Below are 288358 nucleotides of genomic sequence, written 5' to 3'. Positions count from 1 at the left end.
TCACTATGCTGTACAGCAGAAATTGGTACAATGCTGTAAATCAACTATACTTTAATAAGAAAAGGAAGAAAATTTGAACTGTCAAGGTTATAAGCTATAGAAAATAACCAATTATAGAAATTAAAGATCAAAAATATTCAGTCTAAGACAATTTCATCAATAAACATATATGCATATAATTAAGTAGAATCTATATATATATACTGTAACTGTAGATAGCACAAGACTTCCTCATTGTCCAATCAGAATACATCACCTCAGTCTCACAGTACTGAGATTTCAAAGGGAAGCAGCAGCCTTTACAACAGTAACCATCAGTTATAAAATTAGTCACTGAACGTCTTTTGAGGCTTAAGTAGGCTTAACATAATATCTATCCTTTCTCATGGCTTCAATACTTAATCAGTCTTCCACCATTTTTAAGTATTTATTGGAAACTGCCAGTCCTACCATCCAAACCAATTACAAAGTGGGATTAAACATTTTGTAAAAGATGTAAAACTTCATGAAGCTTGTGTAAGTAATACTGGCTATTGCTTGGATCATATGTAAAGCTGTTTACAAATCACTAACTGACAGAGATCGTCCAGGTGAAATTTAGAAGGGAAATGAGAAAAGGTTAATGATAGCGTAGGTGTTCGAAGGAGATTGACTTAAACATCGGAGACCCTTGGAGGAATTAGCAAAGTCCTTGACTTTTAAAATCTTTTACTGAAATTGCATCAACTTTATCATTATGCAGTGAAATCCAAATGGGAATTGAAAAGTGTTAACAGTCAACTATGATACAGTTTTTGCCTAGAAAAAACAATACCCCCTCAAATTCTAAGATTTATCTCATTTTGGAACTGTAAGATTTGTTAAGCATAAGATTAAAACCTTACTCTAATTTTTTCATTTTAATACAGTTTACAACCAACACTTACTTTGCCCTAATATACACAGATATGCATGTGCTTGTTAAGTACTGAATATTTTATCAAACCTTGGAATGAGGCTGGACATTCTAGGCCTTTATTTTCTGTTCCACATTTGTTTTTTGCGGGGTACCTGCTTTTTATTATAGCAACCAGTGAAAACGCAACTTTGCAAATATCATGTCATTGATAGGAACGCAGGGTGATCTAATGTTGAAATTGAGAACTGCCTCCAGCTGCTAGTTCATGGGATGTCTAACAGATGTTACCGGGTTCCCCTTCAAAATTTTAAGTCACCCATGGTGGCTTTGTGAATTTGTGGCAGTGTCCTAAGTGGACTGCTGGAAACTGCATGTCTTAGTTATTTGGGGACATTTTTCTGAACATAAGAATTTTTCAGGTTTCACAAAAACACCTGATAAAATTTTGATTGGAATTATATTAAATTCATAGAGTAAAGCAGAGATAATTGTTATTTTTGTGGTATTATATCTTTCCATACATACAAAGATGCATTTTCACTGTGGTCTTTCCCCGTCATAGTCTTGCATCTATTTTTTTTGGTCTTTATTCCTTATACTTTTTATGCTATTAAAGACAGGATATATTTTTCCTATATAAATTTCCAAGTGATGATGCTATTTTTATGCTAATTTTGCATTGAACTTTATTGGGAAACTCCTTTGTTTTATTACTGTGTAGATTTTTTTTTATGTTGTCTGTGTCGACTGTTAATTGTCCAAAAATAAAGGATATTTGGGTCTCCTTTTTCCGCTGTGTGCCTTTTCTTTCTTCTTCCCTTCCTCCCTTCTTTCTCCTTTTTCTCCATTAGCTTCCAATATAGTAAGGAATAGTGGATAATAGAGAATAATAACCAACATCCTTGTTTTGCTCCTGATTTTATTGGAAACATCACCAAAGTTTTGTCATTCAATATGATGCTGCTCTAATTTTTCAAAAGACTCAGTATAAAGAAGTTTATTTATTTATTTTTTAAAATTTTATTAGAGTTAATTTACAGTGTTCTGTCAATTTCTACTGTACAGCAAAATGACCCAGTTATACATAGATACATTATTTTTCTTTTTTTGTAGCATTTTTAAAATTACTCCATTACATTTATAGTTGTATAATGATAATCACAACCAAAATTTATAGCATTTCCATCCCAAACCCCAGTGCATCCCCCACCCCCCAACCTGTCTCATTTGGAAACCGTAAGTTTTTCAAAGTCTGAGAGTCAGTATCTGTTCTGCAAAGAAGTTCATTGTAACCTTTTTAAAGAAGTTTATTTTGTGTAGAGATATTTTTGTTTGATCAGGCATTAATAATTATGGAATTTTGTCAAAAATTTACTTCCTATCAGTGTTAAGAAGGTTATATACGTTTTAATCCATTCTGAATTTAATTAATAGACTTTATGACATTAAACAATCTTTGTATTCCCAAGGTAACCTGATTTAATCCCATGTCTTGTTTCTTTTTTTTTTTTTTAATTTTTTTATGGCTGCACCCGTGGCCTATGGAAGTCCCCAGGCTAGGGGTAGAATTGGAGCTATAGCTGCCAGCCTACACTACAGCCACAGCAACTCCGGATCTAAGCCGCGTCCATGAACTACACCACAGCTCACTGCAACGCCAGATCCCAGACCCACTTAGCAAAGCCAGGGATTAAACCTGCATCCTCGTGGATACTAGTCAGATTTGTTTTTGCTGAGCCACTATGGGAACTCCTGCTGTTATTATTTTTTAAATATTTGGTAAAATTCACCGGTGAAGCCATATGGGCATGAAGTTATCTTTGTGGAAAGTTTTAAACTACGAAATCAGTTTCTTTAGTAGGTACATGTTTATTCAAATTATACATTTCTTGAGTGAATTTTGGTAAGTTTGTGTCTTTCAAAAACTTTCCATTCCATTCAAGTTGTCAGTTTTTTTTTTTTTGAAGTAAATTTCCTCATAGTAATTCCTTACTATTTCCTTTGTAAATGTAGAATCTGCAGTGATGTCACCTTTCTCCTCTCTGATAGTATTGATAATTTATGTTTTCTCTTTTTTTCTATGATCAATCTGGCTGAATTTTTATCAGTTTTATTGACCTTCTTAAGAACTAGCTTTTGGGTGTTCTCTTGTGGTACACAGGGCTAAGGTTCTGACATTGTCACTATGGTGGCTTGGGTTGCTGCTGTGGCGTGTGTTCAGTCCCTGGCCCGGAACGTCTCTTCTACATACCATGGGCACAGCTGAAAAAAAAAAGAAAAAAGAACTAGCTTTTATTTAGTTCACCAAGTTTCTCTAGTTTCTCTGATTTTGCATATCTTATTGCTCTAGCACTAAAAGAGATAAAATATGTGTAAAACCCAACAGTCTCTGGCACAATGGGAGCCATTCAGTGAATGATAGTTACTGATGTTTTTCCTTTGTAATTGTTGTCATCTTTTGTGATATTAATTTTCTTCATTGCATATTCATCTTGTGTGTGAATTTCATTTCTTCTTTTCTCTATGGAGTCATGCAGTTTTATAGTGCCCTGTCCCTGGTGCACTAGTGTTCCTTGTTTAGAACTAGGGAATATATTAATGATTTGGACTTCCACCCCACAAAGATACTGTAAATCACTTTTCAGAAGCAATGGGCAGCTACGTCAATGGTAGGAGGCAACTTGGCCAGGAGGCCATGTAGATATCTCTGTTCCCTCTCAATCCCTTGAGAATAGTTCATTGTTAGATGAGGTTTGGGGTGGGTTTTGTATCTTTTTGCACTCCCACTTCCCAGGCAGTGGGTGCCATCTCTGCTTTTTTCACATAAGGGAGCTTCCTTAGAACAACTTCTTGAGTCAGGTAGTGGAGATGGGAATCATTTGTTTATACTATGCTGTGAATGGCATCTCAAGGAGTTGGTTAGTGCACTGTTTATACAACCATACATAGTAGTCATGCTTGTTCTGGACTTCAACCTTTACCCTGAAAGTGAATAGTTCTTAGCTGCTTCTGCACTGTTTCTGGTTCTGGAGCTCAATAAGATTACCTTTCAGCTCTCTGGTGATATTTTTCCACCATTTATGACTCATGGGGCTAATAGTATTGCCTTTAAGCCTTTGATATATTTAAATTCATTAATCTACTATGTTATGTGTCTGGAGATCAAGAGTGGGATGAGGTGGTTTATGTGGGAACTCAAAGCCCCACCTTGACTGGAAGCCAGCATTGATTTTCACAGCAAAATTTTTGATACAACCTAAATACCCAAAAGGTTAACTTGATTAACTAAATTATATTTCTTTCATAGTATAGATTTTATGCAGCCTTTCAAAGTTGGTTTTGAAATAATTTTAATGACATTTGAAAATTCTAATGTTATAATATTAACTGGAAAAATTAGATTGTTAGCCCACATATGTACTTTAATATCAACCAGGTAAATATAGGCTTATAAAAAGAAGGAAGGAACTAAGGTAAAACAGTAACTACTATTCTCTGGATGGTGTTGCTATGGGTAGTTAAATTGCTGAATAAATACTTTTATAAACTTTAAGGTTTTAAAATAATGGATATGCATGACATTGATTAGGAGAAACACGTGACTGGTATAATAAAAGCAAAAGTCTACTCATTGTGTTGGCTTAGCTTGAGACAGCTTTAGAACACACTTCTGTGTGCCTCTCCTTTCTGTATCCAAATCTAGGGACTCTCAGACTCAAATGATGCTGCCAGTTGGATGGGATGGCACTCAGCATCCTATCATGGTGACAGCCCGCACTGGTCTGCTCCTTTAACTGTCTTTGGGCGTCTACATGCTGCATGATGAGCAGGTCAGTTCTGCCTTGTTAAGGAACCCCATTGGCTACTTATGTCGTCTCAACCACTACATGACAGAATACATGTGGTCTACCACTGTCCTAGTCTATATGGATCTAGGAGCTACTGCATTCAGTAGGTGTTTCATCCTCACTGAAATCCTCCCCTGGACAACTACAGTTCTGCTTCTGCCCAGGATGAAGGGAGCAAATAAAAGTAAAAAGAAACAGTCTCATAAAGGGGTAGAGCTCTGTGTAGTTCCATTTTTTCATTTACAACTCCTTTTTTTTTTTTTTTTTAACTTTTCTAGGGCTGCACTCGCAGCATATGGAAGTTCCCAGCCCAGGGGTCAAATCAGAGCTACAGCTGCCGGCCTATGCCACAGCCACAGCAACTGGGACCTGAGCTGTATCTGCAACCTACACCACAGCTCACAGCAACACCAGATCCCCGATCCACTGAGCAAGGCCAGGGAGTGAACCTGCATCTTCATGGACACTAGTCGGAATGGTTTCTGCTGTGCCACAATGGGAACTCCTCATTTAAAACTTCTATTTTTGCTATTTAAATGTTTGGGGCAGTAAAATAAGATTTAGCTTGAGTTCTTTGATTCTTTGGATTCCTCTATAGCTGGGTCCGTGGTCAAGAGTCCTAGAGACTTAGATTCAAATACTGGCCCCTTTAGCCCAGTGTGTACTTAGCAAGCTGTTTTTCGTCTCCAAGTCTCACATGCTTAGCTGCAAAATAGCAATAACCCTCCTGGTTTTGAAGGGTCACTGAGGTTTGGTCGTGGTCATCTGTGTATATGTCTACACACATACATATACATGTATACATAGACACCTATAGACGTTTACATATACATGCATATGTCTATAGCAGTTAATTGATGAGAAAGCTCTTGCCATCCAGCCCCTAACACAAATGCAGGTGGGTTTATGGAGTAAGTCCTCATTGAGTTCCCTCAGTGGAGTCTTTGCTACTGTTGAAAGGCTTCCAGCCAGAATCCAGAGTGGCTTTATCCAGATGAGCAGACACTCCTTTTGTTCATGTTGCCTCCTCTGAAGGATGCACACCTCAAAGAACTCAGGAGCTTGGCCTACGTGTTGCCTTGTTCCTCTGGACTTTCCTCAGGAGCAGGCAGGGCATCTTTTTTATTTCTCAGACACCTCAGACACTGCCTTTCATCTCAGGGCCCAGTAGAAGAGAATTTGATTGGACCTGTCAGCATCTCTAAGGGGACCACTTGAAAGTCATTTGAAGAATTCCCACACCCAAGAGCATCTCAGAACAGCTGGGAAGATCCAGGCAGCCTTGAACCTCAAAGCCAGGTCTTGCCCAACATTGCTGGCTTTTTCATGAAAAAGGGCCTTGTTAGAGTGGAATTGTCAAAGGGGTTTTCCTTGTATGAATGTGTGGTTTTGCACCTCATCACAGTAGTAGAAAATTCCACATGGACTAATCAGACAAGAGGTTATTTTTCTGCATAAAACATTATCATCCTTAGTAGAAATATTTATAAAGATACAATCTGTAGAAAATAATATCAAGTATTGAATTTCTAATATGTTCTAGGGACTCTGGCAGCTGCATTACCTACCTTACATCAGACCTTCTACAAGATAAAGACCACTGCTCTGCAAGGTAAGAATTACAGTTTCCATTTATAAATGGGGAAACTGAGGTCCACGAAAGTTAAATGACTTTCCAAAGGTCAACTTGACAGAGGAACCTGAATTAATGTTTGTCTGTTTCATTTCAAATTCCTTGCTCCTGAAAAATGAATCTAACTGCCTCTCAATTAACATAAAGATAGTTTGAAGGGGAGAAATACAGGCAGTCGCTAATATTAAGAGCCAAGATATGGGCAAAAAAAGCCAATTTCCCTAGGCTGATGTTTGAGTTAAAAAGGTTCTTGCTGGCATGAGCCATAGTTAAACCGGTACCAATTAGAGTCAAGTGTAATGAAAAATAAATACAGCTGAGCTGTGAGACTGGCTGCTATGGTCCAGCGTCTGTCAGCACTTCTATTATACATTGAGTTTTTCAAGGAATTATAAGGGCTGTAAAAATGTGTGCGATGGTGAAACTTGGCAGAAAAAAAAAGTTTCCATTTAAAGAGCTTTTCAAATACATTTTCTAAAGTTTTAAAAAATTAGGTTTGACACTTTAGTCATGAAGTTAGCAACCATTTAAATAGCCCAACACATTTTAAGCAACTTCTGGCATGAAAAAGTACTCAGCACCAGGACCCAGGCCTCCATGGGGGTTCCCTCGGCTTCCATCAGGGGCTTCTGCCTCAGGGCTTTCACCCTGACAGTGTTCTTGGTGGCCTCTGCCGTGCCCTGGAGTACCAGCACCAGCCACCATGTTCCAGGAAATGGAAAAGGAGGCTGTGAGGGCCCAGCAAAGATGCTGGTTGCTGATGCTGAGGGGATGCTGTAACCCACACACTGAGATGTTCATCAGAAACTCAGCCTAGACAAGAACTCAGCTTCTTTGGAATGATCCCAGGCTGGAGGCTGATAGCCATCTCAGTGAGGATATGGCCAAGAGGCTGGAGTTGAGGGAGTGACTAGGCACTAGATAGTCTAGTTGCAGAAAAAGATGAGTCAGAAGGTCTGATTTTAATCAATAAGAAGCACTCTAGACTTGGAGACAGAAAATCATGGTGCTTTGGTCTGAACACTTGTGTTCCCTGGAATCATCATGTTGAAATCCTGACCCTGAAGAAAGGTGGTATTAGTTGGAAAGTGATTAGGTCGTGAATGTAGAGCCCTTATGAATGGGATTACTGCCTTATAAGGGACCCCACAAAGCTCCCCAGCCCCTTCCACTCTGTGAGGATGTGACCAGAAGTCTGTGACCCAGAAGAGGGCCCTCAGCAGACTGGAATGGCACCCTGATCTCAGATTTGTGGCCTCCAGGCTGTGAAAATAAAATTTCAGTTGTTCGTAAGCCACCCAGCCTGTGGTTTTGGTTGTAACAACCCAAGTAGACTAAGACACATAGTGGGGCCTCTAGATCTGCCACCATCCTATCTTTTGATGATGTGCCTGCCTCCTAATCACTTTGAGTCTTAGTTAATATAATTCTGAGTGGAAGTTATAATCTTTTTTACAAATCACAAATTTGTAGGATAAAGAGATAATGTGTATAGAGTTACTCTGTAAACTTTAAAGAGCTATGCAGATGTAATGAATGATAATCATCGTGCAGCATTTGTTATTTTTTCCTAAGGATATTTTCCTAATAGCCAGACACTGTGAAGAGGAGAAACATGGGCAAGACATGTTGCCTGCACACAAAATCCTAAGTAGCAGTTGGATCAAAGGAAATACTGAAAGATGCCCTCCATGAAGGCAGAGGGGTGAAAGCCAGGACTCAGTGGGCTTAAAACAAGCAGCCTGCCCCTAAATTTCATCAGGAAAGTTCTGGGAAAAGAGCTTATGTTAAATCCCACTCAGGAGTTTCACTTCCTCACAATTCAACTGTTTGCCAACATGATGGCCACACATGGTCTCGGTGTTTCTTGCCATAAATTCACAACTAATGCCATAGCCAGGACTTAGATAATGCTTCTACATAAACCATACTGGGACAGACCCATGGAAGCCATGTCCTCAAACTTGACTCAGATGCAGAGTTTCTCTTTGTAGTTTATCAAAACACAGAGACTCTGGCCCTCCCACTCCTTAGGCAACAGACCTGGAATCTAACTTTCTAAGAAACTCTCCAGAATGTTCTGTTACAAGTGAGCCACGTGGTCACACTTTGTGAATCACTGAGTTAGAGTTCTCTGAAATGGCCCCATGACCCGAAATATCAGAGCTAGAGTAACATAACTTCCTCAATTTACTGCTGAGAAAAATCTGTAAAGGGGAGCAGTGTGTTCACTGGGCATACAGCCTGGGTCAGTGCTGTGCAGGGATTCCACCTAGGCATCACATTTAGTCTTCACAGTGTGTCTGAGCCCTTCCATTGAAGGCCTTTTGTCATATTCCAACTTGGGGTCAGTGCATTAATATGCCTCCCTGCTCTAACGCCTTCTAGCCAGTCACAAAAAGTAACAACAAGGAGCCTGCAGCCCCTGCATGTTCTTGTGTCCCATTATGGTGGGGCCGTAAGAGCCATCTGCCAATCATTTAACTTTGGGGGTGGCTTCCTCTCCTACCCCTCAGCCTTTGACTTGTGTTTTACCACCATATTTCCTTGTTAATTTCATACCACCCCCCCCACCTGTGCATTCCATCATTTTTCTACCTCTCTCTTTTCAGATTCTGTATTGTGTTCAAGCCTCTTCTGTACTCAAATATAACCTCTCTTGATAGAATATCTCCTAGTCACTGTGAAATCTTGCTTCTTTCCCTCTCATCCAAACTTCTCAAAAGAACATTCTGCTTTCTCTACATTCCTGCCCCCCCTTAAATACTCAACCCATTTCAATCAAGTTTCTGGTTACTTTCCTTTAAAAACTTCATTTTTCTAAGTTTACCAGTGATACAGTTTTGGCCAAATCCAATGGACATTTTCTAGTCCTCTTTCACTTGTAAAATAGATAAATTAATATATATTGCACAAAGCCGCTTTGAGAATTAGTGTAATAAGTGCATAGGAACTGCTTGACACAGGGCCTGGCACAGAATAAACACTTAATAAATGGTTCCATTTCCCTTTCTCCTCCCCTTTCTTCTCTTCCTCCTCTTAATATTATTATTGTTGTTGTTATTTCAGGGTTTTCCAATTGTATTTGACAACATCAAGCATTCTTGTCTTTTGGGAAACTCTTGAATATCATGGCACCCCATTGTCTTAGTGCCCCCCATCCTCTGACTGTTCTTCCCCCTTCAACACCCGCAGGCGAGAGGCTTCTTCCTTCCCCAAAGATTGATGTTCCCAGGAGTCTATCTTTGGCTCCTTTCTTATCTTACTCTTCATGCTCCCCCTGCCCCCGGTGACCTCGTACATTCTTATCCTTTCACTTACCATCTACAGGCCAACAAATCCCATATTGTCCCTCCAACTCAGACCTGCCCGAGCCAGATATCCAGTCTTCCTATGCTGTGAACCAGACATATCACAGATGCTCATGACCTGGCTGGCCTCACCAAAGACTCAGCCCGCCGCTCACTCTGTAGTAAAGCCTGGGGCACAGAAGCCTTGAGTCCAACAGGGCAGTGTGTGTGTGTGTGTGTGTGTGTGTGTGTGTGTGTGTGTGTGTGTAAGGGGAAGCTCTAGGCTCTGCTGCCTTCTGTTGGGATGGAGCACGTTTGGCAAAGTGGGACCTTGGGCACAACTGCCAGATGGCAAATGGCCACCTGGAGAGATGGGGAAGAATGGAGGAGAGGGAGCTGACTAGGTGTCTGAGCCAACATCAGACAGAGGTGATTAAGAGAACTTTCCCAATGATATGGAGGCCTTGGAACCTCTCTGTCAGAAATCATCACAGAGACCAAATGGCATTTAAAAGCCTAAGAGACCACATGAAAGTTGGTTTCCAAGTTCGACTCACAATGCAAATCTTCTAGGCCTTGCTTCCAACTTCCCATAAGCAAGAGCAGAATATTGGCATAGGAAAATGCCATGTCATCAAATCTGACAAAGGACAAACATGTAAGGGCTTGGATTCTGGGTTTAGACAGATCGAGGTTCAAATTTTGGCTCTCCTTGCTCACAGGATGGCTTTGGTCAAATTCTTTGACTTTTCTGAGCCTCTATCATCTGTAACACGATGACAACACTTGCCTCAGAGAATTTACCAGTCATGAACTCCACATGTATTGAGAGCCTAGGAAGGGCCCAGATGGCTCAGACATGTCCTTGCTCTCATGGTCTTCAGAGGACAGAAGAGGACACTGGAACAGTCAAGAGGGAGGGGCCTGGTCAGCTCTGATGCACACAGGAGAGGAAGAGATCAAGGATCATGCCCAGGATACTGGCTTGGGAAACCAGGAAGATCATGGGGTCATTCAAGGAGAGAAGCAGGCATAGGGTGGGCACCATGTAAGCTCAGTTCTGGCCATAGGATGCGAAGTGCCTGTGGGGTATCCACGTAGAGATGTTGGGTAGGAAAGCAGGACAAGGGTCCCACACTCCAGGAGAAACTCTGTAGTTAGAAACAAATATTTGTCATCTTCAGCGCAAAGATGATCAGGAATGCCCCAGAATGGATGCAAATGCTCAGAAAGAGCATATTCAAAAGAGTAACATGAATCCCCCCAAACACAGCCATCAGAACAAGGGCAAGGAAAGGAGGAGTCAGGAGAAGGATCATCACACAGGTTGGGGACAAGGAACTGGAAAGCATGGGAAAATAGGAAGAGAAGTGAGAGAGGGTCAGGTGTTTTGAACACTTGCAGGGAAGAGAAGATAAGGAGGCACATCCAATGTCTCCATAGTGAAAGCAGTTTCCAGTGACTCTGGCAGGAGCTGATTCAAAGAGGTAATAAGGCTTAGACAAGAAAGCTCAGCATCTTCTAATGGGACCTGAGGGAGACTGAATAGGCTAGAGGTGTGGGTAAGTTGGTAAGTTATTTGGCAAGACTTTGTAGGACTTTCCTTTTGGTGGTTTCTAATGTGTGTGTGTGACAGCTGGCTATTTTCAGAGTCGCTTGCCGTGACTAATCCATGAGTGACTCTGCAAAGTTTGTGAGGCAAGCTTGTGAGGTGGTGGGTATGAGAGAATGAGGGGCTTTTAACATGGCCTCTGAAGATGGGCATTAGCTGGGTGCTGGAGGTATGTCAGGATTTCAGGTAGCATCGCAGACCTGGATGGGAAGAGACTACAGTTTGCAGCAAGGACCACCTGCATCCTTGGCTCTCAGGCAATGCATCCTGGGTGTGGATGCAGAGACCATGGCTGATAGGCTGGATCCAGGGATTTGTTGTCTCTGGATCAGTCTGGAGAAAGAACAGCTGAAGAGAGGACAGGCTGATGGGTAGAGGGAAGATAAGGGCTCTAAGAAGTAAGAAGTCTCAATGAAGTCACATATGTGGACTGATGAATAGGGGGAAGAACTGAGAAAAAGCTGGAAGGATGTAGGAGATAGTGGTCAGAGACAAACCATCTGCATTCATGGTTTGAGAGCTGGCACAGTGCCAGGTAATGGTGAGTTTCTAGATGACTTCATGAGAGTGGAAGGCTGAGTTGGGGAAGAAGGAACGGTGGCAGGTACTGAGCTGATTGAGGAACTGGAAGGTCAGCCAGCAGCTCAGCCAGCAGCTCACTCTATAGTAAAGCCTGGGGCACAGAAGCCTTGAGGACAGTGTGTGTGCGTGTGTGTGTGTATGTGTGTGTGTGTAAGGGGAAGCTCTAGGCTCTGCTGCCTTCTGTTGGGATGGAGCACATTTGGCAATGTGGGAAATGAGTAGCTGCGGTCATTCAGGATGGGACAGTGTTTAGGGTGCAGGGACACCCCAAGATTCAGGAGTTAAGATCTGTGGGGGGGAGGAGATTGTTTAGGAATCTGAACAGCTGATTTGAAAGATATTTATCACCCAAGTATGGGACGAAGGGGACCGTGAGCCTCGTGTATTAGATGGGAACTCTGCTCAGCCCTGAGCTGTGTGCCACTCCTCGCATTTCTTGTGACCAGACCTCTTCCAGAGCCCCTGGGTGCTGGGCTGATTGCATCCCTTGCTGTCAAGGACAGCCCATGAAGGCTGGAATCCTTTCACCAACAGAGACTTCAGCACCGTCCTAAGGACCACTGGGACAGAACAGGCAAGCGCTTGCTGAGGGCTACTCTCTTGGCCTTCAAGGGAGGTTTTGTTTAGACCTAGAGTGAGCCTGGCCATTGAAAACGTCCAGAATTTGTTCTTGGTGACCCTGGGGTAGAAGAAAATGAGATGGAGAATTTTAAGTCCTTCAAAAGGAGTTGCCATGCCTGGCCCCACCCTAAATGTCACCCCCAGGTATGGCATTCCCTTGTGCAGGCCCAGGGTCTCAGCTGAAATAGTGGGTGAATGGTGACAGTGGCCTCAGTCGCTTGCAGATGGGGCTTGGTTTAAAGTTCAAGTGATAACTGATGGTGACTATTTGTCTCTGACCAATACTCGGCGTTAAAAAAAAGGTGGCACATTTTTTCTAAAAGGCAGCAAATGTGGACAAATATTAGCTTTTGGAAATAAAGGGGGAAGTTATTCATTCACTCAGCAGCATTTTCCAAGCCATCAATCTTCCGGGGACTTCTATTGCTTTAATCATCAAGGTTGTTTATTTGGAGCAATTTCTGAGAGAATAAAAGTACCTTTGGCCTTTATCTGCTGTCATCAAAGCATCCATTAGGGGGCCACAGCCCTGTGGGAAGGCTCAAGGGATTATTCAGAGAGGTTTTCTGAAACGCACAGGAATTCTGCTTTTTCTCCTTCACGGTGTGGCAGTCGAGTTTAAACTGTAATCTAAAAGGTTGGGTTTATCGTCAGGTTTAGACCATTTGAACAGGATTTTGTTCAAGGCAAACCTACAGATAAAAGCATTTTAAGTGGCCTGAACAGAGGCCCGTCTGCCTGGAGAGTCTGTGTGGTTTCTGACAGTCCCTGGGCCTTGGTGTTCTAACCAATACCCTGCAGAGGTGACCCAGCAGCCTGTGAAATCGCGGGGGTCACCTTCTGGGTGGAGGGAGGGACCCTGGGGAGAAGCAGGTAAGGGGCTGACCACGCCTCACCTTGCCAGAGGGTGACGGCTCTGCTGGGGAAGTCATAAGTGGGTGGGAAAGAGTTGAAAGTGTGTGGACCTGTAAATGTGTGTGCATGTGCATACACACACACACACACACACCACCATCCATGCACACATATACACACCCCTCACAACTTTGTGCCCTGACTTCAGAGTCCTCAGCCTTGGCCTCCGGATCTTCCTGCACCAGCTCTGCCAGGAGCACCCCCCCCCCCCTTCCCCGCTTCTGCTCTTCTGTTCATCTTCCAGTGCAAACCTCATTATTCACACCTCTTCACCCAGCCCTCCCCAACCCCACCCCTGGCAGATAACCCCCCACCAGAATGGCATTAAGACCCCCTTTCTGGGAATGTTTTTGGCTCTCCCTGGCCCTGCCCCGCCCTCCCCACCTCCAGGCAGCTTTCTTGGTCTTTTGTGGAGCGAGGGCTGGGAAACCTCTGCTGCCTGGACAAGGCCTGGGCAGCTGCCCGGTTCTCATCCTGGAGGGTGAGGAAGGCCCACCCTAACTTCCCCCGAGTTGCTCCCTCAGCATTTTGCTGTGCCAGCTGCAGCTCGTGGAAAAGCCTGGTCAGCGGTAATCTGCACAGGAGCACATCTCACACCCACACCACAGAGATATACACACACCTGCACATCAGATACACACACAACATAGAGGTAAACACACAGCATAGAGGTACACACAATTTACACACATGCACCACGGAAACATCTATATGAACATATATCAGAGATATCCATCTATCCATCCATCCATCACTCCCCATCCATCCATCTAGCCATCCATCCATCCATCCATCACTCCCCATCCATCCATCTAGCCATCCATCCATCCATCCATTTATCCATCCATCACTCCCCATCCATCCATCTATCCATTTACCCATCCATCCATCCATCCATCACTCCCCATCCATCCATCTATCCATTTACCCATCCATCCATCCATCACTCCCCATCCATCCGTCTAGCCATCCATCCATTCATCCACCCCCATCCATTCATCTATCCCCCTGTAACACACACCCAGAGACATTTACACACATGTACACACATGACACAAGGACATGACACACTCATATACTATAGAGAACAACATACATTCACACCGTAGGGAGAGCTACATGTATACACACCACCAGTGCACAATGAAGATACCTGCACACGTATCTCAGAGACATCTACACACACCAAAAATCGTACAGGGATGTACACACACACACACACATGCACTGTTTGTTACAAAGAGTAAACACCCCAGCACCTGACTGCACATTAACATGGACACTCAGACACAAACAAGCATTTGCACACTCTGCCCATGCATAGTACCACTAGCACGTACTTGGGCACACCCAGATATGTAAACTCTTATGGAGCCAGCTTGTGTCAGAAGTATTTCTGGAATGGCCCAGGCCTGGAAGAGAGAAGGGTGGGTCTGTCCCGCTGGCTCAGCAGGAGAGGCAGACAGTGTCAGTGTAGGACCTCTCCAGACCCTGGAGTCACAGCAGGGCAGCAGCTCCAGATCAGAAAGCAAAGTCCCCTCCTAGGATGGGCGAGGATGCTGAGGCTGGCGAGGGAGGAGGGCATGTGCCCTGCAGGGAGGCTACCTTTCTCTGTGGCTTTGAGCGAGAATCTTGCTATTGGGAACCTCAAACTTCCCATGTGTAAAATGGAGCTAATGTGAAAAGTCAGCAAAGAACAGAGAGGTGGAGATGCTTGAGAAGATCAAAGCTGCGAGATTACTGTTATCTTTGTTATTTACGTGGATGCTTCTCAGCTGAGCTGGGCTGAGCAGGGTCCAGCACTCTGGTCATCTCTTTTTTTCTCCTCACAGGGCCATTCATGACTTTTCTCAACAGTCTTTTCAGGATAATCTATTTTCATTTTCCTGATCCATTGGGGTCCCTGAGTCAGAGGTTGAGATGAAGGAGGAGGAAGCAGGGAGATGAGGCAGGGTGAGAGGCTTGGGGGGCCAGGCTCTGAGTGCATTGGGGCTGCTGGTGGGGGCTGGTGGCTACTGAGGTGCCTGCCCCATCATGGAATCAACTCTTCACACAGCACCTGCTCAGTGTGGGTGTGTGGAAAATGTTCACTGAGGAGTTCCTATCATGGCTCAGCAGTAACGATCCCGGCTAGTATCCATGAGGATGCAGGTTCGATCCCTGGCCTCGCTCAGTGGGTTAACAATCTCACGGTGTTGCCGTGAGCTGTGGTGTAGGTCACAGACTTTGCTTGGATCTGGCATTGCTGCGGCTGTGGTGTAGGCTATAACTCTGATTAGACCCCTAGCTTGAGAACTTCCAAATGCTGCAGGTTCTGCCCTAAAAAAACCAAAAAACCAAAAAAACAAAACAAAACAAAACAAAATTTGGGGGGGGTGTTGAATCGGTAAACCAAATTGTATTCTCTGCTTCAGTCCCTGGGTGGAAATTCTGTGGGCAAAGCAAGAGTCACAAGAAAGAGTTCATGCCTCATGTCACGGAAGAGACATGCCATGAGACAGTTCCAAGGTTGGGAATTCGCATCTGTACGTGTCTTCTGTAAGAAGTTGCACTTGGGATGGGGAGTGCAGGATGAATGGGATATCTTGCTTGCTATCTTCCACCCTGTGAAGTTGTGGCTACTCTGCCTGGGGACCTTCAGAGCTCATAACTGGCTGGGTGTGGCATCTCGGAGGGCAAGCTCATGGATTTGCACGGACACCCTTCCCTTTCCCTCAGCAAGTAGGAGGGCTGGATGCTTCTTCCTGGGGCCATTTTATCCCTAAGTAGAATGTACAGCCGCTCTTGGAAGCCCACACGCTACCCAGGCCACAGCACCATGATGGCCCTCATGCCGCTGCAATGGTGCCCGCTCACTCACTGTGTGTCTCCTTTCCTTTCCAAGACTGTGAGCTCCTGGGGCCAGCCATCGTTATCTTCATTTCTGTCCTGCCTGATCCCAGAAGACAGTAGGTCCTCAACGAGCACTTGCTAAGGACTGAAGGAAGGAAAGAGGAGTGAGGGGCTGTCCAGAGGCTGGTAGCTCAGAGCCCCCTACATGGGGAGCGACAGTATTCAGACCCCCTGTTCCCGCCCTCAGCCGTTTCTGTGGTGGGGGCTGTGGCCTCCGAGTGGAAATTGGTTGAGGAAGTTGAGTTTTGGAAGGCAGCTTTCTTACCCGGATATGCACCGTTAGCAACAAAGTTTGCTTTCCTCATTTCACTGAGAGTTGAAAGCAGATGTGTAAAGTAGAGCTCTGTCTTCCAGCAAAAATGTGACCCCTTGGAAAATGTGTTCTAATGGATTTTCTGTTGTTCTTTAAAGATTTTCCTAAACAAAGGGTATTATGATGATCAGAAGATTTAATCTTTACTTTCTTCTCATTTCATCCTCATGCCTTCCTGGATACTGGGGAGGTTCCTCCCCAAATGACTGAAGTCAGCAGTTTCTCAAGCCCAGGGGTTGGTTCACCTTGTGTTTCTAACACATCCAGTCTGCAGCAGCCGCTGAAAGTATGGGAGCCTCTGCTCCAATCATCTCTGTCCTCTTGTGGGTGGACAGGACCTTGGGGACACAGACCAGGCAGTGATGGACAACAGGGGAACAACGGAGCTGTGGCTGGTATTTTGCCTTCAGGTCGTGACTGGGAGGTGGTGGGTGGTTTGGTGGAAGATGGGGCGCAAGTCTCTGGCTTTAGATAAATCTCAGCTCAAATCCTGACTGCATGGTCAACCAGCTACATTCTTCCTTGGACCTATTTTGTAAAATGGGAAAGCTAAGTAGGTAAATGGGCAAGGTTGTGGTGAGGTTTAAGACATAATGGAGCTCCCACAGTGGCTCAGTAATGAACCCAGCTAGTATCCATGAGGAGGCGGGTTTGATCCCTGGCCTCGCTCAGTGGGTTAAGGATCTTGCGTTGCTACAAACCGTGGTGCAGAATCCTGCATTGCTGTGGCTGTGGTGTAGGCCAGTAGCTACAGCTCCAGTTCGACCCCTAGCCAGGGAACGTTCATATGCCACAGGTGCAGCCCCCAAAAGATAAATAAATAAATAAATACAAAAATGAAAACGACATATAACATTGCACTTCATATATCAGATGTTGAACAGTAGCCATTATTATTATTATTATTTTGTTTGGGTAGAGAGTAAGTCTTAGAAGGTCACATGACATTTGGTTTCCAGGACTGACTTGCAAAAAAATGCAAATATCATTTTAAGAAGGAAATAGTTATTTTATCTCCATTAAAGTCACCACAGAGTTTTATTGTTTCTTAAAAGGATTACATTCATGGTATAATGGTCTTGTTATATAATTTTAAAAAATAAATATGCTGATTAGATCAATTTTAAAATTTAAACCAGATGTAACTTTTCAGATTCGAATTAGACATGAGGTTATTCTGTGTTTATGCACAGAAGTGTGGGTATTTATACGTAACAGGATATCATATATATGTATCTATAAATATGTATAGCACAGCTATTTATGATCTGATAATCATACCGGCAAATATAGATACTGGACTAGACTTAGCTAATGGTTTTACCCATTTGCTTTATATGCCAACTTACTGTCTGATGCCAATTGGATTTAATATAATATAAAACCTTATATAGAGATGTTAATAAATAATTCACATAATATACAGGTATATGTAGTTATAAAATATTATTATTCCAGGTGTCAAATTATTTTCAGGTGCCTTGTCTTCTGAGAGGCCACTGTGGGAAACACAAACTAAAATACTTGCTCTGTTCCCAGTTGCTGGAGGCCGAGCGCACCTGAACCACATGCAGGGGCAGTGGCCTCGGGTCCTGGAGAGAACCCTGAAGATTCTAGAGGGCCAGAGACCTAAATTGTATCACAGACATTTAACCAAAGCAGGGCTGCAGTTTGTCAGAGCAGAATTAAGTCCTGTTATCCTGAGAGTGAGAATCACTTGACGCCCGCCAGGACAACTGGGTATAAGCCACTGGCTGTCCCTTCCGCATGGCTGGGAGGTGGCTTCGTTTATCGATTTAAAATCTCTCTTTCTGTAATTTCTGGCCATTTCCTTTTCTTCTCTCCTCCAGGAGGCTGGAAGAGCAGGTCACGACCTTTCTTAGACTTAGGCTCAGCCCAGCAGAAGCCATAAAGATAACCACCAGCTCTTCAAAGCTGGCCCGACCCCTGATAATTCTGCAGAGGATTTTCCCAGCACTTTAGGGAAGAGGGGTCGGGGGAGCTGGGGGCCACGGCAAGGACTGGATGTGGGTGAGACCATGGCTCTGGGGGATGAAAAGGCACTTCTGAGTGCCCGCTCTGCTGGGGGCCCTCAGGGAGCGGAGGGGTGGGGGTTGGGCGGCACAGCCTAGGCTGAGATTGCCAGGGCGTGAGTCCACAGAACTGCTTTCTGGAAAGCAGCTCGCACTGAAGAAGGTCTGTTTCAGGCAGCTTGAGGAAGTTCTCCGAAGCTCACTTTGGGTTTGGAATGATGGGGTTGCTGGGGATGCAGAATCTACTACATACTTGAGAACTCACTTGAAAGACATTTCAGCCCACTGGCATTTAAGATGATACACTACACATTATTTGAGCATATATGTGTATGTCTACATGTCTAACACATATAAGAAAAATAACAGTTTATATCTTGAGCACCTCCTATGTGCCGGTTCCTTTAATATTTGTTATCTAATAGAATCCTCCCCAAAATCATGATATAAATATCAAACCCATGTTACAGATGTGGGACCTGAGGATGTGAGAGTTTAACTTGCCAAATTCAAAGCTGGGGTTTAGTCCGACCCAAAACCTCACTGTTTCTAGCATTATAGTCTATAAACCTAGAACTTCAGGAATGAACAGTGTGAGTTTAAAATTACAGACCACTGCCATGTCCCTACTAATGTTGTTCTGAATTATTTGTGTTCAAGTGACACTATACCAAAATATGAAAATATATGTGCTTTATGTGGGAAAAGGAAGATTCTGAGAAGGACAGTACTGTCCTCTAAAAGCTCCCGAATTTTGCCTAATAATTAGAGCTTATATACACCAGTGCTTATTATAATCATTATAATATAATGGCGTATTCACCTTGTGGGTATTGTGTGCCTGTTATGGGCTGCCACAGGGAACACAGCAGTGAGGAAACTTACAAACATCCCCGTCTTCCGGAAGCTTACGATGAAGGGGCGAGTGATGAATTATCAATGACCCTCTTTCCCTGAGGATGTCGTGTTTGTGAGTGGAAAGAACTCAGCTTGACTTCACCTGGGCGGGGACTTACGTTGCCTCACTGACTTAGGCGAAGAGAAGCAGCGTGGCCGGTCCTCAGGGACCTCTGGAGCAGGGACTCGGGCACTGCCAAGCCAGACTGCACGTTCTGCCCCTGTCATCTTGGCCTCTCTGGACAAACGGGCTCCATCTGCTTGGGCTGGCCTTCTTCATTTTGCCAACATCATGCCTACGGGTCCTCTTAGGCCTCACATTGCTCGTTGTCCTGTCAGAAAGGGGATGTGTCTATCGGTCTGTTTTCTCTCATCTCAGTTTGAAAATCCTGGAGAAAGGCACTGATGGGTCCAGTTTGGGTCATGTGTCCACCCCTGTCTCAGCCAAAGGTGGAGTGTGAGGCTGAATCTGTAAGAAGGTGTTCTCCTGGACCACTCAGGGTGGGAGAGCAGCATTTCCCAGGAGGGGGACCATGATGGGCAAACAATACCTGTGCACCACAATGGCTATTCCTTTAATAGTCTGTCGCACACAGTGGGCTTTTATGGATGTTATCCTACTCAAATGAACCCCATCCACTTTGCAGGACAGAAATGATTATCCTCACTTGACAGATGAGGAAACTGATGTCCAAGAGGTAAAGCTAGGCCAGAGGTCACACAACTAAGTAGCTGGGTCAGAATTCAAATGCTGATCTTCTGGGTTCAAATTTCAAATCACGAAAGAAATGGAAAAGCTTTCTGAATTTCTGGAGACAGATTCAGTTTTGTTTTGTTTAATTTTAGGGCTACATGTTTTCTTGTGCGTGGATGCCTCCAACCCTGGTAATTCCAGTATAGCTTTATCGCAATTCTCAAGTAACAAGTTTATTGGTTCAGTAAGAGACCCTGTTCCCCATCCAAATTAGAGAGCTGGTATTGTGTAATTGCTTGGAAATTTTAGGTGGTACGTGGCAAAGAGCATTAACTGGATTTTTCTAAACCGTCCACTATCACTGTGGGAAATCCTCCAACATCCATCATGGCTGTACGTCAAAGCTTTTTGTTTGTTTGTTTTCTTACTGAATCTCCTTCCAAAGCAAGGATAGAATCAGGATTCCAGTACCGTTTATTTCCTCGTCCATCTATTCATCCATCGACTCATCCATCCAAACATCCATGGACATGTCCATCCCTTATGACATCTATTCATTCAAAAGTTTACTTATCACATGTTTTATGCCAGCCAGTGAGCTAACTGATGAATGGAGGAGAGATAATAGAACACAAACCCTTTCTTCACTGTGCTCTCAGACAAGGTTGGACAACGTCATCTATTAACCAATAATGGAGGTTGCTCCACCGAGACCACCTAGAATTCTGAGAGCGAGTAAATCAATGGATGGAAAGTAGCAGAATATTTCCAGGCCAGCAACACTGTCCCTTGACTGTGATTTCATATGACATTAATAGATTAAAGAAAAAAAGAGCAGTAGAAGGACCACGGTCATAGAAAAGAAAGATTAGGAGACATAAACAGTAAAATCCATCCAACACTGATATGCATCTGGGCCCGCAATCATTGATTGCCTATGGAGGCTACCTTCTCAGGAGTAGCACGTCTTACCTTCTCAAGTTCAGGTGCCATATCCTCAAGTTATTCTGCTTCTCAGTCTAGGCTAACCTGACACCATGTGTGGAAATAATTTCAATTGTAAGGTACCAGAATTTCAGGATGAGGCAGAGGGTGAGTTATTGCAAATAAGCGTTTTCAGGTACTTTAGCATCTGCACCTGTATATTCTCAATTATCAATGAATAGGTTAACATTCTCATATATTTATCAGTCTTTTTTGTATTTAGAGTTAATTCGATGTTGTCCCTGTGTTTCCAGATTCAAGATTAAGGATCAGGACCAAAACTCTGGGATGAAAACATTCAATTGAGGTGCTGTCCTTAAAGAGTCCTGCCAGAAATCAGGTAGCCCCTCTAGAAAGTAATTCAATTTGCTTTACAAGCTCGTCTTAATTTCTTTCCCCTCATCCCTTCTTCCCCAACTCCATCAAATCATGGCTGATGCCAGGGTGAATGAAATAATTCAGACATGTGGAGAAGGAGGCACAAACTCTCGACAAGATATAAAGAGCTTGTAGATCGGAAGTGGCATTTGAGCTGAGTCTTGAACTTGAGTACGATTTTGACAGGCAGGGAATGTAGGCTACTGCACTCCAGGCTGGGGGAAGCACATGAACCACTGTGTGGAGGTCAAGGGCAAGGCATGTTCAGAGAAATGTGCAGGGGGGTGGGGGGCAGTAGACGCTTGGAGAGTTAGCAGATGAACATGTGGAATGTTGATGCACAGGGAGGCAGTAAAAGCTTAGAGAGTTGAAAGATGAAGGTGGGAGAGTTCCCAGATGAAGATGGGACTGTTGACTGGCTCGCTATGGTGGAAATCTGCAATGCCTCTTTAAGGAATTCGACTTTTCTCCTGGGGAAGAAGAGGTATTAAGCAGAGCAAATGATGCAATCGGATGGATGTTTTTGCATTATCTCCCCAGAAGCAGTCAGAAAAATGGACCAGAGCCTGGAGGCAGGGACTACAGGACTGTTCCATTGGTCCAGGATAATCCATTTCTAACCTTTGAGGCAGCATTAAAATTTCCAGAGATGCTGTGATGCTTTTTCTGTATGAGGTCAGGCTTGCTTCTGAATCATTATGAATATGTCCACACGCATAAACTATTCTGCGTATTTTGATTTATTTAACCAGTTCTGCCAATCAAAGTGAAAATGCCAGGAAGCTGTTTCACATGTGTATGCAAACTTATGAGAAATTAAACTCTGCTCACAAATATTTACTGAGAGCAGATTTCCCACACAGCATCCTGCCAGACTCTTGTGGATGATAAAGAAAAAGCACCAGCTATGGGTTTGTTCCTCCTTTAGATTACATCTCATTTTATGGATGGGAAAAAGCCTGGGCAGATCCGAATCACAGGGCACTTGCCTCCCTACTGGTCTCTGGACTGATTGACAGAGTCCTTGGCCTGCAAAGAACTGGGCACCCTGCAGTGGGGTCTGAGATGGAGAAAGATGGGGAAAAGGGGCTTCTGAGAGCAGGAAGCTTGGGGATGAGATCCTTTGGTAGATGTATGATTCACTCCTGAGACCGACCTTTTGTGGAACCAGCATCTAGGTTCTGATCGTCTGCTGGAAGCCGTATCTCAGTGGAAATTTCCAGAATCTTTGGGGCGCAGACACATACCTATTTATGACTGATTGGATCACAGCCACACAGAGATGATGCTGTCACCGTCAGATGCCAGATGGTATTCCTCTCCTGGAGGTAGAAGGGGTCACGCGTGGGGCAGAGTGGGCTGTCCAGGCTCAGGTAGAGTGAGTCACTGACTTGTCCAGGAGCAGAAATTGATGACCAGGGACCCGTGGTCCTCATAATCCTCCCAGGCCTCTTCTCTTTCCCCAAAGCTGAACAGACCGGAGTTCTAGGTGGCTTCCTTGGGGCCTTACTTGAAGCTGTTCTCAGGCAGTGACACGCTTTGCCTACGAGGTGTGTTGAGAAGAGAAGCCACGGGTTTGGAGGTGGGAGATCTGGGTGAACAGTGGGCCCCACCCCTGTCTCACCTGGAGAAATCCTGGGACCATGACAAATATCTGTACAGCATTTTTCTGTTTTAAGGAGCCTCACATTCTTCTAGAGAAAGGAACTGAGACTTGAGAAGACACTGCTCCAGCTCCAATGACTGCTAAATGGTAGCAGAGCTGGGGCCACACCCATGCCTTCTCTCTGTAGTTCTCATGTCCTTCCTGCCAAAATAGAAAAGTCCCTTAAGCCTGGAATAGACCTCAGTTAGGATTTGTAAGCTAAAGATGATACCAACTGAAGGCTTCTGTGAGTGTTAGGGCTGACACAGCAAAGCCTCACAGACCGAGTGGCTTAAAGAATAGGATTGTAGGAGTTCCCATTGGGGCTCAGTGGGTTAAGGACCCAACATAGTGTCCATGAGGATGCAAGTTCAATCTCTGGCCTTGCTTCCTGGGTTAAGGATCGGGTATTGCTACAAGTTACAGAGTAGGTTACAGATGCGGCTTGGATCTGGTATTGCCCTGGCTGTGGCATAGGCCTCAGCTGCAGCTTCAGTTCGACCCCTAGCCGGGAACTTTCATATGCCCCAGGTGCGGCCATAAGAAGAAAAAATATAGAATTTTATGTTTCCGCAGGAAGTGTAAGATCAAGGTGTCGGCAGAATTGGTTGCTTCGGAGGCTGCTCTCTTGGGCTCGCAGATGGTCCTCTTTTTCCTGCATCTTCACACGGTCTTGCCGCCGGGTGTGTCTGCATCCTCATCACCCTTTCTTATAAGGCCACTGGCCCTCTTGGATTAGGGTCCTACTTCATGCCTTCGTTTTCCCTTAATTACATTTTTAGAGACCCGATGGCCAAATATAGGCACTTTTGAGGTACTAGGCATTAGGGTTTGAATGTGTGAACTGGGGAGAGACTCTATTCAGCCTGTAACAATGCTTAGCAAGTATTTATGATATGAAAAATCTCTACCCAACAAGGTTAAGGGAGTTTTGTGGGGCTCAGTGGAGACAATCCGTTTATTTAATGCCACCACAGGATGCTTGCCGAGTCCCTCTGCTTTAGATATTTAGATACAGTACAGGATTAGGCATCATTAGCAACGTGACTGGGCAGTTATTATTATTTCCATCTCACAGAAGAGGAAAAAGAGGCTCAGGAAAGGGCAGGAAGCTCTTCCCAAAGAGGCACACATAGAGAGGGGTGGGGTAGGGATTCGAACTTGTGTCTTTGCTCATGCTCAGGAAAAAAAAAAAATAAAAAGCAAGTGCAAGTAGTTCAGATTTAATAGCAAGCGTATTCTGTTTCTTTCCCACTCCCCCCAGCTTTCACTTGCACTGAAATTATTAAACTGACAAGGGGAGGGGGTGGGTGGAATGCAGATACTCTTGCTTTCAGAAAATGAGGCTCCATTGGGCGACCCTTTCTTACCGTCTCAGCCGGGGAAGGAGCCCCTATAGCCAGAGGGAATCAAATACTTTTCAAATGTCTCATTAAAATAAAAAGGTGATTCTTGCATTGGTAGCCTGATAAAGACTACAAAGCAGCAACATGAAAACTCCCTGGTTTACCCTTCTGAATAGGCCTCAGCTCCAGCCGCAGAATGAATTAGCAGCCACCCCATTATCTGTAAGCCTCAGAGAGTGCAACCCAGGCTTTGATCTGCCAGTGTCAAGGAAACTGATAAAAACTCGTTCTGTTTCTAAGCTTTCCAGGCCTGAAATTCTCTTTTCCCTTCAGCACGCTATAAATGCCCCTCTGAAGTGGCTGGGCATTCTTTCACAGCCTTGTGTCCAATCTATTCATAACCACGGTTATCAATTATTATACCAGCTGGAATTTCTGAGGGCCAGGAGGCTGTCAGGAGCTCTAATTGTGGTTCAGGGATAAAAGCAAAAACACACAAATTTTAACCAATCATAATTAACTTATTCTCCAAGTGCAAGGGAAAAAAACGAAACCCTCCAAAACAAAACAACACAAAACCAAGGCTTATGAATCCCTCTCAGTAATCACTCTTGAAAGCCACCATGGAGGGGGAAGGGGTGCTTTTATTGCCATGGTCGCTCCTGATTGGTCAGCGGCGCCAGGTTCCCCAGGAAGGAGCGAGGCCAACTGGCAACGGGAGAGGTTCTCAAATCATTGGGCCTTTTTTCCCTTAATCTTAAAAAAAAAAAAAAAAAACAACCTCATTTTTCAAAGTAGTGCGATGTTTTCCAAGCTTCTGACAGAGCCTTGAATAAAGAGGCATCAATTTCTCATTGAACCCAAACAACTGATGGAGTGGTCCAAAATATCTCCTTAAAAAGTTCAGTGGCACCTAGCACATTAATAAAGGAGGCACGTGTGACCTGGAAGGGGGCCTGAGGGATCTGATCCCCAGGCACAAGGTCAGGCAGCAGGATGAGCTGAAGCCTTAGCACAGGGCCTGGCACATAGTAGGTGCTCAAGAGGTTAGCTTCTGTCCCTGCCCTGCTCTCTTCTTAGACTGGCCATTAGCCAAATGTCTTGAAGGCATCTGGCTAGTGGCACAGGCATCTGAATGGAGGGCCCATGATGTCATGGAAAAAGCATGGCTTTGGAGTGTGACAGGTCTCAGTTTTTAAGCCTCTCGGGGACTCAAAATCCTTTCTTTTACAATGGCTGTAGCTTGCCCAATTGGTAGAGTTGCTGTGGGGGGTTAAGAAAAAAACCTCCTTAGGGAGCTGCCTGGCACAGGCTAGGTGCTAAATAAATATCTTCCGTGGCTCCTGAGGATGCTTTTAGGATGTGGTCTCAGTAAATGTCATTTCTGGCCAGGGGCGGCAAAGATCACCTCCTCCCTCCATCTTGGTCCTTAGCATTTGCTCAGAATCCTTTAAATGATCCTTGTTAGGCCAGCAGATCTGAGGAAGGGTTAGCGCCTTTCTGCGGCAGAGATGCTGGGGACGAATATCAAAAGAAGCGACACCATGGGATGCTTTCCAGGACAAAGGAAACAAGGCATTGATGAAACGATTCAACAAGGTCTTTATTTCTGCCTGGCATTTCTGACTACAGCATGTGACATTTGTACTTTGGTCATTGGTGTTTAGCCTTGCAAAAACAACTTAGCATGTTCTCAGCAGTATGGGCTGTGTTATGCTGGGACAATTCAAGAATCCAGCTTTATTTGTGACATTCGTGGATATAGCTGCTGTCCAGGCGTTTGAAACTTGGATTTATAAAAGATGTGAAAGTATTCTCTTGGTTGTTCATACTCACAGAAGCAGACTAGCCATGTCCTAAAATTTTTCACAAATGGGCATTTCATTGAAGTATTTACATATGTGAGGAGACAGTGTTCGGAGACACGATCCTCACTAGTCTAAGGAGGAGAATGAATCAGTTGGGATCATTATCATTAGTCATCCCAAGAATGGGACTCTGAAGTTGGCTTAACGTCATTGGGGTTATTTCTCACTCAGGGGATATCAGATGAAGATGAGCATCTGGCTTGCATCTTGTGATCATGTTGTGGAGGCCGTTACATCCAAAGGTTTTATAACCTGGGAAGAGATGGACAGAGAGGCAAGTGATTCAAAGCAGCTTCATCCCAGAAAGGATATAAATGACAATTTCTACTCATTCTGACCCGAGCAGCTACTATGGCCGCACTCTACTTGCAAGGGAACCTTGGAAATGTAGGGAAGCACATGAAATATTTGCTGAGTAGAAATCGTCTCTGCTGTAGGGGATATTAGCGATGCTACTTTGGCTTTGTACTGTGACATAGTGCGGGTTCCCAGGAAGGAAGGGAAATGAGTTGAAGCTGTTGGGAGGTAGCTTCCTGGATAGAGTAGCCCAGGGCATGAGGTTGGCCCCTTTGGAAAGAGTGTCTTGTCTCCAAAGAGCACAGGAACCTTAACCTGGGGCAGTACCAATGGGCTGGTATTTGGGGCTGGGAGATGCATGGGGTTATCAGCATCAGGTGAGGATTTCTGTATTAAACATAGATCAGGAAGGACCATCAGTGCTCCTGAAAGGGACTCTGGAGAGGGGCTGTCAAGACTTTGATTAGGGATGAGGTCGCCTGCTGACTAGCCTGGGGCTCAGAGCTGGGATTCAGCTGCAGGTGGAAACTGGTGAGAAGAAACCACCACCTGATGGAAGGCTGGGCAAATAGGTGGGTTAGCGATGTACCATGAGGGTGAGGTAGGGAGGCTGTGGCCTTGGGCCAAAGCAGGTGCGTTGGTGATAAACTTCACCCCAGGAGACACCAGCTAGAGATGCAGCAGAATATTTCCAGACCCTGCTTGAGAGTGGCGAGGGTGGGGAAATACCGAAAGCCCATCAAAGTCAGGATGGGCTGAGCCTTCAGGAGGTAGATATTTATGCTAATAGTTAAAAGAGCCCAGGGCAGCCTGGGACTGATAAGATATATAATGATACATAATTTGCTCCTGTACAGTGATATCCGAACTGAAAATAATTCCTACCACTTTATTTCAATATAGGTTTTTATTGTTGTTCAGCTTCTCTTTTTCAAATATAAAAATCTAGAGGAAGAACAAGGTTCTACAAAGGACACGATAAAAGTCTGGTAGAGAAGACACTAACAACAATGGCGATTCTGGCACATACAGTGTTTTTCATTTTCACCGATGGGTTAATTTATTCCTCACCAAGAGTCTGTTAGGTATGCAAGGGTTATGTTTTTTCCTCCGGTTGTATTCATGAGGAAGCTGGGATCTTTCAGGAGAGCCTAAGTTAGTAGTTCATGGAGAAGCAGCTAATATGCAGCAGGGCTGGAATTCAAATCCAAACCTTCTGTTTCTTGTTCTCTTTACCAACATGCCTCTTGGCAGGAAGGAGGCAATGCCTGGGAGGGCTGCTGAGGCAGCGGTGGCCTCTCCTCTGCCTCCACCTCCTCCATCACCCTTATCCCCACCTCCACCTCTATCCCCATTGCCACCACCATCTTCTTCATCCTAAGAATGATCCCACTGCCCAGACAGAAGCGACATCTCTCCTCTCAGTTTTACCTCCCATGGTAGTGAGTTTGTACAAAACTCCTGCACCAACTCTCACCCAGTTTCTAACCAATACAACAACAAGGGGTAATTATGTAGTATTGGAAAGGATCCGTACTACTTCATTTTGTTTAGATCTCCTCTTTGGGCTCTCTCAAGAGGTAGCAGAAAGACTCAATTTTAGTTGAGAAATGGGGTGGGGGGAAGTGCCTTTGGAAAGATGAGAATTGGCCATTTGCTGTATCAGCGAGGAGTCATTGAGCAGCATGTGCTGGTCGGAGAGGGGTGAATCCGTTTCATTCTCCACTGTCAAGGTCTACAGTCTAGTTAATGCTGCACTTCGATGAATCTCTGTAGAAGTGAATTCTTGGTTTTGACCTCAACTCCAAGATTTATGAGGCCTGCTATTTCTTTTTGTCTTTTTGCCTTTTCTAGGGCCACTCCCATGGCATATGGAGATTCCCAGGCTAGGGGTCAAATTGGAGCTGTAGCCACTGGCCTACTCCAGAGCCACAGCAACTTGGGATCCGAGCCACGTCTGTGACCGACACCACAGCTCATGGCAACGCCAGATCCTTAATCCACTGAGCAAGGCCAGGGATCGAACCTGCGACCTCATGGTTCCTAGTCAGATTCGTTAACCACTGTGCCACGACAGGAACTCCAAATGGTTTTCATGGTTTTTTTTGTTTTGTTTTGTTTTTTCTTATTCTAGGGCTGCTCGCGTGGCATACGGAGGTTCCCAGGCTAGGGGTCTAATTGGAGCTGTGGCCGCCAGCCTACGCCATAGCCACAGCAGCGGGGGATCCGAGCTGCCTCTGCGACCTATACCACAGCTCACAGCAACGCTGGATCCTTAACCCACTGAGCAAAGCCAGGGATCAAACTCCCAACCTCACGGTTCCTAGTCGGATTCATTAACCACTGCGCCATGACGGGAACTCCCGAGGCCTGCTATTTCACTGTGAACTCCATCTTCTAACTCATCACCAGTCTGAACTTAGATGGAGAGCTCCAGCAGATATGACTATACTGTCCCATGATTATAGCCTAGACCAGGGGTCAGCTAAGATGGCCCATACTGGACCACCTGTGTTCAGAAATAAAGTGGTGTTGGAACATAGCTACACCCACTCATTTACATATAGCCCCAGGCCACTTTAGTACTGTATCTACAGTTGAGCAGTTGTAACAGAAAACATACGGCTTGCAAAGCCTGAACTAGTTATTCTCTGGCCCAGTGGAGAAAAAAACGTCTTTACATTTACTTTACATAGGCTCTCTTTTATGATGTTTTCTTATCGATGACTTTTGTGTCCCTGTCTAAAGCCATGCCTCCCCTAGGCACTAGATCCCATCCATTCTTGCCTATTCAAGGACATCTATAATGTTCCCTTCATCGGTATTGCACCGCTACTGAAATCAATTTTATTTCAATTAAAAAAAATCAGAAGTTCAGGTACATGAGTCATTTATATTTGCACTTATATCTTCATTCTGTAGTAATAATTATTTCAAATCACTCTGCATGTAAAAATAGCAGTGACCAAAACCTATTGCCTCTCTACTGGATCGTTCCGTCAGGATACAAACATGCTGTTGTTCCCCCCATCTTGGAAAACAAAACCCAACCAAGCCTTCTCCTGAGTCCCAGTTACTGCCCATTGCTCAGTACTTCTTTGCAGGGCAACTTTCCAAAAGTGTTGCCAACTCTAATTCACCTTCTGCCATTCTTCCTTAAACTTATTCTAACACCCAAACTGCTCTTGTTCAGATTCCCAGTGATCTCCAGTTTGCCAGCAATGGTTGGTTCTTGGTCTTCATCTTACTTGACCTCCCAGAAGCAGTTGACACCTTCAGTCACCTCCTCCTCTTTACTCATTTTCTTCACTTGACTTCTGGAATGTGGCACTTCCATATCTCACCTCCAACTTCTCCTGCTGCTACTTGTCAGACTCTTCTGCCAATTCCTTTGCTTCTCTCACAGTCTGAACTGTTGCGAGTTCAGAGTTCAGTCCTTGATCATCTTCTGCTCTCTTTTCACTCACTCTTTGATACTTAGTCAATCTCGTGGCTCGAAATGCAATCTCCACGCCAAAGACTCCAAGAATTGTATCTTCACCCCAAATTTTCTCTTGTCTTCTAGACTTGTACCTTCCTATCTACTCCACAGATGGGCATGGTTCAGATAAGCATCTCAAAACTAACACAAGCAAAATGGAAGTCCTAATAACACCTCCTCTCACTCCCACAGGAGCCGAGAGATTACCATCCTCCCAGACTTAAGAGCCTCAGACCTGAGTCCTCTGTGACCCTTCTTTCATAGTTTCTATCCAGCCCACAGGGAGCGCAAGTGCGGTCTACCGTCTGACCCCCTTCTCTGTTCACAGCTGGACTCCAGGCATTGTATCTCATCTGATTACCATCACAGTTTCCTAACCTGTCTCTCTGCCTTTATTTTTGCTCCCCCACCATGTCTTCATTCTATTCCTGAAAGAGTAGTCAGTTATTCCTTTTAAAATAAATCAGAGTATATTCTTCCTTTCCTTAGTCCTCCCAATGGCTTCCCTTTTCACTCAGAGTAAAAAAAAAAAAAATCCTTAACAAGTTCTGTAGGACACTGTGTGAACTGTTCCTACACAGCTTAGCCCTACCTCTCTGACCCCATCTCTGATTCCTCTGTGCCCTTCTGATTCTGTTCCAGCCACACCAGCTTTCCTTAATGCCTTGAATGTGCCAGGCATCCTAATACAATAGGACCCTTGCACTGGCTATCTCCTCTGCCTGGAACTCTCTTCCTGTAGACATGAATCTTTGCTCATATATCTCCTGCTCCATGAGGTCTACTCCAACTAAAATTGTTTAAAATTGATCTCTTCTCTTCCTATATGGATGCCTTTTATTTCTTTTGTTTGTCTAATTGCTGTGGCTAGGACTTCCAAAACTATGTTGAAGAGCAGTGGTGAGAGTGGGCATCCCTGTCTTGTTCCAGATTTGAGTGAGAAGGCTTTCAGTTTTTCCCCATTGAGTATTATATTTGCTGTGGGTTTCTCATAAATGGCTTTGATTATGTTCAGGAATGTTCCCTCTATACCCACTTTGGCGAGGGTCTTGATGTATATATGTAAGGATAACCTGACCCCCTTGCTGTACAGTGGGAAAAAAATAATAATAAATAATTAAAAAAAAAAATAAAATTGCAGCATTCTTTCTCCTCTGCTTTTTTTCATAGCCCATGTCTCCCTTTCTAATATACTATATTCCGCACTGACTTGTTATGTCTGTTGTTGATGGTCCTTCTTCCTCTACTAGAACGGAAGCTCTACTAGGATGGGGATTATTGTCTCTTCCTCTCACCAATTCATCCCATGTGCTATGAACACAGCCTAGCTCAGTGCAGGCACTCAACCAATGTTTGTCCAAGTGATGAATCATTAACTACAAGGTAGCAATCGATTCAGATCTCAACTCTTAAAAAGAAAACACTGGCAGCCAGAGATAGACTTGGGAAATTGTCAGGAAGAGGCAGCCTTAGGACAACCCAGGATGTTTTGGCTTCCGTGCCGCTGATCAGCGGTCAGAGGTTCATGGGGCATGCATGTGGCTGAGTGGGGCTCCCTGCATGAAAGGCCTGCATGTCCCAGATAAGGGGGTATCATGTGTGGTGGTACTGGCTCTAATGGGGGCGAGGACTATTTTTACATAACAGAGGGGAAGATAATCCTACAGACATGATGTAAAGGCCTGAAACATGTACCATCTCAGGGAAGCTGGCAAGTTACACTGTTTATCCCAGAGACACCTCATTCCCTGACAATGTTTGAAAACCTGAGGAGGGAATGTATAGGTTGTTCCTGGCCAGAAAAGATTTCCTTGCACTCTCATGGCGTTCCATGACCTTCAAGTAGATTCAAAAGCTCTCCCACAGTGGAAAAAAATACAATTTTGGAGTCAGAGAAAGAGTTTTGAATTACATCTTTATTACTTGTCAAAACTTCCATTTTGGGCAAATTCTTTAACCTCTCAGGACCTTGATTTACTTTTCTGTGCAGTGGGGATAAACTTGCCCACTCTTTCAAGATTGGGCTTAGGAGCAAATGGAAGCACACACATGCATGCTTTTGTCACTTTAAGACCAATTGAGTAGTTCTTCAGATTGTGCACAAAAACAGAATGAGTGAACCACTCCTGCAAATTTGTGAAATACTTAATCAGTAAACTACAAAACAACTAAAAAATATTTACCGGCCACTTCTATGATTAACCTAACATGTGTTCAGCATTGTGAGAATTAGAAGGTCTGGAGCAAAGTCATTACCCTTGAGGAGTGACTGACCTTGTTGTGCATATGTGAAGCAAGGCCAGACAGTGGTGCTGAGGCTCCCAAGTGCCTCTGCGTTGTCTTCTGATCTTATTCAGATCAACTGGTATGTACTGATTCATTCTTATGTTCTAGTCTTCTTGAATCAACTACTTCATGAGCTTCAAAAACTGAGGAAATATTTAAAGATCTAGTTTGCAGATTTGGAACTGTGTCTCTGACAGGTAAAGTCATTTTTCCAACATTCTATTCTTGGCAAGTGGCAGAAGCAAGCTTTGAATTTTTCTGATTTCAAGTCTTATGATTCTTTCATAATCCATTGACGCCACATACAACATCCATCCTTCTTCACTTGCAGGAATGTGGTATTTTGTAGGACTGTGAAACCCCACTGAGACACACACCTATTTCTGTGAAGATAATGTCTGCTGTAATGAGCTGAATGCCTGTGTTCCTCAAAAATTCATGTGCTGAAATCCCAATCCCCAAGGTGATGGTAGTAGGTGGTGGGGCTTTGGGGAGTCACGAAGGTGGAGCTGTCATGAATGGGATTCATGCCCTTATGAAAAGGACCCCAGAGGACTCTCTGCTCTCTATCATAAGAGCACCCAATAAGAAAATAGCCATTTGGGACTTTCTGTTGTGGCTCAGCAGTAATGCACCCGACTAGTATCCATAAATTCTCGCTCAGTGGGTTAAGGATCTGGTGTTGCTGTGAGCTGTGGTGTAGGTCACAGATGGGGCTTGGATCTGGTGTTGCTGTGGCTGTGGTGTAGGCTGGCAGCCACAGCTCTGATTCGACCCCTAGCCTGGGAACTTCCATATGCTGCATGTGTAGCCCTAAAAAGAAAAAAATAGGGAAGAAAATGGCCATTTGCAACCCAGAGGAGGGTCCTCGATAGAACTACACCTGCTGACACCTTGATCTCTGACTTCTGGCCCCCAGAACTGTGAGAAATACATGTCTGTAGTTTGCAAGCCACCCAGTCTCTGGTACTTTGCTGCTGTGGCCACGAGGAAGAAGCAATAGGGAAGTCTCTCAGTGTCATCTGGGACCATTTCAGGTCTTCCCCTCACTCATTTCCTAAAGAACAGCAACTTTTGTTCAGAAGTCAAGTAAGAGTATTTGGCTGGAAAAATGCTCCCTCATGTGTGACTATCCACATACATTCACAGCTACATGCATGCACGTGTGTGGGATGGCTCGTGTCTCCTGTCACCTTGTGAAGTAGGAACACATTTGAGCAGAAGATGAGGGTCTGCCACGAAGAAGCTGTGATGCTCACTCAGGTCACTCTTCTCACTTGGACATTGAGACGATGAGTTGTGGACTTCCTGAGAGAAGGGCTGCATCTCCCTCCCGCTCCCCTTCCCTCTCTCCTTCTTCACTGCTCCCTACCTGCCCTCCTTCTTTCTGTCATCTTTCCACAAGGCAAGATTGCACACCTACAAGGTGCAAGCACAGTGTTAAAGCACAATTAACATTTTTAAAAAAAAATCGTATTGGAGTATAGTTGACTTACAAAGTTGTGTTAATTTCAGGCATAAGCCAAGTAAATCAGCTAGACAGATATGTATATCCACTCTTTTAGATTCTTTTGTCGTATAAGCTACCACATGTATTGAGTAAATTTCTCATGCTGTACACCTGAAATTAATATGATGTTGCAAGTCAGCTATATTTCAATAAAAAAGACATTATTATTGCTTGTAACATGGCCACAGCTTAGTAAATGGTGTTTGGAACATTACAAGAAAGAAAAGAATGAAAGAATGAGGCTGTTGAATTCAAAGAATCCTGTGTTCTGCTAGATTTTTGATCTTAAATTTATGTGAAGACGATTTGCACGTTAGTATGTTTTATCGTCTTTAAATTTCTTTTATCGTCCTTGGTTTTATACATCCAACAAACATTTGCAAATATTTGTGCCCAGGCACTATCCTAGGAATTGGTAAATAGCATAACAGCAGAATCAAAGTCCCTGCCTTCAAGGCGTTTACATTCCAGAATCAAAATGAGAAATAGACCATAAAGAAGCACGCATAACTCGCGAACTTCACAAGTTCAAGTAAGATGTCAGAAGGCAATAGAGATTTTTTTTTTTTCAGGAAGGTTTATAGAGCAAGCCTATATGGGAAGGGAACATTTGAATGGTGGTATAAATGAAGCAGTATTTCATAAAAAATAATTTCTTTGGGAGTTCCCTTGTGGCCTAGTGGTTAAGGATTTAGCACTCTCACTGCTGTGGCTTAGGTTGCTGCTGTGGCTTGGGCTGGGCCTCTGGCTCAGGAACTTCTTCATGCCATGAGTGTGGCAAAAAAAAAAGAGAAGCTCTTTATACTACGAATAGTTGTGAGCCTAATGCTAGTCCTTCCGTTCTGTGAATACAGTCTGTACTCAGGGTTGAAATGATCTTTGCAGTAGCTCTGCCGTGTGGACATCTTGTCCTGGCTGGAAACTTCCCACAGTATTGCAAATTGTGACAGGGTCAGACATTTAAGTGGGTTTTGGAGTTCTTGTGTGGCTTGGTGAATTGATACCAGTGAATCTACTTCCCATAAACTAGCAGACCCTAGAATGGAAAAATATATCTCCCAGGCATGACCCTGGCTTTCAACACCTCTATACCATACTGCATAGATTGTATTGGCAAACCTTTCCTAATATCTATGATTGATTCATTTTAAACCCATAAGTTCTCAAAAGACAAATTGAGGGGAAATACAAGCACATGTACCATCTTTTCTAACTCTTTGTTTACAATGTAGGGTGCACGGGCTGGCACACAGGGGGTTCAGTTGTAGGTGGTCAACAAATGTTGGTTTGATGAATGAACAACTGTACTTGGGTAGGCGTTATCCACTGAGTAGGTAGAGGGATGTTCTTTGGCAGGTTTCTTGCTTCTCAGCACTTATGAGTCAATGTCTGTGAATGGCTGCACACTCCGCAGAGAGGAAACCTTGAACATGACCTAAGGGCAAAGGAACACACCGTCTTACTTCTGGCTAAACGAAGGCAGGGAAGTAGTAGCTAAAGATGGCTTTCCCCACCTGTTTTATTTTCATGGAGACTTGCATTATAAAATTTGAATTATGTATCCCTTAAAAAGGGATTTTGTAGCGAGAACTGCCAAATCTCTACTGGACATAGAGTCCTAGCACAGTCCATCTGTTCAGCCTGGAAAGCTGGGTGTTGCTTTTCTTCTGAAGGGGCTGGTGGTGTAGATCTGATGTGAAGAGCATGCTTTTGTTTGCAGAAATAAGAACACGGGAAACTTTACTATTAACGTCAGACACAGGGCTATACTCTCTACATACTCATTAAACAAACTGCAGTCTTCAGTCTCTGGGCTGGGCTTCGGGGAAGCAACAGACATCATGCCCCCCGGGGGGATTTAGGCAAAGCTGGGCAGACATGATCTTGTGTGCTTTCAGTTGTTCTCTCTTTTTTGTAAGTTATGTCTGGGCATTGACTGAGTTCCAGTTGTAGTTGAGGCTCTACTATGGAATTCTACATATGTGATCATGGTCAACTTACTGATAACTTGTATCCGAAAGATCTGCCGAACAAATATGCAAAAAAATAAAAATAAAATAGAACAAGATAAAAATGAAAGACCATTAGAGGCACATGTTTAGTAACACAATAAACCTTGAAAAATTAGAAGGGAAGTGCTAATATCCAGGTGCCTACTCTAAAGTCCTGCATTTATGTTGAGCTGCAGTTTAGACTGAATTGCCTAGTAGCCAGCAGAGAGGAAATGTATGATCAGCTACACAGTTCAATCGCATGTGGTCAAAGTACATCAGGGGCTCAGGAAAAGCACTAGAAATAAGAAAACGGGAAACTTCTCCTGGGTGACTCCGTAAAGACAATTAATTATGTTGTTCAGAACCAAATCCACCATCAGATTTTTACCATAATTATAATAGAAAGAGTGTAAAATCGCTCGGTGTTGGCCACGGTTATAATGTCAAAGCTCTCTGCACAGGATTGGCCACAGGATGAGGGTCAATGTGATGTTGTCTATGGACACAGCTTTTGAATGGTCAGATGTAGCAAGAGTTTTAATGGAATAGACATTCTATTTCACAGCCAAAAAGTCTGTATTCTTATTTTCCGTAAGTGAGATACACTGATAAATCCTGGAGAACAGAGAGTTTGAGGTTATACTCTGCTGCCTGATTTGAAGACTCTCAGAGTTTAATAGTTGTTTATGATGCCATTCTCCTATTTTTCACCCCTTTTCAGGCTCCAGTCCCAGGTTTCTAGAGATTTTAGTCCTTCTCATTTTTCCCCATCAATGCCTACTCTTTGGAGAGCATCTATGGTTATTGAGGGCTAATCTCTGTGTCCCACTCCTGATCCCCACCTAATGGGGACAGTTATAATTCTAGAAATCATTTTAAAACTTCTACTTCAAAGTGCCATCTAATAGCACTTTACAGAGGTTCCTAAAATCTCACATTAAAAAGAGAATGGTCATGCAGTTCCCCAGTGGATCAGTGAGTTAAAGATCCCACGTTATCGCTGCTGTGGCTCCAGTTATTGCTGTGGTGCAGGTTCAATCCTTGTCTGCATGCTGCAGCTGTGGCCAAAAACAAACAAAACAAAACAAAACAAAACAAAACAAAGAACAGCGATCACAGCAGCACTATTTATAGCAGCCAAGACATGGAAGCAACCTAACTGTCCATCAACAAATGAATGGATAAAGATGTGGTATATATGCACAATGGAATATTACTCAGCCATAAAAATGAAATAATATCATTTACACCACATGGATGGACCTAGAGGTTATCATATTAAGCGAAATAAGTCATACAGAGAAAAACAAATATATGACATCGCTTATATGTGGAATCTAAAAAATATGATCTAGATGAACTTATTTAACAAAACAGAAATAGGTTGACAGACATAGAAAACAAACTTATGGCTACCGGAGTGAATTACTGGAGTGTGTGGGGGATAAATTAGTGCACACTATTATGTATAAAATAGAAAAACAACAAGGACCTACTGTATAGCACAGGGAACTATATTCAATGTCCTGTAATAAGCTAAATGGAAAGGAATCTGAAAAAGAACACACACACGCACATATATATAATGGAATCATTTTGCTATATACCTGAAGCTAACACAACATTGTGAATTAACTACATTCAAAGTTTTTAAAATGGTTTTAAAAAAAGACAGTGGAACTCTAATGAAACTCTGGGAGAAAATTCCATCAACGACTACACTTGGCAGATACGTCAAAAATCATGATTTGTAACTAGCAGATGTTGCCCCTGCTAGAGATCAATGTAGTTATCCTGGGAGAAGATGGGGAACTGCAGTACCCCTTCCCACGGGCTGTACTATGAGCATCTGAACCTTCCAACCACTGCACTTTTACACAGCCGGTCTTCTGATGCTCATTTTTGAGGTAACTCATTTCCAAAAAAGATAACCTTTTTCTGCAGCATGACTGCTCTCTACTGTCCTCATCCGAGGCTTCCATTTAGGATCAGTGAGCGGTAATGATCGTCAGAAAATGAAAGACAAGTGGCAAGAGGGGATTGGCAACAAATTGCCCCGTGGGAGGTACAAGAACTTGAGGTAAAGCATCATAAATGGGGACAGAAAGTAGACCTGGGAGCAGCAACCTGAGAAGGCGCTTCGATCTGTGCCCATGAGGAGGAACAATGATTTAGGAGCTAAGGACCCTCTCCTTAACATGGAAAGTAATATGTTAACATCAGCAGCAGACTGCAGACATAGTAAACAATGAAATGTTATGGATGTTCTTTCTCTTTTTCTTTCCCTCCTCTTCTCCCTCCTTCCTTCCTTCCCTTTTTTCTTCGTACAGCCGTACTCACAACACATGGAAGTTCCCAGTCTAGAGGCTGAGTCAGAGCAGTAGCCTCGCATCTGCAACCTGCACCACAGCATGTGGCAATGCCAGATCCTTGACCCACTGAGCAAGGCCAGGGATCAAACCCTCATCCTAATGGAGACTACTCGAGTTCTTAACCTGAACCATAGTGGAAACTCCCGGGACATTCTTTCTAAAAACAGAAATAGAATAAAAATATCCTCTACCACAATTAATACAGTTTTTTTTTAATTTTTAAATTTTTAATTTTTTTGTAGATGTTGTACATTATCTGCCTTTTGTTGTGCCAGGTGTTGTTCTAAGCACTGGGGACCAAATAGTGTGCAAAAATAGACATGGTGCTTGGCCTCATGGAGTGTGCAGTCTATAAAGGGGATGGTTATTAGGTAGATAGATTATTAATTAAATGATCACATGCAGTATGTAAACTTGCATTGGGTAAATGCCACAAAGACACTTTGAGTGTATGTCATTTGAACACTGGCCCAGAGAAAAGACTTCCCAGAGAAAGTGAGCACAGACCACAGGTGGAAAGATTTAGACCCAAATCAAGACGGGTCCATGGAAGAGTGAGTGAAATTGAAATATTATAGGAGGGGGCCAAAGGCCAGTGGAGCTGGATTTTGGACAGTTGAGGGATAGTGTGAACTGGGGCCAGTCACCATGGCTTTTAGGCCGAATGTAGTAGGGAGTTGTATCTTTATCATGAGAGAAACAGAAAGATGCTGACTATCCTCACGGATTGAGGTGGTATGGTCATTTCATGCCGCATAGGTGGTCCATGTTGTAGTACTGTAATGAGGCTACCAAGGGGAAGGTGGGTAGATACCTTAGGGAGCTATGATCTCCAGGAGGATAGGATGTGATGTGTGCTTGGACAAGAGTGGTGGTGGTGATGGAGGGGAGGGAAGTAGACAGGTTCAACTAGCATGAGAGCATGTGAAGCAGAATGAAGGGGAAGAGTACTGTGGGGAAGGGGCACAGTGCTCTCATCTGCTGGTTATACAACTGCTTACCTAGAAACCCAAAGATAACCAATGCAAATTCTTTTAAATTATTGAGTTCAATAAAAGGCAAACTATATAATATTGTATGAAAACCCTATGTTACAGCAGTAAACAGAAGCTATAGTTAGAGATTAGTGTATGCATAAACAAAATAATATAAAATACCCCGTAGTGACCTAAACAAGAAATGGGTTAGAACCAAAAAAATAATGAAACTGAAAATGTTACTGACTGATATAAAAGAAGAGACGAATGTAAAAAAAGTATAGTAAACTTTAACTGGATGTGTACCTATGGTAAAGATACCAATTCTTTGAAAACTGATTTACAGATTGAATACCATACCAATGCCAAACATTCCATAAAGATTTCGGAAATTTTGTTAAAATAATTTGGGAACTCATCTGGAAAATAAACAGATAAATAATTGGCATTGTTGTTGTTTCTTTTAAATTGTTGTTGTTTTTAAGTAAAAGAATTCGGAAGGATTTCCCTTCCAGACAGTAAACCTCTGAAGCTACAATCATTAAAAAAAATTAAATACGTAAAGCCGATGCAAGACTCAACTAAGATTTTAACAGAAAGGAGGAGCTATCGCCTTCAAACAGTTGGCAGAATACAATAAAAGTATTGTCACAACCCCAGGGGGAAGGAGTGGTATATGTAACAAATGGGGCTGGTTTTAACGTTATGGTTTTAGGAAAGAGTCCCATAGGAGTCTTGTTTTGAGCCATGATGGTTGATAAAAATTATCACGGTAAGAAAAAAATATTTGTGAATTTTATAAGTTTGGAATTTTGCCCTAGAGACTCAAACTCATGGAACTCTTTCATGAACTGTTATCAATAATAAACTTTAAGTCTTACTCCAACACTTTTCTTTGCAAATAAGAAGGGAAGAAACACCATAATGCACAGCTTTTGCAATATTCCTTCTCAGCTGTAGGTATTACCCAATTTGGCTATAAAGCATGATGAATCTATAAATTAAACACATACTTTATCTCCACAGGGTCCCCCAATATTTTTGTCCAGTATGTTCTTAATAGTGTTTGATCCTGTAGGTTTTTCTTTAAGTGGTCCCTCGAACAACTGGTTCAGAAGTATGCTGACACACACACATATTGGGGGATCTTCAGTGTATTTAAATGTTACTCAATGGGAAGAAAACACTAACACATTTTCTCTTTCCTCCCTCAGCCTTCAGTGACTAATTCACTTCTGTAAAACATTCAGAGTAATATACCTAAAGAGAAACATCTAAAGTTTATGCCTGTTTCAGAACCTTTCTCATTTTGTTTCATTTTCTTATGAGACCTACCACGTCTAAATACATTAAACCAAATGATTAAACATGATACGTCACATTGGTGTTGTAAAGGGGAAATGCAGATCAGAGCAACAACCGTTGAATTCAGGAGGTCTTTCTGAGGATGTGTGGTCAGGCCCTCTGAGGCATGTGGTATAGAATCATACATGACAGGGCCTTGTATCTTGTTCCTAGGACCTCACAGTCTGTGAAGAACCACAGTCAAGGCCTATGGGAGCCACCACACTCTGGCCCAAGTCCCCTTGACCAATGAGACCCATGAGTCTCTTTGCCCATGGGACTGCTTGTTCAATCAGAAGCTAGAACATTTGTTCTGTGCAAAATGACAAGATATGTGGACATCAAACCCAAACTCCAGGCTTGGTCTTTGGCAAGCTCTTCTCAACCATAATCCAAAGAAATGATTCTTTTTAGCTTTATATTAGATAATCAGAATCTTGCTTTTGGTGGGGGACAGGAAAGAGGTTGAGAACATTGGTCACAAAACTGGTTCCAGTGGTAACAATAAGTTCTAGTATCAGTTAAAGAATAAGGGAACTTTCCAAGAGTTTCCACTCCTTGGATACCTTAAAGATGGGCAAAAGTACACCACTTCTGTTAACAGGGACTAGTTTTATCCATCTGAACCCATTCTTTCCACCTTCCCTGCTCAAAGAACTGTCTATTAGGAAGAATGAAGAGTTCAGACCAGCATTCCACCCTGGGAAAAAAATGATGTATTTCCATTCTGGTCCGATATGGAAGAGAAAATGGGATTTCCAAGTTATAGACATTTTCTTGCCTTCCTTGATCATAGCAGGTTAAAAACTTCCACTTGGAGCCATAAAGAATAAGGACAGTGATACATGTCAGCTTCATCTGTTGTCTATTAAATATTCAGTCACTCTCCATCTCTTTTCTTACCTTAGCAAAGGCCTGGATAGTTCGTTGCTTAGTATGAATTCCTTAGAACAGGTTCTCCCTTTCAATTGATTTGGTTAGACTGGCCTTGTGGGTACTATCCATGGGTCATATATCCCATAAACCCCCTGCTAGTCATTAATCTCTCACTATACGCCATGCACTCTGTTAGGGTTTTGCATGCATTATTTTGTTCACTTCTCACCATGCTTGAGGTAGGTTTCATAATTTCCAGTTCACATTTTTAAGAAAAATAAATTAACAGTGGCTTTATCTACCATATTCACCCATTTATAATGAGGTCAGTGATGCTAGCTGCTTCTGTAATAGAGTTGGCAATATTGTAGAACAAATGCTACATACTATGTGAAGAGTCACTAGCGTGCCTTCCCAAGTGATAGAACTGTAAGGGTTCTGTTGGCTTAGGGGACGATTCAAGAAGTTCTGGGCTTGATTAAACCTATTCACTTGCAGAATGGGTGCTGCAGTGCGGAATACAGATGTTGGTAACCTGCATACTCCCCTTAAGGCTCTCAGAGTGGTGGATGGAGGTGGTGAGTAGAGGTGTAATGCACGAAGAGTTGGATGATGGTACAGAGGTATGTGAGTTCAGTGGCAACTAATGGAGCTGCCAGCCTGGGCAGTGGCACTGGAACTCCAAGGTGAAAAGAGCCTTGAAGAGTGAATGCGTCTACAAAAGCATCTTTGAGGAAGTGGAATTTGCCTTGGCCCTAAAGCCTGCTTTATCTGGAGCAGGACATCTCAATTCAATTAGTTTTATCAGCAAACAGTTGTCACATATGATAAAGATGCATCAGAAGACCAGGCTCATGGCACCTTGGTGTCCAGACTCCATCTCTGCTTCCCTGTGGTTACTCTCAAATTTGTTCTCTTCCGAACTTGGATAGTAGCATATGACACAACAGTTCCGGGATCCAAATCCAGGTGGGACAGAACACCCAGAGGAAGAATGGGACCTTCTCTTTCTCTGCTTCCTTCTCAGGAGCAAGGAAAACATTCCCAGAATTCCTCCACAGCTGATTGTCCCTGATTGACCAGAATTGCCTAACATGTCCAGTACTAAACCAATCACTGGCAAAAGGAAGGCAATTACTCTGACTGGCTTGTTTCAATTAGGATTTATTCTTGGAGATGGGGATGGGATGGGTTTGGGAAGGTGTGGCTTTCTGAAAATAATTTGGGTTCCCTTAGAAAGCAGAAGGACCAGAATGACATTGTGCTGTAGGCCACTGAGCATGTTATGCACATAGATTTACTTTGCATAATTAAAATGGGGAGAGGACCCACTAAACAGGGGCAAAGTGAGGATGCCTCATTTGAGGAGAAAAGATTAATTTGGCTGAAGCTTGAAGGTAGGAGGAGGTGCTACACCCAGAAGAGGATCATACCTGGGCTGTTGGTATCCTCTGCCTGAAGCATCCCTCAGAACTTTGGCTTGAATGCCCCCCTGTGCCCACTGAGTGCACGTATTGGGTGCTGATGTGTTTCTGGTGAGCTGATATTCTGGCTAAAGGTGGGATGGATGTTCTGAATGATGGTGAGGTAACAAAATGGAAACAGGTCATATAGAATAGGCTAAAGAGATCATCAGGGCGAAGAGACCAGGCAGCTTTTGCCTTCATTCTGATGAGCACTGCCAACTGGCCCATAGCCAAGTTGGCATTTCTGCACCTTGTCTCTTCAAAGGAACCGTGTGACCATCTCCTTCTCCAAGAGTCTGGTTACCATAATCTTTCCAGTTGAGGCCAATGGGGTCAATCTTTGCTATGAACATGTCCCTACTTTTGTCCTCCCAGGCATGAACCAGACAAGGCATCCAGTGGAGGAAAGGGGACACTGCCACTGCCCTGTATGTGTGGTTTGTGGTTTGGGGTTGTGACATGGAGAAGGCATGGGGTGGACAGCTTTGAGATGCTGAAATTCTGCATAGTAGAAGGACAATTATGATATCAGAGAACTTTTGATTTCTCAAAATATTTTATCTGGCTCTCATACCAAGCATAAGAGGAAAGAAGGGCAAGTTTCCCCAGAGGTGTGGGAAGTCCAGAGCAGGCAGGTAGATTTTCAAAGGCCACACAGCCTATAAATGATAAAGCTGACAGCAGAATTCAAGATCTTTAATTCTTTACCCTGGGACCTTTTAGCAATTTCTCGGCAACAAGTTGAGACAGATGAGTTATTTATATATTGCTGTATAGTTAATTATCCCTCCCCCAAACAATGACTTAAACAATGCATATTTTCTCAACATTTCTGTAGGTCGGAAATTTGGGAGTAGATCAGCTGAGGTTATTGTCAAGTTGTTGGCTGAGGCAAGGAAAGCCAAAGCTTGACTGGGGATGCAGGATCTATGCCTAAGCTCAGGCACATGGCTTTTGGTAGAAGCCTCTGTTCTGGCCATTAAGGGGAGGCCTTGGTTTCTCACCATGTGGACCTCTCGGTAGGGCTTCTTGGGTCGCCTCATGCCACGGCAGCCAGCTCCCCCCTAAGCATGTGATAGGAGAGAAAGAGCAAGGTGGCAGCTGCAATGTCTTTTATGACCCATACTCAGAAGTCACACTCCATCATTTCCACCACATTCTGTTCCTTCGAAGTCAGTCAGTTAGCCCCGCCCACTCTCCAGGGGAGGGGAGTTAATCTCCACCTCTTGAAGGGAGGGGTATCAAAGAATTTGTGGGCATACTTTAAAACTACCACAGTAGCCAAGTGCAGTCTGTATCCTGGCATCTGAGATGAGTTCACTGTAGGGAAATCACTAAATCTGAATGCTTTAAAACTCAGAAATGCAGTTCACAGTAATGATAGACTCAGATGACCCAGTAGCAAATATTGGGCAGGTTGGGGGGTGGGATGGTTGGGACTTGATGAAGGCCATCAGTAAAATCTCTCTCTCTTTTTTTTTTTTTTTGTCTTTTTGCCATTTCTTGGGCTGCCCCCACAGCATATGGAGGTTCCCAGGCTAGGGGTCGAATTGGAGCTATAGCTGCCAGCCTACGCCACAGCCACAGCAATGCCAGATCTGAGCCACATCTGTGACCTACACCACAGCTCACGGCAACGCCGGATCCTTAACCCACTGAGCAAGGCCAGGGATCCGACTAGGAACCCACAACCTCATGGTTCCTAGTCGGATTCGTTAACCACTGAGCCATGACGGGAACTCCTAAAAATCTCAGTTATATTGGTTTCCAAAGCTATGCATAAGTGAGGCAAGAGAGCACCTCTTAGTGGCGATGGGGAGTGGGTGAAATTTCCTTCTCAAAACTCAACCCTGGGAACATGCAATCCATACTCACCATTATTGAAATGACACTTCATCCCTATTTCTGCAGGCTGTGTGGCCACGGAGCACGTAAAGTCTCTGTCTCAGGGAGTGATAGTGTCCCCATGACAAGAAAATATAAGGTCCTTTACTCGAGTTCTCTGAGTTCCTTCCAAAGGTCTGGAGAAAGCCCGACATCCCGGGACCAGAAAGGCAAGCACAGAGTGGTACCTCACCTCCCCCTACCCCCCGCACCCAGCCCCAGCCAGGGCTTTCAGTTCAATGCCTTCATCCGGGGAACCTTGAGAGAGCTGGCAAATACTCTACAAAGATAAAAGATAATTGAACAAGGAGCGAGTAGTAAACGGTGACAAAGTGCTATTTCCATAATAAGCTTATCTGAGTAAACTTTCTCAGAGCAGGGTGTGGATTTGGCAATAGTAAAGAAACAGGCCACGCCAGGAATGTCTGGGGAGCTAATGAATGCCCCTGAAGTGGTTGACGTTCCTATCTCTGCTTTGGATCCCTGCCACCTTGACGCTAATGTCAGCCGGTGTTTAATTGGCAAACAGGGTTTCAAAGGCTTGCTGGGCCCTGCTCCCAGGGCCCTGGGGCCTGTTAATGTTTAATTGTCATGTGCAAGGGCCCACTAGCTCTTGGTAGATTTGGGTGTTTTATTGCACTTTGAAAAGGCAGTATTATGAGTCTCCTTCTTGCTCCATGGGCATTTTTTTACAGACATGCTTTGGAGTCACGTGTTGCTTAACCCCAACAACAGCAGCAAAGCCATCAAGTTAGGCAGCAGGGGGAGAGCGAGTCACCTTCAAGCTGGAAATGTTCCAGATGTACTGCATTTGCCTTAAAATCAAGAAGCATCCAGGGAGGAGTTTTCTCCTGGGGCAGCAGGTTAAGGATCCAGTGTGCTCACTGCTGTGCCACGGGTTTGATCCTTGGCCCAGGAACTTCCTCATGCCATGATCTTGGCAAAAAATAAAAAATAAATAAATAAAAAATAAAACTTCTGTGAATTTTGGGAGGTTCATTCCTATTTCTCTCTTAAAAAGAGTCTATCTGCTTTATATTGTTCATGTAATTTGAAAAGACGGTAGTAACAAGACCATATAGCCTTCACCTAATTACACAAGGTAGAAGAAGAAATAACAGAAGATGAATATTCTTTTTCCCCTTCAACTACATGGAAATCGTGAATCAAAGAGAAGCTTCCAACTCCCTGACGTTTGAAAAGCACTACTCTGAATTGAATATGAACGATTTATTTGAATTCTCAACGCAGTTCAATTGAATTGAACACATCTTCACCGGCTGATTACTAAGTGTTCGAATCAAAGCATTTCTTTAGTTTCGAATTAGTGGCTTTCATAGAAATTGCCTTTTTTGTTGTATTCTGGAAATGTATCAGATTGTTGTTTTAATTATCCTTTTGCTGATTGTGAGTATCTCCCCAAGGAAGGAATGTAAAGAAAAATATTTAATTATACCACTTGTATCAGAATGGCAAAATGTATATTTATCTTGTTTGTTAATTACATATGTCACAGCTAAAGACCAAACATCAGTTAATGTTGACATTAGCCAGAAGGGTCTGGGAAACATCAAGAACTAGGTGAATAATAAATTAAAAAAAAAAAAAACAACCAGGAAATGGAAACCATGTATATCTTCTATAAATTTAGAGGAAATCAGATTTTCATATCAAGGATCTCTGAGAAGTCCCTTTCACAGCAGATTCAGTGATTTGAGCAACTTTTAGGTGGCCCAGCATGTGGTCAGGTTTTTAAGGCAATGTGGCAAACAAGAGTCTGTCAAAGGATTTAATCTCTTCTCTAGTTCTCTTGTTTGATTTAGTCCTCAGTTCTTCCCTCTCTAGCGCTGGTTTAACAATTCTTCTCCTTTGCCGAGAGGTAAGCAGACAAACCCTTCCCACCAGAGCCAGCACCCTAAAGCTCAGTCACATCCAGGGTTCCCAGTCCCAGAGCTCCAGCCTCCTATGAGTGTAGATCCAGGAATGACCTATTATGCACAGAGCATCAGCCCTCAAAATCCATACGCACAGTTAATTAGGTTAGAGCCCTAAAATGTTATGTGATTTCTTTCCTAATGGAAATGAGAAGTGGTAAAAATGAGAGGCCTTTATTCGCCCTTTATCAGCTCTTTTAAATGAAGGGCTATATTACCCTCTGGATAGATTTACTGGGACACCCGTTATGCACCTCGCTCCTATTATCAGTAATGGTGGTGGATGCAGGCAGGCATGGGCACAGGGCTCTGGGCTCTACACCAGAGGCCACTCTCAGCCTTCTGTTATTAATGATTCCTGTCTTAAATATCTGCAAAATGAACCTAAACGTTGTTCGGGATTTAAAGACTATCTGGGTATATGTTTGCAGAGGAAACTGGATTGGTACAGTACAAAGGTTTGCACATTTACTTTATGATCACAAATGATTACGACCCTTGCTCACCCTTTAGGAATCGTGCTAGAGCAAAAGCACGGGGCTAGGGATGGGGGAGCCCTGCCAGGTTTTCTGTGTCAGCACAGTACAAGACTCTGCTGGCAGGGAATTAGGATCTCGAGTCTGTTGACTGTTTTCTTTCAGTGTTGGCAAAGCCAGAGTCTATGGGTGGAAGAGAGAAAAGTGTGAAGAAGGAACACTTTTCCCATTACGGGGAAGAGCCTGTTATATATGGAACAAGCCATTCATCCACTTGTTTATCTACTCATTCCTTTGCTCTATATACGTATTAAACACCCACTGTGTGCCAAGCAGGGCTAGGCTATGAGGACACAATTGTGAAGAAGATAGATTAGGTTTTTGTTCCCGGGAAGCTCACACTTTTTGGAAAAATAGACATTAACCAATTGATTGCACAGTTAGTGCTATTACTATTGCCGTGTAGGAGAAGCCCAGGTGGCAATGAACTTGAGGGAGCAGAAGGGAGAAGGAGGAGAGGCACCTGGAGGAAGAAATGCACGAGCTTCCCTCTGGAGGAAGCATGAGGGTCATCGTGGTGATGGGACAAGGTTGAGGAAGTACTTTCCAGGGGGAAGGGAGAAGAGGAAACATGTGCAAAGGCCCTGAGGAAGCCAGCTTTCAAATGCTGGCCCTGCCGCTCTGTAAATAGTAGGATCAATGATTGGTCCTTCCTTCTGAAATACTCTGCAAGAGGGGGTGGTTTCTCATAATGTGGGTTACTGTATGCAATGGGTCCATTTGTCATGAAACTGAATCTGGACTCCAGCCAAAGAAATAGGGTTTAGATGGTAAAATTAGCAGGATCCCTGCTAATTCCTCCTACCCACCCCCATACCCAGACAGGACAAATCAAGTTTGTGTTCCTTCCACACAAGGGTCAACTTCCGATGAATGGGTCTTGGAAGCCCTCCATCCTGAGTTTCTCAAATTATCTGTGATGAAGGACCAGATTTTTAAAAATTCTGTTGTGAACTGATGTTTTATAAAATATAATAAAAATGAATTATGAGGAAAATGCCCATACACTTTGAGATCACAACTGCATCAATTGCTATACAGTCTTCTAGATGCTTAATCTCAGTTTCTGAGCTCATCTCCTTGCAGATCCGTAACAGTTTGCAGACCACGCCTTCCCTTAAAGATCAGGACTATTCCTAATCTTCAGATTTTGTTTCATTGACCCTAGCCAGCCTATCATCCTGGAATATATCTACAACTCTTAAAATTATTGACATTTCCTGACTGGCCCATTTTTGGGCAAGAGGTTTTCCTGCACTCCTCCCCCACAGCAAGCAGGATTTCCTTTGATAAACTTGCATCTCTAAAACCCCCAAGGGGGTGCTTATCTTAAGTCCTGGTATTTCCAGGGCTGGCAGGGTAGTCCTAGGTGTCCCCTGGACCAGGATTCTAAAAACCAGCAGATACAGCAGGCTGAGAAATCTGGGCTGGGGAGTCTCAGCATTTGCTTAGGTGCTGAAGGACCTGAAGAGCCAGCACTGGAGGCATATTTAGGCTTGTTATTCTCTGGGTGAGCTGGGAGTCTAGACAGGGGTCTCATGTGCCCTGCTGGAGGATGGAGAAAGACAAGCCAAGGCAAGAGACTGGCTGTAAGGCAGAAATGAAGTGGGGTCCCTGGGGGAATTCTCTTTAGGTGGGCAGGATACAGGCTTCTGCAGCACAGGCAGACAGGAACCCAATCACTGGGGGAAGCCAGGACAGGGTCAGAAAGCAGACCCAGACAGCAATCAGAGGAAGGAACCACAGTCAGAAAGCAGACCCAGACAGCAATCAGAGAAAGAAACCCAAGAGGTGTCAACTTACTCCCATGATGCTCTTGCTTGCTCTTATCCCTCTATGAGTCTTTATGGATTTGTAACACCTTAGGGCTCAGTTGTCAGCTCTTTTGTTTCTTCCTCTATACTCTTCCCCTGGATACTCTTGCCTACCCACACAGCTTCAATTATTTCATCAAAACCCATAACTCCCAAACTATATTACCAACACATATTCTCTTTAGAGCTCCAGGTTATATGTGAAAATTACCCCAACCCCTTATGGTGGGTTGAATAATGCTTCCCCAAAGATGTCCACATTTTAATCCCCCAAACCCATGACTGTGTTATCTTTACATGGCAGAAGAAATGTAGCAGAAGGAATACAACACCTTGATTTTAGCCTATAAGACTCATTTCATACTTCTGGTCTCCAGAACTCTGGGATAAATCACTCATAGTGTATTCTGCTCAGTGTGGCAAAAATGAGGGTATAGGATGGCAGTGGGGTGATAAAGTTGCTGGGACCAGACTATGAAGTCAGGGAACACCATGCTAAGGACCCCAGTTGGGCCACATCCTTCCCACTGGCCTAGGAAGACAGGGCCCTACCTCCTCCTGGCTGGGTCACCTTTTGCTTTCTCAGCCCAAAGGGATGCACACAGTTTGTTTAGCAGTGAGCATAAAAGGGAGTGAGTACTGACCAGACAGGTCAAAGCTGGCCAGAAACAGCTGGCATATCCTGGGTGCAGGTTAGCTCAGCTTCTAGCTGAGCACATGATGAGCCATGGTTGCCCACGAAGCAACCAGCAGCAGGAACAGAACTAAAATGACTAGTTTAAGGATAGCTTTTGATTGAACTGTTGTTATTTCAGTGCTTCTGATTCTAAACTGTCTCCATCAAGAAAGAAAGTTTAGAGACTGGAAAAAGGACAGATGACTCTCTTATTCACTTGGGGCTTCTTAGCCTGTGTTATAGGGCAAAGTGTACTTGGAGGCTGAAAGAGGGAGGTCAAGTGTTCAGCCTGAATTGGATGGGGTCTGGAGCTAGAAAAAGCTGAGAAGAGAGTCCACCTGTGGGTGTGTCCTATGCTGGGGGCTGGGGAGCCATGGGGTAGTGATCTGTTTTACATTTGTATCTTTTTTTTCCTTCTGAATTATTGTTACTATTTGTCCATTTTGCTCCTGTAGTTCAAAACAATCACAGAAGGAGTTCCTGCTGTGGTGCAGCAGGTTAAAGATCGGGTGTTGTCTCTGCGGCAGCTTGGGTCAGTGTGAGGCTTGGGTTCGATCCCCAGTCTGGTCCAGTGGACTAAGGATCCACCATTGCCATAGCTGTGGTGCAGATCACCGCTGCAACGGAAACTTCCATATGGCGAGGGGGCAGCTGAAAAAAAAAAAATCACAGAAGAGCAGTGCTAAGCACTGTGAATGCAGAGACCAATTTGAGATTTTAGGATCTTGAAATTTGGAAGAGCACATGGGACATCTGGGTGGGTACCAAGTTTTTTTCAGCTGTTTAACTATATCACCAAGGACCAGATTTCCTGCATTCTACCAACCATCCTCAGTTACAACTTGAAACCCGTGTTAGGTTAAAATGATTGCCAGGAATAAAGGTGACTCTTCACTCTCTTGTCCACACCTCTGAGAAAGAGAACCAGCCTCCCCTCAAACTGTAAAACCTCTCTGGGGCCAACTCAGATGCACAACACTGGCCCTGTATTATCAGTGAAATGCCATCCTGTGATGGATATAAGGCTGGGGTCTTGATCTGAACTCTCTCTCTCTCTCTCTCTTTTTTTTTTTTTTTTAGGGCCACGCCTGTGGCATATGGAAGTTCCCAGGCTAGGGGTTGAATCGGAGCTGTAGCTGCCAGTCTAAGCCACAGCCACAGCAACGCCAGATCTGAGCCTCCTCTTCGAACTACATCACAGTTCATAGCAATGCTGGATCCTTAACCCACTGAGTGAGGCCAGGGATCACACTCCCATCCTCAAGGATACTAGCCAGGTTCATTTCAGCTGAAGCACAATGGGAACGCCCTGATTCGAACTCTTGAAGGGGTCGGAGGTCCTAGGATTGGTTTAGACCAACCAGAATTCTCAGAGGAACATGAAACCACACTGCTGGTCTAAGGTGGGAAAATGGAATGAAATCACACTACTGGTCTAAGGTGGTCTAAGGTGGTCTAAGGTGGTCTAAGGTGGAAGGTTGCTTTGGAGGCAATCACAGACCAGACCAGACTAGAATGGAGTCACCCTGTTCTTGAATGAATTGTACTTGAAACTGGCATGCTCACAGTTTAACAAAAATCAAATAGGGCTAATATAGTTATGGTGGCAAAACAAATAGCCATCCATCCTCCCCTCACCCTGACTTTGAACCTCACAGGCAATCACTACAAGTCTTTTAGTTGCTTCTCTCTGGGCATAGTGTCTTGTTTTGTATTCAATAAGACATTTACACCAATTTTTTCCCAATCAACATATTGAACATTATCTATTAAATTTCTATACAAGCAGCCCCCCTACCCACACATATCTTTCTATTCCAAGGATCAGGTGTCTGCATAATAATAGGCCAAATCCAGCCAATAGCTTGTTTTTCCATGGTCTTTGACATAAGAATGGCTTTTATGTTTTAAAAGATTTATAAACATAAATATGCTAAGAGATTGTATGTGGCCCACAAAACTCAAAATATGTACTATCTTGTCCTTAGTAGAAAAAAATTGCTAAACCCTACTCTACCCTTCCCATAGAGTAGCATTAAAATTTTAGCAAAATAAGCAATAATTTTTTACATTGTTATGATTAAGTAACTCCTGCTTATTACAGGCTCAAATAATGCACTAAGATAATATTTCCTTACTTGTACATTTTTCAAATCTGGTGTTACTAATTGCAGTTTTCTCACTTGTCAGTTTTTCGCCTTAATTTTTGCCAGGCTCTATACAATGTATCCACTGTCTATTATCACTACTTCTAAAAGCCCAAGCATATCATATGTCATGAGTTGGATGTCTGTACCCGCCCCCCCCCCCACTGAATCCATATGTTGAAGCCCTAATCCCTAATATGATCATATTTAGCTGTGGGGTTTGGGGAGGCAACTAGATGATGAGGGTAGAGCCTTTATGAATGGGACCTGTGCTCTGAAAAGGACACAGAGAAATAAACTTCCATCTCTGGGCACCTCTTGGTTTCAATTTTTAGGTTGATTTAAATATATTATTTGCCTAATATTTCTTCTCCTCTTCTCTTGTCATTGTGGATTTACACTTGTTTTTACCTTAATTACCATTTTAGTTGGAGAGAAAATCAAAATGCACGGTCATCTACCATACTTAACTGCAGGTCCAGATAAGTCTTGGAATGTTAGTAGATGAAAACTATTGCATTTGGAGTAGATAAGCATTGAGATCTTGCTGTACGGCACAGGGAACTATATCCAGTCACTCGTGATGGAACATGATGGAAAATAATATGAGAAAAAGAATATGTGTATATATATATATGTATACACACATACACACATATGTATAACTGGGTCACTTTGCTGCACAACAGAAATTGACAGGACGTTATAAATCAACTATAACGAAAATTTTAAAATTTTTTAAAAAAGAAAAGAAAAATGATAGGGATTTTATGCTGTGAAAGATCCAAGGATTTTCCTTTGGTGACAATCAGGGAAGATTTCATGGGAACAGAGATACTTGAGCTCAACTTGAAGGGTTGATATTAATTGGACAGGTGGATGTATGGGACATGGGACAGCAGTTCAGGCAGTGGAAAGATCAGGATCAGAGGCCCATCAGGTGGGAAAGCATGGGGCACTCAGAATAGCCTTCCCGAACCATCATCTGATTTATCTGGAGCCTCCACCTTAGTTGATCATTCCAGGAAGAGGCAGGGCAGAAATGAAAGATGGGACTGAAAAAAAGCTCTTTGATTGTCAAGAAGGAAAAGAAGTGGCTCGTGTTTCAAGGAAGATTAATCTATAGGTCTGAGGAGTGAGTTAGTAAGGGATAGTTCATAGCAGAGATGTTCAGAAATGAAAGTGTCTGAAATATGGTGATTTATAAGAAATATGTGTATTTGGTCACTCAGATGGTCAAAATGTGTTTCTCATATATATTGGTTCCTCATCCGTGGTGCCTGGTTCACAGCTCCCAAGACCCTTGAAATTTTCTGAGTGATAAGAGCCTCTTTTGGTATAATATTTGTTCTATTGTCCTCAGTTCCTGAAATTGCTTCAGAGTCTTAAGGGTGAAATGGGGGAGTTCTCTTGTGGCACAGTGGGTTAAGGAGCTGGCGTTGTCAGTGTTGCAGCATGGGTTTGATCCCTGGCCCAGGAACATCTATGTACTGTGGGCACAGACCAGAAAGAAAGAAAGAAAGGTAGGAAGGAAGGAAGAGAAACTATCAATTAAACTAATTTTAAGAAAAAGAAAAATGGGAGTGTGGTTATTCATAACAAGCCCTTTTCCAACACAAGAGGGTTTACGTTAATGACCTACCTTATAGAAAACACCTAGGGTGGGAAACTGGTTGCCTGGGGAACTAACTTTAAATGGAAGGTTGGCATTTTCAGCCTCACCTTCAGACCTCTGGGAGAGGGGAGGAGCTGGAGCTTGGACTCAATGGCCAATGGCCAATGATTTAATCAATCTTATCTATGTAGTGAAGCCTCCAGAAACCCTCAAAAAGACAGGGTCCAGAGATCTTCTGGGTTGATGAACAAATGGAGCTTTGGAGAAAGTGAAAGGTGTGGACAGGGCGTGGAAGCTCTGTGCCCTTTTCCCACACTGTGACCTACGCATCTCTTCCCAAGTTATACTCAATAAATCACTAAGTTAGTAAGTAAAATGTTTCTCTGACTTCTGTGGCAAATTAATGAATCCCAAGGAGGAGGTCCTGGGAACGGCCCATCTATAGCTGGTAGGTCAGAACCACAGTTGATAATCTGAGCTGGGGACTTATATCTGAGGTTGGGAAGGGGGAATCTAGCAGGACCGAGCCCTTAACTTGTAGGGTCTGATGCTCTCTCTAGGCGGATAGAGTCAGAACTGAGTTGAGTAGTAGGACACCCAGTTGCTGTCCTAAATAAGCACTGTGGTGGTATGTGTGGGAAAAACATAACTTCGTCCATTACTGTAACTGGTGATCATAACTTTCAGTGTCTCAACATTTGCTCCAACAATTGAGTTGTTATTTTATTCTGGTTCTGTGATAGAGGATACATAGGTGTAAGATTTTGTTCCTGTACTCATGGATCTCAGAGTCTGGGAAAGGTGGGTTGATGGATGGTCAAGCAAACACTACAAATATGAAGATGGTTGTGACACAGAAAGTCCTCTAAAGGAGAGAAGTTCATGGGCTATGAATCCCAGATGAGAGCCACTAGGATCAGGAAGCTGAAGAATACTTCTTGATGAAAGAGTGGGGATATTTGAGTGGATATACTTAGTTGATGAAATGGTTTCCCTTGGTTTTCCTGGAGTCTTACATAGGCTGGACAAGCCCATTTTTTTGTCATGAAGGGACTGGCTTGGGGCAACCTTCAAGTTTCGACTCTGCCCTATGGACACTGTTCAGTCTATCTGTACATGTAAGACTGAACTTTATTCCCCAGGTATGGGGCTCAAGGTTTACGTACAAACCAGCACTCCCCAAGTCTTATTATGTGCCAAAAATCAGGCTGTTTCTCAAGTATTTATTTCACGAAATGCTTGTTTTAATTTCAGGAGCTAGCTAGATCTTAATATTGTTTCTACTTTATAAATGAAGCAACGTGGAGTTAGAGTAAAGAAGTGTCTTGTCAAAATACCTGCTGTGAGTGATGTGGTCAGAAATTGAACCAGGGTCTGTTTGACTCATAAGACTACACTCTCAACCACTAAGAGATATTATGTCCCATTTTCAGGGCACCAGTGGTGTTCTGGGTGCCTTGAACACACACTTCCATTCAGAGTGTAAAACCAGCTCAGTCGCTGCCCTGGGTCAACCCTGTAAGGTAGGAGTTGTCTGGGTTCATCCAGGGCAATCTCTCATCCTGAGGCTTCAGGCAAATGTCACCAAAATGAACACGGATTACACTCTAACCCTTTTCTCAGAGCACAGATCATGAAAGGGCAATAGAGAATTGAGTTTCTCCCTCCTGCCCAAAGCGCTGAGTTGGTTAATGAAATTGATAGACAGGAGGGGCCACTGCCCCCTTGGGTTTATTAGGCCATCTTTGAGCTGATCCAAACTGTAGGCATTCCAGACAGAGGCCACAAACCACAGGACTGAGGCCCCACTGATCTCCCCGCTTCTGAGGGGCCCCACAAGTCAGGCAGACCCTGTGGCCTCAGGAAGAGTTATGAGCCGTGGCATCCTGTAGCACAAGGAACAGGCATCTTCCCTCAGTCAACTGCCCTCGAACTTGCTGAAAACATGATTCATGATTCCTGAGAACTATTTCTTTCTTCAGAGAGACCCTTTGGCTTTGCCATGGGGCCAGGAATAAACTGGCCACAATCAGCTCCCCTGAAGACGTGGTTTCCCCACCACATAACTCTTCCTTCTGGGGACAATGGCTTTTTTCAGTGTGGTAAAGGGGAAGTTTAACCAAAGGAAAAACTGAGCCCACACTGATAAAACAGCAAGGTTATCAAGGGGCTGCCAGGCCTGGGAGCTGCAGCCCCCTAGCTTTGCGGTAACTTTTATAAGCTTCCCATCTGCCCCTCGGGGTGGAAATGTTCCCCCAAACGGCTCTGCAACTTTTGTCCCTGCCCTGTATAGTTATGTTTACTAACTATAAATGTGTAAGCTCACGATTACACATTTACCTAAGGATGGGACAGTCACCTTTCTGGGGGCCACCTTATGTGGCATGGCAGAAGACTCTGTGACTTGGAGTAGCTACTGGCATTGATTATTGAATGCCTACTTTGTGCCAACAAACAGTCTTAGATGCATAGGTTTGTTCTTTTTAATTCCCACTAAACTCCCCCAGAAGAGTAATATTTATCTATTTTTAGAAGTGGGTTGGAAGACTTAAGCAAATGTCTTAAGGTAACATAGTTACAGAACGGGATTTAAACTAGGACTGTTAGATTGAAAGGAATGTACTTAAGTGTCTCTCAAATGTCTCCATTTTAAAATACGTGAACCAGATCTCAGAGAGAAGAAATGGAACCCACACATGCTTTTGTATGGAATTCAGACAAATTTGCAGTTGTCTCTTAATCAGAAGCACAAAGATTTCCCTTTTTCCTTTTCTTTTTTCTTTTTTTCTTCTTATGGCTGCACCCATGGCATATGGAAGTTCCTGGACCAGGGACTGAATCCAAGTCGTAGCGGTGGCCATGCTGGCATTTTTAGCCCACGTGCAGGGTACCAGATCTGCACCACTGCAGCAACCCGAGCCACTGCAATCAGATTCTTAACCTACTATGCCACTGCAGGAACTCCATATAGCTTTTCTAATTAAGAAACAGGGATGCCTCTGTTTCTGGTCTCCAAGTGGGGAGCGTTGCTCAACTAGCTTCCCCTTCACTTGCAGGGTGTGGAGATGGAATAATGTAGAATTCTAACTAAGGGGAAAAGCGATGTGAAGGTTGGCCCCCTCTTCCTTCCTAACCAATCAAGGGTGGGGGTGTCTCAGGGAAGTTCCCCCAGCCAGGATGCCATGCCCCCTCACAGGCCAGGGTTTTCCTGGTGATTCTGGAGTAAAGCAGACACTCACTCTGGGAGCCGCAGGACCAAGGGGTCCCAGAGGCCACCTGCTCACCTTCTTATTATCGCCTAAGCTTCCTCCTTTCTTAACCACTTCGCAATAGAAAAGAATACTTACCCCCTACAAGCACGTTATTTTGGTATGAATTTTATCAGACAGATTTACTACACAAATATTTATTTGGGGTCTTATGCAGTAGGCACACACACAGATTGCACAAAATGGTCTTTAAGAATATGGGAAGTTATTAGAATCGCTGTATTTCCCCCTCTTTAAGGTTTTATTTGGGAGTTCAAGTTTTTTTAAAATTTATATTCATTTTATTCTCTTTTTTTTAATTACTCAAATGAATTTATCACATCTGTAGTTGTATAATGATCATAACAATCTGATTTCACAGGATTTCCATCCCACAGCCCAGGCACATCCCCCCACCCCCCAAACTGTCTCCTCAGGAGACCATAAGCTTTTCAATGTCTGTGAGTCAGCATCTGTTCTGCAAAGAGTTCAGTCTGTCCTTTTTTCAGATTCCACATGTCAGTGAAAGCATTTGATGTTCGTGTCTCATTGTGTGGCTGACTTCACTTAGCATAATAGTTTCTAGGTCCATCCATGTTGCAAAAAATGCTGGTATTTCGTTCTTTTTAATGGCTGAGTAATATTCCATTGTGTATATGTACCACATCTTCTGGATCCACTCCTCTGTTGATGGACATTTAGGTTGTTTCAATGTCTTGGCTATTGTAAATAGCGCTGCAATGAACATTGGAGTACATGTGTCTTTGCGAGTCGTGGTTTTCTCTGGATAGATGCCTAGGAGTGGGATTGCTGGATCAAATGGTAGTTCTATGTTTAGTTTTCTGAAGAATCTCCATACTGCTTTCCAAAGTGGTTGCACCAATTTACAACCCCACCAACAGTATACTAGGGTTCCTTTTTCTCCACACCCTCTCCAGCACTTATTGTTTGTAGACTTTTGGATGGTGGCCATTCTGGCTGGTGTAAGGTGGTACCTCATGGTGGTTTTGATTTGCATCTCTCTAATAATGAGTGACTTTGAACATCTTTTCATGTGTTTCTCGGCCATCTGTATGTCTTCTTTGGAGAATTGTCTGTTTAGATCTTCTGCCCATTTTTTGATAGGCTTGTTTGTTTTTTCAGTATGGAGCTGCAGAAGTTGTTTATAAATTTTGGAGATTAATCCCTTGTCTGTCGATTCACTTGCAAAGATTTTCTCCCATTCTGTGGGTTGTCTTTTTGTGTTGTTTAGGGTTTCCTTTGCTGTGCAGAAACTTTGAAGTTTGATTAGATCCCATTTGTTTATTTTTCTTTTTATTGTCAATACTCTGATGGGTGGATCTGAGAAGATGTTGCTGTGGTTTATGTCAGAGAGTGTTTGGCCTATATTTTCCTCTAGGAGTTTGATAGTGTCTGGTCTTATATCTAGGTCTTTAATCCATTTGGAGTTTATTTTTGTGTATGGTGTTCTAATTTCATTCTTTTCCATGTGGCTGTCCAGTTTTCCCAGCACCACTTATTGAACAAGCTGTCCTTTCTCCATTGTATATTCTTGCCTCCTTTGTCGTAGAGTAGTTGGCTGTAGGTGCGTGGGTTTAATTCTGGGCTTTCTATCCTGTTCCACTGATCTATATGTCTGTCTGTGTGCCACTACCATGCAGTTTTGATGACTGTTGCTTTGTAGTATAGTCTGAAGTCCAGGAGCCTGATTCCTCCAGCTCCATTTTTCTTTTTCAGGATGTCTTTGGCTATTCTGGGTCTTTTGTGCTTCCAAACAAACTTTAAAATATTTTGTTCAAGTTCTGTGAAAAATGACCTTGGTAATTTGATAGGGATTGCATTGAATCTGTAGATTGCCTTAGGTAGTATAGTAATTTTGATAATATTAACTCTTCCAATCCACGAGCATGGTATACCTTTCCATCTATTTGTGTCATCTTTGATTTCTTTCATCAGTGGCTTGTAGTTTTCAGAGTATAGGTCTTTTGTTTCTTTAGCTAGGTTTACTCCTAGGTATTTTATTCTTTTGGATGTGATGGTAAATGGGATTGCTTCCCTAATTTCCTTTTCTGCCTTTTCATTGTTAGTATATAGAAACGCAGTTGATTTCTGTGTATTAATTTTGTATCCTGTGACTTTGCCAAATTCGTGGATGAGCTCTAACAGTTTTTTGGTAGAGTCTTTAGGATTCTCTAGGTGTAGTATCATGTCATCTGCAAATAGGGATAGTTTTACTTCTTCCTTTCCAATTTGGGTTCCTTTTATTTCTTTTACTTCTCTGATTGCTGTGGCTAGGACTTCCAGAACTATGTTGAAGAGTAGTGGCGAGAGCAGACATCCTTGTCTTGTTCCTGATCTCAGGGGGAATTCTTTCAGCTTTTCACCATTGAGAATGATGTTTACTGTGGGTTTGTCATATATGGCCTTTATCATGTTGAGGTAGGTTCCCATTATGCCCACTTTCTGAAGGGTTTTTATCAGAAATGGGTGTTGGATTTTGTCAAAGGCTTTTTCCGTGTCTATTGAGAGGATCATATGGTTTTTATTCTTCAGTTTGTTAATGTGGTGTATCACACTGATGGATTTGCAGATATTGAAGAACCCTTGCATCCCTGGGATAAATCCCACTTGATCATGATGTATAATCCTTTTAATGCATTGTTGGATGAGGTTTGCTAGTGTTTTGTTGAGGATTTTTGCATCGATGTTCATCAGTGAAATTGGTCTATAGGGGAGTTCAAGTTTTTTGAGCATGAACTGCCTGTTTTCCTTCCTTGGTGTCCTGCCACAAAAGCTGTGCTTTCCTTTACCACACAGACCAAATTTTTAAAAAATTTGATATGTGGTTTATATACATATGACAAATTAACAAGATAGATACATGTTAATTTAAAAATAATATACTTACACACACACATATATATACATGAGGGCATATGTGAATATACAAATTAATGTATTGGTGCCTAATCAAACAGTCTTTAAACTGATAAAAGTATATTATCATAAAAGCTTCGAGACAACTATAGTCTAATGGGGGATTCAGATGTGACCAGAAAGCAGAGCAAAGTACCACTGTGGTGATGAAAACACTCTATTTATGCCTGGCCCTGGGGATAGGGCAGAAAGCGTGCAGAAGGAAAGGATATTATTATAGTAGCAGTGATAGTAGTAGCATTAGATAAACAAATCAATTATGCATACATTTAAATCATCATTAGCTATTGTTAATTATTTAGCTGTTGTTAATAGTAACACCATTTAGATAAATTTATTTGGGTTTTCAGAGTTCTATCCTCCCTTCGTTTTTATAGGATGCTGAAACATCTTAGAAGTTGCACCCAGAACACAATTTCTTTCTTTTTTTTTTTTTTTGTCTTTTTAGGGCCTCACCTGCACACATGGAGGTTCCTAGTCTACGGGTCAAATCAGAGCTGGAGCCACCAGCCTACACCACAGCCATAGCAACGTCAGATCCGAGGCGCATCTACAAACCACACCATGGCTCATGGCAATGCTGGGTCCTTAACCCACTGGACAAGGGCAGGGATTGAACCTGCATCCTCATGGATGCTAGTCAGATTCATTCCCTCTGAACCACGATGGGAATGCCACGAACACTATTCCTAAGGATAGAATGATCCTGTACAGTGATGGCCTGACGATGCTGGAATGTGTCCCACACTCCCCCAACGACATCCTCTACACTGCCAGTTTAGGAATCATCCATCCTCTTCCTGGAATCACTCTAGGATTCTCTTGCTCTTGTCATAAATCTCCACACATCGGCAGATCATCAAAATGTGCTCTGGCATCTACCTCCTAAATATTCTGTCTGTTGCCTCCTCTGACTCTGGTATGATATCTCTTCAGGCCACTATCATTTATTGCCGGGAGTACCATGGCAGCTTCCTAATCTTTCTCTCTGCTTCCAGACTCACCTCTTCTGCTCAATTTCCAGTCTACAGAGTAAACTTGCTAAAGCACAGCTGTGATCCCATCACTCCTCTCACTGAAACATCCTTCATCAGTTCCTCACTCCCCAACTTGGTAAGCCATGTGTTCCACACTCTGGCCCCAAGCCTGAGTTCCCACTGCTCTCAGCCATGTGGCCAACATTCCAGCTATGCATTCAGGCCATTGACTTGTTTCTAGACCTTTCTTCAAAATGCCCCATGCACTCTTCCTTTTCCTTCTCTAATGTTTAATCCTTTCTGTCCTATGAAGCCTTATGCCATGATATCTTTATAACAGGAAAAACAACTGAACACATATTTTTCTGTGTGCATAATGTACCAGAGCTGTTATCTTGCTGTTGCTATATTTACATATATATCTCCCCTATTGGACTAAGGGCTCCTTGAGGATCAGGGACCACGTCATATCACATTTTCTACCCTAAGAGATCCAGACAGTTCTGTCTACCCCAATAGCTCAGTCAAATTCCTTCCTCCACTGCAGGTCATGACCCATGAGCCATGGCATTCCCCTCACTGGGAAGTCCAAGGGCCCTCAGACTGGTAATAGCTATTATTGGATCCACACATGACTCTTACCACTGACACAATTCTACAGATGTGTATGGGAATTGCAAGCACTGTTGGAATCAACTCATACCTATGAGGAAGGGAAATGGAACCTGGCGATCCTAAGATGCAATGCAGAGCTTCACACACTCTAAGGATGCAGAGCAAAGCTATTTGGAGTGAAACCCAAAAGGTATTAGGGTGGAGGCAGTTAGAGAGGAGCTGTCTGTGATTTGGGTACATCCTTTGGTCTTCACCAGGATAAGATGGTTAAGATTGTTTTCTCACCCCACCCCAGTTTTCCCACTTCACTTTCTCTTTAGATTCTCTTGCGTGTTCTTTTTTTTTTTGCTTTTTTTTTTTTTTAGTTACTGATCTTGCCCCTTTGTCTAGGAAAACCCTTTAGCATGTTGGGCAGGAGAAGGATGTTTGCTTTTGACTAGCGTCTCCCAGCCCAAATATGTCCATATCAGAGCATGTTCTTTTGGGGTGGTAGAGACTCAGGCCTCTGCCTAGGTCCTTCTGCTCTGCCATCTGAATCTCTGCCTTTTCTTTTCTCAGTCTGAGCAACCTCTCTGTGAGTTCATCTTTTTTCATGGTTTCAGTTACAAGACATAAACTAATGATGTCCACAGCTGGTCTTATCTCTAGTCACGGTTTCTCCTCGGAGCGCCACACTTCTAATCATCCAGTAGACATTCTAACTGAATGTGCCGTACTCAAGCCTCATTCCCCAAATCCACCTTATTAAGAGAAATTGGTGTCTTGTTCTCTGCCTATCTGTGAACAATTGCTTCTCAACTAGGAGGTGGACTGGAGAAAGAGACATGATTCTTACTGACCCTAAAAATCCCCAATACTTTCCATTTTATAGATGGGGAAAAAATGAGACCTGAGGTTGACTGAGTCCAGAAGGTAAACGTCTCATATAAAACCATTCATATTAAATAACATACGTTTTGTTTGTTTGGTTGGTTGGTTGGTTGGTTTTTTGTTGGTTTGTTGGTTGGTTTTTTGTTGATTTGTTTGTTGGTTGGTTTTTTGTTGATTTGTTTGTTTTTGTCTTTTTAGGGCCTTACCCTCTGCATATAGAGGTTCTCAGGCTAGGGGTTGAAGCGGAGCTGTAGCTGCCAGCCTATGCCACAGGTGCAGCAACACAGCATCCCAGCTGCGTCTATGACCTACACCACAGCTCACACAATGCCGGATCCTTAACCCCCTGAGTGAGGCCAGGGATCGAACCCACATCTTCATGGATACTAATCGGGTTTGTTAACCATTGAGCCACAGTGGGAACTGCTAAGTAACATAGCTGTGACCTAAACCTACATTCTTAGGAAGTCCTAATCTATGATATTTTTAGCAGAAGATTCTTAGAGAAGGTAGACTTAAGTTAGACTAATTCTTAACCGTAATGGCATTAAACATAAGGACATGTGTTAGGAGCTTTGGAATTGTGAGGGAGGAAAGACAGTTTAAGGGTCAGTTGAAATCATTACTGCGGCCCTCTGAGTTATGGATACCAGCTACTTCCTCCAACCATCAACTCTTCGCCAAACAATTTCCAGAATTTTGTGTTTCAGTTGTGTAAAAATAGGCCTCCACAACAAAAACAATAACAGTTTTTCTCCCACCAAGACTTAAAATTTATGGCCAATAGAACTGTCCAAAAAAATGTGTTGCCTTAGGTAAATTGCATTTGTTTACCCTAAACCCGAAGTTTGTGGGAGGATATTTTTTAAAAGACTCAAGATATATCTGTTTTGTACTTCAAAAGCCATTTGGTCCTGGGTCCAGCAGGCAAAGTGATGATATGGTCCCATGTGGGAGACAGCGGGTGAGGCTAGAACACGCCCAGTAAACATGAAACACCATCCACAGAGCTCCGCGCGCTCCTGCTGCTCTGGTGAGCCTAATTGGAGGAGAGCAACCTTTTTGAGAAAGGAAAGAAATTTCTGGATTTGAAGCAGATGTCGGGACCTTGCTGCATCTACAATGCAGGCTTTTAAAGGAAATATTGCAATAATTAGGAGTCCGGTTTGAAGTCAATGTGTTGCTGTAAAAATTAAGGATGTTTATAACTGTGGGAAGGTTCTCTTTAAAAACCCAATTCTGATTCTAATTTGCTAGCAGATTGCATCCTGGCCCCATGGAAAGAGTGATCAGGGGACCTGTGTAATAGATCGGGATCCTCAGCGTCCGATGAAGCGGGAGGATATTCACTTATGAGATGTAAATAAAAATGCTCATGCATCATCCAGAATTCATTTGTGGAGTATTTGGGTTTTTCTTTTTTTAATAACTCAGAAAGATAGTTTGAGATTTAGAACCAAACAGAATGTTTTCTCAGTTGATTTAAAAAAAAAAAAACCAAAAAAAAAAAAACCAAACAGAAAAGAAGACTTGGCTTTCCTTGTGTGGTCCCTGGAATGGGAAATCTAGTATTTGCTAAAATTACCACAGCTTCTTAGATATTGGTTAGTCATAAAACATCATATTATACTCAGTTTCAGGTCATTCAAGGAAATTAGACAATGTACAGATTGAGTTTCCCTACGGTCATGGATAATTATTAAATATCAGGAAAAAACAGTTTACTTGCATATGCCAACAAGGAAAAAAAAGCGACTTAAATTTATCAGTCAGTCCAGAATAAGATCTTTAGGAAATGCAGTAGTGAGGGGGAACAGGGGATAGTATACCTGAGTGCAAATTCATTTTCTATTACTTAATAATTGCGTGACAACGTATTTTTCGAACCTTGATTCCTCAACTACATTAGTGATAATATCTTTCTTGAGAGTTCCCATTGTGGCGCAGTGGAAAAGAATCCAACTAGGATCCATGAGCATGCGGGTTCAGTTGCTGGCCTTGCTCAGTGGGTTGGGGATCTGGCATTGCCCTGCTGAACTGTGGTGTAGGTCACAGATGTGGCTTGGATCCTGTGTGCTGTGGCTGTGGAGTAGGCTGCCAGCTGCAGCTCCAATTCGACCCCTAGCCAGGGAACTTCCATAGGCCTCTGATGCAGCCCTAAAAAGCAAAAAACCCAAACCAAAACAAAAACACTTTTGTTGTTATTTTGAGAATTGATTTTAATATCATATGTAAAGCACATATCATGGCCTGGGCACACTACGAGTACATAAGAAATTGTGGTCCCACACACACAGTGCCAACACACGTTGCTCTACCTGCAGGCTCTGATCTTGTGTTCACATATCAGTAGGTCAATGTCATTGTCAGAACAATATAGTTTCTAGCGACTCAGAGGGGAAAGAGAGAAAACTTAGACATAGCTAAATGTTCCCCAACATCCCTTCTTTTAGAAACAGAACCCCAAGTTCTAGTTGGTCAGAGGATGGTTCAGCTGGAGACTACCCTCCCCCACTTCTATTTGGTGTGCCAAACAACTGGACTCGGTCTCAAAAGATGTGAGTGGAAAAGGTGTGTGTAGTTTCCACATCATGCCACTCGCCCTCCACCTCTGCTTCTCGTCTCCTGTGGCTCAGAGCCTTCCGCAAGGGCAGTGAGTAGATTTTATTCCACGGATGAAGACAACACTTCGGTTCATGGAGGAAGGACACCAGAATGGAAGGAGCCTAGATCCCTGGATGACTCTGGGTTTCCCGTTCTGGGGCCATCTACCACTTCAGGCTTTTACGTGCAAGCAAAGTAAAACGCTGTCACATGTCCGTCATTTTTATTTTGCTTACTGGTAAAGCACTTCAATATACATCCTAACTACTACAGGATGTATAGTTATCAGCCCCCTGATCCAGAAACTTCTGCATTGTACATCATTGAATTATGTCTAGGGCATCATACATGTGACTGGTGGCAGGCAGAATTAAGAATGGTCAGCTCTGAGGCAGAGAAGAGACCAGCCTAGCTGCTGTGGTGGGTGAAGGCTGCAGAGCAAAGGGAGATTGAGACCAACAATGAGGGGCTTTATTTGATTATAAAGCATCTTCAGATCATTAGGCTTAGGAAGTAATTCTCAGGTTTTTCATTTAGCCTGGCGGAATATTAAATGCTTCTGTTGAATTTATCTATATAGGCCTTGATTTTTAGATGTCCCTTTTGAGTATGCAAACAAACATTGACTGGGCACTGGGGATGTTTAAATCCTGCCTCAATGATGCCCCCACTGGATTATTTTTTTCTTCCAGTTTTTTTTTTTTCATTGAAGTATAGTTGTTTTACAGTGGCGTGTTAGTTTCAGGTGTATGTCAAAGTGATTCAGTTTTATACATATATTTTTTCAGATTAGTTTCTTTTATAAATTACTATAAAATATTGAGTATAGTTTCCTGTTCTATGCAATATGCCTTTGTTGGTTATTTATTTTACACATAGTAGTATAGATATAACTCCAAACTCCTAATTTATCCCTCGCCCCCACTTCCTCTTTAGCAACCGTAAGTTTGTTTTCTGTGTCTGTGGGTTTATTTCTGTTTTGTATGTAAGTCCATTTGTAACATGTTTTTAAGATTCCACATACAAAAGATATCATATGATATTTGTCTTCCTCTGGTTTACTTCACTTAGTATCTTCTTCCAGTTTAACTGACATACAGCATTTTATAAATGTAAGATGTACAGCATAGTGATTTTACATATATATCATGAAATGATCATCACCATAAGTCTGGTGAACCTTCATCATCTCACATAGATAGAAAATTGAAGAAAGAAAAAACATTTTTTTTCCCCGTAGATGAGAACTCTTAAGATTTACTCTCTGAGGAGTTCCCGTCATGGCTCAGTCGAAACTAATCTGACCAGTATCCTTGATGATGAAGGTTCAATCCCTGGCCTCCCTCAATGGGTTAAGGATCTGGCATTGCTGTGAGCTGTGGTGTAGGTCACAGACATGGCTCAGATCCTGTGCTGCTGTGGCTGTGGTGTAGGCCAGGGGCTATAGCTCTGATTCGACCCCTAGCCTGTGAACTTCCATATGTCATGGGTGCGGCCCTAAAAAAAAAGACAAAAAAATTAAAAAAATATATTTACTCTCTGAACAACCTTCACATATAACACACAGCAAGGTCAACTGTATTTAGCATGTTGTACATTACATCTCTAGTATTTATATTATAACTGGAACGTATAACTGGAAATCGAGCACCTTCATATTCTCTCTCTCCTCTACCTCCCATCTATGGCCACTTGATTTTAAAGACTCCTCTCATTGCCCTGAATTATCTCAATCAGGTTGAATTATGAGTTCCCCAATGCTCCACAACCTTTGTAATTACTCATTCACTAACTCAGAGTTCATTAATTTAACAGTGTCTTATTGAGCACTTACTAGGTGCCTGGTCTGTGCTACATACTGAGAATAAAGATAAGAATAAAAATTGACCCTTATTGTCATGGAGTCTGCAGTCTAGAATCTTTATTTATTTATTTTTTTTGATGGAATATATATATATATATTTTAAATTATTTATTATTATTTTTTTCCCACTGTACAGCAAGGGGGTCAGGTTATCCTTACATGTATACATTACAATTACATTTTTCCCCCAGCCTTTCTTCTGTTGCAACATGAGTATCTAGTCTAGAATCTTTAATACCCATTGGTAATGGCAATGCCTGGGCTTCCCCTCTGCGAGGTCTTTTGGAAGTGCTATAAATGAGACAGGCTTTGTCTCCCAGAAGCTCATGATCCACACTTAATATTAAACAGGATCCTCATTTAGTTCTGCCTTTTAATTACAGGTAGTTGTGTTGTACACTTCGCCCTATCACCAGACAGTGAGTTCTTTGCTGGTAGAAACTGTGTTGAATTTATCTCTAGTTCTTTCCCTCTTCATAGCAAATATTTCTTGCCTAGTGCTTAATTAATACTCTACAAATGTTTGTTGAAATTAAATACAGTCAATGAAAGATATCCCTTCAAAATTAGGCATCTCCATTCTATACAGGAAAGTTCATTAGCAGCCATTTTTAATTTCTTAATCATTGAGCCCCATCAAACTAATTATTGCCGAGGGAATAATTTTAAGACAGAAAACAATCATATCTACTTCAATGCTTTTCCTCACTTTTCCTTTGCTAATGGTAAGAGGAGGTGATAATTCACTCTTCTCATTGTTTTCCAGAAACACTTTGTTTTGTAACTGGTAAAAAAAAAAAAAAACTCAGGTTGTTTTTATGCTTCATTTATGAGGCCATAACTATGTAAGTAGTTTCACACTTCATATATATAAGTAGCAACAGAGGTACATGTGTAAAAGTTATTTGGAGCTAATTTTTCAGGACAATTTCAATTTTCAGTACCAAAATCCTCATTCACTTAAAAAAAGAAAAAAATTCATGTCTAAAGACACTGCTTTAAAAGTAATTCACTTCATGTAGAGGATAAAAAATATTCAGAAAACCCGTCCTTAAAATACATTCCCGCATCCTAACAAAATACCAGCTATAATATTATATTCCTTTTTTTGACAATCTCAATCAAGTCTAATACATAGTGACATATACAGGCCAGAGCAACACTGCCTTTAGGATATACGAATTTGTCTAAACGCCCAACCAATAAGAGAAGATTTAAGAACTAATCTCAAAGAATGAGTGCAAGGAAACCCTTAAAATATCCTATACGGGCCCAAAGACATGTCCTGAAGAAAGCATCAAATAGAAATACTTGCCTAATACTAGCCTTGGTTAAGCATGGCCTCTTCAGCAATTAGACCAAGTATGGAAACCAAGGAACTAAAATAGGTTTTTATTGGTGATTTAAAGAGAAAATGCAAGATTTATTTCACTTGGAAGGGAGAAAAAAGCCAAGATAACTGTCTCATTAGGGAAACACTCAATGGCCTTCTTTAACTCAAGATGTTCTTTATGGTTTACTGCTTAGACAGTGAAAAGAACCTCTGAACTGGCCTCCCTGCCTCCAGATTCCCTACTCACCATCCCTTCTGAATACTGAGGCCAGAATGAGTAGTCTACATTGCAAATTTGACCCTGTCACTCCTCTGCTTAACATCTTTTAAAACTCTCTATCACTTTTCAGGTTTCACATGATGGTGTAAAAAGTGGTTTCCAAGCTTGGGCCCAGTGGTTTCCAAGCTGGTTCACATTGTGATGTTTTTACTGGTCCATGGATAAAGGAGGCAAAAAAAGTGCAACATGGCAAACAAAGCTAAATTCATGGAAACTTCTTCAACTTATTAAACACTCTGTTCTTTATTCTAAGGTAATAATTATCTGACTTTTTAGAAATCCTTATTACATGAGAGAATGCTTATTGGTAGTCTTTTCTTTTTTTTTTTTTCCAAATGCTGTTATTTGGTAAATTTAAAGTTTGGCTTGCCCAGGGCTCTGTTACCCTTCTTGCTGCCTCCAGTGCCCTGTCATTGACCATGAAGACCTTTCTGAGTCTCTGCTGTGTCCTCCTTCGGATCCATGGTCCCCCGTGTCCATCACTAGCCTCTACTCCAAAGTCACTCATACTGGCTCTCATCTCACTTTCCATGTTGCATAAGAACTAAGGCAACCTCGAAAAAACAAGGACACTAATCTTCCTAACTATGCCCACTTGTACTTGGAACTGGGCTGGAGTCACTCTCTCTTCACAGAGGCAAAAGAGAGAGGGAGGCAGCAGAAAAAAAAGAGAGTTCCTTTGCCCATTATTTCACTTAATTACCCTACTAATTGCTTTAGATATATACTTTTATTATACTCACTTTTACAGATGAGAAAATGAGGATGTATAACAGTCAACTCTATACTCACAGTGCAACAGTGAGAAAATAGAAGAGATGAGATTTGGACTTAAATAATCAAACTCCTAATCATTCATATCTTTCTCCCCAGCACTTGGCAAAGTTCTGGCATGTAGGGGTCAATGGATAAATGTCTTGAGTAAATGAGTGGATGATTTTTCATTTTTATCATTTAAGATTGTTTATTATTTTTTCTGATAATAAATACACTTGCATGTCATATGAAATTTTCACATGCTAAAAAGTAAAGAAGAAAGAAAAGTTATTGGATGTCCTTCTGCTAAGAAGTAAACTTGTTAACATTTAGATGAGCATCATTTCACACATTTATGGTAAATATACACTCGCCCTATAAAAATGTCACGTAAGTGGAATATTAAACATGTTTCCCATAACCTACTTTTTTACTCAACAATGTTTCATGGACAATTTTTCCAACCAAAAATATAGATTTTGAATATTGTAATATTAAAAAAAATTCAGGAGTTCCCATTGTTGCTCAGTGGTAGCAAACCTGACTAATGTCCATGAAGACACGGGTTCAACCCCTGGTTCTGCTCAGTGGGTTAAGGATCCAGTACAGCCATGAGCTTTGTTGTAAGTAACTCCCTTCAGTTGTTCTTTGGAAAGTTTTTTTTTTTTTTTGGTCTTTTTAGAGACACAGCCACGGCATATGGAAATTCCCAGGCTAGGGTTCCCAGGTGTGGGGCCTATGTCACAGCCACAGCAGAACCAAGCCACATCTGCGACCTACACCACAGCCCACTGAGTGAGGCCAGGGATCAAACCCACAACCTCATGGATACAAGTTGGGATCTTAACCGTCTGAGCCACAACAGGGACTCCTGGAAAGTCTTTATCCCATCTTTATTTTCTTAATTCACTTGATAATAAATTCTAGATTTACAATTCTTTCTTCCACTACTTTAAAAATATTGCTCATTGTATTCTGTTTGGCATAGCTTCTGTGATAAGTAAGTCTGATGTGTTTTGTTTGTTCCTCTATCTACTGCAGATTTTTCTTTTTTCCTGTTTGCGTCAAAAAGTTTACTTTACCACTGGTTTTCCGAAATTTCATTATGGCGTGCTTTGGGGTAGTTTTCTTTGTTTCTTCTGTTTAGATTCATTGCACTTTTTGGATCTGTGTGTTTATTGTTTACATCAGGTTTGGAAAAATTTCCAGCCATCATTTCCCTCCTCCAGCCCTCACAAGACCCCTCCTCTGCCCCTGTCTACAATATCTATCTCATCTTCCCTGGAGCTCAATATTATTTCATAGGCACCGATGCTGTATGTATGTATGTACCTAATTGATTTGTTTTCTTTCTGGGTTTCATTTTGGTTCACGAAACCATACTGCTATGTTTTCATATTCATTGATAATTTCTTTGGCATGTCTAATATGCTGCTGATTCCTTTTGGTGTATTTTTCTTGTTGAATGATGTATTTTTCATCCCTTTAATTTCCATTTGGGTCTTTTGTACCTTCCATTTAGCTTCTCACCATGTTCACGTTTTCCTTTACATTATTGAGTTACCAGAGTCTATTTATAATACCTGTTTTAATGTGCTGTCCAGTGATATTATCATATCTGTCATTTTAGTGTCTGTTTCTATTGATTGATATTTCTGCTGGTTGTGGATTCTATTTTTCTGCTCCTTTGTGTGCCTGTTGATTTTTATCTGATGCTCTACATTGTGCCTTGTACGCTTTTGAGTTTGGGATTTTTTGTAATCCTTTAATTAGCATGGAACTTTTTTTTTTCCTGGCATGCAGTTAAATTACTTAGCACCAGTCTGAGCTTTGGCAGGGAAAACCTACAGCAACTTTTAGTGAAGGGCTAATTTAGTCCCATTACTAAGTCAATACCTTATGGATGACTATACCCACTGTTAAGTCCCAGGAGCTCCCAGAATTGTTCAGCCTATTGCTTTGTGCTATTCCTCACTCTCCCCCCCTGCTCATCTCAGGAAATTTTCCTCATGCATGTAGACCTCACCAGTCAGTCAAAAGATTTGAGGGGACCTCTCTGCAGATCTCTAGAGCTCTCTTGGAAGCTTCCTTCTCTTCAGCATTCTGCCCTGCAAATTCTAGTCCTTCAAACTTGCTTCCTGGAACTCTGATGTCTGCCTTCAACTCAGTGAGACTGTTGGGTTTGGTTTGGGTTTTCTATTATGCACTGTGTCCTGGAAACTACCTCCAAACAGCAAACAGGACAATTGTGGGGCTCATCTCCTTTGTTTCTCTCCCCTCAGGGATAACAGCATTGCTCTTCTTGTGGCCCAGTATCTGAAAACAGTTTTCATGTATTTGTCTGGTTTTCTTTCTGTTTATGGTAGACGCACAATTCCCATAGCAGTTAATCCTCTATGGTCAAAAGCAGATGTTGGCATCAATATTTTATAAAGTTCTCTGGGTTATTCCACTGTGTAGCCAGAGTTGAGAACAGTGCTTTAGACATTCATCAATATCAGTTTTCTTTATCTTTTAAATCCCATTGATTCTTCAGAAGAAATTTCTTTAGAAGAATTCTTTGCAGTTCAAGTATCTGTGGTGTTGAATGGATTCCTATTTATTGTCCATGTGTTGTTTTTTTATAGACTAGTTTGTCTCTAATTTTTAACCTATTTTGTTACTGTTGTTATTATCGAGAGATTTGCCCTTTTCTTATAGGTTTGCATTTATACCGCTTGCCATTTTTATAGTGCAAATGTTTTTCCAGTTGTTTATGAATGTTTTCACTTTGTTTTTGGTGGTTGTGATGTGGAGAAAGGTGAGAGGAAGGTCATACATGTGCCATGAAGACGTTTCTGATTTTATGTGCAACCCAGCATACCAATTGTTCCATTATGGTTTCTGACTTTCATCCTACCTTGTGAGAGATACTGTTCTCTGGCTTACTAGATGGATGTATTTCATTTTCAACCTCTTTCTTTAGGAACATCCCTCTCAGGGCACATTCACAGAAAGAGGCTTATGTTGAGTGGTACTTTCCTTTTTGGTTAAACTCTCAGGAATCTGGTAGAATATAATGGCTCTTAGGACTTCAGAAAACTGCACGTGCACACATATCCTCCTAGTTTGTATATAATTCCAGATCTAGGACCCCGGTTAGTGACTCAGCCACAGACTGACTGTGAGAGAAGAATCCTTCAGTGATGTCTTTGTGTGTGGGAGCCAAGAAGGCCATAGCAGACTTCCTGGTGGTTACTTGGGAAGTGGCATTGTTGTGAAAGGCATTATTGCCAGGGCACTTCTTTTCATTGGATTCCCTCCCACTCTCAGATCCTGCTACTTCTTCCGTGCAGTGCACAGTGGACAAAGGTTTAATTTAAAAATTAACAAAGGACTGAGGTCACCTGGCGGGGGTCAGTGGGATTCTGACCCCTACAGGTCAGCCTAAGTTTGGGTCCACAAACAAGTTCAGTCCTCTACTGGGTCCTCTTCTGAAGCCTTCAGATTCCCAGGCCTCTTGGAAGTCACATGCGTTTCCCAGATGACTTTATTTTCTTACCTTGCTTCCTTCCTTCAGGTGACACAGGAAAGCCAGAAGGCATAGAGCGGGAGAACTAGCCTTCCCCCAGGTGGGGTAAGACTTGCTACTGTAGTAATCAGATTGCAATGCATAAAGTTATCAGACCAACCTGTCGCACATCAAACTTTCACAGTGTTTTATATCAGTTATATCTCAATTCAAAAAAGAAGTCTTTTCCCTAGAGAGAAAGCCTCTGGGCTATTTTTAAATGGTCACTTTCCCCCTCCCTCTGCCAGAGCCAGAGGGGATCTTTCTTGGCTTCTCCCCATAAGAACTTGGGGGGGGTTCCCAGAGGTAAACACCATAGACGTCCAACAATGCAACACTTCCTGACAGTTCCCTGAACACCATCAGCCAACAGAAAGGTCTTCTTGCTGAAGAGGTTGATCTTTACGGTTCTTTGACCCCCAAGAGGGATCAGTCTTTTTTGGAGTTTAAGGGGAGAGGTGGCAGTGGAGAGAAATGAGATTTGACAAGCAGATGGGACCCAGGTCAGGAAAAGGACTTTGAACTTTCTTCAAGGCCCAGTCTGTGGGCAGTGAGGAACCCCCTAAGAAAAAGTTGAAAAAACAAATGGAGATTTTTCCAATTTGCATTTCCAAAAGATCATGCCACGTAGGTGTGCTTGAGAGGAATGAGTTAAAGTCTCTTGCAGTCACTGAGGCCAGAGACAGAGACGGAGTGAACTAGAGAGGAGACCCTGGAGATGGGGGTGGGGAAGGGCTTGAGGACCCCAGGGAGGTGAAGGAGCAGCAGTATTTGGTGAAATGGTGGCGGCAGAAGAAGGCACAGAGTCAGGGCAGGCCCGTCATGTCGCAGCTCCAGAGCCCCCAAACATCTTCCCAGAAATGCTCCTTGGGGCCTCCACCTAGCACAGCTGGCCGTCCTCCTCCTCCAAGGAGGTGATGAAGGATGGCATGGAGATGGCTTCAGAACTCCCTTGATCCACCATCAGGCACAAGCATCAACATGTCCATGGGTAATTGCTGAGCACAGTCTAGTCAGATGCTAATCACTCCAGAAAACACTTACTTGAAATTCTTAACATGGGAACAGTCCTGTTACACTACGAAAGATTGGCAAAATATAAAAAGAATCTGGTTTATATGACTAACTCGAATGTGCCAATTAAGCTAACTAGCAGTAGCTTATGCAATTGTTTTTGCATCTTGGGAGTCTCCACACAGAAATGGATGCAGAGGAGTAAGAGTTTATACAGCACAGGCTGGGGTAACATTAAGCTAGCTGGGCACCCAAGCCAGATGTCCTAGCATCACAGTCCCCAGAACAGCAAGAACCTGCCAACCATGGTCTGGACCAGCTCCCGGCCTTCAGGAAGGAGCCAGGGCCATTTAACAAATGGAGTCATTGCACGCTGAGACATCAAGCAAACAGACCCAGGTCCTCTAGAACCAAACATTTCCATTATTGCACAGACTCGAAGACACTCTCCTTTTAAAGATAAGTATGAAAATATCAACCTCACTTTAAAGTAAAGCTTTATTCAAATTCCTTTGACTTCCCTAATTGATATAAAAAGGAATGGCTAAAATATCTGCAGCAATCGGATAAAGATTTACAAAGCTGCGAGCTGGAAGAGAAGGTAAAGAGGCTAAGGAGCTCTTTTCTGCTGGGGCTCCTCTCACCAAGCCCAGTGCCTAAAATACAGTGTCATCAGATAAGGATTATTTTTAAAGTTTTATTGAAGTATAGTTGATTTACAATGTTGTGATAATTCCTGCTGTACAATAAAGTGATTCAGTTATACATATACCCATCATTTTTCAGATTCTTTTCCCATATAGATTTTTACAGAATATTTGGTAGCATTCTTTGTGCTATACAGCTGGTCCCTGTTGGCCTGTTGGCCAGTCATTCCATATACCAGAGTGTGCATATGCCTATCCCAAACCCCCAGTCCATCCTCCCCACTCCCCATACCTGTCCCCTTTCGTAACTATAACTATAAGTTTATTTTCAAAGTCTATGAGTCTGTTTCTGTTGCTCAAATAAGTTCATTTGTATCCTTTTTTAAGATTCCACACATAAGTGATATTATATGATGTTTGTCTTTCACCAGATAAAGGGTTTTAAAAATTAATTCATATTTGTTCCATAAGATCTGTATAGCAGTCCTTATTATCCATGGGGGACTGATTCCAGGAAAAACACCCCTCCTGCCAACAGATACCAAAGTCTGCAGATGCTCAAATCCCTTACATAAAAAGGCATAGTATTTGCCCATAACCTACACATCCTATCATGTATTTTGAATCATCTCTAGATTACTTATAATACCTAACATCATGTAAATGTTATATAAATAGTTGCTCTGTGAAAAATTCACTTTTTGCTTTTTGGAACTTTCTGGATTTTTTTTCCGGGATATTCTTTTGATCCGTGGTGGATTGAATCCATGAATGCAGAACTCATGGATATGGAGGGCACACATAGGCTTTGACCATCATTTATCATGGTCTCATAATCAGCAATCTATGAAAATATATCCATATTAATAGTCAAAGACCACTTTTTTCTCCCAAACATTCAAGTCCAAAGTCAGCTCAGCATGCTATGCTCCTTGGTTCAAGCAGCACAGACTGAAACGCTTTCCTTTCTTCATGGACCAGAATATGCATGTTTTCCTGACTTCAGTGGGTTTAAAAGATGATGAGGGTCCTTTGCAATATCATTCACAAATATCCACATGCCAACCATTCTGAGAACAGCTTTGGGATTTGGAACTTGCATGAGACACTGTGTTGGTTTTCTCAAAAGTTCTTGTCATTTGTTAGGTGGGCACTTTCACCTTCCTAGCCTTTCCCATCCTGCAAAGGACCTTCCTTTTCATCCATAAATTCTTAGTTTAGGACATTCTAACATCCAGTCACATGGGAATCCAGTTCAGACTTTCAGTCAAAGAGACCTGAGTAGGAGTCCAAGCTCTACTGGCCACTTAATTGCAGGTATACAAGCAAATCACTTCCCTCTGTATTGCCATTTTATTTGTCAGATGGAGGTGCAGTCAGGGGTCACTGCGAGAATTAAATGAAGAAACAAAAATAGTGAAATCCTTTTATAAATCTTAAAACAATATATAAATGTAAAAGATCACTTTATTTCTACATGATGTAGAGAATTTTATCTAACGCCAATCTGTCCCTGATTCTACCACATTATTGCAGAGCAGGGAAAAAAATGCCTGAAGAAAGATAAAGAAGGATAGACAGCACTCAAGGCTGACAGCATGTTAAATGGAATACTCATGCCGTACCATGAGTACGCATTTATTTCTTAAAGCATCCTTATTGGTGAAATGTTGCTGAGCCTAAAGTATTTATATAGCCTCAAATCCTTAAATGGCAGAGTTCTGATGTCACATGGTAAAGGGGAGGGAGCTAGAACCCAGGCCAGTGGTCCCCAGTCTCTGTTCCCATATCTCTATATCTGTCCAAGTACATCCTTTAGAATCTGTAACAGGATAACGTACCACTTCTGAAGGTAACGGATTCCCCATATTCAGAGGTTTCAACAACCATCATTGAGTGATGCATTTAAATGTTATCAATCTCATATTTGGGAGTTGATAGGGAATGGCAGTGGAATCAGTGACCTTTAAGAATCTGCTGACTTTGAAATTGTGGCCAATTCTGAGCTTATAGGTACCTTTCTCCCTCCCAGTGATCACAGTGGCAAGAAGCTGGAGGAGGGACTGGATGGTTATGGACAGTTTCTGAGCTGGTCTCACCTTTGTTGCATCAGATTCTACACAATATATTTTAGAAAATCCCCAGGCTCTGAACATCTTTCACAGCTGTGCACAGGGAATTCAGACAGAACACAAGTAGCCAAAGTCACTCTCATGAACAAATGCACCTTGAGTTCTTTCCCAGGTGAACTTAAGTCAAGGAACAACCAAACCAATGTTCTGAGCAGGGTTTACACACTTTCCTCTTGCTCAGAAATAGACAGCTCTTACTTCCAGAGATGAAACGCTTCCACGTAGAAGTAGTTCCAACTATGAAAAGTACTAACTCAACTCAGCACCAGTATCTTGCTGGTAAATGCTAAGAGTGAATTAAGCAGCTCTGCTTCCAAGTGCAATGTTAGTGGCTGGAGCAGATACCCAGAAAGCCCACGTCTTCCATGGACAGAGCTGAAAGCTCTGCTTTGGGACTGTTTCTGGCAATTCTGTCTCAGTGCCTGGGCACAAAAAAGCAATGAAGGATATACAATTTTAGTCCAGAAGCTTCTTTCTCTGATTCTGTCTCCTTCTACCCTACTCTTCCTCTGTTGCCTGAAGTCTCACCATGGCCCAATCACTGTGCTAGCTGTGAAATGGATGACAAATGAGACGTGATGTCTCCCCTTGAGAAGGTCACTCTGTGGTAGGAAGCAGATCCAAGAAAGAGTCTTGATGCCCTGTGGTTGATGCTATGCTCTGAGTACACATCCAGCGCATCGCTTCTGGTTGGGATTGTTGAGGAACGTTTCAAAGGTAAAAGGGCATTTGGGCTGGGCTTTGGAAATAATGCAGGACCCTAGGAGCTGATCCATAGACAGAAGGGAATTATGTGCTCAGGCTCAGAAGAGGGCGACCTGGTCCAAGCCCTCGATTGATGGATCGGCTACCCCACTGCAATATGACTTTGAGATAAGACATTTCTCCTTCCTGGACCTCAGTTTCTCCATTCATCAGGGAAAAGGGTGTCTGAGTCATATTTAAAGACACTTTCTATGCTGATAGTCTAGAACTTGATAATTCCAAGCAAAAGCAAAGAAAATTAACGTGAAAGAACACAAAAATATACTAATCCAGGGCTTCCTGGCTTTCTAGACCTTGATGACTATAAGCAAAGGAAAGAAGAAAAAAATTAAAACAGTTAAAAGAAAACTACTGCAAGGTATGTTACTGTATAGGGCAAAGAACCATAGCAGGTGCTGTGTCCCTACCATTTTACCCAGCAGTTACAATGGCCCTTGAGTCAATTGAAGTTCAAAGCCATAGAAGGACAGGGGTATTCTCATGGATACTAATTGGGTACATTATTGCTGAGCCACAACAGAAACTCCAGAAGCTAGGAGACAGGGAGTTCCTGTTGTGGCTCAGTGGAAACGAATCATGAGAATGCAAATTCAATCCTTGGCCTCGCTCAGTGGGTTAAGGATCCAGTGCTGCCATGAGCTGTGGTGTATGTCACAGACACGGCTTGGATCTGGCGATGCCTGTGGCCTAGGTGGATAGATCAGCAGCTGCAGCTCTGATTCTTTCCCTAACCTAGAAACCTCCATATGCCTTGGGTGCACCCTAAAAGGACAAAAAAATAAAAAATTAAACAGAAAGAAAGAAAAAGAAACTAGGAGCCATGGAAAAAACTCTAGAGGAGAATCAACTTGCCCCACTCAGAGTTCCAGCCTCATTTCTTCTCTAAAGGCTCCTTTCCCAGACCCTTCAATTTCTAGAACAAGCCTCTATTAGGCTGAAATACTGGGGCCTTACAGGGAGTTTCATGGGATGTATTCTAGCAGGAAGATTTTATTTGCATGTAGAAGAGCCCAAGAAAAGACTCAGAATCAGGACCGGAGGTCAGTCAACACAGAGACAAGATGACTCAAGGGAACGTGTCACTGCCTATAAACCTCCACAGAAGGAGGAGGTTTGTGCTGTGTGCCTCTGCAGGCCAGAGCCGGGGCCGACGAGATGGAAGTGACATCACGACAGATTTAGATCCAATGCGAGGAAGATATTTCTGATGGCAAAAGCCGCTCAACTGTCAGCGGGCTACCTAATGAGAAAGAGTGCTCCCAGCCACCAAGGGTGCCAGAGGCTGGGCTGGCCGACCCCCTTATGCATTTATTCATAACAGCGCATGTTCAAGTGAGGTCTGTTCTTGATAACACTGAGTGTAACGTCTTCTCTTTTCTCTCATGCCAGCAAACTGAAACCGCTTACACGGCAGCCAGGCTGTCACAGCCAATCAACGTAAAGCAAAGAATTAAGAAATTCAGTAGAAAGGGGACCCCCTAATCTAGGTGAGCAAATCCCTGGAGGAATTTCTCTAAAACACATGCTTCCAAGGTATTTTTTCCCCCCATCAACTGTGTCACACTGATTTTGTGAAGAAGAGAAGAAAACCACCTCTTAACGCTGTATCCCCCTCTACGTGAAACCGTTTCTGGTTCTCTTCACGCAAGAAACTTATAACAGTTTGAGATGTAAGCAGGCCGAGGGAAATGAACCCATTTCACAGATGAGGAAGCTGAGCCTCAGAAGGCTGAGCTGCCTTGGACAGTGTCACAGAGCCAGAGGCCAAAGCCCACCTGTCTCGCGCTCTGCCCGGTAGGGCTTTCCTTTTTCTCTGAGGCCTGGGTCATCACAGACCTGGAAACACACTGGCCCAGAAGGCAGAAGACTGAATCTGCCACTCCGCTCTGTCACAGACCCACTGTGTGACCTCAGGGTAGCTGTGTCTCCTTCTTGGTCTCTGCACTCAGGTGATGGCTCACTTCTTCCCCATGGGTTACCAAGTGGATTCCTCACTAGTGTCTCTGCTTCCAAGCCTCCCTCAGAGCTCCTGTGAGGGCATAGCTGCTGGAGCGGCCTTTCCGCAGCACACCTCTCTGCACCTGCATGCCCAGCACACGTCATTAGCTTCCCGTGCCCCAGATAAAAGCACAGGCTACAATTGTGAGTCTGGCTTATGAGGTCTATCTATGATGAAGACTTGCCTATCTCTCCAGCCCATTTCTTTTTTTTTTTTTTTAATTATTTATTATTATTTTTTTCCCACTGTACAGCAAGGGGGTCAGGTTAGCCTTACATGTATACATTACAATTACATTTTTCCCTCAGCCTTTCTTCTGTTGCAACATGAGTATCTAGACAAAGTTCTCAATACTATTCAGCAGGATCTCCTTGTAAATCTATTCTAAGTTGTGTCTGATAAGCCCAAGCTCCTGATCCCTCCCACTCCCTCCCCCTCCCATCAGGCAGCCACAAGTCTTTTTTCCAAGTCCATGATTTTCTTTTCTAAGGAGATGTTCATTTGTGCTGGATATTAGATTCCAGTTATAAGTGATATCATATGGTATTTGTCTTTGTCTTTCTGACTCATTTCACTCAGTATGAGGTTCTCTAGCTCCATCCATGTTGCTGCAAATGGCATTATGTCATTCTTTTTTATGGCTGAGTAGTATTCCATTGTGTATATATACCACATCTTTCGAATCCAATCATCTGTCGATGGACATTTGGGTTGTTTCCATGTCTTGGCTATTGTGCTGCAATGAACAAGTGCTGCAATGAACAAGCGGGTGCACGTGTCTCTTTTAAGGAGAGTTTTGTCCGGATAGATGCCCAAGAGTGGGATTGTGGGGTCATATGGAAGGTCTATGTATAGATTTCTAAGGTATCTCCAAACTGTTCTCCATAGTGGCTGTACCAGTTTCCATTCCCACCAACAGTGTAGGAGGGTTCCCTTTTCTCCACAGCCCCTCCAGCACTTGTTATTTGTGGATTTATTAATGATGGCCCTTTTGACTGGTGTGAGGTGATATCTCATGGTAGTTTTGATTTGCATTTCTCTTATAATCAGCGATGTTGAGCATTTTTTCATGCGTTTGTTGGCCATCTGTATATCTTCTTTGGAGAAATGTTTATTCAGGTCTTTTGCCCATTTTTCCATTGATTGATTGGCTTTTTTGCTGCTGGGTTGTATAAGTTGTTTATACATTCTAGAGATTAAGCCCTTGTCGGTTGCATCATTTGAAACTATTTTCTCCCATTCTGTAAGTTGTCTTTTTGTTTTCTTTTGGGTTTCCTTTGCTGTGCAAAAGCTTTTCAGTTTGATGAGGTCCCATGGGTTTATTTTTGCTCTAATTTCGATTGCTTTGGGAGCCATTTCTTTTTTATTGCTTTTGTTTTAGGGCTATACCTGCGGCATATGGAGGTTGCCAGGCTAGGGGCAGAATCAGAGCTGCAGCTGCCAGCTTACGCCACAGCCATAGCAACGCCAGATCTAAGCCGTGGCTGTGACCTTTACCACAGCTCACGACAACGAGGGAGCCTAACCCACTGATCGAGGCCAGGGATCGAGCCCTCAAGCCCTCATCCTCATGGATACCAGCCAGGTTCTCAACCTGCTGGGCCACAACAGGAACTCCTCTAGCCCCCTTTGTTTTTCTCCTTCCTCTACGCTCTATGTACAGACCTGTCAACATGGATGGTGCCCTGATGCTTCTCTTCTCTGCCTGTATTATCTTTCCTCACCCCCTTTCACATCTGACTTCTACTCCAAGACTTACATCCTGAAGATCCTTCCCTAAAAATCAGTCTATGACCCCTGCATGTCCATTGTCCTAAGTAAATAGAGGCTTTGATCATTGTTCCCTTCTGGGAAAACAATCTGCTTCTTCTTAATTTTAAGGAAATACCTTCTTGGTTGCTCCTTCATTTGCTGCAAAGTTTTATTTTCTTCTGATTTTAAGATTAAGAGTATGAAGTTCTTGTTGAGGCTCAGCAGGTTAAGGACCCAATATTGTCTCTGTGAGGATGCAGGTTTGATCCCTGTCTCCACTCAGGCTCTTGGGGATCCAGCGTCGCCACAAGCTGCATCATAGGTCGCAGATGCGGCTTGGATCCTGCGTTGCTGTGGCTGTGGTGTAGACCTGCAGCTGAAGCTCTGACTCGACACCCCCACCCCCCACCCAGGGAACTTCTATATGCCTCAGGTGCAGCCACAGACACAAAAAAATAAGATTAAGATTATGTCTGAATCATCTTTTTAATCCCTAACATCTAGTATTGTATCTGGCAATAGATGTTAAAGAAGTGTTTGTTTGCTAAGTGTATGAGTGAATGGGTGAATGAATGAATGAAAATGGATCAGGGTAGCACTCTGGGATTTTCTATTAGGATATTTCAGACGTCTGATCCACGCAAATGCATGGAACACTTTGTCAGAACAAATTTTTTTCCCGCTTACGGAGACTCTATTGCTTTTCACAGTGAGCTCCATTCTAATATCTGCTGGAAGAATTGAGAGATAAACGCCTTGCACTAGAGCCCACAGGAATAAGGAGCTGGGCAAGAGACACTGCGGCTGGTCCAGCTAATCCTGGTGGACAGCTCTGCCTACAGTGACAACGAGGCCACCCAAGCTGCTGTATGATGTGGCCAGGACTGGCCCGAGCATGGGTGGTCAGTCTCTCTGGCTGGCCGAGGCGTGGGTGTGTGGGAATCCGCTCCTCGCCCACATAGCCCAGGATGCTCGGTCTCGCCTGGGGACAGTCTAGGGAGAAGGTGCCCACTCCTCCTGGGAGATGGGGCAGTTCAGGACCTTTCTACGTTTTCCAGGACCTCAGAGGCACTGCTAGAAGTTGACTGGAGAGAGAAAGAGAAAGGGGGGAGATCTTCGTCTCAGAGAACAGAGAGGCACCAGAGGCATCCTTTCCTCCAACATCCTTACTTACAGGTGGGGAGACTGGTCAGGAGACCCTTTATGATCACTCAGAAAAAGGGGTTCCAGACATTTAACCTTGCATCGAAAGGGAACGGGGGCAGTGTGCCAAGTCCACCAGCCAGATCCTGGGGAGGTCACACCGTCACATGATCACACGCTCCCAGCCTTCCCTCCTTCACTCCACCTCCTCACCTCCCCGAACTACTACCCATCGCATTAGCTCATTGACTGAGCACCTAACTTATATATAGATAGATTCACATAACACAGGTCACATCCACTGAGAGGTGAGCTGGTGTCACCGTTAGGGACACAGGTAACATGAATCTAGACTGCTGAGGGTAGGGGTGCTTCTTGGCTCTACCCTTAGGGACTTATTTAGCCTTAATTCCCCAAACGTTATTGAGCAATAATAATAGCCATCTCATAGGGTTGCTATGTTAGCTATGGCTACCTTGAAAGTTCACCTTGTGCTGGGGCTTTTACATGCAAGCCCACCAATCCCAGCCACATGCTGCAAAGCATGCTGTATGAGAGGACACCTATTCTACCCAAAGAGATAACTCAGTCTATGAGGGGTGGAACACAGACCCCATCTCAGGTAGATCTGAAGCTCTTTCCCTTTGCCTAATGTGATGACATATCCCAGTTTCCCTAGAAAGTTCTTTGTAAAATTTATTTTATGTTTACTAGAGCATAGTTCATTTACAATGTTGTGCCAATTTCTGCTGTACAGCAAAGTGACCCATTCTCATATATATATATATATATATATATATATATATATATATACACACACACACATACATACATACACATTCTTTTTCTTATATTAACTTCCATCATGTTCTACCCCAAGAGATTGGATATAACATCCTGTGCTATACAGTAGGACCTCACTGCTTAGTCATTCCAAATGTAATAGTTTGCTAATTAATATCTAGTGTCCAGAAGTAATTACTAATAGTGCCTCTTTCACTTTCAAAAGCATCCTATTTGAACAATAAATTATATTGTCCTACTTGCTCCATATTTCCCCTTCTTTCTATAAAAGACATATGTACCTTGAAAGCTGTCTGGAGACCACAGGTGGCCAGGCAAATTGCCTGAGTTTGGTAAATAGATTGGGTATCTTGGTTTACTAAAAGAATCGAGGGCCAGTTGGAAGAAAACACAAGAGATAGTCTCCCTTTTTGGCAAATTTTTCTTTTCTTTTTTGCAAATTTTACCAAAATACATCTGTAATCCCCTGGCTTTGTCACAGACTTTTGTGGACTGTGAAGACGTGTTCTGTGGCAGCCACTGGGTTATCTACCCTTAACGGGGATGTTCCGTCTACACAGGGTTTCAGAGGTCAGGCCACAGAGCCTGGGCAGAAATTCAGACTGGTGAGTCCAAATATGTTTCTATAGACCTTTACTTATTTTTAGTTCTGAGTTCAGAGTCCTGATCCCTTAATAATATTTCTGTTTCCTTATAGAAAATATTGGTATGGAATAGAGAAACAAACAGCAATGATAACAAAAGAAGGTCACCATAAAGACTGGAAAAGAAAACCCAAAGGCAACAAAAACAACAGGTGAAAACAAAGCCTGCCCTGTTTGGAAGTCAACAATGGAAAATCTCTCTTGGAAGAGAAAGCACATCTGTTCAGAAAAGACTCAAGGGAAAACAGCTGGGGTCACATTGATGAGGAGGATTTTGACATCACTCATTATTTCACCTAGATCTGCTCTTGTTTAGAACCTAAGGAAAGGAGAGTCTTACTCATTCTTTCTCCACCGTCAAACAGAGCAGATTGCCAACACTCTCCAGACCTTGGACAAACCTGCCTCAGTAGCTACTCTGTAAATGGTTTCGTCAGAGATGGTTTCCCAGGGCCCTTCATGTTCTAAATCACTGTGATTCTAATCCTTCCTGCCTCTTATTTGGCCAAGTCACCCTTCAGGGCAATAGCCATGGGCATCTATCAAGATAAACAGGAGGTGGGAGTTCCCGTCGTGGCGCAGTGGTTAACGAATCCAACTAAGAACCATGAGGTTGCAGGTTCGGTCCCTGCCCTCGCTCAGTGGGTTAACGATCCGGCGTTGCTGTGAGCTGTGGTGTAGGTCGCAGACGTGGCTCGGATCCCGCGTTGCTGTGGCTCTGGCGTAGGCTGGCGGCTACAGCTCCGATTAGACCCCTAGCCTGGGAACCTCCATATGCCGTGGGAGCGGCCCAAGAAATGGCAAAAAGTCCAAAAAAAAAAAAAGATAAACAGGAGGATAACTAGGTTTTTGTGCTTCTTGCAGCCAGCCTCGAGCCCCTTCATTCCTGGGTTCTTTGAGCTCTTTGAGGAACTGTATGATTTTCATCATAGTATCTCCAATGTCTGGCAAAGAAGAGATTCCAATAATATGATTTGTTGACCAAGTCCATGGATGAATACATTTTTGTCATACATGGGAATCTGAAATCTTGCTCTAAATTATAACGTCTCTTAATGATGCATGTGAAATGATTGTGGTCATCACAAATCCCTTTGTAGAATTCAGTGGGAAAAAATAAGAGAAATATTAGGGAGTTCTCTAATGGCCTAAAATGTTAAGGTTCCTGAGCTTTCACCTCTGGGGCTCTGGTCACTGCTATGTGATGCAAGTTTGACTCCTGGCCCAGGAACTTCCACATGCTGCAGGTGTGTCAAAAGAGAAAGAAAAAAAGAGAGAGAGAGAACCTGAAACAAACGTTGCAATGCTCATTTAAAAAAAAAAAAAAAGAACTATTAACATATCTGTATTAGGGACTGTGCTTTATTTTTAATAAGTGGTAACAAAAATCTGACTTGTTTAGGCACTATCAACTCTATGGTTCAGGTAGGAAACATAATCAGTCAGCTCATTTAGCCTAATCAGGGCTTAGCCTGGTGCAAACGAGGAAATACACATAAAAATCCTCATCTTTCACCAATGTTGGGAACAGTTGTCTGAAAAACTCCTTAGCTGGCAAGAAGAATAAAGGTCTTACTGAAAATAAGACGTGGGGAAAAATAGGTGACATGGTGCTAAAAGTAGATGTTAACACAGTAAATAAAACTTCTAGGAAAAAAATCTCCACTTTCAAGATATTCTGTTGAAGCTGAAAACGTAACCTCCAGAGCAGCCTTTCTCCTGTTGCTCAGGAAGAGTTGCTACATCTTCATGATCTGCTGTGATGGATTTTTAGTTTTATGACAGAAGACTCTACCTCATTGTAAGTGGTTTGTATCTATCATTACCAATGGCACTTTTAGCCCCCCTTTAAAAATTTGTGCGTGTCTGGGGTAAAATGCATTGGTAATCATCTGGCTTTTTCAAATATTACTGTGGAATTTACAAACTTGTGTTCTGGTGGTCTCTGTCCATCTGCCCTTACAAGAGGATGTTCTTTCTGTATATTTCATAGGTCAGGCTACATGACATGAACAAAGAGTGAGAATGTAGGAAGTAATCTCTATCGTCTTCTCTTGCCTAATTTTATTTAAAATCTCAAGGGTCCAAAAAAAAGGCAGTCATGAGCTTGAACATTTTGATATACAGTTATAAGCCAGTATCAATGCTAATCCTTAAATTGGCAAGAGACTGTAAGAGCTTCTAACTGCAGGTGACACCTGACACCTGAATGAAGTAGGCTGCCCCACCTCGCATCTCTTTTTCTCCACCTTCCCCCACCCCCAACCCCTAACAACTACTTAATGTTGTCAGGAGGGCTGAGCAAACTTCACGGTCCTAGGGGTGAGAGAAGTAGCATAGGCACCCCTACCACATTTGCAGAAGGGAGGTGTTTGTGGATGTGCAAGTTGAGATCTGTGGATAATTAAACGGGAGAAAAGGTCCAAGTGAGCTGTCAAAACAAGGAGGGCCCGAGGCTTGTGGGAGGAATCAGATAACAGAGTCAAGGTGTGGGAGAGACAGTGAGGCTGGGCAAAAACCACAGGAGGGAACAGATGGAGGAGGTTCTCTGAGTGACTGTCAAAGACAAGGCACAGTGGAGCAGGACTGGGTTCCTCCATGTCCCCTGTGATGGTCTCTATGGGGGGCTGGGGCCATTTGAAGGGCTTAGGATGAAGCCAGTCCATGATTTTCTTCCCTCTGATCCTCTTGGCTTCTTATCTCCTTACTTCTCCTGAACCTTCCCTTCCCATACTGTATCCTCTGCTGGCTAGAATTTCTGATCTAATTTATTTAAGATTTTCTAGTATGACGTATCTGACTGACTTCCTGTGCAAGGGCTCAGAATCAGGGCATTGTGTGCATGAGGGATGTGGGTGGGTGTGGGATGGGGAAAGTCTTCCCTGGCTAGAGCTTGTTTCCAAAGGACCTCTTCTTCCTGGATCCCCAAGGCCTATGTTTAACACCCTTAAGTCCCTGAGATTTCCAAACATCCCTGCTGGTGATGTTCTTCCAGAGATGTAGCATGATGTGGAACAAAGAGTATCAGACTTTAAACCCAGATCTCTGGCTACAAGTCCAAAGCTCTGGCCACAATACTGTCCTTGAGGTCTTGACTAGCCACATGTGCTGACACTCCCAGGCAGTCTAGAAGACATGGAAGATGGAGAGTCCCATTCTTTCATTCTTTAGGTAGAATACAGTATAATAAAGGAGATGGCACTAACAACCAGCCATGAAAAACAATGAAAAACAACACAAAAATGACACAAAACTCACAAGGTTACTTGAGTGTGATCTTGCCTGAAAATGCTGGGGAAACCCAGAAGGTTGAGGCAGAGAGATGGCTAGAGAAGCTCATCTTTGGAGCCAGGACTTAGGCCTCAGGAGAAAGGTCCACATGCAAATGATGATGATAACAATACAGTGACGATTATAGCTATTATTTTGAGTACCTACTGTATGTCAGGGTATTCTACTAGGCGTTTTATTTTGGATTATTTTCTATTAATTCTCTCTCTCACAAATACACAAGGTAGAGGTTGTTAGCTATATTTTATAGATGAGGACACTGAAGCTCAGGTTAAGATTCTGACCAAGGTCACGTAGAACTGGATGGAGCAGGGGTTATATTATGTCTTAAATCTGCCTGTTGAGCCTGCTGATGCTTTTCCTTTGTTCTGCAGTGTCTCCAATCAGCAATGCAATCTTAGTCCACACTCTTTCATTGAATAAATTAAAAGCAAGCAGTCCTCCAATGGGACCAGCCCTCCCCTTGAGTTTCAAGTTATTTGCTTTGCTTCCTCAGTGCATTTATAAAAACATGGCCACAAAGCATCCCACAAATAGGATTCCTAACCAGAAAGTAAACTGGAGACAGGAGACTGGAATTTCTTTGTGTGTCTTATTTCCAACTCTTCACCAGCCTCAAAATATCCCATTAGACTATGTGGTCAAAATAAATTTACAGAAATATTTATTATTTTAATTTCCATTCTACATCTTTCATCATTCTTATTGACTTGTTTATTTAAGAATCTAATTTTAATTATGAAGCAGCACACTCTATTAATCCCATTTGTTTCCATAAAAGAAAGCACTTCTTCTACTGGAACATAAACCTCATGCACTCAGTGGTTAGTTGTCTTCATTTCAACTGTTTGGGACTGATCTTTTCCAGAAAGAACATCTTCACCTGGTGGCAGGGACACTTCTGCTCTGAGCCAGGCTCGGGGGACTGCCACTTCCGACCTCAATCAGTTGGCTTGGACAAAAGCAGGCTTTGGGAAGACTGCTTGTGAAGACAGCATCATCAAAACATTGGAGTTGCCATTGTGGCTCAGTGAGTTATGAACCCAGCTAGTATCTATGAGGATGCATGTTCAATTCCTGGCCTCGTTCAGTGGGTTAAGGATCTGGCATTGCTGCAAGCTGCAGAGTAGGTCGCAGATGCAGCTCAGATCCCATGTTGCTTCGGCTCAGATTCCATGTTTCTGTGGCTCAGATCTCATGTTGCCGGGGGTGGGGCATAGTTTGGAAGCTTTAGCTTGGATATGACCTAGCCTGGGAAATTCCATATGCAGCAGGTGTGGCCGTAAAAAGAAAAAAAATGAATTAAAAAAATATGAAAGCCTGGAGACAGTGTGCATGTGTGTGCATCCAGAGAAAGAGAACAAATGGTGTGTGAGATGAGTGTGTGTGTGTGTGTGTGTGTGTGTGTGTGTTTGAGAGAAAGAGAGAGAGAGGGAGGGAGGGAGAGAATGAAAACCACTATTACTGAGTCCCGACTCTGCCAGGCACAGAGCTAGTTGCTTTACCCATATCACACATCATCCCACAATGTTGAAAGCTGTGTAATAGTATCACCATTTAAGAGAAAGGAAATCTGAAATTGAAAGCAAAGTTAGAGACTTGCCCAAGGCAGAAGAGAAGTTCAGCTGACTCCCAAGTTTGTTTGTATTCCTCTACGGCTGGCTCTGGTACCATCTGAAAGCCTAACCCTGGGTTAGTTGTCAGGAGAGGACTATGTCTAGAAAGTAGGGAGATGAAAGAGCATGGATGGGTTTGCCTTAATGAAACTTGTGGACTAAGAAAAAGGGCCCAAATGCCCTGTAACAGTCAGGAGTGAAAGCCAAAATCTTAACTGAAGTGTTTCTGCTTCAAGAACATGTCTTTTAGACTCCAAAGGTCAAAGGCTGAATCCACGAAATGTGCTAATAATTTTATTCAGGTTTTAATTCTAAGAAACAACCAGTTAGAAGTCCTTCTCTCAGCAATATAGACTGAAGGTGAGGAAGAGACACCATTACTATTGGAGAAGAGATGGTCTGACTTTGAAGACAAAAGCAAACGAAAGTATAAAGTAAATAACTAGCATGGCTAACTATATTCAAATGGTAAGCACGAGGCCTCAAGAAAAGATTAGTTTATGTTAAGAAACATGTCTTGAAGAAGAGGAATTGTTAATATACGGTGAAAAATATTTTCATTCCAAATGGGAATATATGGTTACCTAGAGAGTTATCTAAGTGGATATCATATGGCTGAGGTTCTAAGCTTCAGTCAGAGGCCATGGGTTCAGTGGAAACACCTATCCTCTGGAATTCAGGAAAAAAAAATGGGTTGGAGTCCCGGCTTTTCCACTTGCTAGCCATAAATTCTTGGATCTTACCTATTTGTGCCATAAAATGGGAAAAACTGCTCCAACCCACCTTCTCTACAAGGACTGTAGTGAGGCTCAAGTGAGAGACTGGCCACCGAGGTTTCATAAATTCTAAGAATCACGGCCATGGTCACCATCAGGAAAAATCTCCTTTTTTCTTGGCAATGCAGGCTCTATTTGCACTTGGAATAGCTGCATGAAGTGACAGATAATCCCCCTATAGATTTTTTTTCTTTTTTTTCTTCCATCTTTTTAGGGTCACACCTGCAACATATGGAGGTTCCAGGCTAGGGGTCAGATTGGAGCTGTAGCTGCTGGCCTACACCAGAGCCACAGCAATGCCAGATCCGAGCCATGCCTGTGGCCTACGCTACAGCTCATGGCAATGCCAGATCCTTAACCCACTGAGCAAGGTCAAGGATCAAACCCTCATCCTCACGGATACTAGTCGGGTTCATTACCACTAAGCCACAATGGGAACTCCTAGATTTCTTTCTCTCCCTGTTTCCAGAATACTCTCAATCCCAGGCAAAGAGAACTTTGCATGTTGGCTCTTACAAGCAATGTGGGTATGAACGTTTGCACCTATGTTCTGGTGCACAAGTGTTTGCATTTCTTTGTCTATGCCTAGCAATGAAGTTGCTGATAGATTGAGTTTGTACACCTTTGGCCCTGATAAAGTGAATCAACTATTCTACTAGGGATGTGGGTTCTTTCTTTTGGCTAGTGGGGTTACTACCATAATGTAATGAGGCTGCCCTAGTGTGTCTATGGGTAAATCCACAAGTCTGTAAGTGTTCCTCGGAGGAGGTTAACATTCCCAGGATGAGAGTTCTTAAAACAGGAAAACGGACCAGGTAGAAAGGCATTAGACAGAAGAACAACACCTGCCTTTTTCCATTCCTCCTTCTCTTGGATCTGGACTCCTCAGGTCATAGCACCAGGACAATCTGAGATGATAGCTGCCTATCACGGGTGAGAAGGTCCTGATCCTGGCTGTCACTAGCTTGCATCCAGGTGCCTCTTTGCCATGACCAGGGCTGTTTCTCTAAGCTGGACTGAGACTGTCCAATGAGCTAGTTTTGGACCCAGATTTTTATCTTCATATAAGTTACTGACTTGTCTGCTTCTTTATCCACAAACTTTAGCTTGAGATAATATTTGGTTCTTCCAACTCTGCATACTCCGTATTACCAGACATACAATCCACAATGGGAGAAGGCCTCCCTCCCAGTAAAGATAGATATCCTTCTAGCTTGGCTCCTTTGAAGACTTTTATATTTCCTCAAATATCAAACAGAAGGTCACAGGACATAGTCAATACTTCTCTGAATTTTTATATTACTTCCCATAAAGCTGTAGGGTACACAAAGTTTTTACCAAAGTTAGTTGGTTTCAAATGCAAAATCAGAGATCTCTGACTTCCCAGCCTGACCTAGTAGGGTCTTATCATTATTTTTTATCCACTCAAACTGTTGAGCCAACTCCCTACTTAGGGGTCTGTTATTTGAAGAACTCCCACGTCTTGCTGCCTAATTCTATATTGGTTAGAAATTTTTAGGAGAATAACTCTCCTTCCTTCCTCCCCCAGAAAACATAACACCTTCTTTTTATTTTAAATCATTTGCAATATTCTCCCTATTATTTTGTGGTTGAAATCATAAATAGTTTAACTCATCTATAATTAAGAAAATCTATCATGCCCTTATGCCAGTATAGTGGAGAAATAAAACAAAAGTAATTTATAATTTAAATATGTGTATGTTTTAATATGTAAATGCTATTAATGTAAATTATATGAGTACCTATGAAGAAGTTGTCAGAAGCTTAGCCCATGAGATAGAATTACTACGTATGTGACAAATATAAATGCAGGCTAATAAAATAGTAGTGTGTTGACAACCCAAGCCCCATAATTGCTGCCATTACTATTGATGACAGAATTTTCTGAAAAGGTGAACAAATCTTGGAAGAGTTTCAAACAAAAGTACAATCTTCCCTTGAATTAAACAATAAAAATTTGGTGTGTATTAAAACTACACACAAAATAAAACTACTTTGTGTATGTATAAAATGGTTTGAGGCTCTAGGCTCAGATAATAACAAATAGGTTTGTCACCTATCCAGAAGCCCAACAGGTTGTTTAAAAATTTTGCAGGATGAGAGGAGATTCATTGTCACACAACCTTTCTCGCAAATTCTATCCAGCTTCCTTGGTCTCCATACATTAAATGACAGTCTCACCTCCCAATTACTGTGGCAAGAAAAACATCCTTAACAAGTTTCCAAAACAGCACCCATTGAGAAACAGCCATAGGTCAACTCAAACTGACTTACATTTGAAGGGAGCGCTTATGATTTTCTTTGGGGTCTTCTCTCTACAATAATTTCAACCTGAACTTAGCAGCAAGATGGCTCTCTCACTGGTACAAAACCTCATCCAGAGAAAGAGAAACATCAGTGTTCTGGTCATGCTCTATAGTGAAGAAGCATCAGGAACTATCCTTTAGGTCTCAGAGAACCACGTTGTAGTCTTTTGATTCTTCAACCAATCAGGAGAATTAATTTAACAAATGAAACCCATTCCCGAATTGGGAATGTAGTCAGCTTTCTTTGAAGCACAGAAGTGGGTGGAGAATGTGTGAATATCTGAATAAAAGTCAGGGGGAAGAGAGAAATGGATTCTGGGTAGGCAACTAAAAATGTCCCCTATAGATTTGTAAGATTGGGTGTTACTTTTTATTCAGGGCGATTTCAAGTTTGTTTGTGCCTTGAAAGCCCACCTGGGCCAGAGGTTACATATATGTGGCATGTGACAAGTTCCAAAGGCAGAATCAGAGCAGCTGTGAACAAGGAAAGGTGGGAGTCCCGGAAAGGAGGAGGCGGGCACCGCGAGTCTGGACGAGCTGCCTCGTAAAAGGATCAAAGCTCCGTGAGATCCTTCTGCCAAGGCTCTTGCAGTGTATGACAGGAACCAGGTGAAAGATAGGTGTGAGTGGAAACTGAAAGAGACCCCTTGATGATTTCCTGAGGAAACTCACCTGTTTGGCAACGACTTGGCCCTGCAAGTTTTCCTCCTGCATCCACATGTCCTCATCAGCTCCCAACTCACAGGAAAGCATGACGGTTGTGAAATTTGGGGCATGTATGCAGGTAACTCAAGTTCGACTTGAGAGGTTATGCAGTTCTGTTTGGCACCCAGATCACCATTTTGGACTCCTTCTTCGCCTTTTCCCTGCTCCCAGGCACACTTCTAGTCCTGCCATTATATATGGTCTCACAACCCACCCAGTAATCATTTCTGCTACTGCCATAGCCCCCCCCCCAACTCCCACGACATCTGCCTTCAGTCTTTCCCTCCAGTTTCTCCTGCTTGTTACAACCAGCTAGAGTCTCTTCAAACAAAGCACTTACCTTTTATCCCCTCTATTTCAGCTTTCAGTGGGTGGCCATTGCTGACAGAATTAATTACCAATTCTCCTCCTGGGTGTCCACAGTCTGGCCAAACCCAAAAGAGCTCTAAGTACTGGTCAGCAGTTTGGCTCTGCACCAGGCACTGGGCAGGGCATAAGAACTACTGAGAATGATTTTTCATCATTTGCCTTATATTATTATATTCTTCTGTATTATCTGTATTGTCTTATCTGTATTTCAAACCAAATATTTTCCATCCATCAGAACTTGTGGATGATGGACTCTTCTTGAAGCACTTGGGTTGCAGTTCTCTCAGAGTATCTGCTTCCTGGTCATCTGCATGCCTGACTGAGAGTCCAATACTCTAGACTATGAGCTGGTCATGGCCCAATTCCCTCATCTCCCTCTGAAAATCCTGATACCTAGTTCAGCTTGGGGTAAAAGGCACACATTCGCTAAGTATCACCTGCAGTTCTAGGTCTATTACAAAGTGTCCTATCCCTCTGGTCTTCACTCCACTGAAAGCAGAAGAAACTGACAATCCCTACAATATATACATTTTGTTTTTATTATTTTACTTTATTATTATTTTTTAAAAGTTTTATGACTGCACATGCAGCATATGGAAATTCCTCACCAGGGATTGAATCTGTGCTGCAGCTGTGACTCAAACTGAAGCTGCGACAAGGCTGGATCCTTTTAACACATTGCACCAGTCTGGAGACCAAACCCACACCTCTGCAGCAACCCAAGCTGCTACAGTTGGATTCTTAGCCCACTGTGCTACTGTAGGAACTCCTTAATTTTATTTTTAATGAATTGCTTTTCAACCCTGATGCTGATCCTCCAATAGTCAACATATTTTAGAAAAAAAAAAAACTCTCATAGTATTTTTCTTCTTCTTTTTTATTCTTTTCTTTTCTTTCTTTCTCCCCCCCCATTGTAGATTTAGAATTATAATACCATCAGCCTGAAACAGCAGCTGTCCATATTTTGGTCTATATCCTTTAAGTCTTTAGGCCTAACTAGTATCAAGAGCTCAGAAATTGCATACAAAATAAATATTTTTTGTCTTGATTTTCTTGCTTGGTATTATACCATGATTTTCCTGCTGGCAATATTTGCCAGGAATATTTTACTCATTGTCCTTTCGGCTATTGTAAATAACAGTGTAATGAACATCTTTGTGTACAAAGCCTTTCTTACATCTGTGATTGTTTCCTAAAGACATAATTTCAGAATTGCAATTGATAGGGCAAAATGGTATAAGCACTTTATGATCCTAAATTCCTGCCTCAGCTTAGCTTTTAAATATATATTTAAAGGGAAGGCCATGAGCAAAGGTGACTGCTTAACAGAGATCTGAAGGGGGCGTGTGTCTCCAAATTCCACCATCCCAACCTAATTTATTTCGTGACTATGTTAATGTTTGCCTTTGCCTTCTTCTCAATTTCAAGAAAAAACACAAAACACTGAAATTGGATTCAGAGCCAGCCTCTCCCTCTCACTTATAAAGTATGCTTTCTTGATGGGAGAGGGTGAGAACTTTAAATCTCTCTCTGGAAAAACAAGCAATGAAATTGGAGATGGTGGGACCCCAGACCCAGAGTCATCTTTGAATGGATGTGTTTTTCCAGAGCTTTGGGAGGACTGAAAACTCTAACAAAATAAAATCAAGACCAATCCCACATAGTTTGGTTTCTTAGCAAAGAGAACCTTATTTCTCTATTACTGAGGCAGCTATGTGCAGATGCAAAACACAGACAGACTGTCCTTGCCCTGAGTTATAAAATAGTGATTTCTGTTGAAGGTCATTTTACCTAGGAAGGAAAAAAAAAAAAAAGACTAGTACTTGGCAGGGAGGCTGCAGAGACCAGTGCTTTGCTGCCAAGGACTTTCAATATGGGCATCCCAGGAGATCTTCCTTCTCACCCCAGAGCAGGTCATGGCCCAGGTTTCTGAGGGAGGAAGAAGGAGGAAGATAAGAGTTGGAATAAAATGAAAGAGAGAAGGTTGTTCTCCAAATGCTCTGAATTCTTAAGTTAGCACCCTCCTAAACAAATTTTTAACAATTAAGAACAAGTAACTAGACCCTTGCGGGAGCTATCTTTATTTACCTACATGATCCTCCTTGCCCAAGTCTCTTTATTCTCAAAGTGGGCAGTTTGAAGGGGAGCGTTAGCTCCACCTTGGATTTGTGGAAGGAGCTGGGGAGATTGGTAACCTCCCTCAGGCCTGGCATCATCAAGCTCATTAAGGAGGAGGTCAAGGAGGTGAGCATCCTCACCCCTCTTCCTCCACTCACCATTGAGCAGGGGATTTCATCAAAAGTGAGGCTCTGGAGACAGTGATCATCCTTTTATCCTCCCAGGAGGCTCAAGGAAAGCCATACAGTAGTCTCCTTATTCTGGTCCAGTGTCTGACTCCGATATGCCTTTATCCACCACACCTCTCACCCATGGTCCCACAGACATGGCATATTCAATGTGTCCAAAGCTGAACTTTTCCCCCGAGGATGGTTTCTCCTCTTGTTCTATATCGCAATTAATGGCTTTATGAAGTGTCTCTTTACGTGACCCAGAAAGCTGGGTGCCTGCCTCCTCCTTATGCCATGCGACTTGTCAGTTCTCTCTTCTCAACATCGATGTCTTCTCCCCTACTTCCAGTCACCCAGCTCTGGTCTGAGTGCTTCCTTATTTATACCTTTGCGAATGTTCCCCAGTTGGTTTCCCATCTCTGGTCTCTCTCCCACCTCCCCTGCCCATTCTCTGTCCTGCCCTCACTCCCTCTTCCATTACCCACAGGAGTACCAGAATGATCTCCTCAAAACAATTTCGTCAGGTCCATCAGGTTACCGCTCTGCTTAAAATATTTCAGATTCTTCCCAGTGTTTTCAGAAGGAAGATCAAGCCTCTTAGCACAGCAAGGAAAGCCCTTCCTTGGTTTCTCAAGTCTTCCCCAATCCACTTCAAATTCTATACTTTGCACAGGACATACTCTCTAAATATGCCTGGCTCTTTCAACACTCCATGCTTTGAAAGAGATGTTCCTTCTGACTGGAATGCCCTTCTTCCAGACTTTTTGACTTAACCAAGTTCACCGCCAGACTCATCTCAAATGTCAGTAAAGTGCCCTCTCTGGTCCCAAGACAGCCTAGGCCCACCCTATCATAGCATTTGTCAATATGCATTGTTGTTTCCCAGCCTTTCTTTCTCCCTAAAGTGTGACCTCCTTGAGGACAGGATCTGTCTCTTCCGTATCTACATCTCCTAAGAGAATTAAATGGTCCTAGGCATGCAATACATCTTTAGTAAACTGAATACCAGAATGAATAAGATAAACACTGGAAAAGAATTCTGTGCTCTGGGCTGGCTCTTTGGCTAGACCATTCTACATGTGCCTCAAATTCTCTGTAAGAGAACAGAATTTCCCCCTTTTAGATATTCAAAAGCTGAGAAAAGTACGTGGAGATATGTGTGCGAGTGTGTGTGTGTGTGCAAATGTGTGTACGAGCGTGTGCGTGTGTGTTGCACAAATGCATCTGTGTAACTGGATATCCTAGTCTGGGCTGATTATCGGCATCATCTTTGGGGAGATAGTCCTATAGTCGGGTGGTTAGGAAATAGAAATGAATATTCCATAACAAGTGTGATTGAAACTTCAAATTCAAATATAGTAGATTCAGAATGAATATTTTTGGTTTGTTACTTGAGTCCATTACTGAACGTGATCCTGAGGTACAAAATAGTATGAATTTTCTAGAGAACAGGTCTTGTCTCTTATGCATATTAATATTTAGGCTCACGGGATGACTTTCCCAATACTGTATATTTTTAACAATTCAATTAGTCATTCCCAAGTGAAGCATTCTAATTGATTATTTTCCAGTCTCTGTTGGTGATAAAGATAACGGATGTTTTTGTGGAGTAAATTGGCTTCCTTGCTTAATATCTGTTTCTTGATGTCATTGCCCAGCAAATAAATGGTGAAGTATATTGCTATAAATAGCAGGATGGCTGGCAGAGGAAAAAAAAATAGCTGTGTTTCCTGACAGTGCAAATTTCACACTGTTTTAATTACCACAAACGTTCACTCCTATCTCAGAGAGCTGGGCAGGAAACTGGGAATAACTGAACATTTGTAGATGCGGTTGAAATGACAAGCCTGGGATGAGACTCAAATGGCCCCAGGGTGGCCAGGGTCCCTGTGACATCCTCTGGGAACTCGAAGCCTAGGAGGTGAATGTGGACACTTTGGGAATCAAACACAGAAAACCAGGAAATATGTCCTGATATTTGTGCCGTTGCTGCTTCACAGAAAAAGAGAGACACCTGTCTCACTAAAATAAACAGTTTGAATTTAAAAAAAAAAAGAGAGAGACAGAATAAAAGAGAGAGTGTTGGAATTTTTCTATTCAGGCAAACACCTGCACACATTCACTGTTTACAGGTTAGCCAGTGTTAGAGAAATAACAGGGATGAGGTTATCCCAAAACATTCTCTAAATCCCAGACTTTTTGAGTTCCCATTGTGGCTCAGCAGAAACAAATCTGATTAGTATCCATGAGGTTCGATCCCTGGCCCTGCTCAGTGGGTTAAGGATCCAGCGTTGTTGTGAGTTGTGGTGTAGGTCACAGAAGAAGCTCAGATCCCACGTTGCTGTGGCTGTGGCATGAGCCTGCAGCTGCAGCTCCAATTCGACCCTTAGCCTGGGAACTTCCATATGCCATGGATGTGGCCCTAAAAAGACAAAATAATAATAATAACAATAATAATAGTAATAAATGCCAGATCTTTCTGTCTGCCTCTGTTAAGACCTCTTCTCCCACGTGGCCTGCATCTCTTTCTATTTCCATTTCCTCAATGATCAGATGTCTTTCCTCTGAACTTTCCCCCTCTGTTCCATTACCTGGAGCCGGGTCTCTTCTCCCCTGAACTCTCGACTGCTCCTGGCTTTCCTGAAATTCCACCTAAACAAGAGAATGGTGTACAACTGCATTTGTCCCAGTGCTAGAGATCCTATTCTTGGAACTTTTTTCTCAACCTTGAACTTGGGGTGAGAAATCTCTGGCTCAGGACCAGAAACCTCTACAATACCTTGTAGTAATGGCAAAAGCATGCACTGGCACAGGCATTTATAATGTATGCCAACCTCTCTTATGCTTTTTCCCATGCGAAGGTAAATCTCATTGGATTTGAAATTGGAAACAACAGTATCTTATAATTACTCAAGGGAGTTTCAAGGCTTAAGTAGGTGGTTGAAAAGGAAAATTTTTCACTTCCCATAGTGATAAAGATATAATTTCTTACGAAGGATAGGAGGTAGGTTTGCATGGCTTAGAAAAGACCTGAGAGGGGTTGGCAAAGACCCAAGGACCCAGCCAGTGCTAAAGCTCTATGGAGTAAGAGGCAGTGGCCCTTATCGCCTACTAGAGGGTAAGCATTCAATGAATATTAATTGATTGAAGAGATGAACATACAAACTAAGTAAATTACGCAAAGGGGTTCAGCCTGAATTATAAAACACCAATACTCAGGGTTGAAGTGAGTTTAATAAAAGCCACTAATGTGGTCTGGCAACCAAAGTCCGTACCACGACATCATGTTTCAGTACCAGAGACATATCCTTGCTGAGGAAAGTGCTGGATGGTCCTATTCGGTTCGTCTTGTGCTCAACAAGAAGATTTTGTATCATGGTCAGCATGTTCTAAAAGACGTGTTCTGAGGGGTCCAAGAGGTAAACCCTAAAACCACATTGGTGGAAATACAGTCAAATAGCCATCAGCTTGATATGAAGAATTGCATATGGAAACTCAATGGTCAAAGGGGTGGACTGGGCTAGTTATCAAATTGCTTCTTGGTTCCAACTTCCTTCCTCGCCCCCTCCCCATTCCCTCTTTTTGTTTTTATCTTTGAAAGTGTAGCTGAGTTCTTTAAACATGTTTCTTTTGCTAACTGATGAAGGAAGTGGATGTGAAGCTTTGTCATTAGAGGACTGAAGAGACATGACAGGTGGGAAGTCTTGCTTCTGGGTTCCTACCAGCTTGTTCAGCAGGTCCTGCAGAGTATGTGACCAGGCTCCCGTTCAGCTTCTCCAGCACTGAACTCCTGAAGCATCCTAGCTTCCACAGCATCACGCTAAGGCTTTTGCAACGTGCACAGATTCTGTGGTGTATGGAGGCCAGCAGCATCTGGTGGTTGGCGTCCCATGGCACTCTCAGTCTTGGGTGCTTTTATAGTAAATTGTCTCTAGTGAGGCATCTACCCAAAACAGCTTTCCCTGGTGTGCTAGTGGGCAGAAGTCCAGCAAGAGTCACTAGGATGGCATTGCAGCAACTTTTCTTCCATCCCACGAGCCCTGGGAACCTTGGCCCTGAGGAACCTCTTCCTCAGCAGTGCCGTCTCGGGTCTAGGCAGAGTGGCTACTTCCTACATTTGCAATGCCTATATTCCTGCGTGTGCTGTTTACTTTTTACTAGACAACCTCTCACTACCACAGTCTGCTGCTATGGTTAATAATTGCTTATATTATATTTTTCCCTGTTCAAGTTACTGAATGGTTTTGCTTTATTTTTGAGTCCTGATACACTAGCAACTGTGTAGAGTCCTGAGCAATGGGTAGAATTTAGTTAGGCCTAAGGGAGGAGAATAAATACTCCAGGAAGAATGAAGGCATGAAGGTCCGTATTTTCCATGTTTATGTTTCTTTAAAAGAATGAAAAAAAATTGTAATAACTACATTTAATCTAATTATAAACTCCTTGAGGCAAAGACAATGTCTTATTCTTCCTTGAGGCCTGGAATATAACAGAAAGAATAAAATCTTATGGACACTGCTCAATCCATTTAAGAAAACCTGAGACCTGGGAAGAAAGACCAGTGCTTCACACACACACACACACACGCACATATACACACACGAAACCCAGTAATATTAATAATAAAAAATAATGATGTCAGAAAAAATATTATGTAATACTATGTATCAGGCTTTGTATGAATGAGCTCATGAGTAAAGACCCGCAAAGTCTTTATGAGAGAAATATTATTATTATTACATCAGAAACATAGAGAGGTTATGTAGCTTGTTTAAATTCACCTAACCAATAAGTGGCCAGGTCAGCATTTAAACCAAAGCATCCTGGCTCCAGAGGCTCTGCCCTTAATCAACGCACGCTACCACTTCCCAGCATACATGGAGTTGTTGATTATACACTACAATGATAAAGATTTTTCCCTTCAATATTCCAGGGGAACAAAAGATAGGGGTCTATTCGTTTTCACTGAAGTATAGTTGATTTACAATGTTGTCTTAGTCTCCGGTGTGCAGTAAAAGGATTCAGTTTTACATATACATATATGTATATGTATATCTCCTTTTTCATATTCTTTTCCATTATAGTTTATTACAGGCTATATTCAATATATATTCAATACTCTGTAATAAACTGTGATGAAAAAGAATGTGTGCTATGCAGTAGGACTTTGTTGTTTATCTATTTTATATACAGTAGTTTGTATCTGCTAATCTCAAACTTCTAATTTATCCCTCCCCTGCCCCCTTTCCCCTTCAGTAACCATAAGTTTGTTTTCTATGTATGTGAGTCTGTTTCTGTTTGTAAATAAGTTCATTTGTATCATATTTTATTTTTTTATTTTTTATTTTTTATTTTTTTGTCTTTTTAGGGCCTCACCTTTGGCATATGGAGGTTCCCAGGCTAGGGGTCAAATGGGAGCTGTAGCCGCCGGCCTATGCCAGAGCCACAGCAACGCCAGATCCAAGCTGCGTCTGTGACCTACACTACAGATCAAAACAACGCCAGATCCTTAACCCACTGAGCGAGGCCAGGGTTCAAACACACAACCTTATGGTTCCTAGTCAGATTTGTTTCTGCTGCACCACTACAGGAACTCCTGTATCATATTTTAGATTCTACATATAAGTGGTATCATATGGTATTTGTCTTTCTCTTTCTGGTTTACTTGGCTTAGTTTGCTAATCTCTAGATCCACCCATGTTGCTTCAAGTGGTATTATTTCATTCTTTTTAATGGCTTTGTAATATTCCATTGTAGTTTATAACCACATCTTTATCCATTGCACTGTCAATGGACATTTAGGTTGCTTCCATGTCTTGGCTATTGTAAATTGTGCTGCTATGAACATAAGAGTGCATGTATCTTTTCAGATTATAGTTTTTTTTTTTTCTGAATATATGCCAAGGAGTGGAATTGCCAGATCAGATACTAAATCTAGTATTCTGGGGAACCTCCATACTATTTTCCATAGTGGTTGCACCAACTTACATTCCCCCCAACAGTGTAGAAGGGATCAGATGAAGATGGTTTTTTTGTTTGTTTTGTTTTCTTTTGTTTTTGTTTTGTTTTTGGCCATGCCCATAGCATGTGGAAGTTCCCTGGGCCAGGGATCAAACCTGCACCACAGCTGTGACCTGAGCCGCTGCAGTGACACCACCAGATCCTTAACTTATTTGCACCAAAAAGGAACTCCTTTTCTATACATTGAAGAAGGAAACTTTTTCTTTGTAAATCAAGATGCCCTCAATTCCACTGAGGGTAAGGAAAAGGAAAGATTTCAAAACTCTAGTGCTTGAAATATTGAATATTAAAATGTTCCAGATATTAATTGGTGCACTTTCTTATGAGGAGCTGTGTGTCCTGGGCTTTTTCCTTGTAGGACATTTACTTTTTTAGCCTTACCTTTAAGGAGTTGTGGTTTTGAAAGCTTGGGTCCCATGACAGATTTCCAGAGAACAGCAGACATACCTCTTCTTGAACCTGGATCCCTGAAATGGCCTCTTCTCACATTCAAGACCTCCCTCTGATCTCCTTGCCATGTGATGGAGTAGTTGGAAACCATGCTGGCCCACATCTAAGTTTTCCATTTCTACGAGATGTGCTTTTATTCTGGAAAATATGGAGTCTAGGACCCCTATTTCCCTATAGGTATATTAATGCTCCATAGGATGTTATTTTGCCTAATGATGCTTGTGAATTGCTTTGATCTGTAAAATCCTGCACTTTTTGTTCCCTCCACCTGGAATGTTCCTTTCCCTCTATCTCTCATCCTGCAAAACCCTGTCAACAAGATGCCCTTTGTGATGTCTTTCCCAGCCCCTCAGAAAAATCAGAGTTCTGTGCTGTGCTCCCCAAACACCAGGTTACCACCTCTCTGTTAGGTCTTGTTATGTTACCCTGGGACTGACACATGTCTGCCTACCCTTCAGACTGGAAGCTCGTAGAAGACAGAAGGCTTTTACATATCCATCTCTGTTTTCCCACAGCCTAATGAAATCACTTAGTAGGTGTTCAATAAATATTTGTTGCTTAAATAAATACATGGATAAGTAAATGGATTGGGGCCTTTCCCAATCCATCCAGGATTTATGGACTTGAGCAAATCATGTCACCTCCTTTAAATGATTAGATGATGCCAAAGGGCCCTTCAAATTCTGGCATCTTATGGGTATGAGACTCAGTAACCATTTTTATATTTTGCCCTGAAGTTGACTAAGAAACTTTTACAAATCCAACACTTTTTTAAAAAAAATATTATTCCAAACAACCACAACTCCAAAGATCTTGGGTAGAAGAACTTGTTCATCTCCACTTCAGAAGACCCATGGACCCAAATGTTAATACAACCCCTCTTCCTAGAGGCAGAAGAGCCCACGTGACAATGTAAGAGGCAAGTCACATTAACTATTTAAGCATCTTTTGGAGTATCAACCTCATCAAGCACAAATCTGGAAGTTCTGATACCCATCTGTCAATCTGAGGGCAAGGATGAAATCGGGACCACAGGCAGAGTCGGAATAACATCTCTGAAGATTTTCTATCTATGAAGGAAGATCACCATTTTGGTTCCTTCCTCAATCTGAGACCCGTCTCACTTTATTTTCCTTTTAACCTTATCGAACTATGAAATCATCCATTTCTGGGAAGCACAATCTTTCTGAACTTGATCAAGATGTTAAATGCACAGTTCACATTACAATCCCATTATCCAGGAGGGGATTCTGAATTAGAGCCTGTGGTAACAGTCTCTCCTCTCCCTTCCAGATGCCAGGCATTGCACGACTTCCAATTACTAGATGACCAATGCCAAGGGAGGCAACGCCCCCATCTGGTCAGACAGAAGAAGCAGGATGAAATTAATGATAAAGAAATCTGTGCGTTTATTGACTTCCCTTTAGAGATGAAGACAGAGGCTCAGAGAGGTTAGGTAGCTGGTTCAAAGTTATAAAGTTAATATGTCTAATTCTAAAGCCTGTATTTTTCTGGGGCGGGGAGGGGTCCGGGGATAGGAGAAACACAGAGTACATGTAAAAATACAAAACCCTAGATATTTTTCTGTTCAAGTTCATTCATTTGAAAGAAGAATATAGAGGTGAAACATGAGGAGCTCAGAGTCATAAACCAAGCTAAAGATAGAGGTAGGGTTAGAATCTAAGCCTCTTTAGTCTCAGCACATTGGTCTGTGTAGACTACCCCTCTGCAGGAGCCTGGTAAAGCTGGGGAAAGTGTACTTGGCAAAGCTGCAGTCACATTTATCAACTGTTTGACTAACTTATCATCAACAATTTATCAGTAAGAAAAATCAGGCTCAGAGAAGATAATGACCACGTTGCAGTCATTCTGTGAAGAGGAAGCTGAGATGATGTGTGTTATGCCTGGGAATCAGGGGCTCAATAAATGTTATGTGTCCTGGAATTGGGCCATTTAATTTTTTAAATCTTGTTAGCATTACAAAATTAATTTATGCACATGGTAGACATTTTTTAAAGGTGCAGAAATTTTACTGAGGAAAAAGGTAAATTCTCTTCCCAAATCCATTCCCCAGTGGTGATCATTGTTAACCTTTTCTGATTTCTGTCATTCTTGTAGTGCCATAATTCTAAATATTATGGTTATAGTTGTATTAGTTTATTTATCCATCTGGCTATTTTAAATAACGAACTTCTATTTCTTAATCCACCAAATGTTGGCGGTCTTTTCTCTCATATGATGCGATGAGAAAAATGTTACTCTCTGTCCCTCATTCGTTTAATGCCTTCCAAGGTCCAATATGGCAACTCTTTGGCGACTTTGACAATGTCAAAGTTTACAAAATAGTTACATTCTATCCATACCATGCTTAAGTTTTTTGCTGTTTATCTATATGTTGATTCCATACATGGAAATTAAAAAATCCCCAGAATTTTAAATATTTGATCATGTATTTATTACTCACTGTCAAACCAACTAGTGTGTCTGGATCGATAAAATAAGAAAACAATTCTTTGTCACTATACTGAATGACTAAGAGATCCAAGCAATATATTTAGAGTGATTCCTTTTTCTTTTGCTTCATTAAATTCTCCAAGCCATCCCATATTTTAGTTTGCTTTATGTTTGACTCTTAAATTTGTAGTACAGTTTTGTATTTCTGTTGTACTCCCAATTGCTTCTTTCTCAATTATCTAAGAAATAGATACTTTACAATATCTGTAACAACATCCACATTTTTAATCAATCATATTAATTGGCTGATAATCTCATTTGGACACTTTGTTTTCCCAACCTGTTGCTTTTCAGTCTGACTAGGATTATTTTTCTCATTTACTCTTGGATACCTATCACTGTTTCTTAAATATCATGTATCCCTTTTCAGTGTCTATGTGTTTATTATTTTGCTGCAATATATCCTCAAGTACTTTACCTTCAAGAATAGTGGATGAAAAGTACCTTTCTGAGCTCTTGTATAAGTGAAAAAGCCTTTATTCCATAATGTTTAAGGACGTCAGTTGCTGACGTCTGCTGTTGCTGATGACAAGTCTGTTGATAATGTGATAGTCTTTTCTTTGGTTTAAACTTTTCTTTTCTTTTTTTTTTTTTTGGTTGTTTTCCTTCTTTCTCAAAGCACCAAAGCTTGTCTTCTTACTCTCAACAAACTGAACTTTTGCAAGGATATATGCATCAGAATGTGAATTGTGTTATATTCATTCTGTTTCTTGACTTTAAGTGAGCCTTGCAATTTAAGGATTGGTGGTCTTCAGCTCTGGAAATTTTTACTCTATTATTTAGTTGATAATTTGATTTTCTCTATTATTTTCTGGAATGTCTATTGGCTGGATTATTAATAACTTGAATTGATCTTATCTCTGAATTTTTCTATTTCATTTGCCTTAAATTTTTTTTCTTCTTTCTGAGAGATATACCTGATTTTATGCTTTTATTGACTTTTTTGGGGTGAACTATGATTTTTCAATAGATTTCCAATGATTTTATCTTATTTTCTAAGTGTTCTTTTAGTGATTCCATTTCAAAAATACTTTTAATGTACCTAAACTCCCTCTAACAATCATTAAACTTTTACATTATCTTTTGTTTCCTGGATTAACTCTTATTTCTCCTCCTTCTCCTCCTTCTGTTTTTTGGCCACCCCGTGGCATACAGAGTTCCTGGGCCAAGGATCAGGTCTGAGCTGCAGTCTCAACCTATTCTGCAGCTGTGGCAATGACTGATCCTTTAACCCACTGTGCTGGGCTGGGTATGGAAACTGCATCCCGGCACTGCAGAAGACACCCCCAATCCTATTGTGCCACAGTGGGAAATCCAATTCTATTTCTTCTTTGGGAGATGAGTTATTCTCATTTATCTTGCTTTCTCTCCCCCTTCAAATGTAGGGCAAAAAAATATATATATATTTTTTTGTTTGTTTGTTTGATTTGGTTTGGTTTTTTGTTTTTTTAGGGCCACCTCTGGGGCATATGGAAGTTTCCAGGCTAGGGGTCAAATCAGAGCTGCAGCTGCCAGCCTACACCACAGACACAGCAATGTAGGATCTGAGTCTTGTCTGCAACCTACAGCACAGCTCACAGCAACACTGGATCCTTAATCCACTGAGCGATGCCAGGGATCAAACCTGGGTCCGCATGGATACTAGTTGGGTTCGTTACCAGTGAGCCATGATGGGAACTCCTGTAGGGCAAATCTTAGGTGCCCATTCATATTTATGAATGAAGAATCACGTGACTGTATGAAGAGTTGTCATGAGTTTCTTCCATTACTGTGTTGGCTTGTTTGCCCACAAGACTTTCTCCTGAGTGTGGGGACTGATGGTGATCTGTGTGTACACGTCTGCGTTGACTGACCGAATTTAGATTGAATTTGGTGAGCAGACTGCTTTGCTTGTACCCACCACCAGCCTGTCAGAAAGAAGGATTTCACTCTGAAGCCAGCTCTAACACTAGCACCTAAAACTTTCCCCCGAGTAGGAGTTCAATTTCTCTAGAATGCAGTGTCCTCTACCTAAAGCCACATAGGTTCCTCTGTTTAGAGAGATAAGATTGAGTAATTTGATATTTCATGAACAGTTTTTTTTTAATAAATAAATAGCATAGATACTACTTAATTCTTGGCTTTCTATAGACACAGACTTCAAATTTGGAACATGTCTAGGATTTTGTTAATTGAAACAATTCCCTTCTCCTCTTCTGTCCTGGCCATCTGCTTTCTCTACTTTGGGTGAGCCATTCATTTGATTTAATCTACTTGTCATCTCTCAGAAATTGGTTAAATTTCCTGGTACACTGGTGCCACTTATCTCGATTCTTTACATGTCTATGGTTTTATTCTCTGCTGTTTATTTGTCTGTTCTTTCAGGGAGATTGGGAAGGAAGAGGAGGTAAGTATCTCTGCTCAGATTTTTATCATGAACCAGAAAACGCCAACCATTGAAAAAAAAATCCTGTAAGCTTTTGAAAGAAATATAGACAGTTTTTGGCATTTTCTCAGAGGTCTCTAATTAGTGTATCATGAGAAAAGAAAATTTTAAATATGGCTTATGGTATTTAACCCCAAAGTCAAACTATATTTAGATAAGACCTAAAATGTGTTATTCAAACCCATTTCTTAGTATGAATTGCTGAGACCAATTAAGATCTGGGGTTTTGAAAAATAGGATATAAGACCTAGAAGACAAAGAACCCAACAGAGGTAAGTACAGATGGTGAAATTTACACACACACACACATACACACCTCTCTACCCATGGGTGATGGGTCGGACCCTCTAAGCCACTGCAGATAACTTCAAACCCATTCGTTTGGCTGTACAAATTTGTCATCAGAGCCTGCTGGCCCTATTTTATTGGCAAAACCACATGATGATTAAAATGGCATTGACAATCTTCTGATCTGCCCTCGTATAATAGAAAATTCAGATTAAGGAACAATTATGCTAATGGAGGAGAAGATCTCAGAGTAGGAAGGGCTTTTTGAAGCTGGCTTGTTCAGCTCTCCTACTGACACATACGTTCTGTCTGTAGTATCCTGCCTAATGGTCTTTTCTTGATCGTCTCCAGTAATGAGAAACTTGTAACCTCCAGAGGCAGCATTTTTATCTTTAGACAGTGCTGTTAAAAGGCCTTTAAATGTAACCCCGATCTGGTTCTATGTACCTCCCAGTGTGTCCCCCAGCTGTGCTCTCCACGGCATATAGCACAAATCTAAACCACTGTCATACAGAAGAGGAGTTTGATATTTTGTATGTTAACAGGGCAGGTAAGAAAGAGATCCATTTAGTGTCAGAGACAGTTGTCACTTCCCTATCTGAAGATGCTTGCATTCCTCAAGTGGGTCTTTACAAAGAGCAAGCCTGTTAAATGAAAGCTTTAAAAATAATTCCATTACCCACTTTACAAAGACAGAGTGACAGCCAATCATTAGAAGAAGAAAGTCTTCACGGAGGATGCACAATTTGCAAAAGATGTGATTTCATCCATCATAAAAGGGGAAGTACAATAACTTCCCACCAAGATGAGTTGTGTTTGCTTGTGTTTCATATCATTGCTATAGCTTCAGCTTATAGATTAGATTCATTGCAAGTCTCGCTTGAATTGTTACAAGTCTGTGGACACAAAGAATTTGGCGGTCCAAAAATGCCTGAAACTTCAGCCACCTCTGACTGCTTGTAAAGAGACAACTGGAAAGGTCAGAATCTGGTACAAATGCACTGAAGGCTCTGTGTCTATCCGAGTAGTCCACTCTTGGCCCCTCGCATAATTCTGAACCACATAAGCAAGGTCCACAGACCCCAGAGGTCCTTGTTCATCACTTCCAATTCCCCCATCATATAAATAAGGCCGATTGAAACCGGCAGTAGAAATTAGAAGCCCAGAGTCATTCAGAAAGACGAGGGAGCAGAGGAAATACTAGAATCAGAGGCTTTGGTTCTCTGCTCCAGACTTTTTTTTCCTTCTCTACTCCTTACTTTTCTGTTATGGGCTGTAGTTCGTGACCCCCTCCCCCATCTGACATTGCCTTCTGGAACTCTCAGTCCCGTACGCAGGCAGCTGACTATTCTTGAACCACACCCAGTTGGCCCCCTTCTCAGGGTCTCCACACTACCCATTGGTCCTCCAGGCATGCTCATCTCCCTCATAGCTGCCCCAACCACTCCCTCGCTTCCCTTAGGGGTCTTTTCACGTGTCACCTCCTCAGGCGGGGTGCCCCTGATCATTTCATCTAATTTAAGACTTCCTGTAGCTCTCTTTTCTCTTATCTGATTTATTTTTCTTCACAGCATTTACCAATATCCACATATTAGATATCAAAATATGCGTTTTACATGTATGTAGGTATTTCCCCCCAATGAATATAAATTCCAGGAAAGCAAGGATTTTGTCTACTTCGCTCCCCCCAGCATCTAATGGGCGCAAGAAATATTCCTGAAGGCCTAATTAAATAACAGCTTTGACCTGTTTGACGCTATTTAAGAGGGGAATCAATTGAGGGTTCAGATAGCACAACTCACCCCCCAACCACTGGGGACTCAGTTCAGAACCTCATCCTGCACAAGACACCATGGCCTCTTTGCTTCTGGTCTCCATTTCCAATACCTGGTTCAACTCAAATATTCACTGAGCACCGTAAATACAACAAATGTCTGTTAAATTAAAGAATGCATACAATAGCTGATTTAAAAGGCACGTTTTTGTAGTAGGAGGAGCACAGGGTACCAGGCCTCAGAAGACCTAGAAAGCTCATCCATCCTGTACCAGCAGCTGTATCAGGTTAGGCAAGTCTCTTATGCAATCTCCATCTTCAATTGATCACCAAATAATCAATAAAGAGGGTAAAACAGATTCATTCTAAGAGACTTTCCAACTCTGACATCCTAGAGTATCATAAAATATTCTCTTAGGTTATTTTCTTCTTGAACTGGCTAGTGTTAATTGATTTTAGAAGGACCATTGCATTTGCAAGCCTTTAGGAAATTTGTTCTTTACCACAGCGATGGCCAAGGTCCTTTCAAAGAGCCAACATGCCAGCCACAATTAGGCCCCATTTATCCACAGGTCCGTTTCCCAGCAATCTGACTCATCCTGGACCTTTTTGATCCTGAGTCATCCAAAGAGTCCCCTGTGGACCCACAGGAGCTGTCAGAAAGCCCCCAACATTAAAGATGATGAGCGTTGCTTCTTATGTCCTCTTTCAAAGCCTTACAGAGTCTAGATTCTTTTTTTCCCACCAGCGACTCAAGGGTTCTGTGTCCTCTGCTGGAAATTGTCTTCACTGTCCATTTTTGCTGATGAACTCCTATGGGTTTTTAAGGTCTGTTCAAATTTTCACTCCTCTAAGAAGCTGTTGCAGCCTTCTGCTGTCCATAGAGCTTAATGTTCTACCTCCTATGTGGTCACTCTGGCATGTGTATACCTTCATAAGAACTTTTGCCATTCTGTTTTTGTTATGCTTGCTGAGGTCAGTGACATGCTTTATTTACCCTGTTCCCTGGGATGGAGTCTGGTGCTGAGTAGGTACACCAGGGGTATTTTCTGAAGACTTCTAGAAACCTCGTTTCCTGGACCTTAGCAAAGGAAACTCAGTAACTCAGAAAGGAAGCGTTGGCGAAAGCATTCAGAAGAGACAGATACATAATCCCTAAGCAGAATTACAAGTGACATTGCATGACACTGAGGGAAGAGACAGAAAGGTCTAAAATCAGATACAGAACTGCAACGCTGCCTCAGATACTAATGTGTCTTTAGAAAGACATCTCTGAGTGATTATGAAATTACATAGTTCCATATGGCAGATGGGAATTCAGAATTTCTAGAAACATCAAATACATTTCAAAAAGATGCCTTTTAACCAGAACTTTCTGTAGTTTTGTGGTGTCTTATAGGCTCAGCTTTAGTTATCTGTAAAATGCCAAGATGCCAGAGGAATGGGACTTATCAGCACAATTTGATTAAACAGTGTTCTTTGCCCAGTATCACACATGTGTACAATGAAGATCCAGAGACTGGACCCTCAAGGAAGCAAAGAGACAAAGCTGACACAGCTGAAATGGTCAGCATGCAAACTAACACACAACTGACTGCCCCAGATAGTGAGGGTTATAGGTACTTAGCAGAGGGAGAGGAGATCAGGAGTCATGCTAACCTGGAAGCCACTGGGAAGAGAAGTGAGATTTGAGCCAACCTGTAGACTGGGAGGACGGCTATTAGGAAAGAGGAAGAAAAGGTTCTCTAGCTGATGGAGACCCCTCCAAAGGGACTGGGGTGGGACTGGTGAGAAGAAATGAACTTGGGAGCTTTAGTAGAGTAAAATTTGGGATAATATATTGCATGGTATGTCAGATATGGGGACTGTTGACAGTTGGCCAGAAGTACTTGGATATAGAAACAAAGCATGAGTAACGAAATTATCTAGCCTAGCTGCTACTACATAGTCAAGTCATAAATAGCTTGGTGACATTGGTATGGGTGAAGGCCCCCAATGTCTGGAATTTATTCAGTGCCCTTTTATGTTACTCAGAGTAAAATACACTGCCTCCATAAAAACCTTCAAGGCCCTGCATGATCTGAACCCTGGATCCTATCACACTCCCCTCTGCTTAGACCCTGGCTGCACTGGCCTCCACAGAATCAAATACTCTGCCACCTCAGGGCCTTTGCACATGCATTTTTTTCTACCTGAGCTCTTTTCTCCACAAAATTGGTTTCCTTTCTTCTTTCTAATTTTGCTCAAATATTACTTCATCAGAGACCACTTTCCTGTAAAATAGAACCTTTGTGGAACTTTCTGTCTCTCTTTTTTAATGCTGATTCATTTGTCTTCTTGGTGCGTATCATCAGCTAATACTTTGCATATTTATTTGTTTATCTGTCTACTGTCTTTATCCTACAGCTTCCAAGATGTTTAAGTGCCAAAATTCTGCTCTTTACCATCCCATTCCCAATGCTTAGAACAGTGCCTAGCACACAAAAGCACTCAATAAATGTTTGCTGAATGAATGAATTGTGAAGCTTTAGGAAACTTCAGGAATCATATCCAGAGTTTTGTCATGTTTTTCCAAATGATTTCCAAAACTATCAGCAGACTCTGCAGAAAACCCATGGCCAATAATTTTAAAGAACTTGGGTTTATACAAAAAGTGGACATCAGGAGACTGATCTCACCCTAGCTGAGGGGTTTCACCTACTTGAGTCTCAATTTCTTCATCTATAAAATGGACATAATAACACCTGTTTCAGTTCTGTTACATTTACAAAAGCTAATGTTGTTGAGGCCCCCCAAAGGCATATTGCTGTGGTCCCATAATGTCCAAGACATCCATCCCTCCATTCAGTGAAACAAGGAATGAGGGAGTGGTGTTAAGTTCATCTGTTCCGAGTTGCTAATGAGATCCAATGTGAACATTCTTGCTTAAGGCCACCCAGCTACAAAGAGGGTCTCCATAAAAAGATGTCTGTTTCCTTCTCTGCCCCACCCCTTCTATAATCTAATGGATGTTTTCAGAGCCTCAAGTAAGACTAAGCATGCATTTGCCACTATTGCCTAGCATTGAGCTGAACTTTTGCAAAGAGTATTTACATGCCTAGAAAACACACATGGCAGCTTATCCACCTATCCTACCTTGTAGGGGTGCTCTAAAAATCAAGCGAGAGAATGCCTATACAGGACTTAGCACAGTACTGGAAATACAATTAGTATTGTTAGCGCAAACCTACTAAACTTTTACTAATGCAGAAGGTGATGTACAAGTGGAAATAGACATAGAAGGAAAAGGAGAGAAAGAATTTAAAAAGCCCATTTATTTCACCTATAAACTTATATGTGTTTTGCATATTTAACTGATCAGATGTTTACTGGAAATCATTGAGATGGTGTTTGAGACACAGATCCCGAACTTAAGCTGGGCAGGAGGGAGACTAACTCACGTAAGAGAGATGAGATCAGAGCTTGCTGAAGGCAGGGGCATTAAGCAGGCGCTGTCTGTAGTAGTTCAGGTGAGAAATTGTATGGAACTAAACATAAAGGATGGTCACAGTAGGGACGGCAGAGAAGGAGAAAACATAAAGGACATTGGGAAGGAAAATATGGTAGGAGGTCGGTGGCATGTTTTCATTACTTAATCATTTCATTCGTTCAGTTCCTTCTGCTGAGCTCAGCTGCCAGGCTCTGCAGCACTCACTGGAAATACAAGGGTACTATGGGCATCGTGATAAACTGTATTTGTTTTGTCCTTCCCTTCCAAGAGCCAGACATGGTATTAAGAAGTCTACATACATCATGGCATTTGATGTTCAGAAGGCCCCTGTAAATAGGTATTGTCATGCCCCCTCTATAGTTAGAGAAATCAGAGCTCAGAGATGGAGGGTAAACAACTTGATCAAGCCGCACAGCTAGGCTGAGCTGGGATTAAAACACTGGCGTGTGGAGTCTAAGCTTGGCTCTTTCGTCTCTGCTGCAGGGATGACTAGGGTGTGGGTGGTGTCACAGCAGAGGTCAGAGTCTAGTGAGTGGAGAGTAGAGGACAGATATGATGGAAGGTTGTAACAGGAGCACAGCTGGAGCCTCTAGAAATAGAGTTGAAGGAGAAGGAAATCCCAAGATGTTTAAGCTGTTGACTCTTAAAGAAGTTTGCTTGCTACCAACTGTGAGAAGACTCGGAAGCCATTTAGGAAGTGCTCTGGGCTGTGCCTCTAAAGTTTGGGGAAGGGGCATCCTGGTTCAACCATGACCTTGAGCAACTGACTTTCTCTCTATCTATGGGTCTGGGTTTTCTCATTGGCTGGGAGTTTGGGACTAAGTGGTCTCCAGAGCACCTTCCATCTCAATGCTGCTGGTGGAGAAACTGAATTCCAGTGGGCTGTTTAAAAATAAAAAGTCAATAGACAAAATCTCACTTGGACTTTTTTTGGTCTTTTTTCTTTACCCCACGAAGTGTGTCTTCCATTTTCCCCTTCATCCCTAAAATGTGAGACAGAATCAGAAAGTTAGCGTCCTGAATGTCTATGAGGAATCTCAGGGGGAAACCAGGAGGGAACCCTAGATCAGGCCCCTTTCTCTGGGGCCTGTGACCTCACTCCCATTTTCCTAGAGTTTGGGGAAAAGAATGACCCATTGACTTTATCTGAGACACAGTCATAGAAGACAGAACACCCACAGCCTGGTCCCCTGCTCTCAGCACTGCGTTGGGGAATGGATGAGGCGGGAGGTGGAGATGGAGTGGAAATGGATGGAGAGGAAGCACACGCTTCTCCCAGCTGACACTGTGTCTTTCAAGTCACTCCGTGTGGGTGAACGGGAAAGCCGAGTACCCTGCCATAGCCAGAGGCTGAGCTATTATACACGTCTGGGCAAAAGCAAAATTGGGGCAGAGAATGGACTTCTGTTCAGGCAGGACTTTCAAAGGGTTTGGTGCCCACACTGATAGTTTCTGTTGGCACAAGAGATGCCTGTTCCGTTGAAACTGAACCGCTCCATAAACTCTGCTTCCTCCTGCCCACTTTTCCTGTCTCTCTCCCCTTGGACTTTACAAAACAATACCAAAAAAATAGTACGACTTTTTTTTTTTTTTACTCAATTTCTCCTGAGAATACATTAGATTTTTGACAGGGGCATGCTCAAGTCAGCTCATGAGCTGATTTTTCGATTTTTAAAAACTTTGTGAGCTGGTTGTTAAACATAGCCGGTATTAAAAATTAACTTAGAGAACTTACAATTAAATCAATGGTAGTGAAAACAACAGTAATAAATAATCAAAAGCATCTCTTCCTAATCATTGTCTTATCATTGTCTATGCTCTTGAGCTTACTTACATCCCATCACATCTGTGTGGTGAAAATACTAGACAATAGGATGCACATATTTTTGTAATACCGCATTCAATGAGTTTATCATGGTAGCCAGAAAGTGGTCCTGGCGGATGTATTTACACCAGGGAACTCTGCCAACATCACAAATCAAGGCTTGATTTATTGATTGGTTGATTGCTTTGACAGAAGAGAGTGATAGCTAAAATGTTAATGATGTAACTTAACCTAAAATGTGCCCTGTCTATAGCCATTACATAGTGAACACCACACACATGCTGAAGAATATTATTTTGGTTTTCAAAAACAATACTCTGCATCGGTAGAGAAGCTGTTTGTCTCGTGGACAAACACATGAGAGATTCCAACACACACCTTCTTTATTTCACTCTCATCTTGCTTGTTAACGACAATGAAAATATCAGCTAACCTCAGTGTCTAAACCACATGCATTGTTCACCAGTGGCATCATAGGTGGGCCACAGATGCAAGTGTTTGGCAAAAATTAGTAAAGTGTTCTGTGAGAATCAATTGGTTCTACGGAATTTACAATAAAAGATGTATTTATATTTTATTATAATTTGTAAATTGTGTACTACACACGTTACAGTAATAAAATTTATAATCAACTTATATACAAATACACATGCAACATATTTTATATATAATTTTTCTCGCAAAGAGCTGGTTGGTAAATACTTATAAGCACACTACTGGCTCTTGGGGTCATCGTTTGATTGGCTGATTGACAGGAAAGTGGAAATTTACATGGACTGTCACTGTTTGTGACACTGGGTTCAGACAGCATTAAGCCCAGAGTCAATACTCTGGTTAAGTGCCTTGGAGACTCTATGAAGATTCCATAACATTATTAGATCATATTAAAGTACTCCATTGTTTTATTTTTATTTTTATTTGGAAGTTCCCAGGCTAGGGGTCGAAACGGAGTTGCAGCTGCCGGCCTGTGCCACGGACATAGGATCTGAGCCACATCTGCGAACTACACCACAGTTCATGGCAACACCGGATCCTTAACCCACTGAGTGAGGCCAGGGATCGAACCCGCATCCTCATGGATATTAGTTGGGATTGTTACTGCTGAGCCACAAGAGGAACTCCGAGTACTCTTATCATTTTTATCTCCAATGCTTCCTATTGACTTTCTAACGTAGTTGTTCACCCTTTATCTCAAATAAAAAATTTCTGACCGTAGTTTTTGCCTCAGGACTCCCAGTGGGACAGAAACATGACTTGCAGTTGGAGCCAAGAATGGAGCTCAGAAAGCAGAGAGCAGGCTGGGTACTTTCTCCCTTGAAAATCTGGTTGTCCTGGGAGTGAGATTCCATGCCAGATCAAGTGGTGGACATTTTAAAAAGTCTAGCCTCTTGAAGACCCACTTGCACAAACCTATTTTACCTTTACCTGAGTACACACTAAGCACTCTATAAATGCAGAGTCCACAATGAACCCACACTAGACATATCCATCAAAAGCAGCTTTTATTTATTAAGAGCATGCTCTATGCCTTACTCTGTGCTTGGTGCTTTATAGCCATTAACTTTCACCCTTAAATAGCTCTCCGCAGCTATTATTATTAGCTGACTCCATTTTGCAGATAAGTAAACTGAGGGGCAAGGATGTTAAATAAGTTTTAACTAACATGTGGCAGATCTATTTAGTAGCTGGTCTTTATTTACGGCCCCTCCGGTTCTTCTCTGTCTTCTTGCCCCACATCATCCTGACAATGGTAGGGAGGTGAGAGCCGGTACCTGGAGAGGAAAGGATGTATCTGGGTTTCTGCATATGAGAGTGATGAGTGGAGTTGGCACTGCTACAGGCTCTTCTGGAAGCATCAGAATGACTTCGAGAAACTCTGGGAGGAATCGTTTGCCAAGAAGCTTCTCTGTCTGTACAGAAACAAAAGCTCTCAGAGAAGCTCAGGTGACTATGAGGCACCTGAATTTGCTGGGTTCTGACAGGAGAAAGTGTCCAGAGGCCTCCTAAACAACGCACTGCAGTGCTGGCAGATCCATTCTCTCCTTCCCCCTGGGCAACAGCAAAAACAGTAGTCCCAGCCTCTGCTGGGTCAGGTGTGTCACACCCCTCAGTGGTGGCCAAAGGAGGGTGAGTGGAAGGGGCAAAGGCCTCTTCTAGACCAGGCCATGAATCTCCCATAGTGCTCCCCCGACCCCCTGCCATGTGTCTCCCCCTCAAAGGGTCTTTGGAAACTAAATGCTACGGATGGTAAAATGACCGTCAGCCTAAGTCCTCTGAAATACTGGTACAGAATTCCCTGCTCATCTGACTCCTCTGAAATATTTTTGCGAGTGAGAAATAAACTCCTTTTATGCGGAGCTACTGCATATATGGGTATATTTGTTATTGCTGCCTAGTCTACTCCAATAAAAGGTTTTACTATTATCCTCATCATCTCCGTTTTACAGAAGCACAGGTCCCTTGCCCAAGGTCAAACATCTAGACTGTGGTACAGCTGGAATTTAAACCTAGGCAATCTGATTCCAGAGGAAATGCTGTTGATTATCACTATATAGCCCCTTGTGGAGTAGAAGAAAGTAGTGGCAAGAAACAGACTATGGGGGTGGGGTGGAGGGGACACCAGCCACCAAGTGGCTCCAGGCCCTTTCTGTCCAGCTTGCACGGATGGGTTAACTGGATTGGTGGCATAAGGGGCTTCCCCAAGTTCCCTCAGCAAGATTAAGATTCATGTTTCCTGACTCCTCAGTCTCTCTGCTACACCATTCAGCTTGCCTACCAAACAGAGTGTAACCACAGGTATACTACAACACTGCAAAGCTGCAGGTACCCCAGCAACATAGCTTTTGCCAACCTCCATTTTCACAGCAAAGGAAGATGGGGGACTAGAGCTGTAGGAATTGAAGTAACCTGCTCAAGCTCACCCAGTCAGAGAGAAGAGTAGACCTGGGGTTCAAATCCAGGTTGACTCAGGTTAAAACACAGCCCCCACTTAGATTTGCCTGGGATAAATGGTATGGAATGAAGCACGGAGACACCAACCCTATAAACTCCAAGCAAAATAATGTGTCATGGAAGGGGCTTTAAATCCAAGCTCAAGGTCTCTCATTTAGAGATAATACCAATATTCAGAGCTGCCTTACAGTTTCCAGGCAATCCCGCCAGCTTTATCCTCCCCCGGGGTCCCTTCTCTCTGTGGGCACATGCCTTCTGTCCCTGTTTGCCCCATCTGTGGGCCTCCCCAGGGCAGGGCTGCCTCGTTCATCAGGGGCGTCCCCGCAGTCAGGCTGTCCGTGGGTGTGAGCAGGAGAGCGGGTAATGTTTGCGGAATGTAGAAGCGCCCAAGCAAAGAAGGGGAGGGCAGACACCTGTACCCCCATTTTGCAGATGCGGAGACTGAAGTTCATGACTCTGAAGGGATGTACCCAGACCCCATGGCTGTCAAGTCCTTTGCAGGCCAGAATCTGCGGATCCACAGTCCTAAAGGGGCCGGGGTTGGCAAGTGGCACGAAGGGGCTTGCCAAAACACAGCCACCGCCAGAGCCCTGCGGAAAGGAACGGCTCACAACCCACTGCGACCTCAGCCCACCTGCTTCCCTGCAGCGGTGGAGGGTGTTTGCGTGCAAGTAGCGGCCCCGACTCCCCAACCACAGGCCCGCTGCTCACTCCTGCTTCTTGAGGGAAGCCGGAGCTCCGCATTGCAGGGGTCCCTGTGGTCTTCGGGTCGCCGCGCCCCTCCAGTCCTTCCTTTGTCCCGCGCCTTTGCCGCAGCAGCTGAGCCCAGCGCTGCCCAGTGCACTAGCACCATCTAGGGGCGATCCGGATCGCAGGGGTGGCGAAGCAATGGCGCAAAGGAAGTGACTGCTCCTTGGGCAGGCAGGGCTGCGGGAGAGACTGGGGAACACATCAGAGTCCCAGCTTCGGAGTTCCCATGATAGCTCAGTGGAAACGAACCTGATTAGTATCCGTGAGGATGGGGGTTCCATCCTGACCTGGCTTAGTGGGTTAAGGACGGTGCTCCAGCAAAGATGGACCACCTCACTGGCCTTGGGCCAAGGCACTGGCCTGGGGCAAGTCGCTGTTCCAGTGCTGGCCTCAGTTTCCTGAATTCAAGTCGAGGTGATAATCAGGCCTGCCCCTGTGGGCGCTCCTAAGTGTACCATGCCACCATTTCACTCCCCTGGTCACGTTTGATTATCCTAACAGCCATTGTCAGGCAAGGAGGGAGGCTGAGGCTCAGAGAGGTTAGAGAACCCCAGAGGGCACCGCAGGTCTCGGCAGAACCAAGAATCAAAGCCAGGTTCATGTGAGCCCTGAAGGGCAGTGAGCTCCTTTGCCTCCCTGCCTGGCGGAGGGCGGTCTCCCCGGATGCCTAGGGCTGTGGGAAAATTTCTCTTGTCCTTGGCTGTCTTCTGCCGGCTACCTCCTGTGTGATCTTGGCTAAGCTATGTGACCTCTCTGAGATTCAGCTGTGTTGCTCAGCCTTCAAGATGATCCCAAGACCTTCCTTTGGCAGGGATGTGTGTGTGTGTCAACCATGGGAAGGTTTCTAAGTCAAAATTCACTCCAAGCAGGGAAGTCAGATGCTGTGAGTCATGGTGAGGATCGGGAGGAAAAGGGCCTCCGAAGAATGAGCTGCCTCCATAAATCTGTCAAATTACCAGTCCCACCAACGCAGAGCTCCAGAACCCTCCGCCGGAGGCAAAAGCTCGGCTGGACCTGTGTCATTATCTCCATTTTACAGCTGAGAAAATCAAGGCACAAAGAGCCATAGATGTTTTCTCAGTGTTGCAGAGAGACTCAGGAGAGCCAAGACTGAGGTCATTGCCCGCCGCTCCCCAGGGTCTCTCTCTCCCAGGCTGGGGCCCCTTTGGGGTCTCGGGGGAGATCTGGAAGCACAGCAGAGCCCCCACTGGAGGGCGACATCCTAAGAGTACTGGGAATGAGACACATGGAAGGGTTTGCTCTGGAAAAGAAATCCAGGGGAACAGCAAGATGAAGGCTGTCTCTAAAGAGCAGAAGGGCTGACACAGGGGTGCGTGCGCAGAGGAATGAGGCAGACAAGGTATATACAGGAGGAGCAGAAGCGGAGACAGAGGAGCCCTGCTCTGTGGCCTGTGTGGTAACCTTTCCGCCAAAGCTTCCTGGAATCCTTCCTGTCTTCCGGAGACCACAGCCCAATATTCCTGGCTCCTCTGTCATCCTTGTTTACCTTCTTCTCAAAGGTATCCTGATTCTAGCCTGTGACTGCCAAGAGCAGGTGCATGACTTATGCAAAGGATTTTGCCCCTTGTCCTGTGAGGGCAGCTTGGTTCTGACGTGCGGTGTAGCCCAGGCCTGTCATTTGAACAGGTTTCCTAATGCCCATTGGCTCTGAATAATCCCCATCACGTCAAGGGACCAGAGAGTTTATCTCTTATGACTCAAACGTCCAGCAGTTACAGCTCACAGTTCTCCGTCCTTCCCAGAGCCATGGCCTGGGTGCGAGGCTTGTTCCCCGGGTCCTGAGACTGCTGGAGGTCCTGGGCTTTTCATTTTCTGCCCTGCACTCCCCACTCTTACCCCAGCATGATGCTGACAACAGGAGAGAGCTTCCTCTATTTATCGCTGTTGAAGTGATGGTTCTTTACTTCTTCCTGCTCCCCAGAGTCACCCCGGGGCTTCCTACCACAGATGTTGCCTGAGAATCTGCTCTGTGCCAGGCACTCTGCCAGACCCAACTGACACACTGGGAAGACTCCCCCAACACACCTGTACAGGGCAGATTCATTAACCCTGTTACCCATGGGACTGGTAGGGACTATTTCACCAGCTCAGGATTGGATACAGTCAAATATTTCTCATCTTTCCAGTTAACCTCCCGAGTCCCATTTGCCCAATTTCGTGGGAAGGTCTTTATCTCCCTCTAAAGGTCAATGCCTACCCCATCTCCAGTTGTCCAAGGACCTTTAGGTCTTAGACTGAGGGGGAGGGGATAATTCCTGCTTCCCAATGCCAGATAAGTGGGAGTTGGCATCAAGTCCGTACCATAATGGACCTCAGCAGAAAACTGGTCTTAGACGCACTGATGAGTCTCTGTCCACTGTCTCTATGGTGCGTTTACTGGCTGCATCCTGTCCTGGCCCAGTGCTCCCAAGGTCACAGTGTTTACATTTCGTACTCATATTTGCAGTCATTATGATGAAATGCCATCTTTCTAGCCACCCTAGACTGGGTCTGAAGAAGCTTCCACCATCCACAGCTTGCAGGGCAAGGTCCCGCCTTTTGCTCATGAGGCATGCGGCTCAAGTCTGGCCCACCTAGACCCCTTTACACTCTTGGCAGCGGACTGTGGTAGACACACTCTCATTCTTCCAGAGACAACCCAATAATAGAAAATCTCCAAACAAGAGTTAAGAGCTCAGACTTTTTCTTTCTAGAAAGTGCCTTGGTCCTTGTGCGAATCTGCCCACCACATTCCCATTCATCAGTTTCACTAACCAAAGGTATTTGGAGGCACCAGTTTTGCTTAAAAAAAAAAAAAAAAAAAGTCCCGTAACTTCCTTTTCCACGCAGAGAGGTAGATGACAACTTACTTAATTTTTACCTAACCAAAGGCAGCTATTTACCTGACTCAGCAGAGATCTGCTGGATCATCTAAATAGAGATGACCTGCCATTCCTCTCAAGAACCTAAACAAATATACAAATAATGAGCTCTGCTTCCCCAGACACCTTGCCACATCAGACGAGGAAGCTGCCAGGCAGCCAGGCTGAGCATTTTGTACAAGGTCACAGAGCTAACGTGTAGGGGAGCTGGAATTCAAATCCACATCTACCAGTCCCTAAAACCTGTGTTTTTCCCCTATCATTATCCTTTCTGGAGAGGATGTTTAGCCTTCTCAAGGGTGACTCACACTTGCAGCCTATTGGATATCTGATTTTTATTGCTAATACTATTTAAAGGACAGATCCCTGGCCCAGTCCATTCCTCCCAAATTCTAGTAAAAGTACATTGGAACCATTTTGCCTTCTTTTTCACTCTCTGATCCACAAGCAAAACCTGTGGGCTCTGGTCGGCATTATGTCACACTTGCTCATCAGATAGACCAAAATGGTGCCTTGGGTCAGACTTGAGCCAGCACAATGGGGCATCCCAGTGAACCTGGCATGACCCTGGACTTTCTGTCTCTGGGCACTGACAGGTCCAATGGGGAAACGTGTCCATCTCTTCTTTGGAGGGTGCCTCATCTTGATGGGATGAATGGGCAAAGTATGCTGGGTCTTGCCAAGACCTAACAGAGACCAAGGGTCCTAAACTATCAGAGTACCAACAAGGCACTTGGATCACTCAACCTATTATGCAGTCTAAAGGAGGGGGGCACCAGGAGGGGACATGATTTCCTGTGGCCACATAGATATGTTGATGGGAGTTCTCGTGGCTCAGCAGGTTGAGAACCCCTCATAGTGTCCATGAGGATGCAAGTTCCATCCCTGGCCTCACTCAGTGGGTGAAGTATCTGACATTGCTACAAGATGCGGCATAGGTTACAGATGTGGCTTGGATACAGTGTTACCTTGGCTGTGGAGTAGGCATGCATGCAGCTGTACCTCTGATTTGACTCCTTGCTTTGGAACTTCCATATGCTGTAGGTGCGGCCTTAAAAAGAAAAATAAATAATTAAATATTTTAAAATTTTTTAAATATTTAAAAAAAATAGGTTAATGGAGATTAGGAGCTAGGATTGGAACAAAGAGATTACCTGTACCACAGAGCCTCTTTGATTCAGCATCAACCTCTCCAGACACTGTCTTTTAAATATATTATCACTGAAAAGTTTATAGGGTACAAATCAATTCCACTAATTTATTTTTCAGGGCCGCACCAGCAGCATATGGAAGTTCCCAGGCTAGAGGTCAAATCAGAGCTGCAGCTGCTAACCTTCACCACAGCCACAGCATCTCAGGATCTGAGCCGCATCTGCAACCTACACCACAGCTCACGACAATGCTTAACCCACTGAGTGAGGCCAGGGATTCAACCAACCAGCATCCTCATGGATACCAGTTGGGTTTGTTTCCACAGAGCCACAGTGGGAACTCCCCATTCCACTAATTTGTAAATAAGATGCTGGGGCCTGGGTTGCTTTCTCAGGGTTGCTTTTTTGGAAGTGGAGCCAGAACTAGGATTCAGATCTTGCAAAGGGAAGTGCTCGTTTCTGTCGCTTCTCCTGGCCTGGAATGAAGCGCTAAGAAGTTTGTCAACCTTCCAAGTGAGTCTACTTTCTGACTCTTTGTGGGGAGAAAAGAAAGACATTTTGGTATCACTTTAAAGGAGATAGGATCTCTGGGCACTGGCTCACCAAGAACCCAGATTGCCCGCCACCCACACCCACTTGCCTTTGACTGTAGAGGTTAAGGACTCAGGGTTGATGTCATAAAGACTGAAATGAAAATCCTGACTCTGTTTTTTTACCACTTCCATGATCTTAGACACAATTGTTCAAACCAGAGTGTCATTTCCAGGTTCCAAAGGCTAATAAACAACTTTGTTTCTTGACATTTGCTATTTTATGTTAGTTGCATTGTCCATGTCTGGGTGATGAAATTTCAGTATCTGTTTCTAAGCCTGGGATTTGATACAGACCTCCAAGTTGCCTCTCTTTGGGAGCTTTGGTGTGAAGCTTTGGGACCAGTAGGCGCAGAACTCAGATTGGCATTGTTCTGAGTTTCCCTGAGCAAAGGGGTCTCTTAGTCCTGGGTGCCAGTGAGTGGACCAGGCCTTTGTTAATTTCCAGATCTAAGGTGGCATATTAGTCATTCCTTGTAGGATAACATAACACTTAAGGTGGTTGCTCAGCAATAAAGGCTACCACCTTGCCCAGGGCTGCAGTAGCCTTTGACCTTGGGGCCTTCCAGTCTGTGAGCTACCTGGAGACTACACACAGGTGGGTTTGAGGGCAGTCATAGGTCATTCACTTAGTGCTAAGTCATCAATCACTCATGTACACCTTTTCTTTTTTTTTTTCCCCGCTTTTTAGGGCTGTGCCTGTGGCATATGGAAGTTCCTAGGCTAAGGGTCAAATTGGAGCTACAGCTGCCGGCCTATGCCACAGCCATAGCAGTGTGGGATCTGAGCCACATCTGCAACCTACACCACAGCTCACAGCAACACCTGATCCTTAACCCACTGAGTGAGGCCAGGGATTGAACCCACATCCTCATGGATACTAGTTGGATTCATTTCCACTGCGCCACAAAGGGAACTCCATAAATATCTTTTTTAACGTTATTTTGCAGACCTTCATGAGTACAAGGATTGGGCCTGTACATTAACCAGACAATAAAGAGATTTAAGGTAAATTAGAAGGAAGAATTGGAGTTCCCACTGTAGCACAGTGGGTTAAGAATCCAACTGCAGTGGCTCAGGTTGCTGAGGAGGTGTGGGTTCAATCCCCACCCAGCAGAGTCGGTTAAAGGATATGGCACTGTCACAACCTGGTAACTTCCATGTGGCCATGAAAAAAAAAAGGAAATTTTAAAGTTAGAAAAAATCCAAAAAAGAAGGAAGAACTATATTTTATCTTGCAGAAAGAAAGTAGACAGAAGCAAAGAAGTATATAAAAACTAGTGATTCATAATGAACTATATTGTACATAATTTTTTAAAACCTTGCACTGTAAAAGATCTCCAAGAATAATAGGCTTTCAAAATGTTATATTTAGCTAATTTAAAATATTCCACTTTTCTGGGAGGAAAGACAAGTGTAAATTCTTTTGTTCTGCTCTAAATCTCAAATTAAAGCATGAGCCTTGTAGTTTATAAGGCATATCAGGCAATTAAGGTTCGTGGATGCTTCTTTTATATTGAGCTTGCAAAGATAAGTGCCTGAGTTAATTACAGAAATGTCACTAGATTGTTTATTAAACATCTTCAAATATGATTTTTTAATGGGGATGAAAGGCATTTAACTGTATATGAAATACATGAGGCAGAGCCTATCTCGGGCTGGGGTATCAGAAATCAGAGAAGAATAATTGACCGAGTCATCCATTTATGTTCATGTTCCTTTGGGGAGGGGTCAGCCTTCCTTAGTTCAGATAGAAGGTCCGATGTCTCGGTTCCAGGTTGTCAGTCCAAGAAAGTCTTGGCTGAGCCAAGGTCCCTCTGGAGCAAGGCAGGATGTGTGAACCGCAGATGGGCATGTCATCTTAGTCTCTCTATTGATTGTCCAGAAGCAAGTTTAATGAAGACAGAATGTCTCCTGTAAACACATCATTATCCCTGATCAAGGAAGTGTAAACAGAACCTGGCCTGGGAAGCAGGCCCTGAGTTTCTCCCTACCACAGACATGGAAAATGCCCGGTCTCCGGGGATTTGCCTATGTCTGGAGTCAATAAGGAAACTTCCTGGAGCCTAGGGGGGAAAGACTCAGAAACCAGACACGTGAGAGCTCCGACAGTGTCTTCAACATCAGATCCTATTCTAAACACTGGAAAGAAGGACTTAAAGCAGGACTAGGGGAGCCTCATTTAAAAAATCCAAATGGTCTTAAATGCTTAAAATGCTGATAGAGAAGGGATGACAATATATCAGAAAAACATTTGTTGTAAGAATACTTTGAACCATAGGAACTAGAGGGGGATTCAATTTGCTTAATCTTACTAAAATATTTCTCAATATCCTTAGAAAATAATTAAAACTTCTTGATTCTTTGTTTATAATAATTATTTATTTTGCATTTATAATAACATATACTCTAGAAATTATGTTCAAAAGTATATATTATATGGCTTTGTTTTAAGGGAAGGTGAAGCTGCTTAGACAAGTCTAAAATGCCAGGTAAATATAAGGGGTTATATTAACACAGTGTCTAGCACATCAGTCTTTAATAGGTGGTTGCTCTTATAATTATTATTATAATTATCATGATCTCCATCATGCGCATCATTTAATTACCTCGGTGTAAAGTGAAGAGTATAAGTATGTTTTAATTAACAACGTAATAATGGATACCTCTCATTGATCATAAACTATGTGCCAAATCCTGTACTAGCTGCTTCACATACAAATTAACATTTTCGTTATCCCAGGGACTCGGAGACAAGACACTATGATCATCATTTTACTGATGCTCAGAGAAGTCAGGGACTTGTAGACAGTCCACGGGATCTGTTTGGAGGAGTTTGGGTTCCAAGCCAGGTCCGCCTGACTTCATACACTTTGCTCTTTCTACAGTCTCACGCCTCCTGTCTTGAAGCGATGGACAACACATTTCAGAATTATCTCAGGTTGGATTTTTGCCTTTTTCTTTCCCCCCTCTAAATGTATGTCATTCTGATCAAATGTAAATATTCACCTGAAATAAATATGGGATGCGCCTTCTTTCTGAATGACAATGCCAGCTTAGCAAAATCCCTTGGGAAGCCCAAGATTTGCAACCACCGCCCCCCCTCCCATTTCTTCACCCTGATTGTGGCCCCTTCTCACATGCACTGCTGAAGCTTTTTTCCCGGGGCATTTTCTGCATATTCTTCTTGCACAGCTGTTTGTGAGCATTTTACATTGTAAGTCTCCCTTCCCAGCCTAGATCTGCCCACTGATTCCTGGAAAGGATCCTGCAGCTCTGGGATCTCCCTGCAGTCATAATTAGCCAGGACCACGGGCAGGCTAGAGCAGAGATGCTTTCTGTATCCTGCACTTTCCCTGCAAACCCAGTAGTGTCTGCATATCAGTTCACGCTCAGGAAAATGCTCTTTAAATACATTTGAACACCTCCAGTAACAAGAAGCTCGCTACCTCCCAAGGAAGCCCATTTCATGACTGAAAATCTCTGGTGACTTGGAGGTTGGGTATAAGTATTTCTTTTTTAATTGAGATATAATTGGCATATAACATTGTATTAGTTTTATGGGCACAACATAATGATTTGCTGCAGGACATAGGCATGCCTATAAAAAAAATGAAGGCACACAAATTGGTACATGCTTTATAGACTCAAGCTATCAATAGTTATCAAGAGCTTTAAAATCACTTTCTTGTTAATCAGCTGATCCTAATTCAATCAGCTAATTCTGTTCCTGGAAATTCTTACTACCAAAAGAATCCAAGATAGTGGAAAAACTGTTATATTTTTAGATGTCAACATGATGTTATTTATAACAGCTTGATGAATACATGCATAAGTAAGGATTTCAGTTACCTTAACTCTTATTCAGACATCATGGTACGTAGATCCTAAAAGATGACTTTTAAGAGTAAGGTTTCTTCACCCTAAATCCACACTGAAGTGCCTCAGACCGATTAAATGAAAACACAGGGATAAATCCAGACATTGGTTGTTTTTTTTTGTTTTGTTTTGTTTTCCAACTTGTCCTGGTGATTCTCATTGTGTTGCCAAGGTTAAGAGCCATTCTTCTAGAAGAAGTTTTACAGTCATCAAAATGGCTTGTTAAAATTACTCTAGCTCATATTCTTCAGAAAGGGAGGCAGGTGAAAAAGCAGGCCAGTTACTTTCTGCAGGGCTGTTGTGGCAAGCCATCACTCTTTGGCCCTTGTACCCTAGGGGCTAAGGGGGGAGTTTCAGCACTTGGATCTTCCCATTGTGTTGTACTTACATCTAGCCATCTCAGTGCCTTCATCAGCCCCTCATCCAGGGATTCTGCCCACCCTTCTGGGGAAGTCCAAGAATTTTGCAGAGAGAAGGCTCAGGTGTGATGGGTAGTCTAGGTTTTGCTGTACAATCATGCGAATTTCACTTCCAAACTCTGGGTGTCCATTTCTTTAGTAAAATGAAGGTAGGAGTTTCTGTTGTGGTGCAGTGGAAATGAATCTGAGTGGTATCCATGAGAACGCAGGTTTGATCCCTGACCTCCCTTAGAAGGTTAAAGGATCTAGCATTGTCATGAGCTGTAGCAGAGGTTGCAGATGCAGCGTGGATGCTGCATTGCTGTGGCTGCGGTGTGGGCTGATGGCTACAGCTCCAATTTGACCCCTAGCCTGGGAACCTCCATGTGCCACAGGTGTGGCCTTAAAAAACAATAAAATGAAATGAAATGAAATAAAATAAAATAATAAAATAAAAAACTCCTGTCTTACCTGGGAGTTTCGAGGTTTGAGGCAGAGAGTGGGGATGAAGCCTCCCTATGCTCTGGACCAGATGAAGTACCCACACCTGAAAGTCAGCTGTGTTGAGGAGGGGGGACTCCCTGAACCAGAGTATGGGAAGTGGACAGGGCAAACAGAGTTCATGGTGTGTAGCAGGGGGGTGCGGGGTTTACTGAGTCAGCCCCTAATCCCCCCTAGCCATGAGAACTCTGTGCCTGCCCACTTCCTCCAGGTGGAACCTGACCAAGTCAGAGCATCCCTCTGGGAGTTTCTTTGCTAGGGAGCCAGGCCTCCTGGTCCCTCACTGCCACCTGCATTCCTTATAGGCATTGAGCTTTCTCTTAAATGCCATTCAGGGCATCAACACGGCTACTTTTATACCCTTCAGTGATGTCTTTTGCACAAACTGGAAAAATCACAACCTCCAAAGAAAGACAAACCAATCAATAAACCAGCTCTTTCTTTCTCTTCAAAAATAGCCCTTCTTGTCCATAACACAGGCAGGGCTGTAATTCCCATCTTCTGTCTTTTAGCTTCTATGTCCCTCAAGGTGGCAGGGTAGGACTGGCATGAGCTCTCTGGGGGGATTCCTCTGGGGGCCAGTATCTATAGATCCTCCAGATCTGGTTTAGTTCATCGTTGCCTGTTCAGTCATTCATTCATTTATTGAGAATAAATCTGTTGTTACCCTACTGGGCATAGGGTGTCATTCTTGGACATGCTCCTGAGTCAGAGGCAAGGCAGTTGGAAAATAGATGGCAAAATTCATCCAGAATTGGACCACCATTTCTCGGTGGTACCAACGTGCTACCCCTCCCCACACCCCCCACTCCTGCCCCATCTAAGCCTCTTCTCTGAATAACTGGGTAGTCTCCTAACCTCTTTTGTTTCTTTTCTCTCACCCACCTCACAGGTGAGTCTCAACAAAGAAGTCAGAGTGCTCTTTTTATGATACAATTTACAGTATGTCACTCCTCTGCTCAAAATTCTACAGCAACTCACCATTTCTCTCAGAGTGGAAGCCCAGATCCTTACAGTGACTGGATCTTGCTCTGTGCTGGGCTGGATCACAGCTCTCTGGCCACCATGCTCCTGCTCACACACTCCAGTCACGTGGCTCCTCACTCACTCTCCATCACAGGGGACATACGTCTGGGGGTGCTGTGTGCTGCCTCCCCTTCAGTCTTTTCTTGCCATTCCAATCCAGGGCTTTCTATGCACAGTCCACTTCAGAAGGTTGAATCCCCTGCTGCCTCAGCACAGGAGACAGCAGGGCGGTCTGGAGGTTGGACATGTTGAGAAACACTAGTCTGTTCATTAAGGATTTCCTCGTCTGCTTCTACCTGGAGCCAAACATCTGGATGGAATATGCAAAAGCCAGACCACAGATTTGGGTGTTCTTCACGTGTGAGTGTTTGCCAACAGAACACAGACCCTCTGCAGACTGATGCAGTTTCACTCTTTATCCTTGGGCTAAGGTTCACTAAGTTTAAATTCAACAAACATTTGTTGACACCAACTCTTTCCTAGAAACTGTGCTAGGCGACAGAAGATAAAGAGATGAACAATTCCCTACCCCCGCCACCCTCCCCCCATTGAAGGCACTGGCAGGCTAGAGGAAAGGGTAACAAGGTCACAGATAGTTCTACCCAAGGCTAAAAGTGCCACATGAAGATCCCAGATCTGGGAACAGGGGCAGGTTCATGGAGGGGCTCCCAACAGCCAAATCAGAGGCCATCGAATCAATGAACTGGAACTTCAGAAGTTGTGGTCTGTCAAGGCAATGAAACTGAGTCCAAAGCTCAGTTATTTACTCTGTAGAATGGGGGGACCACCCCTGGGTTGTCCAAGGCTGGAGTGGACAATAGGGAAAAGAATTTGAGGTCATGGTATAGGGAAACCGGTGTCCTTCTCAGCAGATGGGCTGTGTTCAAGTCATTTAAAACATCTCCCAGGGAGATCCTGTTGTGGCTCAGTGGGTTACGGACCCAACTTGTATCCATGAGGATGCAGGTTTGATCACTGGCCTCGCTCAGTGGGCTAAGGATCTGGTGTAGCCGCGATCTGTGGTGTAGGTCACAGACATGGCTCAGATCCTATGTTGCTATGGCTGTGGCATAGGCTGGCAGCTGAAGCTCTGATTCAGCCTCTAGCCTGGGAACTTCCACATGCTGCAGGTGCGGTCCTAAAAAACACACAAAAAAATCTCCAAGTTTATTTTATTATTATTATTTTCTTTTTATGGCAGCACCTGCAGCACATGGAAATTCCCAGGCTAGGTGTTAAATCAGAGCTGCAGTTGCGGGCCTACACCACAGCCACAGCTACACGGGATCTGAGCCAAGTTCAGCATCCTCATGGACACTGTAAGGTTCTTAATCTAATGAGCCACAATGGGAACTCCAAAAAATCTCTGAGTTTAAAAGTACAGTTTAACTCATGTCCTAATCACATCTAAGGACTTTACCACTATTGAAAATAGATCCTTCCCTGCTCTTTTTACTGGGTGAACATTTTCTCACCGCTGCTGATGCAGCGTTACTGCCTGATCCTCATGGAGAAGTCTTCTCTGGCTGTGAGTACACTGGCCACTTCTGTGTGTCTGCAGCCACCTCTCACCAGGCTAAGCTCTGCTATCCCTTCTACCGCACCATGTTCTTATTGTGTATGTCCAGGGCCTGACACTGAGCAGGTGCAAGGCAATGCATGTCCCCTCCATGGACACCTCAAGGCTCAGCGTCTGTCATACTCCTGTGACTCTCCAGAGAGTAAGTCTTGAAGGAAGGTTGCAGAAGGGACAGAGGGCCCTGAATGGCTGGGAGGAGGGTGCAGGAGGCCAGGGACACTGTGTGGAGGCACACGGCGCTAAGCCCTTGGGCCTCTCTCTCAGCAGGTGCCATGGGGCACAGAAGACATTTTTGGACATGCATTCCTCTGCCATGAGTACACACGGGACATCTTGGGTACACCTTCCTTTGTTTTCCAAATAGTCCATGACACATGCACTATGTATGATGATTGTTTTAAAAGGCACTAGGAAAAATAAATGATTAGCCCTCCTTCCCTGATCCATAGGATCCATAGACTACATTGTTCTTTGAACTTGCAGAAAACTATTCTCCCTTGTATCAGAGTCTTTATTTCTGAGAAGGCAATAGAATAATCAGTTTCCTACCAGGTTGTTTTGCACAGGAAAATGAACTTGATTGAAAACCAAAGCAGATGATTCGACTTCCCGTCTACTCTGAGCAGACTTTTCTTTCCTATCCTTTGTAATCTTTGGCCGCGATGGCTTCTTGGCAGCCAGGGTCCATCTTTCTGATGGGAATGGTGAAAGGTGGGTTCCTATGATGATGCCAGATCTTATCCTACCCAAAAAGCTGCCATGTTACATCTCAGAAAGCAGATCCTCTGCTTCTGTCTAGATTTAGAGACTGGTTTAAGCTGCTGATGTGGTGCTTCTACTGCCTGTACAATCTGGATGTTGAGTGTGGCCAAACCCAACTCTGTTGATCGGTCACATCTGTTCAGCCCCAGGGGAGGGGGTGATTGGACCAATCTGTCTCTTAGCGCTTTCCCCTGAGCACATCGCATCCACTGGGGCTTGTGCTAGGAGCCTAGGAGAAACAGAGAGGGGTTACTGAGTCCCTCCACATGGGAGTTGGGGCAACAGAAATAACAACTCAGGCTGAACACATTCAAAAGCAGGATTCTCTGATTCGACCCACAAACTCACTCCTATTTCGTGAACGATCCTGCCCCCAACCCCGTCACTCACACCGGAGACCCAGGGCTCATTCTGGATTGTTCCCCCCATAAAATGATCCTAAAACCTCCGGATCTCTAGATTCTCCCTCTGTTCCTCTTTTCCTGCCTCATGAGCTGCGCCTCCATCTGGCTGGCTCTTGTAATCCCCTCCCTGAATTTCCCATGCCACACCTTCGCAACGACAGCTCATGACACTTTATTTTTAAGGACTTGTCAGTGACTTTCTCTCTCTCTGGGTCAACCAGGTGATCACAGTGCAGCCTCCTGAGACATCCCCATCTCATATCTCCCTCTTCTTTGAGAGTCAAAGCAGGTTCTCCACTCCTTCCAGGATTCAGATCATGTCTCCCAATGCCTCCCCCTTTCTCCCTGACTTTCATTCCGTCTGGAACCTACCTCCCTTTGTCCATATGCTACCTGTCCTCTACACCTAGCTCAAATGCCGCTTCCTACAGGAAGCCTTCCTTGATCTTCCAATCTGAGGGCACCTTTCTTTCCTCCATATCTAGTGAAGACTTCTGTTGGCAGAAGCATGGTGACTAGAGCAAGCTTGAGATAAAACAAGCTTGGGTTGGAAATTTGATTAAGCCAGTAAATAACTGGGTGCTCTTAGGCAGTTAACCTTTCTAAGCCTCATTTTTATTAATCCATGAAATGGGGAAGCATCAGCATTGGCTGTGGGTAAGAGATGATATATGCAAAGAACTTAGCACAATTCCTGGCATAGGTGTTTGAAAAAGGGTAGGTATTATTCTTATTTTTGGCCATTATTACGCATTCACTATCTTTAATGTATATAAGTATTGGCCAAGGCTCCTGCCTGAGACCTGAGTCTTTCTCACAGGGTGGCTGCCCCAGGGCCCACCTGGTGGGCGATGGGTGATGGCTGGATTTACTACAAGGGGCATGGGGGGTTGGTCTGCTCTGGGGCTGTTGAGGGCACAGAGCGGTCACAGAGCAGCCGGCCCAGGGCCCACACTATCAAAGGCCCAAGGCCCCACAAGGACCAGCTTGTTTCATTAAAACAAAGGGAAGGGTTTCCTTGAAAATCCCACTTTTTCCCAGATTTCCCTCTCGACTGCTTCTGTGGTCACATATGTTTCCGATGAACCCACATTCAAATGAATTTCGGCCGACAAATAACTCGATACAGCTCTTTGGTGGGAGAGAATTCCTTCAGGATGAGGTCATGATTTGGCTACAGTAAAATTAAAAATAACCCAGAACCCCCCACTGCCCAGCCTGGCATCAACCCAGGACAGTGCATTTGGGAACCATTATCGGGTTTATCGGGGTAACGTATCGCAGAAAACCTGCTTCTGTTTATAGACCATTTTATTATTCCATTTTGACATTTCCCTTTTTTCTTCAACCTTATTCCCCCTTAAGCAAATATCTATTAGACTGAGTTGAAATGTGAGCCAACCAAATATACTCTTTTTCAACTTCAGGCGAAAGCAGGTCTGACTAGAAGCAGAAACGCTTAAGTGAAAAGTTATGATTTACTTTCTTTCTAAAGGGAAACAGTGTCAGAAGGAGAATTTTATGTGACAAGGGAACGTTTGGAGCACAGAGCAGGGGCTGGCAGCTGACACAAGCCTTGCCTGGGAAAGCACTGGCACTTAGAAGGCGAGGGGCATGTAACCCCACCGGGGCCCCCACCCCCACAGGCGAGTTACCACCAAATCCGCCAAGTCCCCAGATTGGATGGTAGGCATAGCGTTGGTCAGATCAGGAAGAGAACTTGGAGATAATGCAGTCCTCTTTACCTCATTATCTTACTAGTGGGTAAACTGAGGCCCACGGTGGGGGAGGCTGGGTAGTGACCGTGTCCAAGCTAATTATGCTGGGATACAGTGATAGGGGGTTGGGTCTTAGACCCAAGCTCAGGTGGCATGAGTTTGAGGATGTCTTGTGCCTCGTGATCATAGGCTAGAGACTTGACTTTATTGGGTTCCCCCGCCATCATCTATAAAATAGGATAATAATTTCTTTGTCTGTATCATACAGCTATGGCCAGGTCCTGTGAAGACACAGCTAGTACAGCAAACATTTACTGAGTGCTTTCTATATATTCTGCATTGGTCTAAGCCATTCCCCAACCCACTCACCAATCAGAGCAATCCCACCAGTGAGATACCAGAATGATGCCTAGCCTGAGCAGAAGGAAGCTGAGGGAGACTCAGAGAAGCCCAGTTACATGACCCAGGTTATGCCATTGGAGGATGGGAAAGGCTTGATTTGAACCTAGGCTGTCCCACACCTGTGCTCTTGACTATGACATGATCGGGTCCCTGTGACCAATTAACTCAGAAGCTGGATGTGAAGGTGAAAGGTGAGATCCGGGCTGAGTCAGAACGGAGACCAGGGCTCCGCCTGTCCTTTTCCAAGACCCTGACCTGCCCCAGCTTCTGGCAGGGGAGACGGTCAGGCTGCTTTCCTGCCCTCTCTGTCAGGCCTGGAGCAACAGATTAAATGATTGAAATGCAAAGATGGTTCGAATTCTCTTTGAATGCATCAAAGTACAGACCTGAAAGGAATGCGCGCTGGTGAGGGTTGGGGGGTCGAGGGGCGGGCCATTCCTGAAGGTTGACACGCATAACAGCATTTCACGGGAGTGGCTGGGGGGCCGGAGCGCTCCTGCGGTTGCGAATTGGGCTCTGCCCTTTGCCTTCGCTCCCCTCCCCTCTTCCTCCTTCCTGTGACTTCTGATTGCTCCCAGGCCTGCCTGCCTGCTGGCTTGCCTCTTCACAGGCCCCTGGACGGTCAGACGACCTGAAGATCTGGCTCCAAATTCCTCTTCAGTCTGCAAGTTCTGCTCCCTTTCTCCCTCTGTGCTCCAGCTCCACTGCTGTGCACGTGTGCGTGTCTGCATGTGTGCATACATGTGTGTGTGTGTTTGACCACATAAATGCATCACGTGCTCACCTCCTTATGGGTTGTTGTCTCTGCCCAGAATGTTCCATGCTCCATTCTTCGCCCAGCTGACAACTCACTCTTTCAATGCTGGTCCAAATGTCCTTCCTCAGACCCAACCTCCTTGATCATCAGTCTTGATTAATCCCCCCTGACCTTCCTGCTCTCATAGCACCATTTCTTTTCCTTTGTGCCCCTCTTACACTTTGCACGTACACATGTATTTTTTTTTAAGTCTATGTCTTTATCTAGACCAGGGATCTACAAACTATCTATTACTGTAATAAACTTTTTATTAATACCCACATGGTCTATGAGTTAAAAATGATTCTTACATTGTCAATGGTTGTGTAAGTACCTGCATAGCATCTTTGATTTTGCTTCTTCACCCTGAAAAACCTGAAATACTCTTATTTGTATTTTGAGATGAAGTTTGCCAAGCCTGTTCTGGAGAGTGCCCTCCATTAGAGCAGAGACCATGTCTCTTTTATCTACTTTGCATATCCAATAGTTGATTCAGTGCCTGGCATGTAGTGGGTGTTCAATAAATATTTGTCTGCTACAATCATCAATGGATTCTTCCTTCCTTCTCTCCCCTCTCCCCCAAAGGCAGTAAGTTCAGAAGGAAGAATTCATGCTGCATCCAAAAATCTCATGTGAACTCCAACTCTGCTATTTACTAGCTGTGGGACTCTGGATAAGTCAGTGTCTTTGAACCTTAAATTTCTTATCCTTTAAGTGAAGTTAATAATTACAGTTGTGCAATAAGGTAATAAATATAAAGGTAATTTAACAAAATGCAAAGACTACATAAAACATTAATCATTGTCATTATAATTGATGCTATTGTGCCAAATATCAATTTATTGCCTCTGAGCTCCCAACCACCTTTCATTGCTTGCTATGTGATAAAGGAGGACCGTGTAAATATTTCCTCTTTGCCAGTTCACACAATGTTTAGCTCTTCCAGTAGAGGGCGCTGAAAAGACACACCAGGAAGAAGGGGGTTCTCCATTCTGGTATGCTGCTTCTTGCTCCGATCATTCTGCTGCCAGCCTCAGTTTTGGGGACATTCACTGGTGCTTACTCTCAACTAGTGTTGGTGGCACCTCTGTGGACAATTTCCCTTTGATTTTCAGTGGTACCTCTGTGGTCAGACTCCTAGTGAGTCCCATGGGTGTTCCAGGAACCAACTTGCCAGCCTGGTAGGCACATGGTAGGTTTCCATCTTGCCATCATGGCTATAGGTCCCTACCCATCTATCTCAGCCTACCTGTACCTAGAAGGGGTCTTTCTTGTTGGTCGCTTCTATCTGCGTTCCCTGCCCACCAGTTTCAGCCTGGTGTCTGTGGACCAGCTCTGGGCAACCCAGTGAACTTCCCTGCCATCTAGCGGAGAATAAACAGCACCTTCTCCAATGGAGTAAGTCCTAGCCTTGGAGGGGGTGCCTGCCTTCCAAGTTTACTTCTTCCTTAGATGATCTCCATTAACTTTAGGGAGTTCTTTAGAGGTATTCTTTACTGTTTTATAGATTAACTATTACGGTTACACTTAATATTGTATTAAATTTTCTCTGCAAATCCTCTCTGTCTTCTGATCCACCCCTGACTGAGACAGAATTGTTGTCAGGAATGGTCTCAGGAGATAGACACACAAAGTTGGGATTTAGGAATTGGGTTGGTTGTGTTCTTAAACTTGACTGCTGATTTTGCCAACAGGAAATGAGGTGCTAGCAATCCATGGCATGCAGTGGCATCACCGTTTGTCCAGCTGTCACCTGTGGTTGAATGTGATAAAGTGCCAACTGAAGACATGTCGTGGAAGCCCCTGGCCTTTGTGGTAGTTGTGACGATGATAGGAACTGTGTTGCGGGGGGATTCTTCTGAGTGCACTAGAGCAGTTGCAGAAAGAAAACGACAAACTCTGGTCCTTTAACGACCAGCTCCACTCACAGATGGAGGAGCAGGAAACTTCCAAGATGATCCTAAAATGTGTTCTTATTTCTTAGAGCTGCAGGGCTGACATTGCAAAAAGTCAATAAAAACTTTACTATGCAAGTTGCTGAATTACAATAACAGCTGAATTCAGAGTCTTGCCAAGTTTCTCAGGGGAAAGTTAGGACATTTATTGGGAACGATTAGGATACTAAAACTTGGAATGAGAACATCTGGTGGCCCCAGACGAAACAGACAGTCCTGAGCCTCTAAATCACTCTGGATTTTTCTTGCCTCTGAAATTAGCTTGTTCTTCCTACACACTGAAGTTAAACTCGCCTTCTTGTACCCGAAAACCTTATTATAATCTTACCTGGGATTGATGCCTCACTACTAGATAATCAGTCTCTTTAAAATCCACCACAACACCCCCTTTTTGCGAACAGACCCATAATTAGAGTCACATCTATTCATGCTCCAGGGATAAGTACATATTAAGGCTCAGGTGGGAACAGCCTACATCAAGAAGAATGGAAAGTGTGCTCATATATTGGCAGAAACCTAGGGAACATAAGTAGGAATGGATTTTATGGATATTCAACCAAAGAGGGTAGGCTATAAAACAGACGGGGCCAAATCCATCGATATCACTATATGTTTCAGATGACATGCCCATGCACCCCGAGGTGGGTCTAATAGCTTACTTGGGAACTGTGAGCTGGCAAGAGAGGTAGAGTTGAAACAGTGAAGAGATACCTAGAACTTCTGATCTCATCTCCACCCTCCAAAAGACTGTAACTCTGCTGGGGAGAAAACCACACAGATCCATGTGCAAGTGAGTGAATCAAAAAGCAATCTCTCAGGAAGGCAGCCCCCTTGGAACAGTAGGAAAATAAGCAGCATAAACAGAATTGTGTTGGTCAGAGGAGAGAAAATTTTATGGGCTGGAACGGTTGTAAAATGTTCCTTGGAAGGAAAGCACTTTCATGAGAATTGGAGGGATGCCTCAGTTTGAGGAAGCCAAGATAATAGCAGTGAGAGGGAGAGGCAGGCTTTTAGACCAAGACTGAAATAGTGGCCACAGATCAGGGGTCATGAGCTCTGTAGAGCTTGACAAATGTCCCACAGATGCTTAGGGCAACTCAGTGTCCCAACAGCCCACTGACTCCCAAGGTGTAAAGTACACCCTATGGCCTCAGTATCTTCAGCCTGTGCTTGGGCTGCAATACCTCCTTTCCAGATCCTAACATGTGGTAGGTATGACCTTGGCACTTTATTCCCAGGAGCCCACACATCTGGACATTGACTATCACCAGTATTTAGATCCAAGGGTATTTGGGAATCAAGAGATCCAAAGAGTAAGAATCACCACACCTGCAAGTTAACCTCTTCCTTGATCCTATTCTCTCTTTCCTGAGGTGAATGGATGGGAGCAGTTGGCCCTTTTCAGGAGAGATGCTCCTACCCTAGAAATTGGCCAACACTCATACCAATGACAATCACAGTCATAGTATTTTGATGAGACACAGTATTTCAAGCAGAAGAGGCTACCCAAGTATAATCAACCCAGAAAAAAAAAAAATCAGTGGACTTTCTTCATTCTGCTTTTTGGACACTGACATTCATAGCATTGCCTTGCTTTAACCTTCTGAGCATTTGTTGTGGTTAGTTAGCCAAAAATGCCAGTAAAGGAACCGAAACCCTCCCAGGGCAGTGCTCATGGCAAAGAGAATGATGCATGTTTGTATTTGGCTCTGGATCAGGGTGCATTAAAAGCTGTTGCAGGGAGTTCCCGTTGTGGCACAGTGGAAACAAATCCAATTAGTATCCATGAGGATGCAGGTTCAATCCCTGTCCTTGCTCAGTGGGTTGGGGACCAGGCATTGTCATAAGCTGTGGTATAGTTCTCAGACGTGGCTCATATCCTGGGCTGCTGTGGCTGTGGCGTAGGCCAGCTGCTGCAGCTAGTATTCGACCTCTAGCCTGGGAACTTCCATGTGCTGTGGGTGCGGCCCTAAAAAAGCTGGAGAGCTGGCTCCAAAAAGCACTGTTGGAGAGCAACTCAGTGGGAGAGTCAGGGCTGGAAAGCCTGGCTGACCCTTCCCCACAAGGAGAATCTCCTTCCATTCTTGCCTTGGATGATCTGATTTATATCTTTGGTAATAAAGAGGGAGCTCCTGATAAAGGCATGTTGTGTTGGAGACGGCAGGAAACAGGCAGGGATCTAGCCTTCAGCATGGGCGGTCACCATCACAAGTTGAAGGAAAAAGACCAGGAGGTGAGGGAGCTGGACAACAGGCCACACGAAGGAGAGCTGAAGAAATGGGGGAAGTAGAGAAATGCAGAAAGGGCTCGGTCAATGTCCTTGAACCTCTGGGAACTGGGGGTAAATTCCCTTTGTTTGGCTCCAATTTATATCCATCCCGTTCCTTCCAGGGGAAGAGGATGGAGAGTAAATCAATGTTTGAGTAAATGAAGGAAGATCCAAATAGTAGATCTAGAAGAACGTAAGATGAAAACAAGGTATATTTTAGTTGAATATAAAGAATACATGACAAATCAATGTCAAATAATTAATTGAGCATCGTTTCCTGGAAGACATCAGCTCCTCAGCCCTGCGGTGTCTGGACACCAGCAGGATGACCCTCTCCTAGGAACAATGTCAAAGGGCATGGAACCCAGGGGCACCGGCCAAGCTGTCGCCCTCTGGATTTATGCTGATTAAGCTGTGAGATACGTATGTGGGGTGGTCCCTTGGGGTGGCCTCACTCCACATCCCACAGCATGGAAGAGAGGCCTTCCTGTGCTCGTGGGTTGATCTCTAAATTTCGTGGATACTACAACTTTGATCTGTCAGTACCTCAAGCTTATTTCCCACGTAAAGCACAGACTTGTGAAAAGAAATAAGGGAAGACACAGAAATCTGGGCGACTGCCTTCAAGGCTAAATTGGATCTGCCATGAATAATAAAATAAAGATGAAATATGCCTTATTATTTGCAAATTTTAACTAAATCTATTAGAAATATTTAATTATGGCTATAAAAGCTGTCATCAAAACGGCCTACCCTAATAGGAACATAAAAGGAGTAGACAATGAACTCTTCATTAGTTAATGAAAATTTCTGAATTTAATGAAGTGTCATCTTAATAAAGTTAAATAAATATGGTATGCTCTATAATTTACAAATGAAAGCCTGAAAATAAAAATGGTTCCAAAAAAAAAAAAATAACATTTTGTCCGTGTTTTGTTCATTCATTCATCGATGCCTTCACTGTAGTGACCATAACACACGTGCTATCAGATGTCGGAGCGGGAGGACCCAAGGCAAGGAGTAAGATGCAGTAAACACTTCAGTATGCACCAAGGATCACTGACATCAGAGCTCAACCATGGCACATCCAGAGGAAGAAATACTCGGGCCAAAAGCACTTACATTTTATTACGGATTAAAAGACGTCACCTTCAGGGATGTTGCTTTAATGGCAGCATTAGAGACATTAGCTGACAACCTGTGGGTAAGTTGCTCAGTGTTGTAGATGACAATGGCTGTGTTCGGTTGAACATGGGATGAAAGACAGAGGACAGCTGGATGTCTGCCTCTCCTACAGCTGCTTGGCACTCATCCTTCACGGATTGAGAAGTGAGCTTAGCAACTTCATTAACTGATAAACGTCCCAGCACAGGGCTCACTGCAGGTGATTGCAGTAATATTGGCTTTTGTGAAAAAGTGAGCCAACCTCAGGAACCCAGCAGGAGGTAGTATTCTGACCTTGGGACGCGGGCTGTGTTAACCAGCCATTGTGTCGGGATCCACTTAGTAAAGGACTCCCTTTCCCTTTCCCTGGGCACCTGTACTTTGATTGCGTGATGGTCATGCACACGGCCCGAGCTGAAATCTCTCCTGGATCTAGGTCCAGTCTTCAGAGACTGACGGATGTCACCATTTTCCCAGAGCTCCTTTCAGGTTCCCTGGCCCTCTCATAAAGCGATGCCTTCCCTAGCTTTGCAAAATATCAGTCTCTGGGTTGTGAGGTCCCTAAGTCCTCAGATCCAACTTGAGTTTACTTAGGGCCACAGCAGTTGCCAAAAGCTGGCATGTAGAAAAGAACCCCACAAGGTATGGGAAGGGAGCCATGAAGGCTGACGGAGCAGCAGCATGGCTGCATCTCTGATTCTCATAGAGACCACGGCGACGGGTCACTGAGCCTGGTTGCTGTGAGACACTGCGACCTTTAAACCTTATATACATACTAGATATGCAGACGCCCATGTTCAAAATATTGTCCACATTTCCAGGGCCAGTTTATGGATCCTGGGTCCTAGAGAGATGGCCCTGATAAAGCCATCGTCACATCGTTTCTATTTCCATTCTCTAGGGAGTCGGAATCCTAGAGCCCCTGGGCAGCGCCCGTGACCAGTCATTTTCAAAATGTGAAGTTCAATGCCTTTGTTCTTTAGAGGTCCACGGGGATCAGGCAGTGGGCAGGCAGGTATCCAGGCCCACCATCCCTACCACGTCAACCAGCTCCACTGGTGCTTGTTTCACCTTCTGGGACTCTAGATAAGACTTTATTTGAACAAAAGGGATTTTAGGCAAAAGTATTGAAATCCAAAGATCTAAACCAGTATTTCTTGAAACAAATCCTGAAGTCCCCACTATGGTACAACAGGATCAGAGGCATCTCTGGAGCTCTTGGCACAGGTTTGATCCCCAGCCCAGCACAGTGGGTTAAGGATCCAGGGGCATAGGTCACAATTGCAGCTCGGATCTGATCTCTGGCCTGGGAACTCCATATGCCATGGGGTGGCCAAAAAAGAAAAAAAAAAAGTGCTACAGATACGTATGACAAATGAAGTTTCCTCGGATCTTTGCAAAGAAATTCTGATTCAGTAGGTCTGATATAAGACCCAGAAAATTCCTTTGTAGAAAGCTGTCCAGGGGTTTTGACACGGACATTTCAAGGCCCGGGAAATATGCAAGCCCTCTTATAGAGAACTTTCTGCCATGATGGAAATGCTGCTTTTCTGTGTCACTGGAGGAGTCATTATATGTGACTATTGAGCATTTGCAATGTGGCTAGAAGGACTGAAGAAGTAAATTTTATTTAATTTTACCTAATTTAAACTTAAATGGTACATGTGGTTAGTGGCTACCCCCGTTGGTATCAATGTTTTCCCTGTGAAAGAGTCTGCCCTGTAGCATTAATAGCCAGATACACTTTTTTTTTTTTTAAATTCAAAGAACTCTTTGCCTATGCAGGAAGACCTGGGGGTTAGGTTGCTTTAATTAACTTGCTTATCTCATATTTAATATGTATCTGGAATATATGGTTAAACAGCTCAGGGTCGCTTTCTTCAAATCTCAGAACCTAGGGAGGAAGATTCTAGTCAGGGAAATCAGCAAGTCCCTGTCACACCAAAAGGAGTAAAGAGATTTTCATCTTGACGGATTGTTTTTTTTTTTTTTTTTTCAGGCTGCATGTATAGCATATGGAAGTCCCAGGCTAGGGGTCGAATCGGAGCCAGAGCCACAGCCACAGCAACACCAGATCCAAGCCATGTCTGCCACTTACACCATAGCTTACAGCAATGTCAGATCCTTAACCCACTGGATGAGGCCAGGGATCGAACCTGCATCCTCATGGATATTTGTCAGATTCTTAACCCGCTGACCCACAACAGGATCTCCCTTGGTGGACTGATTTTAATTCATTCTGAGTCCTTCAGTTTCTAACATCCATGACGGCTTCATATGAGGTAAGTTTGCTTCCATACTTAGAGCCACAATGGAATTCCAGGAAATCACTTCCGGATGTGAAGGACCACAGCGGTTGAAAGTACAGGCTCTGGAATGAGACGGCATGAGTCCTCATCCAAGGTCTGACCTGTATTAGCTATGTGGCTATGTGCCCCTAGGAAACTTACCCAACCTCTCTGTACCTCAGTTTACAAATGAAGATAGTACTATCACCTACCCACAGCCATTGCTGTGGAGAGTAGTGGGACCAAGTATGCTAAGTGCTTAATCCCTGCCTGCATCCAGTGAGAGCCCAGAAGCCTGCAGGTTCCCATAGCACAGTGATTGAGAGCATGACCTCTGGAAGGAGGCTGCCTGCTTTAGAATGCCAGACCTGCCCTTACTGCTCTAAGAACCTGGAGATTTACTCTACATATTTGTGGCTTAATTTTCTCCCCTGTAAAAATGGGATTTATTAAATAGTAAGGATCATATAGAGAGGTTAATAGGCATAATTCACATACTGGGTCTAGCTCATGCTATATAAGCACTTATACTTATTTATACCCCTGCTACTAATTGTTGGTTTCTGCTCTTCAGTCCGTATTTTTCAAGTCATCCTCCCACACAGCAGTCAGAATAATCTAGAAGGTGTACATCTGACCATGTCAGTTCCCAGTTTATCTTCCTATCATCCTCATAGCCTTTGACTTTCTTATCTGCCTTATTTCTCACTGGGTTCCCATCTTTTATCTCCCACCTCCAGGAAAAACAAACTAACTAACACATGCTCCATCCATATAAAGCCCCTGACTGTGTCATACCCTCTGACCTTTGCACATGATGCCACTTCTTTAGGAAACAGTCACCACCACCCCCAGCCTTGCCCCTCTGGATGCCTCTCTCTAGTCTTCAAAACTCAGCTGCCTTTCCCAGGATGACCTCCTTGACTCCCCCAACCCAACCAGGCTGGGTTAGGATTCCTATCACATGACTTTGTGTTTACCTCTATCATAATAATTATCCAATTGAATCATATGTATTTCCCCCCACTAGAATGTGAATTCTCTTTCATAACCCTATCCTTGGCAATTAGCACATGGGTCTTATACTCAGTGTATGTTACTCTGTAACTAAGAAATGAAAAAAAAAAAAAAGTGACTGAGTTCCAGGCAAGAAATGAAGGACGTTTTCACTGAGAACTTCCTCCCTTTTAGCCCTGGGGCAATGATCTTTACTTCTCACCACAAGAATTCAGAGATGCCAATTTGACAACCCTTTGAAAAAAATGGTACATGGGAAACTATAATTCCACAGGTACAGTCTAGCTGTCTTGAGGTTACAAAGTGAGTTAATAACAGGTAGTTTAGGTCGACATGCCATGTGTGGCAAATTCTCAGGCAACCCAACTTTGTCTCAGGCAAGAAGGGGACATTTATTAAAAACACTGGCAAAGTCTGTCAGAGTGAGACCTTTCATATCCATAATTCCTACCATCTGTAACTTCTTATGTTACGTAAGATCCCCAATTACCAGTAGCGATGTTAATCCATCATCTGTCCTAAATATTTTTAGATGTTCTTTATATATTCTACTTAGTTCCCCTTTCTATTTTTGTAAATGTGTGTTCCTTACTTGCCGTGGTTCATTTATGCTGACATTCTCATATCATGGGACAATCCAAAATCCTTTGTGGATGGTTTTTCAGAAGTAGTATAAGGTATAATAACAAGTTGTGCTGAAACCAAAGAAAAAGCAAGTCTCTTAATTAAGGAGAGGCATTCAAGTTTTCTCCTCCTCTCATATAATATTACAAATATAATTTCTCACGGGGTTATTATTTCTACCTGAAGAAGAAGTTACTCTATAAAAGTTGGGCTATTATTTGTAATAATAGGCAAAAGTACATTTCCGGTAAATTATTCATGCTAATGATTTCAGATTGCATCTATTCTATCTGCTGCTAATCAGGATGAGAGGGTTATTTACTCTTCAAGTTACAGTTTGACATAAAGAAACTCTTCATCAAATAAATACAAGGAATTATTTACCATTTGATAAATAAAAAGGTTCTTTACCTCTGCACCTATACAGCTTTTGAAATGGCAAATGCTATCACGTCGCCTTGAATGGAATTGTCTGCCTTGTGACGTACCGAGTTATTACTTGATACAAATTTAGATGCAAAAATGGGAAATTCTACCCCAAAGAATCTTAAAAAAATAAAGCCCTGTCATTAGCACATGTTCCGAGTGGAGATGATTTTATGCGTAACATACAAGACGGGCTGTCACACCAGACCCCCCCGAGACCTATTCACGATGTCAGAGGCAGCTGTGGTAGGTAGTTCCCAGATGTGCTGTCAGTGTCCTGCCAACAGGGGAACTGAAAGGGTTGAACTACGTCTCTCCACGCCTCTGTTTCCTGGCTTTCTCTGAAGCCAAGGAAGCGCTCTCAGCCCATGCATGAGTGTGGCCCAGGGGGCCTGGCAAACGGTGGATATCTTCTAGGAGATGATATTTCAGAGTTTCTGCACAGTTACTTAGAGAGTTTCCGGAAGGACTGGGCCCTACCTGCCTACAGAAGTAACTTGCTCAACAATGTAGCTGTTATCAGATCCTCCTCCTGCCTGTCCCTTCCTCTCTGTTCACCTGCTCCTTCCTGCTCCCTGGGTTTGTTACCTAAATAAACTGTCTGTGCCTAAGTCCTCATATGAGGCTCCGCTTTTGGGGGAAATTCAAACTAAGATATTAGGCAACAAAGAAAACCCTGATGAGTTCCAACATGGTAGGAATAGTATAGATGGCACATTCTTTTTTTGTAAACATTCATTGTTTTATTTTATTTATTATTATTATTATTATTTTGCTTTTTAGGGACATACCTGCAGCATATTCCCAGGCTAGGGGTAAATTGGAGCTGCAGCTGCAGGTCACAGCCACAGAGAAGCCAGATCTAAGCTATGTCTGCAAACTATACCACAGCTCACAGCGAAGCTGGATCCTTAACGCACTGAGCGAGGCCAGGGATTGAACCTGCACCCTCATGGACACTAGGCGGGTTTGTAACCCACTGAGCCACAAACAGGAACTCCCACACTTTTTTGTTTGTTTGTTTGTTTGTTTTTAGGGCTGCACCTGTGACATATGGTAGTTCCCTGTCTAGAGGTCAAATCAGAGCTGCAGCGGCTGGCCTACACCACAGCCACAGCAACACAGGATCCAAACCACGTCTGCAACCTATACCACAGCTCACGGCAACGCCAAAGCCTTAACCAGCTGAGTGAGGCCGGGGATCAAACATGCGTCTTCATGGATACTGGTCAGTTATTTGCTACTGCTGAGCCGCCATGGGAACACCCAGACCACACACTCTGATCCTGATCCTCTAACACTAGCATTAGTGACAAAAATTAGAGTACAAAACTCAACAAAATCCTCAACTCTTTAGATAGCTAAAACCACTCCTAACTTACGCATAAATGGGTAAAAATTACCCTCAAATTATAAACTAACCTAGTAAAAATCATAAGGATCCTAGCTAAAAATATTATCATAGAAAATGCGTTTTCTGAAAGAGTATTTTCATGAACACAGAACTATTCCACAAGAGACATTGTAAAAATAAGAAATAAGAAAGGTAAGAAATAAAATAAGAAACTTTAATGAACAAAGTTGGAAATAATGAAGATAAAAGTCACAGCAACAGACAATAAATATAACTGACAATTATTGATTGGTTGCTATGTGCAGGGCCCTTTGTCATGTTTTTATAACTAACATAATTTTACAGATGATAAAATTGAGTGCTAGTAAATTTTCAAGATTACACATTTAGTAACCAAGTGACCTGAATGAAAAATCTAGGCTGCTCTTTAGATTTCAAGTGCCCCTCCATGAATTGCTATTCAATAGCTACTTCTTACAACACACACACACACACACACACACACACACACACACACACACACACACACACGTGCATACATGTATACACACACCTGAACAGATAAACAATCAAGGTAAAAAAATAAGAAAGACAAATTTTAAAGTGTTAATTCTATGAACATAGATATAACCACAGGTAAAGAGAAAATAATGAAGTAAGAGAAGAATTAATAAAAGGTTTTTGCTACTTTTTGTTTTTTTGGCTGCATCCATACCACATGGAAGTTCCCAGGCCCTGGATCAAGCCCCCGGCCACAGCAGTGACTCAAGCTGCTGCAGTGACAATGCTGGATCCTAAATCACTGCACCATTAGAGAACTCTGCTAAATATTTTAAAATGTGGATAAAATGTACCACTTTCCAATAAAAAGCAAATTACTAAAAAGTCAAAAGAAATGTACAGGCTACATAGATAAGCCTTATAAATATGGGGAAAAAAATTGAGAATATTGGCCTAAAAAATGTCAGTTGAAATAATTTCTTAAGGGACTCATTTCAGATCTTAAAACAATACATAATTCTTTTTTTTTTTAAGTTACAGAGTTGATTGAAAAAAAAAATCTGATTCTTTTAAAGAAATATCAGATATGGGTTATTATTTCAAAGACCTGTTTGGACAAGACAGAAAAATGAGACCTAAGCACAGCATTTCACTATTAATCTCTTTGGTACAACCTAGATCTGAGAATGGGGTCATGGAGATGGGGCCATGCAGGGAAGATTGGCTAACTTTGCTTGAGAAAAGCATGGGGAGAGTCAAAGGGCCATTTGAGTAATGTCTTAGAGGATGAATAGGATTTCACAAGACAAATTAGGAGAAGTAGAATTTCAGGCAGAAGGAACAATGTTATTAGCAAGGTTATAAATATGAAAAATTGGATGTTATGCCAGAAAACTGTGAATGCTTTTTATAGCATGGGAAAATGGGATGCTCGTTTGATAGAAGGTGAGTGAGATGGGAAATTAAGCTACTGGGTTGGTTTAAGCAATGTTTCTGTAAATTGCTAATATCCATGAGAAAGAATTTATGTTCTGTGAAATATGAGTTCTGTAAACAAATATACTTGAGAATTCTTACATATTGTATGCTCTATCTTCCTATGGAGATTTATGATGATTAAAAATTCTTGGAGTTCCTATCGTGGCTCAGTGATAATGAGACTGACCAGTATCCACGAGGACTCAGGTTCGATCCCTGGCCTTGCTCAGTAGGTTAAGGATCTGGCGTTGCCATGAGCTGTGGTGTAGGCTGGCAGCTGCAGCTCTCGACACCTGGCCTGGGAACTTCCATATGCTGCACCTCTGGCCAAAAAAAAAAAAAAAAAAAAAAAAAAAAGAAAAAAAGAAAAAGAAAAAAGAAAAGAAAAGAAAGGAAGAAAATTCTAGAAGTAGAAATTCCCACTGTAGTGCAGTGGATTAAAGTCTGGCCTTGCTGCAGCTTGGTGTAGGTCACAGCTGTGGCTCAGATTCAGTCCCTGCCCTGAGAACTTTCATATGCTGAAGGTATGGCCAAAAAAAATTTAAAAAAATTATAGAAGTAAAATGAATAAGTAAATGCAATAATTTGTTTAACATTGTTTCACAAGTACTTGAAAATTAATTTTTTCCCCCATGGAACACCAGTTAACATTTCTGAGAATACATCTCCTGGAACTTGCTAAAGGCAATAGTATGGCATAGACATTATCAAACATACGTCACAGAAAGATGAGTGTTGGATGTATGGAGAATGGATTAGAAGAGGGAGAAATTAAAGGCCGAGTCATCTTCTAAGGAAGAGATGATAAAGCTTGGAGTAGATAAGGCAAAATGAACTGAGGAGAATTTGATAGATTTTGAAAGCTCTTTAGAAAGGATATTTGTTAGGTCTTATTTATTAGCTGAAGAAGTAGTGGTAAAGAAGAAGGAAAACTTATTCCTTATGAGTTTGGTTTGAATCTAAAAATATTGAGACTATGAAAATGCAAGATGATATACAGGCCTTTCTAAAACTACTTTCTGCACAACTTAGGTGATATTCAGAAGTCCTAATATGAAGAAAAATAATTTTCCAGGTACCTAGAAACTTTAATTTTATGAGGAACATATTATATTTGATAACCAGAGTTCTAGAGACAAAGTTGAACCAAGTAATAGCGCTTATGTATTTCAGGATTGATACATACTTGGCCGTGGACAATCAGGGCAACACTCCTGAACTGCTATCCAAGGTGCTGAATTGATTGGTCTAGTTACTGAAAACTGTTTCTCTTGCCTTTCTGCCTCTACCTCAAGTTTGGCTTTCTGATGGAGTAGCAGCCTAGTACCAGACCAAGCAAGATTCCATCCAACATAGCTTGCCCTTGCTATGACTAGCTAACTCTGACTTTTGATCAAGATAAAAGCCTGATGTCTCAGTTGGACTCCTGGCAGACTGGCTGCAAGCTACAAGCTTTCTGTGTCCACAGAGGTTAAAAATATTTCAACAGGTAGGTAAACATTTCCTCCAGGAATAAAGCTGACCCGTCAGAGGAACAGATAATTTGTGGCTGTGAGCTGTAGAAATTAATTCTCAGGGTCTTATTTCATCACACTCTGATTTCAGGACCCTGAGGTTTTTCCCTTTTATTGGCTGCTGGAGATGTTGAGCTCAACTCTTTGAAGGACATATTTTCTGCTCACGGGAAATTAAACATCTAATAGACAAAACAAACACATAATTTAAAGTACTGTGAAGTGGCCATTAATTAGCAACAAATAAATTAATGCATAAGGGGACCCCCAAAGAAAGGCTTATCATGGACTGGGCTAGTTAGGTTAAGCTTCATGGAGGAGTATGACCTGGTCCTTGATGCCCAGGTAAACTTTAGATAGATAACAAGGAAGAGAGAGTGCATTAAAGGTAGCATCATGGGATGGAGAGGGCATATTTTGGGAGATAGCAAATGCTCACGTGGTTCAGCCTAGAGCTCCGTCTTTTCATCCTTTCCACCCACATTTGCATGTAACACCACAACCTTTCTAACCTCTCCCCAGAGTGATGGCACTATTTCTATAATGCAAAAAGGATTTTAAAAATCCTTTCAAGTCTATTGAAATTTGGAAGGAAATACTTTCATAGCCTCCTCCAAGTACTTTTGATATTTTCTAGAGACGAGTTTCTCCAGGGTATAGGACATCATTGAGAACAACTGCTCCTCAAGCCACAACACTGAAGACTTTAGCTCTCGGGTGGCTTAGGACTGTTAATAAAATATAGCTCCTGACTTGAGAAAAGGACTGCTATGGGGCAAACCGGGACAACTTAAAATGGACAGAAAGTATAGGCGGAGAAAGAGGAATATTGAAATGTGCAATTTGATAGAGACAACTGGAAGATTTCATAGAGAAATGGCTATCTTGAATGTATAAGAACTTTCAGCTTAAAATGCACTTTCTAAACTAAATTCTGGGAGAAGTCTGGGACATCCAAAAGAAGAGCTAGAATAGTTAAAATACCCTCCCAGGAACTTGATGTGACCAGGGCAGAAAAGCTCCCTTCTTTGGAATTTAACTTTTGAGCTGGAGCAGACAAAATGGCCAAGAGCTCCTTATTTACTGGCATGAGAGGTACCCATAGGTTGATCAGTGTGGGTGGAGGTTGCTAGTAGTGACCAGGATTTGGGCATTGGATAGATTAATGTCCTTGATGAATATGAAGATTTTAAATAAATATTATATTATTTAATTGGTCAGTTACAACATGATGACTAATTATCCCATAAACCTTTAGGACAGCAAACACCTAGAAATCCTGACTACTTACTGACAAATCAAAGCATGAAATCAGGTGTGACAACAGATTGCAAATATTCTCTCAGATTCACGAATGTGCCAGCTGAGTTCTTCTTTACCATCCTTCCAAGAGAACTCTGATTAGGAACAAAATTTCTTGTTTGTGTGAAGGGTATTCATTTCCATTCTAGCTGTGTTCCTCTTAGCAATCACATGTATGCTTACTTCTTTTTTTTCAAGTCTTTTGACTCAATGCATTTGCTTATGGTCTCTCTTTTTCTTCTCTAAGACACCTTTCTCTTTTTCTTCTTCCAGTTTCTGTCTACTTATAATTTACCTGTTTACAGAAAATTTACCATTCCTATTAATTTCCCTTTGTCTTTTATACATAGCATCATGGAAGGTCTCTTCTGGGGACTCTAACTCGCTGAGAGCACACAGAATTAAGTCTTAGGTGATCAGCTTAAAAGGTTCAGGCATTAAAAGTAATGCTCTAGAATAATTTCAATGTTTATCAGTTAAGAGGATTGCTTTAGAGTTTAAGTTGCCTGAAAAATTCCTTTTATGGAATAGGTTATTTTCTAATTTTAGCAAATCCGTAGAATGCTGTTGCACTCAAAAGAAAAAAAAATGAAAGAGCACATATTAGGGTTTCTTGGCATCCTTGACAAGTAGATCACCTGCATCTCTAGATATCAGTCATGTATCTGTATATTTTAATGTCTTTTAAAAAACAATGGTGGTCCTTGTTGAAATGAAGAAGATGCAGATGGTACCAAGTACTCGTAGTTTATTTTGGGTATTTCATGCTGTATATGAGGCTTAGAGAAGGACAGTTGGTGTGATTTCCTGGTTCCAGATCAGGTGTTTGGCAAATATCTATGTTTAGCAAGGATCTGTGCTCATGTGCTTATTGCTCACTCAAACTTGAATATCATATAAAAGAGGTGTATGTTTAAATATATGTACCAAACTTTAATTTTCATTTCACACTCAAAACTTCTGTACAAAAGAGGCAAAGCAGGCAAAAAAATTACAATGACTTCAGCAAACAACATGTGACATCTTTTAAACAGCTTTGTCTATGCAACAGCCTTTACAGATGGAGCGGGGAAATTGGGTTCCAAAGATTTCGTTTCTTTAAGGTAAAATTCCAATCTTTAATGTTAACATCTAGAAAAATTTGTAGCTGTCTAGGACACATGATTGAATGAGAAGTCTCTGATATCTACTGCACAATTAGATCCCAAGATGGAGTAGGCTTCACTTTCCTTTTGAGGAGGCATGAAATCACTGTTACTTCAATGCGATGATGTATTAAAAACCCCAGTTTACCATTAATATCCCAATGGTGATGACTAGGAGAAAACACTGATGAATCATGATAGTAATTAATAGTTAAAGGATGGTATCCAAGACTTAATTTCTGGTTGTTAATACTCCACCCCAATGGGTCACCACAATTCAAACATTCCTATTGCCACTTCCCTTTTTTTTTTTTTTTTAATAATTCCTAGCGGCACATAAAAGTTTCTGAGAACAATGTTTTAATGCCAAAGGCGCAGTGTATCTGAGGATTTTAATTTTCACCTTGTCGCCCAAAAATAAATATCTGAGTAATGGAAAACACTTTTATTTGAAAAGCATGAGACATCAGATATGAAATATACTTAACATTGACATGGATACTGTTGCTAGCACTTTTCCCTAAACCACCCACGGGTCTTGGACACGTGTGCACGTGGCACAAAAAAAAAATATATATATATATATATATATATATATATATATGACTGTTCAAGGACTCCTGATGCCTAGAGGACAATCTGTTAAGAGAATTTGTCTCCCACAGTAGCTCTGGAGTGGACCCACGGCCCATCACCTGTGAGTGATCACAGACATTCAGTTAACCTGTCCTCCTGATAATCAGAGGCAACAGTCCCGGCCCTGGGCTTTTGAGAAGCCAGGTACTGGTGAATCTCAGCTTTGAAACAAGGTGGCCTGGCTGAATTGGGGCAGGTCAGCAGCCCCTCCAATATGTTTGGTCCCATTTGATAGAAAGTCTAATTAAAAATTACATATGTGCTCAACCGCTTTATCTGCAAGTCCTTTCCTCTCTCTAAGACATACTCTCCTCCCCTGATGTGGGAAAAAAGTAGACAGGAATGACAAACAGTGAGTGCCTCTATTTCTAGTCTTGACAGTTGTTCCCCAAAGGTAACATGTGGCCTCCCAGGAGAAGAACATTTCTTTAAGCTGAATATTTAATGAATTGGTTCACCCAGTGTCTGCCCAATTTCTGGCTTCCTCTAGGGTTTTAGAATCCCCAGGTCTGAAAAGGTCCTGAAAGCCACCGTCGTGCACATTTCTCCTCTAATAAGAGAACCCCCATCAGAGCAGCTGCGCTCGTTCAACTTGAAAAGCTCCAAAGAAAAGGGCCTTTCCTCTCTTGGTTGACTGACATTTAGATACAGACCAGGGGATCTGTTCTGCTGCTTGACTGGATTTCTCGGTTAAAAGTCAATAAAACCAAAGTCCTTCTCCCCTTTTCTTGGAGGACTCCAGAGAATGCCAGCTGGCCACTGAAATCTGGGAAAGGAATGATGCAACAGCTCATTCCTTGGGACACTACGAATGACACCAAACCCTGATGCACCCAGACCCAACTCCCAGAGATGGCATTCCCTGGGCAACTCTTCTTCCATCAGGAAGGGGCAAGCAATTACATGGGCCAGGCTGAGGGTTTCTTTCAAAGTGTCTAGCATCATCCCATCGTATGTACCATAGGCCACGTGGTGAGAGGAAAAGGTCACGGAGTCAGGAAGGGGCTCCCTGGGCTCTAGTCCCACGTGGGGGGTGATCCTGTTTGACTTCATCCTCTATCTCATTTCTCCACTGGAGATCAAGAGAGAAGATCTCCAAGATTCCAGGCTAAGCTGTGATCTACAGACAGGATGACCCTCACTGGATGGCTAATCAAGGCAAGTGGGGTGGTGTTTCCTGGACTCTACTTACTAAGGAAGGATAGGATGGTCAGTCTTTTTATTGGCTCACTGTCTTGTAGGATTATTGGAGAGTATCTGTTTTGTTTGCCCATTTTTTTTTCTTTTTATGGCCACACCGATGGCATATGGAAGTTCCCAGGCTAGGGGATGAATTGGATCTGCAGCAGCCAGCCTACACCACAGCCACAGCAATGCCAGATCTGAGCTGCATCTGCAACCTACACCAGAGCTCACAGCAACACCGGATCTTCAACCCACTGAGCGAGGCCAGGGATCGAACTTGCATCCTCATGGATACTAGTTGGCTTCTTAACCCACTGAGCTACAATGGGAACTAGTGTTTGCTCATGTTACTGATGAGGAAATTGAGACCCAGAGCTTAAGTGAATCTCCCAAAATCACTCTGTGAATCAACAGGACATAATCCAGGTCCTCAAATCAGAGGTTATACATTGGAACGAGCTGGCAGTTGAGGGGTGGAGGAGTTGCCTTTTAAATATCAGGTAACTAGAAAACAAAATTTACCCTCCAAACTCCCCCAGGTTTCTGGTACCTGATTAAATGCCTAGATCTCTGCTGCCACATGAACGGTCCACAGAGCACAGGGCTCCTATTAGAAGGGGCTGTGCACCCAGCACTCAAAGATAAACTGGCATGTCAGCCACCTTTCCCACAGTTTCAAAGCCAGAGCTCCATATCCCTGTCCCTGTGGTCAGAGGGTGGAAGCAGAAATATGACTGTCCTGGTGCCTGGGCGCCTTTCCTCCCCACCTGCTCCCCCCACCAAGAAAAGCACTGTCACCAGCCTAGCCACAAAGTACATCTATTTTCGCCTCCTCCCATGAAACGATGCAAACCCAGGTGACTTTCTTCTTGCGAAATGGAAAGAGAAGGTTAGCGAGTGCAAATCAAATGAGAAAGAGAATGTGCTGGTAAATAAACTCCGTGCAAACAGACAAGTTGCACGCATGGTGCGCCGTCTGGGGAAAGAGAGGGGGCCTGCTGCATTCCAAACACTTGGGTCCGTGTCTCCACATGCATTTTTCTTTTCTTGAATCCCTCTCTCCCTCTGTCAGGATAATCGTTGTGTTTCTTGTAGCTGAACTGACACAGGAAATCAAACAGCTTGTGTTTCTATAACTATACTTCCCAGAGAGGTTACACATCTAGAATTAAAACATGGCCACACGCCATTAGGCATTTCTGATGGTTATAGGTGCAAAGATAAAGTCTCTGAATTTTGCCTTTGGAGAAGGATTGTTTTTTGTTTGTTTGTTTTAGACATCATAGGTAAGGCTCTCCAGTCAATTTATGCTCTGCTGGGTTGAGTCAGTCAGGATACAAATCAAGGTCCATATATTTCAGTGACAAGGAGGTTATGTAAATACACGAGTATTAACATCAATCTGTATTAAATTATGTAAACATATACATCTTCTGAGGTCAGTACAAAGATCCTCTTCTCTGAGCAAAGCTTTACTGAAGCATTGCTCGAATCTGTTTGGAAGTCGACTCATCATTCAAGTGTTTTGTAGTGAACCTGGATGGAGAGAAAATGATGGCAGTTAGTGCGGAAAGAGCGCTCAGAGAAAGCCTCGGTCATGACGCACCAACTCATCTTTCCCTCGGGGGACACAACTGATATTTAGAGATCAGACTTGGCATTGGTCCTTTATTTTATTTTTTTTATTTTTATTTTTTTGGTCTTTTTGCTATTTCTTGGGCCGCTCCTGCGGCATATGGAGATTCCCAGGCTAGGGGTCGAATCGGAGCTGTAGCCGCCGGCCTACACCAGAGCCACAGCAACTCGGGATCCGAGCCACGTCTGCAACCTACACCACAGCTCACGGCAACGCCGGATCGTTAACCCACTGAGCAAGGGCAGGGATCGAACCCGCAACCTCATGGTTCCTAGTCGGATTTGTTAACCACTGTGCCACGATGGGAACTCCAGGCATTGGTCCTTTAGACAAAGGGCCATGCTTCAACGCTCAGAGTAGTCTCGGATTCAATCTTGAATCCTTCCTTTCAAAGGAATTTTATATTATGGTCATTAAGCAAGTAGATCTTCTACCTAATCAAATACTGACATGGAGGAGATATAAGCAATCCTATTTTCCCAGGAGGCAGGCCTCCCATGTGTGAGTGCAGAATCTTGGCCATCCAGGCACCCGTGTTGAGTCACAAATTTTAAAATATAGGTTTGCATCCAACATTACCCAACACTTAAACCCTTATGGTCTCAAAGCTGTGTGGGTATGCTTATCTGCATTGCCACCACAAGGGGGCGCAAAGGCAGTTCAGATACTTTGAAAAAAGTGGCGTAATTTGTATCCTCACATTAACTGCTGTGCAAATAATTTGTGAAAAGGAAAGAAAGAAGGATTCATGCGTAAAAAAATCTTGACTGTTTCCTTGGCGCTCCATGGAAGTTTTCACTTCACTCACACTAACTCTTTCTAGGACAGGTTATTGCCTCCATTTTGCAGATAAGAAAACTGAGATTTGGTAACTATAAACTGTTAAATGAACCCTTCCAGATGACAAATATGACAAGGCATGATTTGTAAACAGTTAGTGACTTCTGATTTGGCTCCAGGTCTGACTGCTTCCGAAGTCTGTGCTCTTTGACTTCATCACAGTGTTGGAGTAGACACAAAATGCCAAGACTCGGATGGGACTCAGAGCCTACAACAGTGCCCTGCTCTCAAAGCCTTGCTTGACTGCCTGAAGCTGGACAGGTGAAAAATCAGAAACTAAAGTCTGAGTGTGGAAAGCCAGCTTTCCGTGAAATGGGCAACGACGGAGCACACCTTGGTTCACCTACAGAATCTGGAAGGTTCTTAGATTAATGCTGCATCTGTTCTGAAGAAAGATGATTCAGCAGCTCCACAAAACAGGATCAAAATCAGGGCCTGGTGTATTCATCTCACATGCATCTCAGTTCCTCATTTATCAAATGGGGAAAATAGCTCTTAACCCTCTGACTTGCAATGATTACATGAAACTGTGTGAAGGCGAGCGGAGCATGAAACACATGTGTTATACATATGTAGAAGAGTATTGCTCTATTCCGCTTGTATTTTTTGAACCTTTACTACATGCATGATGTTGACAGGAACAGAGAGCAGTCAAAGATGAGTAAGACAGCTGGGGCCATAAACTTTCCAGACTGCAATCCAGACTGGCATGATTCAATCAACTCCTGTAGACATGCCACTGCTAAAAAAACAATCCTTTCCCTGGAGTGGGTTAAGGGCATGTGTCCTTGGGAAGACAGCCCGTGCTTGAGCAGGACTCGTTAGGAGTAAGGAGTTGTCAGGAGTCCTGGCCAAATACAAGGGCCCCAAGATAGTGTAGGGCAGAGCTCTTGGCTTTGGCCACTCTGCATATGAATCACCCAGGGGCCTTCAGAACAAAACCACAGACAGAATGGATGCCTGAGCCCCTACCCTGATGATATGAATTCTTTAGAACGGGGCTGGACCCTGAGCGACTGTGTTTTTGAAAGCTCCCCACATAAGTCTTTGCAGCCAGGTTGGGGAACCAAGAGTTCAGGGAGAAGTGACACGCAGGAAGCTGTTTCTTGTGCCAAGTCCTTGCCAACCACAAAGCCATGCGGCCTTGGACCTGCGGGGTCACCCAGACCTGGGTCTAGGTCCTGCTCAGCCATCTGCTTTTGTCAAGTTAGATTTCAGTTTCTTCCACCTGTAAAAAGGGGATGATAAAAAAATGGGGCTGACCTCAACAGGCTGTTGGGAAGATGAAATGTGTGAACACAGGCAGGGTGTTAAGCCTGATGCTGCAGCCCTCTGGCATCTATATTTGCAATGGAACTGAAGGGCTGGCTGCCCCATGGGGCTGAGGCTCACCTGAGGGCATTCAGCAGCCCCTCCACACTGTCCGGGGCCTGCTCCTTCAAAACTTTTATGCAGCCTTTCATCTGGAGGAGAAAGCACAAGATTTTGTTAATATTCTGGTAATTCTGCTCGTCATCAAATCTGTCCATCATAACATCTGTCCATAATAAAATCACAGTATTTCTGCCCATAGAAATCAAACACAGAAATGACCAACAGACTTTCCTACGCCCCTTGGGCCAGGGAATTGCTTCTCTGGGCTTCTAGAAAGGTCTGTATCAGTTTTCATCTTATACTACGATTGAATATTTTATGTGTCTGGCCTTTGGGGACAAAGGCTCGAGATTTTGATTTGCTTGTTTTGGACTCCAGAGCCAAGGACAGAGCTTCTCCTCGGGGCTGTGCTCCGTTGAGACGGACTGACTGGATTGCAAACCTGATCGTTTTATGTAATCTCTCTGCCTAGAAGGTTTTTCCTCCTTCAGCATTTTGACCGGCAAACTCTAATGATTTTTTTTCAGGACTCAGCTGAAGACGACAACACCAGAAAGCCCCTTCTGACCTCATTACCTCCAGCAGGTGGAAGTAACCACCACCTCTTTGTATTCCCAAGAGTATGCTGGCACTTCTCAGAGAACCTGGAGGTGTTAGTGCCCAGATTAACTGGTCTCCCTCACTAGACCAGGAAAGAGCCGGAAAGGACAGGATGGTGTTAGAAAGGTGGCCCACAAGGCAGGATGCCCGGCTTTCATCCATCCTTCCTTATATTTAGCATCTTTGTGAACCTCGGCAAGTTTCTTAGCTTTTTGCGCCCTTGTGATATAATTTATTCATACTTTGGGAAATGCAAGAAAACGGAATTTATGTAGATCGCATTATATAATACATATAATCCCAGGTGTTTGGCTTCAAGACTGAGTTGGAGGAAAGTGAACTACCTAAGACAGGAACCCAGGAGGAAGAGCAGATCTGTGGGGAATGGATGACCTTTGACCTGAAGCCGGCCATGCCTCAGGAGTCCAGAGGAGGCGGGGTCTGGAATTCTGGGTGCCATCTGGGCTGGGGACTGAGGTGAAGGCGTGACTCTGGATGCGGTCACTCCATTCCCCTTTCAGGAACTCAGCTCCAAATGCCGCCTCCCTCCAGCCTGTGTTCTTGGCCCCCGTGAGCAGCGCCTGTGCTCTACACACCGCACTTCCCTCTGGACCACAACAGCTTCGCTCTGATGAGTTCCCTGCCTGGAGTTCTCTTCCTTTTCTCTGTTTGGTAAACTCCTCCAGGTCCACTTCCAACATCGCCCTCTGTCTCTGTCTCTACCCAGTGAGTGTCTCCCTTGGCCGGGTTTCTAGAGCTCAGCACTGCCATTCTGCATTCCCGAACTTGCTCTTTGGAAGTGCAGATAACGGCATCTATTTCAATATTAGTTTCTTCACGGTCAATGCGGATACCCCTAAGGATTCATAAGCCCAGCGCATGGAACTGCTGGTTTAGAAGCAGGCTGGCCTCTGGAAGAAGTTCCTTCATGTCTTCCAAGAAAAATGGCCCCTCACAGACATGTGCTCAGTAACTACGAAACTTTCTTAGAGACACATGCAAATATCAGTATGAACAAACCTTTCTTAGCGAGGCGGATACCCCTAAGGATTCATAAGCCCAGCGCATGGAACTGCTGGTTTAGAAGCAGGCTGGCCTCTGGAAGAAGTTCCTTCATGTCTTCCAAGAAAAATGGCCCCTCACAGACATGTGCTCAGTAACTACGAAACTTTCTTAGAGACACATGCAAATATCAGTATGAACAAACCTTTCTTAGCGAGGCCTACATGAACAAACAGACTTCATCAAGACTGGGTGTGGTTAGATCTAACATTATATAAGGTTTACAGCCTCCGCGGGAAAGACTCAGTAGATGACAAGCAAGGGCGAGTTTTTTAAAGGTTAGCGCTATAAGACGTAATTGTACCCAGTATATTTTTAATTATTGAGTCTGTGACAGGTTAACAAATGGCTGTGGTAAGTGAGAATGTCTTACAAGTACCAGGTAATAAATTCAATCCATATTCGCATGATATCCATGGGTTATGAATAGAGCTATTTCTACTCAATCTATGGTATAAAAAATATTAAAGCCTAACAAAAAATACACTATGTATATTTATTGGTATGGAAAAAACCTTCCATAATCTACTGTTATGCAAATGAAATGCAATTTAAAGTAGCAATTATAGCAGGGTGCTATAGTTGTTAAGTATACACACACACACACACACACCCCATCTGTATAAAATGAGGGGACATATTTATGCTGACATCCTGATGGTGATCATCTGTCCACGGTGAGGTGGCCAAAGATATATTTAATTTTACAGATGTTGACTTCCTGTATTTCCCCCAAATTTTATAGTAATACTCATTTTCTTGGTAAATAGAAATAATGACATTAAAAATAATGAAAACTCTATGAAGAACCACGACTAGCTATGAGAGGGAGCTAGCACCTCCACATGTGTAATTCAAGTTGCATTATTAATTGATTAATTTTTCTTGATATCCATCAGACTCATAGTCCTTCTGGGCATGCGGACCTTCTGTCTGCAAAGAACTAAAGCACCAGAGATGCTGTTCTGTACAGACGAATGAGAGGGGGGTGCCTGCCCTCACGTGGCTGTGTCAGAATTAGAACCGAGGTCCTAACCTGCACTTAAGAGGCTTTAAATTATACCCGAGATACACTACTAGGTGCTGTAGCTGGGCTGAGAGGAGGTGTGCTTTATCCTACAGTCAACAGGAAAACGCCTGCACACCAAAATCATTTGTTTGCCAATCACAGTCATTCATTCAGCAAGAGCTCTAAGGAGCATCTATTGAGTTCCATGCTCTATGTGCCAAAGACACCGCCAGGCGGATGTGAGGTGTATAGATCCGGGTCTCTGTCCTGGTCAACAAACTCCGAGTGTGTGAAGGAGCCGGAAAATCCAACGTGGTAAGCACTCTGGGGTCAGAGCCGAAGCAAGGCTCTGATCCACACAGGGCGCAGCAGATGGGCGGTGACATCGGAGGAATGTCTTAAAGGAACCCACCCATCCGAGAAGGGGGAGGGCACTCTGGGCAGAGGAAAGGGCTCGGGCACATTACAAGGACAAGCAAAGGCATGGGACTCAGGCGGCGCAACCTGTAAGGGTGATGGCAGAGGAGCGTTGTTTGGGATTTGCCCCTGGGATCTTACAATCCAGTATCTCCCAATGCCTTTCGCATTGAGCCACATGAAACACCTAAGGATGTATGTACGTTCATGCTGGGGAAGCCGAAGGGGAGGCTTGTAGCCCAGGGACCGTTCCCCTCTCAGCCCCTCTACAGGCTTCCTGCTCTGCGTTTGAGGTCGGATGCTTCGTTGGAGGCACACAGACAGGACTGGACATCCGTCTGCGGGGAGAGCTCCGCCCTCGGTGGGGGACGACGGAAGGGAGGGAGGGAGAGCAGCAAGGTCGCCCGCTCGGATGGGGAGCGCCCGTTTCCCGAGGGTGCTTACGTCGATCTTGGACGTCTTGCAGAAAGCCCCCACGGGGTGCACGTGGTCGTAGAGGATGATGACGCCCACCATCACCCTCATGCAGAACATCAGCGTCTCTTCGCTCGTAAACCTACTCCGGTACTCCCTGGAGGAGAGGAAGAACGGCAGCAGCGTGAGCCCCGGGAGCCGAGCGCGGGCGATTCTGGCTCCACGACGGGCTACCTCAGCCTCCTCCAGGCCTCTCTTGAGAAGCATCGTCCACCCTCAACAACCAGGTTAAGATGCTCTTAAAGAAACCCAGCGATGGTAATTCCCCTGGAACCCGCCCCGCCAGTGCGAAAACGAGGTAAATTGCAAGCAGACAGTTCTCTTCTCTCTGCCCTTCAGAGGGCCAGCTCATCCCGTAGGGAACTCCCCCACCCATTAATCTCCAATAGTTTATAGCAGGTCTCTCTGGCTGTCCTAGATTATAGAGAATAATGGCTTCATTATGGAGAAAAAGAATCAAGCGCATTTCGACAGAGCGGCTATCGGGTCTCGAGTCAGGGGAACTTGCTTTGTTAAGATACAGGCTGCAGGCTGGATTGGATTGGCAAAGATGCCTAAAAGAAATTACAGATCATTCATTGGGCTGAGCGTATCTGTGGAGTCTGAGTTTTGGTCATTTACCTTGACAGGGTCACTGATGATTCTAGAGGCTTTCTTAATATCGACTTCATGAGGAACCGGCCCCACAACAAGGGTGGTGACTCTTTCTATCGGTAATAAATCTCAACTTTGATCTAAGTGAAATCTCTGAAGTTAAGGCCAATTTGATGAGGTGCGCTTGATGCCATCAGTTCTGCCCAACACTCTGCACCACCCAGGGCACTGCGGGAACCTCATCGGATGAGGAAACCGGCCCAGGCAGGTCAGACCACTTGTCTATGGGCACAGAAGGGCAGCAGACATAAGAAGAGGAAGTGGGACACTGGCTTTGGAGAGTAGATGCCCTCATCACCACACTGCCTCGTCCTCAACAACCTCTACCGTTTTTGAAATCCAGTAACTAATTTAAGCATGAAGAAACCACTGTGTGTGCAGATGTGTGTGCAGGTGTGTGTGTGTGCACGTGTGAGAGAGAGAGGAACGGGGGGAGGGGGGAAGAGAGAGAGAGAGGGAGAGAGACAGAGAGAAGGGGGCAAGAAAGAGAGAGAGGGTGTGAGAGATGGGGAGAGAGATGGGGAGAAGGAGAGAGAGGGAGTGAGAGAGAGAGATGGGGGGAAGAGAGAGGGAGAGAAAGGCAGAAAGCGAGGGGGGAGAATGAGAGAAGGGGGGAGAGGGAGAGAGATGGAGAGAGACAGAGATTTTCATTATCACTCTTGCAATAGTCTTACCATTTCTATTCTTGGTACTCGAATTTTTCTTTTTCTTTTTTTAGGGCTGCACCCATGGCATATGGAAGTTCCCAGGCCAGGTGTTGAATCGGAGCTGTAGCCGCCAGCCTATACCACAGCCACAGCAACATGGGATCTGAGCCTCATCTGCAACCTATACCACAGCTATAACAACGCAGGATCCTTAACCCACTGAACGAGCCCCGGGATCGAACCCGCATCTTCATGGATACTAGTTGGGTTTGTTACCGCCGAGCCACAATGGGAACTTCTCAAATCTTTTCTCCAATGTATTTAGAACCATAGCCAGTTATTTAACCCAATCCTCCATTTGATCCTTATACAGCTGCTCCTGCCTCTTTGAGTTGAATTTCGATTCTGCAGTCTAACAAGCTAGGCCATCTTTGGGAAGAGATCAGTTAACCGATTTAGGCCTCGACTTCTCTGGCTCTAAAATGGGCCTAACTACCCCCTCACCCAGAGTTCCTTATACAATTCATTCCGTTAGTACATAAGTCAGTGTTCAGGTGCTGAGCCAAACGTCAGACATCACCGTCACCATCACAGAGACAGGTGAACTCTGACCGGGAATCCACCCCCGATTTAACTTACGGAGTTTCCAGCATGACTTTACAAACGCTTGTCATCGTACTGAGGCAGTCTGTGGTGTTCTCTATTGGCAGGGTTTTGTTCTAGATGGGAGACACAAATGGGCATTAGCTCGGACGGCAGCTCTTACGGGCCACGGGGCGAAAGGTGCCTCGCCGTCCGACGTCACTTACTTCGGAGACAAAGTGCATGGTGGCGTTGCTGAGGGTTTTCAGCATTGGCGTGGCTTCCGCGTAGAAGAGGGACATTCGATTGGCCATCTCATTGTTGACTTCATTCTCAATGTCTAGCTGATGAAAAGAAAACGACAAGATGCGATTGATAAAGAGATGTCAACATCTCAAAACAGTGTCCCCTGGAAAGTGAATTACAAAGACCGCATCGTCTCCCCTCCCGAGGCAGGAATCAGAAGAGACGTGGTGCCCAGGCGGGTAGGCCCGGAGATCCGGGAACTCACATGCATGTTGTTGATGCGATTGCGACTGATGGTCCTTCTGTAGTAGCTGAAATCATTCTGAATGGCCGGGTTCCTCATCTGCAGTTCAGAAGCGGGGCAAGAGGTCCCTTCTCAGCATGTGATGGGCAACACACACCGGGAGCCCAGAAACTACATTCTGCCCTCACACCAGGACTTCCCTCTGTTACCCAGAGTCACAGCGACGTCCAGTTAAAAACAAACACTCAGAGCATCATTATTTAAAACTATGCCCTGTTTTCACCCTAAGCTAGATTTCAGGGCAGTCACCCTAGGCTGTTCCCAAAGAGGAACAGACACTTGAAATGTTTTCCTGGCTGCACGGGGCTGATTTTAAACTTCCATGTACAGACCACCGTCTCGAATCACTTTGACCACAAGGAGTGAGAGCCTCACCACACCCCGTGTCTCTCTAGGGAAGAAGCCACAGTTCCCTCATCTCTCTGCCCCGGATCTCACAGCCGCTCGGAGCACCTGTATACACCGGGACTCCGTGCAAATCCGCTCAGCGGCCCAAGCCCACACGGCCTCACCTTCAGCTCATCGAATCGTAGGGTGAAATGCAGAATTTCCGCAAACTCCTTGGCGAGGGCCTGCTCCCGCTCCAGGTGCTGGGTTGGCGTGTAGGGTGGACAGGTCAGCGATTCCAATAAACTCTGAAGAGCTTTTTCTGAAAGTCGAAGGGATACAGACATAGTTGAGGTGGCCCACAGAGACCCCCTTCCCCCCAAAAGCACAATTTGCAGCCCCAGGGGACATTCTCAGAGACAACTTGCTTGAGTCCTTCCTCTCCAGGTTTTTGCCCAGAACTATGCGAACTGAGATGTGTGTGGATGCGGAAAAGAAGCACTGCCCGCCGTCCCCCATGCCTGGGCAGGCTGCCTCCACTGCAGAAGAGCGCCCCCACCCGGGGCCACACAGTTTTGTAAACTGTCTTCCAAAGCCCAGCTGGCCCTTTGGGTGTTCTGTAGTCCCGAACTCTAGCACTGTTAGAAACCACAAGTAGGTGCTTCTGGATCATGTGCATGAGACAGCCACTCAAGATCCAGGTGGAGAAGTTCCTGCTGTGGTTCAGCGGGTTATGAACCGGATTAGTATCCATGAAGATGCAGGTTGAACCCCCGGGCTCACTCAGTGGGTTAAGGATTCGCTGTTGCCACAAACTGTGGTGTAGGTTGCAGATGCAGCTCAGATCTGGTGTTGCCGAGGCTGTGGTGTAGGCCAGCAGTGCAGCTCTGATTCGACCCCTAGCCTGGGAACTTCCATATGCTGAAATTGTGGCTCTAAAAAAAAAAAAAGAAAGAAAAAAAGAAGAAAAAAAAGATCCAGTGGAGATGAGGTGGCTCTAAACACATCAGTTAAAAACCATGCTTTGCAGAGAGAGAAACTTCCAGTCCATTCCAGCTCTTCTCTGCATCTGTACTCTCACCAAACCTCAGCAGTATTTTGACACACATCCTCTGCCATATCCACCTCCATTGCTGCCCTGGAAACCTGTGGGTTCCCAAAGCTTCCTTCCAGTTTTTTCTTCAATATACTTCTCAGGGCACCGAGTCATTTAACCAGTCCTGCAGAGCAGGGGTAGGCAAATGATGGCCTACGGCCCAAATCTGGCCTACAGTCAACTTTCGTAAATAAAGGTTTATTAAAAACATAGCCATGCTTTATTTTCACTGCTTTAGGTCTCGACTGTGGCTACTTGTGTGCTACAATGGCAGAGTAAAGAAAGCGGATGCAACAAAGACGGGATGGCCCACATGCCTGAAATAGCTTATCTGGCTCCTTCCAGAAGAGTGTGCCACACCTACTCTATCTCCTGAGAGGTCTCTTCCAGTTTCTTAATGAGGGATCACTAGCCTTTTCTGTCTACAGGAACACATTGTCGTCTGAGGCAGCTCGTCTGACCTTGACCTGCTCTGACAGGTGGCATTTTTTTGTGTCTGCTGAGCTGAAGCTCCGCTCCTTCGGATTTCAGTTCGGGGTGTCCTGACTCACACTTTGAGGAAACATAGAAGTCGCTCCCGCTTCCACGTAAGAGTCTTCAGAATCTCTCCCTTCTAGTGCAGTTCATTGAACTCTTCCCTCGAGTCTTAGCTTCAAGTTCTCTCGACGTCATGGCTATTATTCCACCAGGGCATCCGCATTTCTCTGTCTAACTCTTAGAATGAGGCATTCCCTTCTGACAAAAGTCGAGTAAAACGTACCTACCCCCTCCTCGTTCTAGATCTATTATATGAACTAGTGAAACCTCAGAGAGCTTTACTGTTGGGGGAGAGGTTATATCATCTTGATGGCCACATGGAGCCTGTCGTCAGCCAGCCTTGATCTTATTCCAGTTTCTGCAAAGCCATCCTGTACCTGCACCAATTTTTTTTTTCCTTTTTGGCCACACCCATAGCATGTGGAAGTTCCTGGGCCAGGGATCGAACCTGTTCCACAGCAGCGACTAGAGCCGCTGTCGTAACAACACTGGATCCTTAACCTGCTGCGCCAAGACAGAACTCTCCTGTACAGACTTTCTAAAGCTTACAGACAGAACTTCATATTTGTTTTTCTTATAGTTTACCACACTAAATGTAAGCCATGATTCCAGCCAACCAAGTTCTTTTGGGATTAGCAGGTAACCCGTAATTTTCCAGCTTTTCTATCCTTCCATGTGTGATCAGACACACAATAAAATTGTTGAGTCAGACTTAGCTGAAAACAAAACCACAGGGACACCTATTAGTAGAGACACTTAATATGCCAATAAACAGAGGGGGAGACGCCCTGAGGTGGACTGACAGAGGTGGACATAGCAGGTGTTTTTATACATGAGTGGCCTCTGATCACACACAGCGATGGATTGGGACAGCTTCCAACACACTGAGATGAGCCTGTTACTTTCTCAAATACCACAACGAATCTTATGGGACAGGAAAACCATAAACGCACACTCACCTAGCCTTATGGAAAACTCATAAAATCTCTTTAGCCTCACGACCAAAGGACACACTGCATTCCAAGCTTTTTCTTGAAGTTGAATATCGTTGGGATTTTGAATGGCCTGCAGAAACATGAGAACAGTCTGTTTAAAAAAAGCAGTAAGCTCCACATCCTCACAGCTTAAGACTGAGAAAGAATTTTAGTTAAAAAAAAAAAAAAATACAGTTCCTGATGTACTTTGCTAATGGGTGCTTCCTCAGTGGATGTCAGTTCATGCGCATGTCCGCCAAGATGCTCCATTAGAACAGCGATTTTGCACTTGAATGTAACGCAAATGGCTCTACAATTAGATACCATGTCATTTTACTTGTTTCTCTTATCTTCAGTGCAAAAAAAAAAAAAAAAAATGCATGTCTAATTGGAAGCAATTCAGCCCTCCTCCATCACCATTAGATTCTTCTAAAGTTGACCGAGTGCTCATTATGAAGGAAAGATTCTGTAGATATTTCCCTTTCTCTCTAATATGTATTACATTCTGCCAGTGTGTGATAGTGCCTAAATTACCTAAATTAAATGGTGACCCCTAAAGGAGAAAAACGACCTCTTAATAGGCTGCTACTTTCTTCGAAATGCTATTTTGTCTGAGTTTTAGCAGCTTGAGGATTAGGGTGCTGGAAGTATTTTTTTTTTTTTTCCAGATAATGGTGGTGACAGCAGTTAAGACTGTGTGTGTGGGGGCGTGTGCGTGTGTGCACTGATAGTACGACCAAACTCATTCTCTCAAACAAAAGGAGGGTGGAGCTTCTTGTCTTGAAGGTATCATGACATCTCATAAGCCACACTGACAATTTTCTTTTTTTTCTTTTGGTTGGTGTTCTGTTTTTCCTGCATTTATTTTTTTTATGTCCCATGTCATTTCAAGATGACAGACCTGCAGGCTACTTACAGGGACGTTGTTTATGGCTCTTATTCATGATACTGCTAGCACCGGCCAAAATTATTACAAAATGTTGGAAAGTTTATGTAAACCCAGACCTCATGGCTCATATTTCAAGTGCTCCTGGATTTTACATGTATATTTCCCTTATATGAAGTATCACACTGACACATTCTTGTTTAAATGCGAGTTCTGCAATGTCAAATCTATGTCAGAGAAGAGAATGGCTTGTACTTTATGTGGTTCAGGGCACCATGTGCTCAGATTAATGTACTAGAATAAAAGGGACCATTCATACATTATTTAAGGACACATCACCCTCCTTGTGCTTCCTAGCGTGCTAGGAAACACTAGAGCTATTACTTAATCTTGCTGTGTGTGTGCATGTGTGTGGGCTTCCTCCTCCACCAAGGGTGCTGTCAGCGAGGTGTTATTATTGGCATACATCTCGGATCTCTGGCCCCGCGCCCTTGTAAGCCTGCAGGTCAGCAAGGATGCTCTCGGAATCCTGGAGGACGGCGCTGATCTGGTTCCATATCTCCCTCTCTCCTTCGGTGGGCTGGGCATCTAGGCAGATGGGAAAGCAAAAGACACAGAGGGCTTGTGTTTATAAACAACCCGGGCAGAGGCCTGGCATTCACTTCTACCTGCCAGACAATTCTGCTCCACTCCTGCAGGTTTGGTGTTTACTCTTTAACATAATAGGTGCTAAGGAAGGAGGATGAAAACAACTTCTGCCCATCACGCAGCTCAAAAGAGTCGTCAATATTTCACGCACAGTAAACAAAGCAAGCATAAGTCGTATGCACTTATTTATTTATTTATTTTGCCTTTTTAGGGCCACACCCTTGGCATATGGACGTTCCCAGACTAGGGGTTGAATCAGAGCTGTAGCAGCCGGCCTACACCACAGCCATAGCAGCACGGGATTCGAGGCATGTCTGTGACCTACACCACAGCTCACAGCAATGCCAGATCCCCGACCCACAAGCGAGGTCAGGGATGGACCCCGCATCCTCATGAAAACTAGTCGGACTCGTTTCTGCTGTGCCACAACGGGAACGCCCACTGATTTATTTGTAGAGAACCCTTTTTTTACACAGCTACTAGGGGCCAAGTGGTACAGTGGGTGATAGGAAGAATAAGCAGTCTCTTTTAGGGGTCCACTTTTAATAGAAGCTATTGAATACTTATAGAAAAATCTGTGACTCTGAGGGTAGAGATGGGAAGAGAGTTTCCCTTATATTTCCATATTACAAAAGCTTAAAATATTAGATAATCCTTGCAGGACAGAGAGGTACTTTCCCGACATGATGATATGTAGAAAGCATTGAGATTTCTCTTCGAAACATGAACTCAAGCAGTGCAAGGAGTTCGTTTCAAAGATGCCTGGACTGCTGATCTTTGGTGTATACCAGGAACAGTATCCACAAAAATGAATAGCACATTCAAGCTTCAAGGCGAAGAAATATTCTAACAGCTACAGAAACATCCCCTTAGCTCCTCGGTGAATTCCTACTTGATTACATTCCTGGAGCCGATGTCATGTTTTTGTCTGTAGGAGGATTTGGTGGGGGCTGGTGGGTGGAAGCTGAATGGCCGTAAAGATTGGATTTTATTTACCTCACCATACCTATAAAATGGGTTTCTTGCCTGGCCTAGTTAGGAATTCATCTCCATCTAAAACAAAGGCATTGCTAGAGTTCCCGTCGTGGCGGAGTGGAACTGAATCTGCCTGGGAACCACGAGGTTGCAGGTTCCGATCCCTCACCTTGCTCAGTGGGTTAAGGATCTGGCACTGCCATGAGCTATGGTGTAGATCACAGACGTGGCTCAGATCCCTTGTTGCTGTGGCTGTGGTGTAGGCCGGCAGCTGTAGCTCTGATTAAACCTCTAGCCTGGGAGCCTCCATATGCCGCAAGTGCGGCCCCAAAAAGCAAAAAAAAAAAAAAAAAAAGGCATTGCTAATAGAAAAAGAGGTTAGATGTCATCTCCTAAAGATCTCTTTTCAAAAATCCAAGTCTCAGAGTTTCCTGGTGGTTTAGGGGTTTAAGGATCTGGCATTGTCATTGCTGTGGCTCTGATTACTGCTGTGGCATGGGTTTGACCTCTGGCCTGGGAACTTCCACAAGTTGTGAGTGCAAGCCAAAAAAAAAGAAAAAAAAAAGAAAAAAAAAAAGTCCAAGTCCTAAGGCACTCAATTTTCCCAACAGACTTCAAATCCCAGTTTTGACTAATCTTGATGGGGACTAGAAAAGAAAATTCACAAAACAGGTGATATCGAAGCGAGGCACTGACCATGCCTGGTGCGTCTTCAGAAAGGCTGAATATCAGAGGAGCTGGGCCAGGTGGGGCTGCTCCCACTCAGTCACCATCTGCTGGATTTATACTAATCCAAGGCCAGACCCTGGAGAAGGGATGCCCATGGAGATATTTTAGACTATTTTACTTCCCAGGTCCTGCTGAGACCTAAGACATTGGTGAGTCCCCAATGTGAAGGGTGAGATGGATCAGCGTGCAGAAGAAAAGAAAGCATAGGCTCTCAGAGAGTATCCAGAAACTTGGCAAATGGTTCCTTCTAGGAATGAGATGGAGTTCAACCAGCAGGTGAGGAGGGACTCATGTTGACCAGGGTGCAGAGAAGGGTGAGGTGGGTGTCATCTGGGAGGGCAGAGACTGTTCCACATAAGGGGCTGGGACTGAGCCGACTGGCTTCAAGGCCAGGGAAGGCACCCATGCCGAGCAGGAGGAGGGCTTGGCAGCAGGAGAAAGCTCAGCTGGGCCTGGAAGAGGAAAGACCCACCAGGTCAGGGTAGAGAACCTAGCTTGGGAGGCAGAAGGACAGAAAGAAAGGTGTTCATCCTTTACCCTTGGCTACCCTTCCCCTCTTACACTGTATATTTCATCCTTTGCTGCTTCCCACACTCTTCTCAAAGCAATATGGTGGTGGATACAGAAACCTGAAACCCGCAAGCCAGGAAGCACTGCAATGGGACAGAATTCCAGGGTAATGCTGGCAATTTCCAAGTAAGAAAGAGAGTCAGGGGAGAAAAAATATAACAAAATGCAAAGATCCTAGCAAATATATTAAAAAATCAAATATTCTTCACTCAACTCCTTTCCCTTTTGGATGAATGTGTCAAAAATTCACAAGCTAAACACAAAGACAATTTCATATACATATACATATACATATACATATAAATTCACATTCATATATTTGAGGAAAAGGAAAAGAAAAATAGTCTGTGACCAGGATTTTGAGAGGTAAGTCTACTTGAATATAAATGCAAAGTAGTATGGAAAAAGGGACTTGGAGGCCATAAAAGGAAGCCTTCTAATCTCGGCTGCTGTCACGTGGCTCCACCTTAGCAAGTCACCACTTGCTAAGTTTTAAACAAAACAGAATTTAAAAAAAGAAAAAATGTATATATATGTATACCTGGGTCACTTTGCTGTATAGCAGAAATTGTAGTTGGACATTGTAAATCAACTACAATGAAAAAATTAAAAAAAACCCAAACAAACAGAATTACAGCTAAGAAGTCTAGAGAGTTCCCATTGTGACTCAGTGGTAACAAACCCAACCAGTATCCATGAGGATGTGGGTTCAATACCTGGCCTCGCTCGGTGCGTTAAGGATTTGGCATTGCTGTGAGCTGTAGTGTAGGTCACAGAAGCAGCTTGGATCTGGCTTTGCGGTGGCTGTGGCTGTGGCCGGCAGCTGTAGCTCCAATTCAGTCTCTAGCTTGGGAACTACCATATGCCACAGGTACAGCCCTAAAGAGCAAAAAAAAAAAAAAAAAAAAAAAGCTAAGAGGTCTAGAAGAGGAGCACTAGGGAAGCAAAGACAAAACATCCATTCTTTTGGTGAGCACTGGAACACAGAAGGAGAAAGATTTCAAACTTACTTTTTAATAACAGAGGTCTTTTCTTAAGTGCTTCAAAAATAAGAGGGTTTCTGGTGGCCTGACCTAAAAGCGCTGCTGGCCACAGAGAGGCAAGCTCCTCTCTCTGTCCCAGGCGAGGCCACACTTCCAAAAGCAAATCCACACTGACATTTATGTGAAGGCAAAGAGCTGGATGAGTAACATGGAGGGAGTAATCCCTTCTGCTGGCAGTAACTTTCTCCTGTGAGACAGGATCCCCCGGCCCCAGCCTCCCTCTCTGGGAAAAGGTTTCTTCGGGCAGATATCCTAGTGTCCTATTAGTAATGTTTCCCCTGTGTCCCTGTTTGGCAGGGGCAGGGTGGGGAGGATGGGAGAAATCCAAGCCATCAATCCTTCGCCAGGAACGATCCTGACTTAGAAATGCCTTGGCTCCTTCTCTTCCATAATTTGTTAGGCTTATTGCAGGCCTTCGTTTCTTTCCTCCTTCCTCTGTCTTTCCTTCCAGCTAATAACGAAGCCCTTGGTGCCAGCAGCACATCCCTGCCTTCTGGGCCAGGCAGCTGTAAAATTCTCAGGAGAGATTCAAATCACAAGCGGCATCCACGCCTAAGGTGGAGACCGACTGGGAGAAGTCCTAATCTGTTTCCTTTTCCAAATGGAAAAAGGACTGTGTAACCCTAAGTGACATCTGCTATTGGCCCATATCCCTAAGTTCATGATTCATCCCACTTTGATCCCCCAGCTAAGTGACCGGACAGTCAGGGCTAATTCGTGAGACTCTGATCCATCAGCCTGTGAGCCTCGGGCCCTGTTTGTTTCATTTGACACTATTGCTCCAGGACTGAGCACCATGCCCAGCACACAGCAGATACTGGTAGAAAAATGTGCTGAAGAGTTGAAACAAATGATTTAAATACACTTCTCACAGTGTTTGGTGATGGTGTTTCTGCTTGGCTTTGAATTCTGAGATCTCTGGAGACAGGGTCTGTATTCTTGGTCTCAGTGCCCCCCCTGTGGTCTCCCCACTGGGGACGCCTATGAACCATGTCATTCCTCAGTGAATCAATGAGGAAACTGACCAGGTGGCGGAGACTATGGGTGTTGGGAAGCAGCGAAAGAAATGAAGGTCTCCTGGTAGTTGCCTGTGTGGTTAACGACCTGACCTCGTCTCTGTGAGGATGCAGGTTCCATCGCTGGCCTTGCTCAGTGGGTTACGGATCTGATGTTGCCACAGATCTGGTGTTGCTGCAGCTGAGGCATAGGCCTCGGTGCAGCTCTGATTTGACCCCTAGCCCGGGAACATTCATAGATCACAGGGGTGGCTGTAAAAAGGGAAAAAAAGAAAAGAAATGAAGATCCTCCTACTTCTAGATCTTTTCCTTTATCTCTTCTCCCGAAATAACTTTTATACTGTTACGTCTCACTATTACCATGGAGACAACATGCATTTACCTATAATCAGATGGCTATTCGCACTTTCATTAACACTTGTGTTTTTAAATAGCTCACTGTTCATCTATAGCCTCAGATGTCTCCTCGGTGCAGCTAAAACACTAATAGAATAATTGATGAGTGAAAAATTGCATTTAATGTTTACTCTTCCAATTCTAAGGCTGTTACCATTTTGCTGTCTGGAGCAGTCCTTTGAGAGGCTGGGGGTCTATACTTCTGGCATTCTCCAAATTCAGTGGGCCACCGTGTTTTTAAAATGTGTACTGCTTTCAGATGTCAGAGACATCTTGAAAAAGACCTTCAAGAATTAGTGACTGAAGAGGTTACTCTATTTAACCCAGCAGCAACCTCCTAAAGTATTTGCTGGGTGAACAGGAACTCTGAATTAGAGGTTTTGTTTTTCTATTTTTAACACAAAGATTGACCTTTGGTCAAAGGAACCCACAGGCACACACCCACACAAGTGCACACCTATAATATTACTGATGGACATGGGTCTTTAATTTCCAGTGGCAGCTAGCAAAATCTCCCAGGATGTTTCTTCTCAAGAATCACATTCGAAATTTCTCGTCATCACCAGTTATTCCATCCAAGTTGAGAACGGTTATAGAGAGCTGGACTGCTCCCATCTAACAATGAAGCTGTGAAGAAGCCCTGTGATTTACACAGGCAATTTCAGAAACCAACACATCTAGGAGCCCCGGAACAAGCCTATCCTGACCTTTCCCCAGGCAGTGATTGAAACCCCTATTCTGAACTTGCTATTGAGGAAAGTAGGAAAATGTGTCATGTGCACTGTGACCTTGGATGCATATATTGATTGTCCAGAACTTGCTGAATTCCAAGTGCCTAGAATCTTTAATGGAAAAATACCACCTTATCAATTAAGAAAGTCAAAACAGTATTCATTCTGTTTACACATCTATTTATCCTCCTTCAGCTCACTCTGCTGGTGATGGTGGATACTAACTGTCAATGTTTTGGAGCCACAGGGGTCAGGTGGAGGTTTCATGGGGGTGGGTGGTGCTATTTACTGAAAGCAGAAGGCTTGGCATTCCACTGGGCGGCTGGCGAGGAAGGTGGCCAGGGGCTTTGTTTGTCGGGAACAAGCATCTTTGGTGAACAGACCCCAGGGCACAGCAGCTAGGGCTCAACCCAGAACAGGGCTGTCAAATCGAAGTGTTCTTATCTCTGCACATCAGCCAAGGATGCACTCTGTCTCACAAGCACCAGGAACACACATACCTTCTCCTAACAACCTGTTCGGGACCTCATGGCAAAGCTGACAGAGAATCAAACAAATGAACCGAAGATAATGGGAGCAGAAGATACAATTTATTTGGAAATGTCTTTGGCGTTGAAGGAAGCCCTGGCATCTCGTCAACAGGATACATCCCTATCTTTGCAGCCCACCAGCTGTTGTATAAACAGTGAAGAGAGGTACAGCAAAAAGGACGTGCCAAAGCCAGACATTGAATCTATGGCTCTTCATTCCCACCCACTCCCTCACTTCCCCACCCCTCTCCCCTCCAGGATGAACTAAGAAACATAAATATCTAATATTAACATTAGGGGAACACAGAATGGAAATGATTTATAGTAGAATACTAACTACAAAGGCCCATTGGAAAATGTTAAGTGTGACTGGGCTGACCTATTTGTACAGGAATATTCGTCATCCTATGTCAAGGCCCCTTCCCGTGGAGCAATCCGATGGGGGGCGGCAAAGAGCCGGGAAGGTTAAGATCCGTGAAGGCTTGTTTATTTCACTCCCGGGCAGTGGGATCCCTGTGATGTCATGGGGAGCAGCGGGGGGCGGGGGGGGGGGGGCTCCAAGGATGGAGTTTGGGAGATCCAGATCTTAACTTGTTTACCACTCGCTGAGACCTCAGGGCAAACCAATTCACCCCCTGGGTAGCATATTAATTCTCGGGAAAAAAAGCCAAGTTGGCAAGCGCCCCGGCTCCTCCCTGCACCGTCCTGGGGTCCACAACCTATAGGATCATAATGAGGACACTGACAGATGAAAGGCACTTCAAAAGCAAAAGTGCTAGAAAGGAAAGAATCTTTGTGAATGAACCCCATGCTGGCATAAACCAAATTGCTTCCCAGGTCTGTTCTGTTGCTTTGCTTTTTGTTTGTTTTTGCTTCATTTGTAAAATGACCCCAAACATCCCTGATTTTCCTCCTGTCCTCTCCCAAGATTATCTGGCCTCCTCTGAACAACCTTAGCAGAGGGGAGGGTACCAGAGAGGGAGATATGACAGAAAGGAGCAGTAGCAAAAAGCAGCCTCTGTCAACAAAGAAAAAAGCCCAGATGGTCACCTCATCTGACACCCCCACCTGTTTTAAGGCGTAGGACCCAGTAGTCCTAATGGGTCAAAATATTCAAAACCTTTCTGAGAGGACAACGGTTTGGAAGCTTGAGATTTTCTCTCTTAACTCTGCCTCCTTCCCCATCAAGCACCATTATTGTTTCTGGTATTCTTATTATGCCCATAAAGGTGGGATTTTTCTTATAAAGAAAATCATTTTTCCGTTACCATGTGCTTAGAAACCCATTCTCAGCCCAGTCTAGAGCCTGTACTTCTTTTGGCCAGCCCATCCCTCGCTCTCGGTTCTAACTATTACAGACTTCTCCTCTGCTACCTGTACTATTAGCTCTTCAATGTACTTGCATCTGATCTCCCAATAAAGTTACATACTCTTTGAAACAGAGGGCATGTTCTTCCAATGTTCTTACATTTTCGTGCCTTATGTCAGCCCTCCATGCGTCCCTGCGCCACTAAGACCCCATCCTCACCTCTGCTATTCCTTCCTGATGCAGGAGACATTCTGCAGATTGTTACCGCATTAGCATCAATGAGGAAATCAAAGCTCCTAAACGAGTACTTCACGCCTAGGTCTATGCTAGATACTGAACAAGTCACGTGTGATATAAGCATAAGATGCCATCCAAATCCTTTCCCCAGGGAAGGTCCTTAGACTGAAGTGAAATAATACCAAAGAGACCGAGCTGTGTTAGAAGGAATGGAGAACGCTGGAAGAAGAAAATATGTCTAAATATTAACAATCTATGGAGATGACAAATACAAACACATTTCAAAGGCTATTGAGGAGTTCCTAATGAGGCTCAGCAGTAGTGAACCCCGCTAGTATCCATGAGGATGCAGGTTTGATCCCTGGCCCCACTCGGTGGGTTAAGGATCCAGCATTGCCATGAGCTGTAGTGTAAGTCACAGATGCGGTTCAGATCTGCTGTGGCTGTGGTGTAGGCTGGCAGCTGTAGCTCCAATTCAACACCTAGCCTGGGAACTTCTACATGCCATATGTGCAGCCCTAAAAAGAAAAAAGAAGGAAAGAAGGAAGGAAGGAAAGAGAGAGAGAGAGAGAGAGGGAGGGAGGGAGGGAGGGAGGAAGGAAGAAAGAAAGAAATGTTTATCACAATCTCTGAAGTAAGCATCAGGGGGCATAAGTAAAAAGTTAACAGAGAAGACAAAAGAGAATACTAAAAATTGATCTACTCAAAAGGCAGGATGACATTAAGAGAGAAACAAAGAGCACACATAACAAATGGAAATCGATACGAAGATTCACTCAGATACAAACATTAACGAAATGTACGTACAATAATTAAATGTAAGTGGACTAAACGTGCCAATTATGAAGTAGGTATTATCAGTCTGATTGAAAAGCTTGGGCCAACTCTGTGTTGTTTACAAGAAACACACGATACAGATAAAGGCAGACAGGATGCGGGAGTACATAGCACTGAAAACACTGACCACAAGAAAGATGTTTATGGTCAAGAATATGACATCTTTAAAGGTATATTTAATAAAAGACATGAGGGACATCTAAGCACTTTTGTCAGTAAAACTAAAGAATATATAAACAAGTGGAAAGGCAGACCATATCCACAGGTGGGAAGATACTGCCCAGATGCCAATTCTCTCCAAATTGATCTACAGATTTTGTGTAATTATAATCAATATCCCAGAAAGATTTTTTTTTGTCGACATCTCAGAAGTGATAATCAAAGATAAATCAAATTATTTGAAAAGCAAAGGAGCTAGACTCTTCCAAACATCTTGAGAAAGAACAAAGTTGAAGGTCTGACTCTTCCTGACTTTAAGGCTGCACGGTTGTTAAGTTTTGGTATTAATTGGTGAAAAGGATCAAAAGCAATGAGGAGAAGAACAGGTCTAGGAGTAGCCCCACATATATCTTAGTTCATGATGTACGGTAAGGATATTAAAGTAATCCACTTGTGCTGGAACAGTTTTATACCACGTGAAAAAGGAAGTAAACCCAATACCTCTTTCACAACATATACAAAAATTAGTTCAGGATTGATCATTGTCCTAAATGTAAACCTTAAAATTCTAAAGCTTTCAAAAGGAAATGTAATAGAGTATTTTGATGACCATGGAATAGGCCATGATTTCTTAAAGAAGATATATAGCATGCATTTAATAAAAAAGAAAAACAGGAGTTCCCATTGTGGCTCGGCAGTTAACGAATCCGACTAGGAACCATGAGGTTGCGGGTTCGATCCCTGCCCTTGCTCAGTGGGTTAAGGATCCGGTGTTGGCGTGAGCCGTGGTGTAGGTTGCAGACATGGCTCAGATCCTGAGTTGCTGTGGCTCTGGCGTAGGCCGGTGGCTACAGCTCCAATTAGACCCCTAGCCTGGGAACCTCCATATGCCGCATGTGCGGCCCCTAGAAAAAGACAAAATAAAAAACAGAAACAATGACAAATCACTCTTCATCAACATTTAAAATTTCTATTCATGGAAAGAAATAAGTAGTGGGAGGAAAAAATACAATAAAAAAGATGATGTATAGAAATGTGAGCATAAACTGTAGAGCCTACCACAAAGGTCAAACAAATTTAAATCAGATTTACAAAACTGGAAAACCTAAGGACAGACGTGTCTAATTTTATATTATATTTTGACCCAGCTTAATTAAATCTACTTGACCCAGTTCAATTATACTCCATTACTGACTTCAAAAAGAATATTTGAGACTCAAAGCAGAGATGCCAAACACATTTAAGCTGTTGCTGCATGCTGTTCAGCCTTCTTCTCTCTCTCCACTCCTTACTCCCTAACTCTCTGCAATCCAGACTCTGTACTCAAAGCAATGCATCCTGAGCCTGCTGGGCAGCTAACTGTCCAACACGTCATCCCCCTTTCAAGCCTTTTCCTTCTTGTCCACTCTGCAGCATTGGAATCCATTTACACTCCCTCCTTTTTGAACATCTCTGCCATCCTGGCTGCCTGATCTCGCCATTCTATCCCGTTTCTTCACATGGCCAGCATCTGTTACTCAGGTTCATTCAGTGGCCAGTGCTCCAAGCTCAGCTGAGCACTGGGGCACCAACCAGGTGGGACCCAGGCCCTGCCAACAGGAATCTCAATTTACTAAGATGTCCTGCTTCCTCTTCAATGTAGCCTCTCTCCCAGAGCTTCTAACACCTCAACCTCTCTCTTAGCATAAACAAGTCTGAGGTTCCCATCCACTCAGCTCAAGTTTTCCCTCAGGGATTTAAGCTATTCTCTTTGGAAAACTCCTCTAGGTCTGCAGAAAAACAAAAACAAAAACACACTCATGGTTTAAAGTCCATTCCAAATGCCACCTTTGCCAGGAGATTTCTCTAATTCCTGTAGTCACGTGTTTCCTGAAACTAGATGTATGCTTTCTCCCTCTACTCCCAGGCCACACCATGCCTCTCTTAAGCCCCTTGTTTTACTCTGTCTTGAATTCCGTGCCTATTCTGTCCTCCACGCCAGCCTGAGGCTTCATGAGGCAATGGCTGCTTTTGTTCCGCGCCCTCTCCCAGACATCACCTGGCTCTACAAGGATGTTGCAAATCGTATTCGACATGTTGTTCCCGGATTGAGCTGAAATCTACAGACGAAAGGGCAAATCATGACCATAGCCCATCCCTCCCACTCTTTCAGTCCATCAACCTTCTTTCTTGAACGTTACCTTTAGGAAATAGGACTTAAGAATCAAGAAACCAAATTTCTTTTTTTTTCATGAGAAGTCTTCGTTTGCAGACGGTTAAGACCTCTCTCTAATCAAGAAGAGGATGATGGGTATAGCACTTCTAAGAAGCTGCCTGTGATGAGCATGCAGAGGAAGGAACACAGAGGGATGAAGAAAGCCAACAACTGGGCACTTTGCTGGATAGCCGAAATTGAGAGAACACTGTAAATCAACTAGAATAAAACATTAAAAAAAAAAAAAAAAGGCGAGAGCCAGTGACATCTGTGTTCCCATCTCAGTTCTCCAATCACTTCCTATGTGACTTCAGCCCAGTGATTTCATCCTCTCTGTCTCAGTGAAATAACATCAATCTTTTCCTTGGGATTGAGGAGGAAGGAAAGGGGATTTTATATGTTTCTATAAATTTATAGCTTTCTGTTTTTCTTATATACTCCAGTCCTAGTCAGCAATGAGACATGAGGCATGGGAATCTAGTCCACATGTCCCACTCTTGAAAAAAGATCTAGAAATGGAGTTTTTTGGTACCATAGGCCATTATCACAACTCAATATCTTAAAGTGTTTTCTTTAGCGACCATGACCTTCCTGTAAATAACATACTAGGAAAATATCTGAAGTACAAGGCTGAACAGGTCAGAGTCCTTGGGTTGTAGGTGGTGGGGCAGGAGAACCCCTGAGATGTTGCCTCAGAAGTCTGGTGCTCCTGAGAATACCAGATGAAAACGACTGTTTTAAATCCCTGCAGATTTCACTTTTACCACTTTAAAGGATTTTAAAATTAGACTTGACAAAGAACTCCACACTATTCTTTGTGGAAACGATGGAAAGCCAAAATTGAAGAACAGCTAAATAGACAAATGGGGCCACTGAATTCTGGTAGGTGCTAAGAGAAGCATGCCTAAGTGCATGTGGAATTTAAAGCTTCCAAAAAAGAGTAGCATGTAACTCCCCTTGGTGTTAACATGTCCCCAAAAATGTGAGAGAAGAGGGTGTTTTGCCACTATTTTGGCCTGTGTGCATGCTGAGTGAAACAATGACAAGAAGTGAAGGGGACCAATTAAAAAATGCATGCAATTAGGGTGTTGAAATAACAAGCAATTTATTTCATAACAATTCTTCAAAGTTACTAATAAATCTTCATTTTAACAACAATAACAAAGATATATATATTGCAGAGGAGTAGCAAAAGTTACACCAACTGAAAAAGCCTATTCTTTCTGAAGTATCAAATCAATTTGGCTCTCAAGCTCACAGCTGCGCTCTTTACCAAACCCAACCAAATCCAGCCAAACCCAGCCAAGCTCAACCAAGCCCAACCAAATCCAGCCAAACCCACCCAAGCCCAACCAAACCCAACCAAATCCAGCTGAAAGCAGCCAAGCCCAATCAAACTCAAACAAATCCAGCCAGACAAGCCAAGTCCAACCAAAACCAACCACACCCAATCAAACCCAGCCAAATGCAGACAAATAACAAAACCACAACAGCAAACTGAGTTAAATCAGAAGTGAGATCTCTTTCATTAAATATAATATAGATTAATTTTTTTTTCAGAATGTATCGGCTTTGGAGGCACTTTCCTTTTCAAGTAGCTATTTTAGACACCCCAAAGAGTCTAAAAAGATACATCTAGGGAGCTTTCTCACCTTTTGGTTTTGCTGTATCTTGAAAGAGTCTTCCAGCATTTACCCAGAAAATCTATTCAAATGTTTAATCTATGTACAAGGAAGCTTCAACTTATTTTAAAAGTAAATAAAATATTTGAAAAATTAGAGTTTAAAGCAAAGTAAAGTTTGTAACAGATGGTAACGACTGAGACAAAATACATTTAACAGCGCTTGGTATCGTGGAACTGCAATTCAAAAAGAGAACTCAGGACTGAAGGTAAATGTATTCAGTCAAAAAATAAAGAAGGTAAGAAAGAATCTCTGTATTTATTCAGAGACCATTTTACCTCAGAAAAAAATTTAAAGTTATGATAAAAGAAACATAACCTTTCAGATGAAAGTGGTGTATCCCAGAATCCTGAAGTAGCTTTGTATTGCATTATTGTCAAATAATAAAGAACTGATAGAAATGAAAAGCACTCAAAGAGCAAAATAAATAATCTGTAAGCCTCATTTCTGGTATCTTTCACATCTACTGATACTTGTTCTATATCAATCTGTGTAAATTACTAGGTACACTATTTTCCCTGGGAATATGACATAGTAAATTATGAAAATTATTAGGAAAATACATGAGGATGATTTATGCTAAGCCAATAATACATAATTGCTTTTTAAAATCAAAGAAAACCATGGGCATATTAAGAAAATGTTCTTTGGAGGTTTTAAGAAATATATATGAAAAGAATGAAGGAAATGATCTTTGAAGACTCAAAAAAATGTAGAGTGTCATTTAGATGTGGTTTAAATATCACAATCTTTACTTGAATCTTCTCTATCAACAAGCTATAAAGTGAAGCGTTTTCACCATCATCTTTTAATTTTTGGAACTTACTTTCAAAATCCAGGAAAAAATGCGGGTAGTTTTCAATTTCCCTGGTAAGGACTTTGAGCAGGTTTCCCATCCCAGCAAACCTAGAAGAGGCAACATAAAACCAAATACCATTAGCAGTATAAAAAACAGACTTCTTTAAGGGTTGGACATACCTGACTGATTTGCATAAATATTACTGGATCCCAGTAGCTTTATATGAAAACCCATCAGAAGGCATCTTTATACCAGAAGATGAGGGATGACTTGTTTTTTTTTTTTTTTTTTTTTTTAATGGCTGCACCCAAGTCATATGGAAGTTCCAGGGCCAGGGATTGAGTCTGAGTGGCAGCTGTGGCAATGCTGTAGGCTTTAATCCACTGAACTGTGCCAGGGATGGAACCAGCACCTCTGCAGCAATCCAAGCCACTGTGGTCAGATTCGTAACGCAGTGCACCACAGTGGGAACTCCTAAGCAACTATTTTTTTTTTTAAGCAACTATTTTTAATTCAAGGAATCAGAAATGTTATAGGAGGCAGAGTTTAGGTATTTTCCAGTGTTTCCTTTTCCTCTTCACTAATCCTCTGAATCCTTACAGTTAATATTTCAGCCTTGCTTTGTTTCTGTTCCATTGATGTGGCCATATACCATGTCAATGGACAAGCAGAACAGAGAGGGTGTTATTAAAATATCTGTCCAGAAAGATAAGTTTCTTCAAGTTCCTGAGGAAAAGAGTTTAGAAAGCACAGATGTACCCTTCTAGGAACCCCTCTTAGTCTGTACAGGAGGTCACGCTTCCCTGAGGTGTAACCCCAGGCAGGTCAGAGGCCCTTGTAATTTGACACTTCAGTGGTAACAAGATTAGGTATTTCATGAAGTGCAAACATGAAAAGGTATACTATCCAAAAAGGTATTTTCAATGAGGCTGCAGCCTGAGGCATTTGTTCAGGTGAATCAAATCTCTAGTGAAATACAGATTTGTTACACATCTGCAATCTCAGCCTAAAAAAGAAAGAGTAGGGAAAACGTAGTTATTATTTAAGGAAATAGCAAAATTTCTACTGCTTTCATCTCTAGACAAACGATCCTCTTCAGGAGGCTCGTGTCCACTCATTCATTCTACACATACTGATGGCTTGCGATTTGAGGCTGGACGCTGTGCTCTTTGAAAGGCATCTCTCTAACCCGTAACTCAGACACCTTGCCTTGAGAAGGATCAAGTGGAAAATCACTGCACCAATAAAAGGGAACTGCGGGGCTGTCATTTTCGATGCACGTGGCTTCCAACAGTATTTATGCAGCTACAGGCGTCTTTACAAATATGCCACTGTAAGAAAGCTACAGTGAAAGAGGAACATACTAAAGGGTGAGTTTTTGCATGAACATAACACACCAAGCAGGTCCCTTGGGTGCAGAAGATGGTATAATCTAGCCTCCACAACACCTGCTCTGAGAAAGTACTCCTACACCTGCAGACGTCATCCATGGTATAAGTCACGGAAGCTAGAAAAGAAACCTCTGAGGGAGGTCTGTTTTCAATCCTAGCTCTGTTTCCTGCTAGCACTGTTATCCAAAGCAAGGTACATTACTCTCTATGCCACAATTTTCTCATCTGCAAAATGAATTTTTTAAATGTATCTATTTTATCCATTCTTAAGGATTCATAAGCTAAAAACATATAATGCTTATTAGCACAGTTCTTATAGGACGTGCAGGAGGTGCTCCAGAAACATTACGTGATAATTGCCCCCATCATAATTATCTTAACATCCTTCAAATACTTATTTCAAGTTCTCCTATGAGAGAAGAACCAGATACGTTGTATGTGGCTCTAGGGAAAAGAACTAGAACCAATGAAGAAATAAGCGGGAAGATCTTTATTCAGTGTCATGAAAACATCTCTAACTATTAGGGTTGTCCGTATATTGAGTGATTTGCCCTGTGAAGTATTGAGTTTCCTGTCACCGGTGGTAAATAGAAATATAGTATATTACACTTAAATATTTAGTTAAAAATATTATAAAAATGAGTTAGGCAGAAGGCTGGCATTGATACTCCTTAGACTTTGCTCAAACTGAAATATATGAATATGCTGGCATGCATGCACATGTACACACACGCACACACACACAATGAGGCAAACACCATGTTTCTCTCTTCCAAAAGAATCTTCCCTATTCTTTCTGTCATTGTTTTCTTCCTCCCTTGCCTTGACACACATTTCCTTTTAAGATATTTTTGAGAAAAGCCCTGCATGAGACAGGTTCTTCCAAACTAAAACTCAGAACTGGAACAGTCCATCCCTGACACTGAGTACCATTTACAAACCCTCCTGGGTCTCCAAGAGACAATCTGTTTCCAATTTAATGAACCATTCCAACCCAGACCTGGAGGCACTTCTTGTAGGAAGATGATTCTACTGCTTAGTAGCAGCCGGGACCTTCATATAAAATGCCTTAATGGAAGTTAAATATTCTTAATTTCCCTAGTTTTGTGCTATTAACATGTCACACGAGACCTGAATGGATTTAGCTTCCTCCTAAAAGTCTGTTTTGTGTAGGGTTTTACTGTCAGAGTACCTGGGTGGGAAATATGTTAAAGCCTTTAAAATTAGTAACAGACTGAAACAAACACACAAGGAAATATGTCCAAATATTAGCTGGCTGCACATTTCTGTCTGTTCAAAAGGTTACTTAAGCTGGTTGGCTGATGTGGGCCAAGATTTTAAAACAATGACCAAAGTCAATTAACTGGAACTATTCTAGATGTATTCTATATGTTTCACATCCCAAACAGGAACTGTCTGGAACAATGACTATGTGACATTAGGTAGTATTGGGGTTCAAGTACAGTCTATGGAATCTAGAAAATGTGCATTTCAATACAAGCTCCTTGAATAAATATCGTTCCTCTCTTTCTGGCAAAAGAAAAGAAAGGAAAAGAAAGTGAAAGAAAGGAAAAGAAAGTGAAAGGATGTTCAAGGGGACATGAACTCATGGAAGTATATTCTGGTTTAAAGTCTGCAAAAGGAGTTAACGTCACATAGATGGACACTGGGTAGTGACCTTGGTTGTTTCTGATTAGGTCTCAGGCCCCCTTGGGAGGACCCCTCACGCAAGGAGCTTTCCCTGCACCCCCAGCCACCTTCCTCGTGACAGAGCCTCTCCAATTTTTTTCAAACAGCTCCTGAGCACATCCAAAATATATTTCTATGAACCATGTTGCCAGTGAGATGGGTTAATCAGTATAAGGAATTTTCTTAATATTTGATCTTGTTCAATAATAGAATTTAAAGTAAGTTACTATACACTATTAGAGCATGCAAATGCTTACACCATGAAAGTGGGGGGAAGAGGAAAATAAAAGTCGAATAGGAAGATAAAGGCCGAGGGCCAAGTATCATGCGATTTACTGGTCATCCAAGGCCAAAAGATCTTCACATTTGCTGGAGGTGACATCAAGGCTGATCTAAACTTCTGAGAGCCCAAGCAAAGGGGGGAAATAAAGGTCCCTTTCAAGATGGACTAGGGGTTTGGGGTTAGCAGATGCAAACGATTACATTTAGAATGGATAAGCAATGAGGTCCTGCTGTATAGCACAGGGAACTACACCCAGCCTCTTAGGATAGAACATGATGGAAGATAGTATAAGAACAAGAATGTATATATGCGTACGCCTGCAGTCACGACCTAAGCCACAGTCTTGGCAATGCCGGATCCTTAACCCACTGTGCCGGGCTGGGGACTGAACCTGCGTTCCAGCACTTCCAAGACGCTGCCGATCCCACTGCACCACAGCGAGAACTCCTCAAGCGATAATTTAAAAAGCGTGTTTGTTATCTAAAACTAGTGTGTTGTCTATATTATAAAGTTTAGGCTTACTTGAACACACACACAATGTCTCCCCTGACATATTCAGAGATCATCTAAAGTGACACTTCCCTGGGACAAGGCACAACGCAAGGTGCCCCTGAGTCTTGTTAAGTTCTGAATTCACTCCTGAGAGGGGGGTCTGGTAGGAGCAGAGCAAGGGAAGAGTTCCCAAGTCTGTCTTCCAGATAAAGAGAGAAGGAAGGAGGTGCCAGTTAGAGAAGTACTCATGACGGTAGGGGCCCTGCAGGCACCCTGGCTGGCTCTTACTTAGGATGGTTCCTGCCTTGGAGAGGGGCATGGGAAAGTGGTCAGTCCTCTTTGCATCCGTGGCCACTCTAGAGGGCCTTTTGCTCTTCGATGCACTGATCTTCCTCCATGACTGGGTTCTCCAGGACTGCCCCTTCTCTATCAAAGTGAAGACTACGTGTAGGCGTCCGGCATGACGGCTTTGGCTCCTTGCGGGGCCTGTCCTCCCACCGCGTTGTAAGTTGACACTGTGTCTTAATCTTTATCAGCCAAATTCGGGGTTAGTGGATGCCAACCATTCCATTTAGCACGGATAAGCAATGAGGTCCTACTGTCCAGCAAAGGGAACTATAGCCAGTCTCTTGGGTTAGAACACGATGGAAGGGAATATGAGAAAAAGAATGTATATATACATATGCCTGGGTCACTTTGCTGTACAGCAGAAATTGGCACAACACTATAAATCAACTATCATGAAAAAATAAAAGATAACAGTAAAGGCAAACAAACAAAGAGATGAAAACACAGTCTTGAGGATGTGTAGCCCTGGGTGGGCCAAAGTAACAATGTGGACCAGTGATGGTCTCAAAAGATGCACAGTATAAGTGACAGATGCTGAGCTCCTAGAGCAGAGTCTGAAAGCCGCACATATGAGAAGCACCATCTCACCACCCCCTCCCCCCACTATTCTAGAGCAAATCATTTTAGCTCTGAGCCTCAGGTTTCTCACCTGCAACAACTATAATATAATCACCTCTCCTGTGTGAGATTCTTGTGAGGACTATGAAGTGAGTGTCAAAGCACCATGTACAATACTGTAAAATGCTGCACAGATATTAGCTATAATTATTCACCATTACAAGTCATTTTATAGTTTAAGACATTCAGGGAATCAAAGAAACACAACATCCTGAGAATCACATATGTTGTATATTTCTTTATAGTTCAGGTTTGATCTCCCCAAATCCCTGATTCTTTATACAAACTGCTTGAACATCAAGCTACAATCAGGTAAATATTCAACAGTCTTTTTTCCCCATTTTTTTTTAAGTTTTACTGAAGTATAGCTGGTTTATGAGGTTGTAATAATTTCTGCTGTAAAACAAAGTGATTCAGTTATACATGTACACACATCCATTCTCTTGCAGATTCTTTTCCCACACAGATAATCACAGGATATTGGGTAGGTCCCCATTGGTCAATCATTCCATATACCTCAGTGTGCATATGCCAATTCCAAACCCCCAGTCTATCCCCCCGCCACTGTCCCCTTTGGTGACCATAAATTTTTCAAAGTCTGTGAGTCTGTTTCTGTTCTGCAAATAAGTTCATTTGTATCTTTTTTTTAGATTCCACATATAAATGATATCATATGATGTTTGTCTTTCACTGTCTCATTAACTTCACACAGTAGGTTAAAATCTTAAAGCATTTTCCTATGTGCCAAACACTGTATTTTGGATACATTTTCTTACTTTATCTTCAAAATATATCTAGGAGGAAGATACATTTTTTTAAGGGTAAGAAAACTTCAACGTATTAAAATTAAATATAGAATCTGATTAAAAAATAAATCTTTCTTAAAGAAAACCAAATTTTCAAGAAAGCAATACTTATGTAAGTATGTGACAATTACAGAGAACTCTGTATATGTTAATTTCTATTTTCAACAAAAAAAATCCTAATCAGAAACAAATGCTTTTGAAAATACCAATGAAGAGGTCACTCTTTTGGTAAATGTTTTTAAAAAAAGCATCAAGAACTTCAATTTTTAACCAAATGCTGGGTCTATACTCACCCTATTTCATAAATATAGCATTAAGTACAAGGACAACACAAATACCTAATGAAGAAAACCCTGATACTGGGGCTCATAAAGTATCTCTATTGAAAAGGAATAAAATACCAAAGGACAAAGGGGCAGCACATGGATTTTTCCAGCAATCACAAGAAGGGGCAGAGATCACCACCCACTCTGGTCCCAGGAGACTTGGTTTACCTTTCTCAATATTGAGTCTCATGGAGACCACGATCTATCTAAATAAAAGGAGAAAATAGAACTCCCCTTTAAAAAGGGGAATCTGCCAACAGTTTGGTGGGAAGCTTCTTCCCTCCTTGGTTTTCTAACAGAAACATCACCTTAAATAACTGCCCTGGGGGAATTAGTCAATCACTTGTTGGACACCCTGAATACACGGAGCACTTCAAGGCGGGCTATTCAATGGCAGAAGCCAGGGCCACAGTGGTCAGGTGATACACATTCTATTGAGGGAGACAGCACAAGAATTTAAGAATGTTAACTGACCTGGAAGCACATAACAAGTTTCAGATGAAACAGTAAGGCGTCAACATGTTACCTGAATGTGAAAGTAGTAGTAAGTACTTGATATGCTTTGAGTAGGAATTGGAATGATGATGACGGTGCTGATGGTGCTGATGGTGCTGGTGATGATGGGGATGATGATGACGGTGCTGATGGTGGTGATGGTGCTGATGGTGCTGGTGATGATGGGGATGATGATGATGGGGATGATGATGATAGGGATGATGGGGATGATGATGATGGTGCTGCTGCTGATGGGGATGATGATGATGGGGATGGTGATGATGGGGATGATGATGGGGATGATGATGGGGATGATGATGGGGATGATGATGATGGGGATGGTGATGATGGTGCTGGTGATGATGGGGATGATGATGGGGATGATGATGGGGATGATGATGATGGTGCTGCTGCTGATGGGGATGATGATGATGGGGATGGTGATGATGGGGATGATGGGGATGATGATGATGGGGATGATGATGGGGATGATGATGATGGTGCTGCTGCTGATGGGGATGATGATGATGGGGATGGTGATGATGGGGATGATGGGGATGATGATGATGGTGGTGATGGTGCTGATGGTGCTGGTGATGACGGGGATGATGATGATGGGGATGATGATGGGGATGATGATGGGGATGATGATGGGGATGATGATGAGGGTGCTGCTGCTGATGGGGATGATGATGATGGGGATGGTGATGATGGGGATGATGGTGACAGATGAAAGGGTCATCCGCATTTTACTGAGTGCCCACTATGTGCCTGGCACTGTATTTGGAGCTTTTACACTTAAGTTCGCTCAAACCTTACAGAGGTCCTTCAGGTAGCTCTAATTTGTTTATTGCAAGAAAAAGAAGTTCAGATGGTTAAGCATCTTCATGAAGGCTACACAGAGGAATAAAAGATAGCGCTTGAGAGTCTAGAAACCCAAAGTCCATGTTCTTTCCCCATAGGAGGAGACCTAGTGCTCCAGAGTCCTGGGAGGGCCCTGTCTGGAGACTCTGAGAGTCCACGCTCTGCTGAAAGTGCATGCAGGACAGTATAGTATTGTATGTATATGCGCCTTTTATTCTGGAAAGAGAGTCTAAGGTTTCCATTAGATTCCAAAGCAGCCTGTTCTACACGAGTACTGTTCCATGACATGTACAGGAAAAGATGGATTTCTTTAGGAATTCGGAGAAAACAGAAAACCAAGCAGGGTGGAGTCTTCCAGAAAAGTCAGTTTTACAGAAGAAGTGAGCTCCACCCAGACATGAAGGACCCTGGGTAGAAAGGAAGCTTCCAGCTGGAAGATCGGGAGTGAGAAGGGAAAGAAAGACACAAGCTGGGTGACTGGTGAGGTCTTCCGAAAACAGAAGGCTTATTTCTCAAGTTTCATTTACTGGAATACAATTCTGAAATGGGTCCTTTCACATTTTTTTCCCCCAAATCATCTAGAAGGAGGGAGCTTCTCTAGTCACTGTAGGAGTGCTAACAGTGCCAAAGAGATGGCCCCAGGGTCCCTGCCAAGGGAGGCTCTTATCTCCCAGGGGCGACCACTGGGGATGCAAGCAAGGTCTTTTCCAGGTCTACTTCCTTGGCTCTGAGCCCAAAACTGCTTCCAGGGGAGTTGGTTCTAAGGCTGCTCAGGAGGAGATTCTCCTAAGAAATTGTTTTCTGCTAACAGTTCAGCTCCAAAAAGGAGAAGAGAAGCAAAGCACACGGGTTTGCATGCACAAATACACACACACTTTTCTTTTTCCTGATTTAGAACTCTGCTTTTGTTTGGAAGAAAAAAAATAAAGAGTCAGATTAGCTGTAATCCCAGAGTATAACATTTTTTTAAAATGCTATTCAGGCCATAGTGATGACGGCTTTTCATGTACTATCATATTCTAATTTTTGCAACCAGCACATGAGGTAAGACCTGTTATTATCCCAATTTTAGAGATAAAGAAATAACTTCAGAGATTGAAAAAGTCTGTCAAGCTCCCAAGTGGCAGAGCTGGGTCTGGAATCCAGTTTCCATCTGACCGCTAAGCACTGGCTCTTGGCCTCTGACTTCCCGGAATTCCCTTTCAAGTATGCGTTTGGAAATCCGGACCTTCAGAAGGAACTTCTTCAGTCTTCCCTCCTCTTTGACTCCACCTTAAATAAAACAGAACCCACTCCCTCGGGTGAGCTCTGCTTCTCTCTGCTCACCTAACACTCCCTGTTGACCTTGTCACAGTGCCTGTCAGTGTAGACTGTAATTACATGCTTTCTCCCCACACTGGCCTTTTTGGGAAGGGCTGTTTTCACACCTCCTGGTACTTCCAGCTCACAGCAAAGGGCCTGATACACGGTTCACACTGGCAAAGAAATCTTTCGGACCGTTCTATCCTAAAGCATCGGTCAGTCCAAGGCCAAATGAGAAATAAAGGCTATGGCACAAGCCTTGCAGAAGGCTGAAGTTAGGCAAATATCTTGATGCTACAGTGTTTTTATTTATTTTACAAAAAAAAAAGTGATAGCTGCATCCTAAATCCCCAAAGGTTATTTTGAATTTTTATTGGTTTATGAAATTCAAAGGCCTGGGAGTCGCTAACCTGGTCAGTTCCTTGCCCTGGCTTGGGAGCTGCTGATCCCTGCCTGCAGGCTGGTGCCTCCAGCTGCATCCTGTCACCGACCTTAACTTAGTTTTACCATAAGTCTGACCTTTGAACTACAACAGAGCCCTGTGACTTCCCCAGCAGAGGGAGGGAAGAAGTCCAGTTCTGGCTTTAGGAGAGTTTCTGGCAACTGGATGTGATTTTAGGAAGGCTGTGAAGATGATCCACCTTTCAGCCTGGTCAACAAGGCTCAGAACTGGAGAAATCATGAAGGCAGTCAGGAGAGCAGCTGCTGCCAGTGACAGAAGAGGCTTGTAGGCTCCCCACACTGTCCCCCCAAAAGCAAGCAACCCCTCAGGCTTGCCTGCCTTCCAGGTTGCTGAACAGGGGGCAGAGAGAACCACTCTGATACATCTGGAATTCACACAGCCCAGAGCCACCTTCCCCCAGCGATCCCAGCACCCACCCCATCATACATCACTTACCCTTCTCGATTGTCTTGAATTGTACACAAAACCTGTTAACCATCAGCCTATAACAGATTAGAGCCGAAAGAAGAGGTTTTAAAGAAATTCTTCTCAACTAAGAAAGGTATCTTTCTTTCTTTCTTTCTTTCCTTCCTTCTTTCTCCCTTCCTTCCTTCGCCATGTCTGTGGCATATGGAAGTTCCCAGGTTAAAGGCTGAACTGCAGCTGCAGCTGCTGGCCTATGCCATAGTCACAGCAACGTGGGATCCAAGTCACATCCACAACCTACACCACAGCTTGTGGCAACACCAGATCCTTAACCCACTGAACGAGGCCAGGGATCGAACTTGCATCCTCACGGACACTCACTGGATTCTTAACCTGCTGAGCCACAGCAGGAACTCTGATACATTTCTTCAATGAGAGAAGCACCTGCTTTTCCAGGGGAGGAACACACACTGATGGAATGAGGTGGCCCCGCCTACAAATTCCAGGAGCCCGAATCTTCTAAACCAGGTTAGCAGTTTTATAGAACTGGGCTGGGCTGGAAGTCTCTTCCCCAGCTGCCACTCCTGCCATGAAGTCGGGAGGTTTTATGTTCCGTTGCCAAATGTGCTGCCAAGAATCCAACAGATGATTTCATCCCAAGACGAAGAAGGAAAACTAGAGCATCTACTAGGCACTTTCATCTGACACTAAAAATGAGTTAACGGCTAAAATGCGTTTTCAAAACCTTTTCACACCATAAGCAACGGCACTCAAATGGGAAAATGCCTTGAATGTGCTCATCCGTCACTAATACCACGATGTCCCTCAACAGGGCGTGGCATCCCCGGGGGAAGACCAGCGGCTTGAGTCAAATTGGAGAGCAATCCTTGGCAATTCTCAAAAAAAAAACCAAAAAAACCCCAAAAAGAACAAAAAACTAAAAACTGAGGGACCATTACGGGTGGACCATAAACGATGAGGTGCAGGTTGACAACAGGTTGAAGTCCCTTCAATATCTGAGTTCAGTTTTCTAAAACAGACTATTACCTCATCATAGCTAATTTTTCCACAAACATCACTATCACAGCAGCAACGAGTCTCCAAGAAATGAGGGCCCAATTAGATTCTTCTTTTTTTTTTTTTTTTTAGGCAATCAAAGCCAATGTCCTCCTCCCCTCCCCACTCCTAGTGAATATGGAAACAATCAAACTGGGGCTTTGTTCTGGACCAGCCCACTGCCGGGACGTCATGAGTGGATTTGTTCCCTTCCACTTGTGAAGTCGAGAACATGGTGATGAGGAAACAGCTTGCTAAGCCTGCCCCTTCCTTAGAAGGAGGGCTGACAGTGGCAGCCCACCCAAGGCCACTTCTGCCTAGTTTCAAAAGGAGAGAGACTCAGAGTCCCCACTGCAGCAGAGTGGGTTAAGGACCCAGAACTGCTGAAGCTGTAGTGTGGGTCACAGTTAAGGCTTAAATTCAGTCCCTGTCCTGGGAACTTCCATATGCCTCAGATGCATTCACTGAAAAAAAAGAAAGAAAGAAAGAAAGAAAGAAAGAAAGAAAGAAAGAAAGAAAGAAAGAAAGAAAGAAAGAAAGAAAGAAAGAAAGAAAGAAAGAAAGAAAGAAAGAAAGAAAGAAAGAAAGAAAGAAAGAAAGAAAGAAAGAAAGAAAAAGGAGAGTGACCCCTTGCAGGGCCAGCAGCCTTGGAAATGCCTTTTACTTACTGAATCATGTTCAGTAAGCCTTTTATTTACTTACTTATTTTTGTCCTCTTAGGGCTGAAGCTGTGGCATACGGAGGTTCCAAGGCTAGGGGTCTAACTGGAGCTACAGAGGCCAGGGATCAAACCCACAACCTCATCGTTCCTAGTTGGATTCTTTAACCACTGAGCTACGACGGGAACTCCCAGTAAGCTATTTATTCCACTTCTCTCAGATGGTCTTGCTTCGGTTTAAAAACTGAAAGGGCACATTACATGGAGAAGCTGCCCAAAGTTTGGGGTGTTCCGTCAGTGATTTAGATTAAAAAGACTACTGTTCCTTCAAATTACAAATCTCCCTTTTCCAGAACTGCTCTTAGGTATTTAAAGGGACAGGAGCCAGGCTCCTCTTCCTCAGAGCCCAGGGCCACAAGACAGTCTTGGCCTGTGGGCTCTTGGCCAAGCCCTCCTCCCTCCTCCCTCCCTGGGCCGCTGGAGGACTCCTTGCTGGCCCTCATCTCTTGGGATGTTCCTTCTTAAGGCTCTGCCTCCTCCATCGAACCTTTAAACGTCCATCTCCGATGGTCTCCCCTCACACTTTTCTTCCCCGTCCAGGGGAAACCCTCCAAACTCTGACTTCCATCCGGATGCAAGTGACCAACCTCTAGCCCCCAACTGGACCTCCCTCCTCAACTCCAGGCCCGTAAATCTAAGTACAGCAATTTGGGGGAGACTTTAAGGTCCTTAAGTTCTGCCCTCCCCAAATGTCCTCCTCCTTCCTTGTTCAAAGAAAGGCATCATCATCACTGTCGCCCCCCTAATTATGAGCCAGAAACCTGAGCGTTGCCCGAGATTTCCCCATCTACGGCACCACTTAGACCTAGTCTTCCACCAACTTCCCCCGTCTCCTTTAGCCCTGCCTCTTCCCTACACCTTTCTCCTGGCCTCGATCTCTCCTGTCACTGTCTTCCGTGCACTCTCACCTCCCCTCGTCCTACACCAGTACTTTGGATCACACAGCAGCGACTGAGCACATGAACGGGAAATGTTATGTGCAAAGTGAACGCGGGTGAATTAAATCTCTCCCCTTTCTGTTATCGTACAACGTAACCTAAAAAAAAGAAGGAAAGAAAAAGGCTTTCCCCCAGTCCCTGCCTGGCTCTCATTCCCTGGGCAGCTGTGTCACACACTGGTGACCGAGGTCTCTCTGTCTCCATGGTTCACTGTCAGGTGGTGAACTATGCCCTCACAGGTCAAGGCACCGGGAGGCATGGTGTCCTCGGAAGGCGTCCTTCTGGGAAACAAAAAACCCCTCAAGAAGCCTGCCCACCCCAGTGCCAGGGACTGACTTGACTGTAAGTCTGGGTTTTCAGATGCTGAGTTTTCTTAAGTGGGGACCTGCCTGTGCACCAAAGGAGGCTTCGGAAGTGACATGTCAAAGCATTAGGGGTATCACTTCCTAGGTCAAATTCATCTGGGGGTGAAGGGATGTCAAAAATTACAGAAGTATCAGAAGGACCACCAAAAGCCATTTCAGGAGTTCCCATCATGGTGCAGAGGAAACGAATCCGATGAGGAACCATGAGGTTTCGGGTTCGATCCCTGGCCTCGCTCAGTGGGCTAAGGATCTGGCGTTGCCGTGAGCTGTGGTATAGGTCTCAGCCTCGGCTTGGATCTGATGTTGCTGTGGCTGTGGTATAGGCCAGCAGCTGTAGCTCCGATTGAACCCCTAGCCTGGGAGCCTCCCGATGCTGCGGGTGCAGCCCTAAAAAGCAGGAAAAAAAAAAAAAAGCCATTTCACATCCTGAAAACCTGAAGAATTTAAAGCCAGGGGAGGCTGGTGTGATCCATTACATCTCAAGTGTCAAGGCCACCCAAAGGGCTGAAAACCTCCCTTGAAATCTCAGAGGCGGGAGGGGTTCTGTTTTGGTCTCAGTCTCTGGTTTCTGAAACAGGCAAGCACCTAGATTTCAAAGTACCATTCACTGAAAACCAAAGTAAGGTTTTACAATAAATTTCCTGGGTTGACCCCACCCCCCCAAAACAGCAACACCCATCACTGAAAGCTGGGAGGGGAGGTGTGGGTTCCTGTGCCAGGAGCAGCCTCTCCAGGGAGGTGGAGTCAGCTGGGTAAAAGGTCTGTTTGAGTGTATCGCTTCCCAAGCTGGCTGTCAGATTCAGATGGAGCCATTTTTTACATGGTATCAGAGCTGGAAAACCCAACGGAGCTCTCCTTCAAGTTTCAGCCCCTCTGAACACTCCATACTGCGGTCACACCTGAATGTGGAGAGTGCCAACAGCTCTGGCCTCGTTCTTCCTCGTTCTTCTGCTCATGCTGCTCCCTCTGCCTGGAACAGGCTTCCCCTCCCCCCCGGCCTGTGGTCCCGTCTTTCAAGGCCCACGTCAAACTGCCTTTCCTCCCAGATACCTCCTCCCTGACCCCCAGGCTAAAGAACAACCTTCCAGTTCTGCCTGTGAATTCTTTCAAGGGCTCTGTCTTTTTCGTTTTCAGAATGTTACCCTACCCTGTCCCCTGCCAACTCCTCCCCTGGCCCCAAGCTCCAAGCACAGGTTCAGTACACAGCCTCTTCACTTATGGCCCCTGAAATGGAATGGAAGACTCGAGAGACAATCACAGCACAGCAGCGACAAGAAGACTGCCAACTGCAGAGGAGGCAAACGGAGGACGTCACTGGGAAGAGGAACAGGTTGGAGAAAATAAGCATTTCCCCAAATTGAGATATTTGGGAGGGGGGTGTACTTATCTCTGTGGTTTTATGATCATGATGATTTTGAGAATCTGATGAAAATGGGCCTTCTTAGAAAAACACACCCATGCACAGCCCCACATGTTTTTGCATATTATTCCAGCAGGGACAATACACACCGACATCCAGGGATGGTCAGCCCTCATTTATTTATTTATTTATTTATTTATTTATTTTTCCTTTTGACGGCCACACCTGTGGCATATGGACATTCCCGGGTCCAATCGGAACTGCAGCTGCAGGCCTAATGCACCACAGCCGCGGCAATGCCAGATCCCAGCCGTATCTGTGATCTACACTGAAGCTTATGGCAACACTGGATCCTTAACCCACAGAGCGAGGCCAGGGATTGAACCCGAATCCTCATGGATACTAGTCAGGTTCTTAACTCACTGGGCCACAATGGACACTCCCCTCATTTATCTTAAAATCGCCAATTTCAGTGTACAGCCAGCCAGGCAGGATGAGGAAGGCGCTTCCGAGTGTATGGGACGTGGACCCTGACGAAAGGTTAGTCTTTTAGTAGGAACAGCACAGGTGTGGAGACCTTAGTGGGGTGTGTCTTATCCTCTTTTGAATTTGAGTTGTCCTCATCTGTGAAATGCTCACAGGAGCTCCCTGGTGACCTAGTGGTTTAAGTATCCAGCACAGACATTGTTGTAGCATGGGTTTGATCCCCTGTCCTGGGAATTTCTGCATGCCAGAGGCATGTCCAAAAAAAAAAAAAAAAAGCAAATCATAATACTTCCTCGGTTGTGTCTTTACTGAGTAAATAAGATGCAGGAAAAGCACCGTGTAGTACCCAGCATGCAGTTAGCCTCCAGCAACAAATACCAGTTTTCCACACCTCCTGTCTCGCACATAAAAAATTGCAACCACAACAAACAAGTCGTTTCCCTTTTAGCAATAAATCCTGCCTGGCTGCTTTGTAGCGAGGGATGAAGGCGACTCAGACCACCGCCTCGGCAAGGAGGTGAAGCCGGTGCTGCACTGCTGCTGCGGGCGCGCTCGCGTGCCTATTAATCATACAAGTGCCCATTTATGACAAACACAGGTCACTCCCTTTGCATGACAAGGCCTATGGGTCCACAGAGGCCCATTATCCAAAAAAAACACAGAGCATTGTGGGCAACGTGGGCAAAGTCGAGTGCACACACACAGGCGGACATTGTGAGGCTGTTTGCACAACCCGGCGCTGCTCCTCGCGGATTTCCTGCCAAGGAGACATTTCCATCTCCCTGAGGCGGCTGCAGACGTTTGCTCATTCAACATGGCTTCGGGCCGCCGGGGTGGGAGAGCCGGGGCGCGGCGCCCTCTGTCGGCCTCCGCCAGAACTGCAGGCGGGGATAACTCGCCGCTCTCAGCATCCCAGCTCTTCCTCCCCTTTCCTTTCCTAAGGAGCCAGTGCAACAAGCATGCGCCTTGGGGTCCGTAAAGCCTACAAGTTCAAATCTCAACTGTCACTGTGGTGGCCGCAAGTCCTTGGACGAGCCATGTCACCCCTCATGTCTTATCTTCCTAGGTGCAGTCCTCAGCACTCATTTGGCTGTGGCAAGGTCTAAAGGAGGTGACAGATGCAGGGCAGAGGGACTGTCACCCGGCCAGTGTGGAATAAATACCTGTATTCCCCTTCTCCACCTGCCTCCAGTACGGTGGGCATTGCTGTCCGACCTCTGGAACTAGGAGAGGAAATCAACAAGCACCTACTGTGTAGCGTCTTAGCTTAAACTGCAGCCAGTGTTTAGAGCAGATTGAGTGACTTTATCCTCCTGATGTTTCATCTCTCTAACTCTTTTTTCCCCCAGTTGTTCTCCTTTGCTTATAGTGTGTGTTCTGAGTTGGCAAGGGCAGCTCTGACCTGCACTGTTTCACTCAGCATCTGAAATGTCTGACCTTCAGGGCAGGCTCAAGAGAAGATGGGACTGGGCTGGCAGAAATTCTCCCCTAAAATGTCCTTCTCAAAGATAAAAGAAAGACCACTCTACTGAGCGTCTTAAACTGTACTGTGATGTTTAGTGTGGCCACAAGAACGTGAACTTGGGTTTGAATCCCAGCTCAGTCATTTATTAGCCGGGTGGTCTGAATCAATGTGTTTAACAACACTGACCTAACCTCCCAGCGTCTGAGTTTCAATATGAGTAAAACAGGGGTGATTTGAACCTCTTCAAGGGTGGTTTTTAGAAATAATGACATAACATCTGTAAATAGCCAGACACATAAATGGTAGTTGCCATAATCACTCTTACTATTCTTACTTTTCTGATTCCACTCATTGGTCTTAGATCCTGGCTATGAAGGAAAGTTTCTTTTCCGACACAACTATTAATATCCCTGAGGGCTTTAAATACCATTTTAGAGGATGTATGCTGCTGACTTCCAAATTTATATCTGTCACTTTCATCCCCTCACTTGAACTCCAGGTGCATTTATCCCACTGACTGCCTGACTTCTAACAGATACCTTGAACTTACCACATCCAAAATGAAAGTTCTAGATTCTCCCCTAGAAATCTGCCTCGTCTCCAGTCTTTCTTCTCTCAGTCAGTGGCAATTCCATGTTTCCAGACACTCAGTCTAAAACCACCAGTGTCATCCTTGGCTTTTCTTTCTCTCATTCCCCTAAACCTAAGCTAACAAATCCCATCAGCTCTCCTTTTAGGATCCAGCTTGAATTCGATCACTTTTCAGACCCTCCCCTCCATCATCAGAGCCCTAGACCAACCCACAAGCTATTTCATCTCTTGCCAAACATATCACACTCACCTTCTAAATGGATTCCCCAACCCTGTTCTTGCCCAATCCCACTCGCTCAATTGCCTATCTGGTAGCTCTAATGATGTTTAAGAAGTTTCAGCATGTCACTCCCACGGTTAACGTCCTTCAGTGGCTTCCTGTTTCATTTAGAGTAAAATACAGGATTCTTATCACAGCCCACAAGGCCCTAGACGATGTTATACCAAGGTAAGTTCAAGGTAGGCTACGACTCTCTCTTTTGCTGGGCTACTCACAGCTTCTGGCCTCTTCCTTTTTTCATTTTTGAACTTCTCACATGTGTTTCTGACACAAGACCTTTGCGAGTCCTTCTGCCTAGAATGCTTTCCCCCAGTCTATCTGCACAGTTTTCCTTTAGGCCTCTGTTCGGGGTTTACTTTTCAGTGGAGCCCAACCTAACCACCCTCTCCCACATCGAACTGCGCCCCACGCCCCACTCACTGTCTTTATTCTTCTTTTTAATCTCTATCACCACTGACATCTATACTCCCCAAGTCCCAGATTAGGGCCTGACACACAGCAGGAGCTCCATACATACAGGTGGAATGAATGAAGTCATTCATTCATCAACACAACTCCCACGACCCCCTGGAGCTTCTCTTCCAATAAGACCTTCCTTTCTTCTTCCATATCCACAGGAAGAGAGGCTCTCAGGCCAACTGTGATTCTGTGGATTAGAATAGGGGAGAGGTCTTCCTTTCAGGGAGTGGGAAAGTTCAAGGTCAGTGAGCAGGGTCCTCAAGTGGGACAGAGTGAACCTGTTTTGGGTTCAGAGACATTCAGGAGAATCAGCTGAGGACTGATGAGAATGTGGGGACTTTGGATCCAGAAAGGAGGGGCAGGGACACTTCAGGGCAGAAATGCTGCTTGGTGCCTTGACTGAGTCAGATGGTTTTGTGTAACCTTGGGCCTCAGGGTCACAGGGGATCCCAGTGACTATAAGGCCTCTAATGCCACCGAGTGCACAGGGTGTCACTGCCTCGCATCCTAATCTGTTTTCTGCTACTTATTTGCTCTAAGACCTTGGGGGAGGTCATTCCCCCACCCTGAGTCTCATCCTTCTCATCTGTAACCCACCAGGAATGGCTACATCATCTGGGAAACTCCTCCTTGTTCCAGCTTCCTGAGGTTTTATGCAGTGAGAAAGCTCAGCAATTTCCAAAAATGTATTCAGGAAACCTAACGCCAAAGCAGGAGCTAAGTTAATCAGAAACGGGATGAAACTTCCATTTTTGTTCTGTTTTGTTTTCTTTTCTTTTTAGGGCTGCACCTGCGGCATATGGAAGTTCCCCGGCTAGGGGTTGAATCTGAGCTGCAGCTGCCAACCTACACCACAGCCACAGCAATACTGAATCTGAGCAGCATCCAAGACCTACACCACAGCTTGTGGCAACGCAGGATCCTTAACCCACTGTGCCAGGCCAGGGATTGAACTTGCATCCTTATGGATACTAGTTGGGTTCTTAACCCATTGAGCCACAATGGGAACTCCACAACTTCCATTTAAGAAACAGAACTGTGTACCAAAAGCACTTCCACAGAATATCCCATCTTGTTCCTTGAAGCACTTTGGATTTCTAGCACTTTTGAATGTGTCATGCTATCTTGAAACTGGCCGCAACTGGGATGTGCCACCAAGTTTACCTCTGCGAAAAAGCAATCATTCAGAAATTAGGCAAAATGTTTAAACTACTGCAGAGAAATTGTTCTCAAGGCTTCGTGTACTTCTGAAGCACCAAACATCATGAAATACACAGATACACTAACTAAAACTAATTTTCACATTTTTGATAAAGTGGGTCCCAAAATACCTATATGAAGCAATGCTTGGGCAGCCTGGTCTCATTATGTGTATTCAAAGGTTGATATACGATGTTCTCTAGTTCAGACCTTTTTCCTTCGGAATTCCAGAAGCAATCGAAGGGCTGCCGCGGTCCCAGCCCCAGGAGCCCAAATCAGGTCTCACTGCAATTACGATAAGAGTAAAATTGTAAAATCAAGGCACTGGGCGGGGGGTAATTTGCAAACACCGAAGCTCTGTCCATTGGCGTTCAGAACAATTCCAAGAGACGATGAAAGGATGCTGTTGATTCCCAAGGCCGTGGAAATCTTGGCCCAGAAAAGGGCAGCATTTCGTCGGTATCAGTAATAAATTTCCTCAACATTTCAGTGTTACCGGGAACTCTGAAGATTTTGTTCAGTAAGCAAAACTCTCTTGGCTCTGACGGCTGATCTAACCATGCACATTTTACTTCATATTGGCTTTGATTCGGCTGACCCCCACCTTGACCCAAATCCCACACCCCTTCTCTCCCAGGCCTCTGGACCCCAAGTTAGAGCTGACTTCTTCCTTCCTATAGCCCTAATATATATATACCTGGGCATTCCCTATATATTTCCATCAAAAGTATAATATTCATAGGTGTCTGCTGAGCTCCTGGAAGCTGGTCTTCATCACCGGTCCAGCCTCCACACCCAGCACAGTCCTTAACAGAGGAGAGGAGAGTTGGTGCAGAGCCTAGTAAGTGCAGGAGCATTTGCTCTTTGTGGAGCCTGGAGCTAAATAAGAGAGGGTCCTTGCGGTGGTCTGGGAGCACAGCCCAGTGGGGGTGAAAGGCTGTGCTTAAAGATGGCAGCAAAGAATGGAAGGTTCTAGTGAGGACTGGAATCTGGGATGAGGGGTCGAAGAGGGGAAGACCCTCTGGCTGAGTCTGGATGGTTTCAGGCAGAAGGGGGCTGGGAGTGGGTGGGAGAAAGGGTCAGTGAGCATCCAGCATCCGCCGAGGCCCCGGGGCTGGGAGGAAGGAACCCGGGTCCCTCAAGCTGAGACCCCACTGTGGGCGGGGTACATAGAGCTGAGAGGCCTTTGGAGAGACAGCTGCCCTAGGCACGGCCATGGGATCTGTTGGCAGGTCCCAGTCTTGTGGTTCTGATGAAGGGGCAGGACCAGGTTTCCTACATGGCTTTTCAACCTGCTCTAAAGGTGGTTCTCTGCCAGGCAAACTCACATCCACCAGCGGCCACTTAGGGGACCATTGACCGAAACGGCCCGCCTTGGCCCAGTACGACAAGAGCGGTTTGCATGCGTTGTCTTCCAGCAGGAGGCCCTGATGAGGAGCATGGTGCTGCCCTGAAGACTAACCGAGAACTTGGGAGGGGCCGATAGGAAGGAGGAGACAACCAACCTCCCAGGATCCTTGGCGCTGGAATCCATCTTGGCTGAGGAGCACGTGCCACCCAGAAGGACCCTGCGCCAGACCAGGTTCCTTCCGACAGGCTGAGCAAGACAACTGGGTGGAGACAATCCGGAAGCTCACCCCATTCCCATAAAACTGGAGCCTGTGAACTACGTGGCAGAGCAGTTCTCCTGGGTTCCCTCACCCTGCTGCTCTCCACCCGTGCGCCCCTTCCCAATAACTTGCTTTGTTAGCACGTGTGATTCCTCGGACAATTCACTCCCGAGTGTTAGACAAGAGCCCATGCTTGGGTCCTGGAAGGGGTGCCCCTTCCTGCAACAAGCTTGGGGTCAGTTGTGCTGCCTGGGCCAGTCCGGGGGCGGGGGTTCCCTGCCCTCTGCTCCTCTCCTTGCATCTTCCCACAGTCCTGCCACTCCTGCTCACCTGGCTGTATCTCCTCACGAGCACAGGAGCCAGGACTAAATTTGAATCCAAAATAGGTTGCTCAGGGAATATGTGTTTCATTTTCATTTCATGTCCCTGAAATCAAAGAGTGAGTGGGCAAGAGATGGGGTGGATGCCAAAATCTGTATCCAAGGACCTCTCATCATTGCGCCAGCCACTGACTCAGAGAAAGAAGGAAGTGTGTGGGGGGGTATTGGCAGGAAAGGAGGAAGCAGGGAGAGAGAAGGAGGGATGAAAAAATGAAGAAAGGGAAGAAGGAAGAAAGGAAGGAGAGAAGGAGGGAACAGTTTCCCACTTTCACACTTAGTTTAATGAAGATGGAGGCAGCTTCATGCACAGGCAGAAAGAGACGCTTTGGGGTCTCCTGCTGGGCTCGACAGCTAGAAGGAAGAAAACTTGAGGCATCCGAAAAGCAAAATATAGCTTCCGTGATGCACTAACTAACTTCTGAAAAGCTCCTCCTGCAGCTAGGAGGAGACAGCCAGTGACCCACTTTCACAAAGGGCGGCTTGTGGAGCCTTCTCAGCACCAGGCAGGGGGAGGCTGCGCTGGGAGAAGTCCAAGGTCAGGGACAGGACGGGCGCCACAAAGTCACAATGTTTCTTCACCAAGGGTGTGTTGGGGGCTCACACTGTGCTGATGCTCTTTTAAATCAAAAGCCCTGCACGGTGAGACGGTTTGCCTTCCGAAGTGGTTCTCACTGCCTTCCGCCTCGGGGCAGGTGGGAGGCAGTGAGTCCTGTGCCAGGTAAGCGGTGCCTCTTCAGTCACCTTTCCTAACAGGTACCAGTGTGGACACAGATGGCCTTGTAGCTGAAATCCTGAAGGCTTGAAAAGTGACTCAATGCCCTGCTTCCCAAATCCTCATTCTCAGATAAGCAGGATAAGAGGAGCTGCTGACCGAACTGGAACCTTGCACTCAGGCCTATATTAAGTGCCGTTTAATTCTCATAATAGCCCTCAAACGTGTAGGCAAGTGGTTTGACTCGAAGAGTTCTAAAGTGACATACTTCTGCTGAGACAGGGACCTTTTCTTTGGGCAGAGAGAAGAGCTTGTAGTGAAGTACTTTCTCCACTAAGGGGCATAATCGGCTCACGTTCTAAGATGCTAGAAGTTTGTAAAAACCGACAAAGCAGAGGGATCCATGTCAACGCCCTGAATACATTCTAAACGTTGCTCCTCTTAATAGTAAAAAGGGATCCGATTCACAGCCACGGTGCCCAGTGTTCGCTTAATGCTGAAACTCGCTTCGTTCCTGTTCAAGGTCATTTCCAAACTGGTCTTGGCCAGTTTGCCAGAAATGGAGCCATGACATTTGGGAGGGAAAAATGAATAGATTTAGTTATTGGGCTTAGTAATCATCCTCCCTGCCCCTTCCCCTAATTTCTTAAGTCACCTTTTCCATCAACGGAAGCATCTGTTGGCTGAATCAACTTGACGCCAGTTGCAAAATGCAGAGAGTACAAGAAAGAAAGAAGAGGCTGACATCCTATCCAAGCTTATCAAAATGAATTTTGACAGCTCGTTTGGGTGAAACAGCCCCTTAAAATTATAATGCCAGATCTGGAAAATACTCTGGAAGTGCAAATTAAGAGAGTGGGAGATCCTCCCTTAGCAATTGGTACCCCAGCTCTGTACTTATAGACGGGCAGGCGGGCAGAAGCACAGCGTTGCTTTCACAGAGGATGCTCCTGCAGAAAACTTGACTTACACAGAGAAGGCAGCAGAGCCACCATGGACTTCCCTGTTTAGATAGATCCAGCAAGACCACTATTAAACCAAACAAACACACTCACCAAGTTTATCTCCAGATTTTGTGTTTAAACCCAGCCCTGCTCTTGATGACTCAACGTTGCGCTATCCTGGTTTAAACTTTACCCTGCAGCCGGGGTTCCCAGGCTGGTGTTTGTGGCCACAGATGACTAAATTTGAAAGCCGTGCCCTGCATCTGCTCGAGGGCTTCCCAGTCCTCAGGGACGGATCAAGCACTGTTTAGGCTATTGCTAAATTCCACTTGAAGATAGCAAAGTGTTATTCAAACACCAGGTCTGGGACTGCTTCGCGGTTCTTACTAGCTGAGAGTCCAGCTCAACAAAGTAATCCCAGGTCATTTGGGAGAGCGGAGCATGGAGTGTGGGAACCACACTGAGGAGGCAGGGGAGACACCGGCTCATCTTTCCCTTACTAGCCTACGGCCTTGGCCATGAGTCTGAGAACCCCTGGACTAGACTGAGGAGGTGAAGTTCCAGTGTCAAATCTCCTTTCCATCCTGCAATTCACAAGGAAGCAGTTGTTTCAGGTTTGATTGTTCTAAGATAAAAGAAATCAGGGGTTCCCCTTGTACTGGTTTCATATTCATTTTGTTTTTACGAGTGAGTTCCTATATTGAGTCCACCTGGCACAAAGCACAAAAAGTAACCAGGGATAGAGCATTTAGGGGACCAGATCATATGCTCAGTGCTTGTCATATAGTGTCTGAGTCCTAGAACCCCGGACTAGATGGCTCTGAAGTCTTTGCTCCTGTCACTCTCAACACTGCCTCCCATTCTCCCGGCCTCAGTTTACTCATCTGAGAAAAGGATCAGACAGAAGCAAGACCAGATGATCTCATAGATCCCTCTGAACAGTAAGCTCTTATGAAATTTCCAAGGCAAAACTCTCTCTATAAATCTTTGTTAAAATAGGAAACCCAGGTGTTTAAATGCAACACGTAAGATGGAAAAACAAACAAACAAACAGAAAACAATCAACCACTGTATACAGCTGTTAATGAAATGTGACTCACTAATGTTTTGTCCATGATTGACCAGGCAGCTAGCATCTCTCGGCACCAAGACCAGCAGCTCCCTTTGGGCTTCAACCAGGATGTCAGCAGCTCAGGGCTGTCCCTGCTGGGGGGTGACCAGGGACGATGCCCCGCGGCGCGCGCGGCAGGCGTCCTCTTCCTGCTCTGCCAGGGTTGGCATGGTGACGCCTGAGATGCCCTGCCTTCTCTCTGACTCTATTATCACTGTGTGAGATCTTGCCCCAGAAGAACAGAGAAATCCTGAGGGCGAGGTCTAATGTGGCGGGAGAACAAGCAAGTCTTTGTCAGGCCTTTCAAGGAGGAGGCCCGGCCAGGGCTGACAGGCTGCACATAGAGAGGCCTGTGCTCGCTCCTGCACGGTGGGGGCCCTTTGCTGGCACATCCCCAGCCCTCTTCCTCGGCCGACACCGGAGCTGGGCAAAGTGCACCGATCTCCACCTGGTGCTCTGTGGGCACTTCACATCGGGAAGGCTGCGGGCAGAACTTACCACGCACAGCAACACCAACAAGCCACTCTCGAGCAATTCCATCCGAGCTCCCCCTCAGAATGCAGCCCTCCCCCATCAGCCTGAGTCAACGCCCCCATCTTCTCTCAACCCCCTGTCTGCCCCCATCTCCTGCCCCCCATCTCCCCACCTCCCCAGGACCCCCAGCTCCTCGGAGAAGCCGCCTGGTTCAGAGGATTCTCCAGCGTCGGATCTCCTAACAGGCTTCACTCGTTCTCAGGCACAGAAGGTGTCCCGCACAACCCATGTCTGACAGTGTATCGTATTTACGAGCTCTGAAAATGCCATCATCTAGACCTAGTTCCTCAGCCAGGAGAGGCCTCATAAACAGCCATTAAAGGACTGAACCCACAGCACATCCCAGAAACCTCCTCTGAATAGACTATTCGAGTGAGGCTTTAGATGGAAATGAAGACAGCAAACACTCCCCGAGCCGAGCCCTTACTACACTCTGCTCCCCTCCGTGAATGAACTCACGTCCTGAGCAGAGCAGCCTCTCCAAGCTGGTGCTGTGGACTCTCATTCTGCAGATGAGGACAAGCTGCATGAGCGGCCGGGTGAGTCTGAGCTCACCGGATGTAAGTGGCAGACGAGGGTCCCAGCCCAGGCTGTCCGGCTCCCACCTGTGTTACTAACAGCAGCATCTCCGATGGTCCCAGTGAGAACAAATCTCACCTAAAGTCCACTCGGATGCATCATGCTGTGTGACCTCCCTTAAAACTTGGGACACGCGCCTTTGCAAATGTCGTCACATTTCCGGCTCCTCGTAGCCACGTGATTACTGGAGACAGTTGATAGACTGCCATTCCCCTTTCTTCCGGGCTGGCAGCAGAGTCAGAAGAGAGAGCTGGCCTGTGGGGAAGGAAGGGGGGCCCTGCGGCCAAGTGGGGGTCCTTAGAGGAAACGGATCCAAGCCCGAGTCCCCATGAACAGCCCTGCAGGTCTCCTCTCTCTGCCAGTCTGCCGCCTGCTCCTGACCCCTGGGTTCCTTCCAGGCTTCCAGGTGGCTGCAGTCTCCCTCCTGGGACTTCTGGGCCAGCAGCTTCCAAATCCCCAGGAGAGACTGGTGGCTTGCTATCAGGGCCAAGCACAACACCCCAAGCCAATACTTTTCTTTTCCAACCCAGAGAAGCAGCAGAGACAAAGCTGCAAGGAAGCCAGGGGGGCTGGAACAAAGGAGGGAACAAAGACAGCTGCGACACCAGGGCCACCGAAGGTGGGACCATGGGTGCAGCAGAGCCCACTTTACTCTGTGTACTGGATCGGCGGCTCAGTGCCCAGGGCTGGTGGAGGCCTGGCCTCCAGGAAGAGGGGAGGGGTCTCATTTCTCAACCTCTAGAACTTCCTGGTGGTGATACGGCAAATTCCAGTCCTACACTGGGGTCCTATGGGACTATGTCGGGAAGCAGAGGGATTCAAGGCCCTCCTCGAGGACAAGTTCAGAAATGGAAAGCCCAGGAGAATCAAGCTCAGCTCCCTCCTAGTGACGATGGAGAAGGGAAGGGCCGTCCAAGTCCAAGGAGAGTCGGTACCAGTCCTGGGCTAGAACCCAAGTTAACCCTGATGCCGGTCATACCTCCCTCCCTTCTTTTTCTCTCCTCTCCCCTCTCCTCCCCTTCTCTTCCCTTCTCTTCTTTCTTGAGCTTCGCCTTATACAGTCAAAGGCATCCAAAGGAAATGTTACACCCCCTGGGAACAGCCAGGGTTCTGGAGAGAAAGGAGTAAAAAAGTGCGTGTGGAGGTTGTGGCTTAGAGGGAGATTAGAGGGTATCTTGTCTTCTGCTTGCCTCCCTCAGGAAGAACAGAGAGGCCCCTACGCACAAGAGCAAAGGAAATCCTGGCTCCAGGGAGGACACCCAGTTCTTTAAGGGGGGCAGGGAAGAGGAGGGTGTGTCATGGGGCTGCCTGTGTCCCCCACCTTAAGCTGCTTGCTGTGGAGACACTGAAGCCAACTAGAAAGGAGACACAGTTAGGTTTAGAGATGGTTCTGTAAGGAGGGGAGGGTGCTCAGTGCCTGGAAATAGAACCGGCTGCCCTCTGAGGTAGTGAGTTCCCCGTACCTCCGAGCATGTGAGGAGACACCTGCTGGGCTAGGTGTAGAGCGTTTGCTGGCACCAGAGGGATCTAGAGGATTTCAGGACACATGCATCCCTGACTCCACAGAGGGATGCCACTGCTCCACCCAGTTCTGCATTTTGAAGCTCTAGATGGGGACCCTTCCAAGGGCAATTCTTGGTTGGAGAAATCTCCTTGGTTTACCTGGAGATTCATCTATGTATAGACAGGATAACAACAGAGCATGTACAGTGGAAGAGGGACAATGAGAAGAAGGTCTGAATCCTGACCACCTAATAGCTGCGGACCTGGGCAAGATGCTTCATCATTCTGAGCAGCAGTCTCCTCTTCTGAGCTGGCACCACAACTCCCTCCCGCTGTGCTCATGAACATCCAATGTCACAACATGCAAAGACCTTGGTACATCCAGGGACGTGTGCAGGTCAGCAAGATCAAGTCTTGGAGTTCCCATCGTGGTGCAGTGGTTAACGAATCCGACTAGGAACCATGAGGTTGCGGGTTCGGTCCCTGCCCTTGCTCGGTGGGTTAACAATCCGGCGTTGCCATGAGCTGTGGTGTAGGTTGCAGACGCGGCTCGGATCCCGTGTTGCTGTGGCTCTGGCGTAGGCCAGTGGCTACAGCTCTGATTCAACCCCTAGCCTGGGAACCTCCATATGCGGCGAGAGCAGCCCAAGAAATAGCAAAAAGACAAAAAAGACAAGAAAAAAAAAATCAAGTCTAACCCATGCATCCATCTCTAGCAGCAAGGGTGACTGGAGGCCATGGGCACCAGGCTCTGGGCTAGGTTGGAATATATTCTATATAATGTAAAGGTGTGTATGCATATATATGCACTCATATATCACACGCGTATACAGACGAGAATGTACGCATACATGTGGCAAAGATATAGGTATCCCTATATTATTTTTTTCCAAGAGAAAAGCAGGAGGACAGATACAGGTTTAAAAATCTCTTGCAATTTTCTCTGCCAAGAAGCAGACCCAGTTCTCAGTAAAATTGACTCTTGTCACCAGACAGCTATGCTGTTAAATCAGTATTTCTGCATGATGGAAACAGATTCCTCCTCCTCCTCTTTCTACTGCTTTTCTTGGTCTCCCTTATCCTGTTCTGCCAACACCTCCAGAGGGTCAAAGAAGAGATGAACTCAAATTAGTCAGTGTGGCTATTTTTAGTCGATGTTGGGAATGAGGTGGGAGGGTGAGGAGGTGGCTACTAATGGATTTTTGAAAAGCAGAGTTGAGCCATTATCTGTGCATGATGATCCCTCTGGCTCTTTCCTCCTCACTACCATGGCAGAGAATTGAGTGTTGGCCCCTATTTATGGAGTACTGTTCTGTACTCTCTCCCAGGTCTAGACTCCTACTCATCCTTCAATGCCCAGCTCATAAGGCCCCTCTTGGAAGTCTTCCTTGACTTGCCTGGGCAGAGGGCGGGCTCTCTCTCTGCACCCACATCACTTTGCTCATGGCGGGGCTCTTACCCACTGTCTGGTCCCATGACAGTTGGTTCCTGTCTCTGTCACAAGCTTACCAACTCCTTGAGAGGCTCACCATGCTTGATTTGGCTTCATGCTTTCAGGCCTGGCACAGAGTCTGGCACATGGTAGCAGCTCAGTTATCATCTGTTTGGTGAATGTGTATATTTCTTAAGAGAATGCTCTTATTTTAGTGTTCAACAGAGAGATGGTTCAGAAATGGATATTACTATGTTTTCTGACTATGGAAAAAAAAAAAACAGATCAAGATTTAAATACCACCATTCCTATTAAAACAGCATGGGCTGTTACCAGCCACTCTCTGCCACCACTAACAAGGCTTCTGTTCTAATCATTTACCAGCAATTTGTGCACCAAGATGGCGCATGAAGTACCATCAGCATATCCCGCTCCCCAGGCGCTGTGGCAGAACGGCCGTATATCTACCCCACAATCATTCCGTTCTGTTGATCTGTATGGACCTATTTTATAGCAGAGGCAAATATGATCTTACAGTATTACAAGGAGTGGATGTAAAATCAGCCTTTTAGAGACTAAGAGGTCAAATAAAATTAGACCCTTTGCTTTGTAAAACTACAGTCTTACCCGGCCATCCATCTTTGCTTGAAGCTTTGAACTGTCTATAGGATGGACTCAACCCCCTCAGCCTGACATTCAAGGTTCCCGGTTAATCCTTCTAGCTTCTCTCTCTGAATGAGTCCCTCGCTCTGTCAGGCTTATCTCACCTCACCCACAGCCACAGTTCTTCCAAGAGCAGCCTTTGCTTAGGCTTCTCCTCTGCTTAGAAACACCAAACACCTTCCTGAAATTTTCCACCTTATTTTCCCACCCCATTCCCCTGGAGACAATGTGTCCCTAGGAAGCTTCCTCAGCTCTGCCCCTCACTCCACTTGCATGCTTCCAGGGATGGTGAGCTCACTACCTCAAGCACCCCCCACCTCTTGGCTCCCTAACACCCACTCTGTTCAAACTTTGGGTAAGTGATGTGTTGTCTAGTCCCCGGTAGGTGTCCCAGTAAAACCATAAACAACTCGAGGGCAGGGACTGAATCTCGGCATCACCAGCACTGTTGCCGACATAGAATAGGCGTTCCCATGTCCGCTGAATGGATTGGTCCTCCCTCTACTCTGAAGGCAAGACTTGGCAATGATCTAGGTGAACGAATTCCAAGAGAATTGGTCCCAGTGACCTGTGGGAGGTTCCAGCGGAAAATTCCCACTCTAGCAAATTGGTTCCACAATGACCAAATTAGGACAACTGCTCACTTGGTCCTAATTTATTGATGCATCCTCCCCAAGCAGCCCTGAACCAGCACTGGGCCACAGACTCTTTGGATGGGTCAAGACTCATTTATGTCCAGAGTCGTGAACCTAGTGCCCAGTACAGGTTCTGGAATGAATGGCTAATACTCTACTGGGCAAGGGCATCCATCAATCTTTATTTCTATTTAGTGATGTTTTGGGAATGCGGCTTTTCAGATGCTCTGGGGAAGAGGGAGGAAGGGGAGAGGAATCTCTGGAAAAGCCAACCAGAACACAAAAGCTCACGTCTTCACAGGGGCTTATGAGGCTGCACTGCCCAGCCCCATCCATCCTCCCCTCCGTCCTCCAGCCCTCGTTCCTTCCACTCCAATCCTACTGGCCACCTGCAGTTTCTTGAAGCCCAAGCACATCGCCACTTCAGAGCCTTTGCTCCAGTTTGCCTTCCAGCCTCCCTCCCTCACACTGTCTGGGTTCTGCTCCTGTGACCCCTGCCCTGGTATCCTACACAAAATAGCAATGCAGGTTCGCCCAGCTTCCTGTCACTCTGGCTCGGCTTTACTTATTTATTTTTTGCTTTTTTTTTTCCTATAACACTTAATACTGTCTGATATAATGTGTGTTTGTTTACTTGTTGACAATCCCAAGTCCACTAGAATACAAGCTCGATGAGAAGAGGGCTTTTGTTTTATTTTGTTTTGTACTGGATCCCTAAACACTAAGAATGCCCCCGCCATGCAGCACATGCTCCATACATATTTGTGGATGGATAAATGAATGCCGCACAAGAGCCAACAGTCAAGGAAGGAAGCCGACACCACGGCCTGGACAAACACGTGCTGGAAAACTCAGGCAACACCTGCCTGCAAAACAACTGACCCCGGTTGTTGGGGCATCCCTCTATGTCGTGGTGGTACACTGGTCTGAAGTGGAAAAGCTGCTAGGGATGAGTTCATCTCCAGCTAACATCTCATGGCACAAAGGATGGACTCGGAGGGTGTTGAGACCTGAACGTGGGTGTAAGAGCAAAGCTTTCAATGGCCAAGTTGCAGAGGGCAGTCTGGCCAAAGCGAGGTGCGGGAGGGCTGCTATGGAAGAGGAACTCTGCAATCAGAAGCTGTTAACAGCTCCTCCCTCCTTTAACCCCTTGGGACCAACCATCTGTGTAGATCAGGCCTGTCCCTTCAGGCACAAGTTCAAATAGAACGGTGAGTGGGGATTCAAAGCTGTATTTAAAGACCTTTGAAGAAGGTTGGCCAGGGAAAGAAGCTGACAGTCTTTGAGATTTACGACAAGCAAGAACTGATGCTAATGCATTAGCGTCTCCTTTGATTCTTACCCCAAGCCTGTAACACAGGGAGGACTGGCCCCATCTTAAGGATGGGGAAACCGAAGCTCAGGAATTTAAAAAGGATACAGGCAAAATTACTCAAGCAATAAACAGCAGATCTGAGATGTGAAGTCAGGTCTGTCTAATTTCAAAAGTTCTTCCCCTTCTTCTGAATTATGTTAGAGCCCAGGGACCACTCCCGGGGAAGAAACCATAAGAAGAAGAAGGGAAGGGAGTACAAGGTAAACCAGAATGAGAATCTGGTGTAAGGAAGGAGTCTGAGATAACATAATCCTGGAAACGCAGAATTGGAAAATACTTTAGAAGTCACCTGGTCTTACCTTCTCTACTGAGCTCAGCTTTACAAAATGCTTCTGGTTTTAGTTTTCAGAGAAGCTTAAGATAGACAGTTAAATGGAAAAGCAGGCTTTAGGAGAGGACAGGGAAGGTTATAGCAGCAACCACTGAAAGAGTAGAAGGTGTGTGGCCATCTCGGTGTATGCACTGCCATCTCTTTCATGACTCCCGACCTGGGATGGGTGGATGCCCCAGGCCAGCTTAAGAGAGAGGCGCTAATACAACAGAGTTTAAGGAGTGGAACCCCCAGATCTTGAATCAGCTGGGAGGGAGGTCAGCTGGTGCCAGGTCCAAGTTCAATGAAGAAGCTCAAGAAGGTACGGCTCTCTCCTTCTGGATAAGAAGAAACGTGTCCACAACTCTCTGGGAGGAGGTGACAGAGGATGGAGGTCACCGGAGAAAACCAACGTGTTGGCTGGGAGGGAAGAGGGCAAGGGGAGTGGTGACCTGCGATGGTGACAACGTCGCGAACCACACTGCCCTCTGAAAATGTTATAGCAAGTGTGATGCCAGCCAGCCCTCTGGCACCAGACCTAAATTCCAGCCCAGGCTGGCTACTTCTCTCCCTGCTGGTCACCATCTGGATGGGCAGGATGGGCAGAAAGACACCCTCAAATGGATTCTGCAGGGAAAAAGCAACCGACAACCACAGCTTTCATCTGCTCTTCTTCTGCACAGAGTTCCAAGCTGCCCCATTTCCTGCCTAAACGTTCAAAAGACTCAAGATAGCACAGCTCCCACTCAGAAGGCAGTTATAGAACCCAGGGACGTTTAACCACTTGAAAATTACAGCCACTCTGCAATGCACATCCATTAGTATGTCCTTTTTTGTGTGATATTAGGAAGCATGGTTTCCAGTCAAAGATGATAAATCTGGTGGAAGGAGCATCCTTAAACTTCCAGGTATGCCATGGGCATATGCATCATAGGTTTCTTGCATTGCAAATGCTGGCCATCCCGCCCTGGCTGCTCTACGCAAAGATAGTTGTCTCTTACCTGGAGATCTCCCTTGTGATTCAGATTCACCAATCCAGGCTGATGGAACGAACCAGATGAGCAGCCGCTTGGTCAAGACACGTCTGGCTTCCCCAACAGGGCTGTGGCCCCCGAGAATCCTGTGGTTTCTCCGTCCTTGGTGAGTGACAATCTGCTAAAAGGGAACGCGAGACATGCTACTATGAGAGGCCATTTCCTCTTCTCCTCTAGTTCTCAGACTTTTTTTTTTAAGATTCTTATTTTTTCTATTATTGTTGATTTACAACGTTCTGTCAGTTTCTGCTGTACAGCAAAGTGACCCAGTCACTCACATCTCTCTCTGTCTCTCTGTCTCTCTCTGTCTCTCTCTCTCTCTCTCACACACACACACACACACACACACACACTCTTTTTCTCACATTATCTTCCATCATACATTCTTTTGAGAAGAACAGAGAGTTCCAGAATCACTGATTACCAGGGCTGAAAGAAATCGATGCAACGCCCCTGTCCAATGCTTTTGTTTTGCAGTTGGAGAAACTGGGGTTCAGAGAAGAAAACAGCCTCTTTCAAGGATTCAGCCACTCGGCCAGAGACTCCAGATGCAAAAGTGTCTCTGACTTTCTGGCTTCTGGACTTAAAAAAAAAAAAAAGTTGCCACATGGTCAGGCTGACTTCTCAAACCAGTGGTCACTGACCCTGAATGGAAGTCTTTTTTTTTTTTTTTTTTAAATGGATTTTCAAAATGGGAGGTGGCACTTTTTCCAGACTGCTGTTTTTGTAGTTTTTGTAGTTTGACCCCCGGGAGCTAAATGAGTAAACCAGTCCTCCTCAGGCATGTGGCTGGGATGGTTCTCCCTGTTTTCCATTAGAAAAATATTGTTATGGAAAAATGGGGCTCGTGAACACAGCAGAGGGTGGACTTTGCTTTTCAGTGATAGACATGTGTGCAACCAGCCCGAAGGTCCCTGATCTCTCTCCGTCTCTGTCTCTCCCTCATTTCGGGAAAACACAGTAACAGACATGCATTCTCCTCCCGCGGGTATCAGTTCTTGTGTGATTTTTTTTCCGACCACCGTCCATTTGAACAGCCACTCCTCTGGGCAGAAAACCAAAACCAAAGAGGGGAGTTCACATTTATGACGCAAATAATACCAACCAGGCACATCATATAAATCTTATAGAGATATTTTCCTAATATGTCCTCAAAAATTCCCCCGGAGGTACCATCAACTCCATTCTTCCAAGGGGGTTAGGGAACCAAGCTGGAAAGAACTAGAAAGAAAATTCAGCGCAGAGCCAGACATGAACTCACATCCAACACCCAAATCAATGTTTTGTCCGTGCAAACTGGATGATAGCGATTAGGCTAAAACACTAGGAGTTGTCCTATTTTTCCAGTGTGTTAGCTCGAAGGCAGGAGAAAGTTCTTTGGAAGCTGTTATTGTTGCAAGGATATGAAGGGTTATTCTTGTTAGATTCTTGTTCAGACAGGAGGCTCTGACAGCCCTGGCTTCCTATGTGCTTCCAGCAGGGTCTCATGTGCCCCAAAGAAGCTAGTCTGGCCGTGGCTCTGAGCAGCCACAGGAACTCATGCCCATCAATGCTCGGCCTCTCTCTGTTCCTGTTCGCAGACAATGAGGGATTCGGCTGGAGAGATGGGGTGGGGGTGGAGAAAGAGGAAGAAAAAAACAGGAAGTGGGGGGGAGGGGGAGGGAAGGAAATGATAGCGAACACACAGCAACTTTGGCCTGATGAGAAAGTGATTTCTGAGCCCCGCGTTTTGGGAAACCAGGTCATGGTGGCGGTGGAGTCGGGGGCAGGGGGAGAAGTTTGCTTCCTCCGGATTTGGGGGTTACACCCGTGAATCCCCATCAGGGCACAGCCTGAGGAAAAGGGTGCCTGCCGGGGTTGCTGCTTCCCACCGGCACCTGGGTGCAGAAGGCGACTGTCTAAGGAGGAATCCCCAGGTGAGACCACAGCTCTCACCTCCTGGCTGCGGCCGCCACCGCCACCGAGAAGCCAGAGGTGTCGCAAAAGGACCTGGAAACAAGAAAAGCTGGCAATGTGATCAGGTGTCAGGGGGGTTATCCTATCTACCCCCCCACTTTCTTTCTCCAAAGCTCTCAAAATAATAGCCTGTTTTTAGAGTATTTGATTAGGACCTGATTCATCCAATGGGGTCCAGTAAGAATCTCACTTTCTACCGCAAAACTAAGAGGGTCAGGACAATGGAATGCTGTGCCTCCTCCAGACCATGACCCTGAGGTACTTCCAGACTCTTTTGCTGTCCACTTTGTCCACTCGGCTTAATTACAGACACTCAGAGAAGTTCCTCCACTCCCCATATCCATCAATAAGGATGGGGTCACCTGATAAGCTGAACAACCCCGCAAGCAGATAAGGCTAAAAATAACCTAATCACACTGTGACACCAACACTAATACTACTTTACAGCCTTGGGACGGGTACTTGGATGTGGGCAGGGCACACAGAGCCCCCTAACAGGCAGGCCCTCAGATACCAGTCCCACTCACTCCAGTGGTTCCCCAAAGTGGCTGTGCAATCTGGAGAAGCTGAAAAAAAAAAAATGCAGTCTGAACCTACAGCAGGGGTCACGTTTCTAGAGAGTTTTATGTCACCCGCTGGCTCTGGTCCACGAGCCAGCATTTAGATACCTTGGATCCTAATTCAGCCCGCCTCATGTCCCACCTCCTCCCATCTTCTGGATTTGATCCCAGAGACCCAACCATGGCAGAAGCTCACTCTGTGGCTGTGCCCTGACTCTGTGAATTACTCCCCCACCATCCAAATAAACACAGAGCGATAAAAAGTAAGCACGTCTTTAAGAGGAGTCCAAGCTTTTTGAAGGGATGGCTGGTGGTTTCCTGTCTGAGTCACCCATGGGCCAGAGTCCATCGGGGAGAAGAGAGATCAAGCATGGAGAGACACTAGTCCCGGCTCAGGGTCCCAAAGCACAGCCCAACCTCACACAGCATACTCATCCGCTTCCATCCCCTCCATGCTCATCTGCTTTCATCCCCAGTGGTTCTGAGTGGTCGGAGCTGCTGCCACAGTCCTTCTGCTCCACGGGAGGAGCCTGATACCACCTGAGACCACTGTGGAAAGGTGGGGGCGGCTCCGGTAGCACCAGGCAGCCAGCAAAGTGCTTTTCAACATCTCGCCTTCTTTGCTTGTTTTACGAGAGGTACAAAACAGAGGGGTGATTATCCCATTTCAAAAACAGGGAAGCAGAAATCCAGTGACATGAAACGACTTCTCCAGGGTCACCCAACAGAACCGAAACGAGAACCGGCATCTCCTCGACCTTCATGTGACCTGTGGCCTGTGACCTTTTCGCCACCTCCCATGCCGCCCCCCACGGCCCTTACCCCATCCAAGGGAGTGGCTGAGAAACAGTTGAGAACAACTGCGTGTCTTCCACTTTTGAGTGGTTCTGGGGGTGGGCGGGCTGGGTGGGGGCAAACCAAGAGAAGGCAAAACAGGCCACACTCCCCCCTTTAGGCTGAACTGATGTGGCATCTAAAGGCCAGGTGGGAGCCTGCTTGTTCAAGTCCCAAGTTCACCAGCAACAGAGCCCACACCCTGAGTCAGGGAACCTCCACGTGGCTGCTTTCCCAGGGCTCTGGGAGCGCAGGTGGGTGGGTGGGTAGATACATTCGGGTCCCGTCCAATCAGGTACCTACATGAAGAGCATCCCAGTCGGTTCACACTGGCCATCTGGTGCCTCCCTGAAACCCCACAGCGGCCACAGGGGACAGAAGGGTGTAATTCTTGCCCCCTCTTACAGATGAGGAAACTGAGGCGCTTGTCCAAGGGATGTGGCTGTTTAGGGGTAGAGCCAAGATTTGAATTCCTGCCATCTGGCTCGAATTCTTGCTTTTAACCACTTTGCGGTTATTACTCCATCTCAAAACTGTTTTATTAAAAAAAGAAATGGGAGGGGTGAAGCATGTAGAACAGGCGATTAGTGGAAAGAAACAGGGGGTGGGGGAAGGGCACTGGGAACAGATGACACATTCACGCAAAAGGCAGAGGAGGGAGGAAACTCTCAGGCAGGCGGAGAGGTCGACTGCGAAGTGCTGAACAGGGGGTCTGGGAACCTGGTCCCCAGCCCTCCCTGGGTGGCAGCTGGCACCAGTAAATGACTTCCTGGCTTTGGTGTTGACACAGCACCACTTGCAGGAGGAGGAAGTGGGGTGGCCTGAGGAGGGGACGGAGGGAGGACCCAAGATGGGAGAGTCAGCAGGGTGGGTGGAAGGAATGATGTCTTGGGAACCCAGTTTCCCCGACACAGAGGGAGGGACCCACGGGCAGGCTGGCGAGCAAGACTCTGCCCAAAGCGCGCCCTGGAACAGCGAGCTTACACACTTGCCCAGACACTGGGTTCTGGGGAGGCCGTGTGAGTTCAGCCTCATGGAAACCTGGGGTTCACCACTCCCCATTTCACAGATAGGGAGGTGAGAGCCAAAATAATAACAGTCAAAACATCCTCAGCACCATGACGTCATCACTGCCACCATCGGGGCAGCCATCGTTTTTCGGAGCCTGTTCTGCAGCAGGAATGAACTAGAAGCAACGCTGTGAGGGCCGTAGGACTATTCATAATTCATGGTTGAGAGGAGCTAAGTAATGTCCTAAAGGTCAAAAAGCTGGTTGGTTGGGAGGAAGGATTTGAACTGTGGTCTATTTGACATTTTGGTCCATGGTCTCACCTCTAAGCCACATGTGCCATGAGATGGTGACAGATTCTACCCACGACAGTGCAATGGTGTTAACCCACAGACAGCTTCAGAGCTGCACAGCACACTGGCACAGGATTTGACTTAAATGTATCACCCACACTCCATCCATACTGTATGTACCCAGTTACAGGCGATTAAGGGGACCACGTGATTTGTCATCCAAGCCTGGATATTTCCGAGAGTGAAAAGGGCCTGCTGATAATGTTCCTGGGGACAAAAGGCACAAACCAGCCCTGTCCTGGGCATACAAGGCCATATGGTCACCCTAATATAACCCGCCGGCCCACGGGGCCCTGGGGGCTGGTTGTCTTATGACCGCTGTGTCCGGTGCGAACACTCCTGGACACCCCTGCTTCCCAATCCACCTACGCACGCTTTTGCAACAATTTCCTTGCCCTTTGCTCACCAGAAAGTCTTCTACATCCGTTGGGCTTGCGGGCCTTACGTGGTCAACAGGCTGATGCAAAAGCTGCTATGACGTGGGAAGCACATCGGGTGTGGCTAGTTCTGCAATATATCTGGAAAGGCCTGCTGGAGGCCTTGAGTCTTTGCACCCAGACCCTGAATGTGCAGCTAATCTGATAACCACCAATCCCCCAAACCTGAGGGCCTGGGGCCTCCCCATCTTGGGTGACCTAAGGCAGCAGGACAGGCAACCAGTGTGAGCAGAAGCTGCTGTCCAGCCCTCCGGAGAAACTGTCACCTACTGACATGACGCAAGACCCTGCTTCCTCAGGGGAAGTGTGTGGCTGGGGTGGGCGGCCTGTCTCCACTGCCAGCGGGCATTCACTCCCCTCCCCCCTCCAGCCAGGGACCTCCCCTTTGGCCCCCACCCTAGGGGGCCTGGGGAGGACGGAGGCCACACTTAAAGCCTCTTTTTGTTTCTTAAGAACCTACCTTCTTAAGAATCTCTGGTGGAGAAGAAAAAGAACCTGCTCTTCCTTTGAAACCGGGAAATCATTCATGAATCAAAGTCACACCTCAATACAGGTAAAGAGAAATACTAACAAGAAAGCAGCAGGCAGTCATCCATTCTCTGAAGAGCTATTTCCTGCGTTTACTGAATTGGGGCGGGGGGGGGCATCCCAGGACTTCTGGTCCAGTGATTTTGCTTTTTGCTTTTTAGGGCCAAATCCGTGGCACATGGAAGTTCCCAGGCTACAAATCGGAGCTACAGCTGCCAGCCTACACCATAGCCACAGCAACGCCAGATCCAAGCCATGGCTGTGGCCTACATCCCCGCTCACAGCAACACCAGAGCCTTAACACACTGAGCAGGACCAGGGATCGAACTCGCGTCCTCACGCATACTAGTCAGATTCATTTCCGCTGAGCCACGAGGGGGACTCCCTGATCAAGTGATTTCCTAGCAGCTCAGGGAAACTCGGCCTGAAAAGACTCTCAAGGACGCAGGCTGCAGCGCTGCGGCCCTCGCTCTGCAATAACATGAACAGCCAGCTTCTTTACTTGCCCTGCAGAGAAGTTTCGGCCGGTGACAATTTTTGGCAAATAGCAAGACCTTTTTTTTCCCAAATTAGGTCACATTCGCAGGTTGTTTTGGGAGTTAGAGTATGGACTTACCCACCATTCAACCCGCTACTGTCATTAATTATTGTCATTACTATTATCACTATTATAATTATGACATTCAGGGGGCTCCTGAAACCTAGGGGAGCCACCCAGCAAGCAGGTGACAAAGCCAAGACCAGAACGCCATTTTTTTCATCTCAGCCTGAGGCCTCAAGTGCCAGGAGCCCAGGGTGGGAAGCCCAGCCTGGGAGCAGGAAGCAGCCTGGAGACAGACAGCGACTGAGCCTGGGCTCAGGGGATCCTAGGCTGTCCAAGGGCAGCGAGGGGGTGAGGTGATAGAAGACCAGCATCTTCTCCCCTGGGCACCGATCTGTGCCGGCCCGTCATGTGACTGCTTCATACGTAATATTTCATGGCGTTGGTTACATTACATCCCGTTGGTTACATTACAGGGTGTTTGGTTACATCTCCTCCTCGGGTGGGAGAACAGGAGACACTTTAGAAATGGAATGAGGTCAGACTCTTCTCCCTGACAAGCCTGAGCTTCAGTACAACGGGCTGTTTCACGTTCCCTCCTCTCTTCCCAAGGGCTGCAACTCCAGGAGCATCGCCTTTCTAGAGGGAAGGGGGAACAATTTAATAGGTCTGTGGTGGCAGCAGTTGACACCTGCCCTGTCTCCCTCAGGCAGGCAGGGATCAGAGACAAACACAGTCCAGGCTGGGGAGGCCACCCCTCACCATCACTGGTGACACAAGCCTGGAAGCCTTGAGGTAGCACGTATGCTTTGTGGAGAGGAGTAAACCCTTGGTGTACCATGAACTTGGCCTTGGCTGGGTTGTGTGAACTTGAGGCCCTCCTTACTTCTCTCTGATCTTGAGATGCAAAGTCCACTAAATGCAGACTTACAGCTGTGTATACCAGCAAGCCTCTTTGGGCTACTTTGAGAATCAAATGAGCGTTTGCTTCTATAAGTACCATAGCTACTTACGCTCACGCATTATCTCTTCCACTGGATGCAAAGTTCTTTAGAGGAGGGACACATCTTACTGATTTTTATAAGCTACTGCCATGAGCTCAAAGCCCTGAACCAACGACAAATGTTGATGGTTGGATTTGTAAAATTCAGCTTCCTTGAGGGCAACGAGCAGCTCAGTGTGGCGGGGGATGGAGAAAGAGGGGGCAGAGATGCAATAGAAATATGCTGGAGTCAGGCTGTGGGGGACCTGACATGCGCTGATGCTTTTTGTGACAACAGTAAGCTAGTCTATCACATGCTCTTGTGTCAGTGGGAAGATGGGGCTGAGGAAAGAGCATAAGGTCTCATGCCCAACAGGTGTGAACTTTAACTTCTTTGAGCCTTGGCTGCCCCATCTGTACAATGGGAATGATGGCTCCACTTTAGGCATTTGCGTCAATCAACCTTAAAAGTGACCAGTGCAATACTTGGCACCCAACTGAACTTGAGCAAATACAACTGCTTCCTAAATAAGAGGGGCAAAGCTGACCTGGGCTGTTATGGAAGTTCAAGATCAGCGCCGCTTGAAAGTAAGTAATTAAGAAATGATGCCATGGCCAGACTGCACTGAGCACAGCCTAAGAGCCAGTCTGGTTGAAGGCAATTATTGCCAAGTTCCTGAACACTCTGGTGCACTCCAGCACCTCGTGCGAGCCCTGGCAGCATGCATGCACCCAAAAGCCACATGAGTCTCACAGGGCAAACACCACCCAAGGACCACAAACCACCTGCGAACTCCCAGCAGGCCCTGGCCATCAGAAAAGGGCACCTCTTAGGTGCTTGTGTTGGGTTGTTCTATAGAGACCCTGCTGGTGCCATGAGGCTGGGCGGAAGGCAAAGCACTGAGGGTTGGGAAGCAGAGGAGCTGGGCTCCAGTTTCCAATTTAGCTTTGACCCTGTATCTCTCTCAGGCCCTGGGCTTGCCATTCACTGCCATCTGTGTCATGAATGAAGGGGTCTTTGGAACTTGGGGCTCTCAATGTCTAGAAGAGCCCATCAATGGAATGCTTCTGGAAGAGCTTAGCCTGTGATATATATACTGCCCTTGGAGAAAGTGATTTTCTGACAAGCCAGGCTTCTGCTAAAAGGCTGAAAGTAAAGGCCTCCTGCAGACACCCCAAGCCAAATCCAACAGGGTCTAGCTCTCAATTTCTGCGGTGCAACCTTGGGGGAGTCACTTTACCCCTCTGAGCCTCAGAGGTAATAATGTTTAGCTCCTGCCATTTCCTAGCCAACTCTGCTTTCTGAAACTTCACAGAAAGTACAATCTCACCTCTCTCGGATGCAAGGAGGCTAGTCAGCCTTCACCTTCATGGACAGAGCCAGACACACCTTGACAAAGCAGGGATGGGAGAAATGGGAAACTTCCATTGTTCTTGGTAAGAGGAGTGAGTCATAGTCCACACGGGGAAGAGTGACTGAGAAGTACCGGCGGTGACAGCTGGGAGCCGGCTTCTGCCCACTGATGACAGTGGTCACCCTGGCCCAGGCTGACAAACCCTGGGGATCCCGGCTCAGACAATAGCGCAGCTGCTCCAGTTCCTGGGCCCCCTGCTGCGAGCCAAGTGAGGAGCCATTTGATCAGCATTCGCCCTCCAGCTGCAAAGGGATTCTGCCCTCCCCGATGGCACAGGGACGCAGGGGGCAAATGCACACCCCCATCTGGGTGTTGGGCATCCCACACCTTGCAGTGGGGAAAAGAGAAGTGGGAACTGCAGACAGAAAAATGCCTGGGATGGGCTCCTCTTCGAAACCAACAAGAGGGAAACACACTTTCCCTGTGAGAGCCACTACCTTCTAACAAAACCCATATTCCCAAGCCTAGTGTTCAAGTCCCTCCATAAACAGGTCTATACTGATTGAGAACTATCCTTATACAAACTCTCAGTTTAAACCCACCGTGATTCACTGCAGCTTTGCATTTTCTTGCCATGTTCTGCAGTTTAGACTTACCCCTCCATATATTGCCATCTTTCTACCATCCATCCAAGCCAACAGCAGCCTCACCTCCTCCATGAAGCCATCCCTGATACTCTTCTGAAACCCAGTCCACACTTATCTCCTTGTCTGAACTCCCATAGCACTTTCTGTCTGCACTACACAGCATTTAGTGCCTGTGGGTTGCTGTAGCAATTTTGACTCGACTCTTACACCAACCTCCTAAACGGTTTCATCCTGCCTGGACTCGGTCTCCAGGCTCTGCCAGAAGAGCTTTCTAAAGCACATCTGATGATGTGTCTTCCCTGCTTAAAACTCTGCAAGCACTTCCCACCACCTCCAAGTTCAAATCCAAATGCCACGGCAGGCTCCCGCCCCTCCTCTGAGGCTGCCCACATTCAAGTCGCACCAAAGCACTCCTGAAGTTATGTCATGAGATGGTACCAAAAATGGGACAAGAACTCAGCTGAGGCTTCTTCCCACAGCCCCAGGCTCCCCCAGGTCTAATGCTGGACCACAGAAAAGATGACTAGGAGCAAATGGCATTGAACCATGGTCAAAGTGAAAGAAATCAAGACCAACTAAGTCCTCAGTCTTGACAAGCTTACAACTTTATGCTAATCAGCCCATCTGCCAAACAACCCCACAGGAAAGCAGACATCTGAGACTCAGACATAAGGCAGTTGAGTTGTTCTTTACACCAAAAGTAATGAGAGAATGTTCACAGCTGTGGGAACTGAGGCTTGCAGAAGTCACAGCTCCTATCTGGACTAGAACCCCAGCCAAGATCCTACTTCTGTGTTCCAGAAGTAGGATCTTCTTCATTCAATAGCCCAGTGACAATCACCATGTTGTCCCTCTAAGCACCGCACCCTCAGTATGTCTGATGCTGAGCAAGAGCACTTAGTTCCTGTCTACGAGGTCATTCTGTCCAGGAGATCCCACTGCGGAACTCCTACAACTCCTTCAATGGAAAGATTATGAAGTTAGATGTTCATTTAACACAAGAGGGAGAAAAATCCACTCTAACTGTTCTATGCTTATCCAAAGAGCCAGGGCTCAACAACCCTTATCTGTAATGCGTCCCTCATCACACGTCACAGTAAGTGTATGTGTTTTTGGAGGAAAGGATAGAAGAACACGGTCCAGAAGAGAGCAACACTAATATGTGGACAGAAGTGCACATGGATCCAATGGCAGCCAGGAGCCAGTGGGCAGCAGCTCGCCAGAGCCAATTATAAGCACAGATCTTCTCAACGTCTCAGTCAGTGTAATTAGAAATCAGCCATGTGGGAATGTTTACACCATGGAAATTGGCAAACACTCCTTGTCAAGAGTGGCAAACACTCCCTGTTCTTTGCTACGTTTTTGTTTTTTCCCAGAGAGTCCGTGATTAAACATTTATCAGCCACCACTCAATGGATCCATGAGAAGCCACTGAGCTGAGACGACAGGGGATTTAATTTGTAGCATAGTCCTGCCCCCAACTTACTGTTTGACTTTAGTGAGTTTCTTCCCTTCCTGGCTCTCAATAACCTTAACTGAAGAGGAGGAGCAAAAAATGCCTACTTCCCTGACACACAGCTATATAAACTAGGACAATGGATATATGGGCATTTCGGTAAATGTAAAGCTATGAGGACACATTTGGTAATGTCTGCAGAAACTTTTGGTTGTCACAACTGGAGTGTGTGCGCTGCTACTGGCATCTTATGTGCAGAGGCCAGGGATGCCTCGAAACATCTTACAAGGCACAAGAGAACCCCCCACCCCGACCCCGGTAAAGACTCACTTTGCCCAAAATATCAGTGCCAAAGTTGAGAAACCCGGATTAAAGATATTCAAAGACAGAGGCTCATCCAGGGTCCCTGAGCACATCAGCATCCAGGAAGAAAGTAAAGGCAACTTGGGTCAGATGGCAGGAACCCTGGAAGGTCGGCGTGCTAGAGGGTGACAGCACGAATACAACAGAGTCCCTACCCTAACGTGGTGCCCAGCACATAGTAGCTGCTCTACAATGGCTTGTGGGCAGAGCAAAGGAGTTTAGCTGGAACCACAGCGTCGTTTCTCTAGCGGATCCACACTCCGGGGCATGCACCCGTCCCCCCTCCCACCCACACGGTGACACCAGGTGGCAGGTGGAAGACTCTGACAAGTGGGATCTCACCTCCTCTGGAAGGGAGACAGGAAGAGAGGGTGTGAAATCCCAGCCCTGGAGAAGCGGGTTAGACACATAATCACTAGCCTGGCAAGCACAGCAGCAGTGGTCAGAAGAGCAATTTTACTTAATATGAGTTGAAACATCTTGAAAGGTGAGGTTTTCAATCCCTCTCTGGGGAGGCAATTGTTAAAAACACACAGCAAGCAGCCTCGCTTTCCACACATTCAGAAAGCCCTTTTTTTAGACTGGGCTTTTATCCCCTGTGCCACTTGGGATTGCAAACGCATTTAGCACCAACCACCCGAAGCGGAAACGGGCTGGCTAAGAAACACTGCAGGCGCTACCGCAACCATGGGGAACCAGGCTGGCACGGATCCAGACACTCACAGGAAAAAGCGATGACATGCAAGGGACCCGATATCCCTGTGCCCTGGGGCCTGGAGTCAGCAGGGCTGTGGGGCAGGGCTTCACCACACGCCTTTCCTGGAAGCCCCCACTGTGAGACCCCCCAATTCCCCATCCTCCCGTTGGACTGGACGAGGCAGCAAGTTCTCAAGGAGGAGATGACAGGACAGGACCTCCCACCGCGTCTCCCTGACCATAAACCATCTGACTCACAAAGTCCTTTGATTAAAAGCCCAAGGGTTCAGAGCTAATTCTTGATGTAGGACCCGGTGACTCCTCAGGCACTAGAACTGAGAGTGGAATAATGAGGGCAATTTGGTCCTTCCCGGTCCCAGAATGACAACTCACTCAACTCTAAATCAGACTCCCCAAACCCCAGAGCCAGAAGCCACCTGAGCACCCCACCCCTCCCCCACTCCCACGTTATGGACCAGGGGAGGGGGCGGACTGCCCCAGGCCTGCTGTGGAGTTTCTTAGGGCCTCTTGGCCCAGTGCAGTTTTTTGTGTGTCCAGTGAATCTTTTTGCTCAGGTCTCTGAATGCTAAACCCCAAGGTTTATTTAGAGCTCAGGAACCAGCTAGTGAGAATCCAGGTCGGGCTTGGGGGCACGAGGATGGAAGCTCATCGGCTACCAGAAAAGATAAAAACAAGAAACAACAATCAAAATTCAGTTTGGGAATTCCCGTGGTGGCGGAGCGGAAACGAATCCGACTAGGAACCATGAGGTTTCAGGTTCGATCCCTGGCCTTGCTCAGTGGGTTAAGGATCCAGCGTTGCCATGAGCTGTGGTGTAGGTTGCAGACATGGCTCGGATCTGGCGTTGCTGTGGCTGTGGTGTAGGCAGGTGGCTACAGCTCCGATTAGACCCCTAGCCTGGGAACCTCCATATGCTGCGGGTGCGGCCCTAAAAAGACAGAAACACACACACACACAAATACAGTTTGGCAGTTGCTGTAATGGGAAGCCTAGGCTGATGGGGAAACACTGATGATGGACACAGAACTTCACCCACATAAGGGGATCTGGTTGGTTAAGGCTTCATGGAGGTGTCAGTGTCTCAGCCAAGTCTGGAATCCACACAGGGCTTGGCAGGGCCAACTGGGGTTATGAGAATGCCAGTGGGGAGGGAGGGCAGAGGTCATGAGGCAATAAAAATGGACAAGAGGATGGAGTGTCTGATCTAAGAACCATGTTCGTCGGGAATGGCTGGACTGTGAGCAAATGATGGGTCATGAGGGAGGGAAGCCTGGACCGAAACAGAAGGCAAGGGCTGAGCCAGACCACAGCCTCGAAAAGGACTCTACCCTCCAAATGGAAGTTGGCCAACAGTGTTTACCGTTCATTATTGGGCAGTGACAGGGCAATGCTGACATCATACTTTATGTCATATCTGTGTGTGTGTGTGTGTGTGTGTACACATACTACTCTAATGGCAGTGACTTCTCCACCCAGGCTGTCAATTATTTCAACTCTAAATTCAGGAAAGCATGCTATATGCTCCATATCCCCAAAGTGTGGTAAGAATAAAGTGAGTTATTTAATCAAAGGATGATTCAAGATTAAAAAAAAAAAAAGATGAGAAACCTATAAGAAGAATGATCCCTGGCTTCTCTCAAGGCTATATAATATGAAAATGTGTGCCCCGCAAGAAGGAACTGGGAGGAAGCCCACTTCCTGTGGCCATAGGCAGGTGTTCTAAAAGGCCCTGCCCAGCACTCCGCCTGGGAAACTCCATGCCCCAGGCTCCTCTGTTCGGGACTCACTTTCTGACCTACGGGAAAACTGCAAGGAAGCAAAAAAACCAAACACCAGGAGTTCCCATTGTGGCTCAGTGGTAAAGAACCCGACTAGATCCATGAGGTTTCATGTTTGATCCCTGGCCTCCCTCAGTGGGTTAAGGATCTAGTGTTTGTGTGACCTGGGGTGTAGGTTGCTGATGCGGCTCCGATCCTGCGTTGCTGTGGCTGTGTCGTAGGCCAGCAGTGGCAGCTCTGATTGGACCCCTGCCTGGGAACCTCCATATGCTGTGGATGCGGCCTTAAAAGGTGAAAAAAAACCAAAAACAAAAAACCCCACACCCAACACGTACCTTTCCTATTTACCCATTTTATGTTCCCAATTTCAGATAAAAGAATTATTTTTACAAAGCCCCACTAGAATCCTAGAGCATCCATAGTTGGGTAAAGCATATTTGCTATTCAGATGCAATGGCTAGGCTCTCGCCCTAAAGGATGCGCAGAGTCCTGCGCAGCTGGTTCGCTTCTCCTCGCCATCAGCCCTGGCTCTGGCAACGTCTTCGACTCCAGCCCAGATTAGGCAAGACAAAGCCAAAACAGGCTGCCCACTGGAGTACCTGGAGTGGAGGACTTGTGTACGCAGGAGAAAAGCTTCCTTCAGAGGCTCTATTTCCAACCATTGCACAATTACCTTTATTAGCATAATGTCTCATCACGCATTTTGTGAAACGGTCTCTTTTTCCATCTCCAGAAGAATGCAGCAGCAAAAATTGCTGCCACTGAAGGGGAAAAAAGTCTGTAAAATTTAAACCATGGGGCGTTTGTTCAAGACTTCAGGGTAATGATGTCTCTTGATGTATAATTCATGATAGCCTTAAAGCCTGGCCTACTTCTGACACAGAGATCATATATTTTGGAGAAATCAGATAGGGGGAAAAGAGAAAAATCACTTTTAAATGATGCTGCTGTGCTTTGCCTCTTGAATAAAGCCAAATCATATTTTGGATCACTCTTTTTTCTACCATAAGGGCTTCCCTTAAAGCGCTTTTTTATTTTTTATTTTTTTGCTCTTAAATTGAAGAGGCAGCATAGCCAGGTTCAGTTTCATCGTCTGTAACACTAGATAAAAGATGAGGCTGAATCCATCTGTTAACACATACAGGCTGCAAACTGTGTGAAAGCGTGTGTGTGTGCGCACACACACACTCCTTACAAAGAGGGAGAAAAATCTGCACTTTTAAAAAATTTATCATCAGCAATGCTATCCAATGCCGACTAGATAGCGGCGCTTTTATCCTTTTATGGGCAGATTCAGGAGGAAGCCAGCCTTGCCACAAAGGCCGCCCCCCTCTTCTGCTGCCACATGAATTGGGATCCTGAGGCTGGCTGCAGGCCAGGCCCTTCCCCCACAGCCTGGGGTTCCAACCTCAACGAAATCAGTGACGATCCCCCTGGGCGCTGTTACCTGCCACGTCTCAGCCCACCCGAGCTGACACTGAGCGAATCCTGGAGCAGAGAGGGGGTTTCCAGCCCCTGGTACAAAGGCCACGCTCCAAGGGCTGGATTTTCCGGGGAAAATAAGCAGGCGGGCTGCCTGGACCCTATCTGGGTCACTTGGCATTTCCTGCGGCACTGCCGGCTAGGGTGGCACTGCGAATTACCCTCTGGAAGCTTGGAGAACCGCCTTTGCTCAACAATTCCTGAAAAAAGCTGTATGCAATTGATCAGATCAGATGCCACAGATCAGAAGCTGGAGGCTGGAGGTGACCCAGAGGGGCCCTCCCCAGAGCTCACATGGCTCACCTCTCCACATTTACCTCTTTCAAGTGGGCACCGTGCAGGAGGGAGAGTCCTAAAAGGCACAGAGTTCCTTTGTTCCTTAGACACAGACACCGTGTGAATCCCAGAGCTCCAAAAATAAGCCAGCTTCATTTCACTAATAAGGTGAAGCTTGAGCCCTGGCAGTTCTGAAGAGGATGGAGATGGAGGTGACAAGTACGCATCACCACTAGGCCACTGCACTTGAAGAGGCTTACACAGTCTTTAGGGAGGGCCCGGAGCCCCAGCTACCATCCATGCTGGGTCCTACGCTCTTGAACGCTAGGTCCTGCAGATTCAGCTTCTGCAATGTCTCACGTGGTCCCTCCCTCTCCTTCCCCTGCTGCTGCCCTAATTTAGGTCCTTATTATCTTTCTCCTGGATGGTTTTGCACATGTACCCAGAAGACTCTTCCTGAAGCAGCATAACTACCATGGCCTCACTGCATGGGTCCAAAGCCTTTACCGATTTTCCCCACTGACCAAGAAATACAGCCCAGCATCTAATGTCTAAGGCCCTCTTCACCAGGTCCCAGCCCAAATTCTAGCCTCATCTTTGTCTCTTTCCCATGCCCTCCCCTCCAGCTCAGTGTCACCTCTCCAGCTGTCCCACCTGCATGCCCTAGCTCTTATATTTCCCTTTATCTAAAATAGTCTTCTCTCTACTCTGTGCCTTAATACCAAGGCCGATTCATCCTTCAAGACCAAATTCAAAGGCCACTTCTGGCAAGGTCTCAACCTGGACGCCCAGGGCAAATTTCTCAGTCCTCTGAGCCTCCATAATTTTACTCCCTCAATCGTGTTCTTGTACGGTCACAGATTCTGCTAAGCGTTGCTTTCCTTCTTAGACTATAAGACAGATGAGGGCAGAGGAGAGCCCAACTGACTTAGCAGATCTGTTCCATCTAGAAAGGCCCTGACACCTAGTCAGTGCTCGTTTATGTTACATAAGTGAGTCGTACATAGCGAGGATGGCTGCAAGATTGCAGAAACACAGCTATTTTGTCTTTAAAGGGCTGAGCCCTGGAGTTCCCATCGTGGCACAGCGGTTAACGAATCTGACTAGGAACCATGAGGTTTGCAGGTTCGATCCCTGACCTTGCTCAGTGGGTTGAGGATCCGGCGTTACCGTGAGCTGCGGGGTAGGTTGCAGATGCGACTTGGATCCTGCGTTGCTGTGGCTGTGGTGTAGGCCGGCAGCAATAGCTCCAATTAGACCCCTAGCCTAGGAACCTCCATATGCCGCAGGAGTGGCCCTAGAAAAGGCAAAAAGACAAAATAAATAAATAAATAAATAAATAAAAAATAAAGGGCTGTGCCCTCTAAAGAGACCAGATGAACACGATGTAGAATGAAGGGGCAGGCCATATGCAGAGGAGGCAAGCTGGGTGGGCTGGGGTCAGAGGTGGGTCCATGATGATAAATCTGATGGTCAATTCTCAGCCTTCATCTTTACGGGACCGTCAGCAGTTCTGCACAATTGAGTCATCATCCCCACCAGAAAGTCTTATTTACTTGACCTTTAGGAGACTGCAGTCTCTTATTTTTCCTCCTAGTTAATGTCTGCTCCTTCCCAGCCCCCTTGGCTAGTTCTCTATTTTTTTTCCCCAAACTCTTGACATTGGAAAAAACACGTCATCCCCAGGGACTCGGATCTCCATCAAGACTCACGCCTTGGGTGATTTCACTTGGTTTCATGGCTTGCGTATCACCTACGTTTTGCTCAATAGCAAATTCCTAGTTCCGGAGCTGAGCTCTCCGCTGCTTGCGATACCCAGAGCCTGCTCCAACCCCGCGCTTGGATGCCTGCTGGACTCCCGATCCTACCGCAGTCACGGCCTTCCCTGTCCTTCCAGTTTCCTAGGACAAAACAGTGAGTCATCTTGGCCTCCTCTTTATTTCACATCCCACATCCAATCCTTCAGGGAATTCTTCTGGCTTTACCTTTAAAATACAGCCGGCACAGATCCAAACAATCCCCTTACTCGGCTTTGCTTTTTCTCATGCTCTTTTGACCTTCTAATAACTAGAAGGGAATAAATATTATTTTATTATCTTTACCTGAGTTATTATCATTATAACTTTACTATCTACTTTTCCCATGAATGTCTCATACGCTCAGTGCCCAGAACCAGGCATGGCACAAAGCAGGCATTCAAGAAATATTTGTCAAATGCGTGAATGAATGACTTTAGCTGATGGTCTCTGAACTGTAGCTTAAACAATAAATAGCATTTGGCCCCAAAGGCAGCTGAAAGGAATCTGTAGGCAGGGGAAACAGAGAAGCAAGGGCTTAGAGATAGAACCTTCTCCAACATCTTAAAATGCGACAGTGTCGCAAAAAGCCTGCCTGCATCATACAAAACCATGAAACAACCAGGCTTGAGCAGTTTCCAGCTAGTCCAGACCAGCCAAGGAAGTTTTCAAGGGACTTCAATGGACAGCTAGGCTTTTTTTTTTTTTTTTGGAAATGAAACACACAAAAACTGGTAAATAATTGTGTGTAAACATTCCCTTACAATTTTATTTACATTACACATTCTTTCACACCTTTTTATTTTTCACACCTAAAATATTACCAAGACAGGATCTCTAGTTCTAACCATATTCACCCACAAGTAGACCCTGTGTAAGTAGGTGTTCAGGGCCAGGTCCACATCTGTCCTGCTCCCTGTCACACCCTCAGTACCGACCCAAGCATAGTAAGTTGTTTTAAAATTATTTGTTCGAAGAACGAAGAAATGAATGACTGCCTTCTGACTGGCTCCTGTCAGGACCAATTCCAAGATGTAACATATATTCTGAGAAAGAACCAACCTTCCATGAGACTTGTCCTCAGGGCAGAGAATACATCAGCCCTCGCTTCCCTCCAGCTCCTACCCCAGTGCCTGGTTTCTAGCAGATACTAGAGAAGGATTTGACGCCGACCGGTCAAGTTCATCTCCAGGCAGACCCAGGAGTGGGCAAGGGTGCTGACGAACATCCCTCTTCCAGATCCTGTACCAGCATCTCAGCAGCTCTCCTCCGTCCCTGGGATTTGATCCAAGGCAGGGCGTTGGTGTAGGGCAGAGAAGAATACCCCACCAACTGGTGAACACCCTACCATCCAGAGAGGTTATGACTGTAAACAAAAAAAGCTCTACTCTAATCGGTCCTTTCAGAAGATGGGCTGAGTCACAGAAGCCTCAGTGTTTTCACGCAATAAAAGGGAATTATCACACCAGAGGTCCCTCAAGGATTGGTAAGGACCCTTGGAAGACTGACCACACTGAGTTCCAGCCTTGGGTGACCATTTCTTCTCCCTGCCGGGGAGGTGGAGCTTATCATGCTATTCAAGAGGCATCTGTCCAGCAGGTGCTGTGGCTTAACTACTGTTGTCCATCAGAAACTCCCTCCAGGCATATTTTCCTCCCAGATGTTGAGGAAGACACTTGCCATTACCAGACTTAGAAGCCTGATTAGGGACTTTCTGGCTCTGATGAGAGTCAGGAATGAACAGGGCTCAAGAAGTAACTTCCTTGGCAGGCACGCTTAGATAATCACATGGAAGATGAATCCAGCATCGCTGTGCATGCTTTCTTCTACCTTTGGGGGGTCTTTAACATGGAAGGGGGTCAATGATCGCCATGGGAAATAAGGGGGAAGTAGAGCAGAAAAATAAAGCAGACTGCTCATAACCTCCCTGCCTACACACACACACACACACACACACACACACACACACACACACACACAGAGCCACAACCACTGAGTCTCTCGGAGGTCAGCAGTTGATTAGATTTACCTCATCTAACAAGGAAAAGGATTCTCAGGGAAACTGATTAACAGCAAAATGAGAACGTATAAATTCCTGTTTTCATTGTGGTAGAAATCAGAGAAGAAAGACTTGGGACAGTTAGAACATTCTTTCATCTGAAAGTCATATTTCAAGTGAACTTGCAGATGTTCTCAGGACAATTGGCAGGCGAGCACAACACATCCATGAGAACCAACATTCTTCTCATTTTTTTTCCAACACGAGGGTACTTTTAGGGCCACCGACGAAAATCACACATGCCTTATGTCTGGCATTTATTAGCCTCTTAATTAATGAACTCCCCTCTTCTTGGCTTGTAGATTTATTCAACATGAGCTAAGGTGGGCAAGGATGTATCTTGGGTGGCACAAAGGGTGTGGGATTTGGAGCCCAGAGGTCTTGGCTTCAACTAAAAGAGTCTTGAATAGGTGCCTCCTTTCCTGGAGTCTCAGTTTTCTCATACAGTAAAACAAAGCTTTTTTTTTTTTTTGGCTTTTTTAAAAAATTATTTACTTATTTTTTTTAACAGCGTATAGTTGATTTACCGTGTTGTGTCAATTTCTGCATACAGCAGAGTGACCCAGTCATACATATATATTCATTCCCTTTCTTCTGTTACATCATGTCGTATACCAAGAGATTGGACCTAGTTCCCTGTGCTGTATGGTAGGATCTCAAAAAAAAAGAAAAATGAAGCTAATAATTTATTTTTTAAAGGACTTTTAAATTTTAAAAATTTTTTTATCTTTTTTTTTTTTTTTGTCTTTTTAGGGCTGCACCTGAGGCATATGGAGGCTCCCAGGCTAGGGGGTCGAATCAGAGCTGTAGCAGCTGGCCTAGGGCACAGTCACGGCAATGCCAGATCGGAGCCGCATCTGCACCCTACACCACAGCTCACGGCAATGCCAGATCTTTAACCCACCAGGGGAGGCCAGGGATCAAACCTGCATCCTGATGGATACTAGTAAGATTTGTTTCCGCTGAGTCATGACAGGAACTCCAACACGGCTGCTGAAGTTTAAATGAGCCCCTGCATCCCAGGCCTCGGGCAGCATCTGATAGGTGACAGGCCCTCGAACAGTGCTGAATCTGAACCGAATGCCTGTTGTAAATGCCGCTCTGTCACATGAGCCATGTGTAGGTCTGATCTCAGGGTGATCGTATTATCAGAAAGGGAGACAGAACACCTTCATCTATGCTTCTAACATAAGTGAAGCTCCAAGATGGCACAGAAAAAAATGTTCTGTGGGGTCAGACAAGGTAGCGATTGTTTCTAGCCAGGGACATCCGGGAACACTTTCTGGAAGACAACAGACTTGATGCAGGAGGGCGCCACAGTTTATGTTAAAGGATAAGGATGGATGATGATTTACTTATACTTTAAAATATAAGAAAGTCCAAGCCATGATGCTTGACAATTGGGAGGGTAGAAGAAAAGAAAGAGAACAGGAAAAGGACCCCATTCCTAGGTAATTTGTAACCCCGCTGGGAATAGGTCGTGTCTGTATATATATGTACACACACACACACACGCACACACGTCAGCTGTCCCTGACAATCTGTAACAAATGGCTGATGAATAATTCAGAAATTTGGAGCAACTTAAATGGTCAGGCAAAAGATGGAGCACGACCACAAGTGAGCCTACAGCTCTCAAGCAGTAACCACGTAGCTCTGGTTTCTCCCTCCCAGATGGGCGTCAGTATTCCCATCTGTAAAACAGATCCGACCATGTGGCCCATGTGCTAATTTATGCCCTTCGTCGAGGGGGACAGCTGATGGGGTCAGGGGGCCAGGCGGCCACAAGCATCTTCATCCATTTCCTCCATGTGCTGTACAAATGTTATCATTTACCATGTGGCCGTGACAAAGAAGATGCTGAAGATGCCTGTCCAGATGATCGCAAAGAATCCTGTTTGTTTGGTTAACTTACCCAGCAGAGCTTGAGCTTCGCCCTGAAGATGGAGAGGTTTGGACCTGGCTAAGAGCAGAGTCCAGGAATCCAGATAAGCCAGTCCCTGCCAGGGAAGCTAGGGCTCTGGGCACTGCCCTGGTGAGTGAGCTCAGGCCTCCCTGCAAGGCCGAAGAAGGCACATCCAGTGTGGAAGCATCCTTGGCGTCACCTTCCCTTTTCCTTGACAGGTTTTATATTTATAAAAACTGTCTCTGCGATGCTTAATATCGTGTGTCAACATGCAGGACTACAGTGTGCCTGAATGTTCTGAGTGCGTCTCTGAGGATGTTTCCGGATGAGATTAACATTTGAATCCGTAGGCTGAGTAAAGCAGACTGGGCCCCACTCCCCTGCCAGTGTGGGTGGGCCTTGTCTAATCCATTGAAGGCCTGGCGGGAGAGCAGGAGGCTGAGGGGAGGCGAATTCACTCTCTCCCTCTGACTGTCTTCGAGCTGCTTCTGACTCGAACCATCACGTCCCCTGGCTCTCAGGCCTTCGGACTCAGACTAAAATCATACCATGGCTTTTCTGGGTCTCCAGCTTCCAGACTGAAGGTCTTGGACTTCTTGGAGATATATGTTAGATATATTTATATATAGTTAGATATATTATATATATATATTATAACATATCATTATACATAAGATTTAATATTTGTATTTAATTATACAATATATTATGGGTATGTTATATATAACATATTAAATGGTAAGACACATGATGGAGTGCGTATTATAACATATAACATATTATATGTTGTATATAACATATGTATATAAGATATAACATAAGATATAACATATCTTCATCTCCACAGATATATTTAATATAGATCTTCTACTGTTCCTGTTTCTCCGGAGAACCCACACTAATACCCATCAGGTAACAGAGGATGCTAATTTGCTCAAGGAATGAAATCACATCCGGTCCTATTTCCTTTCCCAAAAGATATTTTATAATCATTAACTACATTCATGCAAATCCGGGACTAGAAACTGAGCCTTCCTCTACCATCACAGTTGATACGATGCAGAGAAATGAACAGGTATATTCAAATACTAAGTAAGGAACAAATGTCTATTTGTGAAGCAGGCCTGGAATGAAGGAATGACGGAATGCAGGGCCCAGGCTCAGTTGTCGCAGCCCTGTGGCCACGACACGGGAGCAGAAGCACAAAGGCAAGACGGTCAGGCTTGGGTAGAACTCACCAACCAGGGAGCAGGCTGCCTCACCCCTGCGTTTCCCTTGCTCTCCGTGCCACTGCACGGCGGGGGGACGGAGCCTCTGCACAGGGGCCACCTCTCCTGACCGCAAGGACCACTCTCACACGAACACGTGGGACCGCGTTAGGAAGGTTTTCATAAACACACATCTTCCACCTTGGCCCGAGCAGCTGGAGAGATTAAAGTGCCCTCAGAAAGCTGGGTCCAATCACCACACACCACCCTGTGCGGTGCCAAGAACACACACTCTGAGCCAGACACGCCTGGGTTCAGGTCCAGGCCCCTCCACTTACCAGCTGGTAAATTACAACTTGGGCCAAGTGCTCATACAAGCCCCTGAGCCTTAGTTTCCTCCTCCATAAAATGGGCATGAACAATAAGATGTGATTTCTAGGATCGTTGGGAAGTAAGTGAGGCAACACAGGTGGGAAGCCCCTGGAAAATCAGTGTCCTTGGACTTGAACGACACATATCAGCACGGTACACAGAACGTCATCCCCCACTAAAGCCCACCGAAGGGAAAATGACTACGATGTAAATAAGGCCTGTATTTTTCTCTGTTGTCGCCAAACCACAGCATTCTAAATGAGCTGTTTTGTCTTGCAAAAACCTGTTAATGCGGGTGACAAAAGGGCTAGGTGTTGAAGTGCATTCTGAAATTCCTGGATGCTCAGGATGAAATTATGTAAATTAGAGATGTTAGCGGAAAGGTAAATCTCAATGACAGAATAAAAATCAAAATGACATTTTATTATTTTCATTATGCGCAAGTTCAAAATGCAACTTACACTGGCCTCTTAGCAGCTGTCCACTCAAGGTCTTGGGGGATGAGCAATGAGTATGGTTTGCAAGGACCCCCAGAAGATGTTACAGACCTAGGAGTTACCTCCTACCATATGGGATGCTCACCTGCCTTTTAACCGGCCCCCTGGGTCCCTGTGAGCTCCCGCCTGAGACTGGCTCTGAGCATGTTTCTTGAGCTTCATTGTACACATAGAGGCCCCACGGCTTCGTCAGGCTGGCTGGCTCGGCCTGACATGGGCCATTAGCGAGACAGGATCAGAGGCCTAGGACAGACGTCCCTCTGCATGTCCCTTGTGCCTCGAAGGAACACGGCTTTGGGAAGCTCCTGCTTGAGTCACCACCACAGCAGGTTGAGGCCCACGACTGGACTAGAAGTCCTGCTCAACCAGGATGCCCAGCGGGCCCCTGACCACCCAGGCTCAGGTACCGCAGGGACGAGGACCGTGAAGAGTTTTCCAGTCTCTGCACCAGGTCAGGAGACTGTTCAGGACAGACAGGAGCATGGCCAAGTCCCTTCCTTCCTCACTGTCCTCGAGGTGCACGCCCTGGCCTCCATCCACAGCCTCATTGTGACCTTTGCTCTCTCCTTTCCAAAGACCAGCAACACGGGGGATGGTTCCCAAGGAACAGACGGTCGTGCCTGCCACTCCCCCTCCAGTACCCCGGCTGGTCAGAGCTTAAAACTAAAATGGATCGTGGGTGCACTGAGCACTCGCTCTGTGCCAAGCATGGCTCCAAACGCTGCACATGCATCACGCATTTAATCTTCACAACACCCTCAGGGGGAAGATGCAGTTATTACCATCCAGATTTTGCAGACGTGAACAATGAGGCACAGAGAGGTTGAGTAACTAGCGTAAGGTCACACAGTCGGGGAGGGGGAGGAGTGATGGTCCACGTCCCCAGCTTGGCCTCTGGCCCTGCCCTCACATCCTGGTGCCTTGGTTTGGGTTCCTCTAAATTTAAGAGGCTACCGTTGCTCCCAGCAAGACAGGGAAGGCACAGTAACAAAAACAAAAGCCATGAGGAGTAATAAAAGTTTTGGAAAGCCCCAGAGAGAGACAGCCAAGGTCAAAAGGGCGGTTATTACTGTCCCTGGCAAGGACAGTGATCAACGCTGGGGACATTGATTACATGTGCACCCTGAGAGCTCTTGGATGTCATGATACGAGTGCCAGGGTAAGGGGGGAAAAGGCGTCAGAGATGTGATTATATTTGAATTTAAAAAATAAATGGATAAACCTGTTTAGCATACCATTAATATACAAGCTTTGCCAAATGTTCTCATCTTAAATAGAATGGAAACCTTAATTCTCTTTGACGCTTAGGCTCCCAGCGTATCGCAGCAGCTGTGGCTTCATGGAGTTATTCACAACAGCTAGGACACCTACTGTTTGCCAGGCACACTGCTAGGTTTTACCCCTAGTATATGGGGCTGAATGACCCCAAATTTCTTCCACCCTAGAGAGGCTACGTTCTGGCATGCCTGAATGTTGGCTAGTACAGTGCAGTCTAGTTGACTTAAAATATCAACACCAGATATGAGCTCAGTTCCTACCATGGCCTCAAGTGTTATTTTACTAAGAACATAACATTCACATCCTGTTTAATGGGTTTACAGTGTACAGGGTTGTAAAAAGAACATACAGTCTTTCTGGCTGCCATGGGACTTGCAGGGGACAGGGACATGACTGATAGAGGACTTGGCCATTTGCCCTGGTTTGCAAACAGAATGTGAGCAGAATAAAGCAGAAGTTTCAAGAAGCACCTCAAGTTTCTGCCGCCTTGATCACTTTCTTCCCTGTCATGAGGGGAACACTTTCTAAGAAGCAGCTGTCCCTTCAGCCCAGGTCTCAGAATGAGAAACATGGGGCAGCACCAAGGAGAACCACCGACAGCCCCTGACATGTCACATAAGTGAGAGGTTTATTGCTACCACTGAAAAGTGGGGGCTATTTCTCACTATGGCAAAACTGACTAATACACCCCACTTGATGCCATATTAAGCCATTTCACATTCACAGGTATTACACTGAGGTCATTTAAGAGGCAATCACATCCACTTTCTGGATGAGGTCCCTAACACTTAAGAGTGGTTAAGGGTTGGCCCAGAATCAAGCAGCCAAGGGGGGAAAGCCATGGAAACAGCACTATCTGCTTTATCATAGCCAAGCCATCTTAAAAACAAGACTGTTTCATCTTCAGTGTAAAAAGTCACTTTTGCAAACTGCAGATGGCTAAGACCACTAGCCGATCATAAAGATCTCACTGGTCTCTGGGTCAGGTCCTGATCTCAGGGATGACGTAGTGAATGGACACGAGACACAATAAAAGAAATGCAGAACTAGGGGAGTTCCCCTCGTGGCACAGTGGAAACGAATCCGACTAAGAACCATGAGGTTGCAGGTTCGATTCCTGGCCTTGCTCAGTGGGTTAAGGATCCGGTGTTGCCATAAGATGTGGTGTAGGTTGCAGACACAGCTCGGATCTGGTGTGGCTGTGGCTCTGGCGTAGGCTGGCAGCTGTAGCTCCAACTGGACCCCTAGCCTGGGAACCTCCATATGCCATGGGTGAGGCCCTAAAAAGCAAAAAAATAAATGCAGAACCAAAGGGCAAGAGCTTCTATCTGCATTGAACTGAACGGGCCACTGGATTCAGCTCTTCCAACAGTGGCTGAGGGGCTGTCCTCCGGCTGTAGGAAGGCTTCCTGAGCTGGACAGCGTAGTTGTGCAGAATGCCCATCCCAGGCCTAGGACCAGCCCTGGGGACGATGTGTTATTTCACCAGGAAATTCAAACATGAAGAGACCTTGACCTTAACACCGAGTTAGCGAGGGAGGCATTCCGGACAGAGGCTCACAGGATTTGACAAGTGACTAATTTAGTCTTCTCTTTCCTATTGTTTTAAATCCAAATCCTCCTGTTCTGTGTCTCTGCTGTATTCTCTTCTGCCCCTCTTACTTTTACTTTTCTAAAAAGCTCCTTTCAATGGGAATGCGTGAGTCATCTTAATCATTTATTTAGACACATCTCAGATCGGCTCTACCCTCTGTCCCAGCCTGCTGACATATAAGGAAAGCTTTCTATACTCCGCCGCGGCTGATCTTTTCACCAGAAAGCTCAACTTTCAACAGCTATTTTTGGGGGGTCTGACAGCGCTGGCAGCCTGCCTGCCTTTTCATGACCATTCACACTGTCGGTTTCCTACCCTGACCCCAGCACGGCGGCCTCTGACGCCTCCCTCCCCCCACTACCCACAGGTGCTGTTTTCGCACAGCACCCAAAGTCTCTCATATTCTGAGCAATAATCCTGGTCTCTTTCTCCCATCAGAGTACCATCAGCCAAAAAACAATGAGCCCCATAAGCGTTTAGGTAAACACATACCTGCGTGTGTTTTTAAAGCATCGCACTGAACTAGAGAAACCAGACGCTAGTGAAAAATCAAGCAAAGCGATTCTGAACGCTGGAAGAAAGCCCAAATAGCCAGTCAGAGACATACGAGGAGAAGCAAAGTTTAGAAAAATTGAGCTGCAAGCAAATGTTAGCCTTCATCCAAACCTCTCACCACGTACGAAATCTCTAACAGAGGCCCCTCATAGGCGTGTTTGTAGCACCTTGCAATTCGCACAGCTTTTAACTTTTTTGCACAGCTACTTATGTTCCTAGGATCTTCGGGAGGGAGGGCTGAAGAGCAAGGGGGTGAGGAGACGAAGGCTACTGGTTTCACACAGGTGGTTGGCAGGTTCCAATGTAATTCTCCATGCTTTTAACATCAGGTACTGTGCCTTGCTACGTCCCCAGCTTTAAAGCCTTGCGACATGCATGTGAAGCCAAGCCATTCAAGGGCTCTCATCCCTTGTGCTTTGAAGTACGGGTTTTCTAACAAGGCCCACGAGGGCCATATTGATCAGCTGTGTCCCCACAAGCATCTAGCACAGGGCCTGTGTGCACAGTCCGTTGTCAAAAAAGAGTTGTCGAATGATGACAAATCTTTGCTTTTTCCCTTTTTTTCTTTTTCTTTTTCTTTTTTTTTTTTTTTTTTTTTTTTTGCTTTTTAGGGCCACATCCATGGTGTATGAAAGCTTCTGGGCTAGGGGTTGATTAGTAGCCGGATCCGAGCCACATCTACAACCTACACCGCAGCTTGCTGCAAAGCCAGATCCTTATGCACTGAGCGAGGCTGGGGGTCGAACCCGCATGCTCATGGATACTAGCAGGTTTCTTAACCTGCTGAGCCACCACAGGAACTCCTCCTTTTTTAAAATTTTTAAACAAACCCATCGCCTGACACTCCCATGGAAAAGGAATCACTGCCCTCCCCATCTCTTATTAATGAACACTCCCTAATTTTATAACTGTATCATACACACTGTGACACACACATAATCTCTGGCTGGAAATCCCAGTTCCACTGCTGCCTTGTTCAAGTGCCCTCCTGGCTTCCCAAAGACGGCAGGCTGTCCTCCAGCTTCAATGTCCACTAATCGCTAACCCTTCCCCCAGGGCTCCGATCCTACTGGGCAACTTGGAACAACTGCTCTGAGTTAGGACAAGTTTTTCTTTTCTTTTTTTTTTTTTTTGTTTTAGGGCCACACCTGAGGCATATGGAAGCTCCCAGGCTAGGGGCTGAATCGGAGGTGCAGCTGCTGGCCCACCCCACAGCCACAGCCACAGCAGATTCGAGACACATCTGCGACTGATGCTACAGCTTGTGGCAACGCCAGACCCTTAAACCAAGGCCAGGGATCGAACCCTCATCCTCACGGACACTCGTCAGGTTCTTAACCTGCTGAGCCCACAGTGGGAACTCCAGAACAAGTTGTTCTAAGCCCCCATGTGTCCTGAGGATGCAGGATTCGGATCAAGCACAAATATGAAGGTGGGAGCTGCCAGCCACGGGAGCTCCCTGCCCCTGACATGTCCCTGGAGGTCAAATGCTTCTGCTCAGTGGCCTTCTCACCCGTTTTAGCTGGTCTGAATTTCCGATGGTCCCTTCCCCTGCCTCAGAAGCAGCCCAGGCCTCTCAGAGACCGTGCTGAGCTCTGCGAGGGGAACTCCCCACCAGGGAAAAGGCTCTTTTCTTTCCTGAGAGGTCTCCAGAGACAAGGCCTTCCAGGTCCCTCTGAGTCAGCAAACGGGCGAGTGGAAAGTCCTGGCTGGGCTCCCGACACGCTCTGAGGGTTTCTCGAGAGCCTGCCTGCTCCAGCCTGTGGTCACTGTCTGTAAACACCGGCCCCCAGCAGGGATCTGGGTGGCCCGCTAATCCCCAGGAGATTTCTGGTGACGCCCTCTTCCTCTTGACTCGAGTTAACACTCTCCTGGCCTCAACTTCCACTTCCAGCATTTTCCTGGCCCCTCGTTCTTTCCCTAGCAACCTTTTGAAGGTTGTCCAAAAAGGAACTGGCTAATTGGAGCTGAGAAGCAGCGTGCCTTCAAAACTCCCATTTGCTCACCAGAATCACAAATAATCTTTCATTAGCATCCTTGGCCTTAACACACACACACACACACACACACACACACACACACACACACACACACACACAGGAGCAGAGTTATCAGAAATGCTGCACTCACTGCTATAGACCCCAGGCCCGGCGCTCAGGGCTGGGGGTGGGGAAGTTAGGGGTACATGTGGCCTCCCTCCATGGTACACAGGCCAGTGTGGGAACAGATCGGAGGGAAAGAGGCCGTAAAAACACAGCAAAGGTCAGTCAGAGGGGGCATCCGGAGGGCAGTGAAGTCACTGGTGGGCCCTAGGTAGTCTCCCCAACTTCCCCACCTGCTGCTTGAAACAAACTAACTAGGCTGGCTGTTTTCAGGTAAATAACTGCATCTCTCTGAGACTTCCTCAACTCCTTCTCCCCTTAAATGGCACCGAGCCACAGTCCCGGCCTCCTTGCTGTTCCTTCCACGGGCCACACACGCCCCACCCTGGGTTTTGCACTTGCTGACTCTCTGCCTGGAACATGTTTCCCCAAGCGAGCTGTGGTTCACTCTCTCACTCCCTGCAGGCCTTTCCTGAGCACTCGGCTCCAAATAGCAACACCCTCCTCCCACACTCCCCACTCCCCCCTCACCCTGAACACCCATCTCTGCTTCATTCTCCTTCGAGACCATGTGACCCAACAGAATATCCCTTTGACTGGATATTTATACGTTCATGGTCCATTTTTCTGATAGAATATAAGCTTCATGGGGGGCGAGGGTTTGTCCGTTTGGTTCACTGCTGACTCTCAGATACTGATCTAGAGTAGTGCCTGACTCCTTGTGGGGACTCAGTTCATATTTGTTCACTATGTGGATGGATGATAAATGGATGGATGCATGCATGCATTTGATCGGGAGCTGGGACGGGCTTCCAGAAAAAGGTAACACCGGAAGTGAATCTCAGAGAATCTCTTGGAGTAAAGAATGAGCACCTTGGGAAGAACACGCAGCGCTCATGTGTGATCTTGGGTAAATCCCATCACAGTGGTCTCTCCTTTAATACAAAGCTAATGCGTAACACTGGCAAGTCTGCGATGAGGCATGAAACTAGAGCAGGAGTTGCAGCCAGCGCACATGAGCCAAGGACGGTGCAGGCTGATGCAAGATGGGACAACACGAGAGGAACCAGGCCTTTCTCCACAACCACTAGATCAGGTTCTAACTGCAGCCGACAGAGACTGAGGAAGCCAGCACAGTGAGGCTGAGAGCTGGGTGGGTGAGATGGATTTGATCTCATGATTCAACAAGGGGTGCTTGGTCTTTCACCAAAGGCCAAATCCCAGCCCCCTGTAGAACCAGCCTCTGAACTCTTCATCCACAAAACAAACCACAACCTCCCACAGGCTGCCTGTTTTCAGGTAGATAATTGCATCTCTCTGAGGTTTAGTTTTGATCTCTATAAAGTCCACGACATCTTCTCCCATTACAGGCACATGGAAGTTTCTAGAACAGTGTCTGGCACTTGAGGCGTCCACGGCAAAAGTTATCTGCATGAAGGTTACATTAAGGGAGGGAGAGCCATGGGACTCCACTCTGGAAGGAGGCAAAGAACTCCAGCAAGGATTGCATTTCCTGAGGCTTAAGAAGAACCATGGCAGGAAAAAAAGATTTTATTTTCCTAAAAAATAAAATAAAATAAAACTGTGGCCTGGAAGCAGTGTGAACTATGTGGTGTGGGAAAGTACAGGACTTTGAGAGCCAGGCAGACTTGAACCAAAATCCTGGTGCCCCATTTTCAATCCCACGTCTTAAAGCAAGTTTTCACAACTCTCTCAGCTTCAGTCTTTATCTGCAAAAGAGAGGGAACTCTACCTACCATGAAAGGTTGTCTGTAGGGTGAGAAATGTTTACGGACTAGCAAAATAGAATTACTGGGTATAATATGCGTGGTGGCATCATTGCTATTCACATAATTTAAAATGGGGTATATTTTTAAAAATTAGGGGCCAAGTAAGTACTGGGTAACCTGTTAATAACTAGGTGGGAAAAAAAAAATACTCGTGCATCTGCTTTGAAATAGCAAGCACACTGTTGCTATTTTAGCTGATGTGAGCTACTCAAAATCATTTCCTGAATTCGAGGTGGAACAAGAACATGCACACAACCCGCAGCCTTCCTAGCAGGTTATGAGTGGACAGTGTGAGAGGAAAGGCGGGTTGTGGCCTTGACACCCTGGTGGTTTAAAGGGAGGGAAAAAATAGGGGCTGTGCACACAGCATTTCACCTCCACCAGCAGGAACTTACTCCCCCCCAGTCACGTGGGAGGAAACCCGTTTTGGACCCATGGGAACGAGGGTTGCCAGCCACAGCGACTGTAAGCCAAGGAATGGCAATGCAGCGGGAGAAAGAGGACTCCAGAAGGTTCGGCAAGTCAGGGAGGCAACCTCAATTCCCCAGGAACTCCCTGCACAGAGCTCTCTCCACCACCCCGAGAGGGCTTCTGGATCCTCAGAAGCTTAGAAGTAAGCAAACCGTGCAAGGATCTTAGCTCCCTTCTCCTCCTGTTCCTCCTCCTCCTCCCTCGCCTCCAGCCTCCCAGGGTTTGACCTGGAAGAGCCCAGCAGAGGAGATGGGAGCCCAGTGCAGGGCGAAGGCTCCTGCAAACAGTCCTCTTTCTGGGAAAGGTCCTCTTTCTCTTTCCTTTCCTCTTCTCTTTCCTTCTCTTTCCCTGCCTCCCCCCAACTGGTTATTAAATAAAACTGAATATATTCTTGGTCTTCTATTTTTTTTAAAAAAAAAAAACATATTAGGCTTTTCTCTTGTTTATTTTTATTTTTAAAGTAGTATGCTCAAATGATGTAAGTCTTTTCAAACAGGTATAAACTAAGCTTTGACAGGGTCCTGCGGTTCCACCGCCCAAGGATTAGGTCTTTCCCCTAAGAAAATATAATTGCGTTCTTTCCTGTCAGTTAACCTCAGCACGGCCTTTCTCGGGGGTCACTGGTCCCTGAAAGACCAAAGGCCCCTCAGCCCCATGGGAGCCCCTCAATGGTCGGTTCCATTAGTGAGCTACACAAAGGTCAAGGGTCAGGTTGAGGGAGAGGCTTGTCCAGAGGGCACCAGACAGCGGCCTCGGCAGCACCTCCCAGGATCTGAAAGCTTGGCTCTCACCTGCTCACACCCAGACACACTCACTCACATACACGCCACCCACCATGCATACACTCACACTGACACACTCACACACAGGGGTCCAGGCTTCTTTGATGTACAAGGACCAGCCACCCCGAGAGGCACCCACATCTCAGTGTGCCCTGGTGTCAACCGTCTCTCCAACTGCCCGGTGGTTCCCACAGTTTGCACAAAACTGAAGGATTTCAGGATCCTGAAATTCAAGGTCACTTCTCTCTCGTGGAAACCCCCTGCCTGTGGTCAGGGCCCCGGGTTCCTATCATGAGTTACTGCTAAGCAAGGATCTCCTAGACGGCAGGGCGGAGGCTCCAAGAGAGACAGAACCACAGAACCACAAACTTTTGAAACCTCCTAAAGGAAATTTTCAACTTGGCCAAAGTCAGAATTATGGTACATTAAGCGTAAACGAACAAAGAAAGAGAATGAGAGAGAGAGAGGTAGGTGGGTCCCAGTGCCCTTTACTTAAATGCTCTGCATTTCAACTCCTAGCAGGTCCCCAGAACAGGTACCTGTTCCCTTTCCTTTGCAGACCTTGCACTGGTCCTGTGCTCTGCAAAAGAGAACCTGGATTCAGTCCTGACACCCCATCCACAGTGCCTGGCTCGACCTTGACCATAGCCTGGCGATGCAGAGCCACCGCTGGCACTGGCCATCCCCAGCAGGGCAGTGTCACCTGCGATGCGTAACTAAACCTCTGTGAGCCCACCCTGGGCATCCGTGCAGGTGCTGGGGCTCAAGTGAATCCCAAGCAAACCAACCTAGAGTATCAGAGGACCGCATTGTGGGAGAAATGTAAAGAAAAGGCCTGGAGGAGACCAACACAGAGCATCCAGAAGCCGCTCACCTGCCTCTAGGCTGCCTGAAGGCCAGATGGAAGCTGCAAAGGCATAGCCAGGGAGGCAGCTGAGTGCCCTGCACTGTCTTTGGGGACCCAGCCTCTACTGCTAGAGGCTTGGAGAAAGAGAGAGAAAGAATGAATTGACTTAGAAGTGAGTTCCTAGGGCCCAGAGAAAAGAGGCAACATGTTAACAAGTTCAGAACAGACCCAAGACAAGAACACAGACCTTCTCACGCCTCCGTGGGCCTTTTTACTTCCCCATGCTCTCTCTCCAAGCCCTGCTTCCTCCTCACAAGGCGAAAATGATGAGTAGGATTTAAAAATTCCCTCTACCTTCCCCGTCAAAGGCCAGTGATGAAACTTGACTATAAGCCACACTAGACCAAAAATTCCCAGCCTATTTTTAGTTCTTTGGAATTTTTTAAAAGATACTTGGTTCCAAGGAAACTTTGGAACCCATGCTTTAAAAAGATTTTATCATTGTTGTTTCTATTTTGTTTTGGGGCCAGGCATGGTCCTTTAATTTAGTTCCTATTATGTGAATTGAAGAAATAGAAAACTAGCCATGAAGGCTTTTCTATGAGTGCACCGTGAACCATGTCTCTGTACCACCTAGTATCAAGTAGACATGGGAGGGTCCCACTTGTGCCTTCCCGACCCCTCAACCCCATGGATGCCGGGAGTTCCTCTGCGCTTTTGGAAAGAAAGATCCACAGCCACTTCTCTGAAACTCTGTGGGCAGATGTGCTTCCAAATTCAGAATCTTTCAGTTTTTGGAAAGGTAATCCATACATGTACTCTAACATGGCATATGTGACATGGTAAATGCACGCTTCACGTTACACACACCCACGACAGGGCCTGGCCCACTCATCCTTGTGATGCAAAACTTACCCTGAGCGGAATAAATACAGACTAAAAATAGTCTCATGTACCACCAGACCAGCTTTTGCCTCCACATGAGGTAGGAAAAACAAACTAACTGCATTTTCTGAGCATTTTGGATATTGGGAAATAAGGAAATGTCAGAAAACAGCTTACACCCCATTGATTACTTCTGGAAATACTCAAGGGTGCGGATTTGAAACCTCACCTCAGCAGGAAAATATATATACATATATACACACACACACACACACACACACATATTTACAAAATAAAGAGAAGACAGGGTAGGAGATTGATCATATAATAGGTACAATGCCGGATGCGGACTAGAAATCTTATCCTTGTTCCACTCCAGTAAGCAACGTGGCCAGGTTCATTTCAAGTATAAAATGAAGGCTTATGGGCTACAAATACAGGTCCAGAAGAGTGGATGTTGGGGGCTTTGTTGGGGCAATTCAGGAACGTGTCTGTCAGAAAAAGAGGTTTGCTGTTGTTTCCAACATAAAATAATGAAAAGGAGCCTCAAGGAAGATGATCAAGAGCTTTTCAAACACATTTTCTTAAAAGATCAGGCAAAAGGAGAGACTGGCCTATGTTTAATTCATTTCCAGGCATATCTCGGAGATACTGTGGGTTTGGTTTCAGACCACCACAATATAGTGAGTCCCTTAAATCTTTCGATTTCCCAGTACATATAAACGTTATGTTTGCAATAGTCTGGATGCTGTAGGCTATTAAAGTGTGCAAAATTATGGTGTCTAAAACTGTGCATACCTTAATTTTGAAAACATTTATTGCTAAAAAATGCTAATCATCTGAGCCTTCAGCAAGTTATGGTAATCGCATCAAAGACCCCTGATCACAGATGACCAGAACAAATACCATGACAAAGAAGCTTGAAGTATTGTGAGAACTACCAAAATGTGACACAGAAACACGAAGTGAGCAGATGCTGTTGAAAAAAATGGCGCAGACTTGATTGACCGAAGGCTGCTATGAACTTTCAATTTGCAAAAAAACACAAAATCTGAGCAGCGCACTAAAAGGAGGTACGCCTGTGCTCTTTGCAACATTCCTGAGCCACAAATATTACTGACTTCGGTTCTAGAATTAGAACACTCAGTAAGCCTGAGGCATTTGCCCAAAGGAAAAGCCAGGTCTGTGGGCCGCCGATGCACGCTCCCCCTGCAGCCCTGGGATGTTCTCACGGAATTTCTAGATACACATTCCACCTCTCTGGATCTCAAAGCATTGGCATCCGGTCGTTTCTAGGCTGGATGGTAGAGAGAGGCCACGCTTTGAAAGCACACAGCCATGGTTTCAGTTACCAGCTATACAACAGTCCTAAACACCTTAACACCTGCACACCTCAGTTTCCCCATCCATAGAATGGAGATATCTACTTCTAAAGCTCTTTAGGAAGAGCTAAAAGTGGAGATTAAATGCTCCTTATTCAGAAGGTGCTGCTTCTGCCCACATATTACAGATGGAAACACAAGACTCAGAGAGATGACATAACTTGCCAAAGCCCAGGCTGCTTTGAGTGGCCAGCGTGGGTGTAAGACCTGCGGCTTCTCTGCCTCTCTGCTCTACACCCCTGGGATCTGGCCTCCTTGTTGCTACTGGAAGAGCCATAGTTTGGATGCCACTGGGAATAAGAGAGCTTGATGGTGTGCTGACGTAGTTGTGTATTTGTCATTGTTCCTCAGGATCCTAAAATGATTATGTATTTTTATGTATTTATTTGTGTTAGGGTAGAGTGGATTTACAGTCTTGCGTCAATTTCTGCTGTATAGCATAGTGACCCAGTCATACATATATATATGAACACATATATATATATGTTCTGTGAGAACACCAGTCATACATACGTATATATAAATACATATATATACACTCTTTTTCTCACACTATCTTCCATCAAATTCTACCCCAAAAGATTGGACATAGTTCCCTATGCTGATTATGCATTTTATTTTATTCTAAAACCCCAAATCCTCAACCCACTGAATTTTTTTTTAAGAAAGGATGTTAACTTAAAACAGAAGTACATACTGCAGTGACCAAGCACCTATGAATTCAACTCTCCACATCCCAGTCCGTGAAGACCTTGGAACATGGGAGGAACCGGCTGGCAGTTCTTCCCACCTCTGCTGAGCTCCTGCAGCCCTTCTGTCCCTCTCTTTTGTCATCAGCCTTGACTTGCAACCACTTACAGAGATCTCAGTCAGACTTAGCTCCCTTTCTAGGAGGGACAGCAAGATTTCTCTGTTCTTTGAAAACACACTCGCTCTCCCAACCACAGCTCTGTCTCTGAAACCTTGCTGACAAAGACTTCCAGGTTTGGCTTCTTCACCTGTCACCTAGGGACAGAAGCCCAAGGGCTTATTAGAATCATCAACTAGCTGTGGAAGCGCCCTTTTAAGTCACCAAATCCAATCTTTTCATTTTACCAACAAATGAAAGTGAAGTTCAGTGGTCTCCTCTTATCCTCAGGGGATACGTTCAAGACCACCAGTGTAAACTGCAAGTAGTGCTGAACCTTATATATACCCGGTTTTTCCCATACACATGCCTATGATAAAGTTTAATTTATAAATTAGTCATAGTCGGCGATTAACTACAATAATGAATAATATAATGGAACCGCTATAATAATACACTGTAATAAAAGTTATGGAAATGCGGTCTCTCTCTCTCAAAGCATCTTACTGTACAGATTTAATGCCTTTTTCATCTTAACCAAATACTTTTCATGCACTGTAGCTGTGACTTTTGCAGTTTGAGGTGTGATAGCAAAACTAGCATGAATTTCTTTTTCCTTCTTCACAATTTCACAGGCAGAAGATTCGTTCTTACTGTAGATCCTACCAACCTCAGCAAAGATTTCTCTCTCTCTCTCTCTCTCTAATTAAATTGAGAACTTTCACCTTTGCACTTCAAGGAAGAACTTTACAGCTTCTCTCTGGTACTTCCAAGTTGCCAGCCTCGCTACTCTTGGACATTGCTGCCATTGTTAAGTAAAATAAGGGTTTCTTGAACACAAACACTGTGATATGGGTACTAAGTGACAAACAGAGGGATCTGTCAGCCAAAGGGATGGTTCACATCCCAGGTGGGACGGAGCAGGAAGGTGCTAGATTTCATCATGAACGGGACCTAATTTCTTTCTTTCTTCCTTTCTTTCTTAGGGCCACACCAATGGCATATGGAGGTTCCCAGGCTAGGGGTCGAATCAGAGCTGCAGCTGCCGGCCTACACCACAGCCACAGCAGTGCCAGATCCGTGCCGCGTCTGCAACCTATACTATAGCTCATGGTAACACTGGGTCCCTAACCCATTGAGTGAGGCCAGGGATCGAACCTATCTCATGGATACTAGTGGGGTTCTTAACCAACTGAGCCACAATGGGAACTCCCAATTTCAAATCTATGAATTGTTTATTTGGGGAATCTTCCATTTAATGTTTTCAGACTGAGGTTGACCATGGGTAATTAGAACTGCAGAGAGCGGGGGGCAACTATACTGAGATGTGCCAGGAGGAGCAGAGCTGAGAGCAGAGCCAAGTGGGTCCTTCACCATCCAGGCTCGTGCTCTCCTCTTCCAGGCTTCCTCTCCCTGCAGTGGGTCAGGTAGGATTCAGGTGGGCCACAGACAACACCTGTGGGGAGGGCAATGGTCTGTGTTGCAATAGGAGGTAAAATAATTACATTTCCCCCATCCCCCTGTGCCACACTCTGATGCTCTCCAAGCTCCACTTGGGCATGTGTCTCCTCTTCTGCCTCACCTGGAGTGAGAGCCAACTGCAGGCAGGGACAAAGCCATCTTGATCAACCCCTTCTGTCTAGCACAGCACAGGGCAAGAACCCATCCTGTATACATTTGCTATGTGAATGAATGAATGATCTCATTTTTGTGCTTGATCCATCTTAAAAATGGCAGTTCAACTCTTTGGGGGCATTCTATTTCCCCAGCTTCATTTTAAAGATCTAATTATCTATGCCATACAGAATTTTTATTAGAAAGTGAAGTCATTAAATAAGCAGACACCAGACCCGGGCCCTGAGATAACTGCAAATAGCAACAGATCTGTCTGCAGACCCAGGCTGGGCCGGGCAGGCATGTTGCTGGGAACATATGGCACTGTCTTCAGGCAAATGGGGTTCTCAAACCAGGGAGATTTGGCTTCTAAATTACCCAAGAAAGGCTAGGAGTGAATCATTCTGTAATTGCTTTTCTACCTCCATCTTCCTGGCCACGAGTCATGCTGAAAGACTGGATCCCAGTCTCCCTGGCATTTGAAGAGCCACCCAGCCACATTTTCTCACCCTCTTGCTTCTGTCCCTATATCCCTGGGATGTGCCTATCATGCTTTCCCTTCATACCTCCAGCTATAAAGACAATTCAGTTTACTTCAATGACAAACCAGCAACCCATTCTCGGGTGAAGGAAGCTACTTGGAGCATTATCCATTTTCTCCTAACTCGGGCATTTCAAACTCCTCTTCTACCCATCACTTCTAGGAACTGAAGCCTCAGCCAACTGCAGAAAGCCTCGTTAATGCTGTCCTGAGAGCAAAACCCTAATAAGTCTCTAAATATTTACTCTGAGTTCCAGTTACAGCCCTGACCAGTTCCAGCCCCATCAAAATCTGCTTGCATGCTCCAAACACAATTATTTTAGGTCACTGACATGCCAGCCAAGGAGATGGCCAGGCTGTGTACTCGGGCATGAAGAGGAAGTAGGACCCAGTTTTAAATTCTGGCCCCGCTACTTACTAGGTGCCAGACTTTGCAAGTGACCTTATGCCTCCCATTTTCCCCCACTGTCAAAAGGAGATGATCATATTAATATCCTAGAGTTGCACGGACAGTTGGAGAAAACGTCCATCCATATACAGCGTAACTTAAAAAAATAAAAGGAAGCGAAACGTGCCCAGAATAAAATTACGAAGCATTTACTTTAAAATATTCTCTGACAGAGGAACCAAGAATATCCAGTGGGGAAGGGACCATCTCTTCCGTAAATGGTGTTAAGAAAATGACAGCCACGTGCAAGAGCAGGAAACTGGACCCCTCTTTTACACCATGCATGAAAAGTAACTCAAAATGGATTGAAGATTTGACTATAGGACCTAACATCATAAAACTGCTAGAAGAAAACTTAGGCAGTAAGTACTCTTCGTGATGCTGGTCTTGGTGACGATTTTTTTTTTTTTTTTGGATCTAACACCCAAAGTACAGAAAACAAAAGCAAAAATAAAACAAGTTGGACTACATCAAATTAAAGTATCGTCACAGATGGTAGCATGTTTTGGGAACTTGGGGAGTTTGTTGCCATTTCAAATTTGTTCCCTTTTGAGGCAACCAAAGTGTCGTGATTTGCACTATCGCCGGGTTGTAGAACATAGTTTATCTGGTGGGAGAGAACTCAAAGATTAACCAGCAGGGCTCAGACCCTGGGCACAGGCAATTTTTAACTTTCCCAGATAATGAATGGATCTCCAAAGGCCAGAATTAATCCAAGGAGCTCCCCCCCTCAGTTCTAAGAGGACCCAGAGGTCCAGTAACTGAGACCTCTTTTCTAATCAATATAACTAAATAACAACAAGTCTACTGTGAGGGGGGCACCATGCCAGACCCTATAAAAACATCAGATCATTTACTTCCTAGAAGGCAAGTCTCATTATTGCCATTTTACAGATATAAGCACCGAGGCTCAGAGAGGCTCCATACTCCTTCAGGACCCCCACACCCAGGACATGGCGGTAATAGCACTTGCACTCATGGCTGACTCCCAAATCCACTTCCTTTCCAATCACCATGCTGCCTCATCAGATAACTCATGCGGCCCTTGAGAAAGCATAGGAGCCAGAGGCTACCGTGAGTGGATGAATCACAATTCAGCAAGGAAGGTGGGCCCAGGCACCCTGCATATGCTTTTCGTGACTCTGCTGACCACAGCCAGGCAAGGGGCTTAGCAGCCATCACCCCATGGCTGTGAGGGCTGGACGAGGCTTGCTAGGTGGGCAGTGGTAGGACAACAGAATCTCAGCCGCAAAGCACAGGCCACCTGATTCAGCCCTAACGGGGGCGGGGGCGGGGGGGGGGAGCTAGTCAAGTCTCCATCTCCAGGTCCCATGTCACTCTGCCTTTTCCCTGTTCACGCCACCTCTCTGACGGCATCTAGAGTCTTTCTTTTCATGCCTGTCTTTACCACCAGACTACATTCTCTGAAAACAAGAATAGTGTTCTTTTTTTAAGATCTCCAGTTTCCCAAACTGTATTTGGTACAGAGTAGATGCTCAGTTAACCTAAGGTGTATGAATAAACGGACTGATTTAGCATCAAGGCTGGACAAGAGGCCCAGAGAATGCTTCCACTCCTGAGAGTCTACAGCTTAATTGTTCCTACATCAGTTCTTGATCGCTGGCCAGTGGTTTGGGGCCTCTTTAACACTGAGACCTCCCAACAGGAAGCGGATATTATGGGCTTTTGACTTAGCAAAGCACTCCCTGTAAGCTACTCCATCCGACAAAAACAAGCAAATGTGGCCATGAGGATGGAGGCTACCAACCCCATTTTCAAGGCTGACACTGAGGCCCTGGTGATGTCCCCAGCCCCAGCGCTTGACAATGAGGCTGCTGACTCCCTGGTCTTTTCATGCCACCAGAATGCTTTTCCAGCTTATTACTAACAGGCCTAGAGCAGAGCGATGTGAGGGGGGAAAGGGGAGGGGCGGGGAGAAGAGCATGTGTAGGGAAGGGAAAAATAAGCAGCTTCTCTGGAGAGTGTCACTGACAGCTGACAGTCGGTGACCCAGGGCCAGGAGAGCTCTGAACTCCTCACCCAGTGTGGCACAGGAAGGTCCCCTTGGTTCTCAGTGTCCCTGGCTCACCCGGCTGCATCGAGGCCCGGAGAGTAAAAGCAAACTGAACGCTTCTGGGTGCTAAGCAAAAACAGGAAGTCACAAGTGGCTTGACTCTCCTCCCAACTTGAGTCCCCAACCGCTGGGGTCAAGGGTACATGAAGGACCTGACAGGCAGCTCCCTGGCAGCTGGCCTCTGCGGGAGTCCAGTGGGGAAACTGGGACTGGCCTCTCAGCGCACAGGGTTGAGAGGGCTCTGCTGTCCTTCCGGGAGCAGGACCAGGAACCTGCAGGGCAGACACTCAGGGAGCTGCCAGTTCCATGGCTTTGCCATTCATTCAACCAAAACTCAGCACCGCCTATGTGCTAAAACCAGGGTGACCTGGGGAAATAGCTCACTCTGAGCTTAGTTTTGTCATCTGCAAAGTGGGGACAACCCCTAGCCCCAGGGCTGCCTCGAAGATGAAATAACATTGGCCAGGAGCCTCTCCATCACACTTGGGTCTATTATTAGCACCGAGGCCATGTGCTACCCACTGTGTGCCCAAGACTGTGATGTCGCTACCCGCTCCCAGAACCGGGGGCAGGAAGGAGTGTGGGTAGGTCTGTCCCCACCTCCTTTCCTGACTCCCCCCTCAAAGGAGCCCAGGGCCAGGCGCAGGTGAAGTTCTGCCAGCCCCCAGTCTGGGCCCAGCGCCCATGTTTATGACTGTTTATTTCAGAGCAAATAGAAAGGAGAAATTAGAGCCATAAAAGACAGGACAACAGACCAATAAAAACCAGCTCCCAGAAGAGTCAGAAGGAGGAAGAGAGGCAAAACTGTCACCATAGTAACACCAGACAGTCAGAAGCATGCAGGAAAAACAGCCCCTGCTCTGCCTCCCCTCTCCACAGCAAAGCAAACCCTAGGACCCCCTTCGGAGCTCAATGAAAGCCAATGAACAACCCACCCTAAAGCACTGGCCGGCCGCAAGGCCCAGATGCCCAGCCTGACCTGGCTACCAGCCACCTTCCTCACACTGGTCCAGCACACGTCCCAGCCCTTCGTGGTCCCTGCCCAGCTTTCGGTGCCCTGGGGACTCAACGCTGTACAGATGGCCCAGACCCAGCCAGAGTGACGGTGACCAGTGAAAGAGGGGGAAAGTTTCCAACAGGGGGAGGAAGGAAGGCCAAAGGGCTACAGAGGAGAACAAGGCCCTGAACACCAGTTTCACTACTTTGCTCTGGGTTCCCCAGGGAGCAGGTGGGCAAACAAGGACATGGGAGCAGAAGCCAGGCCCAGAATGGTGGCCCCATCAGAGCTGCACCCTACACTCCTGAGGGTCTGAGGGTGGGGTGGGCAAATAGCTTTGGAGGTCTTAAATGACAAAGCTCTTGTTCCTGGTCTCTGGGGACCCAGGTCAGCAAGTCCGGGCAGCTTGGAGGAGGATGCAGGGACGCCTCGGTCCATTTTGACAGAGGCCTTTTGGTCCTTCAGCTGGCAGGCAAGGCAGGTGTCTCCATCAAATAGCCTGGCTGGCCTGGGACCAGCCTTTGGGGAAGTGGGTCAAGTGATTTCCAAAGCTCAGGATCCCTCCAGTCCCTTTCTTCAGTCTGGGATTCTGAGGAGGGGGAGGGGTGATGACAAGGAAGCCTGGGTCCTAGGCACAGCAGCTGGCTGGCCGGCTGAGAATCTCGGGAGCAGGTGGCAGCCGAAGGGTCCAGGTGTGCAGGCACAAGGAAGTGGCGGCGGGGGGGGGGGGGGGGGTTATTCCTGCCTCTGGGGCTGCAGAGAGAGAGTGGTGGGGCGTCCCGGCCTAGTGCCGGGAATGGGGAAGCAGAGAGTTGGGGTCTCCCGGAAGAATGGCTTGGGAGCTGAAAATACCTGGCCCTGAGGGTTGGAGGGGAGGAGAAGGAGTGGTCGAAGGCGAGGGAGGAGATCTGGAACACAATCTGGAGGCTGTCCTCAGAAGACGGGGCAATGGGGCGCCTAGTCGGACAGCCGGACGGCGATGGCTGAAGAAGGGCTAAAGGAGCCTCCGCTTCCCACACCCCCTCAGCCCCCACCCCACCACCTCCACCCTCCCCAGAGGGCTGCATCTGGAGCTACGGAAGGATGACGGGGTTCTCCCGGCGCCTCCGGAGCCGGCTTCGCTGCAAGCCACCGGCCGCGCTCCCCGCCGCGCCTCCGCCGCGCCCGCGCTCTGCTCACCCGGAGTGGCCGCCGCCCAGCTCCGCCGTGCCTCTGCTGCTGCCCCAGCTGCCGCCGCCGCTGTGGACGCCTCTCCGGCAGCCGCTGCAGCCAGCGAGAAGGTCCCGAGCCCCGCCCCCAGCCCCGCCCCCAGCCCCGCCCGCTGCGGCGGCCCCGCCCCGGCCCCCCGGGAGCCCCACCCCCGCCCCGGCCCCGGGCCCGGGTCGAGAGCCCTTCGGAGCCCTGGAGCTGGTGCTGGCAGTCTCCGCACACGGTAACCTTTGCCCTTCTCTCGGCCTTGGCCTCCAAGAGGAAGCTCGGATCTGCCCCTGCTGCTTCTATACACGGAATTCCTCCTTACCCAATTTTCCCCTTAAAAAAAAAAAAAAAAAAAAAAGGACTGAAGAAAGGCCTTTTGATCAATCCCTAGGCTCACACCCACCCTCAGATGTATGCCTTTGCACCCAACCAAACCATCCCAACCTCTACCCCACTCCCAGATTACTCGGATTCTCACCTCAGACTTTTTCCCTGTCCCTCCCAGCGCGTGCATACTGCTAAAGGATTCCCGGCTCTGGGGGCCCCGCAGTTATCCGATGGGACCACCCAAAAAAGTCTTTGTAAAGGCTTCGTCCAAAAAATATAACTACCTTGAAGAGCAAGTCTGCAAAATCACTCTAAAAAAAATCTATGATGCAAGGGAAAGTAGGGGATTACAGTGTCATTGTCATGATCATTGTTTCAGAACATCTGCCATGGAGGCGTTTGCATTAGAGAGAGCGATTCAGGAAACCGGAGAGGGCTGCGCGGTGCCAAACAGGTTGTGAGTCAGAGCTCCTGTTGGGGAGGAGGGGGTTGGGGGGCTCCTGCTGGGCCAGACCTCTCCGGCTTCCTTTCCCAGTCAGTCAGCTAGAGCAGCAGGGAATTTTTCTTTTCTTTCTATTTTTTTCTTAATTGGAGTATAGTTGATTTACAATGTTGTGATAATTTCTGCTGTACAACAAAGCGATTCAGTTATAAATATACACACATCCCTTCTGGAACTTTATTAAATTCCTGCAATGGACCAAGCTGTGTGAGGAAGTGGGGGTGGCTATGTCAGTTGCTGCAGGAATATGTGGGTTGGGAGCCCCAGGCACTCAGGTCCTGGAGGGCAGGCAGCTTCAGGAGGCCTTGGTCAAGTCCTTCATTCTGAGCACTAGCGGTCCCATTCAGGACTTGTGTCACCCCAACCTCTTCCAGGCTCTGACAGTCCCTTGTTCTGAAGGGCTTTCAGGAGCTGCCCAGCTGGACTCCTGCTCTGGGTTTTGGCAACCCTGGGGCCAGGAGGGCAGCATTAGAGCGAAACAGTCTTCTGATTGGTTGGGGTCTTTTGGATCAAATGAACACCTTCCCATTTTCCACTTGTGTCAATGAAGATGCCTGTGCCTGGACCAGGTCCTGCTGTCAATCCCTGCAGATGACCCATTTTAATTTTGGAGGGCTCTGTTAGAAAACCCTTCTTGATGCAGCCCTATACACACACCAAAATTCCTGACTTATTCTGTCCACCTTGAACGTGGTCAGGTGAAGGGCAAGGACAAATCAGCCACAGACACCATTCACCCCATAAAACACTATCATTTCAGACCTTGGAAGGACTCCTTACTTTATTGCATCGTCTGTCTCTAATAATACAGCTTAAGTTGGTGCGAGGAGACTATTTGATGTATGAAATTTCACTTCCACGCACTTAAAGATGGCTTCTGTTTCAGTAATTGAGGGCTACCTGCAAGGTATTGCCTAGCCCATTGTGAAATAATAGGGTTTCTAATTATTAGTGTGGAATTTAATTATTAAGTGTTTCCTAAGACACAATAATCAGATGAAATGGTCTTTCAACTTCATCGGTAATACTAACAACAAGTTTAGAGGTTACTATAATAAAGATTACAGTGAAATTAAACTGTAAGATTAAATTTCAGTGGTTTTTACTCACAATATGCATTTTCTAAAATGAACCTTAATGTCTCAGTTAAATTTAAACCGAACTGTTCTAATTTCAAGGACATCCTCATCATGTGTTTAGGGGTTTTTTGGTTTTGTTTTGTTTTAAGAGATGTCTTGCGCTTGGACAAAATGCCAGGCACTGCACTAAATGGTGGAATCAGAGCACATGTCTCTGGCCTGAGGAGTGGACAGACTGGTGGCCACCCAGTTTATGCTGAGGCAGAAGAGGAAACAGGCTAAAATAGATGTATTTGCTGTGTGGCCCAGGTTGGGAAGGAGTGGATTGTGATTGGGGAAAATCAGAGGCAGATTCTTGGAAGCTGAACCTCTAAGGATGACTTCCATAGGCAGGTAGTGTGGGCTTAAGGAGACCCCAGGTAGAGGGTCAAAGGAGAGGCCCCAGCCAGAAGGGGTCTGGTGTGGTCTCAGCGCCAGGGGCTGGGCAAAGTGAAGCTGAGAGTGGAGATCTGGAACACCAGCCTGAGAAGGCTGCCCTTGATCCCAGGGTCTCCCAGTGACCAGGCAACTTTGACTGGAGCCTCAAATAGAGACTGACAGGCCCAGGATGCCTGGGGTCTGGAGGTGGAAAAAGAAAAGGAGGCAGCAGTGAGAATGCTCAGGAAAGAACTGCCATCATTAACCAGGGGCTGTGCACTGTCTTCCGTGGCCGGGCTCTGCTCCCTCCCATTTAGAAACGCATTATCTGAAGGGTCCCCTGTGCTGAGAACAAGCCTTGTCACAACCAGGTCCACAATAATATTTATCGAATAAGCAATAAGGTTGCAAATGATGGACAGCCCCTTTGGAGACAAAGCACCCTCTCTATCCACTGAGATCCATCATAGGGCAGGTAGAACATTCCTTCTAAATCCCTCCACTAATTAGATTTCACTTTCTCAGCATGGCTCCTCTTATTACTTTGAAAGATCATTTCTGCTTCTGAACTTTTGCTCATGTGTATAAATATAGATGCACCCAGGATGACTTCCTCCCCCATCGCTCACTATCAAAGACCACTCTTTCTGATGCTAATGGTGCCTTCAGAACAGTGGCATACTGTGTGCTCACACTTCTTTCTCCTGAATTCCCATAAAATTGACAATCTGAGCCACTTACTCTGATTCATCACATATGCAAGTTTCTTGAGGACAAGGACCTTTTCTGAGACACAGATAAGCCCCCTTTCCCCATGATTTGGAATCAAAATGGAGCATATATTCTGATTCTGCCACTCACTAGCTATGGGAACCTAAGTTACTTAAGCCCTTGGAGTTTCATTTTTCTCTTCTCTAAAATGGGAGTAGTAGGAGTTCCCATTGTGGCTCAGTGGTGACAAACCCAACTAGTATCCATGAGGACATGGGTTTGATCCCTGGCCTCCATCAGTGGGTTAAGGATCCGGCATTGCTGTGAGCTGTGGTGTAGATCATAGACGCTGCTCGGATTCTGGGTTGCTGTGGCTGTGGTGTAGGCCAGCAGGTGTAGCTGCGATTGGACCCCTAGCCTGGGAACTTCCATATGCTGCGAGTGCAGCCCTAAAAAGCAAATAAAATAAAATGGGAATAGTAAAACTTACCTCTGAAGTTTGATGTGAGGGCTGATGTCAACTCTTTGTAGCTATGAAAGAAAGAATAGTTGTGTGTGTGTGTGTGTGTGTGTGTGTGTGTGTGTGGTGCCTCCTAGTGCCTTGAATAGTGCCAGACATACGCAGTAAGTGCTCATTTCAGGCTTAGTGGTTAGTGGGTCAGTTCATAGATGAGGACTGGAGTGGAGGCTGAGTCCCCACAATGCTCTCTGCTTGCTGCTCCGCAGGAAGGGGTCTTTATTTTGCCCTCTCAGTTCACTTAGCTCCCCAAGAATTATATTGTGCTTTTCCTCTGGCATTACCATAATGGCTTCCTAAGGTAGTGGCTTTTCTTGCCAATTACAGGCCAGGATCCCTTTATGTAACTAGGGGTTTCTACGGAAACATGGCCCAGACTTTACAGGGAGCATAATAGATTTGATTATGAATATTGAGCCAATTTTCACAGCTGACATGCTGCACACTTCCTTGTTGCAAAAAAATCACAGCCCAAACTATGTAGAGAAACTTGGTAATGGCTGAAAATCTTTGCCTGTGGCCGAATTGGAGCCTAAGACTTAAGGGATCTGAATTCATCCCTTTTCAGATCACTGAGCACACCAGGCTCTCTCAGACCTCCCTTTCTTTGCACGTGGTTCTCCTCTGCCTTAAATGACCTTCCATTCCAGTCCATTCATTGAGTTTCTACTCATTTTTAAAATCCTGGTTCAAAAGCAACCCCTCAATAATGCCTCCTTCAATCCTCCAGGGTCAAGTCAAATTTTTTTTTTCATGTACTTTCATAGTATTGCATTTATATCTTTATCTTATAACTCACAAAGCTGTGCAGATCTGATCTATTTATATGTAATTGATTTCTGTTGGTCACAGTAACTGTGTTCTATGAAGTCACTACAAACCCCGCCTAGCAAATCCTGAACCATTGCTCCTGGGAGAAATTCAGGGCTCAGTTCCTGTGAACTTCTGATGATAATATTTTCATCAACTCATTAATATATAACCTTGTTTTATGTGGGTTTCTGCTTAAAAACACTGACTTCATATATGTGGTTGGTTGGTTTTCGTTAAACTCACAGCCAAGAGCACCGTAAGTCATGCTGGAACAAAGTTGTCTAACACACGTTTTCCCCTCGAGTTACAACACCACCTTCTCCCATTTAGGATATTTTAGAAAGAGAAATCACCAACAAAATGCACAAAAATGTGGAAGACATGGCACTACGTAGATCACAAAAAAGGACACTTGTTGACAGTATGAGAACTGTAAGAAGACAGAACTTTGCCTCCGTTGGCCTCAGTTAAGAACATACTCCTCAGAATGACACAAAAGCACCCAGAGCAGTAATTCGGAGGTCACACATAAGTTTTAGAAAGTAAGCAAATTCACAAATTTTGTGGTGAGGTCAGGTTCAAATCTAGGCTCGTCTCCTTTACTTACGGCAGCATGACTTGCAGGGATAATAGGACTTATCATAAAGGACTGTTTATGCAACTGACATTTATTGAGTGCTTACTGTGTGCCAGAAAAGAAAATGAATGAAATAATGAATGTGCAGATAATGAATGAGTACTCAGCACAGTGCCCGACGTAACACAGCTAGAAGACTTTAAAAGTGATTTTAATTCTTTGCATCCTAAACTTATTTCTCCTTTCAGTCTTTCTTCTTTCTCTCTCTGATCTGTAAGTATGTATGACATCCATTCTCTTCTAAGTTCAAACCCTCTCATAGATCAGTTGATCTATCATAGATCAGTTGATCTCGATCTTTGGCTGACCAAGTAAGTCCAGAAATTGCTGATCACATCAACTTTTGGAACCTTTGACCAAATGAGTCAGCCCCTCTAGGGGACTGAACCTCACCACCCACAAAACTCACATCATCTCCAAAATCACCATCAACAAAGTAATGACACATGTAAGAGGGCCTTTGAGCAGAGGCTGAGAGCATTTTATAGGCATAGCCTAGTCATCTGTGCAACATCACACACAGTTAAGTAGGGGTCACTTCTGACAATACCCATTTTATAGCCAGGGAAATTAAGGCTTGATGTAACTTGTTCAAGTCATCAACTGAGTCCAGCCATGGCTAAGAAGATAAAAGGCAGGTGTCATGGCTCCCAGTTTAGGATGAAGCCATGAATTCCTTGGGCGACCAAATCTTCCTTTGCTTTACAAGAAGTTCCTTTGCTTTGAAGGAAATTTATCAGCTAGCAAGCAGACAGGTTGATTCAGACACACACCAGGATTTTCTCTTGCTATCAGAGATCATGCCCAATGCAGGGAGCTGAAAACACAGGTGGGTACTAAGACGATGTTAAAATCCCCACCAAACAGAGTGGTTGACTTTACAGAGTTTCTCTACAAGCCCTGCTGGCAATATTAGAGTGTTTTATGTTTTATGTTTATGTTTCATTGCACATAACTACTATACATGACGGTCAAGTCACATGAATGACCATTTTAATGGCTTTCATCCTATTGTGTTTGCCTTTTGACTCTTTAATCACTTGAGAAATGCCTTAGAATAGTGATGCTAGCAGGAACACTGATATATTTAGAATTCATGTTTATCTTCTTTTTTTATCTTCTTGAACTACTGCCCAGATCACCCCCTTATCAGCTTTTGCCTGAGTTATTTCAACAGCGTTCTGATTCACATTCAGCTCATCCAATCCACTATTCATCCGGAAGCTCCAGTGATCTTTCTGAGAGGCATGTATGATCATGGCAGCCCCTCAGCATTTCCCCATCACTCCGGGACAAAGGCTTACATTCTTTGGACAACTCGTATGGCCACTTATAATCTGTCCTTGCCTGTTCTTCTGCGACATTTCTTTCTACTCTTAACTCAAAACACTCTCCCATTCCCCTCTTCCTTTGAACTTGCTATTTCCTCTTCCTGCACTGCCCCACTCTCCCTTTTCAAAAGAATGAACTCCAAGTTATCCTACCAGGTGGGAGAAATATCATCTTGTAATGAACTCTTTTCTGAACCCTGATCCTCTGCATACCCACCTCCAGAACTCACATATTTTATCTCACAGTGTTTTAATTCTGCCCATCACTTCCTGAGCCCCTGGACTTTATAAATTTTATGTATATTATATATATATATATATCACATCTCATATATGAATACATGCATATGTATGTATATGCATTATATGTAATACATATATAATAAAATACCCTTGTTCCCAGTGCTTGAAATTTAATATACACTTAAAAATAAATATCTCTCGAGTAGATCTGAATTAAACTAAATCCGTCAAGATCTCGAGATTAGAAAAACTGTCCTTCCAAATATAAAATTATGATCAAGCCTCAGAGAACAATAGAGGAACTTTTTAATAAGAAATCAACTTGAGGGATTTTTTTTCTTTGTGCATAAAACAAAATTCTTATAATGTGCTTTCCTGCTGGGTGATCTTAAAATAAAATCCACATTAGTGATTATTAATCAAATTCAATAAACAGTTCTCGGCTTCTGATGGTAAAGCCCTTCCTTTCCTCATATGCCGACACCTCTACATTTTCTTTGTTTTAATTATACTAAGCATCTTTTTGTTCTTCCCAGGACGTTTGCCTGGGAAGCTGAGGCAAACTATAAATAAGAGTCATCATTATTACAAGGCTTATTATTGTCACAGTCTATTTTTAGAGCTGAAGACCATGCCCACTGTGACCCCGATAGAGATGCAGTGATTTCTTGGGGAGAGTCTTGGGCTCTTGAATGTCTCACCTGTCTCATTAGTGTCACTCATGTGACATGACTGCTCAGATGGCAGCTGCTTCATCCAATAAACTCCATCAGACTGCTTCCCATCTGTTAATGGGAGAGGAAATAGGAGATTTTTTTGAAATGATTTTTTATGTTGTTACACATAAATGCAATTGGTTTTCTGATTTCCAGATTTCCTCTCTCTCCAGGCGTTCATGAATCTTTTTTTTTTTTTTTAAGAAATAAAAGGAACATTACCTTTTAATATGTATATTTAAACACTTCAGAGTCTTCAAAGAATCTCAGAGTAGAAGGGGTCTTAGAGAAACTGAAGCCAGGCTTCAAAAGTGATTTCCCAAGGTCATAAGGGAAGTAAATGGGAGAGGTGGGATTTAAAACACAGTGTACTGGTTCCAGGCTGGTTTCTCTCTCTGATGTTGAACAAATCTTCACCCAAATTCTGTCTTGAGCACTAAGGTTTTTGTTTTGTTTTGTTTTTAGGGTTGTAAGTGCAGCACATGGAAGTTCCCAGGCTAAGGGTCAGATCAGAACTACAGCTGCCAGCCTATGCCACAGCCACAGCCACAGCAACAACGCCAGATCCGAGCCATGTCTGCAACGTATATCACAGTTCACAGTAACTCCGGATCCTTAACCCACTGAGTGAGGCCAAGGATCGAACATGCATCCTCATGGATGGATACTAGTCGGGTTCATCCCCGCTGTGCTACATCAGGAACTCCTGAGCACTAAACTTTTGAGTTTGCGGTATATGCAAGATGTCAATCTTCTCTACATAGATTATCCAGTTTTCCCCACAATTTCTCATAAATCCCAAAGCTATTCTACAGGCTTGCACTGAATCTTTTCTCCAAGAGGAATACATCTATCTAATTAAAGACCCAGACTGACTCTAGAGACAGGAATTTGAAACTGCCATTTGTAATCAGGCAGAGTGATCCGGTGGAAAGAGGCTACTGTCCTAAGTCCTAGGTTCTAGAAACAATTGTGCTTTATTTGCTGTATGATATGGGGTGGGTGGGTAATGTTCTCTTGTGGTAATGTTTTTATTTTTTCATCATGGATAACAACATTTACCCTGCTTCCTTGAGAGGAATTTTGAGAGAATCAAATAAAACGAGTAATGTGAAAAGATTGTATGAAAATCTAAATGAAACATCAATATCTCATGTAGCAGCAGAATCACAGCAGACAATTTGTTTTGTTTATTATGAAAGCGGCATGCATGGAAATTTGATGCTAATTTCCTACAGCTGGTCAGGCTTTCTTTGGCCTTTATTTTTCTCCTACCAAACATCACTGAAGTTTAGAGCAGAATTTTATATTTGAACATATTTAAGTATTTATTCAGCACTCACTTACTGTATGTCAAACACTCTGATAGGTGCAAGGTATACAAGGAAGGATGCTCTTGTGAATTCACTGCCCAGATGGGAGACAGACATAAAAATACCTAAGAAATTGCCTTATAGTATAAGGAACATGCTAAGGAAATTAGTGACAGGCATTTAACCTAGTCTGTGAGAAGGGCTTTCAGGAAAACTGTATATTTTTTCAACCGTATCTAGGCTACTGATGACTCCATCAATGGCATTCTTCGTTTCTTTTACAGTGTTTTTAATTTCAACATTTAAAAAATTCTTAGAGTTTCCCATCTATTCTTATATGTTGTCCATTTTTTTCCATTAGAATATTTAGTATATTAATCATAGTTCTTTTACATTCCTAGACTGATAGTTCCAAAATCTCTGCCATATCTGAGCCTGGCTCTGACACTTGTTTTGTCTCTTCAACAGTGTTTGGTTTGTGTGTGTGTGTGTGTGTGTGTGTGTCTGTGTGTCTGCGTGTACTTTATTTGCATTTCACTTAATAGCATTTCATGTAAAAATCTGTTGTTGAAGGCCTACCTGACGTATCAGGTAAAAGGAACTGAGATGTGATGTTTTATATTAATCTGGCTGGGAGTTAGACTGTGTTATTGTTTTCTTTAGCTTTTGTGTCAGAGTCTAAATTTTTTGTCTATGCAGTTCCTGTTGTGGCACAACGGAAACGAATCCAACTAGGAACCATGAGGTTAAGGTTCGATCCCTGGCCCTGCTCAGTAGGTTAAGGATCCAGCGTTGCTGTGAGCTGTGGTAGGTCCCAGATGTGGCTTGGATCTGGCGTTGCTGTGGCTCTGGCATAGGCTGGCCGCAAAAGCTCCAATTGGACCCCTAGCCTGGGAACATTCATATGCCACGGATGCAGCCCTAAAAAGGACAAAAGACCTAAATAAATAAATAAATAAATTCTTTGTCTGTGTCCTTGTTTTTTGTCTCCTGCTATCTTTGGGTTTCCTTAGAGACTCCTTTTTAAATAGGGTCTGAGTCTTGCAATTCTTTTGGCTATAATCTCTAGCTATTATACAATAGCCTTGTTGATGGTTGTATTAAAATGCTGGGAAAGCGGAAACATTCTATAATCCTATGATTAAGTCTGACTCCTGTAAGTGAGGGGAACTGTCTAAGGCTAGGTTCCTAGGAATTTTTCTCTTTCAAAAGAGAGAAAAAACTTTTTTTTTCTCTTAGCCTCTAGCAGCTAGTCGATTACTCTCTATTCCTACCAGGTGCCACATGTGACTTCTGCTTCAAGTAAGCCAAGATTTTCGGCATCTGCCTATCTCTCCAGTTTTCAGGCCCTGTAACCTCAATTCTCTGATGAATCTATGAAAAGTTGTTGATTTTCAGTTTGTTCAGGTTTTTGCTCTGTTTTATTTTGTTTTCAGGATGGGAGTAGAGACTTTCAAATTCTTTTCAACTTGAACTGTAAACTGGTAATCTCCACCTTTGAAATTTATATACATGTATATTTTGTGTGTGTGTGTGTGTGTGGTTTGTTTGTTTTAAATTTACTTGCATTTTTGTCAAAGAACATATTTTCATTAGTGTCCTAATCCGTAGTTAACTTTTAGAAACTGTTTTTATGTACTTGAAAAGAATGCATAGTCTCCATGTTTGGGGTGTCATGAATTTTTTTCACTGAGTTATATTTTTGGAATTTATTTTTTCTCATATTGACTTTTTCTTTACAATGAGATTTTTATTTACTTCTCCATTTTAGCAAGAATTTAAAATATTCATTTTATAGTCTTAAAATTTGTTCTATTGGAGTTCCCATCATGGCGCAGCAGTTAACGAATCCTACTAGGAACCGTGAGGTTGCGGGTTCGATCCCTGCCCTTGCTCAGTGAGTTAAGGATCCGGCGTTGCAGTGAGCTGTGGTGTGGGTTGCAGACGCAGCTTGGATCCTGAGTTTCTGTGGCTCTGGTGTAGGCCAGTGGCTATGGCTCCGATTGGACCCTTAGCCTGGGAACCTCCATATGCCACGGGAGCGGCCCAAGAAATTGCAAAAAGACAAAAAAAAAAAAATAATAATAATAATGTTTGTTCTATTATCTCCATGATTACTCATTGTTCCTCTTGCCTTTTCTTCCTGGTCATTCATTTCTTCACATGATTTATGATTTTGGCTACGATCTTGGTGTCAGTGAGAATACTTTCTATGGAAAATCCACGTTACCTGCTTTAGGTGAGTTTCTCATTTACATTAGCTGGGACTTTACACGGACTTAACTGTTCTGGACTAGTGCTTATGTTAACTTATTTCTTTTGGGTCCTGAACTACTCAGGTAGCTTAAATTTGGACCCTGTCTTATGTTCTGATTACTTGCAGGTGTGTCTCTTTCCATCCATTGGCCTAGGCGGATAGGAAGTTTTATTACCACTTTCTTGGATTGGGCCGCAGTGATTTTCTTAACAAATAGCACTGCTAGTGGCTGCAGAATCAATTCAGGCCATTCAGTTCCAGCTGCCCACCCACATGGGGTGGCCGGCTGAAGTTCCTTCTCTGTGTGGGCATTAATCTAGTCCCAGCTGTTAAGGCCTGTAACAGGTTCCAATTCCTTGGAACTTTGAAGTTTTAACTGTAACTTACCAATTTTGAGATTCCTTTCTTGATTATTTTTTCCAATTTGGAATTTTTCTTTCTTGGTCTCAGGCTATGAACTTGTACTTGCTAGCTAATTCGTTTTTCCTTCTTAGAAATAACCGTGTTCTAAGTAAGGGGAGTGTCTCCCACTTCAGCTTAGCTTACCTTACTTTTCAGAGGATGGGGGACTTATATATTGTGGAAGGGACACACAAAACCTGTGAGCAGACCGCCTATAGATGCACTGGCAACATGGGTCTGAAGCCGGCTTCTTCTTTTTTTTTAGGGCCGCATCTGTGGCATATGGAAGTTCCCAGGCTAGAGGTGGAATCGATGCTGCAGCTCATGGCAACTCAGCTCCTTAACCCACTGAGTGAGGCCAGGGATTCTTTATGAATACTAGTTGGGTTCATTACCACTGAACCACAAGGGAACTCCAAAGCTGGCTAATCCTTGATCCTCTAATCACGTCACCTATTTAGCCAAGATTCAGCCCTGCCTGATAACAACTAAGCCTTCCAATGGAGTTTTTTTGTTTTTTGTTTGTTTGTTTTTTGGCTTTTGAAGTCACTCAAGGCCATGCCTGACTCTCTAGGACCCATCCAGCTAAAGCCTGCTCTGGTGGTGTCCAGTTCAATTCTTAGGAGACACCCTAGCCTATAGTCTGTGCTTAGCCTCCTGTGAAGCTCTCTGTCCATCCATCCCTACAGGAAGGTGAGATGCCACCACCTTGAACGGCAGCCACATTTGTTGAATCAGATGTTCATACCTTAGAACAAATGTCCTCTTTTTCTCAATCTGGGTCAGTCCCTGGGCTTCATGACTTTAACTAGAATATATAATGGAAGGTAAAGATACCTGAAAATAAAAAAAAAGACTTTTTCTGTTCCCAAATTTATAAACTTGAAAAGCAAAAAGTGACCACTCTAGTGTGATTCCTTTAAGATTTTAAGGAAATGTATCCCTTAGCCCACATTTTAAAAATTTGTTTAAAGAAAATTATCTATACCCTGAGGTTACTAAGTAATGAAAATTACACTATGTGAGTGCATTAGTCTCTAATATGATTTTTCTCCTCATTTTATTTCTCAATAAGGAAAGATTCTCTAAATGATGTATTGCAGAGGCCGAGGAGAAGGAATTATGATTGGTTTCTTCATGGCTATTATCAACCATAAGAGAAAAATTTAGCAAGTTGGCAGTTTTCAAAGAAGTGGAGAGATTACTTTGTTAATGTCTATTCAGTTCATTTTCTATTTGGGGAATTGAAAATTTGAGTGTGGTTTCAGAGAAAGCTTAAATTGCAACATAGGGGCATTATTCCATCTGCGGAAGTGCTTTGAAGTTGCTTATAGTAAATGCGGGAATGTGAGTTAAGAACTGTATGTAGCCTTGTTCCCTAGAATTGCACACTTAGCCTAAATGAAGGCTTTCCGTAAAAACCACTATTGTCATCCAAAAAGCATTTATTAAGTGACCATCTGCGCAGAGTTCTTTACAAAGGCCAGAAATATACAAAGGCTTGATGAGAGAGGATGCAGGAACTTGTTGAGGTTATTAAAAGGGGATGATCATATTACTCAAAGGACATACAGATACCTGAACAGGTAAATCATTTGCATAAAGAACTGGTGTGTTGAAATTCTATGTAGCCCAAGGGGATAGGTTGAAAAAAAACACTGCGATGAGAGCCAGGAGGACTGGGTTTTTGTCTGTTTAGCTTTCACTCAGCTGAGAGAACTTGGGAATCACCCAAGCTCCCTGGGCTTCACTTGCCTCATTTGAAGTGGGACAAAATTAGGAAGTTAGACAACAGTGATTGATGAAAATGCCCCCTATGGTTTCTTTACAAATGGACAAGACAACATGAGTCCCTGCCTCCAAGAAGATCAGTGTAGTCAAGAAAAACAAAAAGCCCCGAGTGACATGTTAAGACAACAACAAGGGTGGAAGGATATCTGGCTGATGTGACGGAACAACAGCGGCAGAGTAAAGTCAGAACATTGGAGAAGGTAGGTTATCAGGTACAGCTTCCAGAGGGAGGTCCTGGAAAATGTATCTGAAGAGTCCTGTGTGAACCAGAAAAAAGAAGAACCTGGGTTGGGAGAAGGTGTGAGGGAAAGCCTGGGTGGGGCTGTGTCAACTTATGGATCAACCACAGACAGGGGTCTCACTCGGCCTGGGGAAGAGACAGCGCCAGGAACCCACGACAGTAATTTCCACGTGGAGCAGTTATGGAAGGTCTGCCAGGGGGAGAAGGAAACTGAGTTTCCTATGGCCCCAGAGGACAGCAGTGACGTTACAGGGAGGCAGAGCTTGGCAGTTCTGGACACTCAGTGCCTGGAAGGGAACATAGCTCTCCCAGCCCTGAAATTGCACCGACTGACTGAGAGACTGGGCGGCTCACTGTCGCATTCTGGCCCCGTTTCATACACGTACAGGAATAGATGTGTGTTCCGGGAACTTTTAAAGGTCCTTTTGACTTCTGTTTGATTTTGAGGAAGAATTTTCTGCTAGAGCAGCACAAATCAGAGAGGAATAGTTAGTGACGCTAGGATTCCACTGTCACTGGACACATTCAGGCAGGGCTGCCTGGAGAGGCTGCTGGGGAGGGGGGAGGTGTATCTTCTACATGGAGTCAGCTCCTTTTGCTGGTGGGATGCTCGGGGTTCTAGGAAGCATCAGAGGGAGCAAGAAGGTGGAAGAGAGCTGGCAGGGAGAGGACTTGGGTCCTCTTGAATTTGAACGCACATCTAGCAATGCACAGGGTGGCAGTAACATGAGGATTCAAGGGGTACAGCTATCTGAGAGAAGGCTGCAACTGCCTGAGCCAGCAAGCATGAGGGATGGGGGAGGATGGATTCCTGTGAGGCTCTGATGGAAGGGCAGAGCCAGCTGGCCGAGAACTCACAGGCAGAGGGGAAGGGAGAGGATGGCAGGGCCATTCCTGGAATGGGAGGAGAGACTCCACGTGGTCGAACACAACCCAGGGAAGATGAACGAATGTTTCTGTCTCTGCCAAGTCCACTGGGCAGTGGGATGGAACCTCCAGCTCATGAGCCAATTTTATGCATCTTTGCAGAGGAAGCTGTTCAGCATGTCACTGGGAGGGCACAGCACTGGCCACCTGACCGTGACAGGTGGAGCCCAGCCCTCTATGGAGAGATGGCCCATGGGCTCAGAGCCAGAACATAGACCCAAACTGAAGACTGAAGTGGGATATGTCAATGCAGCCAATTGGATGTGTCCTGGAGACCCAGAGATCTTAAAATTTGTGCCTGGATCCCAATGCCAACCCTCAGACTTTCCCTGGAGCCTCAAGGATGGGTAGTCACCTGGGAGACATGGAACAGAGGGGTGGGATGAAAATGTTATGGCCTTACTTGGTAAGGGAAACAATGTCAATATTGATTAGTTTTCAGTAGAGCTGAGTTAAAAGCAACCACATTAATGTTCAGACATCTCAAGCAGGGCCTTGTCACCCTCATGACAAAATACCACAGATGCAGTGGAGGAATGAATGGGATTCTATGGGGGCAGAGAGAAAAGGGACAGGAGGGGGTGAACCATTAGCCCCGGTAGGCTGAGTGAAGCATTAGCCCAGGTAGGCTCACCTTAATAAGAATTCAGAAGAGAGTTCATGGAATTCATCTCTGGGTAGGAATTTTCTGTCCCCAGAGTGGCACCTATGTCCCTGCCAGTTTCTTCTTATCTGTGCACAGGATCGTACCCACAATCCTATTGGCATGGGTACCTTCCTATGAAACTTCCTTGCAACTGACTCTCCCAGCACAGTGCCAGGCACACAGCAGCTGACACATGATGGAGGTGTGGAGATTTCTCAACTTTTTTCATAAAGAAACATGCTTGCTAACCAGATTTCCTCTCCTCTTTGTAGGCACTGTTGCTGAGCCCATGCAAGTCTGGAGCCTGACACCTGCGGACAGAGAAAGCGAACAAGTAAACCAAGCCGGAGGCCCCTGATGGAATGTTCTGGAATTCGTGAAAACAGGCTACTTCCTCAACTCCCAGCAACGATGGTTCGACACAAAGGCCATTTTATGCCACTTGTACAGAGATCCCTCGTTTTGTTTCTGCCTCGCTGGTTCTTATCTGATCTCATGTCTCTGTCAGGCTGATGCTCTAGTTTCTCCTCATCTCCACTTTCAGTTCCCATTCTTCTTACCCACTGAGGCTCAGCCCTTCAGACTCAGAGTCTGAGAACTCAGACAAAGAGGGGAAGAAAAATGGGCTGGGAGAGGCATTAGGACAGATGAGAGGAGGGCCCGGTCCCTGCTTCAAGTGCAGGAGCAACTTCTAATTATGAAGCTGTACTACACCTTCTGAGAGACTCTAATAGTGGAAGAAATTGTCCTTGGAAAGGGATTGGGTCGATTAAAGGAAGACATGAGAAATAATACTTGAAGGTAGGTTGGGACGGATCAGGGAGCCAGTTAAATGTCAGGTTAAGTAATTTTCTGGGATTTTTATCCCAGTTTCCTCTTCTTCCTGCTCATCTTTCTCTTCATTACAATTTATTGAAATGCTGCTGTAGGAAGAAGTCAAAAGGTTAACTCTCACAGCAACCACGACTGAGTTGAAAATGGCAGGGAAATGGTACTTATTATTATTATTATTTTTAAATTTGAGTATTACTAAAAGGACTTGCTCCCACATCACTACCTGCTGGTTAGCCTGAATAAAACAAACGACACCCACACACATACCAAGCCCATGCATATATACACACACCTTACAGAACAAAACAAACACTCTCCAGACTAAATTTCAGTCTGGATAAAGCTTAGTGAGATCTTAAAATTTAAATGGTCTCTTGAGGCATTATTCAATCTCTTGGATAAAAACTGTTCTATTATTTGGGGAACCCCCTCTTCCATGCTCCTCTGCCCTGGACAGAGCCTAAGCATATCGGGAGAAATTAATGTGGCCTCCAGAATTGGAAGGGCTGAGATCCCTGGCATTATTCTGGTCCTCAGAAGTGCCCTGTGCCCTGTCTAAGAAATTACCCTTCTTCAAGAAATTGACAGCAGGAATGTTCAAGGGACAGGAAAGTGACATCTTGCTCCCAAGAAGCTAAAGAAGGGACAGAATCTTTAAATCTAAAGACCCAAAATATACTGCTTGGGATGAATTAAAAGAAAGAAAGAGGTCTTCTTTCTTTTCCTTTTTTTCCACCCTCCTCCCTCCCTCGCACTCCCTCCATCCCTCCCTCCCCTCCCTCCCTCCCTCCATCCCTCCCTCCCTTCCCCTCCCTCACTCCCCTCCCCCTCCCGCCCTCCCTCCATCCTGTCCTTTCACTTCCTTCCTTCCTTCATTCCCTTCCTTCCTCTCCCTCCCTCCCTCCCCTCCCCTCCCTTCCATCCCTCCCTCCTACCTCCCTCCCTAGAAAAAGAAAGATAACATACAAGAAAGCTCGAGCTGTAGGATTTATTACTTAATGGAGGCCTTACCCGGAACCCTTCCATCCCGCCCCATGCTGGTAAAAGTTCAGAATAAAAGAAAACAGAATCTTCAAAATTTTCAAAGATAAAAAAAAAAAAAAACCCAACAACTAATCAGTATATCTTCATGGGCTTGTGGATAACATTATCACCTAATTTTTCCTTGGCAATTGTTGGGTGGTAAAAACAACAGAACACAGTGTTTCAAAGTTATGAGATAAAATTATTTTGAAAGTGGAATCCTAGAACTGATTCAAACTAAAATTCAAATTAGAGGGCAAAGTAAAGCTGTTTGGGGCAATGCAAGGATTCATAAAATTTACCATTCAGAGAAACTTCCACCACAGATTCTGGCAAAATAGGTAACACATTGAAGAAAGAAGAAGACACAGGTTTTAAAAACTGGCCTTGCAACAAATAAATGGATAAATATCAGTAATAAACAAAACTATACAACTATACAATACAAACATTAGCAACCAATAAAACCTATAGTTGAAGTGCATATTTTTGCATAATTTAAAAATATTTTAGCACCGGGAGTTCCCGTCGTGGCTCAACTCAGCAGTAACAAACCCGACTAGTAGCCATGAGGATGCAGGTTCAATCTCTGGCCTCACTCAGTGGGTTAAGGATCTGGCATTGCCATGAGCTGTGGTGTAGGTCACAAAGACTGCTTGGATCCCACTTTGCTGCGGTTGTGGTGTAGGCCGGCAGCTATAGCTCTGATTCAACCCCTAGCCTGGGAATTTGCATATGCCGTGGGTGCAGCCCTAAAAAAAAGTAAAATAATTTTTTTTTAGCACCAATCTGGATCTTAAGAGAGAAGGAGGCTACAGATAGAGAGAGGAGGAATGTGAGATTTTACTAAGGCTTTTATTTTGTTGAGGTAAAGGATACTGATACCGAGAGGCTCAGAGGTTGATATGCAGGGCAATGATTTAAAGGTTCTCATTATCAAAATTCAATCAGAAGTATAAATATTAAAATACTAGAGAAAAAAACAAATGAACAAATACAGCAAAACAGAAACAGACTCCCAGATACAAAGAAAAAACTAGTGGTCAGACAGCAGGGATTGGAGGGAATGAAATGGGTGAAGGGGATTAAGAAGTACAAACCACCAGTTACACCATAAATAAGTCAAAGGGATGCACAGCATGGGGAATATAATCAACATTTAATAGGCTCCTCTGCCCTGGACAGAGCCTAAGCATGTGGGGAGTAGGGTATAAAAGGGTATAAAAGCTTTGTATGGTGTGTAGGGTATAAAAGTATTGAATTGCTGTGTTGTACACCTGAAACTAATGTAATATTGCTGGTCAATGATACTTCAATAAAAAAATACTAAATGAACAAAAAACACCAAAGAGAGTAAAATATAAACAGGGCAGAGAAAAGAAACACTGAGAAACATCAAATAGAAAATATGAATGCAAAAATAATTCCAGCAGACATAATTGCAAGGAACATGAAAGGAAGAGATCAGCTCTGATACCAGCTCCGAAATGCTTATAAGCATCACACCTCAAATGGAAAGAAACCTAAAAGACACCATTTAGAGGAGCTCTGTTAGGAGCTCCCATCATGGCTCAGTGGTTAACAAATCCGACTAAGAACCATGAGGTTTTGGGTTTGATCCCTGGCCTTGCTCAGTGGGTTAAGGATCCGGCGTTGCCGTGAGGTGTGGTGCAGGTTTTAGCGCGGCTTGGATTCCGTGTTGCTGTTGCTCTGGTGTAAGTTTGGCAGCTACAGCTCTGATTCGACCCCTAGCCTGGGAACCTCCATATGCCATGGGTGCGGCCCTAGAAAAGAAAAAAAAAAAAAGATAAAAGGAACTCTGTTAGCTATACCAGGCATATGGTTAGGGTACAAATGTCAAAATAGCAATGTTAATTCAATTTTATTTTTTTTGTTGTTGTTGAGTAGTTGTTTTTACTTTTTTACTTCTTCTTTGTGTTCTTATATTCTTATTTATTTATTTTATTTATTTTTTCTGCTCTATAGCACTGTTAATTTTAGACAAGAATGAATTTAAAGTGAAGATTTCTACACAAGACAACAGAGAGAGAAAATATGTAATAAAAATTACAATCCTACAGTAGTGACAAATCGTGGATTTTTAGCTGTCTAGCAATCTTGCTTTGAAATACGTGAAAATAACTGACACATTATAAGGGAAATCTCCGGGGATGGAGGACACTATAATACCCACTGTCCTGTAATGAGCAGATTTAGTAAACCATACCCAAGTGCTGAGAGCCAGCTTCCCAGCCCTCCCCACAGCGGTGGGCCGCAGATGGGTCACTGAGTGCTGAGATATTGATCCACGTGGCCATGGAGTGGCCTGGTGGGACCTGAGGCAGCCACAGCCTCCTATCAATTACCACCGACTTCAGCCAGCTTTGTTCATTTTCCGAAGGTGCCATCCAAACAAATGTCTGTGTGAGCACTGCTCTGACCTGAGCAAATTTGGGGATGATAGCGTAATTGACTAGGATCCGTTACATGATACGATGGGTCATGTATGCATGATAGCTTACATATTCTTATATTCTATGTGTTTACACATAACTGCTGTGAAATTGTGCCAAAAAAGAACACATTTTCAACAAATATAAAAATAAAAATTGACAGTGTGTTACATCTCAAAGAAAATCTTAATAAAATATTAAAAAATGAAACTTTCATTTAGATCTCATGCTCTTGCTATAATGTAATTAGAAAAATACATCAAAAGGTTGGCTTACACTAAAGATATTTATTTCAAATTTTTAAAAAATTTAGACACCGTCCCGATACTTTTGTGTACTTTTTTGTTTGAATGTTACACTTCAAGCAAAAAGGCTACTTAAAAGATTTTAAATGTTTTGAATTGAAGAGAAAATAAAGATCTCTATTTTGAAGTTTGAGTGAACTACATTTTAAAACCATAGAATGTTGGTTTCATAGTATTCATAGAAAAATATGTAAAATATATGTAATCTTACTTTTTTTTTTCTTTTTACGGCCACACCTGCAGCATATGGAAATTCCCAGGCTAGGGGTCGAATCAGAGCTGCAGCTTCCAGCCTATACCACAGCCACATCAACACCAGATCTGAGCCTCATCTATGACCTATGCTGCAGCTTGCGGCAATGCTGATCCTACTGAGCAAGGTCAGGAATCAGACCCACATCCTCATGGATATTAGTCAGGTTGTTCATCTGCTAAGCCACAACTGGAACTCCAGTCTTACTTTCATGTAAGAGAAAAAAGAAATATTTAGAGTAAAATAAGTATGCGTGGGAGTTCCCTGGTGGCCTAGTGGGTTTAGGGTCTGGCATTGTCACTGCTGTGGCTTGGGTTACTGTTGCGGTGCAGGTTTGATCCCTGGCCTGGGAACTTCCACATTAAAAAAAAAAAAAAAAGTAAGCATACAGTTAAGGAAAGTAAGGAAAAAAATAAAAACAAATTAAAATGAAATAGAAGAATATTTTAACAGAGATAAAAAGCAAAAACATGGAAATTAGAAAAATGTAACAAAAAAGATGAGTAATTAAATGAAGGGATTTCCTATGAAAACATCATTAGAAAATCCCTGACAGATTCATCCAAAAAACATAAGAAAGGAAAAAATGAAAAGGAACAAATGTTGACATTAGAAAATGAAAATGTTTAAAAATGATAGAATAATACTAATTTTGGGGGGGGGTGGCTGAGCCCACCGTATGTGGAAGTTCCCAGGCTAAGGATCAAACCCCTGCCACAGTGATGACAACACCAGATCCTTAACCATGGGGCCAACAAGGAACTCCAAGAATAGTACTAAACTGTTTTGGTGGAGGTTGAACAACTAGAGAACATGAGTAATTTTTCTAGTAACAAACGATTTACCAGAATTGAATCAATAAAAGTTGACACACACCTATTAACATGAGAGACATGGAAGAAAGTAGCCCAGATCTCAACCTGTAAGAGTCCTATCAGGTTGCTTTTTTAAATGAGGTAATTCCCATGTTACATTAACTGTTCAGTAGCACAGAAAAAGATGGATATTTCACAGCCGATTTAATGATATCCTGATACTAAAACCTGAGCTAGGCTAGTGTGCACACACACCCCTGCACACACGCATTCACAGACATTCATCAATCTTGGCCACTCGCACAAGTATCTGTAAAACTCAGACATAGCTTATTTATAAAGTTGGATTTTGTAGTAAATTAAAAAGATTGCATTATGATAACAAAGGCTTCTCCCTTCCTACCCTTGCCATATAATAATGGCTCCCCATCAGGAAAACAGTGAAATTCACTATTTTGCACATAGAAGGACAAGAGACACAGGGATTACTAGATTATGGTAATAGAGGCCAGCGATAATTTTAATCACTCTCTCTTTCACTCCAACTATAATAGAAGGAAACATCCTGACTTCCAGAGAGTGAATCTATGTAGTTAAATTCACTCAATGAAATCAAAGAATAAGAGAAATAAATATTAAAAAGCAAAAATAGATACATGCAGGCCATTTACTTATTTAGATGGTAAAAGTAACCTATAAGAATAATGAATTTTGTTAGGTGACCGGACTCAAGACCAGCGTAAAAACTCAATAAATTCCAATATGTAATTGGGAGTTCCCGTCGTGGCTCAGTGGTTAACTAATCCGACTAGGAACCGTGAGGTTGCAGGTTCGATCCCTGGCCTTGTTCAATGGGTTAAGGATCCGGCGTTGCTATGAGCTCTGGTGTAGGTTGCAAATGCGGCTCAGATCCCATGTTGCTGTGGCTGTGGTGTAGGCCAGCGGCTACAGCTCTGATTAGACCCCTAGCCTGGGAACCTCCACCTTAGAAAAAGGCAAAAAGACAAAAGAAGAATAAAGAAATTAAAAAAAAATTCCAATATGTAATAACTATTACTTGGAAATTATAAGGGGAAAACAAGCACATTCTATAGCTACATAAATGAATTAAAACTACCTGGGGAACATTCTAACAAAAATACGTATAGCTTATGAGAAGTAAATTTGAAAACTACAGAAGGATATGAAAAAAATACCAGAATAGAATAGACCTAATATTATTAAAAAAAAAATTGCTTTACCACAAGTTAATTTATAAGTTAAATGAGGCCCTATTTAGAATCCCGAGATTTAAAAAAAATAATACTTGACTAATGGATTCAAATGTTTATACAGAATTGAAAATAAATGTAATCTTACAGAGCAGTCTTGCTTTTTTTTTTTTTGGTCTTTTTTTTTGCCTTTTCTAGGGTTGCACTCACGGAATATGGAGGTTCCCAGGCTAGGGGTCGAATCGGAGCTGTAGCTGCCCAGCCCACGCCAGAGCCACAGCAACATGGGATCCGAGCCACATCTGCAACCTACACCACAGCTCACGGCAACGCCGGATCCTTAACCCACTGAGCAAGGCCAGGGATCAAACCCGAAACCTCATGGTTCCTAGTCGGATTCGTTAACCACTGCGCCATGACGGGAACTCCAGAGCAGTCTTGCTTTTAAATCATGAAATATAGGGCTTGGTTTGCTAATACGTAATTTATGTGTATATACACAATTTTTTTCAAATTTATTAGGCCTATGGTTTTATCTTGAGTCCCTTTATAACATTTTGATATTAGCATTCAGCTATAAAAGTATCAGGATATGTTCTGTCTTTTCCTATGCTCTAAAAAAAATAAATAGCATATGAATGATTTAATCCTTAAAAGGCCGCTTTTTACAATATTTTGCACCAGTGACATTTTCTGGGACCAGTTTTAAGTGACCAAGTTTTAAGTGTTTTTCAATTTTTAGTTCATTCAGATTATGTTTTTCATTAAAGTCAGACTTTCAAATTCATTAGCATCTGTTATGCGTAGAATTGTCTTATAATTTTAAAATATCTTTAGGAGTTCCCTGATGGCTCAGTGGGTTAATTGTTTCTACTGTTTCTACTGTGGCTTGGGTCAGTGCTGTGGCGTGGGTTTGATCCCTGGCCAGGGAACTTCCACATGCCATGGGTATGGCCAAAAAAAATAAAAAATAAAAATTTTTTAAAATATCCCTTGAATGTCTTCTTTTTGTTGCTTTTTAATTCTACTCTTCTCTTTTTTCTCTGATATAATTTACTAGAGAATTGTCATTATATTGATTTCTTCCATCAACCCTGCTTTTTAAAACATTTAAATATTTTTGTTATTTTAAATTCACCATATGCTGTTTTTCATTTTTATGAATGTATTCCTAATTTTTGTTTTCCTTTAGTTAAATTTCTTATCTTGATGCTTATTTCAGTTATTGTCTTTTTTATCTAATAATGAAAGATGTTTAAAATGAGGGATTTCCTTCAGCTACCTAAATTGGTTTTGATATGCTATATTCTTACTGTAGTTAATTATGAATTTATGAGGACTTTTGGTCAAATTTGATTTTATTAATGTTATTTAAAAGAGTGATGTTTCATATTTTTTAAAATTTAAGTTATTATTTGCTAGTAACTTCTTATTTCATGGCAGATTATTTATGACCATGGCCTATAAATCTCTATTTAGGGGATTCTTTGCTGAGTGTTACCTGATGAATATTCTGTGCATAGCAGAAAAAATGGTTGTGTATTTAAGTTTGTTTGATGTACACTTTAGTCTCATGTTATTGTTTGTTGTCTCTTTGTTACAACAAGTTCTGAGGGGCCTTTGTTAAAAAAGCTAAGAGTTCATAAGTATTCTACTTTCATTGCAAAGTGTACATTTCAGTAATGTTGTGTCCCCGCTCACTGCTCTTTACTTTGAGTTTCACTTAATTATTATAATGTGGCCACTGTAACTTGCATTTTGTTTGCAATTTTTTCTGGTATAATCTAATTTGATGTTTTATTTTAAACTTTTGATACCCTTTGTTTTCATAAGCAATCTACAGTTAACTCTGATACACTGACCTTATTCTCAACATGTTGTCTTATGCTTTCTCTTGATTGTGCTTTATTTTTATGACATTGAGTATAGTTGATTTACAATGTTGCATTAATTTCAGGTGTACAGTGAAGTGATTCTATTATACATATGCATATACCTATACTTTTTCAGATTCTTTTCCCTTATAGTTTATGACACAATATTGAAAATAATTCCCTGTGCTACACAGAAGATCCTTGTTGATTATCTGTTTCATATTTAGTAGTGTGTATATGTTAATCCCCAACTCCTAGCTTATCCCCTCCCTTTCCTCTTTGGTAACCATAAATTTGTTTTCTATGTCTGTAGGTCTATTTCTGTTCTGGGTATAAGTTCATTTGTATCATTTTTTAATTTGACATGTGAGCAATATCATATGATATTTGTGTTTTATTGTCTGACTTACTTCACTTAATATCATAATAATATTAAGGTCCATCTGTATTGCTGCAAATAACATTATTTCATTCTTGTTTGTGGCTGAGTAATATTCCACCAAATATATATATCTTATTCATTCATCCATTTGTTTAGGTTGCTTGCACCTTTAGGCTATTGTAAATAGTGCTGCAATGATTGTTCTTTCTTATTATTTCCTTTTTGGTTTTTACTATACTGATTTGGAAGTGATTAGTTCTATTTCTAACCTTCTTATGATTGTTTTACGTTAAAAAACCAAACTGTATTTATCCATCTGTGTCAAGAATGAAGCAGAATGTGCTTATTTACCACCTTCAAATCAAGCAAGAGGAAAACTTGAGCCTTCAGAACACACGGAGGGGTTTTGCCTGTTCTACTCTGTTTTTTTAATGGTGTTCTCCTTTTCCTCCCAGAGAGTCTGTCTTCCTGTGTCCCATTTGCTCTGAGTGCTGGGCTTGGTTACCTGTATTAACTACAGGATAATTACCGTATATGTCATGATTCATCTCTATCTAATCATCGTCAGTGAAGGGCATCAAGTTTGCTAGATGTCGATAATGAAGATGGACCCCTGCAGGGCCTTGGAGGGAATCTTGCAATTCCTTCTATGAAGAGATACTTTTCCATGTTCATCCTGTCAATCAAAGCTGAGATGTGTCCTGGCTGTCTGTGTGTGTATATTTAAAGCCATGTGAGAAGACCCTGGTGAGTTCTGACTCACGATTTTACTTCTCTTCTGTTTTTATTTCCCATGCTGGAAAATTATCCATGAGATATTGTGATCCTGGTGAGAAGCTAGGAGGGTGGAGTTGACTCCAATTACTTACTGCCTAGGAGGGCTTGACCTGGCTTGTGGCAAATGGCTGCTCTCGCCCACTCTCATCTGTAGCTTCCGCTACGTGGTATGAACTGCCATTATTTTCCAATGGTGTGGTATAGTTTTATCTTATTCCCTGGCTGGTTCACTTCAATGGGAATTTGGAAAGGGAAATGGGAATGGAAGGGTGTGGACTATCCATTAAGAACTTGGTCTACCTAGTGCTCCGTGGTGTAATGAACTGTGTTCCTGTCCTGTATTTATCACTACCCTGAAAGCTCCTAGAGGGGAATTTTTTTTTTTTTAATCTTTCTTTAGGGCCGCACCCACAGCATATGGAAGTTCCCGGGCAAGGAGTCAAATGGGAGCTGTAGCTGCCCGCCTACACCACAGCCGCAGCAACACGGGATCCAAGCTGTGTCTGTGACTTACACCACAGCTCATAGCAATGCCAGATCCTTAACCCACTGAATACAGTCAGGGATCAAATCCCTGTCCTCATGGATACTAGTCGAGTTCATTACCACTGAGCCATGACAGGGAGCTCCCCTGGAGGGGATGCTGATTCATCACTCCATCTCTGTAACACAGAGCACAGGGCTTTCACTTAATAGAACCATAACTATCAGTGGACTGAATATGACTTAACCCTATTGTATTCATATCCATTTTTATTCTATTGTAAGCTTCTTTGGGGAAGTTTCCTAGGCTGAGTTCCACAGAAGCTGATTGTGAGAGGAAAATTTATGCAAACGACTTACGAAGAACATATTACCAGGGAAAACCAGTAAGGGAGCAGGAGAAGCAGAACAGGAAAGAGGAAGGAGGAAGGAACCAAGCAAGGATGAAATTACAAGCCAAGCTGCAGCCTCAGCCCTTGCTGAGAAGAGCACTGGGCTGGCTATAAATTACGTCTCAGAGTTGATCTCCCTTGAGTTCACGGCTTCTCACACTCCCACGCCAGTCTCACACTCCCATGCCAGTTGCTTGGGCTCAAGTCTCAGGGACTTGGAGGTGGAAAGGGGTTGGGGGAAGGGAAGCTTCTGGGCCCTCCAGAAGTCCACAGAAGAGTCTCAGGTGAAACCTTACAAAGCAAAGAGAGAGGGAGAAATAGACACCCCCAAACAGTTCAAGGACCTGGGGTGATTTGTTTTGATTTTATTTTCTTAAGTCATTGCTTTGGGTTTTGTCAGTGTCAGTCTCTGACACAGAGCCAAATGTGCTCATTTTCACCAAGGGGTAAAACTCACCTTTCTGATCTGCCAGATCAAGCACAGAAAAAGCTCACACTAGGTCTTTCCTTCTGGAAGATTATCTGGAGACTCCTGATGGCCACTTGCTGTCATCACTTTCTCGTGGAGACTTCTGGTCATTGCAAAAAGCTAGAGCTTTACTAAGGAATGGGCACCATCTAGGCATTCACAGTTTCATTTTCACTTAGAATTGTACCTGACAAACGCACTTTTGAAAATGCCTATTTTTAATTTTCTGAGGAACCTCCGTACAGTTTTCCATAGTGACTGCACTCACATTCCTACCCACATACCTTTTCTCCACAGCCTCAGCAACATTTATCTCTTGTCTTTATTTTGTTGCTGCTGTTGTCTTTTTTAGGACCACACTTGTGGCATATGGAAGCTCCCAGGCTAGGGGTTGAATCAGAGCTACAGCTGCCAGCCTATACTGCAGCCGCAGCATCTCGGGATCCAAGCTGTGTCTATGACCTACACCAGAGCTCATGGCAATGCCAGAGCCATAATCTGCTGAGCAAGGTCAGGGATTGAATCCGCATCCTCACGGACACTAGTCAGGGTCATTACCACTGAGCCACAATGGGAATCCCTCTTGTCTTTTAGATAATAGCCGTTCTAACAAGCACGAGGTGATAAATTGTTAATGGTTTTCATTTGCACCTCCCTGACCATTAGTGTTGTGGGAGCATCTTTTTATTTATCTGCTGACCATTTATAGGTTATCTTAGGAAAAAATGTCTATTCAGGTCTTTGCTCATTTTTTAATTCAGTTATTTGTGTTTTTGCTTTTGAGTTGTATGATACATATTTTGAATAATGTCCTTTATCAGATGGTTTCCAAATATTTTTTCCTACCCCAGAGGTTGCCTTTTAATTTTGTTGTTTTTTTCTTTTGCTAAGCAGAAATTTTTCGTTTGACGTAGTCCCACTTGTTTATTTTTGCTTTTGTTACTCGAGCTTCTGGTGTCACATCCAAGAGAACTGTGGCCAATACGAATGTCAAGGGGTTTTTAATCCCCATGTTTTCTTCTAGGAGTTTTACAGTTTCAGGTCTAACATTTAAGTCTTTAATTCATTTCTAGTTTATTTTTGTGAGTAGTGTAAGATGTGGTTCAGTTTCATTCTTTAAATGTGGATTTTCAGTTTTGCCACCATCAATTATTGAAAAGACTATATATTCCTCATTGAGTATTTTTGTTTCCTTTGTCAAATAGCAGTTGACTGTACATGTATTGGTTTATTTCTGGGCTCTCAATTCTCTTCCATTGATCTATGAGTCTGTTTTTATGCCACTAACTTACTGCTTTGATTACTATAGCTTTGTAATATGGTTTAACAATGGAAAGTGTGCTGCCTCCACCTTTGCTTTTCTTTATCAGGATTGCTTTGGCTATTTGGGGTCTTTTGTTTTTCCATATGATTTTTGGGATCCAGCAATCCCACTCCTAGGTACATATCCTGCCAGAGTCCAGCTCCAGAGCCAGGGTGTCCCTAAGGGGATGGACAGTGTTGGTGATGCACACGGAGACAGCCTCTTTGTCCCTTCTTTCAGGGTGCTGGACTGCTCAAATTTTATTAGCATAAGTAGCAGTTTATACAGACAGCTTAATTGTAACTTACATCACAGTGCTTAGATCATATTTTTAAAAGTTAAACTTTTAGATTACATGGTACAGTAGATATACATTGTATTCTAAGAATTTTAATTAAAACCAATGGGTTCCATACATCATGTAAAACTATAATGGGTACAAAACATCATGTGGAAAAAACATTAGATAAAAATAAGAAGTTTTGGTACAAAGCATCTTGTGGTTACTACCTATTATTATGTTAAGCTAACCATTAACAGCCAGAAAGGTCACAGGCATAAGAATCTGACATTAACAAAGTTTATTTTTAGATTAAAACCAAGGGTAAAAACTTCAAAGTATTATGGCAAGGGGACAGAATAAGAAATCATTTTTATTTCTCAATCAACCAATTTATTAAAACTTAAAATCTTCCCAGGAAATTAAAAACAAGATTTATAATTATTGTGTTTTTTAACATGAATAATGCATACCTATTTTCAACCTATTGTATACTCCAAAATACCTAACTCTAAGACCTATTGTGACTTGTAACAAACTAATGAATATAATTTCTTACTTTAACTAAATTAGATTTGAATGGGGGGAATTCTATCAGGGTAAAACTCTTATTATTCCATTGTTACTTCAGTTCACTGAGTCACGAATCAATACAGGAAAGTAAAATAAAAAAACAAATAAGAGGAGAGACTGAATTATCCAAGAAATAATTTCCATTCTTGTGCTGCTAAGCAGCCCCTTCGTTTTGTTGTTGTTGGGTCAGCAGGTGAGCCTCATTGTCTTCTAGGGCCTGTCCTCGGAATTGCGCCGTACAGGCAGGCATTTCCTTGTTCAGGAACCTGCCCTCGGAATTGCACCATTTGGACAGGCCTTAATCAGGAGCTAGTCCTCGGAATTGTACCGTTAAGGCAAGCTCCCTTGCTCGGCTCCTTGTATCTTCTCGGCTCCTTGCAATATCCAAAGGAAATGAATTCACTATTTCAAATAGATATCTGCACCCTCATGTTCATTGACACATTATTCACAATAACCAAGTCTTGGAAACAACTTAAGTGTTCATGGATGGATGAATGAATAAAGAAAATCTGGTATAAACATATAATCAAAGGAATATTATTCAGCAAGAAAAAAGAAGGAAATCTTTGCCATTCAGACAGCATGCGTGGACTTTGAGGGAATTATGCTAAATTAAATAAGTCAAGCAAAGAAAGAAAAATAGTATATAATCTCATTCATACCTAGAATCTGAAAAAGCAAAATTCATAGAAACAAAAAGTGGAATAGTGGCTGTGAGGGGCTGGAGATGGGAAAAATGAGGAGATGTTGGTCAGAGGATACAAATTTCCAAGTATAAGATGAATAAGTTTTGGGGATAAGACATAGAAAGGTGACTGCAGTAAAAAGACTCTATTACATACTTGAAAACTGCCAAGAGAGTAGATTGTAAATGTTCTCACCACACACACAAAAATTGTAATTATGTGAGGTAATTAATGTTAACTAACATTATTTGATAATTGTTTCACAGTATATTTGTGTATCAAATTACATTTTGCATACTTAAAACTTTATTTATTTATTTATTTAGCTTCTTAGGGCCACACTGGCGGCATATGGAGGTTTCCAGGCTAGGGGTCAAATCAGAGCTAGAGCTGCTGGCCTACACCACAGCCACAGCAACACAGGATCCAAGCCACATCTGTGACCTACAGCACAGCTCACGGCAACACCAGATCCTTAACCCACTGAGCGAGGCCAGGGATTGTTCATGGTTCCTAGTCAGATTCATTTCTGCTGCACCATGATGGGAACTCCGATTTTTTTTTAATAATGATTTTTATTTTTTCCATTATAGCTGGTTTACAGTGTTCTGTCAATTTTCTACTGTACAGCAAGGTGACCCAGTCATACATACATATATACATTTTTATACTTAAAAGTTTAATAATGTTATATCTCAATAAACCTGGAAAAATTTTAAATATATAATTAAATTTATATAAAATACTATGGGGAAGAAGAATGGGAGAGAGTAGATATAGGTGAAAAAGATTGGCTACAACCTATTATTATTGAACCTGGGTAATGGATATGTAAGCATTAAATATACTCTTGTGTCTACTTCTGTGTTTGAGAGTTTTTATAATAAAAAGCTTTTAAAAAGAAAAAGAAAATGCCTGAGACTTAATGGAAGTCAGTGTCCACACCACCTGGTCATCAGATTTGTCAAGGAAGTGCCCCAGGCCTGGAAATTTATTTAATCACCCTCTTCCTGTTTCTTCTCTTAGAAAAAAAGCAAAATGTGTAGAGCATGAAAGATATTGAGTAACGTAATTAATGAAATATCTGCTAATAATATTCAGTTTTACTCTATTTCACAGACTGTCAGGTACAGTGCTGGACAAGGGGAATAAAATAATTGAAAAGACATAACCATTTAACTTGTGGGAGTTTGAATTTGGTGGGGAGGTTTGTGCAGAAGCAAACGGAAAGGGATGAAATCTGTAGATGGCAGGGCTTGCCAGTCTGAGTGGACACCAATTATCTAGGGTGATTAAACACACAAAAACTAAGGAGATGCAGCGCTCTTTTGTGGTACAAGTGGGTTAAGGATCCCACATTGTCACTGCAGCAACTGGGTAGCTGCTGTGGTGCAGGTCTTATCTCTGTCCAGGGAACTTCCACATGCCCTGGGTGAGGCCAAAAAAAAAGCCCAGGAAAAAAACTAGTGTGATGAAAGCAAAGTCTTTTAATAATCTTTGAAGCTGTTATAATCCTCATTTTTAAAAAGAAAACCTCATAGAGGTAATACCAAAACGGGAAACCATAGACCTCTTTCACTGTTAAGTTATAGGTTTAAAAATGCCCACATAAAATAACAGCAAGCCAAAATCAGTAGCATGTTTTAAAATGCAGAGTGGTCTTGATATTCTTACTGCGTCTCTTTTTATCATTTATATTTTTCTCAAAAGTTTTTCATTTTATTTATGTTCAAACTTATTGCCACACAGCTATTCTTACTCTCCTATAGTTAAAAATATATGCACTATATCTCTATTTTTAATGCTATCTTTATCCTTCAATTTTAATTTTCGCAGAGCCATTTTTCAGATTTTATTAGGTTTTTGAAAAGAAAAGCTTTGAAAAGAATAACCATTCCCAATATTTTGTTTACTTTTTCTCCAGGGAGGTTTTTTGTATTTTCATTTCAGTATCATTCACTAAGTTTCTTAAAAAACAATATAAAGAAACAAAAAAAATCTGATGTTATTATGATTGTGTTTGCGATGAATCTTCATATAAGATTGGAGATAATTGATATGCTTATAATATTGGGTCTTCCAATTCACGATATGCTATATCCCTTTATTTATGTCTTTCATTTATCTCAGCAATGCCGTGCATGTTTCTGTACAGAGTGTGTATATAGCTTCTGTTAGATGCAGTCGTCCCCCCTTACCATGGTTTTGCTTTCCACAGTTTCAGTTACCTATGATGAACTGCAGTCTGAAACTATTAAATGAAAAACTCCAGAAATAGTTCATAAATTTTAAATCACACATCTTCCTGAGTCGTGTGATGAAACCCTGCATCCTCCTACTATGACTCACCTGTTATTCCCTTAATAGCCTTCTGGGTTATCAAAGTAACCCGTGCTAGTTTTGCTGTCTTATCGCAAGTTGCAAAAGTTGCAGCCACGGTGGGTGGTGAGTGCTTAGTTTTACAATAAAATATGTTGGGAGAGAGAGCATATTCCATAACCTTTATTATAGTATGTTGTCATAATTGTTTTCTTTTGCTATTAGTTATGGTTGTTAATCTCTTACTGTGACTAATTTATAAGTTAAACTTTATCGTAGGTATGTATGTATAGGAAAAACTTTATACATAAGAGTCCATTATGATCCTTGGATTTCAGGCATCCGCAGGGAGTCTTGGCTCACACCCCCCACGGATCAGGGGGATCTACTTATATCCTTAGGTATTTAATATTTTTTATACTTACAATGGCATTCATTTTAAAATTCATTTTAAAATTCATTGAAAATACGAGTCATTTATTGATCTATCTGGAGACCTACTTAGTTAAAAAATTTTACTAATTTTACTAATTCTATTATGAATTAAAAAATTTTACTAATTCTTTTATGAATATTTTTGACTATTTTTATCTACATATTCTTATAAGCCACAAATAATAAAAGTTTTCTTTTACTTTTTCAAACCTTTTATTCTTTTATTAGTTATTTCTTTTTCTTGCTTAAAGGTATCGGCTAGGAGCGCCACAACAAATGTTAAAGAAATTGGCAACAGTAGGCACACTTGTCTCGTTCCCATTCTCTAGGGAATTTGTTGTATTTTTTTTATATTAAATGTGTTGCTTGCTAGTGTATTTTAGCTGAATGCCTATATAAAATTAAGGCTGATTACCACACTGCAAAAATATTATTAATGAGTATTGGATTTTACCAAATGCACATGAAAAATGCACTAATTTTAGGCCAATAGTTGAAAAGTACAATTTTAAAAGCAATATGTATATATGTAAAAATTGACTCCAAAAAACGAAAGTGTCCAAAGTTATAAACTTACAGTTAAAAAATAAATAAGTCATGGAGATTAAATGTATAGCATGAAGACCAGAGTTAATAATACTGCATCATATACTTGAAATGATGGATGTCAGCTAGACTTCCTGCAATAATCATTTCACAATGCAGGTGGCCCTCTGTATTCATGCATTCAACCAATTGTGGATCAAAATATTTTTAAAAAATTCTCCAAAATTCCGAAAAGCAAAACTTGAATTTGCTGAGGTCAGCCACGATTTACATAATATTTGCATTTATTTACAACTATTTACATAGTATTTACATTGTATTAGGTATTGTAAGTAACCTGGAGATGAAAAAGTGTAAGGAAGGATGTGTTAGATCATATGCAAATACTATGATATTTTGTACTGGGGACTTGAACATCCCTGATTTTGCTATCTGCAAGAGGTCTTCGCACCAACCCTCCTAGGATACTGAGGGACAAATCTGTATACGCAAATATTTAATCTTTGTGTATTGAAACCAATACAATGTTATACGTCAATTATATCTCAAAAAAAAAACACCCACCAAGAAAAGGAGAAATAAAAATACTATAAAATTACCATCAAATCACATCATTTTCTTATTTTTTATTTTTTTCTCTTTTTGTCTTTTTAGGGCTGCACCCGAGGCATATGGGGTTCCCAGGCTAGAGGTCCAGTCGGAGCTATAGCCTCCGGCCTACGCTAAAGCTACAGCAATGCGGGAGCCAAGCCGAGTCTGCAACCTACACCACATCTCATGGCAACGCCATGTCCTTAATCCACTGAGCAAGGTCAGGGATTGAACCTGCATCCTCATGGATGACAATCGGGTTTGTTAACTGCTGAGCCACAACGGGAACTCCATCAAATAACTTTATACTTGAAACGCCCAACAACTTACAATTCCCTATATTCTCCATGCTGATTTGGCTAAAGATACAATTTGCCAACTGTAAAGGAGCAAGGAACAAATAATCCCTAATTTATAAAAAATATTCCAGAGTATAGAAAAAGAAGTAAAACTGACCAACACATTTTATGAGGCTGTTCTAACCTTGAAACCGAAATTGGTTACTGCTTATTCAAGACAGTAAATATAAGGCTATCATTTGAACACCTGCTCTACACATGTTGGGATTTCATATTTCAGCTTCCACTTCCTTAGATTCTATTATCTATTTTGTATCTCTCCTGTGTTCTGAATGAGTCTATTTCTTTGCTTTGGTTAATTGATTATTAAGCTAGGTCTTCAAGTTTGCTTCCCCCTCTGATCTTAGCCCCTTCGTTGTTCTTTTCAAGAATCTATATTTTCTTTTTGAAATCTGCCCATATGTTTTCATTTCATCTTATTCTTGGTTTGTATTTTATTTCCCTCAATTTGTCTCTTAGGACATTTTAAACATTCTTGAATGAAGCCCTCTCTTAAATAAGTCCTCTCCTTTGTGCAACTGCTGATTACATCATACCACAGTTTCATGTGGTTTCTCATACTCAGTCGAGTCCCTTTTGCTGGGATTCTGCTGTGGTCTGATTTTTGGAGGCAGCTGTACAGAGACCTGTGGGACTATCCAGAAACTTTTTAGAGGTTTCCCCACTCAGGAGTTTTTACATCTTCTAAAAAGTGTTTCTTAGGGCCTCATGATAGTGTCCTTTGTAGACTGAGAGCTTTAAATTCTCTGTGGCAAATCTGCCTCTCTCTCCCCCTTGGTCAAGACATTCTGCTTGCTGCCCACTGTTAGGATATTTCTAGCCTCATTCTACAGGTGGGACAGTTTGTGTGGCTCTGGGCTTTATGCGATGAGGGCCGGTTCTAGACCTCCTGCAAACATATGGCTATATCTTTTCAGTTTTTCCACAGGTATTCAAATCTTAGTTTCTGAGTCATGTCCAAATTCACAGGAATTTCCTTTGACTTATATTCTAACTCATAGCTGTGAAAATTTGAATTCTTCCTTTTTTCTTTCTTATGTTGGGAAAGGCAGAGAAGCATGCATGATAGGGCTGATTACCAGCCTATCATCTTGCTTGAATGTCAGGAATATGAATTAATAAATGTTATTTTAAAAAATATATTTATTCCATTTGTAAAATATGTCTATTGCTTATTTTGAAATGGGTGAATTAACTAATGGATAGTTCAGTTACGGAACAAGAAAATGAAATTGTTCTCAATTCAATTTGTAGCTTATTAGGTGCTTTGATCGTTTGACACATCAGATGCACAGCATTAAATGGAGTAAAAGCAAACTCACCACCATCCATGCTTTCCTAAGTCCCATTAGAGTTCACATCAAAGGGTTTTGAAGTGATCTTCTTTGGTTCTGGATGTTTAAAATCAAATGCTCCAACAACGTTTCTTATATTAAAGGAAAAAAAGAGCTTTCCTTCACTTAGCGTCTCCTTCTGAAGTGCATTTTGCACCTGTGTTGGTTAGAATATCCTGGGCCCAAGATCTGTGTTCCCTATGGAGTACTCATGTGCTTCCTGCATTATTTAGGACTAGGGACATGGCTTATGAGTAATGAGTGGGTCTGTCCAGGGTCTGGGGAGCCATCTGGATGGTCTACAACCCAGAAAGTGTTGTCTGGAATCTGAAGTATTAATGCAGAGAAAACAGAATCAATAAGTAAACCAGGTTATTTCTTTTCCATGCCTGCGTGCAAGAGTGTGTGTGTGTGTGTGTGTATGTGTGTGTGTATACACGCATGCCCAGCAGCCACCATCATTAAGGGGATTTGCATCTGCAATAAAGTTAGAACTTCCTGATCCAACTGGAACCCTCATTCTCTGATTAATACCCTGCTACACACAAGGTTTATCCTGTCTCAAAAGGCTTTAGCTGAACGTCATGGGTCTTCCAATCAGAAATGACCTAAGAGATCAACTTATTTATTA

At 44.2% G+C, this 288358-nt stretch overlaps 1 protein-coding gene across 4 annotated transcripts; it reads right to left on the bottom strand.

Moving 5' to 3' along the window:
- Window positions 1–149841: 149841 nt before the first annotated feature.
- On the bottom strand, window positions 149842–253246 carry CYRIA (CYFIP related Rac1 interactor A). 4 transcript variants are annotated; one of them, XM_047782609.1, is made up of 12 exons: window positions 253140–253246; window positions 210609–210762; window positions 179447–179526; window positions 166031–166152; window positions 164664–164769; window positions 162257–162393; window positions 161706–161783; window positions 161422–161538; window positions 161252–161331; window positions 159282–159408; window positions 155768–155838; window positions 149842–153435 (listed from the first exon to the last, which is right to left on the bottom strand). In XM_047782609.1, the coding sequence occupies exons 3-12, from the start codon at window positions 179514–179516 to the stop codon at window positions 153372–153374; spliced, it is 972 nt and encodes a 323-aa protein (XP_047638565.1). In that variant the 5' UTR covers window positions 179517–179526; window positions 210609–210762; window positions 253140–253246; the 3' UTR covers window positions 149842–153371. The 4 variants fall into 4 exon arrangements, with proteins under 4 accessions (XP_047638565.1, XP_047638566.1, XP_047638564.1 ...); XM_047782610.1 differs by having other exon boundaries at window positions 210609–210759; window positions 253140–253244; XM_047782608.1 differs by lacking the exon at window positions 253140–253246 and adding an exon at window positions 211066–211190.
- Window positions 253247–288358: the final 35112 nt, after the last annotated feature.

The sequence above is a fragment of the Phacochoerus africanus genome, chromosome 5, assembly GCF_016906955.1.
Source record: "Phacochoerus africanus isolate WHEZ1 chromosome 5, ROS_Pafr_v1, whole genome shotgun sequence".
Taxonomy (NCBI): Eukaryota; Metazoa; Chordata; class Mammalia; order Artiodactyla; family Suidae; genus Phacochoerus; species Phacochoerus africanus.
This window is presented reverse-complemented; position numbering and strand designations above follow the sequence as displayed.

What these genes read in the sequence shown, in the direction of transcription:
- CYRIA (XM_047782609.1), bottom strand. Translation starts at nt 179,516, where the DNA reads ATGGGAAACCTGCTCAAAGTCCTTACCAGGGAAATTGAAAACTACCCG. An exon ending in TTTTTTCCTGGATTTTGAAA is followed by an intron (nt 166,153 to 179,446) that starts GTAAGTTCCAAA and finishes CCATCTGCCTAG; the next exon opens with ATGCCCAGCCCACCGAAGGA. An exon ending in AAAGTCATGCTGGAAACTCC is followed by an intron (nt 159,409 to 161,251) that starts GTAAGTTAAATC and finishes CCTCTCCTCCAG; the next exon opens with GGAGTACCGGAGTAGGTTTA.